Below are 287,395 nucleotides of genomic sequence, written 5' to 3' on the forward strand. Positions count from 1 at the left end.
CCTCGAATAAGAGCTCGGTGATCAGTAGCTGGTTTTGAGGGCCTCATCCACGTGGCCTCCCACCAACCTATAAGCAGGGTGTTATTATGCCCCATTTACGGATGTGGAGACTCAAGGATGGCTGTGGTTAGTGGTTAATCAGCAGAGGGGCTGTGCTTGACCATGGGCCTTCCGGCGCCAGGCCTTCTGGCGCTATCCTCACCCTGACACAACGGGCCCATGTGGTGTCATGATCACCGGTGGAGAGGAAATATTCTGGCAACCTCTTAGCAAACACACCGCTAATAACAATGACCTCTGACCTCTATAATGGCTTTACCTCTCCTAAGTGCTTTCCCACCCATGATATTTGGTGCCATCTGCTCCAAAGAGGATTCTTCTTTGTTCAGACTGAAAAAATCTCTTCTGCCAGGACTTTTTCTGCCTGAAAGACGAAAGTGTGGCAGAATGAATGTTCTGGACAGTGTCTTCTTCAGCCTGGGCGGGGGGTGTGGGGTTTTTCTTTGGGACTGAAAAAGCATTATTTTATCTGGGGGTTTGTACAGCACCCCTAGCACAGCCCAGCCCAGCCCACGGCAGTCTCCTTCTGCTTTATGTCATGGACCAGAGGAGCATTTCTTATTTTTCTCACCGCTTTAAAAGCTGCAGACTTATCTTGGGGTGCAGCAGAAGTCACACTGGGTAGATACAATTGCTTGTCGTTATGTCCCTTTGAACGTGTGTGTGTCTGCTGGCTGCTTCCTCAACTGCCTTGTCTAATGGGTGAAGCCCAGTGCTCAGGAATTGGTAAACCTGTACAGAAGTCTGACAGTCCACGTTCATGGCTCCCTCCCGGAACCCCAAATGTCGATCACCCACGTGTCCCCTCTCCATCCCTCAATTTGGCTCAGGGGTGCACCCACGAATATAGGTTATATTCAGTAGCCACGTTGCATTCTTCCTCTTTGAGCAAGGTTATTTTTTCAAACACCAAGCGCAAATAATTATCCAAGGAACACTTTGCAAAAACAGCATTGTATGAAAACTACAATTCAAAAGCTATTTTGGAGGCTTTTATAAAAAACAGGAAATTTAGCGGGGGTGGAAGGAAGCAGGTGCTGCCTTCTTTTCATGGTAAATGCCTGTGCCCCCAGGGGACGGGGCTGGAGTGGGAGGCTGCCTGACTGGTCCCCAAGAGAGTGGTATGAGAGCGCTTTCCAAAGACAGCCACCTTCGGCTCCCAACCCAGAGGCCTTAGACTCAAGCAGCTCTGCCCAGCGGGGTGAGAATGAAAGCTCTGCTTTGCTGCCTCTGAGATTTGTAGGGAGCTCAGTAAAGTAAGTCCTTGAGTTAGTATCTCAGGCCCTCCCCTTGCAGAATTTATCATTTGACAATCCGTGCGTGTGACCTTGGCAGGAGTTTCAATGACAAAACAACACTGGTGCAGGCTGAATGGGCCATATCTGGGGTGTGGAAGGTCCCCAGCTTGGTTTTGGAGGAAACATCTTGAAATCTAAAGCCATCTGCTGGGTGAAAACTCTCATTTGTTTTCTCGTTTTAGCCCCCTAAATCACTGGGCTCCTAGTGGAGGGGCCATAGGAAGAGTAACACTGGTGACAACCATACCTACTATTTTTCAGGACTTCTTCAGCCACAGGCTTCTCGTACATTGTCTCGTCCGCCTCACAGCAATCCGGTGAGGTGAGGGCTGTGACCATGCCCATTTTCCTGTTGAGGGAACTGAGTCTCATGGTGATTGTGTCCCACTGTGGGCAGTCAATCAGCTGGGGAGTGGTAGAGCCAGAGTTTAAACTCAACACGGATGGACTCCACATCCCACGCTTTGCCCCATTCGTGCACATCGCATTCCTGCCCCCCTTCCAGCCAGTGTCCCCTCTCAAGGGAAGCCACCATCCTGACTGCCAGGCAGAGATTAGTCATGTCTGTACACATGGAATCATACAGTGCCTGCTGTCTGGTGTCTGGTTTCTTTCACTCAACGTTAAGTTTGTGAGATTCACCCACGTCGTTGAGTTTGGTTGTTGATCTTTGGTTACAGCTCTTTGCTGTATACAATTCCATTGTGTGACTGTGCCTTGAATTTTTGATCCATTCTACCACTGATGGACACTGAATTGTTTCCGGTCCTTGGCTACTACAAAAAAAAAAGCACTATTATGGATACATAAACTTTTAAGGTTGTAGATAAAATAGTCTATGAGGACAATCATATCATCCGTGAACAATGAGAGTTTTAAGTGTTTTTTTCCCTTTCCAAAGCTTATACCTTTTTCCTTTTTTCTTCCTGATTTTAAAAGCCTTCACTGTTTCACTATTGAAAAGAATGTTTGCTGTAGGTTTTTGGTAGATTTCCCTTGTTGGATTAAGGAAATCCCTTTGTATTCTGAGCTAGTTAAAATTTTTAAATCATAAATAGGTATTTTGAATTTCATCAAATATGTTTTCTCCTTCTATTGAAATAACCATATTGTTTTGTCCTTTTAATATGCTAATGTAGTGAGTGACAATTACAGATTTTCTGAAGTTAAGCCTTATATTCCTGGAATAAAGCCAGTTTAGCCATGATGTGTTATCTTTTTTATAAAGCGCAGGATTCATTTTGCTAATATTTGTCTAGGATTATTGTCTTTATTTTCAAGAATGTCTTTTCTATGACTTTTCTTTATTATGGTTTTTGAGTTTTAGCATCAAAAGTATAATGGACTCATAGAATAAGTTGGAGAATATTCTTTCTTTTTTTCTCAAATAACTTGCATAAGATTAGAATGATATGTTCCCTGAAGGCTTGGTAGAACTTAGCTGTAAAATGATCTGTGCCTGGTGATTCTTTGTAGGAAAATTAAACAATTGATTTACTCGTTTTAATGTTTGTGAGCCATTGGACTTTCTATTTCTTTTTGAGTTGGTTATTTTTAAAGGAATGTGTTCATTTCTTCTAGGTTAACACATCATTAGGCATTCTTTAACATACTGTTTTTTATAGTATGCTCTTATGTTGTTAGTCTCTGCTGGATTCTCATTGTATCCCCTTATTTACTTTTAATATTATTTATACGTCTCTCTTTCCTTCTTGAACAATTCTGCTAGAAGCTTGCCTATTTTATTCATGTTTTCAAAGAAGCACCTTTGGTTTTCTTAATCACATCCATCGCATCTTTGTTTTCTATTTCATTAATTTCTACACCTATAGTTATCTTTCTTTGAATTTATCCTATTGGTTTTTTTCCCCTGATTTCCTAAGTTGGGTGCTTAGCTCATTAATTTTCAGGTTTTCTTCTCTTATATTTACAAGCATTTAAGTCTCTATATTTCCTTTACATTGTCTTTTCACTGCATACCATAAGCCTTGGTATATGATATTTTCATTGGTGTCTAGTTCTAAATATATTTAAATTTCTTTTGTGTGTTTTTTTTAATCCACAGAGTATTTAAAAGTGAGATTTTAAAATTCTAAGTGCATATTGTTGAGTTCTAATTTAATTGTATTGTGGTAGGAAAACTTGGTCCGTATGTTAATCGCTATTTGAAAATTTCGACCCTTCTCTATGGCTTATACCATGGTCAACTTTTTGTAAATATCCCATTGTTATATGGAAGCTGTGTGTGTCCCATAAACCAAACCTGCCAGTTGCATTTTTATATTATTACTAATTTTTCGTCCTAGCAATAAATAAAAAAGGTATTTTGAACATATCCCACTCTGACGACGAGTTTAATTTCTCTGTGGGTTCTCTCAGTTTTGCTCTTCATTTGTTTAAGACTTTTTAGAATTGTTTTATCTTCCAGATGAATCAAACATTTTATTATTATGAGAAGACTGTATCTATATAACGCTTTTCTCTATTAACGTCTACTTTTTCTGACAGCAGAAAGCCTTCTTTTGGTTAATATTTGCTTCGTAAATCTTTTACTTCCAACATTTCTCTGTCCTTATGTTTGAATGTGTCCCTTGTGAATAGCACAGAGCTGAATTTTTACAAAAATCTAGTGTGACAATCTCAGTCTATAGAGTGGTGACTTGAGTCCTTTTTCATTCTTTCGGATGACGGATATGTCTGTATTTCTTTCCACTATGTTGTTACTTTTTGCTTCCTATTTATCCCATTTTCCCTCTACCTACTTTCCTCTTTGACTATGAAATTTTGCATTTTTATTTGCTTTCTCATTGCATCTTTTTCTTCCATTGTTTGGAAATTATGTTGCACTCTATTTCCATTCTTTGTGGTTACCCTTGAAATTTTACCAGAAAAACTACTAACCTCTCTCATTAGTACCTTAACCCTCTTACCAAACCACACAGCCACTTGCTCTCTCAACTTTCATACTGTTGTCCTGCAGCATTTTAATTTTGTCCTTTTTAATTTTATTTTGATAAGTTACACATGGAAATTAGATGTTCATATTATTTTTTATAAAGTGTTATTTGCCTACTTATTTATTTTTTTCCATCTCAGATCTTTCCTCCAGGATCGTTTTCCTTCTTCCTGGAGTGCATCTTTTAAAAGTTCCTTTGGGTTATGTCTGTTGGTAGGAAACTCTGTTTCTATTTCTCTGAAATTTTTTTCTTTTCTTTTCTTTTTTTTTTGCTGAGGAAGATTTTCCCTGAGCTAACATCCTGCTAATCCTCCTCTTTTTTTTTTTTGCTTGGGGAAAATTTGCCCTGAACTAACATTTGCGCCAATCTTCCTCTATATTGCATGTGGGACACTGCCACAGCAGGACTGGTGAGTGGAGTAGGTCCACACCCAGGATCCAAACCTGTGAACCCAGACCACCAAAGTGGAGCATGTGGAACTTAACCACTTGGCTCTGGGGCCAGGCCTCTCTGAAAATGTTTTTATTTCATGTTTATGAGTGGAGATATTTTTGCCAGGTGGACAATTCTAGGATGACTGTGATTTTCTCTCAGCACTAGAAGATATTATTCTTGTGTCTCTTGGCTTTGGTTTTGCTGTTGAGAACATTGCTGTCAGTCTGCCTGTCATTCCTTTCAAGCTGATGCATTTTGTTTTTTAGTGCTTTTAGGATCTGTGGTTGTTTTGGTGTTTGGCATGTTATTTTCAATGTGCCTCAGTTTGGATGTACTTTGTCTTTGGTGACCATCACGCTTACTGTATCCTTGCAGTTGTGTCTTTCATCAGTTCTAGAATATTATCGTTAAATTTGGCCTTGCCCCCATTTTCTCTCTTCCTTTTTCCTGGACTCTGACTTGACACTGGAACTCCTCACTCCGTCTTCCTTCTCTCTCTCTTTTTGTTTACTGAGGAAGATTGGCTCTGAGCTAACATCTGCTAACATCTGTGCCCATCTTCCTGTACTTTATGTGTGCTGCTACAGCATGGCTTGATAAGTGGTGCATAGGTTTGAGCCTGGGATCTGAACCAGCGAACCCCAGGTTGCCAGCGTGGAGAGCGTGAACTTAACCGCTATGCTGCCAGGCCAACCCCTATCTTCCTTCTCTCTTAATCTTTCTTTTGCAGTTTACATCTTGCTTCTCTATGCTGCTTTCTGGGAAATTTCTACAGATCGATCTTCAAGTTCACTAATTCTCTCTTCAGTTGTGTTTAATATGCTATTTACCCCACCCTCTGAGTTTTTTTTTAACAGCAAAATCTATATTTTTCATTTCTAAAAGTTCTATATCTCTTTCAAATCTGCCTAGTCATGTTTGCTATTCCTTTCTGCTGGCTCATTTTTATGATTCTGTTTTTTTCTTTAAACATTTTATGTGTGGCTATTCTCTGTTCTGATTCTGAGAATTCTAATATTTCAAGTCTGTGTGGGTCCTAATCCATTTTATTTCTGCTGATTATCACCTACTATGATGTGTATCCTTGTATGATGATCTTTGTGAGCTCATATTTGGCTGACCTTGATCTAGGGAAAACCTGAGAGCTTGAATTGAGGATGTTTGCCTCCAGAGTGAATTCTGCCGGGAGCCAGGGATGCTACTGACCTGGACGAATGTCATTCCCTTCCAGGGTCTCTGGTTTAACCTGGGAATCTCAGAATCAGCTTCTTTCTCTTGACATACCATTGTTTGCAATTGTCCATGGAAGTTTCCCTTACTTCCATAATCCCAGCAATGCAAAGAAATTGCATTTTATGAAGGATATAGCTGTTCTGAAGCAGGAGGGCCCTCAATATCACTGGTCTCCCACACTATGGGAAGTAGAAGTTTGGGCCTGTTTTTGCATTAATAAAAGGGAGAGGGAGTATGAGAATTCAGAGAAAGGTGGAAACAGTTTATTGCCCTTAAAGCAACCCTAAATATGCTAGTTATTGTGTGTGGCATATTCTTTCCTGAATTTCATCTTGTCATTGTTCTCTGGCTACCTCGTGTGTGTGAAGCTTGTTTCCTGAGTCCCAAGAGCTACCCCAGTATCCTTTCTTCTATATAGAACACCCTTGTCCACAACCCCATTCTGTAAGGGCCCCAAAAGGCCCAACCTCGAGGCTGGAACAAGTACATTTCTATTTGCTATAATGTTATAATGGACTCAGGCCCAAGGGAAGGGTTTACAGCCCACGTTGACCCAATTCTAGTCTTTTCCTGGAATTTTCCATATTGGAGGCAGAGAAGTTTCTCTTTTGGGATTGCAAACAGGAAACACTTAAGCCGCAGGCTTTTGGTGGCCATCTTCTGTGGTACGTGGAGAGAATCGGTCTGTAGCCTTGGTTTACACATGGGCCTGTTTCAGAGCTGAGCCTAAAGAAGATATTTACAAAATTATTACACAGAAGGTGGGGGTAGGCACTGGCAGCAGGACTCCCTCGCTGTGCCATAATTGGGACCTAAACCTTCTGTCCCTTTGCCCCTGCAAGGCAGTGAAAGGGGCACGGCTTTGAGCAATTATCACCACCCACCCAGTACAAGTGGCAATTAGGCTAATGGAGAAAATAAGATTCAGAACCTCTTGGAGTGGTCCCTCCTCCCTTTTTGAGAGTTAGCTCCCCTGTACGTAACCTCAAAGTGTAAGCTTGCCAGTAAATCTGACCTCTTAGCTCCTCTGAGTCAGAACATCTGCAGCATCAAAGGGAAACAACAACTCCTTTTGAAGCACAGAAAAGCTAACTGGAAATGGAACTATTCTGGTTTCAAGTGCCATGAGAAAGTGAAATGGGGCTGGTTGGAACTGCATATAGAATTGGAAAATACCCAGATCCTTCCGATTTTTGAAAAAGGCAAAATCAATTGGCAAATTTTGGATGTCTCAAAACCTAATTTTTAAAAAGTCCATTATTGAAAGACTCATGATTATACAAGATATGCAAAAAGGAGAAGAAAACAGGTCCAGATCATTTCAGCGACATTCCAAACCCAGGAAGGATTAGTGCCTGAGAATACTCAACTGAGTCAGCATTTCCCCACCCCCACGTGGAATTGCTACAGGATCAGGTGGAGTGAGAACATTAATAAAAGCTGGTCCAGGGGCCGGCCTGGTGGCACAGCAGATAAGTTTTCACGTTCCACTTCAGTTGCCCAGGGTTCGCCGGTTCGGATCCCGGGTGTGGACATGGCACACTGCTTGGCAAGCCATGCTGTGGTAGGTGTCTCACGTATAAAGTAGAGGAAGATGGGCACGGATGTTAGCTCAGGGCCAGTCTTCCTCAGCAAAAAGAGGATGATTGGTGGCAGATGTTAGCTCAGGGTTAATCTTCCTCAAAAGAAAAAAAACAACACAAAAAAGTAAAAATAAAAAAAATAAAAGCAGGTCTAATGTGGAGTTAATTCAATTACACAGTCAGTGGAGGAACACTTTGATCTCCCACAGCCAAAGGTACTTCTTTAAAACTCCTGACGTCTATCAGTCCAAATGCAACCATTATTGTCAGTCTTTAAAATTCTACAATAAAAGACATACGTGTGCTAATATTTGACAAGAGTTAGGTTACTTTGCCATTTGTTCCTCCAAAATTCTGAGTGTACTTGCAAAGCAGATTTTTTAAAATGAAAATTTGTCCAGCATTAGACTCAAGAGAATATTACATAATAAAAGCTAATGTGGAGTTCTTGTTGTGTGTTAGGCACTGGTCTACATTCTGTCCATGTGTTAATTCATTTAATCCTCACAATGCTATGGATTACATACTCTATTTCCTCTCTATGGTTAAAGAAACTGGTGAATGTGTGCGTTAAGAACCTTGCCCAAGGTCACTCATTATTTAAGTGGTGAAGCTTGAATTTGGACAGGGGTGGTCTCACGTCAGAGCCCAGGTCCTAACCACTGTAGTCTATGTCCTCTTCATCACCAAAAGGCCAGGTAAGGTATGGAAACCACAAAGGGAGTTAGAAAGAGCTGGGTTCAAATTTCAGCTCCACCGCTTACCAGCAGCAGCATCTCAGAAGTCTTGCTCAACCTTGCTAAGCCTCAGTTCCTCATCTGTGAAACAACCATAATCCTTACGCCACAAAGGTTATAAAATTAAAGGAAATAATTGGATTTAAAAGGGTTTAGTGTGTGTCCAGTGCCTGGCACATAGCAAGAATTTGATAAGCTTTGGCCATTAGAGGATAGGATGTTTTGATCCCATAGATTTGATCTGATAGGTACTTAGATCTCACTGTTTCAGTCAGAACACCAAGGCTAACACATTTTCACTGAGCATTTCCAACACAAACTCCTTTAAGCCAATTCAATTCTGTAATCAGTTTTCTAAACAGTACAGTCACTGCTTCCAATTTTTGTCTATTTCTGTTTTTAATTTACAAAAATTCTTCGCGCTGAGATCAATTGCATTTATGAGTGTTTTGGACAATATCAGATGTGATCAATTACAGCCCCTGCTACTGTGGGAATCACTTCCACCAAGTGCAGTTTTCCCAGGCTGAACTGTACCGATCTACGTGCTGTAAAGGAAATTTTGTTCCGCCGTTCAATTTTGGTCAATAACCACTGTTACTACTTGCTGTTTTAGGCATTGTTAAGTTTCCTTTGTGTTAATATATTTCTACTAAATCTAGTTTTTCTAGGTTCGGTGTTTGAAGTTCTCATTGTCACCAACAAAAATGCTTCTATTTTCCAGCAATAAACAATATGAGTTTTATTTTGTTTTCAGAAACCTTTTGAGATAATTGCAGATTCACATGTAGTTTTAAGAAATAATACAGAGCGCCCTTTACTCGGCTTTTCCTGATGACATCTTTTAAGCTACAGTATAGTTTGACACCAAGGATGCTGACACAGTCATTTTGACACAGGATACTTGATACAGTCAAGCTATGGAGCATTTCCATCACCAGAAGGATCCCTCATGTTGTTGCCCTTTTATTGCCACTCCCACTTTCCTCCACCTCCACTCCATCTATAATCCTCGACAGGGACTAATCTGTTCTCCGTTTCTGCAATCCTGTCATCTCAATAATGTTATATAAATGGAATCACATGCTATGTAACCTTATGGGATTGGATTTTTCACTCAGTGTAATTCCCTGGAGATTTATCTAAGTTGTCGTGTGTATCAACCATTGATTCCTTTTCATTGCTGAGTAGTATTCCACAATATGGTACCACAGTTTAACCTTTCAGCTATTGAAGAACATCCAGGTGAACCCAGTTTTGGTCTATTATAAATACAGCTGTCATAAACACCTATGTATAGGGTTTTGTAGGAACATAAGTCTTAATTTCTCTGGGATAAATGCCCTGGTGGTCTAGCGGTTAAGATCCAGTGCTCTCACCACTTGGGAAGACGTGAGTTCATTTCCCAATCAGGGAACCGCACCACTGGTTGGTTGTCATATTGTGGCGGCTGTGTGTTGCTGTGATACTGAAAGCTAGGCCACTGGGATTTCAAATACCAGCAGGGTCACCCATGGTGGACAGGTTTCAGTGGAGCTTCCAGACTAAGACAAACTAGAAAGAAGGACCTGGCCGTCCCCTTCCAAAAAAAATTGGTCATGAAAATCCTATGAATAACAGCAGAGCATTGTCTGATACAGTGCTAGAAGGGGAGAGGATGGTACAGAAAGACCAGGCAGGATTCCACTCTGCTGTCCACAGGGTCACTAGGAGTCAGAATCCACTCCACAGCACTAACAACAAGTATGTGTTCCACGGGCTCTGAGAAAGAATGTGTGTTCTGCTGCTGTTGGGTGGAATATTCTATAAATGTTGATTAGATCCTGTTGGTTGATGGTGTTGTTGAGTTCTCCTGTATTTTTGCTGATTTTCTGTTTAGCAGTTCTATCAATTGTTGAGAGAAGAGTGTTGAAGTCCCCGACTACAACTGTGATTTATTTCTCTTTCCAGTTCTGTTGGGTTTTGCTCCAATAGTTTGTAGCTCTGTTGACACATACATGTTCAGAATTGCTATGTCTTCTTGGTAGATTGACCCTCTTATAAGTTTATAATGTGCCTCTCTGCTTGTGGTAGGTTTTTTTCCCCCTGAAATACACTATATGTCATATTAACATAGCCCTCTTTTACAAGTATTTTCTCTCAGTCTGTGGCTTGTTTTCTGATTCTCTTGATCAAGAATTTCTTCCTTTCTTCAGTTTTAGAAATTTGACTGTGATGTGTCTTATAGATTTCTATGGGTTTACCTTTTTTTGAGGTTCACTCAGCTTCTTGAATATGTAGGTTTAGCTCTTTTTACCAAATTTGGAAAGTTTTCAGCCATTACTTCCTTGAGTACTTTTTCAGCCCTGCCCTCTTTCTCCTCTTTTTCTGGGACTCCCATGCCATAAATGTTAGATCTTTTGTTGCAGTCCCACATGTCTATGAGGTTCTGCTATTTATTTTATTGTTATTATTATTATTTTTGGTGAGGAAGATTGACCCTGAACTAACATCTGTTGCCAATCTTCCTCTTTTTGCTTGAAAAAGATTGTCACTGAGCTAACATCTGTGCCAATCTTCCTCTGTTCTGTATGTGAGATGCCACCACAGCATGACCTGATGAGCAGTGTGTAGGTCCATGCCCGGGATCCGAACCCACAAACCCTTGGCTGCTGAAGTGGAGTGTGCAAACTTAGCCACTAGCCACAGGGCCGGCCCCTGCTGTTCTTTTTTTCAGTCAATTTTCTGTTTCTCAGATTGGTAATTTTTATTGTTCCATCTTACAGTGCATTGATTCCTTCCTCTGTTCCCTCCATTCTGCTGCTGAGCCCATCCACTGAGCTTTTTGTTTTTGTTGTTGTAATTTCCAGTTCTAAAATTCCCATTTGGTTCTTCTTTGTACCTTTTATTTCTCCGTTGGGACTCCGTACTTGCCAAGAATTAATTTTTGTTTGTTTGTTTCAAGTGTTTTATAATTGCTCGTTGAAGCATTTTTATCATGGCTGCATTAAAATCTTTTTTAGGTATTTCCAACATTTGTCATCCTCATGTTGGCATCTATTGTCTTTTTCATTCAGTTTGAGATATTCTTGGCTCTTGATATGAAGAGTGATTTTCAGTTGAAATCTGGACACTTTGAGTATTACAAGAGTGGATCTTATTTAAACCTTCTGTTTTCTCTGGCTTCCTTTCACACTGCTCCAGAAAGGGAAGGGGGTCGAGGCTTCATTTTTACCAGGTGGGGGTAGAAGTCTAGCTCCCCATTGCCTCCTGAGGTGTGTGTGTTGGGGGGCGGTCAGGGGGACGGCACTCCTCATTGCTGCTGGGTGGAGGTGGGAATCTTGCTCTGTTCTAAGCCTCCACTGATACCTCCCTGGCTGGGAGTGGTAGGAGTGCTTCATTACTGCTCCCCACATGACATCTACTGCCGCCAAGAGCAGAGGGGTGTGTGGCCTTGTTACTGCTGGATGGTGATAAAACTCCTAACTCTCCCCTAGGCTTCCTCTGGCACCACCCAGTGTGAGAGGGAGGGGCACCCTGTTACTGTGTGATGGTGGTAATTTAAAATCTAGGCTCCCCAGATGGTCTCAGTGGACATCGCCAGGGTGGGGAGCTCCTCATTACAGCCTGGGGAGGGTAGAAATCTAGGCTCCCCACACCATCTTTTCTAGCACGAGTAAGAGTGGGGGCCGCAAATTTTCCTGTGGTGTTTGGCTGGAGTAGAGTTTTTGTCTAAAAGTTTTCCATCTTGTTAGGCTGCCTTTTTCCTGGTCCTTTGGCTAGAGAGAGCAGACTTTTGTTGGGACTTATTTTTGTCTATGCTTCTTGGTGTTTCTGGGCTCCTGGCTTCTTCAGCTCCAGGTCTGGGATATATGAGGCAAAAAGGAGACCGAGGGAACCACTGCTGTGTCATCCCTCAGGTCTGGAGGTCTTTAGCTAGTCTGCCTTCTCTCCACATTTCAGAGTCTTCTCATGTTTGTTTCATATATAACACTCAGGGTGTATATATAATATATATACACACATACACACGTAGATAGATTTTTGTCTTATTTAAGGGAGGAATAGGGGAAAGTAGCTCTACTCCATCTTCTGTCAGCGGTATTTTGTGTTGATTATTTCCACCAGCAATATTCACAAAGAGCTGGATAACAGAATGAAAGTCTCTGTTTCTGGAGCAAAGAGCAAAGAACATTACCAGGGTAAGGCGATAGAGTACGGATGTGGAGTCAAATGGCTTTTATTTTGACTGTATATTGACTGCCCCGTTAAGCAGATATAAAGAAACCTAAGACAATGACCTTGGCCTCAAGCAGCATGCAGTACTTCTTGGAAGCCAAGACGTGGCTTGCAAAATGGATATGCCACACAAAGCAGCAACTGCTAAGTGCTGGGTGAAGCGTGCAGTTTGTCAGAGAAGGGTAATAAGATGGGGCAGCCAGCGAAGTCCCACATTTCACAGAAGAGGCAGAATGTGAACTAAGGGCAGAAAAATCAGACTTGGATATAACGGGAGGGAGGCAGCTGCTGAGAAGGCATCAAGATAGAATGGAATTGACAAAAATGGAAGGTCAGTGTTATAAATAATAAAAATTGCAATATTTAATTACAGGATGTGCATTAGGTTCTGGGCACCATGCCCAACACCTTCCATTGATTGTTTTATTTAATCATCCCTCACAATAGTATAAATAACGATTCTCTTTTACAGATGATGAAACTGAGGCCCAGGAAGGTAACTTCCCCAAAGTCACGTAACTATATAAAGAAGATGAGTTAGGCTTCATGTGAGGTATGTCTGAAATGTCTTAAGCACCCCGCTAGGATGACTGAATGCACATGGCATTTGGCTGGGGCAGAGGAAGAACTTGGGTAAAGAGAAAAGAATAGGATTGGAAATTGAGGTGAGATGTACAAGCTCTTCCATTTGTGAGCAAAGGCGTGAGGGCTGGAGTAGGTCCTTTTTGGGGAAAGCAGGCAGAGGGGGCCCAGGGCAAGAGAAGAAAATAGGGAAGAGAGCCCAGTGTCCTTGATGTACGATGAGAACGTGCCTCTCACATTGACCTCTGAACAAAGTCCCTTGCCAGGTTACCTTTTGTGACATTTAAAAAATACTATTAAGACAAAAATTTTCCAACGGGGCCCATTCTATTTTTCTCTTTTTTTAAAGACGAGTGTTACATTAGGGGCCTTTAAAGAAAACCTTTAGAATTTTTCGATAGAGCTTTTGAGACGTGAGGATCAGCTTCTGGCTCCTTATTTTAAAAATGTCAAGTTCCTGAATCATGTTTAGTCATTCATTCAGAGCCTGGCTAGGTTAATTCGACACAATGTCGGGAGACGGCGTGACATCACAGATCTCCTTCAAGAAAGAGTTTGAGAAACGGAGGGGAAGAGAAGGATTCCACCAGAATTTTGTTCAAAAGACTGGATAGGATTGACCAAAAGGAAAAAAAAAAAAAATCAAACTAAAAGATTCCGAGGAGCTCTTGGCTAGCATGGGTGTGGTGGGTGGAGCAGTGCTGTTGGAGGAATTATTAATACTTTCTGTCCACAGAGGGAAGGAAGGCTAAAGCAGCTCACCATCTGGGAGGAACTCTAGAGAGCCGTTTCCAAAAGCATTTCACGGAACACCAATTCCAGGAATGATCGGAGAAAAAACGATTCCATGGGTTGTAAAAAACACTAGGTTAAACAAATGAGTTTCTTTACGGCAGGACTTTTCAGAGCCTTTAAAATTTTCATGTGCATCATAATCTCCCAAGACGGGGTGTAGTATGCAGGGTTCCCAAATCTGCTTATTTACAGATTTCTTACCCCCGGCCCCAGACACTCTTTTCTTCCTCGGAGATTTCTTGTGACTGGTATTTCACACCTCATCCTTTCATAAGTTCTGAGTCAGGAAATGACTTCAGACCTGACACAGAACTGTATCCCCTACTGTCGATTTTGCTCTGGTTCCTCCCAGAGGTGACTGATGAGTGCTTCTCAGATGACTCGAGAACTAAATAAACATTTCTGTTAAATCAAAATTTACAAAGCAGATGACTTTCTTAAAATCCCCAAATTCCTATCCCCAACTAGCCAAGCGAGTCAAGGAAACTAGTTCGTGAGTGGAAATTGCAGCTATTTTATACACTTTTAAAAAATCAATGCTCAATTATAATCAGATTCTAAAATGAACCACGTGGCCCCATGTCTGTCTAGCCGCCCGGGTTGTCAGCTATTTGTCAGTCTCAGTAGCCCCCTCCCTGACGGCCGGCCCTTGGTGCCAGCCCACTGAAGCCGCTGTTGGCCAGCACTCTTTCCGTGTTCCTCCTGGTGACCCTGGAGATCTTCTGGAACTCCTCCAAGATCGCATCTTTCTCCCGGGAGATCTGCTCCATCCTCCGCTCCTTTTTCCGAATGGCTTCCTTGATGCCCTCGATGTGACACTTTTCCTCCTTCTCGGCTTTCAGCTTCAAGATGTGATGATTCTTCTCCCGCAGGACGCTGAGCTCCCGGATGTGCTGCACCTTGTCCCTCATGTTGCTGTGGACGTGACTCCTGGCCTGCTGGATCTTCTGGTCCCTCAGCTCCGCCAACAGCCGCTTGTGCACCTGCCTCTGCTCCTCGGACGCCTCCGCGCGCCACTTGACCTGCTGCAACTGCGCCCCCTCCTTCTGGGCCTTCTCCCTCAGCTCTCGGTGCCGCTCCTTCATCAGGCTCTGCTGGATCTCTTGGGATCGCTGGGAACTCTGTTCCAGGGACAGCTTCCTGAGGAGCTCCTCAGCCTTGGCCTGGCAGTCCATGAGGACCTTGCGGGCCTGGTAATTGACGAGGGAGCTCAGATTGGTCTCCTGGACCTTTTTCTGGCTCTCCACGGTGTACAGGCGCTTCTTCCTACAGGCCTGCTCCAGCCTCTTCTGCAGCTGCAGGCCGTTCTGCTCCCGCAGGTCTTGCAGCACCCGCTCCTGCTCCTGCAGGCGCTGCACCTGGCACTGCTTCCTGTGCTCGGCCACGGCGCGGGCCGTCTCCAGCTTCTCCCTGCGCGGGTTCTCCTGGTCGTCCAGGGGCGCCTTGCACCGGTTCTCCTGCTGGATCGCGTTCTTCGCGTGGCTGTCCTGCCGTCGGACACGCTGCTCCCGGCTCTGGCGAGTCTTGCGCCGCTCTTTCTCCGGCTGCCACTGCTCCCGGCCCTGCTGGAGCAGCAGCTTGCGCTCCCTCTCCAGGGTCATCTGGACCTTCTGGTCCGAGCGCTTCAGCTCCTCCCAGGCTAGGGCCGCCTGCTGCTGCAGCTCCCGCATCCTCTGGGCCTTCTTGAGCCGGACCAGCACCAAGGCCACAATCTTCTTGTCCCTAGAGGACGTGACTGCCTCTTCCAGCTTGTCCTTGAGGATCTGGGTGTGCTGGCCCTGCACCTCCCTGCTGGAGACGGAGGGCTGGGAGTACTGGCTGGCTACTGACTCCACTGGGCCACTACTGTCTCTCTTCCGGGTGTACATGCAAGCGGACTGCGTCCTGAACTCTTGGGAGGGCGCAGAAGACCTCTCTGTCGGAACCGAGGAAAAGGACCAGCGACCTAGACCTCCGCAGACCGGCACGGCCCACTGGTCTCCGCTCTGCACCTTTTCTACCCCGAAAGTTCCGCTCAGAGGAGTGTAAGATCCCTCGGGGTAAGGCGGGGGCGAATCTCCCTGGGCTCGAGGGTAGAGCTGGCAGGGCCGAGGCTGTTGGGGTTGCAGCCCGAACTGCTGCTGCCAGGCCGGGCTGTGCTGGCTGCCCCCCAGCGGCCGGGGCTTGGTCCTTAACTGCGCCCAGGCATCTTCCAGGAGACGGCTGCGGGAAGGGTGCTTCCTGGCGCCGTCCGGGGGCCTCCGGGCCACATCGGTCAGGCTGCGGCTTTCTCGCGGCGAGTCGGGGTAGCGGCGCCGGCGAGGCCGCGGGGTGGGCCAGCAGCGCGGGTGTCGCCAGGGCGCCGCGGCCTCGCTCCCCTCGCCCGGAGTCCCGGCCCAGGAGCCCAGGGCCGGCTCGGTCTGGGACCCGGGCCCGCCCAGCCGCGCCGAGGATGCGCTCTCTCTGCCGGGCGGCGGGGGCTCCCAGGGGTCCGGGTAGGGCCGCGGGGAGAAGCGGCCAAAGCCCTCCATGCTCCCTCCCCGCGTGCCCAGCGTCTGAGCCAGGGTCCCGGGGCCTCGCTGGGGCGCCGCGGAGACCCGCCCCGCCCTCCGATCCCGGGGCGTCCCGTTCGCCTGTGACGCTCTGGCCACTTCACAATGCTTGGCTCCACCCGGTCCCCGCAGCCCTCGGCCCTCGCCTACACCGCCTTCCTGGTGCCCCGCGCGGCGAGAGGGAGAGTGTGAGCCGGGGCAGGGGGCTGGGGGAGGGCGGCTTAGGAAATCAGCAGTGACTCCCAAAGCTGAGAGTGCGTAGTGGACCCCACCACTGTTTCAGGCAGCAACCTGGGCTTGCATTTGCACACCTTAAAGTGGCAGGATTTTGAAAGAACCCGGCAGAAGGCGTCACCCCCAGACGGAACGTGTGTGGCGGGGAGGGGGTGAGATGGGGAGTCCTCTGAGTCACCCTTGGCCGCGGGTCACCACCCCTCCCCCTGTGCACCTCTCCCGTTATGCAAATTAAGCGGCTGTGGAAGCACATTAATACCTGCGCCACCCTTTTGCCGTTTTAAATTAGCAAGCCCAAAGGATGTTCTGTTTACTTTTTTAAACTTTAGAACAGGAAAAAGACCAGCCTGTTTTTTCGCCAATATGGCAATGACTGCTTTTGTCAAAAAATGGGTGATGTGTGCACATTCTGAAATAGCATCAGTGGACAGTATGCTGAAATCACATTCATTGGGGTTTTTTTTCCTTTCTTTCCCCCCAATTTTGTGAAACTATTTTTCCTTGTTGAGGCCCCCAGGGCTAATGGGAAAAGTATTGGATTTGGTCGTGCAAACTTAAATTTGAATCTCCTCTGCCACTTTCCACCTGTGTGGTCCTGAGCAAGTTACTTAACTTTCCTGACCCTCAAGTTTAAGGGGGTCCTGACAATACCTGGGGGTGGTGACAATAACAGACTATAGGGCTGTCCTGAGAGTCAGATGAAATTACGTTTCAAGAGTTTAGCACCTTAATAAATATGATTTTGATGTCTTTCTAGCCTTGGTTAAAAATTGTAAGACAATGTATGAGTTTGGAAAGGTTTCTACAGATTCCTAGCTTAAGAAAAGAAGAATGGAATTAACGTGATCCTAAAACCATTTAGGTAAAGGAGGGAGTGCTAGGGAGGGGTGACCCCCCAGCTCTGTCACATCCATCCTGTACAGTGGATCTTGGCTAAGTCACTGGAGTGCGGTGAGGAAATAGTTCTGGATAACATTCTCCAGATATGGTCACGCCTTAGAGAAGAAAAATGAGTATTTACTCATGCCGGTTGTCTTTACCCACAATTTGGAGTTTCACAGCAACCCAGCTAGGCAGGGCCAGTAGAATGGATAATATTTCCTTAAGAGAAATCTGAGACTTGGCTGTGTTAACTGATTTCCCCAGAGGTCACTCCGTCAATGGTGGGAGTTTGGACTTCACGGTCGCTTCTCCTTCCACGATATCATCCTGCCTTTCAGGAAATGCACTTTGAATTGAGACGTGTGTAATGGACCAAATATTTGTGTCCCCCTCAAATTCTTATGTTGAAGGCCTAGACCCCAATATGATGGTATTGGAGGTGGGGTCTTTAGGAAGTAACTGAATTTTGGTGAGGTCATGAGGGGGGCCCCCATCATGGGCTTAGAAAAAGGGACCAGAACTTCCTCTTTCTGCCACGTGAGAACAAAGCCAGAAGGCAGCCATCTTGTAAGCCAGGAAGGGGGCCCTCACCAAGAACTGAACGTGTCAACACCTTGATCTGGCACTTCCCAGCCTCCAGAACTGTGGGAAACAAATGTCTGTTGTTTAAACCATCCAGTCTATGGTGTTTGGTTATTGCAGCCCGAGCTAAGATGACATCCCTTTAGGAAAATTATGATCAGATGTACATCCGAGGGTCACAGTGGCCATGTCCTTGAAGCCACTCATACCATTGTTAAAGAAATTATTTTGTGACGGTAATTTTTACTAGAAGGCAATTCTTTAAAAAAAAATCAAATTTGAAATGGAATCATTTAACTTTAAGTTAGGAAATATTTGGGTATAGATTGCATTGTACTGAGACCTGAGTGTTGTAGCTCTCTGTTGAAGCTTTGCAAAACATTTTATATAACCAATATGGCTCTGGCCGGAACCAGGCCACTTCCTGTCACAGAGAAGCAGTGTGGTGTGGGTGAAAGTACAGCCACCCGGGAGCCAGGAGATGTGCCACCAGCCAGCTCTGCCACCCGCTGAGTCACGTTGAGTGGTCATTTCACACTCTGGTGAGTCTCGATGTCCTCATCGCTGTAGTAGGTAATCTGTCAGATCTCTTTCAGCCTCAAATGTAACTGGAAAAAGGGCTTTAATCCAGTAAATACTACAGCCTTCCTTCTGTAAAGCAAAAATGAGTTAATCCACGAAAAATGCTCACAGCAGTGCCTGACGTGTGGTTGCTGCCTTATATGTTTTAGGCACTAGAATCGTCGTTGTCATTGTGCCGAGAGCACTGAAACCATAGCAGTGTAGGGCTGAATTAAAGACCTAGTTTGGTACAGAGCCAGAATTAGAACACGAGGCCTCAGATTGCAGATTCAGGGCTCTTTGGCTTCTGACTTCCTCCCAAGGTTCTCAGAATTCCTGGTGGAATAGAGGCTAGCTCACTCACCTCTGTTGACGATGGGATAAAGGACACAGTCTTCATTCCATGAGGCCACAAACATTTGTTGAAAATCTGGGCCAGGATTCGAAAGATAATTCGTGCCTTGCCCACAATATTGCTGGGAGAAAGACATCCAGATGAGCAACGTGATAAGTGGTTCAACAGTAACCTTAACAGGATTCCTGGAGGAGGGAGGAGTTAGTTCTCAAGGCAAGTTCATCTGGGTTGTTCAGAGAGGGAAGGTTTCATATCGGATGATGTTGGTGCGAAACCTCGGAAGGCAACTAGGATGTCAACTGACAAGGATGGGCAAGAGTTCACACCAAGCAGAGGCTGCGTGGCCACAGTGTGGAGCCCTGGAAACTCCTGGCACATTGGGGTCATGAGTGGTTTGTGTCATGGGGGCTTGGGAAGTGTGTACAGTGCAGCGACAGGTGATGACACAAGAAAGGTGGACCAGGCCCAGGAGCCACAGGGCCCTGAGTGCCAGGCCAAGGAGCATAGGCTCCCCACCAGGCAGTAGTGTCCCAGCTGCATCCTGAAGCTCCAGGATTCTTGTAGCTGTTGTGGGCCCCAAAGGGGGTGGGGCTGGAGGACCTTAGGGGGGCTCTAAGACCTCTGTCCTTGCTTTACCCAGAGCAGTCAGATTTTATCTCTTTTATGTCCTGGGGCTCCTGGTAACATCCCAATGGAAAAATTGGAGCTTCTTCTGCTTATAAAAAAGGGTTGAAATCCACTATGTAGACAGCAGTAAGGAGTCAATAAAAGTCTTGAAGCCAAAAAAGTGAACTGATTGGGTCTATATTTTAGAAGGCTCCCCCTGGCAGCAGAGTGGAAGATGAATCAGGCAATAAAGGACGGAAACTGGAGACGGCACCAGTCAGGAGCTCAGTTCAGTCATCCAGCCGGCAAGAAGGAAATGTAAACCTGGACAATGGCAAGGGCACAGGAAGGGATGGGTTCAAGGGACAGTTCAGAGATCGAGGGACCATGACCTGAAGGTGGATTCGATCTGGAGAAAGAGGGTTTCTAACCCGGGTGCCTGGGCAGATGGTGAGTGGCAGTGACGAGGTGTCAGTCTTTGGTGATCTGGAAAACAGTGATCTTGGAGATCAGGTGCAAGAAGCTGTAACAACAAGTGAACCCCACACTGAACAGCAAACAGAATGTCTGGAAGAAACTGACAAAACTGGGAAGAGGAACGTTTCCTCCGAGGACCTGGTGAGGAGGCTCTGGTCCTTGGAGCAAGGCAGCCGAGCAAGACAAGCCCTTCTCACCTGCACCTTTATATGTGATGCAGATATGGAGGATGCCAAGCTGGGAAGCCTCAGTCAGCTCTTCCACGGGGCAGGTGACAGAGATGTTTTGCAAATGCTAAGCGGCTAAGCATTCCCTTGATACTAAGAACAATCAGCCTCCTTTTCCTTTGGCAGAAAAATCCTCAGTGTAGTTCACTGGAGGCCTCAGAATCTGGGCCTTCTGCCAAGAGAAGACCTGGGCCTCTTTTCCTCATTTGTCGGAGACTTGGAAAACACAGCAAAGTGTGCTCTGCCCCACAATTTGAATGAATCTGTGGAACGGCAATGTGTTCTCGGCCCTTCCTCAGAATGACTCAGTTGTGGTGATTTCACATTCAATCTCTTAGCAAGGCTCCTAGTTCTTGGATGGATCAAAGCGGGGAAATAAGCAAGAGCTGCTCTGTGTGACACAGCAGACCATGGCCACACGTGGGTGTGTGCCCTTGAACGTGGGTGGTTCAAATTGACACGCACCATGAGTATAAAATACAGGGTTTCAAAAACTGACTATGAAAAAAATGTAAGCTATCTCAACACTTTTTTTATCTTGGTTACTTGTTGAGATGGTATTTTGAACACAACGGGCTAAACAAAATATATTATCAAAATTCACTTCATATGTTGTTTTAACGTGGCTACTAGTAAATTTAACATTGCATACACATGTAATGTGCATCACAGTATATTTCTATCAGACAGCTTGGCTCTGGACAATTAAGGTTCCCCCATACTCACGTTGTAAGCGAAAGCTTTCAACATCGAGGTCATTTTTAGTTTATATAAATTTATTGCTTTGAAATCGCCTTTTCTGAGAAGATAATATTTGGTCAGTTTTTTTTTTCTCAGTGGCCAGATGATAGGGTAAATTATTAATTTTCAAATTTCAGCTTTGCAGGACAATTTCACAGGAAGTCAGTTTTTTTATGCCCCACCTCCACTTCTTCCTTTCTACGCAGAAAAACAGATGCCCCGAAGTGACAGCATCTGAGAACACAGAACAGGGCCACTCTCGACATGTGCCTATGAGATACAGACTCATTAAAAATACCAGACCCACAAAACAGGAAAAAAAGCACTATGCAGATACCCAGGGCAGTAAATGGAAAACCCACGTTAATGCAGTGCCAAGAATGAAAATCGTAGCCTACAAACTTGTTTTTTGAGAAAAAGAAAATAGTGGGCTAAGAGCCTGGAAATGAGAAAGTTAAGTTCCCACAGAAGCAATCATTTACCCGCAATGCAAATATTCCACAGGTATGAGAGCTTGTATGTGTGAAATGATGGCTGACGCATATTGAGCGTGTGTTGGAGCATTGTTCTAAGTGCTTTATATGTCAACCTTATCACACAATGCAAAGTAGAGACTGTTCTTTTTTGAGGCACAGAGACAGAATCCCAAGGTCAGGAAGGTAGTCAGCGGTGGAGCCAGGATGAGAACCCGGGCCCCCATCCCTGACCTCTGCCTTGTATGGCCTTCTGAGCTGGCACTGCAAAATTATAGCCAGAGGAAATTGTGTGTCGACAGGGGAACAGGAGAGGGTTTTAAACATTTCTCTAATTTTGCTGCATTTGAGGATTTTGATGTTTTCCCCATTTCTAACCTTAACGCAATTAAAAGCAGGAGATGATAGTTAAGCAATTCTTATGAAGAAAGGGAGGCCTCAAATAAGTACTTTCTGAGCAGAAAGTGAGTTCATTTCTACAGGGAGATAACAGGATGCAGTTACCGGATCGCTCAGCAGTGACACAGGAACACAGAACCACACGATGTTATTTATTTTTGAAATTTTATCTCAAATACTTTGTAATGTTGAACACAGGAAGAGGTTTTCCCCTTGGAAACTTGGGGAAAGAGTTGCACTTAATAACTTATCCAATTTGGAGTTGCTCCTTCATCCTCAATGTAACATAGACATTACATTACATTTTTTTTTTTTTAAAGAACGTGCTTTGTTGAAACTTTAAAAAAAAAAATGCGTGGGTTTTCTAAAGTTGTGTTTTGCTGGAATTGAGCCTGGAGTTTTTAACTTCAAAGGGAATTTGTTTTCAGAAAGAGGGGAGAGAGCTCTGCCATAGCAGTCTGGTGATGGATGTTTTGCTGTGACTGCTGACTCTGCACGAATTGTAGTCTGTTGTGCATTGTGACTCCTTTGCCGATGTTATCAGCAGGGAAGGCACCCTCAGCCCACTGAAATTCCAGCCTCTGCGTCCAGCAGGCTTATCATACTGTGGAAGAATTTTGAGCAGGGGGCTCACAGTGTTCTTTTCACTCGGAGCCTCCCACACATAGGGCTGGCGTAGGATCTCGGCAGCCATGGGTGGCTCTGTCTGTGTCCGCAGCAACCACTTCTGTCCACAGGACCTTACAGAGGTGCCTTGGTCTACCTGCCTGGGTCTCTGCATGGCCCCAGTTCTGGGCAAAGTCATGAACTGCCCTCCTTTCTGCATGGCATGGTGCTCTTCTTCAAGCCTTCCCTCACCTCCTGACCGGATGAAATCCCCTACTGTGCACGCTCATGGCCCCGTTAGAGCATCAGCCCTTGGTGGCGCGTGTCCATTGCACAGCTACACTTGGGTGCTCTGCGAATATCTGACTAACAAATTCTTCTGCCAGTGAGTTCCGTGAGAGAAGGGACGTACCTGCTTTTGTCACTGTCACTCACTAAAGTATCCCTAGTGCCTGGCACGTGGAAGGCATTTGGCAAATATTTGTTGAAGGAATGAAATAAGTCGTTGGCTACACTACAAACTCAGTGTCTAACCGCAGCTGAGCCCCCACGATGGGCATCAGTCCTTCTCTGCACGTACGTGCGCCTCCTGCAGGGCTGGTTTCCAAACTCCCCGCCTCGACTCAAGGCCCTGACTTGGCCCACTCACTCTTTGTTCCTGTTCTCAGCCCCTACGTTTTAGACAAGATCAAGGTTATCAAAGTGAAGTCTCTCAACTGCCCCTTCCGCTGGACCTTCACCCGTTTTCTGCTTCCTTTCTGACTCAGAGCAGAATCTGTCCCTACCCTTTGCCAAAGCCAACTCCTGGTACTCTGATCCTGCCCCCATCGCCCAGGCCACTGCTCTATCCTGCATCCCCTGTCTCGACTCTCGTCTCTCTCTCTCCACCGACTCCTTCCTCTCGCCTTACAGCCACGCTCAGGTGGCTCCCATCTTCCAAATACATCGACCGTTGCTAGTTTAGCTCCAGAGCAGCGCTGTCCTATAGAACTTCCTGTGATGGGGGGAATGCTCTCTATCTGTGCTGTCCCAAAGGGAGGTCACTAGCCACAGGTGGCTTTTGAGCACTTGAAATATGGCTAGTGTGACTCAGGAAATGGATTTTAATTTTATTTTAATTAATTAAGTTTAAAATTAAAATAGACACCTGTGCTTAGTGGCCTCCATATTGGACAGCATAGCTCTAAAGTGTTAAGTTCCAAAGTCATATTCTTAGGTTTAAATAAATGGCACTTGCACCACCTCCTCACCATATGGCCTTGGGCAAGCCACTTAAGTTCTCCGAGTAGTAAACTTTTTCATCTAAAATTATGATAATGGTACTAAAGTATAGAGTTGTTATGAATGAGATAATTTATGACATTACATTTAGCCCAAAGTGCATACACTCAATAAGTATTTGTTGTTGTCATCGTCATCTTCATTGTCAGCTAATCCTATTCAGATTGCTTTTTCAAGCTTCAGGACAAGATGCTTTAATGACCAGGAAAATCAGTTTAGTGGATCTTGACTAGCATTTTTTTTTAAAGAAATAGGCTAGAGTAGAATAAGAAATATGAGTTCCTCTCTTGCAGTAGAAGTAGGTATTAATTCATGAAACATTTATTTCTATATATGAGGGCATTGTGTACCAGGCAGTGAAGAAAAATATATTTCTTACCATGAGTTGCATAAAAAAAATGTTGTGTTTCTCTAGAAGTGTTGCTGTAGAGTTGAGAAGGTCAAGACTGATATCCCAGAGGCCAGATCCAGCGGCTTTTCTCAGCCTCATCCTGATTTCTCTGTCCTATTTGGCACTGAGTTCTACCTTGTGTTTGACTTTCCTTTCTCGGTTTACCTTTCCTCTCTCAGCCAGTGTTTATCTGAGGGCTACTTGCATCAACATGCGTAACTCCAGGAGTGTGGGTGCATGTGATAGTCAGCCTCCAAGTTGCCCTCCCACCCATGATTTTGTCTCCTGTCGCCCTGTGAACGCTCCTCCCACAATGAATAGGATTCATCTGCGTAACCAATAGGATTTTGCAGGAATGGAAAATGTGACTTCTGAGGTTGGGTCATAAAAGATATTGTGGTCTCCACCTTGCTCTCCTGGATCACCCAGTCTAGGGGAAGCTGGCTGCCATGGGATGAGGACACCCATCTTGAAATTGGGTTCTCCAGCCTCACATACGTCTTCATATGTCTGAAGCCTGGCTGACAACTTGCCTGCAACTTCATGAGAGACTCTGAGCCAGAGCCACCCAGCTAAGCTGCTTGCAGATTCTTTCTGCTGACAGAAACCACGAGATCAAAAATGGTGCTGATTTAAGATGCTAAGTTTTGGGGTGATTTGTCATGCACCAAAGATAACGAAGGGGGTTTGCTCTTTAGATTGTATGTTCCTAGACCCTACCCCAAGCCTACTGAATCTGGTTCTGTGGGGAGAGGGTAGGAATCTGCATGAATTACCGTTTGAGAACCACTGCTCTTTATCTTTTTTCACTGACTACCCTCCCTGTTCTTCCCTCCCTCCGTTCCTTCTTTTCCCTACAGTACAGTTCCCCAAAGTTCTGTCTAAGCCTCTTCTCTTTTTATTGTCCACTCCCTGGGCAAGCGCATCTATTCAGTGAGTTGAACAGGCAGCCTTAGAGCAACTCATGGGCCCACTTCTCCCACTCCGAGCTTGCTACAAAGCTCCTGCACCCTAATTTCCAACCGCCTGCTGGATATCGCCATATGGATTTCCAGCAAGTCAAATTCAGCATTGAATTCTTAACCATCCTTACAAAACCTCCTTTTCATTTGTGTTTCTGAGTTTTGTTAGCAGTTTATATCGTAGTCTCCTAGAATCAAAATCTGGATATCATCTTTGCATCTTCTTTTTCCTCACGCTCGACACATCCTGATCCCCGAGATCTGACAATCCCCCTCTTCAGAGCGTCCTATGGCCACTGCCACGGCTCTGGTTCCCACTTCATTACCCCTTAGCTGGCCTGTTGGGACAACTGCCTCATTGTCTTCTCACTCTACTCTTTCCTACCACCTCTTCCATTCCAACCTTCACTCTTCCTAAAAGACTAGCATCTGGTACAACCAATCATGATATTTCCTTGCTCAAAATCCTTTGATGGCTCCCCACAGACTTTCGAATAAAGTTTAAACTCCTTGTTGTGGGATGTAAGGTCCCTAACAGTGTGGCCCTACCAGGACATTCTACCCATTATTTCTAACAGCCATCACCCAACCCACCTCTAAGCACACATACTCTCTAGGCAGGAGGGGTTATCCATAACTTCCCAAACATGCCTTGAATTTGTCTGTATCTTTTCTCATACAATGATGACCCCTAGAGAATTAAAATTCTCCCTTGAGAATAAAAAAATCGTAATACAGGGCTGGTTTGGTGGCGCAGTGGGCAAGTTCGCACGTCCCGCTTCAGCGGCCTGGGGTTCACCGGTTAGGATCCTGGGTGTGGCCCTACACACTGCTTGTCAAGCCATGCTGTGGCAGGCATCCCACATATAAAGTAGAGGAAGATGGGCACAGATGTAAGCTCAGGGCTAGTCTTCCTCAGCAAAAGAGGATTGGCGGCAGATGTTAGCTCAGGGCTGATCCTCCTCCTCCTCAAAAAAAAAAAAAAAAAATCGTAATCCAAAGCCCATTGCAAAATGCACTTGTGATGCAATCTGCAATGGCAGATGTGGTCCACTCTGCACCTTCTCCTCCCAGTCCCCAAACCAGGTGAGAAGGCAGGGTGAAGATGTGGATGCAAGCCCCCTTGGGTTTTGGATAACAGACATGAAAAAGGCATTTTCAGCTTCCTGTGGGTCTTCACTTGCTTTAGCTACACTGGTTGTACTTCTGTGAAAAGACACGCTCATTCATTCACTGAAGCAGCAAGCTTTGATCGTTCCTGTCCGAGACATCCTGGTGGATATCAAGATTAAGACCTAGTTCCTGTTCATTGTCAGCTTACATATACCTGGTAGATAGTAGCAATTGCCAGAAGAAAGATACTAAACTATCAGAGGACTTCAAAGGTAAAGGAAATCACTTCTAAGTGGGAAGAGTGGAGAGTGGGGATGAGTTGTTGCCTATCTCCCTCCTCTTGAATGTAAGCCCCAGGAGGACAGGCATCTTTCTTTTGTTCAACTCTATATTTCCAGTACCTAGAGTAGCTCCTGCAGAGTAGGCTCAATACATGTTTGTTAAATGAATGAGTGACTGAATAAAAACATTGTATTATAAAAGGTGTAGATTTAGGTTCGTAACAGCTTCTTGAAGGCCGAGATGATATCTATTTGCCTTTTTATGGATTTGTATCGTGTTCAGCAGCTCTTAGGCACTCAGTAAATGCTGGACGAATGTGGAATGAGTGATTCCATAGTGGGGTTTATTTTCTTCCTACCCCTTTCCCTAGTGTCATTAAATATTAGCCTTCCTGAAGAAAATACTCACGCCATGCTGAGAATGGTTTTAAAGATAAGAGTCTTTAAGAAACCAAGAAAGCAAAGGCAAGATGACAGAAGATGAGACAAAATGAAAAGGTCAGGAAAATAACATTTTTAATGTAATTAACGTCTGGAAATAATCCTAAAAGTGCTGGTTTATCTTGACCTGGTTGTCAACTGAAATGGAAACTATAGGTGGTGACATTGTTAAACCATCTCATTAGCAACACTTGTTTGATTTAATCTAAGAACCAAATATTGCAATATAGAGGTCAAAGCTTAAAGTTATTGAAAATGTATCCAATTCAGAATTAAATATAAAGGCCAGAGGCCCAGAGAATATTTCTGCGGCTGTCCTTTTTTTCTCCCCAGAGATCTAAATTTAACTAACTGAAATTTTATTCTAAGTATCAGATATTTATGCCAGGCTCTGAAGTGGCAGCTATCTTTGCATATTGAAATTACTCAAGGCTTGTTTTAGTGAGAAGCCCACAAAGTGAAGAATTAATTGCTGGGGAAAGAATCAAAAGCAAGAGAAGTTGATGGTCTTTACCCTGAAGGAGCTTACTATGTAAGCAGGTGAAACAGATATTAAGAAAGCAGGGAAAAAAAGCAAAGAAATATGTGAGGTCAGACTAATTTACAGCTTTCAGGAAGAGCCTGCGAGTTGCCCATTGAAATCTGAGCTTTCCTTCTCCTCTAGAAAGTTGTCCCTGGGACTACAATTCCCAGCTCTCTTTGCATCTGTGTGAGACCATGTGACCTTATTCTGGCCAATGGAATGTCGGTAGAAAAGATGTGGACCGCTTTTAGACCCGGCCATACACGCCACACCCTCCTTTCCCTACAGGGTGATGTAAAAATAAATTTGTGTGTGTGTGTGCTGTCTTGACCTGGTTTTGAGGTTTTGGCTTGAGGCTGGTAAGTTTCTCTTCTTGAGCAGTGGATGAAGTCCACAGCCCTAGTCACTTCCCTTATTGGGCATTCATACTCCCTATAAATTATACACACACCCTAATTGCCCCCAGAGCCAAGTACCAGATAATTGGGGACCACCACTATGCCCTAGAGCCCTGCAAAATTATTCAGATTTATTCAAATTATTCTAAGTTCACAGGGAGCCCATGAAACCTAACTAACCCCACCCCACTTGCCATACATAAGCCGCACCCCAGAGCTCCAGCTTGCTGTTACTCTGTACCTGGGTACAATCCCCTGTGTGGCCCTGCCTAGCAACCTTCTCTCATTCGGAGCTCAAAGTAACAGAGAATTCTGTGTTTCATCTGAGTGTCATTGTGTTGGGTCCCACCACCCGCAAATCTTATAAAACAGCTGAAATGGCAAAGATCAGAGACTCTTGGAAACTAAGCACTGAAGTTGACAAAGCTGCCTTCTGCCTGGGTTGCTGAATCTCTGCTCCCCCATCTCTGCCCCCCCCCCATCCTTGCCCTCCACTGTCCTATGAAAAAGAAAGAAACTTCTACCATGTTGGAGCCATTACTTGCTTTGGCTTATCTGTGATGGCAGTCTAGACTACTCTAATTATTATAAGAATACAACCAACCCACTGCTAAGGATATAGAACGGGATGAGGAAGCTTCCAGAGAGAGATAGGGGGAGCCACTATCCCAACAACCCCTATGAGGAGGGGAGCTCAGGGCTGGTCTTTTACAAGATGGCAAACTAGTTTAGCAGTTAACCTTTACCGGGCATCCCCCACCCCCACCCCCACCTTTCCAAGGGAATGCCTTCAGTCAAAGGACACCTTATGTAGCTAGATCTCCGTTATCTCTTTTTCGAAAATAACCATTGGGTGCACTGTGATCTAAAAGTAAATTCCACGTCATCAAACTCCAAGTTCATTCCCCCTTTTTCTCCTTCTGTTAATCTTCTTTCCCTCCTATCTTTTCTTGTGCATTTCAAATTAACTTTTTTCTCATTATTTATTTATTTATTTAAAAGATTGGCACCTGAACTAACAACTGTTGCCAATTTTCTTTTTTTTCTGCTTTTTCTCCCCAATTCCCCCAGTACATAGCTGTGTATTTTTAGTTGTGGGTTCTTCTAGTTGTGGCATGTGGGACGCTGCCTCAGCATGGCCTGATGAGTGGTGCCATGTCCGTGCCCAGGATCCGAACCAGTGAAACCCTGGGCCACGAAGCAGAGTGCGTGAACTTAACAACTCTGCCACAGGGCAGGCCCCAAATTAATTTTTAATTACCTAAGCAATACATAATAGTCTCCTCACCAAAAATATATAAATTAATTAAGTAATGAGAATAAAATAAAAATCCTAGAAATAAAACTAAGTATTCTTTGACTACCCCTCCCCAACCATTCCATCTGCTCTCGCCAACCCAGATGTAACCCCATTGACTTCTGTGCATCGTTTCAGATTTTTTTACTTTTGTATTCACATTAATCTATAGAAAATCTATGATACTGTTTTTCCATAAATCATATCTTACTGTACATTTTGTTCTACAGTTTGCTTCTTTCACTCAATAAGAATGTGTCATAGAACTCTCCATGTTCCTACATGAACATCCTAATGGCTACATAGTATTTCTTAGAGTGACTATACCACAATTTACACATTCCATTATTCAAGTTGTCTCCAATTTTCCACCATTACAAAAATACCTGCAGTGAACATCTGTGGACCCACTTGCCTGAGCAGGTACTAGATGCTGGGTATTCTTTTTTGTTTTAAAGATTTTATTTTTTTTCCTTTTTTTCCCCAAAGCCCCCTGGTACACAGTTGCACATTTCTAGTTGTGGGTCCCTCTAGTTGTGGCATGTGGGATGCCACCTCAGCATGGCTTGATGAGCGATGCCATATCCACACCCAGGATCCAAATTGGCGAAACCCTGGGCCACCCAAGCAGAGCACGTGAACTTAAGCACTCGGCCATGGGGCCAACCCCAATGCTGGGTACTCTTCAGGGGCTTTCCAGGTGTGATCTTGTGTAATCCTCTCAAGTATGAAGTAAGTATTGCCATCCTCTTCATTTAGTACATGAAGGGTTTGAGGCGGACTCATCAAGGGTAATAATGAGTGGTGCAATTGTAGGGTCCACTTACCCTCCTCTATAGCAGTAGCATGTTTTAAGGGCACCCACGCTTTGTTTGAATCAGGTACGGTAAGACATGCAGACATGGAAATGACTGTCAGGAAGGAACACGTTTTTATACTCACAGTTCCCTAGAAACAGGAGGCATGCCAAGTCATGCAGGGCCATGCAGGGAAGCACCAGGGCTGGTAGAGGGAGTGAGGGGTGGAGTTTTCATGGGAAAGAATGGATGAGGCAGGGCAAACAGGTTTAGGATTGGCTGGTTTGAATAATTTCAGTGGGCTCTGGGCATAGGGGCTGTCCCTAGTTGTCTGGTACCTGGGCCTGGGGTGATCAGGGCATGGGAATGGTGGCCCTGAGTGTGAGAGCCCATAAAGGAAGTGGTGGGGTGTGTGGGTTCTGGTTTACTAGCTGTAAGTATTGGCTAGCCCTGGGAAGCGTGGTCTCTCCAGGGTCAGCAAGGCCTCAGGTGTCAAGGCATCAGAACGCAGAAAATCAAAGACATAGTTAATACATAGCAACTTACCCTCCTACCAGCAGAACATGGGAATTCCCTTTTCCCTGCAGCATCACCAAACATTTGATGTTATCAGACTTATATTTCTAGGCCATCTGATGAATGAAAATGGTGTCTGTTGTTTTCCTTGGCGTGATCTGATTGTTAACGATGTGGAGTATCTTTCATGTATCTATCGGCCAATTGTGAATAGTCCGTTCCCCGCTCCCCTCTCCAGGTGATTCCTGTTCCTCCACAGTCTGCTCTTTTGGTCTTCGGACACCAGCCAAACTTCCCAGCATGCCTTTCCAGGCCCTCCTCAATATGGCCCAGGTGCTTCTCAGAAGTTTTGCTTCTTGGCATTTCCCAAATTGCTTTCTAAATTCTATCCTTGGTCTCTGTCCCCACTCCCTGCCTCGTGGTCTTTGCACAGGTTGTTCCCCTTGCCCGGGAAACTCACTGCACCTTCTCTCCCCTTTCTTTCCCTCACACACACACGCACACACACTGTTCTATTCATATAATACATGAGGTCACCTCCAGGATCCTTTTCCAAGACACCCCTTCCTATGTGCTTTCCAGTCTTAGCACTTAGCCTGTGACCCTGTAATTGCAGATTTATTTTTCAACTTTCTTTCTCCATAGATTATGAATTTGTTGAAGACAAAGATTGTGTCGTCTTTATTTTTGTATCCTCTGTACCTAGCACAATGACTGAAACATGTCAGGTACCCAAGAATATACTTTGAGGGGATGGAAGAATGGATGAGAGTGTGAGTGAGTGAGCACATTTATGCTTTTCCACACCCCAGCCCCTGAAGCGTGTCTCTTCCCTGAGTGTGTAATCCCTTCAGGGCAGAGGTGGTGGGTGGATCAGACGCTTTGAAAATTCGACATCTGCACTCAAACACAGCATCCAGTGCAAGGCTAGGCTAATGTTGTAGCATGTTCTGAGCTCATTAAATGGGTTGTGGTTGACTGTATGTTTTCCTGGATTTGCAGGATCGAGGAAACCCAGAGAGAAGATCAACTGGCTCCAGTCTCTGGTTTTCAATGTCAGAGAGAGATTGGTGGGGATGGTCTTTCCTTATAACACTAATTAATTCAGAAAAATAATTCTTGAGGGGCCAGCTGTGTGGTCAAGTGGTTAAGTTTGCGTGCTCTGCTTCAGTGGCCCAGAGTTTCGCTGGTTCAGATCCTGGGCACGGACCTAACACCACTCATCAAGCCATGCTGAGGTGGCATCCCATGTAGCAGAGCCAGAAGGACCAACAACTAGAATATACAGCTATGTACTGGGGGCTTTGGGGAGACGAAGAAGAATAAAAAAGAAGATTGGCAACAGATGTTAGCTCAGGTGCCAACCTTTAAAAAAGACAAATAATAATTCTTGATTGCTCTACCGTCTTCCGGGCTCTGTGCTCAGCCGTAGGTGGACCAAGTAGATAAACACTACTCTTGCCCCTAGAGAACCCATGATCTATTCAGAGGCAAGGGCAGACAGTCTGTGCTACATGCAAGCATGGAGGGATGGATGGAAAGGTGTGGGGTGTGGGAGGTGCTTCATGGTGGTCATGTGTAGGCATCCAGGGTTCAGTAGGGTTGTGAAGCAGTGTGCCATCGAAGCTGGCACTCTGGGGCCTCAGGGGCACAGGAGCTGGCAGATGCTCAGGAGGGAGGAAGAAAGGGGCACAGGGCAGAGGTGGGGTGTGGTTGATGTGGTGCTGGACGTCAGTCCTTTCAGTCACTTCCTGTTCACGTCCCATCGTGACTCTTCTGTGCTCACAAACCTCCCATGGCTTCTCTCCTCACTCTGAGTAAAAGCCAGATCACTGCCGAGAACTTGAAGGTCCACCTCAGCCAGGAGACCGCTCCGACTTCAGCCCCCCTGTTCTCCCCGTCATTCACTCACTCCAGCCTCACTGATGGCCTCCCTGTTTCCTGTATATGCCAGGCATGCTCCTGCCCCAGGGACTTTGCATCTGCTCTCCTCTCTGCCTGGAAATGCTTTTCCTTCAAAAAACTGCATGGCTCACTCCTTCACCTTGGTCAGGTTTTCACTTAAATATTACTTTCCCAGTGAGGGCTTCCCTGTCCACTTTATTAAAAACCACAACCTCTATCATTGCACAGGACGTATGATAGGACGTTAGTTTCCCCTCCTCCTTCAATCCATTCTCTTCTTCCTTCTGGTCTTTTGGTTGCCCAGTAAAAACGACATTTCCCAGCTTCCCTTGCAGCAAGGCATGACCATGTGGCTAACTAATGATATGTGAGAGAACTAATTTGTGTAACTCCTGCCTCACTTGCCTGAAAGGAAATTGTTTGCCTTGGGCTTCCTTTCTTTACCACTTTCCCTCAGGCTGGACCCCAGACATACCAGTGACCAACTTCAACCACACACATGATGACAGTATCTTAGGGGATGGCAGAGCAATGAGGTAGAAGGAATCTGGGTCCCTGAATGACTCTGTGGAGCAGAGATGCCCGAGCCATCTACGATGGTAAGACATTCACAAGAGAGAAATAAACTTCTACATAAATGTTCTGCATATTTGCATCACTTTGTTACAACAACTTAGCCTGTACTCTAACCTACACATCACCTCTACCCATACCCTGATTTATTATTCTGCCTAGCACTTAACGCTATCTAACACATGCGATGTTTTCCTTCTTTTGTTTATCATCTGTCTTCCTTAACTAGAATGTAAGTTCTTCAAGGGCAAGGATTTTTGTGTTTCTTTTGCTGTTGCATCCTCGACACCTAGTCCAGTGCCCAATTCGTAGTAGTTGCTCAATTAATGTATTTGGAATGGAATATTATTATTATTTTTTTATTGAAGTAACATTGGTTTGTAACATTACATAAATTTAAGGTGTACATTCTTATATTTCGATTTCTGTGTAGATTACATCATGTTCACCACACAAAGACTAAGTACCATCCATCACCACACGCACATACCTAATCACCCCTTCCATCCTCCTCCCTCCTCCCTTCCTCTCTGGTAGCCACCAATCCAATCTCTGTCTCCGTGTGATTGTTTGTTGTTGTTTATATCTTCTACTTATGAGTGAGATCATACAGTATTTTACTTTCTCCCTCTGACTTATTTCACTTAACATAATACTCTCAAGGTCCAGCCATTTAGTCACAAATGGTCGGATTTCATGGTTTCTTATGGCTGAGTAGTATTCCATTGTGCATATATACCGCATCTTCTTTCTCCCTTCATCCCTTAATGGCCACCTAGGTTGCTTACACATCTTGGCTATTGTGAATAATGCTGAAATGAACTTAGGGGTGCATGTATCTTTATGCATTTGTATTTCGTGTTCTTTGGATAAATACCCAGCAGTGGAATAGCTGGATGTTATGGTAGATCTATTCTTAATTTTTTGAGGAACCTCCATACTGTTTTCCATAGTGGCTGCACCAGTTTGCACTCCCACCACCAGTGTACGAGGGTTCCCTTCTCTCCACATCCTCTCCAACACTTGTTGTTTCCTGTCTTGTTAATTATAGCCATTCTGACGGGCATGAGGTGATATCTCATTGCAGATTTGATTTGCGTTTCTCTGATAGTTAATGATGTTGAACATCCTTTCATGTGCCTATTGGCCATCTGTATATCTTTGGAGAAATGTCTGTTCAGATCTTTTGCCCATTTTTTAATTGGGTTCTTAGAGTTTTTTTGTTGAGATGTATGAGTTCTTATATTTTGGATATTAACCCCTTATCTGATATATGGTTTGCAAATATCTTCTCCCAATTGTTAGGTTGTCTTTTAGTTTTGTTGATGGTTTCCTTTGCTGTGCAGAAGCTTTGTAGTTTGATGTAGTCCCATTTGCTTATTTTTTCTATTGTTTCCTTTGCCCGGTCAGACATGGTACTTGAAAATATACTAAGACTGATGTCAAAGAGTGTACTGCCTATGTTTTCTTCTAGAAGTTTCATGGTTTCAGGTCTTACATTCAAGTCTTTAATCCATTTTGTGTTAATTTTTGTGTATGGTGTAAGATAGTGGTCTACTTTCATTCCTTTGCATGTGGCTGTCCAGTTTCCCCAACACCATTTCTCCCTTGTATGTTCTTGGCTCCCTTATTGAAAATTAGCTGTCTGTAGATGTGTGGGTTTATTTCTGGGCCCTAGATTCTGTTCCATTGATCTGTATGTCTGTTTTTGTGCCAGTACCATTCTGTTTTGGTTACTATAGCTTTGTAGTATATTTTGAAATCAAGGAATGTGATACCTCCAGCTTTGAGCTTTTTTTCCTCAGGGTTCCTTTGGCTATTTGGAGTCTTTTGTTGTTCCATATAAATTTTAGGATTCTATTTTCTATTTCTGTGAAAAATGTTGTTGGAACTTTGATAAGGATTGCATTGAATCTGTAGATTGCTTTAGGAAGTATGGACATTTTAATTATGTTAATTCTTCCAATCCAAGAGCACAGAATATCTTTCCATTTCTTTGTGTCTACCTCAATTTCTTTCAACAATGTTTTATAGTTTTCAGTGTACAGATCTTTCACTTCTTTGGATGAGTTTATTCCTAGGTATTTTATTCTTTTTGTTGCAATTGTAAATGGGATTGTGTTCTTAATTTCTCTTTCTGTTACTTTGTTGTTAGTGTGTAGAGATGCAGCTGGTTTTTGTATGTTGATTTTGTATCCTGCAACTTTACCATACTCATTTATTATTTCCAAAAGCTTTTTTGGTGGATTCTTTAGGGTTTTCTATATAAAATCACATCATCTGCAAATAGTGACAGTTTCACTTCTTTTCCACTTTGGATCCCTTTTATTTCTTTTTCTTGCTTAATTGCTCTGGCTAGGACTTCCAATACTATGTTAAATGAGAGTGGTGACAGTGGGCATCCTTGTCTGTTTCCTGTTCTTAGAGGCACAGCTTTCAGTTTTTCTCCATTAAGAATGATATTAGCTGTGGGTTTGTCACATATGCCCTTTATCATGCTGAGGTACTTCCCTTCTATACTCATTTTATTCAGAGTTTTTATCATAAAACGATGCTGCATCTTGTCAAATGTTTTCTCTGCATCTATTGAGATGATCATGTGATTTTTATTCTTCATTTTGTTAATGTGGGGTATCACGTTGATTGATTTGCAGATGTTGAACCATTCCTGCACTCCTGGAATGAAGCCCACTTGATCATGATGTATGATCTTTTTAATGTATTATTGTATTTGACTTGCTAGTATTTTATTGAGGATTCTTGCATCAATGTTCATCAGTGATATTGGCCTGTAATTTTCTTTTTTTATGTTGTCCTTGTCTGGTTTTGGTATCAGGGTAATGTTGGCTTTGTAGAATGAGTTAGGAAGCTTCCCCTCCTCTTCAATTTTTTGGAAGAGATTGAGAAGGATAGGTATTAAGTCTTCTGTGAATGTTTGGTAGAATTCACCAGGGGAGCCATCCAATCCTGGACTTTTATTTTTTAGGAGGTTTTTGATTACTGTTTTGACTTCCTTACTGGTGATTGATCTATTCAAATTCTCTATTTCTTCTTGATTCAGTTTTGGAAGGTTGTATGAGTCTAAGAATGTATCAATTTCTTCCAGATTATCCAGTTGTTGGCATATAGCTTTTTGTAGTGTTCTCATATAATCTTTTGTATTTCTGAAGTGTCCATTGTAATTTATCCTCTTTCATTTCTTTTTTTTTTTTTAAAGATTTTATTTTTTTCCTTTTTCTCCCCAAAGCCCCCCGGTACATAGTTGTGTATTCTTCGTTGTGGGTTCCTCTAGCTGTGGCATGTGGGACGCTGCCCCAGCGTGGTCCGACGAGTAGTGCCACGTCCGCGCCCAGGACTCAAACCAACGAAACACTGGGCCGCCTGCAGCGGAGCGCGCGAACCTAACCACTCGGCCACGGGGCCAGCCCCTTTCATTTCTTTTTTTTCCCCAAAATCCCCCCAGTACCTAGTTGCATATTTTAGTTGTGGGTCCTTCTAGTTGTGGCATGTGGGATGCCACCTCAGCTTGGCCTGATGAGTGGTAGCATGTCCGTGCCCAGGATCCAAACTGGTGAAACCCTGGGTTGCTGAAGCGGAGCGCCTGAACTTAACCACTTGGCCATGGGGCCGGCCCCTACCCTTTTTCATTTCTGATGTTATTTATTTGAGCCTTCTCTCTTTTTTTCTTGGTGAGTCTAGCTAAAGGTTTGTCACTTTTGTTTATCTTTTCAAAGAATCAGCTCTTGGTTTCATTGAATTTTTCTATTTTTTAAGTCTCCATTTCATTTATTTCTGCTCTGATTTTTTATTATTTCCTTCCTTCTGCTGATTTAGTGCTTTATTTGCTCTTCTTTTTCTAGTTACTTTAGGTATACTGTTAGATTGTTTATTTGAAATTTTTCTTGTTTGTTGAGATAGGTCTGTATTGCTAAAAACTTCCATCTTAGAACTGCTTTTGCTGTATCCCATAGATTTTGGCATGTCATATTTTCATTTTCATTTGTCTCCAAGTATTTTGTGATTTCTCCTTTGATTTCTTCATTGACCCAATCATTGTTCAGTAGCATTTTGTTCAGTCTTGACAATTTTTTGGCTGTTCTGATTTTCTTTCTGTAGTTGATTTCTTGTTTCATACTGTTGAGGTCAGAAAAGATGCTTGGTTTTATTTGAATCTTTTTAAATTTATTGAGACTTGTTTTGTGGCCTAATATGTGATCAATCCTGGAGAATGTTCCACCATTTGAAAATAATGTGTATTCTGCAGTTTTTGGATGGAATGTTCTGTATATCTACTAAGTCCATCTGGTCTAATGTGTCATTTAAGGCAAATGTTTGTTTATTGATCTTCTGTTGGAATGATCTATCCCTTGGTGTAAGTGGAGTGTTAAAGTCCCCTACTATTATTGTGTTACTGTCTATTTCTCCTTTTATGTCTGTTAGTAATTGCTTTATATATTTATGTGCTCCTATGTTGGGTGCATAGATATTTACAAGTATTGTATACTCTTGTTGGATTGTTCCCTTTATTGTTATGTGGTGTCCTTCTTTGTCTCTTGTTACAGTTTTTGTTTTAAAGTCTGTTTTGTCTGATGTAAGTGTTGCTACCCCAGTTTTCTTTTCATCGCCATTTGCATGGAGTATTTTTTTCCACCCCTTTACTTTCAGTTTGTGAGTGTCTTTAGGTCTGAGGTGTGTATCCTGTATGCAGCATATATGTGGGTCTTGTTTTTTTTATCCAATCATCCACCCTATGCCTTTTGATTGGAGCAATTAGTCCATTGACATTTAAAGTAGCTATTGATGAGTATGTACTTATGGCCATTTTGTTACTTTTTTTTCCTGGATGTTTTAGTAGTTCTTCTCTGTTCCTTTCTTTTTCTCTTCCTCTCTTCCCTTGTGGTTTGATGGCTATCTTTAGTATTATGTTTGGGTTCCTCTCTCTTAATTTTTTGCATATTTATTATAGGGTTCTGATTTGTGATTACCTTGAGGTTCATATATAATGTATGTATATAGCAATCTATATTAAGTTGTTGGTCTCTTCAGTTTGACTTCTGTCTAAAAGCTCTTCTCTTTTACTCCCCTCCTGTCATATTTTATGTTTTTGATATTATATCTAACCCCTTTTTGTGTGTGTGTATATACATTACCTTCTTATCATGGAAACAGATAATTTTAGTACTTTTGTCTTTTGACCTTCATATTGTCTTCATAGTTGGTTGATCTGCTACCTTTACTGTATTTTTGCCTTTACCAGTGATTTTATTACATTTTTTTAAATAATTGTTTTATTCCTATTTGTGGTCTTCTCTTAAAGAAGTCCTTTTGCATTTATTATAAGAGTGGTTTCTTGGTGATAAACTCCTTTAATTTTTGCTTGTCTGGGAAACTCTTTATCTCTCCTTCCATTCTGAATGATAACATTGCTGGGTAGAGTATTCTTGGCTGTAGGTTTTTTCCTTTCAGGACTTTAAATATATCATGCCACTCTCTTCTAGCCTGTAAGGTTTCTGCTGAGAAGTCAGCTGATAGCCTTATGGGGTTTCCTTTGTATGTCACTTGTTGCCTTTCTCTTGTGGCTTTTAGGATTCACTCTTTATCTTTAATTCTTAACATTTTAAGTATATTGTATCTTCTTGTGGGCTTCTTTGGGTTTATCTTGGTTGGTGCTCTCTGTGCTTCCTGTAACTGGATGTCTGTTTCCTTCTGTAGGTTAGGAAAGTTTTCAGCTATTGTTTCTTCAAATAGATTCTCTCTCCTGTTGTCTCTCTCTTCTCCTTCTGAGACAGCTATAATATGGATGTTAGTCTGCTTGATGTTGTCCCAGAGGCCCCTTAGACTGTCCTCATTCTTTTTAATTCTTTTTCTTTTATCTGTTCAGCTTGGGTGATTTCCTGTAGTCTTTCATCCAGCTCACTGATTTGTTCTTCTGTATCATCTACTCTGCTATTGACAACTTTTAGTGAACTTTTCATTTCCAGTATTATATTCTTCATTTCTGATTGGTTCTTTTTTATATTTTCCAATTCTTTGTTGACACTTTCACTGAGTTCATCCATTCTTCCCCCAAGATCAGTGAGCATCCTTATGATTTTTTGCTTAAACTCTTTGCCAGGTAGATTGCTTATTCTGTCTCATTTAGTTCTTTGGGGTTTTGTCCTGGTCCATTACTTGGAATGTATTCCTTTGACTCCTCATTTACCTCTTTCTCTGTGCTTATATCTGTGTATTAGGTGGGTCAGCTATGTCTCCTGATCTTGGAGGGTTGACCTTATGTAAGAGATGCCTTACGAGGCCCAGCAGTGTGCTTCCTTCTTGTCACCAGTCCAAACGTTCCACAGTTGACACTTGTGTGGGCTGTGTCCTTCTGCTGTGGCAGAGTTGCTTTTGCTGCAGGTGCCCAGGGAGGCTAGACTGTCCCCCTGGCTGGCTACTTGTAATGCTCAGCTGCATGTGGCTGCTTTGGACCGTTCAGTCACTTTATCATGCATGGGGAGCCTCAGCACAGTTGGCTGCAAGGTTGAATAGCACACTCCTGTTGCAGTTTTCCTGTTAAGTGAGTAGGCCTCCAGTGTGATTGGTTGCTGGGCTCACAGGGCTTACAATTGCTGTAGGTCTCCACCCTACAAGGCTCCTGTCAGTGCTCTCAGGATTGCAGCTGATTGGAGCTTGCCCCAAGCTCAGGAGTATCCAGTTGTTTCGGGCTTTGGAAGGTGGGGCTGATCCCCTATGTGGCTGTTTGAGAAGCACAAGTCTTCTGAAGCTGACAAGCCCCACCACCTGCAGGTGGGCCACACACACTGTCAACACAGTCTTGCCCCATGTGTGAACCCTGAACCCCAGAAGCAGAGCCAGTCATCCCACTGCAGAGGCCCCACACACTCCACTAATGTCCCACGCACTCCACCCACTCCTTGCATGCTCCCTGCCCTAAAGAGGTGGACCCACTTGCCCAGCCTCAGAGGATCTAGGCACCCAGCCTATGCAGGCCCACAAGTTGCCCAAGGGCTTGTTGTTGGGTGAGGCTAGTCCCTATGCAGGCTGCCTGCCTTGCCTGAGCTGGATTAAATAGGTAGTCTGGTAGGGGGGCAGACCCTGGGCTAACAGGCAAGGGGAAGAACTCCTATGGAATCTGCCAGCATCTGTATCAGCATGCTTGTACGAGGTCAACAATAATGGTTGCCACCAACATCTCCATCCCTGGAGAAATCTCACCTCTCACTGAGATGCACCCAGGGCCTGTCAGATGAGTGTCTTCACCAAAGGACTTTGTGCCTTTCTTTCTAGTGATTTTAGTTTGCTTTCTGAAATGGGTGAATTTGTGTGTGGGCTGTTTAAGAGCCAGCTTTTTTCCCCTTATTTCACCTAGCTTTTCTAGGGGTATTCCCCATTGTTGTTAGTAGCCAGCAAAGCCAGATATTATGATACTTGTCTCAGTTGTGCTGAGTCCAAAGGATGATATAGCAGTAATGCTCCCCCGTTCAGGTCCCCTACTCCTCCAGGGAAGGCTGCGTACCTTAGGACTGCTCCTGGCTGGCCATGAAGTACCATGGTTTGCAAAGGTGGCTTTCTTTCTCTCCAGAAAGGAATCTCTGCCTCTTCCACCTCAGTCAGGACTGTTCCTTGTTGCGGGGGTTCTCTTTATCCAGTTTTCAGTTCTCTCTCATGGGTAATTGTTCCCAGAGTAGTTGTAAGTTTGTTGTGTCCATAGGAGGAGGTGAGTTCAGAGTCTGCCTACGTTACCATCTATATTTTGTCTCTCCTGGAATGGAATATTATTGCCTGCTGATAGTGAAATCAAGTCTATGCTGCAAAGAAAGAGCTTCAGTAAGTTTTGAAAAATAATCCTAAGGCAAGAGCGGGGGAGGGGGAGGATGGGGAATGGGGAAGGAAAAATGAGTGAAAAGAGTGAGGAACTTAAGACATGGCGGGTAGAGAGAAGGGGTAGAGCCTGAGGGGGGTGGAGACTTTAATCTCCCTAGGAAAGCCCCCTGAGCCCTCCTGTGTTTGGGGGGGAGACTCTGGGGCTGGGGTTTGGCTCCTCTCCCCATTGATATTAGTTTTGGGGTCAACTCCTCTACGAGAAAGGAAGAGAGATTAAATAAGTTTTCTTTCCACGTAGTAGGAAGTAAGTTATGCTCTCTCTTGCAATCCATCTATCCTCATTCTCTTCCTTTTGAGAAAAAGATATAGCATAATGTATTCAAGATAACCTGTTTTGTGGAATCCTTGAGGTGGAAGGTATCCATAGCAATAGCTGTGGAATGTTGGGAAAACTATTAGAGTAGAGTCAAACCGCTTTAGATTTGAGTCTGGGGCCTTCATTGGCTGGGTGGTCTTGAATAAACGGATGGACCTCCTCTGTCTTCATCACCCTTGCCTGTAAGAAGAGTATAACACTGGCTTTTTATTTTTGTTGTGAGACATTATGGTCTGAATTGTGTCCCCCCAAAATCATATTTTGAAGCCCTGACCCCCCAATACCTCAGAATGTGACTATATTTGGAGATTGTTGCTGTTGTTAGTGCCATGGATTGATTCTGACTCCTAGTGACCCTGTGCACAGCAGAGCAGAAGCCTGCCCAGTCTTTTTGCACCATCCTCTCACCTTCTGTTGCTCTATCAGACAACGCTCCACAGCTATTCACAGGGCTTTCATGGCCAATTTTTTCAGAAGTGGGTAGCCAGGTCCTTCTTCCTCGTCTGTCTTATTCTGGAAGCTCTGCTGAAACCTGTTCAACGTGGATGACCCTGCTGGTATTTGAAATACTGGTGGCACAGCTGTCAGCATTACAGCAACATGCAGCTGCTATGATATGACAACCGATGCGTGGGTGGTGTGGTTCCCTGACCAGAAATGAACCCAGGCTGTGGTAGTGAGAGGGCTGGATCTTAACCACTAGATCATCAGGGCTGGCTTTATTTGAAGATAGGGCCTTTAAAGAGACAATCAAGTTAAAATGGGGTTGTTAGTGTGGTCCTAAATCCAATATGACTGGTGACCTTATAAAAAGAGGAGATTATAACATGGAGAGAGAGCTACCAGACACTCGCACACACAGAAGAACGACCTTGTGAGGACACAGCAAGAAGGTGGCCACCTGCAAGCCAAGGAGAGAGGCCTCAGAAGAAACCAACTCTGCCGACACCTTGATCTCGTACTTGGTCTCTAGAGACGAGAAAACAGATCTCTGTCATTTAATCTAGCCAGTCTGCGGTATTCTGTTACGGTGGCCCTAGCGAACCAATATACAAGAGAATGTGGAAACTAACAAAATGGTATGCTTTACCTGCCTCCAAATGCTTGTTTCCTTAAGTTGCATTAATAGAAGCAAATTATTTAAAACACAGGATGTGCCAGTCCTGTCGTATGCTGGTCAGAACCCACGGAGTGAAAGTAGAGTGCCTTCGTGGAGACAAACTTTGATTGTTGGGGATGGATGGCCACTGAGAAACTGGGTCACATACAGAGAAAGGCTATAAGGCCAATGAGGGGTCTAGGAATTGCCACGCTGACGGACGTAGCTAAGTTTAACCCAGAGAAAGGAAGATTGAAGAGGACATGAAGCCATCTCCAGATAGATGAAGTGCTCTCTGAAGAAGAATTCAGTTTAGCTGTGCGGGTCCAGAGGGGACGGCCGGAACAAGCGGGAACCAGTTGCCTTCAGTTCAATATAAGGAAGGCTTTTTGAAGAGAGCCCAATATAACAGGCTTCCTCAAGAAGTATTCGATGAGGCTGGATGACCACTTCTTAGAAATGTCAGGAGGGGACTCAAGCATAGAATCGTGTTTGGACCAGATAAACTCAGACGTTCCTCTCAATTCCGATAATCGCCGTACAAATGGATTGTACTCCAGAGTAAGAACAGGTTTCAATGGTACTTAGATATATCTCTTATGATTGTAAAAACATGGACATGGCCAACAAACATGTTTGAGCTTTGTTGATTTGCTGGCTTATTGGAAAAGCTTTAGATATTCTGTGAGAAAAAAATGCAATAAATATTTAAACAGTAGAGTTTGGTCATAGCACCTTGGAAATGTGGAAGGCTGCCCAACTGAGATTTTGAGGCCCCAAAGTATAAGCTTTAGCAGGAACGAACTGGTGTTAGTCAAAATGTTAAACTTTTTCTGTGCAAAGCTGTCATCTCAATTTTACTGAGTATAAATAAATAAATATACGGAGCTGGATTTATCTAGTAAAAGCTAATCCAGCCTAAAGAATTTGTTAAAATTACTCCCAGTAAGAGTCGACACAGTAAAAGCTGTAATTTCCTGACTACCATCAGTATGGGAAATTTTGGGAAAGCCAAGGATGATTTGGTGGCGCTATCAGAAACATGGTTTTCATATCCACAAATTGCTACAGAATAACGGGGTGCCAGTGGTTCTGAAGTGCTGCCTACCGGTACCACCTCATTAGCTCACACCCCTTAACTACAGTGGCTGGAACGCTGGCCCTCGGAGTCAGGCAGGCTGAGGAAGGCCAGCCAATCTTGCGCAGGCACAGCGGACGGCCAGAGCCAGTGGGGAGCGAGAATCGCACCCGCTATGGGGCGAGCTCGGCACGAAAAATGGCACAGACAGCACCAATCAAGCGAACTCTCTCGACTGGGGGCTGGCAGAGCAGACCCCCTCGACTCCGTTGGGTTCCCATCCACGGCCCCAAAAGCCTCCCCGCTTCTCGGTACCCAACCTTGGGCAGAGGCACAGATCCCCCTACAGCTCCCCCCAGCAGGGCGCCCCCTGGGCGGAGGTTCGGAGGGACCAGCGCACCCCCAAGACAGGCTGAGTCCTCGCGCACAACGCCTGCTGCGCGCAAAAGGCAAAAACCAGGGGAGCGATGGAGAGGCAAGAGCGTCGTTCGGGCTCCAAGGGAACACGCACAGCCTTGGCTTGCAAGGGGTAACGCAGGAAAATAACAGCCTTTAGCAATTGCCCGCCCCTCGCCCCGCCCAAGTTAATCCTGTTGGCATTGAGGGCCCGGGGGTGGGGACCGCCGCGCTGCGCACTCTTGACCCGGGGCTTGGAGCTCCCCCCGCAGCAGCAGCCTAAAGCCGAGCGCCCTCCCGCGCCGCGCGCCGGGAACACCAGAGGCCGCGTGGAGGCTGCGCCGGGCCCCGGGCTCGCGCGCAGCCCAGGCGGGGACGGCCGTCCGGCGCCAGGGAAGGGCCGACCGGCCCCACGCGCCATGCGGGTGCCAGAGCGGCCGCCAGGCGCCTCGCGCCCCGACAGGTGCAGGCGCGCGGGCTTCCCATTGGTCGCGGCGGCGGCGGGCCCCTGCCCCTCCCCGCCCTCGCCGGGCCCCTTCCCCCGCCGCGGCGCCCGCTCTCTCGGCGGAGGCGCGTGCCCGCGTGCGCGCCCGGCCGCGCGCCTCCGCCCCGCCCCCGCCACCCCCGTGTCTCCGCGCCGCCGCCGCCGCCGCCGCGCTCCGAGCTCAGGTAGTGGGCGCGCGGGCGCCTCCTCGGGGGCGCGCGGCCGGGCTGCTGTCCTCCCCCCAGCCCGCGCCCGTCCGCTCCGGGAGCCTGGGGAGGGAGAGCGCGGGCGGGGGGAGCTGGAGCCGGGCGCCGCCGCCGCCGCCGAGGCTTCCGTCTCGCTCGCTCGCTCGCGCAGCGGCGGCAGCAGAGGTCGCGCACAGATGCGGGTTAGACTGGCGGGGGGAGGAGGCGGAGGAGGGAAGGAAGCTGCATGCATGAGACCCACAGGTAAGACCGAGAGCCCCGGAAGGGGCTTTCCACCCCGGGGAGGCGCGCGCAGGCGGAGGAGGGGAGTTGGTGCTCGGTTCTACTCCCCAAGGGAGGAATTTTTGGACAGCGCAGAGAAACCTCACTGGGGGCAATAGGACCCATCCCGATCCTGGGGAAAACCGGAGAAGTAGCTGGGGGCATCCGGTGCCACATCGTGAGATTCCTGAGAGTGGAATGAATGTATAGGCCCAGGGAAAAGTGTTTTTTCAGCCCGGAGACGCTGGAATGCTTTAGACTTTCCTGTCGTGGTCACAGCCGCTGAATCCCCGGGACCGGCGCAGAGCCAGTGTGCGCTAACCCCTGCCCTCCCTCCCCTCCTCCATCCCTCCCGCACGCGCAGCATCCCGCGGCGGCTGTTACTCAGTGTACCCCGCGCTGGGGGAAACGGGGGGATCTCGGCGTGGGAAAGGGGGCGGGGGCCGCCCGGGGGAGGGACAAGGATGGAGCCGGGGAAGCCGAGGCTCCCGGTCCCAGGGCGGAGGAGGGGGAGCGTGGCCCCCGGAACCCCAGCAGCCTGGGGTATTGTCGTGTTCGCTCCTGGTTGTAGACTCTTGCAAGCCGGATGCCCTCTGTGGATGAAAGATGTATCATGGAATGAACCCGAGCAATGGAGATGGATTTCTAGAGCAGCAGCAACAGCAGCAGCAGCCTCAGTCCCCCCAGAGACTCTTGGCCGTGATCCTGTGGTTTCAGCTGGCGCTGTGCTTCGGCCCTGCACAGCTCACGGGTGGTGAGTGACCCCGCTGTCGCCGGGAGGGGGCACGGACGGCAGGGAGGGGGAGCCTGGCTGGTCGGACAGCCCTGTCCCTCCCTGGTACACGCAGACTTCTGGGGTACCCAAGGACCTGAGGAGCCCCTGTGTCCCAGCCTAAGACCACTCGTCTTCAAAACCCCTGGAGTTCCCAGAAAATTCTTCTGTGGAGCTCACACAGATTCACACACCCACATTCTGTCTGGAGCTTCCCACCAGCTGCCCAGCCTGGCTTCTCTCAAGGAAAAAACAATAAGCTTGGTCCATTATTCTTACTTTGGCAGAGAGAGAGAGAGAGAGTGAGAGAGTGAGAGAAAAGTGGCGAATTCGTGGTTAAAATGTGTTTGTGGAACTTTGACCCTTGTCTATGCCCTTAGTAGCCAGAGGTCAGGTTTCAGCCTCTGGAATTAGGCCAGGGTTGCAAGGACCATCTTACTGAATAGGAATGGTCTGAAGGCCTGGCCAGACTGGCTGAAGGACAGGTCTATTTGTAAGTTAACTTTCTCTTTCCCTGGGAGGCGGTGTGTTCAGGCATGTCTGTGCATGTTGGGAGTAGGGAGGGGAGGTGGAGATTCTCCTTCAGATGTGTTTCTGGAGCACTGCTTGGCTTACCCAGCTCCGATTTACAGGGGGAGTAAAGTCAAGTGCTTTTCTGTGAAGTGGAAGTTAGCTGAGATAAGATGGAAAGCCCTTCTCTCCATAGGTGGCTAGTCTATAACATCTTCGGGTCTAGGGGCGGGGGCTAGCTTTCAGTTGTGGTAGAGGAAGACAGATGGAGCTCCTCGGAGCCTCAGAGTTCCTCTGCCTCCACTGCTCGTGGCTGTCCATCACTGCTGCCCCTTCCAGATTCTCTATGAGAGCTTGCCCGTGTGGACGAGTTAAAAGGACAGAATCGTGTTTCTGGAGCTGAAATACTGTTGGTATGTAAATAAATTATAATTGGTGGGAAAATAGGTATTGATTGATGTAAATAAACCATTTCAGCGTTTTAAAATATTGCTGTTTCAGAGAATGCAGAGATGAAGATGGAAAAAAAATGAGTGAAAAATTAGCAAAAGTGGGGGAGGGGAATAGCAAGTTGGTCTTTAACACAGAGTAATCAATAACTCGGGGCGTTCCACTTAGAGATCTGAAAGATGCTGAGAGTATAAAGGAGCTTCTGTGATGTGCATGTCGATCAGAATTAGAGAGAAAATGCTGATGTTTTGCTTTGGTTGGGGACCCAGTTTGGGTTTTGGTTTTTGACAAGGGGTAAATTTTTTGGTGCTCTTATTTTTATAGAAATATCTCTTGAGGCAGGTTTCCTCTTAGAGGACAAGGTCAAATGGGATGCCAGGCCAGCCCCTGGGTGGCCTGCCAGGGCTCTGGTCATAGCCTGACCATAGACATTAGCTCCAGTTCGCGGGTGGTTGAGAACAGGTGGGCAGGACAGCATGAGTGGGGCTGGCTCAGTCCTTCTCTCTTCTCTTCTCTTCACTCCAGTTCTAGGCTTCATTCCCTCAAACCAGGTCCGTGTGATTTTCCATCTTCTTTGTCCCGTAGGTGACAGATTAATCAGGGCACATCTACGTGTGTCTTGACTCTTGGTATTGGCAGTGTGAGGTCTGGGCACAGCCTGGATTTGAAGGCTGTGCTCTTGTTTCTGCTGTTGATGTTTACAGAGCATCCTCCTCAAGGATCTCAGAGCTCAGTGCACAGCACGGCCCCCTCAGTCTCACAGCAGTCACCCGTGTGGTGGTACCACATGTCTTTTATCCCTCTTTTCCGAGGGGAGAGGATGTCAAGCAAAAAGCTCCAGAGCCTTGAAGAAGAAGGTGGGAGTAAGCGTTGCTGGTCACTTCACAGCTTCAGAGCTCTTCCTGTTTAGCTCCTCATCTGCTGCAGAAGGCTAGCCATCGGCTTTGTTTCATCTTGAACTCCTGGGGGCTGCGAGTGTGATTTCTGGAAGAACATCTAGCCTTTCAGAATTCCCCTGTGAATCAACAGTTTGGGTGGAGAAGGGCGGTGGGGGCGTGTTCTTTGGAGTTCACTGTACAGAGATTTCTTTCTTAGTGAAGAAACCCACGTGGAGGCTCCAGGATCATAATAAAAGCAAATTTATGTTAATTCTAGACCAGGGCTTCTAAAACTTTAATGTGCATATGAATCACCTGGGATCTTTGGTGTGGGATGGGGCCTGAGAGTCTGCATTTCCAACAAGCTTCCAGGTGATGCAGTGGCTTCTGGTCCAAGGACCATACTTTGATTAGCAATGCTTTAGACTAAGGCATTCCGTAAAGGAAGTTGGTTTTGACTCCAGACTTTCTGCCATCACTCTCAATTACCCAATGCAAATGGCCTATGAGGGAGATAAGTCTCAGTATCTAATCTTTAGGTGATTCACAGAGCTGAAACTCAGCCCTCAGAGAGTGCCTTCTTTTTTTTCCTCCGCAAAAAAGGTGCGTATTTAATAGACGCTGTTCTGAAATGTGGATTTTCATTTTTGATTGCTTTCAGTGGAAAAGGAACACCACAATGGCAAGATATAATAGCCTCAGCTAGAGGAAAAAAGCGTGTGCCCAATACAAGTGTTATAGAAAAAGCCTGCACTAGAAAGGGAGAGATGATCAGATGAAGAAAAGGGGGAAAGAGAACTCTATCAAAAACGAAATGCTTTGTCCTAGAACGGCAGAGATTCAGTGCAGTTCTTTGAGCCCTGGGAGAGCTTTCATGGGCCTGAGTTGGCCGGAGGTGACTTTTGGATGGCTGTTTATACAGGTTGTCTTTTGTAAATTAGGGAGAAGGGCCCTCAACTGGGGGCCAGTAAGACCAAATACCCTGAGAGGACGAACACCAGCTTCATAGGGAGACGCAGGACCCTGCTGTTCCAGAATCGCGTGGAGCACGGCCTCGGCTGCTTCTCTTTCTCTCCATCCCTGTAAGAGTTAGCAGACACCTGCTGGGTATTTGAGGGCTGCTCAGAGTGGTCCACCCAGGCTTCGAGGAAGACAGCTAAGAGTTTGCTCTGTAAGTTGGTCCTTAAAGGTGAACTCATTAGCCTATCCCTATGTTCTCAGGAACACAGGCCGAGCTCTGCTACTTGATGGCTCTGGGGCCTTGGGCCTTGGAAGCCTCAGTTTCCTTAGCTGTAAAATGAGGATGCTGCCACCTACCTTAAGGGGTTGGTGTGAGGGATGGAAATCATGTGGTAGTCACTGGGTAAATGTGGATAGTAGTAGTGAGTTTGGGGCTAAGACAATGCAGTAATCTTCTGGGCCTTTGCTTTATTTATTCAATAAAGATTTGAGTGACTTTCCCCACCCTGTGCCAAACACTGTTGTGTGTGATATTCTTTTTTTTTTTTTCTTGAGGAAGATTACCCCTGAGCTAACATCTGCTGCCAATCCTCCTCTTTTTGCTGAGGAAGTCTGGCCCTGAGCTAACATCCATGCCCATCCTCCTCTACTTTATATGTGGGACGCCTACCACTGCATGGCTTGCCAAGTGATGCCATGTCCGCACCCGGGATCCGAACCGGCGAACCGCGGGTCGTTGAGGCGGAATGTGCAAACTTAACTGCTGTGCCACTGGGCTGGCCCCTATGATATTCTTTTTACATAGAAGAACCTTCTTGTACTCTCTATTCTTTTGCCTAATGAACAAATTTCTCTTCAAGACTCAACTTAAAATGCCATCACCTCTGTCATATTTCCCTGGTCACTAAGCTGTCCCCTCCCCTGGTTCCCCACTGTGCTGAGTCCAACTCTCTATCATAACATCGTTCTTATCCACTAGACCATAAGCCCATTGAAGGCAAGAACCTTGACTTTATTCATTTTCATGTCCCAGGCACTCCGCACAGCACGTAACACACAGTAGATGCTCAGCTGATGTTGGTTGACAGCAGGAAAAAAGATTCTCAGGTTGCTGCCAGACCATTTAGAAAGTAGTTACCAGGGGTGTGTCACAGAAGTGAAGAGTTTGCTGGCAGTTGAGGCTGCTTCCATTCGGAGGTGGTCTAGGAGGTTGAAGGAAACATCAGGAGAGGCTCTAGGGAAGACGTGGCACTTAGGACGGCATCTGAGGGAGGGGCGAGTGGAGCACCCCCGGGCGGTGAGACATCTTGTGCAAAGGTGTGGAGGTGGTTACATGATGGGACTGTTCAGGGAGCAGAGAACATTCTGGTTAATCTAAAGCATAGTGTGCCTGCAGGGATGCAGGAGAGGAAAGAGGACAAAGAGGTTGGAACCCTATCATAAGTGTCCTCGGAGGCCCCAGTGAGGATTCTGAGTGTCGCACAGCAGGCAGTGGGGACCCACTGCAGGGTTTAGAACATAATGTCATCTGAGCTGTGCCCTGTTTCTTCTCTCTGCTTCCAAGCCTCTGACCTGGGGCACTCCCAATCTGGTGCCCTCTCTGCACATTAAGAGTTATGGCACTCCTGTGGTTGAATTAAGCCCCTTGAGGTCTTGTTTGGGCCATGTGGCCGTAGCACTGGGCTGTGTGCCAGCAAGGCAGGAACAGATACCTTCTGACTGGCTCGCTGATTTGGAGATGCCGGTCTCTTGGAGTTTTATTGGGAAAGATTTCTTACTAGGTCGAGTGTAAGCTTTTCATGCAATGTTATGTCTAATAGCCATGATTTCCAGTGGCACTTAATCTGTAAACAAAAGTCCCAACTCCTCAAACTCTAAAGTACGTTTCTTCAACAAAAAGCCACCTTAATATAAGCAACATGGACGCTCTTTCGATTCATCCCCGAGGTGAAATCTGAAAGCTTTTGGAGACATGAGAAGGATTTCATCCAGCAAGTAGCAAATCTCTCCTCTCAGGGGTCTGAAGTGGTGAGTCAGAGAGAATCACTGGTTCCTCAATCCCTGAGAGTAACAAAGAGTGTAGGTGAAGATCTCACTCCAGTAAATACCGATTAGATACGTGAAGAACAGCACCCACATTATCCTGTTCCTAGTGTCAGAGGCATATTTCAGAAGCTTCCAAGAGGCCAAGGAGACTTGCCCTTAGTTAGAAAGCTCTGGTGCAGCAGGAGCGCCCCACATTCTTTATAGGGCTGACAGATCAAGTTCAGCCTCTGCCATTGCACAGCTGTGTGCGCTGGGCAAGTTGTGTAACTTTCCTTGGCTCACTTCCTTCCATATCACTGACATTCTTTGACTCTGTGATTATAGGAATTTGATGGGTTCTGGTGGGTAAAGCCGGCTCTCTTTTTTCCATCTATCCGTCCATCTTTTGCTTTGAGTGTCTGTTGTCTGCCCTGGGGATATGCAGATAAGAGGATGCAATCCTTGCTCCAGAGGAAACATACAAGTAAGGGTTGGTTTCTTCTCAAAAGTTTAAATGCAAAGGGCTTGCATAAAATCACAGTTGCGTCATGTAACGACAGGATGCGTTCTGAGAAATGCGTTGTTAGGTGATATCGTCATTGTGCGAACATCATAGAATGCACTTACACAAACCTGGGTGGTGTAGCCTACTCTACACCTGGGCTACGTGGTACTAATCTTGTGGGACCACCATCCTATACGTGGTCTGTCACTGGGAGAAATGTCGTTGTGTGGTGCACGACTGTATTTGTTTTGTACATAAATTTTTAATTCAGTTTAAAACGTAGTGTTATTTATTGATACCGAGGAGAAAGGTGATTTTTCCAGACTTCTCTTTATCCTTGTTTTATTTTGCAGGTTCATTTGGTGTTTGACAATTGAAATAATCACACATAGCAACAGTATGTCTAAATAGGTCATTGGGATCATTGCCTCTGAATTGAGGGAAAGAAAGGGGCAGAAAGATAAATTTTCTAATTTGTTTAAAACAGTGGCATTTCACCAAGACCAACCATACCACTTGGGACAGATACATCAGATGTATATGCTCATGTATCAGATACAACATTTTATCCGTTTATTGGTCCATTCTCACAAGAACAAGGAGTTCAACTATTGCTAAGCATGGAAGGTTGGAAAAAGATGGGAGCGAGTTTAAAACTGGCCAACAGCTGAGTGATCGATAAAGGTTTGCAAATCGTTAAGATTAGTAATCACAGACCTTTAGAGAGTGTTCACTCTGTGCCAACGCTGTTCTCCACTGACGTACATTAACTCATTTAATCCTCACAACAACTGTATGAGCCAGGTACTATTATTTTTCCTGATTTTGTAGAAGAGGAAACTGAGGGATAGAAAGATTAAGCAACTTGTTCAGTGTCAGCTGGCTAGAAAGTGAGGTACGGTGACCCAGATTATCTTTCTAATTATAAATTTTCTCTTAGGCATGGAAATCCCAATCTCTAAATGCCTTTTTTTTTTTTTTCGCTTTTTCTTATATTTCAACCCCAATATTTCTCTTTAAGCCACAGTTATCAAGGATTCTGGATCCTTAGCCCTCCCTGCCCTGATATAAGGGGATTCTTTTGTGTTGTGACCAAAAAGCAGAACACATACAAGCAATCAATAACAACAACACAGTGCTACCACTCAAGGCACAGGAGGCCAGAGAGCCTGAACCTGCAGCTCCTGATGGAGAAAGGGCAGGGCCAGAAACCCTTCAACCTTCCAGGCTGGGTTTTATCTCAATTCCCGGCTCTCTGTGGCCGTCAGAGGATGGTGGTCAGAATGGGACATGCTCTGACTCCTACCTGCTCTGAGGAGCAAAGAGGAATAAATGATTGGCTGCTCCCTGGGACCCTCTGCTAGTGACCGTCACCACCATCCCCATCCCCTTCCGTTTATTGTTCCCAGTGTGATGGGGAGTGGTCCTTGTCCTTGTCCTTTGGTCAAGCATCAATAATAACTTTAGCGAATGTGTTCTTAGAGTGTTATAGTTTCCAAGGTGTTTTTACATCTATCGCCATCTTTAGTTTTCTTAACAACCCAGTAAGCTAAGGAAGAGATTTTGATTTTTTCTCTCCTTTCTTTTTTAATTTGAAGAAATTCTCAAGGAGGTTGATCTCCGAAGGTCCCACAAATAGTCAGACAAAGCCACAGTAGGAGCCAGACCTGTTGATCAAGACTTTCCGCTTTGTCACTTTTAAACCCATCTTCTCAGTTGTATGATGTAGATGATAATCTAGTTAGTATGTAACAAAAGATAAAAGAAAAATGATATCAGGATCATGAGCATGAGTAAAACTTCCCTCAAAAAGGTGAACTTTGAAGTAAGAATAAGATTTGATAATTTATGAGATCTGAGAGTTACTCTGCGAAAGCATCTTCAATGGGATGAGCCTAAGATGCTAAGTTTTAGGGAAGAATTTGGCCCAATATTTCTTCTTCGTTAAGAAAAATCTTGCTGTCCTACTACTCTAAGACAGAAGAAATTATCCACTCAAGAAGAAACACAGATAGAAATAATTAAATGAGTTGCTCACAAACTGGAATTAAAAGTGCATTTTAAAATAGCTTCTTAATTGAGAGTATTGTAATTGCTTTATTAGTCTTAAACAAGGTAAACTGGGAACATCAGAGAAGTAAACAAAATAATTCAGGATATTGTTTGGGAATGACACTACACTTGGGAGCACCATGGTGGATGAGCCCCTGAGACTCCACTCTGGAATGAAGCCACGTGCAGGCCCCAGCAGGGCAGGGAGCTGTGGGCAGATATGTGTGTGAGCTTGTTGACTGCGTGCTCCGTCTCTGGGAATGGATTTTTATTCTGAGAAGTGAGAGGAGTTGCAGAACCCGGCAAACTTGATCAATGATCGTTTCATCATTATCCCAATAAACTGAGCTTTGCAAGAGAGAGAATGAGTAAGGTTTTTTGGGAGTGAAAGTTCACCCTGGTTATCTCATGTTTCTGTTTGAAATTGGTGACTTTATCTCTTGGAATTACTAGCGTGGGAGTAGATCTAAGCAAGGAGGGTCACTCATGTACCCTATTCCTTTTTCTCAGTGTCACAAATACAAAAAGACCTTATTTCTTCAGCCTGATTGCATTTATCAAAGATATATGTAATTGAATTGGGTGGCCCAGTAGGAGGGAAGTTCTTTTAAGAAATAAATAAAATCCATGCTTACATGGGTTCTTCAAAATCTCTGTGTGGACCACGTTGTTACTGATGTAGCTGGTTTCCAAATTCAGATTCTCACTATGTAGAGGAGTCCTTTGGACTTCCCTAAACACACTCAGAAGATTCTGATTCTCTCCAGGTGAGAAACAACAGGCTCTGCTTGTTTTGTAGAAATTTGATAGGTTTAGAGGGTTAATCGTGTGAGAGGCTCTCAATTGTTCTGTTAGACTGCTTCTGTTAACTAACTCTGTCTCAGTGTCAGAATCGCATCCAAGGATGCTTTTAACGGTTCTTTTTGGGGGACACATCTGCAAATTTAAGTGATAGCGTGACAGCATGTACTCGATGGCTGATTGGGTCCACCTCTGTGTTTAAATCCTACTTAAAATAGGCAAAGAATCTTTTAGAAACTTGCAGTTCCTCTACTGTGGAACAATCCAGTTCTGAATCTCTATGTGGCCTTTAAAGGGCTTGCCCAGATTTTTCCCTTTCGATTGTAAACGGGAGGCCAGATTTTTCCTCTCACCCTTCCATTTACACCCTTGTTTTGTAGATAGGAGTTGCTTATTTGCTTTAATTATGGCTTGGTGGTTAGGTTTTAATTTCTTGAGGCAAAGAGCTGGAGAGGTATAGGATTCTTTAGAGAATACACAGGGACAGTTTTCCTTGCTACTGTCACCAACTGGCTGAGTGGCGGTAACCTAATTGCTGTCTCAGTTTCATTATCTGTGAAATGGACCATCTGTCTCCCGTGGTTGTTGGGAGAATCAAGTGCAGTAATAGGGGGAACTCTCATAGCCAGTTGGATATCAACATTATCACCAACAAACTGGTAGTGAATGCTTGGTACACTCACTATGCTGGCGTTACCAAGAGTTTCCTTTGTCCTGAAGGGATATAGCATAACAAGTGCATAGTAATACCCAGTGTCACGGGCCGAGATAGACGTGTGGTAGAGAAATCACTAGGCAGTCCCTGACCCTTGGCCCCAATAGTCCCGTAGGACTCACTGTCATGGTATGGCATGGGAGGTCCTATAGTGGAGCCTCTGGGGAAGTGGGAGGAGCGGGGGAAGACGACCTTTGAGCTCAGTCTTGAACAATAAAATCATTTCCCAGGCGGAGAAGGTGTTGAGAGCTGCCTTTTTTCAGGAGAGAGGACAGCATAGGCAGAGCCTCAGAATGAGGAAGAACGCGTACCGAAGACAGGGAATAGCTCCGGGCAGCCTAGTAAAGGGCATGTAGATTGAGAAGAGACAGGAGAAGAGGCTGGACAGGCAGGTTGGACCCACATGCCCAGCGAACTACAATGCTTAGGAATTTGAATGTTACGTTGTAGTCGACTGGGAGCCTAAAAAAGAGTCTTTAGGGGGCACAGCATGTTGGATCTTTGTTTTAGGAAGAAATCTTTAGCAATGCGGAAGATGCAGGAGAGAAAGACCTTTGCCCATTATTTATTTGCATTTACCAGTGACTACGTGGAAGATACAGTTGGGGACAAAACAGAGCCTGTCCCCAGGGAACGTCTATTCTGGTGGCGGCCAGTTAGGGAACTCTTGCATTGGCCCCGGAGGGATATGATGAGGAGTAAATGCACATAAAGACGTGAAGAAGGAGTGTTAACTGGGGCCAGAGAGCCGGCTGGCTGTGGGGATGGAGGGGGAGGAAGAGGCGTTAGCGGCGTCTCCGCACTGGTCATTTGGAGGGAAGCTGATGAGTTCATTTCGGATGAGGAGGCTTCGCTGCCTGCAGGACATCCGTTTGGGCACCATCTGTCCATCGGGCAGTTGGGAGCTCAGCTAGGTGCTCAGGAGAGGGACTCGAGCTGCAGATCTGTGAATCTGCCACATAGAGAGGGTTCTGGAGCTGTGGGAGGGGCTGGGCTTCCCCAGGAAGAGAGCGTAGAATGAGCCAAGAGGAGGGTTTGGGGACGAAGCCCAGGAAACACCCACATTAACGCGTCGAGAGGAGAAGCCAGGAAGGAGGATGAGGAGTTATGCTGACAATCAGTATTGGTAATAATAATGATAGAACAACAACAGAACTTGATTCTCTCGCTCGCCCCTTCTGACTTGGGAGCAGGAGAGTCGCTCTTATGTTATTATTAGGATGATGTTTAAGTACTTTGAATTCTGGATTCTCATACGAACCAGACGGAAAGGAGAGCAGGGCCAGGAGGAAGGACGGCTGTGCTTGGGAGGGTGGCGAATCTGCGTAGATATGTTTGAGGCTCCACTGCAGAAGAGTCGGGATATTTTCCAGCCTTCATTGGGAGGACAAAGCTAACCAGAGAAGTAGAGTTCCACAGGGTCACTGGGTGACCATGGGCGGCTTTGGGTGTTTCTCCTCCTGGGGGTGCTGAGCAGAGGGGACCGTGTGCATCAGTGCAGTGATGCTGGCTGGGGGCTTCTTCTCTGCAGGCGCCCCTTCCTCCGTGCTCCTGGTCGCTGGGATTTGTCTGTGCTCAGTGCCCGATGCATATCCTTCCTACACAAATCCTTTGGCAGCAGGCCTAGCCTCCAGCCCTTCAAAGACTCAGGCTTCTCTGGCTGTCAGTTAATCCTCAAAGGTGCGATTGTCAGAGAGTGATCCCTGTGTTACCCCCGGCCCCTGTGAGCGGCTCTGTCACCTCGGAAGCGAGTCCCTTAACCTGCCCCTGCTTTGGTTTCTTCATCTGTAAATCAGGGGCAATGAGGCTCATTCCTCTCCACTTCACAGGGGGCAGGGTGTGCGGATGAGGAGGAGGCAGGGTCGGAAGATGGGGCATTTTATAAATACAAAACAGTTACGACCACCTGTTGGGAAGGAGACCTCTCTCCGCTGTGCCTAGGGCCATTTTTGCCTTGTGCTTCCCTAAGCGGGAAAGGAGGGCAAAGGATGCCCCGCACAGCATGTAAACACCTCCCCCACATGCAGGTCCTGACCCCCGTGAAAGCTCGTTTTGTGTGGACATGATGCCAGGCATCTGGAGGAGCTCTTCTTCTGCAAAATGGGACGTGCCAATCCGTGCTGGGTCCCTGATGCTGGCACGTTCAGTGAATAATCGTGTCTGGAGATGGAGAAGGTGTTGTTCCATTGAGAGGAGCTTCTCCATAGCTGTTGGCCCGAGCCCAGTTGGCCCCTTTTGTGTGCTCGCAGAAGCCTCGGGAAAAAGAAATTAAACATGTGAGGCAGGCAAGTGATTTGTTATAGGTGGTTCGGATGTCCGCGAGGGAGGCCGTGGTGCTATGTGTCCCTCTGTTGCCTTCCCCTTATCCTGCATGGCGTTTCTGTTGCTGGAAGCTCCTAGGGCTGGTGCGCCAGCATCCTTAGGCTCAGGTCGGACAGTGGGATGAATTGGGAGCTACGTTTGCATCCAGAGAATCACTAAATGCTTTGTCGGTGTTGATGCTCCCTGTCACCTCCAGCTGCACGCTGTCTGTAATCCTGGAGAATCTCTTTACAGCTTTGCAGGTGGGCTGCTGCTACTGGGTGTCTGTGGGCTGGAGATCTTGGGATTCCTAGTCCTTAGCGGGAATGCCTGGAAATCCTCAGTCTGCATTCCAGCCTCAGATCCCTTCAGGAGAGCAGCCTGTCAGCCGGCCAAGGGCGCCTCGCTGCATCCTGTTCTCGGCCCCTGACTGGCCTCAGGGACTGTGGAGTGCCAGGGGCTGATTTGGGGAGAGATTCCCTAAACCAACGGGCTGTGAATTAATGGAAGAGGGTCTTGCATGGTTTTCTGAGGGAGCAGGGCACTTATCCCCTTGACAGTGGCTTTGCTGAGAATCCGCCGATGAGGTTTTCATTTACATGGTAATGAGCGCACAGAGCTCCTGCCCTTTGTCATCTCCAGATGAAGGAAGACCCAGTTCTTTGGGGGCTCCCAACACACGGAGTGTCTAAAAATGGGAGCCAACCTGCCCTGGCTCTGTAGTGAGCACCTTTGCGCCTCGGGTGGGAAACTGCAGCCACGCTCGAGGGCGGGTTCCCGTTTCTCCGTTGCTGCTGTTGCTATTAAAATTGTTCTTTCTCGGTTCCTTCCATGCCGTGTGGTTACCAGGGGCTTTAATCAGAAACAGAGCCGGCGACTGGTCTCTCCCTCCACTTTGCGACGTGGTTGATGTGCTTCTCACCACCTGCATGTCTTCGTCTTCTAATTCTTGCCATTTTCTCTAGTACCTGCTGTGTTATGTTGTTGCTAAAGTGGGTCATGTTCTCTGTGACATAGCATAAGCGAAGTTCCGTGGAAATGCAAAAGATTGTACCAAGTCCATTTCTCCTTGGGCCTTCCACTTACATTTAAACTCTTTTTTCCGTATTCCTGGATTAAGATGCACATGAAGTCGCTCTTAGAGAGTTGAAGAGCAAGATGGTTGCCTATTCATTAAGAGTAAGAGGGGCTGGCCCAGTGGCATAGTGGTTAAGTTCGTGTGCTCCACTTTGGTGACCTGGAGTTTGCCGGTTCAGATCCCGGGTGTGGACATACTCATTGCTCATCAAGCTATATTATGGCAACGTCCCACATACGAAAAATAGAGGAAGATTGGCAACAGATGTTAGCTCAGGGCCAATCTTCCTCACCAGAAAAGAAAAAAGTTCTAGAAGAAAGATGATGCTGTAAGAGTGGTCCATTGACCTGGAAAAACAAGGGGGGAGCAAAATCCAGATTAGACCTGCTGAATCCATTTGTTTGCACTGCCCTGAGTCCTGCTCTTTCCTCCAGCTGGCCTTTATACAGCCACTCCCGGGCCTGGACTCCCCTCCATCCCCTTTCTGCCTTCACAGAGCCATCCCATCGCTTAAGTGACAGCTTACATCTCACTTCCACACCTTCTGTGACCTCTTGGACGGCCCTGGGCTCCCCCAGCACCAAGAAATCTCTCTGTTCTCAGAGCGCTCAGAGCACTAGAATCATGGACTGTTGACATGGGGAGGACCATGGAGATGGCCTGGTCCAGGGGGTTGACACAGAGCCCTTGGCTCTGCCACAGGGTCGGCTGGACAGAGCGGGGACTGACGGGACCTGGCTGAGCAAGCCGCCCTGGATCCCCCACCTGCTTCCACCTGAGTGTGCACCTGTTGTACCTGCCATGCCTCCTCCCATCCTTTCACCAACCTATGAAGACACTGCGCTGGTCCAGCCCATCATTGTAAGGCGGAGAAGGTCTCCATCAGCCATGTGGCACTTGAAGGTGGTCGCTGAGCACAAGGAGTCTGGAGGCAGACCCTCTGGCACTGAATCCCAGCTCTACTGCTTAGTTGCTTACATGTGGGGCAAACTACTTAATCTGTCTCTGCCTCAGTTTTCTCATCTGTGAAATGGGGCTAACACTACCCATGTCACAGAACTGTTGTGAGGACGAAGTAAGTTGATATAAGTTGTTTCAACTTAAAGTATCAGAAGAAGAAAATAAAAGGGAGCAAAGGAAAGGTTTTGACAAAGGAAATGGAGAGCACACAGAATATTGAGTTGTTGTGTTGACCGTTAGTTTTCTCATTATCTCCGTCATCATTTGTCGCATTTTTAGTTCTAAAGGTTCCTGAGAGCTGGGATCCACAGCTGATTCATTTTTTTACCTGACCATGCTCTGTGTGTTGTAGATACTCAGTAAACCTGTGTTGACTGACTAACAAATGTGCGAAGAACTGAGTAAACTCTGATGTCAGACCTCTGAGGTGGGTTACAAGTTCCTCGAGGTGGGGCACCAGGCTTTCCCTCGTTGATCTCTCAAAGCACAGCCAGATGGAGCTGGTCCTGGTCCCCTACCCATAGCTCGGTCAGCGGGTCGGTGGCCTCTGCAGCCAAGACCTGCTACCAAACCCATAAAGGATATTGTAGAATCGAGCATTTTATTATTTCTAAACGCCTTCTTCCCTCGTGCTTCTGACATCTGGGTCAGGTGGCCACAAGAGCTGCAGTACTTGGCAGGAAGGACATTGAGGGGCTTGACATCGGGCTTTGCCTTGAACCTGGCCCCTCCCTCGGTGAGTGACAGCCCTGGAGGGTCTGAGTTTTTCACTTACTCTGACCTGACGGGGTTCAAACGTGGCTTTGAGCTGCTAAGGCTGAGGGAGTGAGCGGGTCTTTCAGCCTCTTGTTATCATCCACTCTCACGTTTACTTTATTAAGCACCGACTGTGTGCAAGGACGGCGGTAGGTGCTAAGACTAGAAATAGGAATAAGGTGCAGCCCCAGCCCTTGAGGAGCTTGAGTGTATGTGTTGATACCGTTATCAATCCGCTCGGACCACCGTTAACAAGACACCGTAGAGTGTGTGGCTTAAACGACAGAGTTTATTTTCTCGGGGTTCTGGAGGCTGGAGGTCCACGGTCAAGGTGCCAGCAGGGTTGGTGTCTAGTGAGGCCTCTCTTCCTGGTGCGGACGGCCGCCCTCCAGCTGAGTCCTCAGGTGGCCTTTCCTCGGTGTGTGTGCCTGAAGGGAGAGAGAAGGAGACGGAATGCTCTGAGGTTTCTTCTTCTAAGGACACCAGTCCTCTTGGCTTAGGATCCCACCCTTATGACCTCACTTAACCCTAATTACCTCCAAACAGGCCCCATGTCCAAATACGGTCACATGCGGGCTTAGGGCTTCAGCGTACGAATTTTGGGGGACATAATTCAGTCCTTAGCAGATACCAGAGAAAGATAAAAGTTAATTCTGATGAAAAGATACTATGAGGATCCCAAGCTCTTATCCAGCCAGGGGAGATCAGGGAAGGCATCCAGGAGGAGGTGATACCAGAGCTGAGTTCTAAAGAAAGAGTGGCAGTTAGGTGAAGAAGGGGAGGAAGAAGCGCTATGAGCAAGGATGTAGCCACGTGAACCTGCCTGGGTGGGTGGTGGATTTTCAAGCCATTCGCTTACCTATTCGCGCATTTCACTAGGTCATTCACCAAGTCTTTCCTGAGGTTTGCTCTGCACAGGCTAACATGCAGACACAGGTGATCTGGAAGCTCAAATTTGCAGAGTTTCCCAAATTGCAGGACCATAATGTTCCCTCTAACCTAATCAACCTACTCCTAGACACTCCCATTATTTGATTACAGCTGCTGGCCACTAAAAAATCAATTGCAAGTGGCTCCCCAGGCCAGGCAGTGGCCCCACTCCTGGTTTAGGTCAGGTCAATATTGAATTATTATGTGCGGCTAGCCCGCAGAGAGGTGGCGGGTTAACAGCTACAGTCGTGGAAGACTATCTCCGATTGTGTTTTTAAGTCATTTCGCATCTATCTTTTATGGGGCCGTTTCTTCTCTCCCAGTCAAAACATTTCCTTCGTTTCTTTTTTTTTTCCTTCTTGTGATATTTCAAGTCGAAACAAATGGGAGCAGCTGAGTGATTTGTGGTTTGGTTGTGGTGCCTTTCGAAGGAGCCTGGGTTAGGAGACCTGCAGCCCTTCTTGTTACAGAAGGGGCCTCATCCAGACCCTAGACGGACGGGGAAGCAGGGGCCACGTCCGCCGAGGTCTCGCTCTCCTTGCTCATCCTTTCTGCTTCCCATGTCCTAGGAATTCACAGCCTTGTGCTCGTGGCCCAGCTCCCGGAGCTCTGTGAACTGTCCCCACCCCTGAACATGCGTGAAGACTTGCGTGTGCATTTCTCTGAAGAGCGTCTATAGCTTTCAACAGATTCTCAAATGGGTTCGTTCCCCACAAAGGGTTAAAAAATCATAGGCTGGGAGCAAACTGGTTAAAGTGAGTCTGTGGCTAAGCTGCTGATAGAGATCGTGCAGAGAGGGAAGCCGTCTTCAAGAGATTGGGAAATTATTCTTCCCCTTATGACTGGAGTCTTGTACTGAGACACCCATGGGCTGAGGTTCAAGGTGGACTGGAAAAGAGGGCCTAAAGAGGAGAAGCGGGCAGTGCTGGCTGACAAATGCATCTGGGCCGGCAGCCATCCGAGAGCTGCCCCTTTAAGTTAACCCTTCCTCCGCCCTGGCAATGGCAAACACCACAATTTAGAAAAACTCTGCGACTGAGTGGTTTCTCTATAAATATCAAAAGAACATATAGAAACAGAATAAAGACATTTACTGAGTCATAATATGCACAAGGCACTGGACCAGGCAGGACGAGAGAGAGTCAGAGATGAATGATGGGCAGGACCCCAAAGCCTGTGCTATTATAGAAAATTATGTGTGGGGAAATATTCATCTTTATTTTTTTTTCCCCTGCAAATGTGGGCAGAATGAGAAATATTCCAATAAACAGCCAAAAGCATGCCTTTGTCTCGGTTATCTCTGTAATTCGGCATGTTCTCGTGACATATTGAAACATTACAGACTTTATAACTGTGATTATGCTAGTTTCCAGTGTAATAAACGGATGGTTTGGTTGCACATGAAAAAAGTTTTTTTTTTTTTTTTTTTTGCTGTAATGATTATTAGAAAGCGTAATAGATGTCCCTATTGTTCAGATCCGTGGTCCACCCGGTTTGGGCTTTGGATTGGCCGTATTAGAGCTGGAGGACCTTAGCGATTGTCGTAAGTCCTGGTGTGGAAGTGAAGGCCCCGCTGGTTAGGGGCGCAGCTGGGACTGGAACCCTGATATCTTCTCTCTGGTGGGGCTTTTAAAACTGTAACATCATTCACTGCCCTTCTGGTAACTGGGGATTATAACAACAGGACCCACCTTTTGGGGGTGCTTTGGATTAAATGAGATAATACATGAGATAATGCATGGATTAAATGAGAGAATCCAGCACGTCCTGGCCCAGAAGGTGAGCTCAATGAATGGTAGCCATTATTGCATCTGTTCTGCCTGACTTCCTGTGGCTCTCCATAAATTCATTTAAACCCTTCTTGAATAGGTGCCCCCTCCCCTTGTCCAGCTAATGCATTTTATACGCATAGGAGCTGCTAAGTACTTCTTCTTAATTTCCCTCAAATGCCTTTATAGTTATAGGGGACACTCAGATAAGCCTTGTAGAATTTGAATATGCTGTTGTCCTTCAGACTTCATCTCCCTGGGAAGATCTCTCTGTTTGTCCCCCTGTCTCCTCATCTGTCTGTTTTCCTGTATCTCCCTCTGCTGGAGCCTTGGGTCCAGTCCCCCTGAGGCTTGGCCGAGGGGCCCTGGTAGTCAGCTGCCCAGGCACGTGGGCTGGCCCAAGGCCGGTGTGACAGGTTCCTTTCAGATGACGTCCGGAACATTGTTGACAGCTGCTTCTGTTTCCGGCAGCCCTCTGGGTGATGTTATCTCTCAAGCCCTCGGTAGGGTGATGGCAGGGAGCCCATTGTTTCATGAACACTGTGTAGTGTGAATTGTTTTCCCTGAGCCAGACTCGCTTACATCGAAACTCAGGAGTGGATGTAATGAGGAGGAGCCCTTCCCTTGTGCGGGGAACTTCACACTCATAAGCATAAGCTGGGAGGTTTACCACCCCTTACTGGAGTGAAATCATCAAAGCCACCCTGGAAGCAACAACTACAATGGAGCAATTCATGATTTATGTGAGAATATTAATTCAACACTTAACATAAAAAAAGTAGAGAAATGGTATTCACCTTGCTTAAGACCTTGTAACTAAGAACTGAAAGTTTGAAAACTTCTGTTACGAGTCTGTGTCAGCGAGAATATCCAGCTCCGTACAGCATGGGTCAAGTCTTCATATGTCTTAACAGCTTGTCTCAGACAAGAAGTCAGAGTCTTATAAAATAGTGTCTTAGATTAATTATTTCATGTGTGCATTCAAGGTAGAATTACTAAGTGCTTACTATGCGGAGAACAATATCCCAGGTTCTGTACAGTGACCCGTAAGATAGGACTTCTGCCCCTGGGGGTCGAGATGTATTTAGTAGGGAAATCATTCTATCACCTGTCATTGTGACAGAGGAAAGTGTGTGTCGAGTGCATAGTCAGAGCGTTGTGGGGTCCAGGAGCAGGGGAGAGGGCTTCTGGCTGGTTTGAAGAGGCAAGGATTTGTAACAGAGATGACATTGGAGTTAGGCCTTGAAGGGTGTGCACAGTTTCAGCAGGAGGAAATGGAGAGCGGAGGGTTTTGGAAGGAAGAGTTTGAACACCGGCATTGTCGTGGGCAAGCACAGCGTACGTTCAATGCCAGGTGAGGACTGACTTTGGCCTGAACTGAGAGTATGTTTTGGAGACATACAGGCAATAAGACTGGAAAAGTAGTAATAATATTAATAAGAATGGTGATAATGATGGCCAACCAGTGATGGTTTATCAATTACTTGCTTCATGCCGGGTACTTTTCAGGTGCTTTCTATGTATTAACTCATTTAACCCTATCAATTAGATACTGTGTTCATCTCCATTTTCAGATAAGCAAACCATAGCAGAGAGAGACTAAAGGACAGTCCATGGTCCTAGCATTAGGAAGTGGTGGGGTTAGGGTCCCAATCCAAGCCTTCTGGAGCCGCCTTGCCTCACGCTCCTAGGCTAGGGGTCGCTCAGCCGCAGGAGCTCAGATGTCAGACTAAGGACGAATTTGTCAGCCACCCTGTCTGCTTTTCCTCTTTACACCTTCTTTCCCAGTACACCTTGAAGCCCAGGCCAAAGGTGATTGAGCCCAAAACCTTAAGACAAAGGAAATCCTAAATAGGAAAAATAATTTCCTAATCTCTTGAAAACTGTTTCCTTCCTAAGAACTCATTGGGTGGCCATTGGCGAGCCATTGAGAGTTGCTGCAAGGAGCCGTGAGCGTGTTTGAGTCATCCTGTAGGGCCCTGGTTCTCACCTGGGGTGATTTTGCCCCTCATGCTTTAGGGCCCCGGTTCTCACCTGGGGTGATTTTGCCCCACAGTGGGCATTCATCAATGTCTGGAGACATTTTTTGTTGTCATGACTGTGGAGGGGTGGGTGGAGGGTGTGTGCAACTGGTGTCTAGAGGCTAGAGGCCAGGGATGCTGCTAAACATCTTACAATGCCCAGGACAGCTCCCTGTGTCAAAGCAGCATGCGGCCCAATTGTCCATGGGGCCGACGTTGAGAAACCCTGTGCTAGGGCAATTAGTCTGGCTGTGGTGGGGGCGGGGTAGGCTGGAGGGGGCACAGAGGCAGGTAACCAGGAAGAGGTGTTCCAGGTGAGGCAGCGAAGGGCACAGAGGAAGTACTGGCAGCAAGAATGGGAGGGGAGAGAAAGCCAGGGTAGACTTTTCAAAGGATGAATTCAAGAGAATAGAGGGGAGGACCATGGAAGAAATTGCAGCCAGAGGTTTCTAGTGTGGGTGTCAGAGAGAAGAGTGGAATCATTAACTGTAATGGAGATGTCAGGGAGAAAAGCTTATTTTAGAAAGATGATGAGTTTGGTCTTAAGATATTTAAATTTTGACATGCAGGTAGAATTGCCCAGCAGGCATCTGAGAATGAGGGTGAAAAGAGAGAGGTTGGGGTTATAAATGAGGATTTAGGAGTCATCTCGTGGGAAGCAGTAATTACAATCAGTGTTCAGTGGTCTAGAGAGAAGCCTGAGGGACAGGGGGCCTGTGAGTGACACTGTGAGGGATGGGGGCAAGGGCGAGTCCAGAGGCCTGCACGGAGTCCCAGCTCCATTTCTTAATAAGCCCATGATCTGGGACGTGTCCTTGAGCCTGTGTGCCTTAGTGTCCTCATAGGAGACCAAGGGAATGTGAGAGAGTAATGGGGAGCCAGGATAGTGCTGTGTTACCAAAATCAGGGACAAGAGGCTGTGGGGAGGGGGTGGGCAGCAGTGTGAAACTGCGGGGCTGGAGGAGACAGATGAGAACTACAAACAGCCCCTGTGTTTAGAGCTCATTAGTGACTTTGGGGACAGCATTTTCATGACGGGTTCTTGAGAAGCCCTTCAATGTAAGCTAGCCTCACCGGTAGTACCACAACCTCCAATTATTACTCTTTTTAAAGTGGGTCACAGAAGTTGTGTGTATATGGGCTTATCAGTGAATTACAGGTCTATCTTTTTCCCCGTTAAGCAAGAGAGAGAAATTATAGAAGAGGAGAGAGAGAAGATGCGTAGATGAGAAGTTATAAATGAGGAGAGAGAGACAACAGAGAGGAAGTTGGGATTATTTCTGCAGAATCGGTTCTTCTTCTCACCCCCAGACTTCTAGGCTTGAACGTAAGAAATAGTGCTAAATGTTCTAAACTCAGGAAAATTGCCCAGACAGACTGAAGGAAGCAATCTGCCTGCCTTCCACGAGTACACGTCAGATTCCTCCTGGACCACAAGACTGCGCTGCTTTGCTTGAGAGCTTAGTGGAAGGAGAGCTGGCCAGCCTCAGGTGGGACATGTCCATCTCGATTACACGAGGGCCGTGGGATCTGCGGCCCGTGGGGTGTGGCTGTGGAGTTTTTCTGGTGTTAAGGTTTGAGTCTTAACTCTGGGCTGACTGAATCCTACCCAGCTTGCAGTGATAAGGAACACAGACATTGTCTTTGGCAGCCCTTCAAGCGGAAGTTTTTCTCTGGGATGAACAGTTCTTGAGCAATTTCTTCAGTGTATGAAGTTTAGATTGGCTCTTCTCTTACTTACAAATAAGCAGGCCAATTTTATTCTCAAGAAAGGAAGCCCCGGGGAAGTGCAAAGTCAGCACAACCTTACTGCGCTCAGAACGCCAGGCAAGTGGTGTCCTTGAACTCTCGTGACATTTATTTTTTAGTGTTCTGAGACCCTCACCTGAGAAGTTGGGTCTCATTTCTACCCCTTCCCTGACCTCTGGCAGCAACTCCTTTACCTGCCTGGGTCCTGCTTATCTCGTACATACCATGCATGCTGAACGCTAAAATGCGCCCATCTCTTTGAAATATTGTACGAATGATCTTTGCTGGTCAATGTTAAAAGCTGCAGATGCCCCTTCCTCCGTTTTATGGCGTGGTCAGTCTGTCCACATATATTCATTGAGTAGACATAGTTCTCAAGACTAAGCAGGGCCAGATTTCCAAACAGTTGTAATTCACAGCTTTTTGGGAGTCTGGCTATTTAGTGGAAATCTATGTTGTTCTTAAAGTGCAGTTTATTCATATGTTTAGTTTTTATTTTCTGAAGATGGGGAACCTGCGGCTTGGAGGGGGCTAAGTAGGGTTCTAGAGGGTGCCTTGGAGCTGGGCTACGTTCTCTTTCTTTCTGTTGCTGAAAATAAAGCTGGAGGGGTAGAGAACGAGAGTCAGGGAGAAAATGTGGAGAGGGACACCGACTGTGGTTCCTGGAGCAATCACACAGGAACTCCATGGGATGGAGAGGAAAACCGTGGCTAATTTTAATCTTTTTGCTTATTAAAAAAGAGACATACATACACATATATATAGTATGTATATATACGTGTATGTATGTAGGTCTTCATTGTTAAAATGTTTTTAGAAAATTTGGATAAGCAAAATTAAGAAAATAAATGTCACACTAACCCTCTGTTAAAAATGTGATGTATGTCTTTTCTATGAGTGCACATTTTTTCCACCAAATGGTACTATATACATTATTTTGTAACCTGCTTTTGTTACTTACAGTATATCATGATATCTTTTTTACTCTTTTAAAAATTAATCTTTTATAACATCATTTTAACTCTCTGTATAGTATTCCATTTTATGCATATCCTGTAATTTATTTAACTGTTGTACTGCACGTGCAATGATCAGCAAAAATCAGAGGCAGTTTGTCCAGTCGGGAAGACAGTCTGATGATTACAAAAATCCATGTGTAATTATAAGCTGTAAAAAGTGCCATGAGGAAAACTACTTGGTGTTGAAAGTGCTTATGTGGGAGGAGAGGGGAAAGTCTGGCTCAGTCTGGGTTGAGGGAGCATTCAAAGAAGGCTTTCCTGGGGAAGTTAACTTTGAGCAGAGAGTTAAAGGATTATCTAGGTGCAGGTCAAGGGAGAGGGTATTCTGGTAGAAGGAAGAGTCTGTGCAAAGATCCTGTGTCAGGAGGCAGCATAGAATGTTCAAGAACCTGAAAGAAGGCCAGTGAGGCTGGAGTAAAGAGAACCTCGTTCATCTTTATTGGCCATTTATATTTATTGGTTTGAATTGTTGGTTCATGTTGTCAATTTTTTTACTGATGTTTTTATCTTTTTCCTATTCTTTTGTAAAAACTCTTTAAATATTCACCCTTTTACGTATATTAACAATTATTGTTCTTGCACTTTCCATTTGCTTTTAATTGCATTTATGATAATTCGGTCAAACTTTTTCCTTTATGCTTTCTGCCATTTGGTGTCATTCTCAGAAAGGTGTTTGCCAACCCAAAGGTTTTTAAATATATGCCTGTATTTTCTATATTTTCTTTGTTTTATTTAAGGTTTCAGTCAATCTGAAAATTCATTTGTGTGAATTGGGAGAAGTGAGGATATATTTTATTTTCATCTGAACGGTTAGCCATTGTACCAATGCTATTTACTGAATCGCCCATTCTTTTCTCAGTGTTTTGAAACACCACCTTCATGATATACTAATGCTGTTTAGATATTTGCTTCTGTTTCTGAACCTTCTGTTATATTCCATTGATTTGATGTCTCCTCCTTGGCCATTACCACACTGTTTTACTGCTTGCACCTTTGAAAACCTGATGGAGCAAATCCCCACTCATTACTCTCCTTTTTCAAAATGTTCTCAGCTAGTCCCATGAAATGATTCTTCCAGATACATTTTAGAATCATTTTGTTAATTTTGTAGATTAATTGAGGGACAAGGAACATCTATTCAATCCTAGTAGTCTCAGAAAAATGGCAAACTTCTCTGTTATTTTAAATCTCCTTTTAGGGTATTGGGTAGAACGTTTCTAAAGACGACATCAGCCTTGAGGATATTGCCATTTTATCTGGAAAAATATCACTGTCCTAGAGAATGTGACTGAAATGAAGACTAGGCCAATAGCAGGACACTGAGGACCCTCTGGTGGTTTTCTCTGTCCTGTGTGTCCCTGGCCCCCCGTCCTCCTGGCCATGGGTAGACTGTGCCGATGGTCCGCCCGGGTGGACCTCAGTCATGACTTTGAAGAAGCTATGAAGCAAGAGGTGTTTATTTGTCCAGACTCATTTGTGTAGGGCACCCTTCTCAATGCTCTGCACTACCTCATTTACTCTTGACCAGCGAGTTAGTGGTGGTTAGCTCTGTTTTACAGCAGACTCTGAGACCCTGAGAAGTGACAGAACTTGGCCAAGACGGAGAGGGGTAGTCATGGGCAGGCAGGAGGCAGGCGGTGTCTGTTGGCAGATGGTTGGCATGGGTCTGAACCTAGGCCTCTCTGCACACAAAGTCCCACTTCTTAACCCTAGACCAAGAAGTTTGCTCTCCTCCTTCAGGCAGAGAGCGGCCCCTCACTGGTCATTAACTGGGAGCGGGGAGTTGAGAGCGCCCACTTGGGTGTGGCTGCACACACAGCTGTTACCATGCTTGGGGATGCAGGGGAGCAATGTTGGTTGTCCCACTGTTTGTTTATTTAAAGCAAGACTGGACCTGCGAACACTCGGGTGTTGCCTCAGTGGATCTGGGCCTGCCCGCACCTCCGCATGGGGTGTTCTGTGTGGGGAACTGGATGGGAGGTGCCCATTATGTTTCCCACGTGGCCGTCACAGCTGGAGGGCGGCTCCGGGGTGGCTGAGCACTGGGACCCTCTCCGAGCTCTGCTGGATGCAGCCGCAGCTCTGCTATTTTTAAGCTGTCCGCTCTGCTCCGGTGGAGGCTGCCCGCGTCGGATGCTGAATCATGATCCAGCTTTCTAATTGCAGCAGCGCCTGTGGCCTGCCAAGTACCCAGACAGGCATCTGGCTCTGTGTCTTGGGTTCCCGTGATATAATGGGAGACAGGAAGAGTGACGAACAACCCCAGTGACAAGGGTGCCGGGCAGGCCCGGTGCCCCCGTGGTACTTGCATACCTTTGGGTTTTATAAATTTACAACTCAACAACACTTCCCCAAAGCACGCCAGATCATTACGTGGATCTGCTTCAAGATGAGGACTTTGCATATCAAACACGTGTATTGTAGCAATCAAAGTTGCTTTTATTCCCTCCTTGCGAACAGATAGCACCTACGTGCACACCAGATTAAAAGACTATGTGTAACACACAGGAGGTTAGATGTACGAGGTCAAGTATATCTTTTTCTGGAAGTCTGTTTTGGGTGGGTGCTGCTTGTATTTCTAAAACGGTGGAGAATTAAGAAATGTTCCTGCGGGCAGTTTGGCAGCCTGTCACGTGCTCTGTCCCCCTGTGGGCCTGTCTGTGCGCGTTCTTGCTCTCTCCTTCACCACCCTACTAGTTCTCGGCGCTGAGAGGGCCCACATTTCACCCCCTGTGGGGAAGAGGTCATGTTCTTACTGCTGATCTTTTGTCTGGGACCTCTTACACCCAGCTCCCCAGTGGTCAAAGCAGCTTGAGTATGATGGCCTTCGGACAGAAGCCCCCTTCGGATCAGCAAGGATTTAAAGGACTCAGTGTTGGCAGCCCCTTCCTCACCTTTGAAAGTGGGGTGTCTGCTCTCAAAGGCTTCTCTGCACCACGATGCTTTTCCTGCCTCTTCTCCAACACAAAGATGACTGCGGGTTTCAGACACAGCTGCAGCGTGGTGTGCGCGCCCAGCTCCGCCCCCCAAATGGAGGCCACACGGGGTCAAGCTGGTCTTTTGTGTCTGCTGAGATGCCCATCTCTTCCCACCAGCCCCTGGAAGGACTGACAAGTCTTTGGCTGTTCCAAGCTTCCAGAGCCTGAATTCTGGTCAGTTCCAGGAGGCGGGACCAATTGAGAACTGAGCTGTCTTGGGGAAAGGAGTGATGGACCCACATATGGCTCCCCTCGTCCTCAGACAAGTGGGCTGTTTAACTTCTTGGCATTGTTCATTCTGTCTCAGGGTCCTGGGCCTCGTAATAGAGCCCATGTCACAGGCCAGAACCTTCTTCCGGGATTTGGCTGTATGTGGTCATCTCCAGGGAATGTGATTTGAGCAAGATGACTGTGGGGCACTGTTACCTGCAGTTCCTCCTCGTACTGATGAGTAAAGGAAGACAACTCTAAGGAGATAAAGGATTTCGGTGTCATTGCTCTGTCAGAGGAAGGCCAGTGGATAAGAGCCCCATCCCCTTCAACTTAGCAAGTTAGTGTCAGCTTCTGGCGAGACTGTTGGAAACCATGCTGTCCTGTGTGAGGGCAACAGTGGTGGGCAAGCTTCAGGACCGGCCTGTTCTGGGTGAGAGATGGGACCAGGCTTCTGCTTCCTGCAGGCTCTTAGGTGTACAGTTCATAGGCTTGTTAAGTTAGTGGTGTCCCCAGTGCGGCAGAAATCACTGGGGAATTTCTACAAAGACAGATTCCTTGGCCTGACCTCTAGAGACTCTGAGAAGGTAGATCAGAGTGGAACTTGGGAATTTATATGTTTAACAAATGCCATGAGAATCTTTAGTGACTCCCTCAGTCTCACACCGGGTCTAAGAGGATTTGACGTCCCCTAGAGAAGGTGGTTGTAGTAGCACTGAGTCCTGAGACACAGTGGCCAGCGGGAGATGCCACTTTCTGGGGCGTGGCAGGCAGGATGGGAGCTGGTGAGGTGAGGAGTATGGAGTCCCTCTGTTCCGCCCCACTGCTGCCCCTCCTGGCTCCTTCTCAGCAGACAAATAGACCCAACATCTCCCCCTCAAAGAAAAACCCTTCCTTGATCCTGGCCCTGCCCTGAGGTTCTCCTCCCTCCACAGCCAAGCTCCTAGTGATAATAATCCATATTTAGTCTCTTTCCTCACTTCCAACTCACTCTTCAACCCACAGCAATATGGTTTCCACCCCCACCACTCCACTGAAATTATCCTGGTAAATGTCACCACCGGCAGACATGTAAACACCACATCCATGCACTCGATGGAGTCTTGTCTGTTCTTGTCTTTCCCAAGGTCTTTGCAGCACTTGACTACTTTTTCTTGCAATTCTCCCCTCCCATGACTGCTAGGACGTCACTCTACTCTTTCGCCAGAGTTCTGGCTCCGTCGTCTTCTCTTCTCACTCCACACATTCTGCCTGTGCAAGCTTGTCTCTCCTTGTGACTCGAATTTCCACCTACAACTGGATGTGGTTCTCCCACTCAGATTTTTTTTCCTGGACCTGATGAGGATATGCAGCTGCCTACTGGACATTTCTGGCCAGCCCTGGTGGTCTAGTGGTTAAGATTTGGTGTTCTCGCCACTGCGGCCCAGGTTTGTTTCCCGGTCAGGGAACCACACCACCCATATGGCAGTTGTCATACTGTGGCGGCTGCGTGTTGCTGTGATGCTGAAAGCTGTGCCACCGGGATTTCAAATACCAGCAGGGTCACCCATGGTGGAAAGGTGTCAGCAGAGCTTCCAAACTAAGTCAGATTAGGTAGAAGGACTTGGCCACCCACTTCAGAAAAAATTGGCCATGAAAACTCTGTGAATAGCAATGGAGCATATGTCTGATAGAGCCCCGGGAGGGGAGAGGATGGCGCAAAAAGACCGAGCAGGGTTCCGCTTCACTGTACAAAGTGTCGCTAGGAATTGAAATCCACTCGATGATGCTAACAAACTGGACATTTCTATTGAGTTGTCCTCCACATACCTAAACTTGTAAAGTGGGACTATATTCTTCTCTTAAAGTGCTCCTCTCTCCAAGTTCCCCATCTCAGTGAATGGCATTATTCTCTGCCTGGTCCTCCATACCAGAGGCCTGATACCCCGTGTCTCATTACTGTGTCTATCCTAGCACTTCTCCACCATAGGTACCTGAGTGTCACCTCCCCATGTCAGCTGCTCTCATTCTTGCTCTCTTCCTGTTGCTCCTGGACCACTGGAGAAGTTTCCTAGTGGTTCTATGCCTCCAACGTTGCCCCTTCCAGTTCATCCTCCCTCCTGCTCACAGACTTGTTCCAAAACCGTCTTTGAGTGTATCATTTTACTGCTCATGTCCTTTACTGGTTCCCTGTGCTGCGCGTGGAACTTCTGCCACGTCTCTCTCTTTTTTAGCTGTACTAAATGACTGAAGGGTCCTCGGATGCTCCATGCAGCCCTGATGGGTCTGATTACAAAGCAGAGGACCCAGACTTTCCTCCAAGAACAGTGGCTCCCAGCCTCACCCCCTGGATCCGTTTTATCATACTCAACCTACTGACTTGGTATTCTAAAAGAGATGGGCTCCCTTTATTAAGCAGTAATTAATTCATTTCTCTCATTTTTGATTAAAGATGTATGTATATGTAAATATCACTCTTTTCACCACACTATATTTCTAATCGAACGAAGAAACATGGATTTTTACACTGGCCTGTGCAGGTTTGTCCTGAATAAATGTACTATTTCCATCTGCCTTTTTAAAGAAATGAAAAATAGTTCAAGCGTTCCCTCGGAGTCCAGGGACCTTGGGTGGAACAGATCTAGTCCTGCTTGAGAAAGAGGCTCTGCCTGGAGAGCCGGTGGCCTCAGTCCGACAGGCTCTCAGAGGGGCTCCTGGGATCTTTCTTAAGGGATTTGGTGTGCTCTGGCCTCATTTTCTCATTCTAAGCCTCCTTTGTTTTGCCTCTGTTTATACTAAAAACAATCGCCCTGCCTCTTGAGCGCAGAAGCAGCCCTGAGTGATGACTCTGCACACTGATCATGTCCCAGGTAACTGCAGCTGACACGGGCGAGGAGGGGAAAGTGCGACCTGACTGTTTAGTACACAGCTCACGGACGCGAGCACGTGGCGCTGGCTTTCGGGCTGCAGTGTCCTAATTGTCATCTTCTGAGCAGATGGCTTGCTCGGTGGTGTTAAGGTTGCAGTAGAGCTTCTGCTGTTAGTGCCTAGTTGTAGCAGGAGCTCCCACTCCTCGCCCCCCAGCCCCGCCATATTCAGTAGTTCATTACTGAATCCTTATATTTGTCCCTCACGCCTCCAGCTAAATTTAGACACTTAGGGTTTCATCCACTCCACGCAGTCTGTGGAAGGCTCTGTGAAGTGTTCTTCATGCATTTGTACATTCTGCGAATATTTGAGCTTTGAGAGAACTGTGGGGACCAAGATAGAGCCAGCCTGCCCTCATGGAGCGTGCAGTCTAGATGGAAGACAGAAATGAAGCAAATTCATAATGATGACATGTGAAGAGTCCTTTTAAGCAGGTGCGCTGATGACTGTGTGGGGAATCCATTGGCGGGAGCAGGGCTGGAATGGGGGGACCAGTTGGAAGGCTGGTGGTGGTAACCTTTCCTCCCATCTCAATGACCCTGTCACCAGGCTCCAAGCTCTTCAGGGGGGTGTTCTTGGGGGGTGTTGCCACGCAAGGTTGGCGGGAGTCACAAACTATGGAGCACAATAGATCACACCTTCACCAAATGCTCTTGGTATACCTCCAGTGTGCCCGATACTGGGCTAGGGAGTTGGTGAGGTGACATTAGCATTAGGCCTGTCAGAAGAGGTGGAGCCCAAGCCCACCTGGAATGTGAGCTGTGTGAATTTTATCAAGTCCTCACAGCTATATATACCTATATATCCATATCTATATCTATGGAAGGATAATGAGATAATACAAGTGAAAGTACAAAGTAAAAGGTTATACAGGTATAAATATGGGAGTAGTGGCACCATTACCGTTATTGCTGTTTCCAGCCTTGCCCATCAGACAGTTCTCATCTGCGTGAGACAATGATAGCTGAACCTCAATGAGAATTAAGGCCAACACATTTTTATAGAACCACTTTGGCAATATCCTCTGTATTCAGACACCACTGTGTTTATTACTGATGATTCTAATCTATTGCTATGCTTTGTGTAGATTCCAACTCTTCCTTTCTTGAAGGTGGGTTTACTGTTAGGAGTTGAAAGTATCTTTCTCATAAAACCGTTCCTAATAGAACACTTTACTGAGTCAAACTAAAGCTCTCTGTTACAATGCCCAAGGTGCTGTTGCATAAATGATGCGGATTCGTACAAGTCCATAGGTCCATTGACCAAAATATTCACTTGTTAGGTAATAGACAGGCAAGAATTTCAGTAAGCATGGAGACTGTGACCTCTGGGAGAGGTTTGACATGAGAGAGGGCAGTCCCCTGCACTGCCCCTTCCAGGCCTGAGTCCTGCTCCTCTAAGGCAGCCACTTTTACTACTGTTCATGAGTACTTTCATATATATATATTTTTTTTCCCTGGGAAAGATTCACCCTGAGCTAACATCTGTTGCCAATCTTCCTCTCTCTTTTTCCTCCTCCCCAAAGCCCAGTACATAGCTGTATATTCTACTTGTAAGTCCTTCTAGTTCTTCTATGTGAGCTGCTGCCACGGCGTGGCTACTGACAGCCGAGTCATGTGGTTGTGTACCCGGGAACCGAATGTGGGCCACCAAAGTGGAGCGCACTGAACTTTAAACACTAGGCCATCAGAGCTGGCTTGGTACCTTCCTATTTCTAAATCATTTGCTTATACTGATATTTCTTGATTAATAAAGCTCAGATATTAAAATTCCTAGATATTACCTGTTGACTTCTTAACATGGACACTGATGATAGTTCCCTTCCCCAATTCCCATTCTTCCTCCTCTCAAGGTGGTTGTCTCCTAATTTTTTGTTTAAATCCATAGTCATTATTTACATTCCAATGACTTTGTAAGTACTGTTTACTACCAAGCCAAAAAATATACTGAGATAGCACTTCCTTGTTTTTTTTTAAACAACTTTTGTTTTTCTAGGAGTTAATAATCACCTTGGGTTTTTTTTGTTTTGTTTTGCAGTATTTTCTGTGTCCCTATAATTAATTCTTCCCCAGATCTCCAAAAGAACTCTAAATCTTTCTTAATATTCTTTTCTGTATGGCTAAATGCAACCAGTAATCTATCAATCCCGGTTTTTCCCCTGGAGACGTCCTTCCTGGGTCCCTCCGACCACCAGCCCTATTTGGACTGGTTGGTCTCCACGTGTGCTGCCCAGTTATCCTGTTATTTTTCTGGTCTTCTGTACTGGATTCCCTGTTTGCTGACTCTCTGTCTTCCTCTTTCTTGCATTACCCTCTGATTTTGATGGAGCAAATCCTTTAGTAGTTTCCTGAGTGAAGGGATTCAAGAGGTAAATATTTTGAGATTTGACTGTGTGTGAAAATGTCTTTTTTTCCCTACTCTCATACTTGACTGATAACTTGGAAAAGTGTAGAATTTTGAAGGAGTCACTGCATAGTCTTCTGGCTTCTAGAATTGCTGATGAGAAGTCTGATGTTGTTCTGATTCTGTCTTTTATATATGACCTGTCCTTCATCACCAGAGACTTAGGATCTTCTCTGTCTCGCTGGTTTCCTGAAATTTCCTGATAATGTACATGGCTTGGGAATCTGTTCGTTTGTCATGGTCTTGTCCATTTGGAGACTCATGCCGTGCATTTCTGGGAAATTTTCTTATATTGCTAGTTTGATTATTTTCTCCTCTTCATTTTCTCTCTTTTTTCTGAATTTCCTGTAAGTAGGATAATGGGAATCCTAGATTGATCCTTGAATGCTCTTATCATTTCTCTCCAATTTTCTGTCTCTTTGCCCTTTTTTTCCTCTTTTCTGAGAGATTTCCACAACTTTTCTTCCAGATTTTTCTGTTGAATTTTTCCAGCCACCATATTTTAATTACTAAAAACTCTTTCCTTTTCTCTGGTTTTTTTCTTTTTTAGTATTCTGTTCTTGTTTCATGGATATGTTATCCTCTTATATCTTTGAAGATATTAATTGTAGTATTTTTCTGTGTGCTTTGTTTCCAATTTCTTGATGCATTGCCTTTCAAATTGGAGACTTCCTTGACCATTCATAATTAAGACTGAGACATGAAAGGAAGCTCTGTGTGCACGAGTCGGGCTTGTTAATTCCTGGGCATCACTGAAAATTGATTGGGCTGGAATTCAGCAGTTTTACTGGGGGCGGGGGGTGGTCCCCGACTGTCCACATCTGTAGGTGTTTTCTCTGGGGCTGTTCATCTTCTCCAGAGGAGAATCCTCTGATTTATCTCCTGGGATGGGGATGAGGAGATTGACCTGGATGCCACCTTCCTTGGAGGGGGTGGAAGGGCAGTGGGGAGAGGTGTTTGGTCTAGATTTAAGCTTTCATTGAAACCAAGCTTTGTGTTCCGTGTCTTGTCGCTGATCTCTGCTGTGCGTGGTATTGCCAAATCTCCAAGTCTGGGGCTTCTGTAGAATGACCCTCTCCTTTCCTGCTGTAGTGGGGGATGGTGTCACCTGGAGGCCCCAGCCAGGAGGGAGGACCAGGTCTAATTGCTCCTTCATACATTTCAGCCAGTCCCTCTGTTTTCAGCCGCACACCCCACTCCACCTTCTGCAGAACCTGGTGCTTGCAATGCTCCAGGCTTCCTGGGGTGCCATGGCTCGGAAAGGGTCCCATGCCCCTCACTTTACTCTTCACAGCTCTGCTCACTCCTCTATCCACTTCCATTTTCTAACAAAGTAGAGACATATTTTGCATTGTTGCTTCTCCCATTTTCTGTGTTATTGGGGTGGTTATGCCTTTCCTTAATGTTTCATTCTTATTTTAGTGGAGTGTTGGGAAGGATAAAAATTATCCACATGTCAAATCTGCCAAGTTCAGCAGGAAGCCCTAATCTCATTTTAGTTTGTTTCAGGATAATTTTTTGTTGAGTGCCTAATGGTACCAGTCACGATTCTAAGTGGTTTATGTGTATGATCTCACTGAGTGTCACACTTGCCCTAGAAGGAGGCACTTATAGCCCCCGTATACAGCATGGAGACTTGGGCAGAGAAAGCTTTGGTCATTGCCCTCGTAGTGAGTGGCAGAGTCTGGACTGAAGCACCAGTGGGGTCTAAGCTTTGACCCTGCTCCACAGTGCTGCCTCTCAGGAAGGAGGGTGTGCCTGTGTGCATGTGCCAACTAGGACCATGCACAGGCGAGGTTACGGTCAGAACCTGGGATGGGTGGGCTTCTGTGAGGGGGACAAGGAAAAAGGCTGTGCCAAGCTCTAGAAGGAGAGACCTGCGGAAAGTGAGTTGACCAGGAGACGTAGAGCATCATGCATGTGGTGTGAGGCTGACTTCCCAGGACCGTGGCGGGGGCAAGGTGGACATGGTGCATGGATAGGTGGCGTGGTGTGGTGGGCGGCAGTTAAAGCAGTGTCCACTCAGAGTGCCAGGAGCCCATGGCCAGAGACAGTCATGGGAGTGGGAACATGGCGGAAGATGGCCATTGGGAAGCACTCCTAGAATGGTGCTCACCCTCCGCAATGCCCATTTGGCCAGGGGGAGCTATAAAGGACAGGGGCCGGAGAGTGAGGGATCCAGCTTCAGACCATCAAGCCACAGGAGGACGTTTTGATCCCTGGTTCTGTTTCCCTGTGGCTTGAAGAAGGAGAGGCTCCTCTGTGGAGGCACTCATCTTCCCATGACTACTTCCCGTCACCGAGAATTGAAGAATAACTCATTTCATTGCGGTCAGGCCATCTTTCATTGCCCACGATGTGTATTTTAAAGTCTTGAATCCAAATTACAGCCTTAAAAATAACTAACAACCTGTAGTTGAAAGGGCCAGATCCGAAGAAACTTTATATATCTCCATGCAATGAGCTAGGAAGGCTGGTGTTAGGTAATGCAAGTGCCTGAAAACTGTTATAGATACCAGCAGCAGTAAATATCCAATTTTTGCAAGAGAGCTCACCGAAGTAATTTAATCCCTTTGATGCTTGTTGGAATTCAGGTACCATGTCTGAATATAGATATGGCATTTGTACATATACTATAATATTTTCTGTAGATATGTGTGTATATGGTCACGTATAAAACAAGTTGCTTTGAGGTAGCCTAGCCATGCTTCCTAATAGCACCCTCCAAATATTTTATGAGCCACATCTTATGTATTTTATGGCCGCATATATCATCCCCGACATACTACCCTGACAGCTGCTTCAACTAGTAATTGGCGTTTGACCAAGAGGACTAGAACTCAGAAACTGGAGAATAGGGGGGCTTGTAACCAGTGCCTCCTGGGTGCCTCTGTCCCCATGACTCAACCCTCTCTGCAAAGGTTCAAGGAAGCCCTCTAGAACCCCCAAGTTGGGATTTCATGAAGCACAATGCAGGTGGGAGGTCAGCCTGGTGAGGGGGATGGGAAAGTGGTATCCCTTTAGGGTTTATGAAGGACTCACTTGCGGCCTCATCCATTGGCAGTTGCATTGTTTCTTACACTGTTGTTTTCAATACAATGTGGCTATTTTGTCATTGCCCTTCGGTGGGTCTCTGGGGTGATTTCTTGATGAAGACGAGGCGAGTGCACATCCTCCTTGGCATCTCTGGTCGGCACCGCCAGGCTCGGGGCGGGCCCTTGGGGCCCCCAGGGCTCCTCGGGCTCCTGTTTGCAGGAGCAGATGGCTTGGTTGGAGTCTTTCCCGCCTGGCTAAAAAAGGCACAGAAGGTCGTGTGAATTGAGGCCTTGCACAATGTGTGAGTTAGTCAGGCGAGTTGCTGTTGAAAAGTCTCAGGCCCCAAGAATCTCGTTTCTGCCTTGTGCAGAGAGTACCAAAGGCCTTGGAAATAAACCAAGGGGTTTTAAGTAGGCATTGCGGGGTGGCTGTAATTTCCAGGCCATGCTTGCATTTGCTTTTCGGAGGCCCTTTTAGTCGTGCTCAACCCCAACCATGTGGGGAGACAGGTTCAGCTGTGTTTTTGCAGGAAATGACAGAGCTTTGTTGGCACACAAGGTTTCACAGCTGGCTTGGAACAAGAAGAATAAAGCAAAAGGAAAAAGCTTGCAATTGGACCTCAGTGGCCCAGGGTGATAGTTACATGCTAAGGAGCGGGTCCCTCTGTGATGCTGGAATTCAAAGCACCCCCTGAACTCTAAAGTACGACCAAATCAAATCAAAGTCATTGTCATTATTACTCTTTTGATTATTGGCACTAGTCGCCACTCTGAGGAGTTATAATTGCCAGTGCCATCAGAGAAAACAGTACACATGTGATGTTGAAGTATAAGCATACATACGATTAGAAGGTGACCTTTGAGTGGATCCATTAAAGGGTTTGGGTGGGGCTGGCCTGCCCCGGCCCACAGCGTGTCAGTCAGATAGGTGGTGTACTGCCATCAGTGATTATGACAGTGGTGAGTGGTGGGGGAACAAAACTAGTATGTGGGTGCAGGCATTTTTATTGGAACAGAGATCCCAAAGCACCATTGGGGAGCACTCCTCATTCCATTCCTCAGTCTCTGCCATCCTTAGATCTTTTATTTCTGGCAGGTAAATACTTCTGTGACAAGGGTCCTAGCTAGCTCCATGAGGCTGTTCCACCACAGAACTCCCCTGTTTTTATGTGAAACCCACCAGCTATGGTGACTGGTACCTTGAGACTAAGTGCTGCCATCAATTGTGTCTACAATCTGTTTACTTGAATTTGTCTCCACTGTACTTGAACTCTGTGGCTCCTATTGCCTGGGGTGCTAACTGTACATTAGCTGCGTGAGGCTGGAGACATGCAGTTCTATTTCTATTAATGCCAGGAAAGAGAGAAAGTTAAAAGCAGTAACTAAGACGAATGGCGTTGTTATTGGCAGATACTCCTTTTGCTGTCAGCTAACCTATTTTATTTTTCTTAGTGTAGACTTTATTTTCTCCTTTGTTGTTTTCTGACTCTCCTGGTTTAAGACTTAAAATTTGATGAAAATTGGCAATGAGGGTCTCAGGAAAGAATAAAGATGTTTCAGGAGAACTTGGAAGGCATATTAAACAGGTGAGAGAAGAAAGGCCTGGGGAATTTTCCAAACAGCAAAGTTTTATTTCTTAAATATGAAGTGAGAACAGCGATATGTGGGTTGTGGTTCAGACAGAAATCTAGCCCTTCAAGTTTTGGACCTTTTATGGCTTTCCCTTGCTACATCATGCCAGTATGCTTTTAATTTAGTAGTGGCAGTAGAGAAGTTGCAAAACCTTCCCAACTGAGAACGTGCCTAGGAATCAAATGAGTGTGATAATGAGGATGAATGTGAGTTGCTTTTACGTAGAAATACGAAGAGAGTAAGTTATGGTAGCATGCATGAAGGAAGAGTCTCCCTTCTCTCCTCCTTCTTTCCATCCATCCATCTGTCCATCCATCCACCTACCTATCTATCTTGCCATCCACTCATCTGTCCATCCATGCATCCATCCATCCTCCATCGGTCCATTCACTAAATCAACTTTGACTGAGCTCCATCCACCCATGTGAAAGGCCAGCAGTAAGAACCTTAGGGGTGCAGAGCTAAATCGAGAGGGAGTACCTTCCAGTAGCTTAGAGTGAGAGATGAGCACGGGACACAAATGACTATGAAATAGAGAAAGCCAAAAAGGAATATGAGAGGAAGTGCTGGGGAAGGTTGCGGGAGGGAAGTTACAACCTTGGGAAAAAGGACTGAGAGGGGAACACATGGGAGAGCAGGGCAATTTCAGGCAAAATTGATGTCAAGTGTTTTGGAATCAGATTATAAATTATTAAGTCAGAACAGACAATCCACAGTCATTCTTGTGCGTTTATCAATCAAGAATAAGACACTTTGGGGAAATGAAGGCCATCGATGATCTCCAAATTTTGTCTGTATATATTTCAGCCTTCTCACTGATTATAAATAGAAAACTGGACTTAAAAAACCCTTTTTCTCACTCTTTTCTATACCTATTGATAAGGCTGCTGAATTGAAGTGAAAATCACCCCCAGATAGTACAGTGAGCTGGAGAGGAAGGGAAGATGTTAGTGGAGAGAGGCACAGTGAGTACTAGGAAGGATCATCCACTTTAGACAACAGAGAGTTGGTAGTCGGACTGAACACAGCGGCTGATTTTTGCTTTCTTGGCGCGATTGAGTGACAGGTGGATTTGGAAGCCTGGTTGATGGAGCATGGTGCTAAGGGTCTTCAAACTCCAGGCCAAGATAAAAGTTAGTTGGAGTAGTGGTGGGAGCAGATATCACTGTAGCCAGGACTCGCCTCCACCAGGGAGCCACATTTGACCCTGAATGGCAGAATTGCTGATGGATTCTGAGGACCCAGCTGGTCTTGGACCAGCCAAGGATCAGGGACCGCCCCTGAGGCCCGGCTGCTGACACGTGGGCCTGACGGCATGGGTTCAATCAAGCTTACACCCAACCAGACTTGCGGACGCTCCTGAAGTCAGCACGTGGGGAAATAGTGAGGGACTCGAGATGAGGTTGACGAATGGCAAAGGCAGAAGCATCCTTGGGCTCCCTTTCCCTGGACAGGGGCACTGACTCTCTGAATGGTGTGGGCAGCCAGGTGGGGAGAGCAAACACAGAGGTACATTTTGACCCGAGAGGAGTCCCTGATGTGTCTCACCGGAAGAATCAGGAACTTTTCAAGAACAGAATAGGTGCATTCTCTATTCAGAGCAATTCGGACAACTGAGTATCGGATTGGGGGAGTAGGACGGGGTCTGGTGTAGGTCTTAGTCTTGGCTCTGCCACCTACCCTGAGACCCTAAGCAAGTCACTTAACACCTCAGAGCCCTGGTTTCCTTATCCCTAAAATAGAGACTAAGGGCCCAGTAGGAAGGACTAAGCGAGACACTGTGCTCAAGAGCCCTTTATAAACCATGAAGAGTCAAACAAATGTAAGGTATTTTACTCACATTCGTACTTGGACATTTTGACACTGTGATTATCATTTCCAGTAGCAGGGTGAAAAATGTCAGCTTTCTTTAAAAAATGTTTTTAGACAACACTAATTACTTTACAAATGACAGATGACATTACTCCTGTAGTGTTCCGTCTCTGTCCAACCTTGAGTACAGAGGAAAAGATTGCCTTTGTGGACGAGGAGATTGGAGGCTGCTGTTGAGAACTCTGCTGTCTGGTGTACACTTCTCTGTGGACCAGCACCAAACAAGGAATTACCCCTCAAGAAGATGTATTTTCAGCAAGCTGGTGCTTTCCAAATGATTAGAAGGTTTGACCAAGGAGACTTTTATGTAAATACAATATCTTGTTGAATCATTGAGGCCGGTGACAGCTCCCTGTGATGGGGGTTATGTAGGTGGCCCCTGGCCCAAGGATGCCAGGTGAGGAGTAGGCTCTGCTCATCACATCTGAGTTCTGGCCTGGGACCCAGTCTGCCTTTTCCTAAATGCACAAAGGCTCCCTATGCAGCAGTAGCCCTGTGCCCCTCGTTGAGTTAGAGGGACCATGGGGTTGAGTTAGAGGGACCGTGGGGTTGAGTTAGAGGGACCGTGGAGTAAGCAGGATCTGGGAGGCGCCTTCCAGGGGGTCCTCAACCTCATGGCCACAAGCATGGTGGGGTCACTGTCAGATTTTAACCACATAATAGGAAAGTCATTTTCTCCTGTTCCCTATGGTGAATGGGTGAAATCATAGGATGGCTTAAATGAGGTTTAGAGGAAACTGTGCACATTGACGAAGTTTGGTATGAATTATGAATTGTCTTTGTTTAGAATTCTGTAGAACTGCCGTAACTTCCAAAAGTAATCTGCCCCTGTCACTCTCAATATATTTCTGTTAGAGTCATGTTTTTTCTGAGTTTTTTCTTACAGCTAAATTCAATCAAATGATGGTATTATTTGAGAATTCTTTCACTTTTTAATTTGCTTGGTTGTTTAAAAGAAATATAGACCTCAGCCCATGGGAGGGTTTTCTTGCCTTCTGGGGAAGACAGAAGAGAAAGCTACATAACAAGAGCTGGATTTAATTCTAGTCCTGGTCGGGGATGACCTAAGCAAGTCATTCAAATTTCCAAATGCCTTGGTTCCTTTCCCCTTTGGCAAAATGAAGGCAGAGAATTCATAGACCCATTTTAACTGGACTGTGGGAATGAGTGTCATAGAGACACAGAAAGAACCCCACACAGGAGTGCGGTGATTGATCTTGGCGTGAGGGGGAGTGTGAGTGTGTGTTTGTAAATAAAAACCTCACTGGTGAGAACAGCAAATGTGATTGCAGTAGTTCATGCTGGATGGTTCTGCCTGTAAGTGCCCAGCGCCTCTGCATTACTCATTCCGATGGAGACCAGGTTCACTCCTTGCTCTGCCAAGTGCGGATGTGGTGTCTGGCTGTAGGGAAGCCTAGATGTCCTCGTGGCAGTAGGGGGTGCGGGCAGGCCATGCTGGCTTTGAGCTTTTCTCTGCAGAGTCCTAGCCCTCTGGCTGCTGGGCATCCTGCTGGCATCCAGGGCCGGAGTCCACAGCTGGTGTAACTCCTGGGCTTGAGGTCCCTCAGCATGGCCACCTGCTGACTGGTCTGTACTCTGAGTCTCGGCCTCATTCTCCATCCTGTCCTGGCCTAGATGGTCCACCCTGCAGTTTAGCTATGAAGCCCCTTTTCTTCTCCCCACACAGCCTCATGGCACCCCTGCTGGCTCTCCAAGTTCAGTACCTCATGTCTTCCCCACTGGGTTCTTTCATGCCACATGGAAGCCGAGGGACCCCGGGGGTGCTCTTCTGGACCCCTGTCTGTCAGAACCCTATGTCTCACCACTGGATTTCCTTTCTGTGGTGGCCATCTCTTGGTGATGTCACGGTACCTGCAAAGTAGTCTTCTTTACCCAGAGTCTCAAAGGGATGCAGGAAATAAGTGCCCTCAGCTTTTATCTTCTTCCCTAGCCTCTCTCCTTCCTTATTCCTTCCTCCCTCCCTCCTTTCCTTTGCTCTCCCTCATGTTGAGGATCAGCCCCAAGGAGAGGAGGAGCAGGATCCTGGTGCTGCCCTTTATCCCTTCCTTTGCTCTTCCTCCAGCCCCCCAACCCGAAGGTGGAAGGGCTGTCCACTTCCTCGGCCTGTTGGGTGGCAGGTGGCAGCCTTTCTCTTCACTCCGTCTTTCCCTCGCTTGACCTTCCTTGGTGCTCCGCTCCTCTTCCCTGGGGAAAGGCTTAGCGGTAATTGTGTGAGGGCTGCAGACAACATGATTATCAGGGAATGAAAGATACATCAGTTTAATATTTTCAAAATATCATTCCTGTTGCACAAACATAAATAAAACATGGTCTGTGTCTATGAAAAGCTTACTCTAGTCAACGAGCTAGATTCATAACCTATAATTTCAAAATAATTTGATAAATACACAACTCCCATCACAGTCCTCCACTCCCTACCACACACACACACACACACACACACACATGCACACGCAAACACCCCAGGCCACCTACCCTTCTAATCACTTACATTAGGGCTTTTTCCACCTTTTATCTTTATCACAGTTATTTGGGTACAGATTTTAGCTTCTAGAAGGCAGGAGCCTCATCTGTTTTATAACACCTGGCACAATGTCCTAAATTCATTAATTTAAGAAAACAGTGTTTTAAGTCCTTCCTGTGTACCAAGCTCTGTACTTGAGGCTGAGGTTACAAAGATAAATAGAACAATGGACTCTTAGAAGCCCACAGTGTAGATCAAGGCTCTCAACAGAATTCAAGGGGTCTGTGAGCTTAGATTAGAAAAAAGTTACCTTTTTATTTTCGCTAATCTCTACCTGAAGTGTAGCATTTCCCTTACTCATGAAGGTAGGAAATTGGCCAGAATAATATTTGCAGAGCCTCTGACTTTGTCACCAGTAGAAATCACAGATATTTCCATTTCACTTACAGTTGTTGTCAATATCTGCAAATATCATTTCTGTTCATCACTCCTTCAAAATTAGGGTCATTATATCACAGCCAGCAGTAAATCTTGTTCTTGATGTGTTAGTAGAGAGGCACGTAAATTACCATATCACAGATCTGTTTTTTAAAAATATTTTGATAACTGTATGTCAGTATGATCGGTGTCCTCTCTAATCCTATGCATTTTCTTTTATGCATTTAAAAATGTTACACTGGGGGGAGGGGGTCCATGCCTGTACCAGGTTGCCAGAGGGACCCATGGTACAAAAGATTTAGACCACCTGGTCTTGTTGGATCAACAACATAACTAAGTAATAATAACCACGTGGTAAATGCTGGGCGAGTGGTGTGAAATGGTGTGAGGGAGATACAGAGGAAGAAACACATGTGCCATCCAGAGAAGTCAAAAACATCTTCCCAGGAGAGATGAGGGGTACCCAGTAATGACGATTGTGGTTGGTATGTATTGATTGCTTTCCAGGTGCACGTAGAATTCCAAGTACTTTATGTATAATATCTCCTTTAAACTTCAGAACAGCCTTGGGAGGTCACATTTTTTTTTATTCCCATTTTACAGTTGAGAAAACTGAGACCCAGAGCGGTTGATTGACCTGTCCCAAGTTGTACAGTTAGAAGTCGGCTGATTCGGGGTTGAAGGCAGGTTGTCAACTTCTGGTGTCTGTGCATTTCTCTGTGTATCTACTGCCTCCCGAAATGTTGAAGAAAGGCAGGAAAGGATGCTCAGGGCCGATGCTGAGCCGGGAGCAGGCACGGTGCTCCTGGGTTGGCCCAGGTATTCCAGCGTTTTCCTACTTTTAGCTACATTTTTTTGGGAGGACAAAAATCCCAGGTCAGCCAGCGTCTTCCTAAAGTTGCTCTGGCCTCGCCATCTATCTCAGGGTGCAGGCCCCATCTCTGCTTTTCACTGGCCGTGTGGCATCAGTATTTCTTTCAGAGGTTGGGCGAGTCTGGTGGACATGGGCCGTGGCCTGATGACGGGGAGGGGCTGTTGCTAAAAAGGCATCTGCAAACACTTGGACTCCGGGCTGGAAAGAGGAGGCATGAGAGCTGTCGCGGTGGGAATCGATAGCGTCATGCGCCATGAGGAAGGAGAGACCATTAGAATGAGGGGGGTACCTTTGCACTTGGAAGAAGTTAACTTAGGAACAACCGGAAGGAAAGCTACTTCATTTAGAAGCCCAGGCGTGGTTTAAATGGTTTGAAGAAGAGTTAGGGCCGACCTGAGAATGGCGCAGTTGTTGGTGGGGCTGGATCTATGACCTGGGCACAGGCTGGTGAAAATGAGACTGTCCCAGGACAGGTGTTCTGAGCCCAGGGGTATCGAGGGAGAAATGACACTTCCACACTGGCAAACACTGTCCCCTTTCTTGAGGACGGCGGGGACTCGCAGCGGGCTTGTGACAGCTTGGCCTGGGGAGCTGTAGCGCCCCGAGACTGTCAGGCTGACTGAGCCGCTGGCTCTCCCTGGGCGAGTTGCGGGGTGCTAAAGGCCAGATTCAACAGTTCCCCATTTCTCAGAGCTCGCCCTCTGTGCATGCTGCCTCATTGCTCTATTCCAGTCAAGAGAAGTGTTTATGGTAGCAAGCCAACCCATTGCCCCCAGAACTACAACACACAGGTCCCTGGGGGCCTCTGTGTGATGCCCCGGGAAGCAGAGGGACGTGGCCACCTGGGCCCCGCCTGTGCAGGAGGAAGTGGCAGCTCGGGCTCATGGGGGGCTCCCACTCTCCCGTTTTGCTCTGAGCGCTGACTTGCCCCAGCTCACTGGCACCATGTGCAAGGGTGGGTGGGGGTCCTCTCTTCTTTCTGCCTTCTTAAATCCTGGACCAGTTTCTTAAGGACCACTCCATTCCTCCCTCCCCTCCCCTGATGGCAGGACGTTAAAAATCGAGCAGGGCAGAGACCACGCAAGGCACTGCTGTCTTCTGGATGTGCAGAATTTATTGACGTGGTGGGGACAGAGAGAGAGAAGATGAAAGCAACTTTTCCCTATTTTACCTATGTTTTTTTGGGAGGACAAAAATCAAACTCCTAGAAGAAACCATTACAAAAAAAACCTCTCCTAGATGTGGAAGGACAAGAGGAAGCCTGTTGGCTCTCACCTACACTTCATCCACTCCTGACCTGCTCAGCCAGTGTTAACCTGGTTTTACTGATGAGAAAATAGAGTTGCACAGGGAAAAGTAGCTTGTCCAGCCAAGACCACCTCGCTGGTCAGTGGCAGAGCTAGATGTGAACTCGTATCTAATTGACTTCGAGCTCTTGCCTTTCCCACTGTCCACACCACCCGCCAACACTTCTGCGATAAGGAAGGGAGGTGCTCCTGAATATATTTACCCCTTTCTTTTCTTTGCTAGTTGGAAATGTCAGGATGGAGCTTTTCACTTTGTTGAAAAACGTAAAGAACTGTGGATTAAAATTCAGCAAGAAGAAACTTGCCCCTAGAAAAGAAGTCAATCCTGCGGAAAGCACAGCTTCGTGCCCTCCTGCCAGTGAAAACCGGCCGGTCTGGTGCTCCCGGTGGTTGCACACGTTGCTTTGTGGGTGAATGTTCAGTGTGCGTGTTGGGCGCACTTGTGTGAACCCTCAGAGGAGTAACAGGGTGTCTCATGGGGAGCTTATTAACCCAGCCCTGGGGAGAGGGGCAGGGCCTGCTGGGCTCATTAATCTCCCATTCAGGGGGACGGGGAAGTCAAGGCAGCTCCAGGGCAGCCACAGCCAGGCAAAGCTGGGGCAAATGGGCTACTTGACCTTGTGAGACACAGCGATTTGAGTTTAAAATAAATAAATAAGTAAATGTCCTTCTGGGAGTAAAGGAGGAATAGGAGCTATTGGCAAAGACCGCTTCCCCCAGTTTCTTGAGGACTTTCTGAAAGTCTAAATGAAATTTCAAGGCAAAATCTTCCCAGAACCACGTTGAGCTCTGAGAAATTCTAGACTCAGTGCTTTGCTTGAAGGCCTCCCCCCACCCGCCCACTCCCTAGAAGTTTCTTCTTGCGGACTGCCCCCAACAAGATCCGCGCTGCTGGCCCCTCACCGGCTCCCCAGCCTTCCTGCCTCACAGGCCCTCCCTTGCCTCCCTAGACATAACCAGGTTCTACAGTTCAAAGCCTCTCAAGGTGGGGTCGTGAGGGAGAGAGAACGGGCTGGACAGTCCTGGATTCAGGTCCTGGCCCTGTGACCTACTAACTTGATGACCTTGGGCAAGTTACTGAACCTCTTTGAGGCTCAGTTTCCTCAGTTTTAAAATGGGTGTATGGCCGTGTGCCGCAGCCCACCTTAGCTTTTGCCCTCCCCTGGGCATGTCGCTGACCTGGTGGGTGGGTCTTGGGCCCAAAGGACAGACTGACCCTCAGGAAACAAAGAGGCAGTTAGACGGTCTCGACCAGTGGCAGTTCTCAGGGGCGAGGAGAGAGTCCCAGGACTGCGTGGTGTCTGTCATAGCTTTTCCCTCATCCCCTTTCCTCCGGGGTTCAGTCTGGCCGGGAGCATAGAGGAGGATGTGGAAAGAGCTCTAAGACTCAAGGAGCTGTTTTCAATGAGAATTCTGTAAGCCATAGGATGCAAGACCTTATTGTTTTGGCATCCCCATCAGAATGATGTAAAACGGAGAGACATTCTCCCTCACTTCTTCCCGGAAGCCATTGGCCTTGTGGCTGGTTACTGGATGCTGGATAAATGCACGAATAGAGTCACTCGCCATCCCTACCCACTACCGTTTTTTGGTCCTCAAGATTTTGCAAGTCATTTTAGGTTCATCCAGTACACTTTGCTGCCACTTCTCTTGGAGTGCCTCTGTGTTACCTTGGTGCTCTTCCTTCCAGCCTGTGTATGCAGGTCTTAACATCTGAAGCCACTTTCCCCAGCCAGTTGGAAGAGCATCTCAACACTTTTGTGTCACCTTTTCTTCTAGAGACTCACTGTGGAATCAACTCTACTTTTTCTTTGACTTTTTGAAAACGTGTTATTGTAAGTATAGACTTTTAAGACAGACCGTCTAAATCTAGCACCCCCTTCCCTTGCAGTCTGGACGTCTAATCAGCAGTCTCTCCCCACCAAGGGTTAGTCACTTGAATTTTGTCTCCTGATTCTTGAAACTCGGGATAAGGTACTGAGGAGCAGCCACCCGAGTAATCAGCTTTATTCTCTAAGACAAATGTTTTTTTTTTGAATAGCAGCAGAAACCTTTTTTTTCAAATGATGTTTTACCTGTAACCCCAATATAGAAAACTTAAAATAAATGATGGTCCCAGAGCACCCCCGCCCCAGGGTCTCTTTTCCTGTCTAGGCTGAACCCAAAACAACCATGTTTTGGAAGAGAATGTTCTCAGCAGGTACAGAGCTTGTCAGCCACTCTGCTCAGAGAAGGAGATTTCTGGATTATCTTCCCACTTTCCAAATCTGTCTGTTCCCCTCCTTTCCCCCCCGGCCTGCAGGCCCAAGCAATATCATGCCCCCAGCACCCCACCCAGCGTCTCAAGACTTGAAACCAGTCTTGATCTGCTTAACTTTCGGCTCTGCGCCACCCACTCTGCTAGGATCACATTACTGCTCACTGCCTATTTATCCAGGACTTGGTGTGATATCTCATTCAATCCTCGTAACTCCATGTGGCAGGTATTATTTTCCCAATTTTTCCTGTCAGGAGACTAAATTCTGGGGAAATTAAAAGATTTAGTAACATAAAGTCACAAAGCTAAGTGCTGATAAAGCCAGAATTTAGCCCCAAGTTTTCTGCCTGAGATGCAGATTGAGGTTACTCATGGCTTCTCTCACTGTCTTCCTGCCACCTTGGGACCCCAGGACCTGCAGTGCGATTCTGACACCAACTACGGAGTCAGCACAGACCCTATAAGTTAAGGCCATGGTCCCCAACAAGACTGCTCCCACTTCAGACATCAGCCACAAGCTGTGGGGGTTCGCAGGCCACCCACACTTCTGACCGACTGGCTACAAATTCAGGCATTGCCACCATCCCCTCAGATCGACAATTCACTAGAATGATGCTGAGAACTCAGCAAAGTGCTTTACTTATGATTATGGTTTTATTATAAAGGATACAAATGAGGCCCAGTAGGAAAATAGACACATTGGGTGAGGTCTGGGAGGGTCCCGAACACAGTGCTCATGTCCTCGGGACACATCATCCTCCTGGTACATCAATCTGCATCACCAGCCGGGGAGGCTCACCTGAGCTTCGGTGTCCAGTTTTGTTGGGGTTTCATTACCCTAGGCGTGATTGATTGAATCATTGGCCATATGATTGATCTCGATCTCCAACACCTCTCTCCTCCCCCAGGGTCGGGCTGATATCACATAACGGAGGCCCCCACCCTCTAATCACAGGATTGGTCCTTCTGATGAGGCCAGGGTCCATTCTGAGTCATCTCATTAGCAGACACTATCTGGGGACCCCCACGGATGGTAAAGACACTTAAGTCACTCAGGAAATTCCAAGGATTTAGAGGGCACCTCCTAGGAACCAGGGACAAAGGCCAGCCAAATTCTTCGCTATAGAGCCATCTCCCCAACCCTACTGCCTCTGTGGTCTCCAGACTTCTATTGGCAGGTTACCACAAGTTGTCACTGGGTAACATCACCCTGCTTCTAAGTGGAAAATGACCTGTCTTTCATCCTCTCTTCCTTCAGCTGCCTCACTGGCTGATGGATCACACCGTGAGTAGAGACAGGGAAAAATGTAGGGATTTTCCATGAGTCTCTGAATGCGGGAGCCCAGCCTCTCAGCTCCACCTCAGTGATTCCAGTCAAATCTGCTGCCCTTGAGCCTCAGTTTACCAGTCCATGTCATTCTCAAACTGCATTCGAATAGCCTTTCAGAGTTTTCAAAGCACTTGGGGATCCTTGCCTCCTCGGGTGCCCCAGGGCTCTGAGAGATGGCCAGGGTGATTCCATATCCCTCTTTTTCAGATCAGGGCATGGGCCTCTGGAATCTTCTGCAATTTGCTGAAGGTGATGTTCACTGAGATGCTGGAGTTGGCTGGCAGCTACGATCTATACCCGCCCCTCCCTGCAGTGAGTGATTTGAAATGGATTGCTTTTTTCTCTGGTGCAGAGTCGAGTCCGGAGCTGCCTTAGTTCCTGGCCTATCCTATTGGCCACCTAATGAGACAAATTGTATGCTCCATAAAAAATTAAATAGCGGCTGCTTCATTTTCTTCCTATCCAACTTTGAAATTATGATGATCTCATTTGCATGGCAGCTCAAGGTATGACTGTCTCGGCCTGGAGGATCCAAGAGTAAATTCTGTTTAAATGTAACCAGAATCATATGTTTTTTTCAGATCGGCTGGTATAAAGTATCTTGAGTACCACCATTCATGAACCGAACCATTAGCCGTGCAAATGGAGCACATGATTTCTGCTCACCCCGTGGGCTGCTAATTAATAATGCCTTACAGGTGGAGCAGGCACTACCTGCGGCTTCTCGCTGGAGTAATAGTGAAGAGATGAGATGAGAAAATGAGTTGAGCTTTGGGAAAATTAGCGAGCAGCCGAATCCTAGAGCACCAAGTTTCTATGCTATTCCTTTAGCAATAATGGTTACAGACAGAAGACACAGAGCAAGCCCCGGTCTTACCTAAGTCTTCAGGGCAGATTTTTCTATTTTGGTTCGTTTTCTGGCCCATAAGGGTAGTACGGGCTGCATTTTGACACTAGAGAAAGGAAGACTTATTTGCTTCTATGTTGTAGAGGTTTGGAGATTTTATAAAATTTTGCGAGAAAAATAAGCAATAAAGCCTGAGCCTATTTCTGAGTAAACAGGTCTCTGCATTTTGTTTTCTTTGCATTCGTCTTATTTATTCCTACATTTGGCTCCTTGCAAACACCCTCTTCCTCCATCACTACTGTAATACTGTGACTGGCCATTTTAAGCCGTAAGTTAGGGTAGCAATCTACAGATAAAAAGGGCCAATCTTTTGATGCCCTTTAGAGACTATGATTTTTTTTTTGAAGCAAACTGCCCCTCAGCAGCCCAAGGCTGCCTGGAGAACGTCTTACATCATTTGTAGTGTTTCCCATTATCCTCCAGGTAGTGCTTAGGCTAAGATCAGAAAGTCGGATATTTGTTTTGGGAACTGCTGGTATTCCATCAAACGGTTTCTGATTCACCTCCTCTCTTCACAAACCGACTGGCTCCACTGACAGCGTATTTATAACACAGTGTTTCAGAAATTAAGTAATTTCAGATAGGATGTACCGGTTCATTATCAGTCCCGACCAGACGGCTGTGTTAGCCTCGGCATCCGTCTGTTCTGCTTCTCTCCTTGTCTCATGGTGCCTGCCCAGGGTGAGCGCCATTTATTTTCAGGACACAGGCGACCCTCTTGGGAGGAGAGCTAGAAAGCACAGCAGTGCCGTTCTAGACGTCAACAGCCCTTAGGTGTTCTCTGTGGACCTTCAGAGTCTTGGGCGCTCAGTTAACGCTGCCCCTCTGACAGGGAGATGATTTTGGGAAACCACTAAAGGGACGTGATGTTATTTGCAGGCGCCTCTGTGGAATTTAATACCTGCCAAAGCAGAGCTGGTCGGTCCCACGCTCCTCTAGCAGGACCTCACTGTCTTGTTCTGTTTTTAATCCTGGAGTCTGTGTGTCTGTAGAGGGCCGTCTCTCACCTGCCCCCAATTTAACACTCCCTTGCCATTAGCGCTCATTAAACAAACCACATTTGTCCCTTGATTATAAATGTGCATTGCACAGAATTTGGAAAAGGCAGAAATGTATAAAGAAGAATATAAAAATCACCCATCAACCTGCCATCCCAAATCACAGTTAATATTTAGGCATTTTTCTTTTCGTTTTTGTTTCTGTGCACATGGATCCTTTTTGTCTATTAAAAAAAAGGATCATGCTCTATACACTTTTTTGCATTTTGGTTTTTTAGTTAACTTTGTATGTGGGGAATTGTCTCGTAATCGTTAACACTTAATGATTAGAAAATCTTCAAAAACGTAATTTTATTGGTTTCAGTGCATTTGATCATATGAATAGATTAGCAAGTACTTTGAGTCGGGTGCGTAATGTACAGGTGCTTCTGAGGAAGCGATGTAGGACCAAGATGTTTGCAGATCGGGCTGCTGTGAAATTTTATCCAAGAGTGCCCAGTAGAAGAATAACGGGGCGCGCACGCTCTGGCTGCAGCCCAAGGCTGTAGCACTACTGCTGTGCTTGTACAAAATGGCAGCCTTGGGCTGCAGAGGCTGACTTCCACATGCAGAGCATCTTCCAGATTCTCTGCCCTCTCTGTGTGGTTAAAGACCCTGTCCCAGGGCCTGCCCAGCCTCAAGGAGGCAAGGCCTTGCAGAACCACGGGATAAAAGGTAAAAGATAAAATGTGCAGCCTTTTCAAGCCTGCGCTCAAGAACGTCCCTCTCCAGCTGGTCACCAATGGGCCACAAGTGAGGCCAACCTGTCAGTCCCAGGCTCACCCTGGTACTGGAGTTCTTGTGTAGGCCGGATGTTAGAACTCCACAATGAAAAGCTGGTGGCATTGATGTGATGCTTTGTAAGCAACATGGATCACTTGGGGAAACATGATGAAATAAGGTCAGAAAACTCTACTAGTCAAAGATGTGTCAGGGGTTTATCCAGAAAGACTAGTCTTTTGTCAGAACACGTCTTGTCCTTGGGAGTGACTTTCATCCAGCCTCGTGCGTTCTGGAGTCGCTGTTACAGGGTAGCCCCTCCCTGTTCACGCCAGACTTACATACCTGGCATGAGGCTTAGTGTGGAGACCAAGAGGCAAGAGGTGGCACGTTCCTGTGTTTCTCTAAATTAAATATAATCTGCTTTGAGCCCCTAACTGCCTGGCTCATGAGAACTTCAAGCGTGTGTGTGTGTGCTTGCACAAGTGTGTGCGTCTCATGGGGCACCTGGGCGTCTCCTTCTCCACGTCCACATTCGTCAGACCAGACAGGAAACCTGGGCTCCTGTCATGCCAGGCAGGGCAAGCACTGCGTCATGAGCCCTTGGCTCTGCCAGTTGGCCGTTGCCCCTTCGGCTGCTCGGGCCAGCTCTCCAGCCAGTGTCTTGGAAACTTCTCTTCCGGGAGGGCTCAGGCTGCCCCCTGCAGCTCCGCCCAACGCTGAGCATCACACCAGGCTGGGCTCCCTGGCCCTGGAGTAGCGCCTGCGAGCCCCTGTTCCCCTCTTATCCCTGGAGAAGCTCTCCAGAGCCTCTCTCCGCCCCGACACTGGTCCCCCCTGCTTCCCCCCAGACTAAGCTTTCTTCTGCTAGCACAGGTAACCGATAATGAATAGGTGGACAGCACAGTGCAAGGTGTAAGTGGAACACACGGCAGCCGTTCAGGAGGCTGATGTGCGTGGAACGGGGTGTAGTGATCTGCAGGCTGATCAGGAAGGCACGCATTCTATGCTACCTCTTTATTTTTAGTTTTACTTTGAAGCTCTGTGGACCTGTTGCAGGAAGGTTTTTAATGTCTTACCCTGCTATGGTTTGTTGGAAGAGGGAGAAAAATGCATCAGAAGAATAATGTTCCCCAAATTGTGCAGTCAGAAAAGACTCACGTACTCTAGACGAGTCTATTCGAATGAATTCATATAGTCGTCCTAATTTAGAGGAAATCCTTCATATTTAACCATCTGATCCCTGTACCTTTTCCTGGAGGTGAATTTTTGGAGTGGTCTGAGGTATAAGTGCCATCAGGTCAAGATGCCCATCCCAGCGGGCAGCAAAGTAGTGCAGCCTCTCTGAGGTCTGCTTTGCTGCCCTCGGCATAGGAAGGAACCTGGATTAGGACCCTAGACTCTGTGTTCTCGTCCCTCTCCCCTCACTCAGCACTGAGTGAGCTTGGGCCATCATTTCAACTTATTAAATTTTTTTTTTCTGGTGAGGAAGATTGGCCCTGAGCTAATGTCTATTTCTAATAGACATTAAAATAGTCTGCCTCTATTTTGTATGTGGGATGCTACCGCAGCATGGCCTGATAAGCAGTGTTGTAGATCTGCACCTGGGATCTGAACTCCCACACCCCAGGCCGCTGAAGCAGAGCACACAAACTTAACCACTAGGCCACCAGGCCAGCTCTCATTTCAACTTTGTAGTCTCAAATTTCTCAGCTGTAAAATGAGAGAGATGATTTAGGTGACTTCTAAGATTCCTTCCAGCAATAACATTCTGTAATTTCTGTATCGCTGAAAAGTTTCAGCTTATATATACTTGCATGTTATTTTGTCGTTTCCAAAATGCTTTTATAAAGATCCCATTTGCCTTAAATAACCTTGTAAGGGAGAGAGGTGATAAAACTTTGCACTTAAAATACATTAGTGTTTAAGTCAATGATCCTGCCACAGTCAGATCAATGCTGGCACACATCCCAACAATGGACCCATGAGCGGTGTTGTGGCTTTGACTGAAGACAGCTAGTTTCTAGGGGGACAGAACCGAAATGGTCGTCACAGGAACATCTGGGCAAGTTTTTTTATGGTGACTTTGTATAGTTGATGGAAGCAAGATTTTCCTCAAGCTAATCGTCTTAAAAGCAAAGAAACAAATCAAAACAGAGCCCTAATCTCTTTGTTACCTGACACAGCATGTCCTGAGGTTTACCTGTTAATAGGACTGAAGATAATCTTGGTGGTGAAAGATACTGTTCCAAGTCAGCCAGCGGTTTCCTTCCCGTCTTCTATTTCACATGGTGTCTTGCTCTTCCTCCCCATCCTCCAAATCTAAAAAAGTCCCAGTGGCACTTGAGAATGTAAGCAGAGATGAAAAACCTCACCAGTGATCTGGACTCTAGTTTGTGCACAAACCACTGAGGGGATGGAATATGCAGTATTTCTGAAAAGATTGCTTTAAAATTATTACTATTAACAGTTGGATTTTCATAAAGTGACTGTGAAGACGAATCCTATCAAACTGTTAATATGGATCTCACGGGGTTATTATGTGGATGAAATGAGATGGTGGATATAAAACACTTTGTAAACGATAAAGTTTTATACTTGTGGAAAACAGTTTTAGTGTTGCTCAAACGCTGTTGCTCCCAGAAAAGAAAGGAAATTTGATTTTTTAAAAGCAACATAGGCATAGGCATTTTGAGAATGCGTTCTAGGAATTTTTTTTTTATACCACCCATGAATTGTCTGCTGGGCTACTTCTGTCCAAGTGCCTGTGCGTTGGGAGGTTGTCACCAATTTTTATCAAAAAGAGACTGGAAGGATGGAATTTAGAAGTGGAAGAGATCTGAGAAATCATCCAATTGCATCATTTATTGATAAGATATTAAAACCCAGGGGGCTGGCCCCGTAGCCAAGTGGTTAAAGTTCTATGCACTCTGCTACCCAGGTTCTCTGATTCAGATCCCAGGTGCAGACATACTCCACTCATCAGCCATGCTATGGAGGCATCTTACATACAAAATAGAGGAAGATTGGCACAGATGTTAGCTCAGGGCAAATCTTCCTCACCAAAAAAAAAAAAAAACAAACCCAATTAAAACCCAGGAAGACCAAGTTACATGTCCAGGGTCACAGAGCTAGCTAGATAGGCAACCTCATTATACTCGATAAGGATTTGCTTTAGAGAAGAGCCACATTTCAACTTACCAATCAGTTTTTTAATTTATCCATGCCTTCTTCAAATGTTTTGTCAACTGATAATCTTGAAGTTTATATTGTCTGCCGAATTTCCGTGCCACCATCTTCCTGTTGATGCAAGAGATCCTCAGATTTTCTGATGGATGGCTTTCTGTGCTTGCTTTATTTCAGATCGATAAAGGTTTATTCTGTTTTTCCCTGTTAGAATGTCGCAATCTGGAATCATTGTGTTGTGTTGCTGGGCACGCTTTATAGAACAGCATCATGAGACTGGAGTGGAAATCACATTATGAGTTAGCGTCGTTATCAGTTTTATTAGAGCTGAAGCTGAGTGAAAGGATTTAGGAATAATTGGATAATCAAAACGAATTAAATCAAGAGGGGGAAAATATCTGTTCTGCCATCAAACGGGGAGAGCTGTGACTTCCACATCTGTGGTCTTTATCCGTTTTAATCATGTCTAAATTATGCTATTAAGGCTTATTTTTGCTATGTTTACTTGCTCAGACATAGCAGACTTTGTATTCATCTCTGGATATTTCTTGAAACAGTGAAACGTTTTTGCTATTTCTAGGGAAAAGTTACCCAACTTGATTCCCATCCAAACATTCAGAGTTGCTATTATGTTTAGAACTGCGGGGGCCGTGTGCAGCGTAGATTCTGGGGGATGGAATCCAGAATCCTGAGTCCTCAACCCACCTAGATAAATCCTGGATCCTCCAACTCAGTATTGTGACTTAAACACTAGGTTTCAGTGGTATCTCGTTAGTATAGGTTTGCTGCAGTAGATAGTTTCTCATGCTATTGGTATGGCAGCAATATTACTATCGTAACTAGCCTGGTCTTGCTTTCTGGTATTCCTTTGATGTATTCACAAGGAGTATTGCTTTTGCAGTGAGAAATCTGTTTTGCCTAATAAATGGTAACAGTAATCAGCTTCCCATTTTTCCCCCCAGATACCTCTTAAATATGTTAAGTGATAATACACTGAATTATGGAATGACATAGCACTAAATACACAAACAAAATGAATTTAGAAATGTTTGATTTCCCTTGTTGAATTTTTCCGATTGTCTCTTATTGGAAATTTTGGCTTAAACCTGTTCTTTTGCTCTGAGCTCTTTCTCCAGAAATCTTAGAATCCTTGGTGTTTTCTGTTTGGTTTTGGTTTGACTCATTGGTGCCAGGAATGTGCGCATCCCTGTTCCCGAATCGGGGTGCTAGAGCTGACTGCTCACCCTAAGAGAAGGCACTGGAAGGTTTCCACCAGGAGCTAACTGCCGTCTTTAGAACAAAGGGCACAGCTGTCAGTTCGCTGAAAGCTGCTGGCCCCCTCCGATTTCCCTTCCAAGCTCGGCTCTTAATTGAGAGAAATCAGTTCTCTGGAGGTTTGTATGTTACTGTTGACTGTTTCATGGCTTGACCGTTTGGCCAAGAGAAGGGCTCAGCAAGTGTTTGTTTTTGTTCCTATGTTCAACAGTCATTTTCGAAGATGCTTAATTCTAGGACAAGTTAGGAAAAAAGATAAACTAGAGTATTTTTGGAAATTAAGCTGGCTCTAGGAAATCAGGAGATTGCCTCCTTATGAAACTATATTTTTGTTCTTTAGGGAACTGGTTGAATATTAATGGCACAACAGCTTACATACGTTTATTGTGTACTTACCGTGTGCCAGTCATTGCCTTACATGTATTTGTGTCTCACTTAAATTTCACAACAGCTCTAGAAGTAGGCACTATTCTTTTTTTTTTTTTTAAAGATTTTATTTTTTCCTTTTTCTCCCCAAAGCCCCCCAGTACATAGTTGTGTATTCTTCGTTGTGGGTTCTTCTAGTTGTGGCATGTGGGACGCTGCCTCAGCGTGGTCTGACGAGCAGTGCCATGTCCGCGCCCAGGATTCGAACCAACGAAACACTGGGCCGCCTGCAGCGGAGCGCGCGAACTTAACCGCTCGGCCACGGGGCCAGCCCCGGCACTATTCTTATAATAACCATTTTTTATACACACGTGTCTCTTAATGACAGGGGCGTGTCCTGAGAAATGCATCAGTAGGTGAATTTGTCATTTTGTGAACATCATAGAGTGACTTACGCAAATGTAGATGGACATCCTACCACACACCTAGGCTATATGGTACTAATCATATGGGACCACTGTCATGGATGTGGTCCGTCGTTGACCGAAATGTCATTATGTGGCACATGATCGTATAAAGAAACCTAAGACTCAGAGAGGTTAAGTAACTCAGCCAAAGTTACACAGCTAGAACATGGCAGAGTCGGGATTCAGAACACAGTCTCACTCCAGAACCCGTGTCCTTTAGCACCAACTACATTATTTGAAGTAAATTTATGTTTCCAAATAGAACGACACGCGGTGTCATTTAAAGCAGTGTTTTTCAATCCTTTTTGACTGTGAATCACTGAAATATATTCTACATTGCAGACTAGCGTGTGTCCCTAATAAACTAATAAAACCACACAAAACAGTACTCCCCGACCATATAGGATGCACTCTGACTTTTCCTTTCTATTTCGTTTCTAAAACGTGCTGGTTGTGACCCTTAAAATTGATTTTATGACCTACTGTAAAGTCACAACTTGCAGATCGAAAACTGCTGAAAGTCCTGGATGTGAGCTCTCTCCTCAGGAGGTCCCAGTTCACCGAGTTTGTTGACTGAATGCCTGTCAGCCCCTTTTCCCCAGTGCCCAACACTGTTTGTTGACTGAGTAAATGTATAAACAGATTATAGTATTTCTTCCCCCATCTCTATTTTTAAAATGCCCCCTCCCCTACTTCCCTTTTCTTCTGAAAAACGAGGAGCTGAAATTTTGTCAAACATGGAGATTATTTAGACTGGAACGCAGAAGGTCAAGAAACCCTTCATATGATCTTGTTATGGAAATAGGGGTTATAAATGAATTTTTATAAAGCAAATTACATTTTCCCATTGATTTTAATTATAATTTTAACAGTGTGTTTGGATCTCCTGCTGTTTCTGCCACATTCTGACTCTGGGGGGTCTCTCATTCCTGTGAGGGTCTTCTGTGGCCCATACTGGCTTCCCTTCCAGGGGGAGGTTGGTTTGAGATGGCCTTACCTCCTCCTCCATCTTTAGGAGAGCAGAGATGTTCCAGGGCAGCCTTGGGGCCCTGTTTACTCAGTTCTTCTAGAATTTTCCTGTCAGACATTTGGCAGCCCTTAAGCTACCCGTCACTGGGGAGGGATCCTCTGAATATTTGAGCCTGACCTTGGCTCAGAATGACCCCCAGAATATGTAGAACTTCTCCAGAATCTCAGGCTCAGAAGGAACCCTCCAGTGCAGACATACACCTTGAAGTGATGTCAGGAGCCGCCGACGGGCTGGTGGGCAGAGCATGGACCAGCCCAGATGTGCGGTTGGTTACAAGGTAGCCGGAAACTTCTGGCATGCCAGGTAGTTCTGTGTTATCGGACCACCCATGGCCAGGAGCACTGTGTTTTGAAATATTGGTGTTAGAGAATTAGTTTATTTGAGACTAGTTTTTGCCTTATATGATTTCTTTAATGTTGCCTCTCTCCTCCTCTTCTTTTCATTGCTGATGCCTTGTTACAGATACAACACCAGCTCCAGTAGTTTCTGGAATAAGACAGGCTCTCAATACTTGTGTTCATTTCAGAAAATAAGGTGGTTCTAAGAGAAGGGGGTTTTTGAGGTGGTGGGGAAGTTGAAGGTGGCGTAAGGTGAAGTGTGTGTGTACAGTAAGGAGACGGTTAAAGGGGCCCCCCTCACCAGATCCTCAGCACCTACCCCTTTCTAGTTTGTGCTTATAACTCAGCAAGCCCAGGAGACTAAACTTTTGGAGTCTTTAAATAATAGGAAAGGGTTTTTGAAGGTTTTTCTCTAATGCGGCAGATGGGTTCCCTTCCCGGTGTAAAGGTTTATTGAAACATGGTGATATTTTACTAGTTAGGTGGTTTAAAAGAAACTGTTCCTGGTGATGACAAAAGGGTTGATTCGGCCCAGGGAAACCTGGAAGTAGAATGTTCAGATCTAAGGGAGGAGAGCCCTGAAGTGGTCAAGAGAGATGTCCTCGAGCTCACCACATCTTTCTCCCTTTATTCTCTCGGTACTCCAGTCTCTAGAACGAACTCTATTTCTTGAAGCCAATATCTAGGGTTAGGTTGTGATCCCCTCAAGAGCATCTTTCATCACTGGAAATGTTCTCCAGAACCGCGCTAAGGTCAATGGATGCTTGATGGCCGACCGCCTGGATTCTTGGATGTTTTAGGTGCCAAGAAAAGTTCCCAGCCCCATCATGCTGAGACTGTGCGTCAGGACGTGTCAGCTGCGGAGGAACTGTGAGGATTGTTTCCTATTGACTCGTTAATCATTTCACCATTGCTATTTGCTCAGCTCTGTTTTAACAGATATGGGGACTCAAAAACATTGACAAATGTTCTTTCCCTCAAAGGGAATATGTACCTGAAGAGGGAATTAGAGCATCATGGAGATGTGAGTCATTCACAGACATGAAACCTGACAGAGAAAGTCTAAGTGGAGACAACATCGTAAGTGGCGGGAGCACTGGACAGTGAGTCAGAAGGCCCTGGTTTTAGTCCCAGCTGCACAGTTCACCATCAGAGTGACTGGCCCAGCCGCTTAACCTCTCCAGGCCCCGGGGTCCTCTGGGAGACAATAGAGTCAGACCAGAGACCTCTAAGGTGATTGTCATGCCGACTGTGTGAGACTGAGCATGAGCGAGTTCTGTGAGGACGGCTGGGGGCTGCTCTTGATCCCACTTAAACTTTGCAAACATGTCTGTTTAAACTTTAGCAGGAACGCCCCTGTACTCACTAGCCCCAGGGTTCTCCCACTAAGTAAATGCATAAAAAATCAATTTCTGTGTCTATATCCTGTTTCTTCCCCTGAAGACTCATAGAGCAGTTTACAGAGAACTGGCAAACCCAGGCCTAGCTCTAAATTGATTTGGCTACATTCGATACACTCTTCCCTTTCTGGAATATGACTTTTCAGTTATAATAAGCCAAAAGATTGCTTTTCACACCTCTTTCATTTTTATGATTCTTTTCAAAGGCTTCTTATGCGGCTCACAGTAAAACTGCCTGGTAGGTTTCAGAGACTCAAAAGTATCTGAACCAGAAGCATCAAGAGCTCATAATGAGACCGAGGGTCTGAGGCCTTTGTGGTGGAGACGGGGGCCTTCTCCATCCCTGTTGCTGCTGCAGCTTTCGATCTGGAGAAAAGGAAAAGAGGAGATCCTGCCTTCCATTGAGACCCAGGGTCCAAATTACAGTTCTGCCCTTGACTTGTTCCTGAGCTCACAAACGCAGGGTGAGAAAGTCGGTGGCAGTAATGGAGATACCAGGACCCAAGAGGGTGACACAAGCCGAGAGAGCACAGAGGGACTGCAGGCCGGGACTCTACCCGGCGCTGTTCAGACCTCAGGGCCCAGGCACTGCCCCACCCAACAGGCTGCGTACCTCAACTCAGTGGTCCAGAGAGAAATAGCGTCCTCTGGAGTGTGGGGGCAGTCAGCATTCATGTCATTTGTCTTTTGGATTTTTTTCTTTGAGGAAGATTGGCCCTGAGCTAACATCTGTGCCCATCTTCCTCTATTTTATATGTGGTACACCTGCCACAGCATGGCTTGATGAGCGGTGTGTAGATCTGCTCCCGGGATCTTAATCGGTGAACCCTGGGCCGCCAAAGTGGAGTGTGCAAACTTAACAGCTGTGTCACTGGGCTGGCCCCTCGTTTGTATTTTTAAAGTGCCCGAGTACCTTTAGAAAAGCTTGGGTCTGGGTTCTCCAGAGAAAGCAGAACCAACAGGAGATGTATACGTAGCTCACTCATACACACACACACACACACACACACACACCTATAAGGAATTGGCTAGTGCACTTCTGAGGGCCAAGAAGTCCAAGATCTGCAGCTGACAGCCTGGAGACCCAGGAGAGCTGATGATGTAAGTTCCAGTCTGAGTCTGAGTCTGAGTCTGAGTCTGAGTCCAAAGGCAGGAGAAGATTGATGTGCCAGCTTGAAGACAGTCAGGCAGAGAGAAAGAATTCTCTCACTCAGCCTTTTGTTCTCTTCAGGCCTTCAACAGATTAGACAAGGCCCACCCACACTGGAGAAGGCAGTCGTCTGCTGGCTCAAATGTGAATCTCATCCAGAAGCACCCTCACAGACAAGCCCAGAATAACGTTTCACCAAATCTCTGGGCATCCCATGGCCCAGGCAAGGTGACACATCAAATGAACCATCACAAAGACTGTCTCTTGTAGACAAGTGCCACATTCTGAATTGAATTTAACTGCCCGCTAGGGGCTGCCACTTCCGAGGACTTATCAAAATGGAATGTTCCCTTTTCCTGCCACTTTCCCCCAAAGACACATACTGGAAACCATTCTGTGAACTCGTTTCTCTTCTCCAGGCTCTGGCTGCTTCGTTCCAAAGCATACGCAGAATTTGAAGCCTGGGAGGGAAATCGGTGGGGACTTCAGGAATACATGTTCCTAGGAGAAGATGATTTGAGCGGCCCGCACGCAAGCTATTTTCCGCTCCTCTTTCCTGACTCCTCAGTCCCCCTTAATGGGTCTGTTATCTGGTGGGGCTGATCTTCACCATTGTAGAAAGACACTGAGAAAACCACTCTACAGAAAAATGACTCAGGCTGGGAACTGATCCGCTGGGGGGTAATTTGAAAAGTGGACTCTGAAGCTCTCGCAAGCCCTAGAAAATTACTGTCTTGCTCAATGGGATTTAGTTGTCCAAAATGAAGAATATTCTCTGCTTGTACCATCCTGTTTTCTGATTGCTCTCTTTTCACCACTTGTGCCCGTCCTCTCAATCAATGGCTCAATCCCATGGCCAGCGGCAGGCTGATCACCAGCACTGTGCCAGGCCTGGACACAGGGCCAGAGGTTAGTTATGGGTTATGTGAAAGCAGAGAAAGTGGATGCGAATCCTTTTTCAAATGGGAAGGAATAAGTAAAGAAAGAGGACAGAATTGGATTCGTGAGGAAATTCGGTTGTTCTCACATTGTAATTTTCATGACGCTCTCATCATTTATTCATTAGAGCAGGAGTCATTTTTCTGATGGATTCAGGGCTGGATCTTCAGTGCTCGCTTGAATTATCTGTCCTTCTCTGACACAGAATAGCTTGGTGGCCCTGGGCAGGGAGGTGTGACAAGCTGAGGGGTGTATGCCTAGGACTCAGCAGTCTGCATGGCCCAATCGTCAGCAGGGGTGACTGGCCAAAATGGTGTGTAAGGGGAGACGTGTATGTCTCAGCCAAGTTGCTAGCACAGACCAACCTCTGGCCCTACTTTGGAGAGAGAGGAGGAGGGGTGAAGTGCTTGAAGATGTGGATAGAAGAAGGTTGTAAAAAATTAAGGAATGTAGTCCACTCAGGTTGGGAGAAGAAAGGAAGGTGAGAGGGTGTTAGGAGAGAATGTGTCTGTGCTGGGGGAGAGCATTTCACATCCCCCTTGTTTGTGGGACTATCAGAGCAATAGGTGTTGCTGTTTGGTGGGACGGGGTTGGGTTGATTGCCTGATGAGTCAAGCAGAGTAGTTGGCATGTGGCTTTGTCTATCCAACCATCCGTCCATCCATCCACCCACCTATCCTCTACCCATCCCTCCATCCATTCACCCACCTATCCTCTACCCATCCCTCCATCCACCCATCCTCTATCTATTCATCTACCCACATTCTATCTGTTCATGCATCCATCCATCCATTCATCTTCTATCCATCCCTCCGTCCATCTATCCACCCACCGTCCTCTATCCATCCTTTCATCTATCCATCCACCCATCCTTCATTAGCAGCGCTGTGGAATGCCCACACTCACTGCATACCATGCTAGGTGATGAGGAGATGAAGAAAAAGACCTGGTCTCCCCCTCCAGGAATTCACAGCCCAGTGGGAGAGACAGCTAAGTAGACCAGCAATGACAGTCAGGGTGAGGAGCGCTGTAAGAGAGGTGAGCCTGGGGTGCCTTGATGGAAGAGAGGCCTGCTATTCAGACTCTAAAGGGGGAGGGAAGGCTCCCAGAGGAGGCCTTATTTAACTGAGTCCTGAAAGATGAGCACGTGTAGGGAGCATCCTTCTCTTAGTGGACGTTCCAGCGTAACTGCCTTTCCTGCCTCAGTGGAAGGCGAGTCCCTCCTCCAGGGTTTGGGTCCCCTCCCTGCCCACATCCAGGTGGGGGGAACTTACCTCGTCTGCCTCCCCTGTGCTCCCGCTCACCTGCAGCCTTTCTTTCTCTCTGCTGCCTAGAGACGTATTCAGATCTCTTTCATCTTAACATTTTAATACAATGATAATAAAACCCCTTCCTTGGCCCTGACCCCGGGATAACTGCCACCCTATGTTCCGTTCACACTAAGCATCTTGAAAGAGAGACCATTCTGACTGTCACCCTTTCCCCTTCAGACATCGGCAGGCGGGCTCCTCCCCCAGGGGTAGTTGTTCCTGTCCCTGAAGCTGCCCGGGCAGTGGTCCCAGTGTCCTCCCTCTTTAGCGGGGGGATGCTTCTCAGACCTTTGCTTAGCTGACCTATGGGTGATGTCTGACGTGGCCCTCATCCTTCCTTCCTGATACCCTTCCCCTTGCCTCAGTGACACGTCAGGTCTTCCTTCTCCATGGCCCTGTGTTCTCAGTGTCCTTCGTGGGTGCCTCTGTCTTAGTTATGTGTCCTCAACGGCTCTTCCTCTCATTCCATATTTGTTCCCAGGAGAGCACGCCCACCCATGCCTTCAGCTGCCACCCGTGCAAGACACCCAGCTCAGGGACTGTGGAGCTTCAGGCTCAGTTCTCCAGCTGATCACCAGACACTCTGCCTGGGTGTCCCCGGAGATCTCAAACTCACGCACTCATTGTCCTCCCAGGGCCACTCTTCGTCTTGCCCTGTCAATCTAAGAGCACGGCACTGCCATCTTCTCTGTCGTCAGCGTCAGAACCTGGGAGTCATCCTAGATGCCACCTTTTAACTCGTTCTCCTCACCCCACACCCCCCGCAGTCGGTCACCAGGTTGTGTGGTTCTGTGTCCTTAATGTCTCTGTGGCCATCGCTATTCCATTGCCTCTGCCTTCTTTCTGACTCATCGTTTCTCACCCCAATTACTGCAGTAGCCCGGCAGTTCCACAGATCTCAAGGGCTGGCCCTCCTTTGGGGGCTGGAGGGCTGCCTAAGTGTCATTTGGAGAGCTTTCTGAAACTACAGGCCCCACCCAGAAAGATCCCAGATCAGTGGCTCCATCTTTTTTCACAGCTGCCCCCAGGATCCTCAGGTGCAGCTGGTGGCCTGGGAGGCACTTCTGATGATCTTCCTGCTCCTGCTTGGTCTATACCAGTCAGTCCCCCACATGGGTATGAGAGAGATCATTCAAAAATGCAAATCTGATCCCAATCATGAGTTTGTTCAAAGCTCTCCGTCTCCGCCACAAACCGCCTGCTCGCATGTCAAGTCTGAAGTCTTAGCTGACACATACAGCCTTTGGGATGTGCCTCCGTCTCTTGCCCTTTTCTCATCCCCCAGGGCTCCAGCTACAGCAGCACCCTGCCCTCAGCCTGGAAGAATCACCCCTTACCTGAAATATGCTTAGCTACCTCCCACCCCCATGCCTTCTGGCTTCTCTCTGCTACACCCTTCCAGCGGCCAGTGTCTGCTCATCCTAAGGATTCAGCTTGAGGCCTTCCAGAGGCTTCTCCATCCTCTGTTGCAGCCCTTAGCTTAGCCTTCTGAGGCCACCCAGACTGATACATGTGCCCAACCTCAAAGCTATGAGAGCAGAGACAGGTTCTAGTTGACTTACAGCGTGTGTGAGAGAATGACTTTCACCTACAGACAGCCAGAAATGTCCAGACCACTCAGGTTCTGTACGTTCATGCTGCTAGGCTTTCTAGGCTGTGATGGAATCATGAATTCCATTACTGCTCATTCTGCCACCTCAATGCCATAATGGATGTGCGTTGAAAGGACCCACCCTGAGACCGCCAGACTCTGAAAGAAATCATTGACATTCATCCCTTAGGAAGTGCTTGACAATCTACAGTACTTGCCTTCTAAATAAAACATGAAGCCATCACTTAATGACTTGCCAATACTTTACAGCCCTCCCCGCAGACAGCTGTTAATCACCCCTCTGCCGGGCTGGACACAGCCTGGCATGTGTCCATGCCATCAGGGTGCTCAGTACCAACAGTGAGAGAGGAGAGCTGAGAAGGCTGGATGGCGTCTCCTTCTTCAAAGCATCCTCTGTTTGATAAAATATCACACCTGCTCCCGCTCAAAGATGGAGTAGAATTGCGTGTAGATGCTGTCTTCCCTCCTGCCTTCCTCCTTGGCTTTTCGCTCACTCCATAATGCCTCATGGCCTCTGTAGACCGAGCACTTTATGACTTCGGGACATCCCGCCACCACAGTGCCTCCTGTGCTGTGTGGCTTTCAGCTCAGCAGCGCTGGCAGGACGTCCAGGGTCATGAGGCCAGTCGTGGTGAGCAGTGAGTGAGTCCTGCATGAGCACATGAAAGTTGGGGTGGCGGAATCACCTACCAGCTGAAGACCTTTTGCAAGATTTGATTTTGTAAGAAAACGGTGTAGAATGCCTTCATAGCGCTCAGGAGATTATGGTCCTCTGTGATGCTTATGTTCCTTCCCTTTGATGGTATGTTTGGAGCGTTATGCACATGGAGGACCCCTTCTTATCCTTGGCCTTCCCCAACCAGCTCGTGACATCCCTGTTTGTTTCAAGGATCTGCCTTCATCCCAGCCGTCTGGGCATCTCCCTCACCTGCATCCAGCCTGTTGACGAGGGGACCTGGAGCCGAGCTGCCTCACATGCGTGCGCCCTCCTCTCCGCCTCCAGCCCTGGCAGGCCCATCACCTCTCCCCCGCACCATTGCCTCAGTCTCCTGGCCGAGCTTCTGGGCTCTTCTTCCTTCAGTTAATCCCTCAAGCTGCCGTCCTGTCGAGCTCCCGGTGCCCTCTGCCCTGCTCCATGGCCCCACACTGGCCGCCTCGCTTAGCCTGGCTTTCTAGGGTCATCCCAATATGTCTCCAACTCCGTTTTCAGCTCTGTTTATTCAGTCAGCAAACATTTGTGGAGCACTTCCTACACAGAACTGGGATAGATTCTGCGGGATACCAAAGGGAAAAATGTCACAGGACCTGTCCTTGGAAGGGCTCATGGCCCTGGATGAGAGGTGGCCATTCTCCAAATAATTCAGTGTGGAGCTGTGTTCACGTTACATTGGTGGAACAAAGAGGGGATGGGTTGGGGAGAATAGGGTTAAGGAAGGCATCCCAGAGGAGGAGAAACTTGAAGTAGGCCTGGCAGACGGAGTGAGGGCAAGGGGAAGAGGAGATGTGGGTGTCCCACAGCCTCTCCTGCACACACCGTAGAAGTCTCATATCCACTTACTTGCTCCCCACACACGGCCCGCTCTCCTCCCCTCCCCGGCCATTGCTCATGCTATTCCCGTGTTAGAACACCATCCACACCTCCCTCCACAGAGTCAGTTCCGTCTGGTGAAATCTTACCCATCCTTCAAGGCCTGACTCAGATTCCATCTCCTCCTTCCCTGCCGACTCCTCCCCGCTCGGCTCCCTTCAACATTTTGTATTTCTGTTGCAGCATTTACTACTTTGTATAGAGTTGTTTACTTTTCCTCATCTCCCTACTCCTGGAACCTCCTTGAAGGGCTACATTAGCCATGGAATTGAAAACTCTAATAAGTCGTGTTCTAAGCAAAGAGCAAACCACAGAGGGAAATGTGCACTAGAATGTCTCTATTCTTGGCTTTCTGTAGGTGCCATTGGGTGGTCCCTGGCGAATGAAATAATACAGCATCTGCCATTATCTAGGAAGACCCTCGGCATTAGAATACATTCAGAGGCACCTTTTCTTCTCTCTGTCGATGTAGGGTTCGATGACCTTCAGGTGTGTGCTGATCCAGGCGTCCCCGAGAATGGCTTCCGGACACCCAGCGGAGGGGTTTTCTTTGAAAGCTCTGTCACCCGATTTCACTGCCAAGACGGATTCAAGCTGAAGGGCTCTACAAAGAGACTGTGTATGAAACATCTTAATGGAACCCTAGGCTGGATCCCGAGTGATAGACCCGTCTGTGTGCAAGAAGGTAAAGTGCTCACCACCCCCCACCGTCCTCCCAGGAAGCCACTCATGTGGTCAGCTTGCATGGCCATGACCACAAGAATGGGAGACTATGTGCTGGAGGGGGCAGTACCCGGGGCTGCTCGCTCTGCTTCAGGGCTCACCCTGCATCCTGACAGAAGAGCATGAGTGTGTCATGAGGGCTGGAGGAGGGGAGAGATTCATCTCAGCATTGGAAGTAATTGTCTTCCTTCTCCATCTCAATTACAGTCCAATTCATCACCATTTCTGTCAATGCAAGAGAGCAACTCAGATAACATTAAAGACTATTTGTTATTGGGTTGTCAAATCAGCCCTCGTTTCCATGTTACTCAATAAAAGGCGCAGTAAATATATTGAGTAAAAACTGCATATAATGATACAGAAGATGCATGTGCTACTGAGGATTAAATCAATTGCTACTTATCAGGTCTGTGTTAGACATGATTCATTTAAAGAAAGAAAGAACTGTGGCAAGCAATGACAGATTGACAAGGTAGACATTTATTTCTAGTAATTAGCCCTAAATCTGTTGGTTGAAACAACTTTATGTATTTTTTTGTTTTTACTCTATGGAGACACTTTTGGAGTTTCAAAGAATGCATTGAATTTAACTAATTGGAATGCCAAATTGTTATGTATGTTAGGTATCTCCAAGGATCAGCAAGGCTGATGTAGGAATAGGCATGAATCGAGAACTGATTCTAGCCCCAAATTTCCATGAGGCATGGAACTTACATTTCATTGCGTTCATTAGAAATGAATTTCAGTTTCTCTTAACATCATTATTGATTTTATTTTGGGATGGAGCTTTTCTAATAACGATATGTACACTAATATTCTGATTTAGTGTGTATCATCTTTATGCAACTTTTTAAATAATTTAATTCAGCAAGCTTTTATCAGGCATCTATTATGCTCCTCATCGGAATTATCAAGGATGAGTAAGATGATGTGTTACCTTTAAGATACTTGTTATCTTTGCTTTTATTTTCAAGGTATTTTTTTAAAAAGCCAAAATTAATATAAAGAATTAAGGTTTTTAAGAATAAATTCATTTTTTTCCTTTTACATGCAGCCATGCAAGCTGTGATTTCCGTAAGAGTCTATTACTTAAAAGATTATCTGGTTTGTCTATATAGACTTCGCTGCTAAAAACTATGGCCTAAGATACCCAGTGCTTGAAACCCAGACAAACTCAAAAACATCAGAGAACAAAGAAAACCAATAGACTTCCTGAATATTGCCCAGAGATGAAGGCCCTCCATTGTTTGAACATCCTAGGGAAAAAAAAAAAGGTTTATCCCTTTTAGATGAGCTGTTTTCCAACCCTGTACGTAATTACAAAATACATAGTAATTCCAGGAAAGGGAGGGAGAAATCACGTTGGAGTAGAAGATTCTGTTGTGCGGGTCTGTGTGCATAATTCTGGACACTCAGCCGCAAATTTGCGGGAGGGGCTGTGCACATGGGGACGGCATTGGAGATTCAGCTTTCACTGTGCAACCATAAAATAAGACCAGGTGTTTGCAAAGGAGGGTCCAGGACTCTGTAATCCAGTTAAGATGTTGTGTTCTAGTCGTCATTTTAGAAAGTCTGGAAGAACAGTATTGCCTTTCTAAGTACAATAGTGTCATTATTTTTAACGTTAATGGTAATTTTGTCGGTCTTTGAAAGATCTGTATAAAGAGACTGCTTTTGTTGCCCTGACGGTGGAGAAAATCATAGTTGTTAATGTCCTGGTAAGTCTTCTTTATTCTACGTGGTTTACAGGGGGCGAGGGGCACAGAGAAGTCTGTACCCTGGATGTCACAGAACAGTGAAGAAGCTAAACTTTTTTTCCCTCGATTTGTAAATGGCTTTACTCCCTGATCAGGATTTATGCTGGGCAAATAGTAAGGGCCGCTGAATTCATTTGTTTCCCTTGTCAGGTAATTCTTAGAGAGCTAATGGATTTTCGGGTGGTGGTAATAGTAATAACAGTAATAAATTATCACAGCTTTTATAGGTCATTAAAGTTGAAAAGTGCTTTCGGATTCACTGTCTCATTTCACATGGCAACCACCCTAAAAGATGAGTCTTATTGTCCTCGTTTCCTGATTGGGAAACTGAGGCTCAGAGAAGTTCACTCACTTTGCCAAAGTCACACAGCTGAGGGGTAAGCAGCAGATCTGTAACTAGTTCTAAGCGAGTCTTTTTTCCTTTACAAGGCTATGTCTAGCTTTCTTCTTTGTGCCGCAAAAGCCCCCCCCTCTGATCAGTTACTCAACGGCACATTGTTACAGCAAATGGAGTTGTCGACGTTCAGGGTTGAAGGGACTCATAGAAATCATATAATCCAAGCTCTCATTCTAATTTAGGGTTTTTTTGATCAATAGAGAAACTGAGTCTCAGAGAAGTTAAGAGCCTTCCCAGAGTTAAATGGTGATTTAGGGACAGATCTGTTTTAGCCCCATCTTGTCACTGTGACCTGGACTCCCTCCAGTCTTTTACGCTGTCAGCCAGTTCTGCCTGAGACGCAGATTTTTAAAAAATAGGTTCATATGCGTTAAAATGCTCTATAACAGTAATGTGCTCTACAGAAGCAAGGTGGTATTAGGCAGGTATTTCCTCAAGCATTCGCCCAGATTGCCTTTTATTCTCCACTTCACTCTGCCACATGCACCAGCTGTCTCCCTTCTCCCACGACCACTTTCTTCCAGTCTAAATTGCTTATTCCAAGTAAACTCAACACAGAAAAGTTTGGACTTATAGAATTGCTAATACAGGCGATGAGTGAATTTCATGGCATCTAAAGCCTTCAGCCTAAGAGATGTCCCTGCTTCTCTGAGCGGCTTCTGCAAGCCTGGAGCCTGCACGTCCCTAAGCAGGGGTGAGAGTGATTATGGTCTAGGGAGCAGGGGAGGTGACCGGTAGGGAGGAGAGGAGACCCTGGAATTGGCACAGGACTGCTGACATAGTAAGTACAGTGACCAAAGGCCAGGTGATAGCCACCATCTGGGCCTCTTCCTTTCCAATACCACTCCACTAGTCTAGTGGGGGACATTTTCCCTGGGTGAATAGGTCCCTTCCCCACATTTCCTAAGGAAAGCTAGAGGTAAATAAGATTGACTTTACCTACATCCACTTGACAAACTCTTGTTCAACACATGTCAACTCAGGGCACGGAAGGATGCTCTCCGGGCCCTGCAAGTCTTTGAAGGGGCTGAGTCACTGTCGTGGTGACTCAGGCTACGGTTTGGGTTTGCACGCCATCAAGAAGTAGTATATTTTAAAAATAAATGTCCTAAAGAGACGAAAATAAAATTAATTCCAATCTATTTATATTATGAACAAATATCATAGGGGAGGGGCAGAAAAGAATCAGTCTATACCTTGCCAAAACCTATTTGTTATCAATGTTAATGGAAATATTTCGTGACTTAACCATCCCTTGGTACAGCTGGGATACAGAAGCCATCTGAGCTCTTATGGCGTTGGTTATACTAGCTGGATACAAGGTTTCGTTTTTGTTTTTTACAAAGAGAGCTCAATAAATGATGGTGCATAGTTCCTGGGTAGGGTGAGAGCCTTACTTAGATTATGAGTCAACGTTCCACGGCACCGAAACCCCTCCTTACTTAGTAGTCTCATTCCTGGGGGGGATGTTTGGGACATTTCTTAAGGACAGACCCCTCTGGCAGGAGCTTAAGCTTCTGGGTGGATTCAGGGTGTCCCTTGAGAACCTCTGGGTGAGGATGACATGCTCCTGGGACAGAAACACTTCTTCCTTTCTTTGAGTTTCTTCTTCTGGAGTGTTCACTTGCGGAGGTAGGAGGAGACTAAATGAGAGCTGCTGTGGGCGTGCCTTTTTATGAAATGGGGTTTTAGCATTTGAAGACTTCTTCACAGAGCTCTGCTTTACTCCCCTTCTCCTTGAGCAGCTCCACGCATAGGGGTCTCCCTGGTCATTTGGTTGCAAGTAAATTTCCAATAAATCCATGTAAAGCAAATAAAAAAGAATTTCGGGGAAGCTGGAGTCCGGCAGGTCTTGCAGACGGCTCGTTTCAACGTGAGTCTTCCGCAGCAGCTTCAGTCCCAGCTTAAAGGCACGGTGGAGCTCTTCCGGACAAGCCAGGCATAACGCTACTGACGGCTTCCGCGTCTGCAGAGTGCCGCTCATTGGGAATGAACTGGCTGAGCAGAGGCTTGCTCAGGAAACCCTGCCGCTGTGATTGGCTAGTCAATTCCTTGTGAGCTGGAGAGGAGCAGAAGGACTGACTAGGAGATAAAAGGGTTGTTTCATGTAACCCCTGTAAGGAGAGCCCCCCCACCCCTTGGGATGGTTTTCCTCGCTGTGAGAATGTCACCCACCATCATGGCCCCTTGCTGACACCTGGTACCTAGGTCCTGCAGCGCCATGTGGATAGCGGGGGTCTTGCAAGGTGGAGCCTGTGAGCATGGGCTGAAGCAGACAGGGCCAGAACTGGTGACAATCCAAAGAACAACCTCATGCGACCCTTCAGTGCTTCTGTGGGAAAGGTGCCTCCCTCTGGGAGGATGTGGGTACAGGTGACGCGCTGTAGCCACGGTGCCTGTGACGACCAGCTCCACACTGGATGTCACCGTTTATACCCTGCGTGTCTGAGCAGGCAGCTCTCATCCATGAGTGGGAGCGAGGCCCAGTGCGCTGGCGGCTGTTTCCTGTGGCTGCTTCCTGCCCTGTCTTCTTTCACCACTTGGCCATTGGTCTGGTGGAGCCCATCTACCTCTGTCTTCATGTCATACCCCTCAGCCTTTAGACGGGTGCTCTGGTTGAGACTTGCATCCCTCAGGTGGGCCTTTGACTGTGAATACTCACACTCAGCTCCTTCAGAAGTTGCTGATTTTTTTTCTAGTCTTTTCTTTTACTGATTTTCCTGACTTTGGGGCTGCAAGCGCAGTTGGCTTCAGCCATTTATAGTCACTCACACGCAAGGAAAGCACATGAGCATTCTTTCCTTCCATACTTCTGATTGGCTTAGTATATATTTTATCATTGCTTTCCCCACAATTAACAGTATTGTCATGAGTGGGGAATGAGTTTTCTGTAGGGCATTGTGACTTGAGTTGGCTGTCCCAGGTCCTGCACTTTGGGGATGCTGACAAAGACAGGCAGGGGTTCAGAGAGGCAGCAGTTGACGGAGAAGGAGGAAGATTCCTAGAAAACCATCCAGAACCTGCCCCACCCCCATCACTAAAGGCACAGGCTCCCTTGGTGATGGCACTCTGCTCATCAGCGGCATGCAGACCTGTCCCCGGCCTCCACATTGCCTTTGTGTCCTCCTCTCAACAAGACTGCATTGTTTTAAGGAGGTGTCTATCCTATGCGTCAGGTACCATTGCTTTATCTTTTTTAATTACTACAGCAACCATATCCAGAAAGTTCTGTTACCTTCTCTGCAAATGAGAAAGTGGAGGGTCAAAGGGGCTCAATTTCCCCCGGTCTCATAGGTAGCCAGTGGCAGCACTAGGATTCGCATCCAGATCTGTGCTTTCCAGCGCATTCATCTCACCTGACCAAAGATGATTTTTCCCGGAGAAAGGGAGATGGAGCAGGTGACACAAATCATAATGGCCCCAGATCCGTGCCCCATGGGGGAGGCATCTTTCTTAAAGAGGTAGAAAGCTGTCCATGCAGGCTCGGGTTCCCACAGTGTGCCAAGGACAACTTGCATTAAGAACTTGTGAAATATACATCTTCAGACCTCCTGCATCAGTATGTTAGGAGTGAGGCCAAGGACTGTGTGTATTTTTTAAAACTCCCAGCTGATTCTTACACACAAAAAGATTTTAAGACTCGCTCATGCAACGATATGATGATAGTATTTTACAAGGGGGACGAGAACGTGATTTTCTCTAGTGTCAAACGGAGCTCCCGGGAGATCATTAATTTTTAGACTCAGAGAATGTCAGTGTTGTCATTTTACGAAAGAAGAAACTAAAGCCTATAGAATTGAAGTGACTTATACAGTCACATGACAAATACCCTGGGATTGCCACCAGCATCCTGACTCCTAGTTCAGTGCTCTTTCTACTGTACTGGTGGTATGCAACCCAGGCTGTGTGTCAGACTCACCTGGGGGACTTCTAGAAATATTAGTGCTCAGAACTTTCTCCAAGAGGATCTATTTTCATTGTTTTGGGCAGTGGGAGCTCAAGCATAGGTACTTCTGAAAGCTCCCAAGGTCGTTTCAATTACCTCTGCCACCTGCTCTTTTTGGCGCCATCTCCCTCATTGTCTGGTTGTGGCTGCAGGTTGCACAGAGCACAGGAGAGCTGCCCCTGTCACTGCCCCAACTTTCTATGTCTCCACGCTCAGCCCCTCTTTGCCCCAGTTCCTTGCAGGGTGCAAGAGGGAAAATATTAATTCAGGCAGCAAGCATTATTTTTAAATACTTACTAAAATATTTTGACTCCCATAGACCTGACCAGGATTGCTATAAAAGATGAATAATTTGATGTTAAGAAGGTTCTTTGAGCTTCCTGAGGAAAAGGTGCAATGTGAGCTTAAGTAGTATTATTATATTATAAATTTTTAATTTCAGATTCAACTTGACTCATGAGCTAAAGCTGGCAGTAAAGATGGCAGATCACTCCTTTCTTCTTCTTCTTCTTTTTTCTTTTTGGTGAGGAAGATTGGCCATGAGCTAGCATCCATTGCCAATCTTCCTCTTATTGCTTGAGGAAGATTGTCACTGAGCTAACATCTGTGGCAATCTTCCTCTGTTTTTGTATGTGGGACACCACAGCGTGGCTTGACGTGTGGTGTATATGTCCGCACCTGGGATCTGAACCTCCGAACCCTGGGCCGCCAAAGTGCAGCACGTGAACTTAACCATCTGCCACCAGGCTGGCCCCAGATAACTCCTTTGTTCATTGAAACTGGCGGGTGCAGGCATTTTTCAAAAGCAGGGTATTCATCATATTCCTTTTTTATAGTTACTCCTATATTAAGGTGAGTTGTCTCCTGGCTCCAGAGACTTCACGAAAACAGATGGATGCTTTAAAAAGGTTTTATTTAGAATCCTTTTCTTCTGATGTACATTTTCTATCATCTAAAGTTTCTTTCTTGTTGCCTTAGACATGGGTTATCAGAAACAGCAGCCTGTGCCCACAAGGGCAAATATTTGCGTGTCTTCCCCTAAGGTACTCTGTTCTCATTTTCCATCTTCTAAGATGGGCAGCAGCAGAGAGCTGCCTCTCCCTGTCTCCAGGACCACTGTCATGTCTTATTTATGCTGCTTATAACAGAAGTCAGGGCTTCCCTGCACTCCCTCCCTTGTGGCTTCAGTGTGAGTTTGGTTTTTGTTCCTAAAAAGATTTCTTTGACTTAAATGTGGTCATGACTTGAGCGGAAAAAAAAAAAAAATCCGGGGGAAATAAGGTCAGGTCCGACGGGGGCCGATGCAGCAAAGATAAGTGGCAGAAATGATCAGTTATCATCGTTGCAAGATGACAGCTGGACTGCTGCGGCCGAGGGTTCACAAGCCTGTGCCGCCGAGCCCCTGTACGTGCGGAGGGAAAACCCAGATCACAGAGCCTTTACCAGCCACCTCACGTCGTCTCCCATGTCACGTGAGCGCTGGGATTTCGCCCTTTCTGTACAGGGGCCGTGGAGGTAGTGAGTTGCTTTAACTCACAGGATTATTAGGCAGATGCAGAACGACGGCCTGAGCACGTGCACAGATCCTTGTCAGATCATGTATAAAGGTCACAAGATGATTTTTAGCAACCTTGAACACCAAGCTGATCATGGAGAGTCCCCAGAAAGCAGTTTTTCACAAGCTCGCAACTGAAACTACCCAGAATTAGGTTGGCTCCTTATGAAAAATGCAGGGCTGCCCCCACGGGTGTCCTTCCAAACCCATCGCAGCTGAAATTCATCTTCCCTCACGCCAGCCTTGAGCAGTTCGGGACTGACCGTGGCTCTCAGTCAGCATCTCGAGAGTCCTGTTACTAATGTATTCTCCTCGGAACCGCACGCTGGGCCTGCAGGAGCCAGAGGCCTCGGGTGCAGGGCTGCTGCCCAGCCGGCTCAGATTAGATTCTGTCCTTTATTACATTTGTCTGACACAGCTGCTAAGGGATGGGCCGGGGCTTGTTAAATCTGAGCCAGCCTCTGCTTTTGGACTGCTGTCTTCTGTCTATTCAGTCACCTTACGTATTCATCAAGCCGTCTTCTCAACAGTTTGACTTCATGCGAATTGCCCAAGGGGCATGTTAAAATGCACATTCCCAGGCCCACTCTTTGCGGTTATTATGCACGAGGAATGTGAAGTTAGCAGGCACCTTCAGGAGATGCTCATGCTGGTGGGCTGCCGAGGCCACCTTGACATACTTGCCATAGGCATTTCACCAGTAGAACATCAAGATGCAGGCTGGAACCTTTGTAAGTCATCAGCCCACGAGAATAGCATTTGAACTGCTTCCTTTTATTTTTCTTGTGAGCTCGGCTCTAGCAACCAAGTGCCTTCTATCACCTCCTTGTGAAAGTGAAGGCGACTTTTCAGAAGCTGGAAAGAGACCTCAAGGTTTCTTTAAAGATAGAATAGTTAAAACTCTGCATATCAAGAGAAAAGCAAGAAATCAGATAGGTTTATGTTCTGGGGCAAATCTCTCTGAACCAAACCCAGTTTTTTCTCCAACAACCTCTGTGTCAAGTTGCCTTCGGAAAATTGTTCAGGTTTTATGCTCAGAAATTTAAGTGCCTCCCCAATATCTTTAGTCATTCATGCCCCCAAATTCTGTTACACACTCTCTACTTGTCAGGCCCAGAAGCTCCCAGTTTAGTTGGGAGAGATCACTACATTTCTGGGGAATTTCCTTATTCTGCTTTCTGGATTAATTTTGTTGTTGTTGTTATTATTGTCTTAACGTTTTTAAAATTTGTAAAATATATACATAGAAAAGTACACAAAACCAAATGGTCCAATGAATTATCACAGAGCAAACACCCATGTCACCATGATCCAGATGAAGATAGAGAGCATCACTGGCACCCCAGAAGCCCCATCCCAGTCATAGCCTCCCCCTCACTCGCAGAGGTGACCTCTTTTCCAAGTCATGGTGAGCATTTCCCATGGTCATAATCACTTAGCCCAGCGCTATGCCTTCTTAAACGTGGTGCTATTTTAGCTTTAATTTACTTTTGCCTTTTTTTTTGTAGTTTATATACATGGAATTATAAAGTAAATATTATTTACATCGGACTTCTTTTACTTTATGTTTGCAAAATTCACGCATATTATTGCATGAGGCTGTAGATCACTCATTGGCATCTCTGCATAATGTGCTATTATATGAATAGACCATAATTTGAAGTCTGATGTTAATGGAAATTTAGATTTTTTCCAGTTGGGTCTGTTACAAATAGTGCTGCTCTGAACATTCTAGAACATACCTCTTGATGAATATATATATATGTTTTTTCATATATATATATATATTTTTCGTATATATATATTTTCATATATATATATATATACACACATTTCTGTTGGATATATACCTAAGAATAGCAGTCCTGGGTCATAGAATATTCCTGTGTCCGACATTAATAGGCACTGGCCAGTTTTTCAAAGTGATTGCACCAGTTTACACTCCAGCCAACAGAGTAACAGAGTCTCAGTTGCTCCTTGCCAACACTTGGTATTGTCAATATTTTAGCTATCTGGTGGGTGTGTAGTGGTAGCTTGTGGTTTTAATGTACGTTTCCCTGGTGAGTAATAAGGTTGCGTACCTTTTTGCGTGTGTATTGGCCACCTCGTTATTCTCTCTTATGAAGTGCCTGTTTCATTCACTTGCTGTTTATCTATTGAGTTGTCTGTTTCTTATTGATTCTTAGGAGTTCTTTATGGATACTGGATACAAGCCCTTTGTTGGCTATATGTGTGGCAAATGTCTTCTCACTTTCTGTGGCTTACATTTTTACTCTCTGATTAATGTCTTTTGATGAACAGAAGATCTTAATTTTAATGTAGTCAAATTTATCAATCTTTTTCTTTATGTTTGCTGCTGTTTTTGAGGTCTTATTTAAAAAATATTTCCCTACTCCTATTTCATGAAGACATTCCTTATATTGTCTTCTCAGAACTTCATTATTTTGACTTTCACATTTAGATCTTTAATTCATCTAGACTCGATTTGTGTATATGATATAATTCAGCACCATTTATTTGAGACACTGTTGTTTTCCACTGCTCTACAGTGCCACCTTTGTCATAAGACAGACGTCCTGTTTCAGGACTCTCTGGTCTGTTCCATCGGTCTGTTTGTCTATCTTTGCATCAATTCTGTACTGTTTTAATTCCTGTAGCTTTATAAGAAGTCTTGACTTCTGATAGAGCAAGTTTTCCTGCCTTGCCCTACTTGTTCAAGACTGTCTTGGCTCTTCTTAGCCTTTCCATGTAAAGGAAAGAATCAACCTATCAACTATCAAAACAAGTTTGAATTTTTTAATATGATTATTTTGAGTTTATAGATAAAGTTTGGGGAAAATAATGCCTTTATAATATCGAGTTTTCCAACCTACGAACATGGAATATTCCCCCATTTATTTAGGTCTTTTATAATTTTTCTCATTATTTTGTGATTTTCTGTGTAGAAGTCTTACATAACTTTTGTTAGATTTATGCTTAGGAATTCAAACTTCTTTGATGCTCTTGACGATAAATTTTTAAAATTTTGGTTTTATTTAATTGATGGTATGTAGAAGTTCATACATGCTAAACTCATTTATTAGTTTTACTATTTGTGTAAATTCTTTTGGGTTTTACCACATAAACAACCGTGTCATGTGTGACTAATGCAACTTTTATTTCTTTCTTTCTTATCTTAATATCTTGTTTCCTGCTTCTACATTCTTGCTTTGGTTAGGAACTCCAGAACAATGCTGAATACTAGTGGAAAGAGTAAGCATCTTTGTCTTGTTCTCAGTCTTGAATGGAATGCCTTCAATATTTTTGTATAGGTTTTTAAAAAATCTTTTTTATTATATTAAAGGTGTTTACTTCAATTCCCAGCTTAAAAGTTTTAAAAAATATCGTGAATGGATGTTGAATTTTATGAAACACTTTTTCCAAGCTATTGAGATAATAATACTTTTCTTTTTTATGTTAATGTGGTGAGTTACACTGCGTTATTGTCAAATGTTAAACCAACTTAGCATTCTCGAAATAAATCCAATTTACTTGTGACGTGTTTTCTTTTTAATTTATTGTTGGATTTTGTTTGTTAATATCTTATTTATAAATTTTGCATTTATGTTGATGAGATAGATTGGCCTAAATTTTTCTTTTTTTGTAAAATTCTCAATCAGGTTTTACAGTCAAGGTTGTGCTCTGCTCATAAAATGAGTGGTTGTAATCTTCCAGAATAGAACTCTGAAAGAGTTTGTCTAAGATTGATGTTATTTCTTCTTTAAATGTTTGGTAGACTTCCTGGGAAAGCCACCTAGACCTGGAGTTTTCTTTGTAGAATGGTTTTTAGTTTTGAATTCAATTTAATGTTTTGTAGGATTATAACCACTTTCTGTTTCTTCCTGTGTCCATTTTGGTAAATTGTACAGTTTTTGTTTGTTCTGGGAATTTGACTCCATCTAAAATTTCTAATTTCTTTGTATTAAGTTTTTTGTAACATCTTTTTTTTTTTAAATGTAGGATCTGTAACGGTGTCCCTTTTTTATTCTTACATGGTTATGTGTGTGGTCCCTCTTTGTTTCTTGATCAGTTTCACAAGTGATTTATCAATTTTGTTGATTTCAAAGAACCGACTTTTGGGTTTGTGGATTCTGTCTTGTCTGTGTTTCTTTTCTATTTCATTAATGTTTGTTCTTTTCTTTCTTATTTACTTCCTTGTACTTTCTTTGGGTTTAATTTACTGTGCCTTTTCTAACTTTCTAGAAGAATTCTTAATTTGGGTATAATAACTCTAAATTTATGTGTACCTGATAGTATACCTCAAAATATGTAAAGCAAAAATTAATAGAACTTTAAAGACAAATCCATAATCACAATAAGATGTTTAAACTCTCCTCTATTAGTAATTTGTAGAACAATCAGGAAAAAACAGTGAGGATGTAGAAAATTGAACGTTTGTTAGCAGACTTGACTTAACCAATTGCAAGGTATACATTCTTGATTTTCAGTTATTTCTCTTTTTATAATATGTGCATTTATGATTAGAGAGAAATTTAGAGCCATAGTTTTAGCTGTACAGCATTCATTTTAATACGTAGTATTTTTATTGTTATTTAGTTTAAAATCTTTTCTCTTTTTATTGTTATTTCTTTTTGGACCCATGGGTTATTCAGAAAGGTTTTACCAGTTTCCAAACATAAGAGAATTTTCTACTTACTTATTTCTATGTTAGTTTTATTGTGGCCAGAAAACAGGCTCTATAATTTCAGTCTTTTGAAATTTGTTGAGACTTTCTTTATGGCCCAAGTATGGTCAGTTTTTGTAAATGTTCTGTATGTGCCTAAAAGAAATGTGTAGCAGTCTTAGTCCTTCAGAGTGGATAGCTAAGAACCCACAAACAATTACTATCCAAGTGTTCAATATAAAAATAAATACTTGAAATAACAAAACACAAAGATATTAATTGCCTTTGCCACTGCAAATAAATGAAATACACCAATCCACGGGTCAAAGATAAACACTAACTATAGAAATCGTGCTTACTTATAATGACTTTAGTCTGTGCAACTGTCTTTTACGTGGCTTTTCTCAGTGGTTTTAAGCAGGGCAAAGTGATAATTCCACATTAACATTCAGCTGAGAGCCGCAAGGTCTTAAGTATCCTGTTCTGAGGCTTCTTCAGGTTTCGTAGGAGTCAGTGTCCTTTAGAGAAGAAAAACAGCCTGCACCAGCACTGCTCCCGAAGCAAAGCCAGCCCCCGTGGTGGTCCTTATTTTTCTGTGAAGCATCTGCTCTCTCCAGTTGTCTCCTTTCTGAACATCATCAACCCTTGCCTCCACTTTTCTCTGCCTTGTGTTGATTGTATCTGTCGACATCCTTTGCCTCCGTTGATTCCGTTCAGTGTCTTCAGCCTGACGCTGAGTAAACTGATGGCCAGGACGGTGTTCTCTGAGCATGTGGCACGAACGGTAGTTCTGCAGAACAGTAGAGGTGTGGAACACTGCCAATCTAGAATAGTAATTCTGAGGATTGTTAGTCTACGTTAAGTGAAAAAAGCATCCCATCGTGCAAAGTTCAGGGATACCCAAGACCACCCTCACCTCTGACACCAGCTGCAAGTTCAGAAGCCCCTAAAGCCAGGTTCAGTAATTCACTAAAAGAACACCCAGAACTCAGAAAAAACGTCATCCTCACGATTATGGTCTATTACAGTGAAAGGATAGAGCCACGGGAAGGGGCACGTGGGGTCCAGGAGTGACCAGGCGTGGGCTTTCAGCTGCCCTCTCCCAATGGAGCTGTACGGACAGCGCCTGCTCCTCCCGGCAACGATGCGTGACAATGCACATGGAGTATTGACAACCAGGGAACTAGGTTCAACTGGACAACTGGACAGCTAGACTGGGTGTCCGGAGTTTTTACTGGGGCTTGGTCACGTACAAATGGTTGACTACTTGTGTGGCCGACCTTAGTTTCCAGTCCTTCCGAAAGTGGAGCTGACACTGCATGGCCCAGGGCCCCCCAGCCTAAGTCACATGGTTGACATAGACTGTCTGGTGTGGCTCAAAGTCTCCAGATCAACAAAGATAAAAGTTCTTCTCAGGTCGGACATTTCAAGAGCATAGAGGTTACTGTCCAGGACCTGCGGGCAAAGGTCAAACCTCTCTTTGGGCGAGGTTAATCCTCTACTGCAACTAGGGCAAACCCTTTTGGATATAAATCAGATCGTGTCGTGGCCCATGCCTAAAAAGCTCCAGTAGCTAGCTCCCCATCACATTAAAGTAAACCCCAGATTCCCCACCCTAATCTACAAGGTCCTGCATGGTCTGGCCTTTCTATCTCCCTCTCGCTCACTGCATTCGAGACACATGGATCTTCTTTTGTGTTCTTAAGGACACTCAGCTCTTTCCTGGCTTTTGCACCAGTTGTTCCCTTTGCCTGAAATGCTCTTCTCCCAGACCCACACACAACTGAATTCTTCTTCTCATTAGGTCTCAGCTTAATAAATGTCATTTCCTCAGAGGCGCCTTCCTGTCTACCCAAATTAAGGGAGTGCCGGAGTCAGTCCCTATCATGTGACCTTGTTATGTGTTCATCAGAGCAGGGATCGTTGCCTGTTATTTTCTAGCTCATTTATCTGTTAATTTGTCTGTTAGCACAGTGTTCCTGCAAGTGCCGTAAGAGTAGGATTCTTGGCTTTTTCTCTACCCCCAGCTCTGGAACATATTGGACCTAGAGTAAGGGCTCAGTAATTCTCTGAATAAATGAATGAGTGAACAGACGGATGAATAAATAATAAGCTTTGTAAATGCTGGCCTCAACAAAATCCAGTAGAATTCTTCACAGCAAGACTGTCAAAGGCTTAATATGTAATATGAATTGTGAATCTCCAAGTGTGTATCTGGTATTCACGTTCCTGGGAACCTTTTTTGGGGAGCATTGATGTTGAAACCTGGCGTTTTTAAGGAATCAGATTCATTTTCACATGTAACTAACTGTTTACAGAAAAGCAAATCTGGGGCCAGCCCCACGGCTGAGTGGTTAAGTTCGTACTCTCTGCTTTCGCAGCCTGGACTTCACCAGTTCGGATCCTGGCGCTGACCTAGCACCGCTCATCAAGCCACGCTGAGGCGGCGTCCCACATGGCAGAACCAGAAGGACCTACAACTAGAATATACAATGATGTACTGTGGGTTTTGGGGAGAAGAAGAAGAGGAAAAAAAAGAATATTGGCAACAGGCGTTCGCTCAGGGCCAATCTGCTACAAAAAAAAAAGAAAAAAGAAAAACTAATCTGAGACACGGCACATATTTTTAAAAATTTCTTTAACTCTTCCTGCTCCATCTCCATCCTTTAGGAGTCTGCTCTCCGCTAACTGATCAATTAATTTGTAGTTAGGTATAAATGTGTAATACTGCCTTAGGGCCTTTTACTTCCCTTTTATTTATTTCTTATATTAAATCTCCATGATTATTAGAATGAGGATATAAAGATAATGACAGTGGTGGGCTGGTGAAAGATGATTTCTGGCATAAAAGCCAAAAGTGCCCATTTATGCCCTGTATACGTAGGTTTTGATTGTTGACGTCATTCCACGTGACAGAATCACATGTTCATAGACCTTTTTTCCTCATCTTTGGTAACAAGATTTTTTTTTTTTTAAAGATTTTATTTTTTTCCTTTTTCTCCCCAAAGTCCCCCAGTACATAGTTGTGTATTTCTCATTGTGGGTTCTTCTAGTTGTGGCATGTGGGACGCTGCCTCAGCGTGGTTTGATGAGCAGTGCCATGTCGGCGCCCAGGATTCGAACCAACGAAACACTGGGCCGCCTGCAGCGGAGCGCGTGAACTTAACCACTCGGCCTCGGGGCCAGACCCTTGGTAACAAGATTTTTAAGGTGGCTTTTAAAAATTCTTTCTGTCGACCAGATGCATTTGTGCTATGGAACATCGTGTGATTTCTGTTTGAAACCTTGGAATTGATGAAGATCACACAGTTTTTTCAGATCCTAATGATCCTGGTTTATTTCTTTGTATAGAAATAAGGTCTATAGTTATTTACTGCTTCAGACAGCTGCTTGGGGCACATGCTTATTCCAGACGCCCCTTTCTTCCTACTCGACCCTCCTTCAGTTGGGGGATGGGGTGCCAGACATGGCAGATAAAAAAACTGGAAAGGAGTTGGATGATTTTTGTCCTGTCATTTAGTTTTGCGTTTGTTAGAGCTGGTCTATTTCAGTTTGGTCCTTACGCCTAGGACACAGCCCCTCATGGCCTCTGTACCTTGATGCCGTTGAACTCCGACTTCTGACTCCCAGGTGACGTGTGACTCCTCTCACATAGTAAATTGGTCCTGTGTCACCCTATCGTGGCTCTTCTTTGAGCAGAGTACATAAATACTGGCATCTGGGAGGCTGTGAATTCCCTTTGAACCTTTTGTCATATGCTCCCCAGTAGTCCCCAACTCCTGCTTATGGAAACTTGGAGTTCTAATGAGAAGTTCCAAGCTTTCTGTATTATAGACCTCTATGTAGAGAAACCGCCTTCGGAAACAAGGCTTGGGTGCTTCTTCTCCTCGTCAGCCAGTGTCCACCTGCCCACAACGTCCAAATGGACATTTCTTTCCATTGACTTAACCCCCTGTAGCTGGCCACGTCCTGAGTGTACTGGTTAATTCTTGGACGGATTTTGAGTCAATCATGAAAACAGTTGTTTAGTCATATAAATTACTGCCACGGGATCCATTTATGGCCAAGATTTTACAGACGGATGCCTTGATAAATGTGCTTTTATTTGCTGTGAATAATTTCTGCATCGTGATATTGAAAAAAAATGTAATTCACCTTTTCCATTAAGAAGGCAGCAGTGGTGTGCAAAGAATTGTCAGTTATCTTGTGACTCCAGTCAGGATTGTTCTGGGATTGATTTGGGGGGAATTCAGCTATTCCAGTAGAAAAACTATGGGTTAAACATGAACAGTTAGGAACCCCCTTTCCACAGCCTGCGACGCAGAAACGAGAGGTAAAATTGAAACCAGAACACGGTTTTCCAGCCAAGGCGCTGTCTGTTGAAATCCACAGGCAAAGGGAAGGACTGGTGATGGGTTTCCTCAGGGGAAGACTTAGCGGCTGGAGCGGCCTCGGGGGCGGGGCGGGGCGCCGTGTGCTCACAGTGTTCTTGGGCAGGGGCCCACATGGCTCCCCTCAGCGTTTCTGCTTTGCCTGGTGTGTACCAAGGTCTGGGGCGCGGAGGGAATGTCAGAGGAAGTGGGAGACACAGTCCCTGCTCTCAAGCTAACGGTGGTAATGAGCAGACCTGAGCTTGCAAGCATTTGACTTTGGATGACCCGTAGGAGACAGTGAATGGCCACCACCCCTTTACTTCCAGCCACCAGAGCAGATCCCTTCTGCCCAAAGCTACCCCGTCACTGACATTCGGCCTGAGGTTTGCAGGTTCGGATCCCGGGTGTGGGCCTACACACCACTTGTGAAAGCCGTGCTGTAGCAGCATCCCACATAAAATAGAGGAAGATTGGCACAGATGTTAGCTCAGGGCCAATCTTCCTCACCAAAAAAAAAAATAATAACAATGAAAAAATAAAAGTGGAAATAAATAGTTCATGCTAGAAGCTTATATGCATGTAAAATCAGAGACATTAAACAGAGATGTGCCCATAAGAGATGGAGAGAGACACATGGTGACCGATGTGACTTAAACCAGATGGGATTAGCTGGATGGTGGGAGGGGGCTGAGGGAGCAGGACCCCAAGTTGGCAGCACAGAGTGGAGTGGCCTGGGGGGTAAACTGGAAGTAGTTGGGGTTAGAAGTGGACCCTTGTAATTGATTCTCTGTATCTTTTAATCATTTTGTTGGGTGGGCTCCTTGGCTCTCCCCTGCACTCTCCTGACTCCCAGCCTCACCTCTTGTCTTCCCGTCCACGCGCATTCTGCTCGTCCTCCATCTTAAGGAGCTGCTTGCTCTGAGCCTTTGCGACATTGGCCATAGGATGTGCTGCTCTCTTTATTATCTTTTTAAAAACAGATAAGGTGGATGGGAGATGCTAATAGCAAATGCAGCCACAGCTCAGCCCCTGCTGCTCTGCAAAGCAGAGTTTCTTATCAGGCCCAGGTCCTCGCCCCACAGGCAGAGGTGGCGTGACTGGGCGGGACCAGCCAGACAGGTGACATTGTGCCACGTGCCGTCCACAACCCAGCAAAGTGTGGAGCAGATCCGTAGTTCAGGTGAATCCCCAACTCTTGTCTTCACTTATTTTCACAGTCGTCCGTAAGCTCAGCTGTACGGTGTGAAGTGTCGCAGGCAGGAAACAAAGTTCCTCCCGTGGCGGGATCCCCACAGACTCAGTCCCTCTTCCTGAGCCACGTCTTCCTATTTCTCTGTGAAGCAGGTTCTGCTGTTTGTCCTTGGGACCCGAGCCTGGTGATAAATAAGGAGCCATTTATCAGATTGCTGTGGAGGTCGAGACAGGGTCTGAAAATAAGAGCTTGGTTGTGAAGCTGTGAACCACAACCGTTTGAAATTCCCAAAATAACATATCCTTTTTACACAATTGCAGACTGCCGTGTCCCTCAGATTGAAGACGCCGAGATCCATAACAAGACGTATAGACACGGAGATAAGTTAATCATCACTTGTCATGAAGGATTCAAGATCCGTTACCCCGACCTATACAACATGGTTTCCTCGTGTCGCGACGACGGAACGTGGGACAACCTGCCCATCTGTCAAGGTACGGGATAGGAACTTGGTTCCTGGCTGTTCTTCTCTCAGACTTTGTCATAGAGCCTGTGCGTGTTTCTCTCACAGAATGATGGCAAGAACGACGGAGCCGCCCTCCCCCACTTGGGTCAGCTGTGTCTTCACTGTGATCGCCAAAGCTTTGTAGTCTTCCCAGCTCCATACACCCAGTTTTGAGGTTTAGATGGGAGATACCTAATTCTTTAGAATGTCGGATATCTGCTTTACTCTGAGAAACTAAAAGTGGTTTAAGAATCAGGAGACTTGTAACCGGGCTGTGAACACAATGATGAGCTGTTGTATATTTAATGGAAATAACCGAGCATTTATACTTATTTCAGTAGTGGTGAGAATATATTTAAAGCCAATCTTACAGAGGCTATTTTCTCTTAATAATGTTATCCCTTTTTATAATGCATGAGGAGCAGAAAAATAATCAAATTCAGATTTCATCCAAACCACACGGTGAATATTTATCCTCGTGCAGTTTTTAAATTTGCCTGGGCCGACAGAGAGGGCCCTCTTTGTGAAAATAAGCCCTCGAGTTCACATTAATTCTGATTTTTATTTTTTGACATGTGACTTGGACCAAAGGACCAAGCAGCCGATGCATAATTCATAATTCAAGGGAGAGGGAGAGCAATCTTATTTGCACCAAAAGCACCGTCATGTTCAAGTTGAGGCGAATGTTAACTTTGTGCTGGGAAATCACAACTGGCAGACTCTGATATTGCTTTGCTTGCCCCATAGTTGGAAATAAATCATTTCCTTATGCGAGAGCTTCAGAGCCACAGCCCCTTGAAGAAACAAAGGCTTCAGGCTTAGGAGGACAGAGGCTGCCCAGACCCTCACACTGGGGCATTTCTCCCCAGAAACTTCCTGTGTAGTTTAGCATGTTATATATTACATTTTTAAAGGAGACACGTGATTTATTCATGCTTTCAGAGACTGTCCACAAAATCAGCAGCTGGCTCTTAGGTTGGGCTATTTATTCAAATGAACTTTATTAACCTTTGATTTGTTCCTGTCCTGTGGCACTATCAGAGTAATGGGGAAGAAAATTGCCTCAGACTCTGGCCACTTCTTGCTTTCATATTTTCCACTTATCTTTTTGTTTTCCTACCCTTTTTATTTCCTTTTATGTCATTTAAATACAGAAGTCTTCTTTAGGAGTTCTTTTTGCCCCAATGATTTTTTTTTTTTTGGTGAAGAAGATTGGCCCCCAGCTAACATCTGTGCCAGTCTTCCTCTATTTTGTATGTGGGATGCCTCCACGGCATGGCTTGATGAGTGGTGTGTTGGTGCATGCCTGGGACCCAAACCCGTGAACCCAGGCTGTTGAAGTAGAGCGCACTGAACTTAACCACTACACCACCAGACCGTCTGTCTCCAGTGACTTTTTTAAAAGTACCCTATGGTGGTATACATCTTGGGGTATCATTGCCGAGAGTTCAGATACAGGCTTCCCCTTCACTCTGTCTGGCCACACTTGCCCCTCCCCTCCATCATCCCTTAGTCAAATCTCAGTCAAAACGTAGCTTTTGTAGTTCGGCAACTGAAAAAAAGAGAGCTGGCCGGCCGCTCTCGAGAGGCATGTGTCTTCAAACAGCAATACAACCCACAGCCCACCTTCCATCCTCAGATCCCACTGTCCCCGCAGAGGAGGTGCCCCTAGGCTGTGCTCTGCTCTCCGCTCCATGCCCTGTCCCCACTGCAGAGGCAGGAGGGAGTCCTGGCTGCTCCAGCTTCCTCCGGGCACCGCTCAGGCATGAAGAATCGGTTGTCTTAGACAGCCTGACACCTCCTGAGCCCCCAGGGGGAATGTAATTGGCCCTTGGAATGACACTTCCTCCTGTGACTTTTATTTGCACTTATAGATCCAGGGGCTACAGCCTGAGGAGCTTCTCTCTATTATCTGGAAGTGCAAATAGAAATCGAGGTGAACACGGAGCTGAAGCCAATTTCTTACTGCTAGGCTCAGGGACAGGCTGTCTCCAGACAAGAGGAAACATGTCTTTCCTGCCCCGATTCGCTGCGAGTGTACCCACTGCTGTCTCCTTTGGGGTGGGATGGGCAGGCTGTTTCAAGGCCGTTTTTTTCCGTGGGAATTTTGTGTTTCGGCGAGCAGTGTCCTGATGCCTTCTGCTCGCTGTGGGTCAGAGTTCGTTTTTATTTGGGGAAGCCAGTTGATCCACGAGGATCGTTTCAAATGACACAGCTTCCTAGGAAGAGGAGTGGGCATGGTCACTTGTGCCAGTTCACATGAACTATGCTTACGGGTTCTAATACGCTCCCTTGTTCATATTAACTTGCTTATCTTCTTTTCTCAGTTAGCGATTCTGTTTATTCCCGATTCCCAACCTCTCCCCATACTTTTCACTTTTGCCGTGAACGTTGCCAGTTTTCAGCTCAGGAAAAAAATCATTAAGGGAGCCAGCCTGGTGGCATAGTGGTTAAGTTTGCACACTCTGCTTCGGTGGCCCAGGGTTCATGGGTTCGGATCCCAGGTGCAGACCTACATACCGCTCATCAAGCCATGCTGTACGGCACCCCACATACGAAGTAGAGGAAGACTGGCAGAGATGTTAGCTCAGGGCCAATCTTCCTCACCAAAAAAATAAAAATACATCATTAAAAAATGTCATTTGAGGCCATGGGGACTGCCTGAAAGGAAGGCTGAGTGCCATGCATTTTGGGTATGGTCCATCCTGAGTGTTGACCGATTCCAGGCAGTGATCTGCTGGGTCTGCAGAGCTCTGTGGCCTCAGGACACAGCTGTGCAGGGTCAGTGCTTGCATGACCCCAGAGTGAGCACCTCCCTAAATTCTGCATCCCAGGGGCCTCCCTCACCTCACCCTGGTCTCGCTCTGATACACAGACACCATATACCGGGGTGCTGACCAGAGCAATTTGCTGAACACAGAGCCCTTTGATACTTATAATATCTAACAGAGTCAGCTTGGGAGAGTTCAGTCCTCGGCTGCAGAGCATGTGACATAATTGGTACTTGGTGAGTGGAAGGGAAAGTAGGTATTTCTGTTCTCCTTTATTTACTTCACACGCAATTAGTCCTCCCCGGGAAAACGCAGCTCTGCAGGGCCGTTATTCCCTCCAGTGAAACTGCTGAAGCCAATAAGAAATTCCCCGATCACAGTGGATGCCACACAGAATGGGACTCTGTGCTGTTGGGAGTGTTCCACTGGGCTGCACAGGCTTCGCGACAAAAAGGCAGCCACTGTTTTACGGAAGTAGGTGCGTGGGATCCGGTTCCCGATTCCCCTCGGATGGCACGCAGGATTCTGTGCAGATTGCCCGGGCTCGCTGCAGCAGAGGTCCTCGAAGCTTGGTCCCCAGCCCTGCAGCAGCAGCTGCACCTGGAAACCTTAGTAAAGCAAATCCTTGGGCTCCTCGGACACTCTGGGGCGGGGCCCAGCAGTCTGTTCCAACAAGCCCTCTCTCTGAGTCCTTCTCAAGTTTGCAAACCACTGTGCTATGGGGTTCCTTACCTATTTCACATAAAACACAACGAGATTTGCAAAATTTTAGATGCACTGTATCAGGCAGACGTCTGTTCCATCTGCTACAGTGGGACCAGGTTTGCCTCATGACCGTCTCAGGCCACCCACCAGCCCCGTAGGAGGAGTTGGGCTGTCTCTTTCCTCTATGGCACCTCAGCGGTTCTCACTGACGGCACATTAGATGATTTGGGGAACTTTAAAAAAGATAAGGACGCCCAGGCTGTATGCCGGCCCTGGGCGTGGGGCCAGGCATTGGTGTTTGAAGTCCCTTAGGTGATTCTAACGTGCACTTGGGGCTGGAACCACCAGCAGTGACCCCTGCCCCAGCACTTCCCTACTGGTCTGACGCTCTTGGTGCCATTCGCAGCTATAAAGGCGAGTATCCCCATTGCAAGGAGAATAGGTCAGTAGATGAGGGAGTCTGAGCGTTTAAGCCCACAGTGCCCATTCCCCAGAGGCCAGGCCACGTTCACAGTGGGCGAGGCCGCAAGAGCGACAGTGCTTCATCCTTTAGGTGGCCGGAGAGGACCTAGTGAAACCTTCCCTTTTTCTTTCACACGTCACAGGCTGCCTGAGACCACTCGCCTCCTCTAATGGCTACGTGAACATCTCCGAGTTCCAGACCTCCTTCCCGGTGGGCACTGTCATCGCCTATCACTGCTTTCCTGGATTTAAACTTGAAGGGTCGGAGTTTCTCGAGTGCTTACACAACCTCATCTGGTCGTCCAGCCCACCCCGGTGCCTTGCTCTGGAAGGTAACACATCTTCTGCTTTTGGAAGTTGAGTTTTAGATAATTAAAGTGGGTATTTCAATAGGGTGTGAAGAGCGGAGGATTACGGTCAGCAGTAACTTTTGTTCCCTGAGCACACCGCGTGCCTCCATCCTAAGCAGAGGACGCAAACCTGGTCCTCTGCCATGAAGCCATCCTTACAACCAGATATTAAATTTGCTCCCGCCATCCTCAGGCTGAAAGAGGCAGAAAGTGGATAAAAGAGAAGAGTTCCAAGCGTCAAAGGTTAAACTGTGAAAGATTGCAGAGTTAAATGAAATGTCTTCAAAAATTAATTTTCTCTGCACCACATGAAAACAGATTACATTGTGGCATCATTAATGTCACCCCTCGCTTTATTGTGTCACTGTTTATTCCTATTTCCACGCATCTTATGGCTTGGCTGTAAATGCGTTGCTGCAAGCACGCACTCGGAAGCCTGAACCCAGGAGCGCGTTCCTCCCTGTTTCTGTTAAATACGGTCTATGCGACTATTTTAGACTGGTTTACTGAAGACCACTCATCGGTAGTATGAAGTAGTGAGGGGGACAGGGCATCATCGCCAGGATCAGGGCAGTGTCCGTGCGGGTAGAGGCCACAGAACCTTCTGCTGGGCAAGTTGGACATGCTGGCTTAGCCCTCGCTTTGACTCGGTTCTTGAAATTATATCAAAGAGAACAAACCCCGGTTTGTTTCTTGGCGTCTGAACATGGTGGGCAGGAGGGGTCAGTATGGCGAAAGAAAAAAGAATGGCAGGAAACCTCAAATCCAGAGTCCCCGCAGAGCCTATTTGCAGCTTTTCTTGAGAAACAAAATAAGACACGACAGCATGTGGAAGCACGAGTTCCCGCCAGTGCGCACCTCAGTGGGGGAAGAGGTCAGAGTAGGAAGCGTGCTGTGGAGGGGGTGGGGGCCTGGTGCACAGAGCAACGAGAATGCCCGGCCTGGGCCCTCAGTTTTGCATTCTCCTAGGCTAGTAAGTGGCACCCCTACTTGCCTCCACTTCCTACCCATCCCAAATCCCCTAGGGGATGAGAGCCTGGACCAGAGATGTCAGACAGAAAACAGGAAGCCCAGTTAAATCTAAATTTCAGATAAGCAAATAATATTTTAATATGAACGTGTCCTAAATATTGCATGGGACTGACTTATGGTAAAAAGTTATTCTTTATTTATCTGAATTTCCAGTATAACCGAATGTCCTGTATTATTTGCTAAATCTGACGACCCTAGCCTAGAGGGATCAGGGCATCCCCTTCGTGTCCACCGGGAACGGTTTTTCTGCTGTCTGGACACTGTGGCGGGCTGACGTGAGCAAGGGCCACTGATGGAAGGAGGCTATTCTTGTTCTTGGAGGTTTCTCCCTGCTCAGAGAACCAGAAATAGAGGCTCGGTTAAAGGTATCATTGTTATGATTGTTTCTATTTGAAATACCTATTTTAAAATCTTTCCGGATTTCATTTAAATGCCTTTCAGGCAGTCGTGTTCTTTTTTTTGTATTCTTCTCCTCAAAGCCCCCCAGTACATAGTTGTAAATTCTAGTTGTGAGTGTCTCTGGTTGTGCTATGTGGGCCGAAGCCTCAGCCTGGCCTGATGAGCGGTGCCATATCCACGCCCAGGATCCGAACTGGTGAAACCTTGGGCCGCCGAAGCAGAGCGTGTTAACTTAACCACTTGGCCGTGGGGCCAGCCCCAAGTCATGGTCTGATAAGCTTCATTTGGGGACTTTGAAAGCATTTTTTTTTAAGATTGGCCCTGAGCTAACATGTGTTACAAATCATCCTCTGTTTTTGTTTTTCTCCCCAAAGCTCCACTACATAGTTGTATATCCTGGTTCTAAGTCCTTCTAGTTCGTCTATGTGGGATGCTGCAACAGCATGGCTTGATGAGTGGTGCATAGGTCCATGGCCAAGATCCAAACCAGTGAATCCCAGCCCACTGAAGCGGAGCAACCAAACTTAACCACTTGGTTATGGGGCCGGCCACTTGAAAGCATTTTTTATGAAGCCTAGAGAATATGATATGAGTAGACGTAAACATAATCTAACTTCAAGGGTCAACAATCTAAGGTTATGAACAGGAAGCTGTGACTGGCTTCTGATTGCAAATGAGTCTATGGGGCTTTTTTTAAGTTTATTTTTTAAATTTATTTTGAGGAAGACTGGCCCTGAGCTAACATCCGTGCCCATCTTCCTCTACTTTATATGTGGGACGCCTGCCACAGCATGGCTTGATGAGCCGTGCTAGGTCCACAACCAGGATTCGAACTTGCGAACACCGGGCCACCGAAGTGGAGCGTGCAAACTTAACTGCTACACCACCAGGCCAGCCCTGAGTCTCTGGTTTGACACATGTCTATTTTCCTCTGCCCGGCTGAGCTGAGGGATGATGCTGAAAACCCAGGGTGACAGCTGCCTGTGCCAGGAAGGCCACTTAACACCTTTTTCCCCTCAGGTTTTGTTTTTTTAAAAACTAATCTTTACATCTTTATTTTCAATTCATGTCCCTTTAAATTATCTGATGGGATTCCTTTGCGAGACCTTTAAATGCTCCCCTGGCTAATGGCACCCAAACCACGACTCTAAACTGAGAGGCACAGAGTAGACTAAAGGGATTTTTGTCTCAAGACTTGATAGAAACTGGGTTAAATGAAGCAGTGGGTTAAAATAGCAGGCAAGGATTCACAAAAAAGTTCTCCAGAGGTACCTAGTAGGTGTTGGTATTTCTTTAACTCTTGAATTGCATATCATCTTTTTAAAAGGTGGTACCTTATTTATGCAATAGTGTCATAGGGCATCCGACATAGATGAACTGTCCCGAGGGAATGTACCCCATTAATATATCACCTGCTCTCTCCCCTCCTCACTTTCCTGTCTTCCTTAGCGCACAATTTGATTTTTCGTGACGGCGCAGTGAGAATTATTGCACTGTGCTGTGGAACGGTGATGCTCTCAGGGGCTTTAAATATGTTAGGGCGCCTTGCCCCTAAAGTGACTGGGTCTGGACAGCTGTGCGGTGGAAGGCTTTTTCTGTGAGCTTTTCATCCCCTCCCCTCTCACTACCAATCCATCAGTCTGTCAGCTGTCAGTGCACCTGTCACTGCAGCTTCCCCACCTGCGACTCTTTTTCTAACGTGCTGGGAGCCGGGACATGGAATCAGAGATCATGGAGGAGGCAGTGTGGTGTATTGATTGAGTGCGAACTGATCTCCCACTGGCTGGGTTCACACCCTGGGTCTCCTGCTTAATCATTTGACCTGGGGCAAGTCATCTAACCTCCATTGCGCCCTCCGTTGCCTCGTCCATAAAGTGGGGGAGATGGTCATGCTTCTCTTGTGGGACTGTGAGAATCCGGTGTGACAACACAGGTGACACGTTTAGCGAAGTGCCTGGCACCAGGTCCGTGGTCAGTGAGGTCTTCATCATTATTATTGCTCTTAGAATTGTGTACAAAGTCACCATAAGTAAGTGAGAATCTGGACATGACTGTGTGAATAACGCCCCCAGGTTTTTCTGCATAAACATTGTGGTGCTATTTTGGTCATTCAGATGCTATTTTGGTTACTTGCACGCTTTTAGCTGTGTTTGTAAAAGTTGAATCCTAGGTGAAGGAGGGAATGCTGAACAATAGTAATAATTGCCATTAATTTTGAGGGCTGACTCCGTGTCAGGCTCTCAACCAAATGTTTGACACAGTATCTCATTTAGTCCTCCAATCGCCCTTGTGAGGCAGGTCCTAGTTCTAACCCATTTTACTGACGAGCAAACCCAGGCTTCTAAAGAGTCAGTAATTTGTGCCCGAAGTCACACAGCCAGTAAGTGGGGGAGCTTGGACTCGAACATGGGGCTTTGTCACTTCAAAGCTCATGCTCTTAATCACCAAGGTGCATTGTCGAATTAACTTGTTCTGATTACTTTACAATCCAACAGGGAAACAATTTGATATTTTTATAGTCATTTGTTAGAGTCAAAAATTTTTTAAGAATTATTGCATAGGAAGGAATTTGTCTTTCTGGTCTAGTTATCCTCCCTGTAGAAATCCCAGCTGCAGGGGACCGTGAGCCCCAAGGGAGGCCCTGCTGCCTGCTGGGTGGCAATGAGCTCTCACGGCTACCCCCTAAATGCCCATTAGTCTCCTATATTTCAGGGGAGGCTCGCTTCAGCCAGTGGGCTGGTCAGGGCTTGTGTCCCCTTTCACAGACCAGGAGACTGACACCCTGAAGGATGACATGACTTGTCCAGACCTCTCACTCTTGGTCCATGGCTCTTTCCACCATGTGGTGTCTCCTTTCCCTAGTGGAATGGAGAGCACCTTGTAATGGCAGGCTTCACTGGTACCAACATTGAGTGACAGCTGTCATTCTCACATGTCAACAGCCCCATCATTGATGCCCAGCTTCAGGAAGGAGTTTATAATTTGGAAGGAAAAGCTCTGGCAGCTTCCTCAGAGGTGTGTGTATTGTGTTTCCAGGCCTGCGCCCTTGCTCCCGTCTTATTGATAGTGGACGATCCTGGAACATGTGCATTTCCTGTCGCTGTATTGGATTTGGTAGAGCACCTGAAATCACAAAGTCTAGAACCAGAATGTTGCTACATCATTTTAAAGTAGATGATTATAGATATTTAGAATTTTGGGACCTGGAAGGATCTCCATATGTGTTGGCCTGTCTCACTGTGGGTCTGTGTGCTTTTCCTCAACTCTGTGTTTTCCATTCTTGGGCCATCTTCATCTCTGAGGCTCTCATCTCTCTCTGTCTCTTTCATACACAGACAGACACACACAGACATTGAAACCAAGAAATGTTAAAAAAAGAAAACTTGACAATGCTGGACAATTTCTCATTTATAAGTGCTAAGAACTTGGTTTTCGTTGTCAATAGTGTTTATCGAACACCTGCTAAGTACAGAACAACACCAAATTGGGCACTGGGGAATTACAAAGAAAGAAAAGGACATAATTCCTTCCTTTGAAGAGTTTGCAGTCTCATGGGGAGAACAAGATGGCAAATCCCATTATTTAGAGACTAGCATCGTTATAGGCAACATCAGCGTATACGCACAGCTACCTTTACCAAGGGGTACATGAATGCTTATGCATTTGGAAAGGGTAGAAGGAAATTTCTAGTAGGAGATATCACAGTTGTAAAGTGAAAATTTCTACCCCAGGATTTATGGGGCTTTTGTTTCTTTTCCCTGGAGACCAAACAGAAGCATGTTTTCTGTCTCCACTTGAGCTTTGAGAAGAGACAAAGTCTGGACGTCTCCCTCATTCAGAACAGCTGTGCATTTTGAAGCTCCGTGGAGCTCCGCAGCCTAGGCAGCGTGCCTTAGTGTGTGTGAGGGGCACCAGCCCAGTGATGTGAAGGGTGGGAACATGGAGGGATATTGAGGGGGCTAAAAATAAGTACAGTCATGTGTCGCTTAATAAGAGGGACACGTTCTGAGAAATGCATCGTTAGGCGATTTCCTGGTTGTGTGAACATCACAGAGTGCACTTCCACAAACCTAGATGGTACAGCCTGCGACACACCTAGGCTAATCTTATGGGACCACCGTCATATATGCCGTCTATTGTTGACCAAAACATCATGTCAGTCTACAAAAACAGAAACCATTTACGAGGCAAAGTGTTTATTGGCGATCAAAGAATTATAATTCAGGGAGCACAGATTCAGATAGAAACCAAAATAGTGTCCCGATTCGGAGAGGGGCTGAGAGTTTTTATGGGAAAGAGGGAGGACGAGGTGAGTTGTATTAAGGAAGAGTTCGTTGGTGCTGGATGAGGTGAGGTTAGGTTTGTGCTTCATAGATGGGCTTGAGATGCGGTCATCAGGCCAAAGGCTAGACTTGTACTTCATTGATGGGGCAGTGATTTGGTCATCAGCAAAGTCTGGTTCCATCAGTCCTTACAGACAGGATATTCTTGTCCTTACTGACTTTTTGGAATGTTGGTGGTTTGCTCCAGTTTGGAAAATCAAGAAAACAAGACATGCAAGGCAATTCCTCTGAAATGGCTGCCCCGGCTCTATTTTAATATGGCTCCACTCATGTCATCTTTCACAGTTGTTCTGCGGCCATGACTGTAAATGAACCAACCATGCCACAAATGGTTACAGGGAGGGCTGCCTACACACGGGGCCGTCTAGGAAGTGGTACTAACTGCCCAGAATCCCTAGATGCTGTATAGTTGGGGCTGCAAATGCTGGCTAGGGGCGGCTCAGGAAAAGGCTCTTTCTTTACATAGGAAAGAACCATCCAAAAGCCTTGAGGTTCCAGAACATTCTCCTCACATTCAGGTTTTCAAATGGCCTGGAAGTAGCCCAGATGCTGGGTATCTGGTGACAGGAATTCCTGGGGGCAGGTTAACAGCCGCAGAGATCACATGACTGCATCTTTGAGGCGGGGAGCAAGGCTGGGAGAAGAGACTGTTGGAGCCAAAAATTGAAATCTGGAGTCCTTGGTTGTGACCCAGCCACTTAAAGATTCCTGTTTGCCCAAGTGTTAAATTAGAGGACTAGATTCTTTAACCAGAAGTCCTTTCAGTAGTCTCTAGGGAAAACGATGGCAAATGGGATCAGGTCTAGAAAGCACCAATTAAACACTTAGTGAGATTAGAGCTTGGAAAGAGAGAAACCAAAATCAGTGGTATATGCTATTTTAAATAGATGCCTGTGAAATTCATTCGTTCGTCCAGTAGACATTTCTTATGTCCACATGCTGAGTATTTTGCAAGGTGCAGAGAATACAGAGGCAAACAGATGACATGAGGTCTCTGCCGCCTTGGCTCACGCATCCTGTACGCGGGTCCTGAAGTCTACACATGTGGAGCTTGGTTCCAAATATTCCATTTGGAAGTTATCCGGGGCCTCTGGTGGTAGAGATGATTGTTACCTCCTCTGAGGCCACCGAGAAGGGGTTCTAATGGGGGTCTCTGTGGTTTTGAAAGCACTGGTGAGGGTAGGGTCAGTGAGTCCCTTGTGGCTGTGTTGGGTTGGCTCTGCCCTGCGATGCCCGGACCCCCTCGGAAGGCAGCGGGATGCAGGCATTCTGTGAAGGCAGTGAGCATGGCCCCGGGGGCCCAGGGGAGTCTGCTGTGCTTGTGTGTTTGCTTTGCCCAAATAGGGGAATAAATCACTCTGGGAACGGCAGGTACCTAAGGTTTCGCTTGTAATGACTTAGGCAGTGGCCTCCCCAGTGCTGACCTTTTCAACAGGCTTTCAGCCTTGTGGCTGGCATTTCTCCCAGGAACCAGCAACCCTGACCCCGTTAGAAGCTGAACAGCTGGAACATTTTGGTTTTAATCCCACCAATCCCAAAACCCAGAATGCCCAAAGCGATTCCCGCCCCCCTTCCCACTCATTTCAGACTCACACGGATGAAGATGGAAGTTTCATCAGACATTTCAGATTCAATTACAGCGAACGCAGCCGGGTGATTTCCTCAGAACCGACTCGTGCCCGGGGGTCCTTTTAGATCTGTGTCCTTTTCTAAGAAAAGGAGGAAATATAAGAAATTGAAAAAGCCTGTTTGGCCAAATGTGAAATAACTTGAAAGGTTCCAATTTGGGATCCAAACTCAAAGCCAGTTTGGAGGTGGAGGGTTCCCAGCTCCCAGGCCGCCTCTGCAGTCCGCTTTGTTCCCCAGTCAAAACAGGTTCAGGTTCACGAGGTGCCTGGTGGAAGAGGCGCCCGACATGGCTCCTCCCTCCAGGAGCCCTGCCCTGGCGCAGAAGCTCCTCCAGACTTCAAAGTGAATCCCACGTAGCAAGAGGAAAGGCAGCAGAGAAATCCGGGCCTCTTCCGATAAGACCTGCCCTGCCTTCTTCGGTGAGCAGTGGGAGCCCCTCAGAGGGAGCTCCCGGGGACCACTTCCAGCTGTCATCACAGCACCCCCGCGCCAAGGTTGCTCCCCTTTTACAAAAGCGAAATTCACAGTGCACAAAGGAGCCTAGGCCTGTTCCGAAGCAGATTGCTGTAAATTATTGTGTGTGATACGGTCAAGTCACCATGTCATTCCCCCAACCGGAGTCTGGACCCTCTCCCGGTGGAACTGGTGCCCCTCTGCCTGTCACCCCTGACCAGACAAGCAAAGGAGAGTTGGGTCTCTCGAGCCTTCTTGCCTGGAGATCCTCAATACGAAGATGTTGACCTGGGTCCCTTAATTAACTGGAAAGTCTTTTGCGTGGAATTTTAAGTGGATCAAGGGAATGACAGGATGAAGTCACAGCGAGATTTAATGGCACTGATTTGGGATCACTGATGGTGGGATTCAGAGCTTAGAAAGCGTTAGGCACCACCAGCTGACCTTCCTCCCTGCTACCCCAGTGCACCCCGGCACCTCGTTTGCAGAGGTGAATTGGCAATGCCAGAGCTGAGTGGGTTTGTCCAAGGCCTCGCGGCCCGGGAGTGCCCGTGGGGGCTCCCTGACCCGTACCCAGCTCTGGCACCATCAGGCAGCCTTGCCGTTGAGGGTGCCCGTGTCAGTCAGTCTCCTCTCCCTTCCTCCCCTACATTCGTGAACAGGGAGAAGCAACATTCAGAACTTCATCCTCCGAGGAGCATCTCCAAGACAGAAAGTGCCTGTTCCTCCCTGCCTTCCTGGCCCTTGGTATATATATTCAACGGAGAGTAGCTGTTATAACTAACACTTTCTCTGACTCATTCAACAGTTTCTGGATGCCTACTCTATGGCAGGCACTGTGGATGTACCTTTAATACATGCTCTCTCGTCCTCACAACCGTGATGACAAGTAAGCGTGGTGCCAACTGGCAGATGAGGAAACTGAGGATCAGAGAGCTCCCCTCTTTCACCCTGCTCCCAAGTGGTCCAGCCCATATGCCTCCTGAGCCCACCACTGCTCCTCCGGGCACTTCTAGCACCCAGAGTACCTGTTGGAAATTAGGGTCTGGATTCTAATCCCAGCTCTGCTGCCTGCTGGCAGGGGAGTTCGCGTCCTCCGATGGAGAGGGAAGGAGCTTGGAGAATTGCTCATTGAGGCTCCTTCCTGGTAGCTACATTCTTTGACTCTGCTCTTAACCAGAACACACTGTTCCGGGAGAGGCTGCTCTGTCCTTGCTGGCTCTGGGGGGTGAAGCTCGGGGGTTGGGATGCTAGGAGAGTTCCTGCTCTTGACGACTGCTGACAGAATTTCCCTGAGACTCTCTCCAGACAGTCAGCCCATGAGCCTTCCATCACAAGGGGGCAGCGGCAGGGAAACGAAATAGATGTTTGTTGAGTGTCGTCTTGATACCAGGCACTTCATTTGTTATCTTAGCCTCGAAACAACTCCAGCTGTTATTCCCTCTGCATGGAACTGGGCCTCGGGGTGTAAGTTGCAGAGCTGAGATTCGGAAGCAGCCCTGACTCGACCCCCCGGCTGTGCTTCTCCTCTGCCCTGCTGTGGCTTCCACGAGAGAGGCCACATCCCTGCCTTCTGAATCATCTGCTCAGCTGCCCATGGGCGCTTCTTTATCTGCTAGTGTTCCCTGGAATGTGAACTTTCATCATGTAAGAGCTTGGGGAGGAGGGAAAAGGATACGCTATGGTTTGGCCCAGGCTGCACTGTGTAGCATGGTGGACAATGGAATTTTCCCTTCTTCCTTCCCCCACTGCCCTCTTCCCAGGTAGGGCTCTGATGCCAACCACAGATGTATTCAGCATAGGAGGTCATTGCTATTAGGAATTCAGGTTCTGTTCACCTCAACTGGAGTGATAATAGCTGTAAGCAATGGGTCACCCACACCCCCAGGCCTCCCGCCATTCAGAATAGGCCAGCTGGCGAGGGCCGTGGTCTCCATTAGCCTCTCTTGGGCTCTCAAGCTCCCCACAGAGTCACCTGCCAGCAGCTGGATCCAATGTGAAATTAAATCAGCAGAAAATGAAGAAAAGAGCAATGAATGCCTTTTTTCTCTCTTCTTCACCCAGTGTAGCGGTGGGGCCTCTATTCATGGGAAGATGGAGGGAGGGCATCTCCTTTATCAGCTTGCCCCAGCCTGTACCCTTCTCTTCTCAGCCTAATGTGAGAGGTTTATACAAGGCTAGGTAATACTTGGTCAAGTGGTTTTGGACCCCTGTCCTCAAGGTCCTAAGGCCCGAGTTGTTCCCTGGGAAGCAGAGAGGCCCCAGATGGCTGTGTTCTGGCTGTTTTCAGTATTTACACATTGTTTTCCCACTTAAGATTTGTTTGAAGAAAGAGCTTGCCAGTAAGTATGAAAGTCATTCACCTGGTTCTGCCTCCTTAGGAACTTGAGACCAGAGAATTGAAACGATTTGCGTGCTAGGTCACACCCGCATCACCCCATCTCCTCGGACTCTGCCTTCGCACGTGTGAGTGGATGGTGAATTTAGAACCCTAATGAGGAAGCCGGCTCACATCAGTCAAAGTCTTATGGGATTTAGAGATCTTATTCTGAAAGAACGAAAGAATCTTCAGTTCTCTGTGAAGACAAGTGTGTGTTCCCTGGGCCTGGGAAAGAGGAATTGCCAGCCCCTCCCCCTGTCCTGTGTTGGTGACCCTCTGTCTGAAACAACAGGGAGGTCGCCTTGTGAACCAAAAGTGTGTTCTACCATCTTGGCACATACTTTAGCGTGTAGCATCCTCTTTTGCCGTGTTGTTTCCTGGCCATGAAAATTGCTGCATCCGGCACTGTTTGTATTACAGCTACCTTCACCGTGACCCTAGCAAGGTTTTTTATTAGAGGGAAATGCAAAACAGCAAGCAATCCTGTTAATTTATTGTTCACAAGCAACAGTAAATTATTCTCATACCATCTCCATGTACTTTCATACATTACAGCAGAGTGATTACAAGAAAATAGCTGCCCGTATGTTATAGCCGCATTTCTCTGGAATCACCGTGCTGAATTTTCTCTCTCTCTCTCTTTTTTTTTTTTTTACAATAAGTAATTGCCACTGTAGCTTCTTCCTCTTCTCGGTCACAGATCTCTCTTGTACTCAAGAGTAGATTGTGCCGTGACATCAAGAAGCTTCATTATTTTTTTTCTATGTCGAGTCCAGAAACACTGATCTTTCTGTCCTAAGAAAACCAAGAGACCTTGTTCCTATTTCTCAGGCTTCCTGGTAGTACTTTCCAGACCCTTTTTCTCTTGAATTTTATGACTTCTGGCCTGGTAGATAGCCCTGGCTCTTTCTCATCCTCTCTCTCCAGGACTGCTGTTCACTAACCTTAGCTCCTTGGCAGGACCCCATCTCAGCATCTTCCATTCCTTTTAGCCTCATTGGAAACATGTGACCTTCAACCTCCAGCTCCCCTGGACTCCTAGAATTACCTTTTTTTTCCACCTCATTCAAATGAAGAGATTTACATTGAAGTCAAAGGAAGTAGAGAGGTGATTCTTTTCCCCACCAAAGGCAAATGGGCTGGTGGAACTCTGGAATAGTTTCTCCCACCTAATCAAAGAATGAAGAGAACACCATTGGGAGACTTGAATAACCCCCTCCCCCACCACACACTCACATTCAGAGATGGAGTCCCACCAGGCTTGAGCCCAGCTTCTGCCAAGCCCTCCATCCCTCTGTTCTCACTGGGGCAGGCAGCCTGTCCTGGAGGTCTGCATCAGCCCCAGAGCATGCAGTGGATTTGAACCTCGGACCATCACTCATGTCTTTATGGAAATGTCTCTTGGGTGCAGGATGCAAGGTGCAAGGATGGGGTTGAATCATTAGTCAATGAATGAGTCTAAAGATTGCAGACCCCTGACCCCCTCCTCCCACTGTGGATGTGTTGAAGCCCTTTGCCAGATTGGTCCGTAGGAATGCTTCGAGTTTTCTGCAGTGACAGCCACTCATCCACAACAAGAATCCTACATGCAGGCTTCTCCCAGGCTCGCCATTCTGAATGTCTGAATTCCACATCCTCCATGGCAGCCGAGATCTTTTACCTCTTTGCTGAAGGCCAGGGTGGGTTTTACTAGGGGCAGGAGAATGGCAAACCAGTCCCTTGCTTTCACTGGGTTCATGGTTCTCACCAAAATAGATTCCCACTTTGCCTTGTAGTCTCCTCATATTTTTGAAAAACTCACAGACATGCAAGCTGAGGTCTTTATTTTGTGATGTTCAAATATCAGGTCACTGAAAGGAACACAGAGCTAAGCATCAGCAGAGCTGTGACCAGTGCTTGCAGCCACAAGCTTGTGCCAAGAGGGTGACTTCATCATGCTCAGAAAATAGATGACCAGCACAAATGGGAAAATCTCAGTGTTTGTCCTTAAACTCTAGGATATCTTCTCCATCCCTGTTCCAGGCAGAATTTATTTCCTTCTTTCCTCTCTGGGAAGTTAGATGACTTGTATTTCATGGTCATAAAACCTCTTGCAATCAGGTACAACACAAGGGTAATAAATCCCTTCAGTCACTCTGTGGGCCTTTTTCAGGCTGGGAGTCTCTAGGAAGTATTCAGCAGGGTTGTTTGGGGTCATTCCTCCCCAGCTCCCAACCCATCCCCACTTGTCTTCATAAATGATTGCCAGAATTCCGTTTTTTTCCCCCAAAGACATTTGGGGTGATAGGCAGGTAAAATATTCACACCTTTCCGTGTCCATCTTGGTGTCTTGTGTCACTCATTCTTTTCATAGAACCTGTAACTGTAAATGCCTGTGTTCATAATAATTTCCTCTTTTTTGTCCAGGAGAAGGGTTTTTTTCTTGTTTTTGCAAAAAGATGTGCCCGACTGTAAATTTTGCCCAGATTTCTCTAAAGTTGAAGTGCTTAGCAGAGATGGCGCTTCTTTTCCTCTAGTAACTGTGGCTCCTGCAGAAAAGTCTAGGACTTTGCTCACATTCTGGCTAGTTTGCTCTTTGATGAATGAGAACCTAATGCATTTTTTTAATACCATCTCTCCCATTCTTAGCAAGGGATTTAATAGGTTCAGGCATTAGGAAGGTGGAAAACTAGCTGGAAGTTAAAAAAAGAAGCCAATTATACTGGAATTCAGATTTTAAAACTCGTCCTTAGCTCAAGCCATCTCAAGCGAAAACTGTCTACATCAATCCGTATTTTCATACCGTAAAATCCAAGGGAAATATTTTTGAATGGGGGAGAAAAGAAAATTTGAAGGATGCTGGGAAGCCAAGAATTCTACAGACAGCCATGGCTAAAATAGCGTGTGAGAGGAACCTAGCTCTGCCATACCACGTGACATCTTCAAAGGTACTGTGGCCCTTTGTTACTGTGGGTGACTCTCTACTGTCCCCAAAGCACAAGGTTCCCCAGCCTGGTTTCTGCCAGCACTGTCCAAATTGAAGAATGACTAATATCTCCTCAAGGAGCTCTTAGGGTTTGAGGCCTGGGATTCAGGGGTCCTCTGTTACTTTGATCCCCACTCCCCTCCATCTATTGCAGCATATCTCACAAATTAACCACTTTAATGTACACGATTGTTTTTTACTTCACTTTGAGGAAATCTTGGTGTCTAGTTATTTCAAGCAGACATTCTGACATTAGCCAGGAAACCCTCCTGCTCCAGCTGGCTGCTTCCCCGTGGACCTGGCCTGAGAGCTCAGCCTCCCACTGCCAGGCCAAGGATGGACTCATGCTATATTAGTTTCCTAGAGCTGCTGTAAAAAGTACCAAAAACAGAGTGACTTAAAACAATGGGAATTTGTGTTCTCACAGTTCTGGAGTCTAGAAGTCTGGATTCAAGTTGTTGGCAGCCCCATCTTCCTTTGGAGACTGAGTAGTCTCTTTTCTTGCCTCTTCCTAGCTTCTAGGGGTGACCTCAGCACTCCTTGGCTTGTAGCTACACCATTCTGATCTCTGCCTCTGTTGTCACATGGTGTTCTTTGTCTCCCTGTGTGTCTGTGTCTTCACGTGCCTGCCTTCCCTCTGTGTATCTCTTCTCCTCTTATAAGGACACCATTGGATTGATGTTGGACCAAAGTCGTGTTGGATTAAGGGCCCACCTTACTGTAATATGACCTCATCTTAACCTGATTACATCTGCAGTACACCTGATTTCCAAATAAGGTCACATTTAAAGGTGCCAGGGGTTAGGACTTCAACATGTCTTCTTGGGGACGTATTCAACCCACACCACATGCTCTCCCTGCCTTGGCTTGAGAAGAAGAAGATGCCCCTTCTGTCTTCTCTCTGCCTCTTGCTTCCAGGTTTAAAGGACTGTTTTCAAAGCTTCCCAAACCCCAGTTGGCCACAGCCCTTTTGTGAGCTAACCTCTCCTTTGGCCCAGGACACAGTACCTTGCTTATGTCCACTGAGCCAATGAGAACACTCCTCTGAGTCCATCAGCATTCCTCCATCTGGCCTTTCTTCTATCTCTGGAGGCCCCAAGGCTTTTCCAAACTCTGAGCCCACTGTGCAGACCCACATCTTAGCAGATGAAGTCGTCGCTTGCGCCTCTGGCCCTTGAGTGGCCTACACTTGCTTTCCCCTGTTCTCACTTCAAACCCCATGGCAAGACTCAGTGAAGGAGCCCAGCTTCAGAGTAAGCTTCACTTAAGGTGACATCCCAGCTCTGCTATTTATTTGCTAGCTGACCTTGGGCAAGTAACATCACCTTTCTGAGCCTCGATTCCCTTATCTGCATGGATGAGGCAATAACAATCCTTCAACAAGCTCTGCAAAATTGTTGTTAGGATCCAGTGAGCTAGTGCATGTTCACTGCCCTCGCTGTAGGCGCTTGTTAAAAGTTGTATTGTAATTACTGCATGCGTTTTTATCTCATTGGCTCACAATATAGCCAATAATAATAATAACTGTCTCTGTTAACGAGCACCTTCTTCTGTGCCAGGCACTGTGCTTGCTGATTTTCAGATATTATTTCTAATTTTTACGAAAGCCCTGACATGTAGGTATTCATGTTTGACAGATGATGGAAACTAAAACTGGCTCAGAAAGAGGTTAAGTAAAATGCCCAAGGTCACACAGCTACAAAATGTGTGAGCCAGGATTTGAGCCCAAGAAAGTGCACTTTGCGCTGTGTGAAGCTGACCGTGGGGTCTTCCATTAATCCGGTAATATGTTACATCTTCTCCGACTTTCTCACACTCTCGCTCTCACACTTGCTGCTGTTCTGTTCTCCCAGCTGATTTTTCCCTTTCTAACTCTCTCTTCACTGTCCATGACTTCTAAGCCAGCAGTTCTCAAATTTGCTCAGAAGTCAGAAAAGCATGGTACTTTTCACAGAATAGCATACTTTTTTTTTGTACTGAACACTAAGAAATACTGCATAAATCTTAGAAGCCCTTTTGCTATTTCTTTCCTATGTGTAATATAGAACCATACCCATAAGTGTGCATGCCCACACGCACGCGCACACTCAATACAGCTAGGAACAAAGTGTGCCCAGTTCCTTCCCACTATTATGAACTATGTACTCAACAATTTATTTCATCTGCTAGGATTTTCCAATAGACAAGAGACAAGAGAAGGCACCAAAATTTAAGAAAAAAATTATGGGAGAAAAATTTGAAGTTCGTACAACTCAATATATTAATTTACATTTATCAGTGTGGCACTTTGGGGGCACTTGGTCCTGCTTGTGCAGGGAGAGCTTAAAAATTGCCGGGATCACTGGCAGTTTAACTCCAGCGAGGCTGATGGTGGAAGGGCTGCTGGTCGCAGAGAGGCAGAAAGGACCTGCTCCAGGTACACCCTTACCTGTGGGCTTTCTGTGTAAACGCGTGGGACACACACTCCTTTTTAACCTTGTGCCCCTGATTTCTCTCCCTGTTAAAAACTTAAGCTGCCCCAAGAACCCTCAGGCATTCCAGCTGCAGGGGAATCCTCTTTTGTAAAATGTTCACAGACACCAGGACCCTGACACCACAGATGTCTCGTGATTCATTTTCACCTTGTGGCGACTAAGGCTGTTCTCGACTGAGCCGTTGGTGCTCCAGCCACTGCAAAGAAAGAGGAGCAGCCTAATCAGATCCCAGAAACACGTGTCAGCTTTTGATTCTAGCACAGCCTTTCCTTGCCGCAAAAGGCCGTGGGGGTAAATCACGGCTTCACCTGTGCTCCCTGCACCCCCCCCCCCCACTCCTCCCTGGCTTCATCGTGTCTCTCGAACCAGGCTCGCTTCAGATTTCTTATGTGAAGCCATATTTTTCTTTTTTGGCGCTGAAGTTGCACAGTTGTCATCAGATGCCTTCTGTATATCTTCAGGGACACCCTCATGTGGTGACTCCGAGGTGGAAGGCAGATTAGAGTCCCTCCCTTGGGGCTGCTGGGTAATATCGATCTTAAATTTGATCTGTCAGCACATCTCTGAGCCAGTAAACACCGGGCTCCAGCCAGCCAGGAATAAACAAAGCCCCAGACTCGTCATCGTTTGCTTCCTTGGGTGGACACGTTTATTGACCTTCCGTGTTGTTACAGCAGAATAAGTGGAAAATGTAATACGCTGTATAATGTTTATTGATTTTCCCTGAGCTAAGAGCAAAGTTTCGGACGTAGTCTTGGAAACGGCTATAACTTTGAACTGGAGGGTTCCATTCAGCTTCCTGGAATCGTTACCCAAACTTAGACTGGACTGGTGACAGCTGGCACAATGGCAGTTTTGATTATTAGGAGCCAGCAAAACTCCTGAAGGCAGAGGTTTGGGTGGTTCTGTCCATGTAGAGAGCAGCGGCTGTGCTCCTGGTTCCTATGAGGACGGCTCAGACAACATGCTGGGCTCTGTTGGGATGATGCCCTCGTACTCCATACTCAGAATCCTGGTTTCTCCAGGCTCCTGCAGGCCAGCTGAGGTCCAGATTCTGGCATTAAGAGAGAGCTTTCCCTCCCCATCACCACTGAGCTCAGCTGAAAGCTTTTCTCATGGTCTGGGGCAGCATTTCCCAAACTGTCCTGTGCATATGAATCACCTGGGAATCTTGCTAAAATGAAGCTGCTGGTTCAGTAGGTCTGGGGTGTGCTTTGAGACTATGCATTTCTAACAAGCTCCCAGCTGATCCCAAAACCGATGATCCATGGGGTCAAAACAAGGGTCTGGTAGAAGGTGAAGACCCAGACCAGATACCATGGCCGTTTAATTCTCACACTGACTCCACTGAATTTTGTAAGCCATGCATCCCAGCAGGTGGAGGGAGAATGGAGAGGGTTTCCTTTTTTCCAGCTCTTTATTGCAACGGCCTGAGGCAGTGCTCGCAACTCTGACTCCCCAGCTGGGGGGCCTTGAAGACCTGCCCAGCCCACCCAGACCAATTAGGCAAAGCTCCCCAGGTGATGCTAATGTGCAGGCAAGGTTGAGGGACCACTGACTTAAGTCATTAAGTCACTCTTCAACTGCAGCATTGATATGGCAGGGAGGGGGGTGCTGGTCATCATAGCAGCAAACAGCAGGAGAGGGAGTGCTTCGCTGTTCCTCATGGTTAATGGTAGAACACTGCTCTAAGAAGGTTCCTAAAAATGTATCACGGCTCAGACAAAATAGGAGTTTATTTTCACACAGCGATATTAGTGAATGTGGGTCAGCCAGGGTCTCTTCTCCACCCAGTCGTTCAGGGGCCAGCGGAGGCTCTGCTGTCTTCAAGATGCAGCTTCTAAGGTCCCCTTGGGGGGTCATCTCCATTCTAGTGAGGCAGAAGTTTGGAAGAGTTTCATGGATCAGGCCTAGAAGTAGTATTTATCACTTCTGTTGACATTCCATTGACTAGAACTTAGAGGGACAATGCAGACAGCTCGGTGCCAGGAAGAAGATGGGAACAGGATGGTGGTGAGCAGCCCGCAGCCTCCACCACCAGCCCCGTGGGGTAGCCCTACTTGAGGAACATCCTGGGGGCTGCGTAAACCTTTGAAAGAGTCAGAATGAAAATATCCGATCAGAGCACCTAGGCTCATGGCTCAGGAGGAGTAAAAAAAAAATTAGATGCTATAGGTTATTATGTTCTAGATTCTTCTGTCCCCCTAAGATAATTTGTGTGAATAGTCACAAGACACATAGACTATTTTTAAACCTCATTTTCCCCTTTTGCACATAGTGAACTATGTAATTGGATTAAGGACTGTGAAAAGTGATATACAATTTTCAACTCTAAGCTGCCCCCTCTCCCACGGCCACTGCCAAGCAATGGCCTCACCTCAAGTTCATTCAGAAAGTGGGAGCCTTCAGACGGCAACTTGCCCATCTCTCCACCGCCCTGGCTTCAGGTCCACTCGTACCTGTGTCCTGCTCTTCTTCCCTTCGGCTCACTCCTGCTCCCATCAAAGGCCAGTCTGTCCACTGGTGTGCATATGATCACATCTCCTTTCACCTTCTTGATGACTTCCCTCCTTCTGTTCCTCCTCCCACCCTGCATCACCAGTCTTGTCCTCCATGTTGGACAGCTCCCGTATACAGTCGTGCGCCACAAAAGGACCTTTCAGTCAAGGATGGACTGCGTATATGATGGTGGTCCCATGAGATTACTACCATAGCGCCTAGGTGTGCAGGAGGCTATACCATCTAGGTTTGTGTAAGTGCACTCTATGATGTTCGCACAAGGACGATATCGTCTGACGACACATTTAGCAGAACATATCCCCGTCGTTAAGCGATGCGTGATGGTATAACTTGTAAACAAGGTCTAGAGCTCCTGCAGGGTGGGCAAGATCCCCCCGGCCCTCCAGTGGCCCCATTCACTGGTTCCCTTCAGCAGACTTCTCTAATGAGTCCTCTACAGTTCCCACCCCGTTCACTCAACTCACTCCCAAATGCCTTCCACCCACCACACTACGGAAATTACTTTCGTCAAGGTCACCGGTGACTTCCATGTGGCCGAATCCAAGGGCCACTCTTCTGTTCCCATCTTTCTCAGCCTTCTAGGTACCACTCCCTCCTCCTCAAAGCAGTTTCCTCTTGCAGCCTCAGTGATGCATCCCGGTCTCTGTTGCCCCTAACTGATTTCCGGCGTTTGGATGGGGACCCCTCCTCTTTTTTTCTCTACCCTCTCTCCTTAGGTGGATTCATCCAGTCTGGTGGTTTTAAGTATTATCTCCATGCTCATGACTCCTGAGTTCTAACTCACCCAAGTTAGAACTTTCTCCAGCTGCCTGATTGACCCTTGGATGACTCTCACTGGCAGCTCCAACATAACCAATGCAAACCCAAACTCTTAGTGCCACTCCCTTTGCACAAACAAACAAAACAAAACCTTATGTGGTGAATGGCACCTCCATATACCCAGGTGCTAATGTCAGAAATCTTGGGGTCAGCCTTGATTCTTCTCTTGGACCCCAAATTCTATTCGTCAACAAATCCTATTGTAGAAACAGAATTAGAAAATTCTAAAATATGTCCTATCACTCTATTTCTCATGATGTTGGCTGCCACTCTTCTGGTCCAAGCCACCTTTCTCTCTCACCTGGTCATGGCAGCAGCCTCCTAACAGCCTCACCACTTCCATCCTGCTCCCCAATAGTCTGTTCTCCAGAGTACAGCTAGAGCTGTCTTTTAAAAATATGTCTATGCCTGCTCTTCACAGTGTCCCTTACACTTATGATAAATCCCAACTTCTTGCCATGGGGCCCATGGAGCTACCAGCACACTGTCCCAGCTACCTGTCCACCATCTCCCCTCTCTTTGGCCGCCATCCCAGCCTCTCTTCATGCCTCAAACTTGCCTTCACACGTGTCGTGCCTCTGCCTGGGATGTTCTTCCCAACTCTTCCCTTGACCGGCTCCTTCCTAGTCTTTATGCACCATGTATTGATTTATGAGAAATATCAGTGCTTCTCATTTATCTTTAGTGAAAGAACCAGTGGTTTTGTTTTTGTTTTCCGATATATTACAGACTAATAACTGTATAATGTTCAATAAAGATGGGTTATAGAAAAAATAAAACAAAAAGACAAAGACACAATACAAGTCCCACTTTTAGTTATTAGATTCAACAGTAGTAAAACTGCATTTCGATAAATAGGAATCAAAAACACTCTTTGATGTTGTGACAAAGCCACATTGCTACAAAAATTTCTGAACGGCTACTCTTGATTTCTCAATTTATTTTGTATGGATTCGTAGCAAACCGTTGGCGCACCAGTGCTGGTCTACGGACCCGCTGTGAATGGTTCTGCTCTAGGTTTCAGTTTAAATGCCACCTCCCTAGGGGCCTTCCTTGAACAGCTCTTCTAAATTTGATTCTTACACATGCACACCCGACAGTGTTACATTTCTTCTCTGCCTCCTGGTGGTCTCCATTCGTGGCAAAGAGAACTTGTGATCAGATGTAACATGAACAGTTCCTGATCTTGAAATCAGTCAATTGCTTAGCCAGTGGGTAATTTCTCCCAGCTCTCTCTGATTACTCATAGTCCCTGTTGAAGGTGCTTCCGGTGCCTGGCTATGCCTATGATTTGGGGGAGCGGAGAGTGAGAGCACCTCCTTTCCACCCTCTGTCAGGAAACAACCCCGAACCTCCAGCGAGGCTTGAGCAGTTTCTACCTCCAGTTCCAGCCGTAGAATCCGATCTGTAGCATCAGGGTGGGGCTGGAGACTCAGGGGAAGACTGTGTTATTCCAAGTTCTTCAGAGAAACAGAACCAGTAGAACCATCTATAGATGGACAGATAGGTGTTATAAAAGAGGGTATTTGTTATTGGAATTGGCTCATGTGACTATGAGGCCAAGAAGTCCCACAAGATACTATCTGCAAGCTGGAGACCTAGGAAAGCCAGTGGGGTAATTCAGTCCGAGTCTGAAGGCCTGAGAACCAGGAGGGCCAGGGCTCAAGGCAGGAGAAGATGGACATCCCAGCTCAAGCAGAGAGCAAATTCACCCTTCCTCTGCCTTTTTATTCTGTTTAGGTCCTCAACGGGTTGAACGATGTCCACATGCATTGGTGAGGGCCATCTTTACTCAGTCTACTGATTCAAATGCTAATCTCTTCCAGAAACATCCTCACAGACCCGCCCAAAAAGACTGTCTTACCAGCTATCTGGGCATCCCTTAGCCCAGTCCAGCTGACACATAAAATTAACCATCACAGGAACCCTGCATTATCCACATGAGGGGCCAAGACCTCAAGGACATCCCCACAAGGACCTGTCCTCTCGTGATGGAGTCTCTTCCACCCAGGACCTCTCTCTCCCTGTTCCTTTTTTCTTCTTGTCCTTTGCTCCCTACCTGTACTGGCACCTTTCACCTCCTCATACTTGTCCTATTCAAGGCCCACCTCTTACCTTTCCTGGCCTCCTCTTGTGTCTGGGGAGTCCTCAGTTTCTCCACGTGCACATGACACCTGTTCTCTGGCCCATCTCCATTGCAGGAGAAGCACGGTGGCCTGGCCTTGCATTTGTAAGCCCTTCCACCCCTGGTTACCTCCACCCCTGCCAATTCCAGGATACATTTTGGGTCTTATAGTGCATAAAATACAAGAACATCAGGCTCCTTTTGGTCCCAGGTGGCTTCCCTGCCTCCCTGGGAGGCGGGGTGCCTGGTTGCCCTATCCCACCTCTTGTGTGTGTAAGAGTGAGATACTGATATTTTGTTCAGCAGATACAGGAGAAGGCTTGTTCAGCCATCTAAATACTCATTTTTTGCTTATTTATCATCTGTCTTTAGTAAGCCCCCTGAGGATAGAGACAATGTAGGATCTAGCTTCAGTGATTGTCCAAAACATATTTGTTAAATAAACCATTTAAGAAATGAGTGAAGGAGTAAGATCAGTATACCGGACAAGAGGCTCTTCTTTCAGAGGGTCTAAACACAGCCATCCCAGTCTAATCGGTTCCCTTCTCCATGCCAAAGCAGGTGCCGTAGGGCTGATAACTCAAAACAGGAAGAGATGGCCAAAGGATCATTTTTTTCCACTTAGGAATGCATCAGGCTTTCTTTCCAGCTTCATTTCACTTCAGCAATAGGATTAGTTGAGCTTCCCTGAGCTCAGACGGTGGCCTGGGGGCCTGGTGGACGGAAGGACAAGCAGGAAGCCGTGTGAGATGTATTTGCCTGTAAGCAAGTGAAAATGCTCCAACCACACCCTGGTGGTGGGGACAGCATGGGCTTCTGCTTCCAACACCCCCCAAACACAAGGTGGCACTTGCTGCCTGCCCCTGGGGCCCTCCAAGCCATCCGTCTCCCATGTCATGAACAGAACTCACTGGGAGAGGCCAGGAGTCACCTGCAGAAATGATCACAGGCTGGAGAGACGGAAGTGGTGACTTGGGTGGGAGAAAGCATCTCTGTGTCCCTGTTAGGACAGAAGGAGGCAAGTTGACTGAGTCTTGGGGAAGCTCCATCTGTGGAGAGGATGGTGTGGTCCACCTCCCAGAAGAAGCCAGCCAGGATTGCAGAGGGTGAGGTGGGAGGCCCATTAGGCGTGTGAGCATCACAGGCCTCCTGAAAGCGAGGCAGCAGCCATGTCCAGAGAAGGTCCTTTGGTGTCCCCGTGGAGGAATGACCACAGAGCCAGTGTGCTCCAGTAATGAGCCATCAGCTGGGCTGCCCCTCACAGGGGACATCTGGCCAGGGGGACACTCTCTCATCTCTCACACCCAACTGGACCACGTTCTTGCTGGGGGACAGGGAGGAAATCCTCCTTGGGGCACATCCCTCATGAGCAGGACTCCGCAGGGTGGACACCTTGCCCAGGCCGGAGGTGGACCAAGAGGAATTCGGGGATCCCAGGCACTGGGCAAACCCTTTCCCCTGCCCTCACTCCCCAGAGCAGCTTCACCTGTGGGTGGGGATGGGGCGCGTGGGTCCCCCCCCCCGGAAAACAAAGCAGGCAGTAGTAGTACCTGGTATCAGCCGCCTTAGCAAGCCCCCTGACTCAGTACCCTTGGCTCAGGCAATCCTCACAACAGCTCTAGCTGGTGGGTATTATTGTCCCCATTTGACAGATGAGGAGGCTGAGGGACAAGGGGAGCTAACTAGCCAGTGAGGGCAGAGCTGGGCTCAAACCCTGCCCCATGTGCCTCTGCAGTCTCCGCTGGGCGTCCTGCCAGCTGGGTGGGCGGGGCCGGGCCTGGGGCCAGAGCTGAAGGTGAGGCGCACGGAGAGGTTCCAAGGAGTGATTCTAGGGGCATTAGGAACATCTGGGAGCGTTTGGGGTTGTTCCGATGACTGGGAGGTGCTGCCAGTATTTCCTGGGCAGGCTGGAGATGTTAAACCCCATGGTGCACTGGACAGTCCACACAGGGAACCGCTGCCTGCCCAGATCGCCACTGCAGCCCTGGCGAGAGGCGCTGCGGCCTCACACCTCACCCTCGCTTCTCCTGGGTTCCTTGAGATGCTGCGTAATATTAAGAAAGGAGTCTCATTGCCCCCACCTCTGTGGGCTGCCCTTGGAAAAGGGAGGTGGTGGGGCGGTCTTCCCTCAGGAAGACTAAAGAACAAGTTTCCGGGGCTCGGGAAGGTACCCCTGTATTTTATCCGCGATGGCAGTCGCTTCGCAATCGGAGTTGTGTGAGCAGCGGTCCAGCACGGAACAGCTGGGCCAGCCCTTGTCCCTAAGTCTGAGGTCGGCCGAGGCCCGCCCAGGAGGCTGCTGTCCACAGCCATCACTGGTCCGGGTCTGTGAAACGTCAATAGCACCTGGAAAAGCCTTTATGGGTTTTTCCAATCGAGAGGAATAGAATTTTCTTATGTTTCCATTTTTACACTATTTTCCAGAGGAAGACCTGAGCATCTTTTCCCTGCTCTTTATTTTCCGCACCTCAGATTGGTGGCTCCTGTGTTTTATTTTTACATTGTGTTGAATCCCCTCCTCACCCGACACTTAACCTTTTCCTGAACTGGCGCCACCACATCTCTGTTAAGTGTCGTCCGCGTGCAATGAAGGATGTGCGAATTTAACATGTCGTTTGTATCAGATTCCCCATGGCACTGGGATCTGCACACCCCTGGGTGCATCCTGGGAAGAAGCCAACTGTGAACGTGCCAGGAGCGTTGACCTCTTTATTTCAGTGTCCGTCTCACGGGTGGGGCTGGCAAAGCCCCATCTCCCTTCCCTAGGACATCCATAAATGCACGCAAATCTTTGTGTTGTGCTCATGTGGTGAAGAAGTTTTCATAAAGCTATTATCGCGTCTCGACTTTTCCTTCTCCCATTAAAGAATGGGACCAGAAGCTGCTTGAAAATTGCAGCTCGTTGCCCCTGGGGGAGGGGTTGCGGGGGTGGGGTGGGGGGGTCCTCTGGTTTATTGTGCAGACTTTGAAGTTTTCATTCACTCACATAACAAACGTTTGTCAAGAGTAGTGCTGGCTGCCATAGGAGTTATACAAATTTAAAAGACACAGCCCCTACTTTCAAAGAGTTTATGGCTTTGTGCAAGTACAAGGCGTAGAAAACGTCCAGACTGCCCAGGAATGCCAAGGTCACGCCCAGGTCGTGCAGGAGAGCTTGCTGTGAAGTTGGTGTTCATGCTGGAATGAAATGTGAATCGGTGGAAAGAGCCACAAGCGGGGTGAGGAAGGATGCTCAGCAGGAGAGGGAGGGGCTGCCCGAGAGGAGAGGAGGCTGGACAGGAGGGAAGGCTTATTTGGGGAAACCACAGTCACCTGGCATTTCCAGCCCCAGCTCAGGCCAGCCCAGGGCGGACTGAGGTTCCCCCGCCTCTGCCCTCCCCCTAGTCTAGCCCATGAGACACTACAGATGGAGAAAACTATACTCTGCGGCTGTTTGGTTGGGTAGGAGTTTTCCTGCTAATCGAGAAGGAACCATACCCCTCCGTCACGAAGCGAGGAGCAGAGGTGGACAGGGATTAGGATCCGTTTCTGGCTGAGTCTCTGCAGAGCATCACATGGATTCTGCCCATAACCATCCAGTGTCCAGACTCCATGCCTCACAAAACCCACAACTGTTGCTAATAATTTCTAAGTTGTGAGAAATGTTAAAAAAAAATAGAGTTGCAGAAGAATCTATTCGTGCCACCCACGGGTTGTCACGGGTATTATTTTGCTGAGAACTAGCAACTGCTGGGAGCTGAGTCACCCGCTGACCCTAAGACAGTTCTAAGCAATTAGCTCTGACCAACCGGAAGTTCGAGGAACCCATAGGTTACTTCCAATGCTAGCCTCATGGCCGATGTTAAGTGGCTGTCTGCTACGGGCAAGAGGCGTCTGTATGTTGGAGCATGTCATCCTGTCTGTGTAGACCTGTCTGCTTCTCAGGGAAGGCACAGAAAGGAGAGAGAGAGCGGAACTCAGTTTAACCCACAGTGAGAGGCTGTGGTGAGAGCTGGAAGTCCTCTGAGCCTTGGGCACTCCTTATTTTTTTTTTTAATAAACAATCATTTCTTTCTTTCTTTCTTTTTTTTTTGCAGAGGAAGATTTGCCCTACACTAACATCTGTGCCAATCTTCCTTCGTTTTTTCTTCCCCTCCAGAAGCCCCAGTAGATAGTTGTGTATAGTAGTAAGTTCTTCTGGTCCTTCTATGTGAGCCACCACCACAGCATGGCTACTGACAGTTGAGTGCTTGATTCCACACCGGGGAACTGAACCTGGGTCACCGAAGCAGAGCACATGGGACTTTAACTGCTAAGCCATCAGGGATGGCTCTCCTATTGTTATTTTTAAGTAAGCTTCCCTGGTTTATAATTAACAACACTTGTGGCTTCCTTCCAAGTTAAGGCCACTCCTACCCCTGCCCCGACCGGGACGCACAGGGGTTTCCTTGCAGCCAAGCTAATGGTTGGCCAGGTACAATCACTAGATACCCTGAAAGGTGTGAAGACAAATGTTTCCACTTAGGGGGAAAAGGCATCTCCTTTAGCAGCCGATTATGACAGTCTCCGAATTAAAGGTCTACGATGAGCGGTTTTTATCTGGCCTCCGAGAAAACGTATGGAGGAGAGGCATCCAGATCCTCTTTTGGGATGTGTGGGGCAGGCCTGGCGCAGCCCAGGTATTGTAATGGCAGGAGGTGCTGGTGGAGCCCCCACACGGGAACTCCTTCAAGTGTGGGCACCAGTGACCCTAACTACTGTTATTTATTAAGTGCCTGCTGTGTTCCGGACGGTTGTGGTACGTACTTTACATCCACCTTCTAATCCTCAAAATGACCCTAGGAATTGTTTCTCTCCTTACACGGATGGGGACGCCACAACCCCAAGAAGTTAAACAAGCTGTGAACACCCCATGGCTCATCAGTTTAGAGCTGGGATTGGCACATACGTTTGGGGACCCGCAGCCCGGGCCTGTGTGCACACGCAGTGCCACCTCCCTCTCCCCTGTTAAGTGATTGGTCCGCACGGTCCAGTCATTCTTCAGCACATCCTGGACCATTTGCCTCGGGGTTGATGCCATGATTTGAACAGTCCTTTATCCTCCAGGCCAAGTGAGGGAAGTTGCTGCTGATAGCAAACTTGCATTTATTTACAGGGCCTCTTCCGACCTCGCATGATGTTTTCTGGGCCTTGCAAACGTTCTGGTGATTTTCTAATCCTACAGGGACCCTGGGGACTTGTTGGGAGGGCCTGCTAGAAGGAGAGCCCCCTGCTCTCTATGACCTTGGCCACGGAAAGGGCCTCCTCTCCCAGGGAAGGTCCGGCCTCCTGTGAGCTCTGGGGCAGCACCCACGGGAGGTACAGAGGAGAGGGACACCCCCCCACATACACACACTCATCCCCAAGCCACATGAGCTGGCAGCCCTGGAGGCCACTGGGGTGGCAGATGTCACTGTTCGGCTGGCCATACAGCAGACAATTGTCCCCACTCTGCATCCACCTTCACTCTTCTCCTGAGAGCCTGGTGGCTCCCTTTCCTGGGCAGGCGGGTGCTGGAGCACCAGACACTCTCCCTTCCCTCTGTTCTTCCGAGAGAAAGGAGCCTCTGGGGAGGTAGGAAGCAACATCACCTCCCTGGTGAGGCCAGGACCAGCTGAATGTTGCCAGTGCCTTTTTCTCTCTCTCTCCTCCTCGCCAGCCTTCCTCCCTTCCCTCTCTTCTCCTGCCACCTTGCTCACCTACTGGAAATGCTCACAGAACACCCCGGAAGTAGCAGATTTGACCAGAGCCCCAGTTGGTGGAACTGGAAATGCATCAGGTGCTAGGACACCATGGCCCTGGGCGGCTCTGTGGAGGGCGTCTGCCAGGATGGGAGATGCCCTGGGGTGGCAGTAAGTGCCTCGGCCTTAAAAGAGCTCCAGTCCTGACTCTGCCAGTGTTCCCTGCCAGGGGACCCGAACGCAGTCACCTGACAGCCACCCTTCCTGGAGCACACACTGGGCCTGTGGGCCTCAGACCCCTTCCTGGAACTTCCCCTGTGCTGCCCACTGCAGGCCACATTCCCCACGTCCCCTGGCTGGCTGACTCTCCGCTGGCTTCGTCCAGAGGGAGCCTGAAGGTGGACAGGTGGAGAAACTGGGGCATTTCGCCCTGAGCCTCTCTGCTCTGGGGCGTCTCCAGCAGTGTCTGAGTTTCCTTGGGCTCCAGCCTCCACAACAGTCAGCTGTGTGGTTCCAGCTTCTGCTGGGATCCCAGCAACTGGGACTCCTCCATCCTGCTTGTCCAAGGGTGATAGGGGCTTCCTGCCACTGCTAATCAGGGGGCCTCATTGCCCCCATCAGCTGTTCCATCACCCCTGTAAGCAATCACATTTAGGTCCCTCTCTTTAGCTACTCAGGTCCCGGCTGTCCCTGGCTGCCCACTTAGCTGATGGCAGCTCTGAACTGAGCCCCTGCCAGCTTCCTTCGGCCCAACCCCCAGCCACTCCAGTTTGACACATGAGGACACTGAAGCTCAGAGGTGAGAAGCCTCTTGGTCAGGGTCACTCAGCTGGTGAGGAGTTGAGCCAGAACTCACACCCAGGCCTGCCTCGGGCAAGCCTGAGCTCCCACCTTCTCCTCTAGAGAAGAGAACTTGAATTCTCTGAGCTTCTGTTTCCCCATCTCTGAAAAGAGCTGACAGGATCTTCACTGCCGTGTCATTTGTAGGATTAGAGAGAGTGTCTGTGAAGAGCCTCCGTTGGGTGGTCCTGCTGAGTGGGGGGACCCATGTGGCTATCTGGCCTAAGTGGGCACACATTGCTGCCAGCCAGAACTCCTGACACGCTTTCTGTGGCCTTCCAGTGGTCGTTGTGAGTGAGCTGTGAGGGTGCCTGTGTTTCTCCATGGGCTGGGGTTTTGGGTACCCCTGGGGAGGAGCTCAAAAGTTAACTCTTTGTTTTGGTTGGAGTTCTTTGTGGTTCCCACAGATGTGGGGTTGAGCTGGCCTCGGTAGAGTTTGTGCTTTGATTGTTTCTTGAAGAATGCTTCAGTGGCAGTGGCAGTCCTGAGTCTTCCAGGAAATAGAGCTCTTTGTGGCATGAGATGGACAAGCCCCAATTTCCAGGGCTGTCTTTCTGGACACAGAGATGGAACTGCTCTTACCTTATGACCCAGGGTGCAGGCTCAAGAAAGGAATCTGAAAACAACCTTTTTCTTCCCCTAAAATCATCGAATATTAGGGTCAGAAAAACCATAAAATATCCTTGAGGGTGGAGTAAGCTTCCAGGGCCTGCCCCATGGTGTAATGGTTGGGTTCAGCGCACTCTGCTTTGGCAGCCCAGGTTCATGGCTTCAAATCCCTGGCGTGGACTTACACCACTGGTCAGCCATGCTGTGGCAGTGACTCACATACAAGGTAGAGGAAGATTGGCACAGATGTTGGCTTGGGGCTGATCTTCCTCACCAAAAAAAAGGAAAAGAAAAGAATAAGCTTCCATTTTACAGAGAAGAAAATCAAGGATTAAATTGGTTAAGTGACCTGCATGAGGTCACAGAGCGTTGGTGGCAGAACCAAGCGTAGGACCCAGGGCTCCTCCTTGCACCCGCTGCCCACTCCCCACTGATCTGGGCCCCCGGGAGCGGGAGGCTATGGCCTGGGCCTGCACACAGAGCCAGCAGAAGTTCTGCATCTCTGTCATCGGCCAAACCCCATCAGGGATCAGGGTAGGGACACCCAAGGATTTGGCCAGTCCCGGATTACTACAGACTTGGGATAGCTGTTCCTTTCAGTAAAGATTTTGTCCATAAATATCTTAATTTTATTTACTAGGTTGCCTGGCACATAATAGCATGCATTATTAATAGAGTAGCTGAATACTGTCTGTTAAATAGGCATGCTCTTTGCAGCGTAAAAGGAGCCTCTCTTTTATGATGTCCTTTACAATGCCACGTGGTAGCAGCACGTGCTCAGAGTATTACAGCCGGCTTCCGTTTGACCTCTCACAGAAACATAGAAGGCCGTCTCAGGGACAACTCACGAGGCTGGCGATTAACGTGGACGCACGCCTCTAAGTACTGTGTTCTCCCAGCCCGATTTCTGTGCCGGGAGCTTCGCGCAGGGTAAGCATATGATTCTGAAACTCTTATTCTCCCCACTGCCCAAGTGTGCCCGCTGCCTCCGATGGTGAGCCACGGCGATTTCATCTGCCACCCGCGGCCTTGCGATCGCTACAACCATGGAACCGTGGTAGAGTTCTACTGCGACCCCGGCTACAGCCTCACCAGTGACTACAAGTACATCACCTGCCAGTACGGGGAGTGGTTTCCTTCCTATCAGGTCTACTGCATCAAGTCAGGTGAGCGCGTCGAGCACCTTGCCCTCCCCGCACGGGCCAGGCTCGGAGGGCACACAGTGGCCGCTGGCTGTGTCCTGGGCTCCATCCCTCCTCCCCCACACACGGTGTTAGGATCTCATCTTTGTGGATGCACGTGGCTGATGATTCCAGGCCCTGTTCAGAGGGTCAGGAGCATTAACCTGTCTGTTCCCAGGTTAAAGTGCAGACCCTCCGAACAGGGTCCCCATCCCCCTAGCACCCATGGATTGAGCTCCAGCCTCTGCACACTGTCTTCTTCCAACCCCATCCCCTTCCACTGACAAGGACACAGGCCCATGGGTGTGACCCAAGCATTGCCTGACTCTACCTTTCTCTTCTACTTAAGGTAGTAGAATACAAACTATATTATTATGGGTGAGACCTGATCTCATTTATAAAAATCTAGGCCACTTGCAAGCTTCAGGGCTTTGTAGTTAGTAACCAATTACTAGCATACCAGCCTCGCTACTGGTCTCAGAGCACCAGGGTAGTGACCACGTGACGGAGACCTGGGCACCAGCGCATACCCGCCCACCGTCTCCTGCCCTCCCTGGTCCTGCCTACCCGCCCCGTGTGCCTGTGGCCAAGCAGTGGGGATGGCTGCACACTTTTCCCTGCACACTGCATGTGGGGGAAGCGTGTGTGGACACGGTGCATCTGGAGGTCCAAAAATGGTCACGTTAGCTAGCACTGGAGGAGGGCAGAGAGGGTCTAAGGGGGCGGCTTCTGAGCAGGATGAGGGCAGGGGAGGAGGTGGCAGCAACAGGGACGAAGTCTAAGAGATAGGTGGCTTGTGTCAAAAGGACAGGAATCTATTCTGGAAGGGTCTGCCCGTGCCGCCCCTTACTTGGCAGACACCCTTCTGTCTCTTCTTCATCCCAACCGATGGTCTATTCCAGAACACTCACACAGGGCTTTAGCCCACTTCCCACTCCCCCTGCTCTTGGTCCATTTCAGAACAAGACTTCTCCAGGGGAGAGGAAACCCCTCTCCGCCTGAGCTGCAGGTACATTATTTAGCCCCATGTCAGGCTCACCCCAGTCTGGCGTGTGAACATGTGGGTCTGTCTTCAGTCTGCCGGAGCCCATGCTGGAGACAGGTTTTTAGTGTTCTGGGATCTTGGTGGGATGTAACACAGGCCGACTTGGTCAGCGCCCGGGGCACGCAGTGAGCGGCTCATTGGCCAGATGAATCCAGCAAACGGGGACACATGGGAACCTCAGCGCCCATCTCAATCTGGGAGCCTCATGCACTGCTTTGTTCTCTCTTGTGGCAGAGCAAACGTGGCCTGGCACCCACGAGACCCTCCTGACCACGTGGAAGATCGTGGCGTTCACGGCCACCAGTGTGCTGCTGGTGCTGCTGCTCGTCATCCTGGCCAGAATGTTCCAGACCAAGTTCAAGGCCCACTTTCCCCCAAGGTCAGTGCTGCAGCCTTGGTGGCCCACAGCCACCCGGGTCAGGCTAAATGCAGCCGCTGTGCACAGCAGAGAGAGAAGGTGGTGAGCCAGACCCCTGAGGACTGCAAAGTTGAGGTTCTAAGGGCGCACGGGAGAGAGAGCTCAAAACACTTTGCTGGGCTGTTTCAGGGTCTGGGAGGCCAAAGCGCCAAGCTGGAGACAGACCTCATTTCCTTCTTTCTGCCCTCCCTCCGTGAGCCTGTCTCCCTCCTTCCCTGGATAGACCATTCTCGGGGCACGCATTGCGGGAATGCGGGGAGGGGAGCAGAGTCCAGGCTGCACGCTGTGCACTGCGCCCCCAGGGGCGTCGTTCTCCCCGCCGTCTATGCGTGAAGCCCTGAAGTCACATACCTTGGAGCTTCCAGTCCTCAGGGAGGATAAGAAATACACTGAGCTAATTAGGGAGAAAGCAAGGGTGTGTGACCCAGTGTGCGATGGGAAGCCTCAGGAAGAAGAGGATTCTGGATGGGGGAGTCAGGACAGGGCTAGGGAGAAGCCGCCTCACAGGTGGATCTGAGCGTGTGGGTGGGACCTGCCGAGCGCGCTTCTCCATCTTCCTCGGCTGCACGAGTAAGCTTGGCTTGGCATCTTCATCCTCCTCATCGTCATCACCAAGGAAGAGATTGTCCAATACCTCTCTGAGCACACAGAGCAGCCTGTGGCCCTTCCCCTCCCAGCGCCGGCTGCTTGTCCGGAACAAGCTACACCAGCGCCCTTTGGAACAAAGGAGAGCCACTCGGCACTGCTGTTGGTAGATCATTGTTTCTGGAGGGAGAAGTTGTTTAGAAAAGCAAAGGGATGAGTTTGTGACCATTGGGAAAAGGAGGGCAGGGCACCAGTCATCACAGGATGCTAGCCAGGGCTCACTGACACGGCCGCCTTTCACAGAGGAAGAATCATAAGCACCCGTTGGATTCCTGTGCCCATTTCAGAATCTTCTCCTTTTGGGACCTCATGCTTCAGAAAGGGTGTTTATTCTTGCCCACAGGGACAGTCTCGTTCCAGGGCCATGGGTAGAACCCCCTGGAAAAGAGAATGTTGCTAAGTGGAAAAGGGGGCTCCTGGAGTTAACCACTCCTTCTTCTCTCTCTTCCCTCCTGGACAATCCAGTTGTGTCTCTCCCACCTCCCAGCCAGGCAGGGAGTGAGGAAGCTGGCAGTTTCTGGAGATAGAATCTACCTACCTTCCCCTTGACCTCCTGCCCTCCAGGATGGCCTCACCTCACTTAGCCATGCTCCCCTGCCTGGCTGCAGGGGCCCCACAACCTGACATGCACCCCACTCTCCCAGCCACGAAAGGGTGCTGCATGCGGGAGGCGCCTGCATCCTCACCAGGCCCAGAGTGTGTCAATGCCATCCTGGCACCGTAGCCAAGCCCTTGCTGAGGTTGCCGGAACCTTCTCTCCTCTCAAAGCTGCCATCTGCTGTCTTGGTCCTCACCATCATTATTTATTCATCAAGGACCGTGTTCTAGCATTGTGCAATTACGGTATCTAAAGAAGGCCTGAGGATGACAACAAGAAGGCTAAGCCACAGGTTGTGATTTGCGGCACACTGGAGTGCTTTAAAATGGCCCAGAGAGCTATTTTTCTACATGTGCTTGGAAGGAAACTTTCCAGTATTAAGATGTTTTCAAAATATTCCCCAAAACTCTTTCACTTGATTTTTTTTTTAATCCCTCGAGTATTTTTATCTTAAATGATTCTCTAGTTGTTTTGGAAAAATCGGTGTCATCTATTCAAATACATAAGATTCTCAAGGGCAAGCCCGGAATGGATTTTTTTTCTCCATTTCCCACAAGAGTAGGCGCTGGGGAGATGCTCGGTGGCTCTGTCTGGGGGAGCTGAGGGTCATGGCTGGGACATGGGGGAGCTACTGGACCGTGGGACCCACGGCCTGGGCCACTGTTGAGTGAGAAATGGAGAACAGAGGGGCAGCTGGCTGCCCTGGCGTAGACAACTTTGGGGGAAAGGCAGTGAGGAGGCAGGAGGTCCTCCGTGAAGAAGGAGGCAGCATGAGACCATCGGGGGGGAGGCCAGGAAGGAAGGGGACTCAGCTTGTCAGGGGTACACTGACAAGCAGCTGTTTGGGGGAGCGGAGCCTTACTCAAGCTCTTACCTTCCTGCCTCCTGCCTTCAGGGACCGTGGGCCCTGCCATCTCCCTCCCTCCATGGGTAGCCTTAAGAATGGTGGAATAAGAACCCATTGCCATAATCTCTAAGCAGGGCGCTCCCAAAAGTGAGTGGACTTGACACTGTCCCTTGAGTGATAGAGACAGTGCAGCCCAATCCTTCCCGCCCCCCACTCAAATGACAGGTCCAGATGTTCCATTTCCTTGGGCTTTAGAGGCCCTGCCACCAGCGCTCAGGGGTTCAGGTCCTGCCCACCCAGCTGGGTTGTCTCTCTTCCTGATTTACCTTCTGGCTGCATGACTCTGCACCAGTTCCCCGCAGAGGAAAAAAGAAACCAAATTCCACTGGCCACTTATTAGTGGCTACTCCAGGTTTGTCTAGGGGGCCACGAGCAGCAAGAGGCCATAGAGGCCGTCGGATGGAGCTCACCTTGCGCTTTGGCATCAGACGCTGCCTGGGCTCAGATCCACAGCGCTGAACGTGCAGGGTGACGAGATGCAAAGGGACAAGGCCAGGAGCTGCGTGCGTGCCCACGTGAGGAGATGTCTGCAGAGAGAACAGACCATGTATGTGCCACCCCCAGAGCCCTTGCTCCAGGCAACACAGGCACAGCTTCGGTTCAACTGATGCTGGGTCGAGAGGTGGAGGGGAGGCCACGTAACTTGAACCAGGTAGTGAGATGGTGCTCAGAGCTTTCTTTTTTTTTTTTCCTGTTGCTTTCCTCTCTTAACTAAAAATTAGCGATTTTTATACTATAGCAGAAAACAAAACAGAAGCATAAAAGGCACAGGGTCTAACCTTTCTTTGTAGGCACTTAGGGTCCGCAGTTCTCTATACTTTTAACAATTCTATTCCGTTTTCAAGAATCTTCCTGAGGGACGCTGCAGAGGCACATAGAATGTTCTGTTGGAAGGGACCATATGGTCCCCCTGCCCATGAGTTCATGGCCATAAGGCCAAGCCCAGGGGTCAAATGCGGGAGGAAGGGAGCATGAGGAAGTTGTGGAGCACAGAGGCAGCAGGGAAGAGCAGGAGGGGAGAGGCAGGGGGCCCGGGGCAGTGAGGAGAGGAAAACTTCTGCTCTCCAAGTGTGGCCGTGGTGAACGGCACTGTTGCCAAGCCAGAGGCTGCTGCTTCTGCACCACATCCTCGCAGGGCCCAGAGGCCCGCTGCACGGAGGAGCCGTGGTGGCCTCAGCCTGGGGTGGTGTCACTCTGACCTGTTGGCACTGCTTTCCTTTGCACAGGGGGCCTCCTAGGAGTTCCAGCAGCGACCCTGACTTTGTGGTGGTGGACGGGGTGCCCGTCATGCTCCCGTCCTACGACGAGGCTGTGAGTGGCGGCTTGAGTGCCTTAGGCCCTGGGTACCTGGCCTCCGTGGGCCAGGGCTGCCCCTTACCTGAGGACGACCAGAGCCCCCCAGCATACCCTGGCTCAGGGGACACGGACATGGGCCCAGGGGAGTCAGAAACCTGTGACAGTGTCTCGGGCTCCTCTGAGCTGCTTCAGAGTCTGTATTCGCCTCCCATGTGCCAAGGGGGCACCCGCCCTGCTTCCGACAACCCAGACACAGTTGCCAGCACAGCAGAGGAGGTGGCATCCACCAGCCCGGGCATCGACATTGCAGATGGTGAGTGATCTCCCCAGGGCCTGAGCCACCCTTGCATACACCTCCACACTCAGCATCCAGTGCCTTCAAGCCGGCCTCTTGCTGTGTATGTCCCCCTGCGCCCCTGCACACAGCCAAATCAATGCTTCCCTCTCACTCAGCTTAAATTGCTTCTTGCTCTCTCTGCATGTGAAAGCCGTGGGCAAGGCCAATTATGGGAAGGAATGATCATCATCTCACAAGTGGTGAGCCCATTAATGGGAATTTCAGGAGGCACAAAAGGGCACCGAGCCGTCCAGACTGGAAAGGCTGCGGCAGGCAGTCCTTGGCTTTCATAGCATCTGTGCGATCCAGGCTATTTTCCTTCTTTATCTCATAATGGGCTGGGCTTCTCAAAGTGATGCTTAGGAACAGGATAACACACGCCAGCTAAAAGAAAGACCCGGATGCGTGTGCTAGAGCCCAGCCCCACAGAAATTTGAGGGACATACAGGTTATTTTTTGCCAAGCGTGAAGTAAAAGATGTATGTGTGTCTGTCACAAGAAAAGGCAGATTGCAGCTCATGGTAAAGTAGGAAAAATGCATCACACTAATTAGGGCTCTATTTCCTGGGGGAGGGGGCACCAGCACCGCTTTAAAACCAGAGCACCGATTCCAGCTTGTGTCGTCTGTAAATGGCAGTAATGATGCAGAAACAGGGGGCTCCTGGTTCCCGGTGGAGTTCCTCTCCTGCAGTACCGTGCTGTCTCTCTGTGCGTGCATTGGTAACCTTTTGGCTTGTATGACCCTTAAGGCACATGGTTAAAATCTATTTTGTTTTTTATGAGCTGGGTATAAGACATTCCAGCAAATAGATGTACGGCAGAGTTGGTTTATTTGATTATTAACTGATACGTGGAACTTAACATCTCCTTCTTCTCACTGACTTCAGGAACTGTAGGTATTTTGAGAAAGCACGTAATTCCAGATCATTTTCGGTGTCCTAAGGAAATACCCATCTCATCTCCTTTCTTACAGAGATCCCTCTAATGGAAGAAGATCCGTAACCAGGCAAAGTCCCAATGACTCTACTGCCCCTCTGGGGATGAGACCCTTTCACCTTGGAGTGAGGCCACAGAAGGACAGGACTTAGGGGGATGGGGGAAGTTTTCTAAGTATCTCCATGGGGACGGTGACTCACATCGTACATCTCGGACTCGACAGCGAGGCTGACGAACTGCGGTGGCAGTGCTTCTAAATGAGACTGGAGGACTCCCCAAGACCAGTGGGGAACAAAGGGATGCAGGAGGACCCCTGTGCCGTCCTGGGTGAAGGTGTTCAGTGTGTCTCGTGCTGTGGAACGTAGGACAATTCTACGCACATGCCATCAAATCCCACGTCCCGTTGGCTTAGGTTCTGACTACCACCTGCCTCCTCTGAAAGCATGTCACATTATGTAAATTTGCTTCTAAAATCTGCCTCCCACTGTCTCTGGACTTCAAATTCGGATGGATCAGCCTCCATGGGAAGTCCACGTGGAGCTGCTGGAAGAGTGGCAGAGCGCCCCCTGCAGGCTCCCAGAGGGAGGGTTCTCATGCGGCCTTTGGACAACCTTCCTTGATCTGGACAGCTCTACTCAAAGCAAAACTAAAGCAGATGTGGCGGTTCCAGTGAGAAAGGAAAGACTCAGGCAGACTCTGCTTTCTGGAAACTTCTAAAAGTAGAGTTCGTGCGCTCCGTGCTGTCCTTTGGTGAAATGTTGTCCGTATTTGTAGTCATGTTCTAGCCCATGGATCCGTGGCGTTGGATAAATCTTGTGACTTGACACATGGTCAGAATGTGTTCAGATACATCTTATGGTGGAGAAGGTAACCAAGGTAATGTTTCGTTTGGGCGTCTTAAAAAGATTCCACTTAACGATTTATCTTCGAGTCATGAGCCCCTCTCCAGTCAACTCTTATGATTGTTGCTTCCACTCCCAAACTCAGCCATATTTTATTTTCCAAAACAAAAATTGTTTCTGTAAACACATTCCTCCTCCAAATAAAGTATGAGGTTGGATTTCTTTTTTCCTTTTCTTTTGTCCTGCACAGTCCACAGGCTGGCCTCCCAGGCCCAAGGCAGCTCTCCCCTTCCGCTCTGGGGGCCTGGGGCTGCCCCTCCTGCCTGCCAGTCTTGCATTCCTTCTGTGCTATCTCCTGGTACCCAGTGGGTGGTGTTCCTCAGAAAATGATGGATAAAAAAATTTCCCGAGTCCCCAAATGTCTCTTCAAATACATGTTGATCTGTGGCGTTGATTCCCTCCCTCCTCTGGGTTTTAGACAAATGGAAACAAAACTCTGATCCATAAAATTGCTCTGCTGACAGAGCAGCGAGAGCTGGAGGCTTATCAAATCTTGTTTTTTCTTGACATAGACTGATTAAAAATTTAAAAGAAAATGACAGTTTGAAGCGTGACTTTAATAGTGGAGTGGAGTTGGAGGACAGAGGAGGGGCAGTGACAGGGGTCATGGGTGATGGAGATAAAGTGTAGAATAGAACTTGAACCTCAAGGAAGTAACTTGCCCAGCCTGGCACCCCAGGCAGTGGCGCCAGCAGCAGCAACAACGTGCTGAGCATGTGGGTAACAGTGTTTAGTAATTATAACTTTGTTTAGTGATGGCCTTACCTGTCCCTGGCACAACTTTGTACTGCAAGCCCCATAAAAGGAGCTAGATTGGTGCTTAAATGCCACCTGGCCCACCCAGGGACAGATGGCATGGGCAGCTAGATGGGCATGCGGGGATCCAGGGTCCACCGTGGACAGCCTCCCCCAGGCAGCCTTCCCAGGATCTCTGTCAGGCCAGGTCTCGGCTCTTCTCCATACCCACACCCATCCTCCTTCCCATGCCCGCTCCATGGAGGGTGTGCATCAGAGACCATCAGGCAAGTAGGTGGGAAGAGGTGTGCAGGGATGTCTCTGGGGCCTGGCCTTGCCTCCTTCCAGAAAATGTTCTGGAAATGAGGGAGCAGCAGCATGCCACCCCGTCACCTGTGAACCAGTACAGGGATGCGTTTCCTGTCCCCTGCGCCTGGGAGACAGGTAACACAGGTGCCATATACGTCCAGATATGGTGTCAACCTTGTTCTAAGAACAGCGGCAAGTGAGAAGGAAATGCCTGCTTAAGGGCAGCATCAGACAATGTCTCACCGAGTCACCTGGACTCTCCCCTCAATCCTTTTAGTTTGTGGCCACATCAGAGTCTCACCCACAAATACTATTTCCTGGGATTCTTTTTCATTATAGTGAGTTTATGTGGCAAGAAGGAATCACCAGGGTATCCCAAGCATGTCGTGATTCAGACTCTTTTGGTTCAAAAGTCCCGGGAGGTCCTCTGGATGTGAACGAGATCAATCTTTCTCACGCCACCACAGGAATTAGTAGGCATGAGAGTGCACCAGGCGTAGTGTGACTTGGGGCCCTAGAGGTGTGGTGTGCGAGAGACCCATCCTGAACGGCGGTGCTCCCTGCTCTGGGAGAAGGAGGCGCCTTCAGGACCATGGTCAGGGGCGTGCAGTTGAGCCCCGGAGGGTGTTCCATGGAGCCAGCCCAGGTGTTTACAGAAGGGCCTGCAGAGCAGCAGTTTTCTGGCTGACTGGCTCCCGTCATAAGCACTGCAGAAGTCACAGGGCGTCTTCACACTTCACTTGTGTGCAGCTTTTTTTAATTGCAAGGTTGTGATTTGCTGATGTGGGATCTTTAATCTTTCCCACCTAATTAGCCCCATCCCAGCAGCTGGCACCCAGACAAGACTGCCTTCTCCTCCTGCAGAAGTGTTTTGCCCCTGGCTGCACAGCAGGAGTCAAATGCAAAGGCCCACGGGCCACAGCCTGTTGGGTCCAGGGGCTTCTCCCGTTCCTTTGCTCCCTCCAAGGTCCCCCACCTCCACCCTAATCCCCTCCCCTGGTATGGCCCGGGTCCCAGTGTATTCCCCCCAGAGGCATGGCAATATTGTGGGAGAACATGGGCTTTTGCAACCAGCCATTGCCTGGCTTTAAAACCCGCCTCTGCCGCTAGCTGGCTGTGCACTTAGACGAGTTATTGCCCTCCCTGGACCTCAGTTCCTCATGCAGAAGGTCGAGATGCTTGACCTCTGCCCTCCTCGCTGGGCTGGGATGTGGATGACAGCTCATGTAAGTCAGGCACCCGGCGCACAGTAGGCATTTGATAAATTGCAGCTGTTCTCCCTTGTTGCGGAGTGTGATGGAGGGTTTCACGTGGGTCACTAACTCAGGCACACGTCCCTGGACGCCTTCGACTTGCCTTGTTCCCTGCTGCCCTGGAACATGTCTGCAGGCGAAGTTTGTTTGGGGCTGCCCCAGGCAGTTAGACTGAAACATGCTGTGCCTATTCCCCGGACCCTTCTCCCAGGAGGCCCTCCCAGGCTTCTGTATGCGAAGCTTTCTGGGCAGAGGGAAGTTTTCAATCCTTGGTCCTTTGGGCATTTCTGGAATGCTCCAGAAAGTTCTGCTCAGGGAGGGCAGGACAACCTCACAAATTTCCCCAAGGACTCAGGTCATCTCCACAGACAGCCCTGTAGATTAACACTCAGCTGCTTCCCTCATTTTATTGTCTATTTTGGATTTAAAGCATAAAATTAATGCCTATCCATTTCCAAGGTGATAAAGGGAAAGCTCGGGTTAGGGAGGTGTGGTCCAGCAGGCAGAACAGAGCCCCTGAGAGCAGCAGCCGCTTGTCAGGAAGGGTGGATGCTGGGCACAACGGCATTGAAATTATACAATTTAACTCAGAGTGTGTGGCATCGGCACAGCCGCGTTTAACTGCCGTGGCAGGCGGTGTACCGTCTCCACCCTGGCCTGGAAATCAGTCCCTGGGGACCCACAGTGCACAGTTTTAAGTGCCCGGAGGAGTGCCCAGCTACCTGAGTGGGAGCGTGAATGTGCTACACCCAGAGCCTCATCCAGGCATCCAGAGCCCGCGGGAGCCCTGGGCCTCCAAGGCCCTGGGATAAAGAAACCGGAACACCAGCAGATGCATAAAGAATTTGGGGCGAGGTTGGATGAGATGGAGCCTGAGGGAATAAGGGGACTAATATTTTCTGCTTGGAACCTATAAGAAATATTTATAGACCCCATTTCAGTCAATAAATATTTATTAAGCACCTGCTAAGTGCCAGGCCCTGTCTGTGCTCTCTAGTCCGGTGAGAAACAAGGACCGGTAAACAGGCAGCGACATACAGGAGCTGTGAAGCTCAGGATGCCTGACCCGGACCTGGGCTTTCAGGAGGCAATGGCAGCCGAGCTGGGAGCTGGCAGATGTGGGTGTGCAGGGGGAGAGGACCACGTGCCATCCTGGAGGTACAGGAGACCTGGGTGAGTTGAGAAATGGAGAGTTGTCCTGTGTTTTGGGAGCCCAGAGCTTGCGGTCCTTTGGAGAGGATGAGAGGGTGGGCAGACAAGGAGAGAGACGGGCCCGGAGAGATAACTCAGGACCAGACCGGGGTTCCCTCCTCGGGCCACCTGAGGACTTAGGAAAGAACATTCCACAGCTTCCCTCAAGACCACATTCTTGGGTGTGACAAACTCCTTCCTCGTGTTGTCCCTTCCCGTTTGGTCTTAATGGAGATTTTGTCACCCATGCCCTGTGCGCTTTGCTAACTCTCGGGCTCCATGGTTCCAGGACTCTCATCTTTCCTTCATGTTTTACAACTCCTTCAATCCTTTGATGCTAGATTCCTTCACATCCCCTCATCGACATTTATGGGAAGCCCATGAGTTATCACTAAGCTGCATGCTGAGGGCACCTAAATAGATGAAATACGCACACAGGAAACCATAAACCAGGCGGACGGGCAGCGACAGCACCACATACCTGGTGCCTGGCAAGCACATGGAGGAGGCCCCCAGCCCGGCCTGGGAGGCGGGGGATGTTTCCCAGAGATGGGGGTGCAGAGCCCCTTGGCACAGTGAGGCCATCTTTGTGCCCACATTAGCCACTCTTTCCTCGCCATCGAGGAGAATCTCAGTGCTAAATGGGACTCTCAAACTCGGCCGTCTGCTAGCTGTGATGTCTTTCTCTGCTTCAGTTTCCCCAACTGTAAAACATGGGAAATCATAAGACCTACTCCATAGGGTTGTTCGGTTGAATCTACGTAAATTGACTAGAACCACGTGGTATGGGGTACACAGTCAAAAGGTGTGACCTGTTACCGTTATTAACTCAGCCGGTTCTGTGATGCTGGCTCCCCTCCCCGACATCCCAGGCACAAAATTAAATCGACCTCCTGGGGTGTGTTTGCTCTTCTCCACAAGCATGGCACCGTGACGTGTTCCACTCTGATTATTGCACCATCTCCACTTGGCCACTGAGATTCCCTCTAAGCTTTTAGTGCCTAAACAAGCCCCTGAGGCACAGGTGTCAGCCCACTGGAAAGAGCCTGTCCTAGTATGATCCAGTTCACTTTTCCGAATCTGCCTTCACGGATGTCATGGGAAATGGGAGCAGCTGCTCTACAGAAAACTGTCTTCAGGTCCCCCCCCCCCACCACCACCATCCTCCCCAAACCATCCAGGGGCAAAGCCACAAAGAAGAACGAAGCTAGTCCAGACTTGTTCTTTGTTAACTTATGAACTTACAGTGATTTTTGTCAAGCACCACTTTCATGTCTAAGGCCAACAAGCCGTCTGTTTAATAATTGAACCAGATGCTTGTCTCACATCAACACCGAACTCCCGAGTCCAGAGGTCACAGACCTACCTTCTTCATTTTGGTCCAACGCTGTCTCAGCTGAGCATCTCCATCCTCACGGGAGCTCCGGCCCCCGCAGTTCTTCGGGGGCCCCTAACGTTGGCTTAGCGATATCAGCTCTGGGTTTTCTAGGGACCTGGAGTGGGCACTTGGGCAGAGCTGTCAACTGGTTCAACTCTTGGGCATTGACATACCACAGACCTTATTTTAAATCTCAGCGCTGTCAATTATAGAAGCAAAGCAAGGCAAGAAGATTGACATTTAAGCCTCATATCCTGCACCTGGAAAGTGAAGGTACTAAGCACCTATTTCATAGTTTGTCATAAGGATTAAATGTGATGACGATATTGACAGCTTAGAACACTGCCTGGGACAGAGCGAACACTCAAAAAACGGTAGCTGCTCTCAATACCCTGTTCTTTCTCCTTCTGTGCTCCGAAGGAATCAAGAAACGCCCCCTTCCTATTAGTCTCCTGTCAGCCCTGCACCATGCCTCCAGGGCAGCAGTGTGCCCCTGCCGCTCTCATCCTTCTTGCCTTAAAAGAACTAAGAATACTCTGAGGTTCGGTTTGGCACGTCCTACAGCTCCTGCCCATCTCGGGGTCAGCTCCCTGGCCTCCGTCTTCCAGGTCAGGCTGCATCCCTCAGGCATCTGTGAGCCCCTGCTCCTTCCCCACCTGAGGGCTCACCAAGGCTGGGTCCCGGGAGTCCCTGTCATAATACGCTGTGAGGGCTGCCAGCATCCAGAGGGGACATCCTTGTGGAGTCTTGGGCTGTGAGACCGGCTCTCCCCGACTCTGAACTTACTGAAATATGGTGTCATAACAAAAACAGGGTTAAACAGAGAGCCTCATGGACTGAGCGCTTGGGCATCAAGGCATGACTGCAGCCAGCCCCAGAGGACCCTCTGACATTGCATGGGCCGTCTAGCACGGTGGTTCTCAGCTGGGGCGACTTTGCTCCCCCAGGGGACATTTGGCAATGGCTGGGGTTGTCACAACTGGGGGATGGAGCACCCCTGGCATCCAGTGGGTAGAGGCCAGGGATGCTGCTAACACCGCACAGTGCACACAACACAGCCCCCACGGCCAGGAATCTCCCAGCCCAAATGCCAGTAGTGCCAGGGTTGAGAAACCTGATTTAGGAGAGAAGTTCCGTGAGGCTGTGGGACTTCCTCTGTGCCCTACAGCTGCCAGATGACCAGGGTTTGACTCGGTCACCCGTGCTCTGAATCAGGGCATCCAGACCCTTTGGTGTCTGGGACCCTTTGACAGTCTGGCGAGGTCTATGGAGCCTTTCTTAGAATAATATTTCTAAATGCATAACGTAAGTAAAACCAATGGATTATATGGAAGCACAGTTATTAAAACACTTTTAAAAACTAATATATAACACAGTTATATATTTTTTTCTTGATTAACATTAAATAACAAAGTCTGGCAGTAGGTCTAATAACTACCATAAATGCAAGGCGGCGACAGTTTGCGTGAACAATATTTTGAGATCTCTGTAAACACTGGAAGGTGATCTGAAAATATCTGGAGTTTCTTTTGGTGACCAAGTCACAGGCACAGCTGATGCTATGGTTCGTTGTCCGCATGACAGTGAAAGAAATGCTAACCTCAGTTACAGGCTCATAAGAAGGAGATGCAAGTGTTTCTCATTCAAGTCCCTGGATCCCACGAGTTCTAGCCACCAACCCAGGTTCCAAAGCCTTCCTCTAAAGCCTGTGTTGCTCAGGCTGAAGTTTGCATGCAAACTGGCTCAATTTCTCCTCCCCAACAGGCATGAGTTCTGGATTCAGAGAAGATACTAGAGAGTCTCATGAGCTGTCATTAGTCTCAGAGTAGCCCTTGTCATTTAGTCTGTAGTCAAGTGAAAAAGCAAAGGCTTTGGAAAAAGAAAACCTCCCAGCTCTACCATTCACTAGCTATGTGACTGTGTATTAGTTCCTTAACCTCTCCGAACCTCAATTTCTTCATCCATAACATGGAGAGAGTACCACCTGCTTTGCAGATGTCTTGTAAGGATTAAATGAGACAGGAAATGTAAGAAGCCTAATGCGATGTTTAGTGCATAAACAGTTGTTCAAAAATGGGTGGTTGTTGTTGTTAAGAGAGGTCAAGAGTTGAATAATATTTTCAGCAAGATTCTAGAGAGTTGAAATCATAATGCCGTGTGGTCTCTGATCTGTGTCCAACACATCTTTCATTTGTTGCACCTGCTCAAGAGACTTTTCACAAATTCTGCATCGTTTCTACCTTGTTCCCTTTCCTGTTATCCGTATATAAGTGTTTTCCAGGTCATTCTACCCCCAAAGCCGCAAGTTTACATGCAAGTGTGTATCTTCCATACCTGCCACTTTCTACTTCCCCCTAGACAGGTCCTCTGACTGAGGCTCAGTCACCCACACATGGTGGCTCATCCTGAATCTTGGAGATAACCCCAAGGTGGTATGTACTGCCCTGTGTTTGGAGCAATTTTTAAAAAAGATTTCTGAGACTAGCTCCACTTTTCCAAACTCTGAACAGCGCTCCTGGCCTCAGTGTTTGAATGTGCCTCCTGCTCAAATTTCCCCACGCTCCCCACACTCCTAGCGTGGACCTGCCTAGGTTTTCTCAAACCGAATTGGAAAAGTTACATTTAATGAGACCCAATCTGAGCCCATGTCTGCTGAGGGTCGGGCTCATTCTAGCCTTTCATTGAACGTAACGTTGCTGAGAAAGATGGACCTCAGATCTATCTGTCTCCCGGGGGGCGGGGGGGGGGGGGCAGCCCGTGGTGGGTCTCCTGTGGGTCCCTGTGGGGGATCTTGAACCCTAGTTCCTCTCCCTTTTCTCTGAGAAGTCTCTATATGGCAGCATTGCCCTAAGTTCAGGATGTTAATAGATGTCAGGTGGGAGAAGAATTCTGAGGTCAAATTTGGGAAAAGTTCTGTGAAGCAAATCATTGGGCTTTCTTACTGAAGGACACCTGGGTTTTTAATACGGTCATAGTAACATAGGGTTTCCCATGGGACCCTCTTATCACACAGCATCCCCAGGACCCCTCTGGGCAACACTTACCTGGGATGAGAGGGGGACCAACCGCGAGGCCCCCAGAGACCACACCTCACGGCCCCACAGTCATACAGGCCTCTCCTAGTCCCGACATCTTCTCCTCTGCAGTGGCTAGGAGGCCACTGTGGCCCCAGCTGAGGTGGGGTGCACTGCTGGGGTCACATGCCACTCCCCAGCGGGATCCCAGGACAGCAGTCCTCTCTACCCCCGATGGCTGGGCACCCACCTCTTTCTGGAGGACCTCACCAAGGCCCCGCACACTCTGACCCCAGGGAGAAGGATCAGAACAGACACTGCTCAGCTTCCCGCTCAGAGGTCGCTGTGATCCAGGCCTCGTGGCCACTCTGCCCCCCACCCAGGATGGGATCAGCCGAGACCAGAGAGGTGGGCCAGGATGTAACTGAGCTGAAGCAGCTGCTCTGAGGACGCCTGTGGGCCATGCAGAGCAAAGACAGAGGCTGGGGCCCTCGGTGGGCCTGCCCCGAACGGGAGGACGGTTCAGACGCGGCATTGCAGATACCAAGCAGAGAAGTTGGAAGAAACACATTTTCAAACGATCGACAATGTGAATGAAACAAATTGGGATCAACCACGCTTACAGGAAAGACAGAATTCTCTTTTTATTCTCTCTATAGAAAAGAGCATTACAAAATTACTGTCCCACAAAAAGGAGATCAAAGAATATACAGCCAAGACATGCAGGAGAAAAGCACTATAGGTGAGTGGCAACAGATGATCAATAATAATAACATAAAATATTTTGTTATTTTTTTCTCAAATTTTCTGATGTCTGTATTGTCGGCTTTTTGAAATGGATACTTTGGTGTGATTTCTTATTCTAAATAAATGCTCATTTTTGTATTAACGTTGCATTTGTGGTTCTGCATTCTTTTCCTTAAGGATGGCCCCCAAGGTTCTGGGCCCCCCCGAAGAGGTGGCGAGTGGTCAGGGTGGCATCTTGGATCCCTTCCAGCTCTATCATTTTATCAATCTCCATAAAACCCAGGTGTTAGGAAGACAGGCCTCTGATAATAAGGTGAGAATGAGGACTAGTGTTTGTAGGGCTGTCAAGTTTTCCCAGCACTTTCGTGTCCATTATCTCATTCAATTCTCCCAATAGCTCTGGGGTATTGAGGTGGATCATTCCACAGGCCTAAATAATACATTCTAAAAAAAACCCCTAATGAGACCAATGTGCTTTGAAACTAAGCATTTCCCCCTGGCCTGAACTGCCCCGCCAACCTTGGCTGTGCGCACCTGCACCCCTACTCAGCCGGGACCCCTCCGCCCCCAGGGATGGCGCCTCGAGCTCAGCTCAGGGAACTGTTGCTGCCATTTCCCTGGTTTGCCTGTTCACCAGACAAACAGCACCATCTGGTGAAGCCAGGAGACCTGGCTTCTGGGCTCTGTCACTGCATGAGTGACCCCGAGCAGACCTGGTTCCCTCTCTGGGCTGCAGTTCCCTGCCTGTCGAAGGAGCGAGTTGCGTAAGACGGGGTAACCTGTAGCCCCTGGTTTTAGAATTTCTGTCTTGGTCCACGCCAGTGTTCTCAGGGCAAGAGTTTCCTCCTCTGCCCTCTGGAGGCCCTGGTGTGCCAGCTCTCCAGGAACAGTGGCCCCCTCCTCCTGCCAGGCCGGCATTGTGCCCAGGGACCTCTTGCTGGTGAAAGGCACAAACCCAAAGCCAGGCTGGGTGCTGCTCGTCCTGGTTTCTAAAGGGGCAGGGGCTAGGCCACAGTGACCACTGAGGGGTGGGGCGGGCAGCTCCCTCCAGGGAACACAGGCCTCCTGGGGCCTGCCACCTTCCTCCATACGTGCCAGCCTGGTCACGCTCTCTCCTCGCTCTCCATCCGAGCAGAGGGCTGGTGAGAGGCCACAGGATGGTTCCCAGGGGAGGAGTTCCAGGGTCATGTGTAATCCACAGAGTCACCCCTGAGGAGCCCAGAGCTGGTGCGATGGGACAGAGCCCCTGAGCCAGGAACCCCAGCTTCTGAGTATCTTGGAGCCTTCCTTCTACTCCTTCAGTCACTCCTTCCCTCAAGCAGTCATTCAACGAACACATGGTCCCAGGCACCATGCTGTCAAGTGGCTCCATTCTCTGCACACCCACTGGCCAGGGCCCGACCCCCCGCCCATCTGGCCCTCTTCCCTCCCAGATCACCCATTTTGCTCCACTCCCTCTCCTTCCATTAGCTCCAACTCCTGAAGGTTCCCTCCCTGTCCTTGCCTCTGCACAGGGTCTGAGAGCCCCCACCCCTCTCAGGAAAGGAGGGGCCACCTGGGGCCCAGGAACTGCTCATTCAGACAAAGGAGGGAGCAGTGGCTGGGTGCAGTCCCCACCCTGGAGAAGGGGCTAGCTCTTCCTGAGGAGCAGCATCAGAGGGATCCACAGAGGACCGGGATCCGGAAAAGCAGGCCAGGTTTGCTGCGGGGCTGGGGCGGAGGGAGAAAGGGAGTCGGGGAGAGGGGGAAGCCAGGAGGAGGAGGAGGAGAGATGGGAGGGGAGATGAGTGAATATGGGGAAGAGAGGGTGGACCGGCAGGAGAAAAGAGCCCCCATGCCCCGCCCCCCACCCCGGGCCATCCTGCAGTACGGCCTCCCGAGGGGACAGAGGTGGTCCCCTTGCCCCACTGCGCCTGCGCCGCACTTCTGCTCTGCATTCCGGTCAATCCCCGCTCCCCAGGCTGATCAGCAAGGCAGCAGCAACTCTTCATGGTTCATGTGGCTGCCGGCTGGAAGGCTGTCTCGCTGCCTTTGACCCCCATCAGCACCTCGGGCTGTCTCTCTGAATGCCGACGGGGCTGGGGCGCTGAGGGAAGAAACACGGCCCTCTGTGTCAGACTCTTCAGAGGTCGGAGAGTCCGGCCCCCTAAGTGTCTCTGCTGAGCCAGCCCCAAAGGTCAGGGTAGTTCTGGGGCTTCAGAACCGACCTGGGGAGGCAGCCTGGGCTGCCAAGGTGAGCGCTGGATGGGGAGTCAGGAAAATGACTCCCACCCTGGTTCACCTCTCTGGGCTTCGGTTTCCCCACTTGCACAGGAGGAGGTGAACATAGATGATTCCTGGGGTCCCCTCTGGCTCTGATGCCTTCTGCTTCTACTTCATTCCTGCGTCTGCAGAGGACCAAGTCCAGCCCTCGGGGTACAAGGAGAATAATATAGCACAAGGGACAAAAAGTATAGTTTCTAAATACCTGGGAGTGAGCTGTTAGGTCTGGGAGTTGAGGGTGATGACGGAGAAATGTGAGTGACCGTCTTACAGAAAGTGTCACATGTCAGCTGAGCAGCCTCTCCCTGCCGGGCCTGGCTTAGCTGGGTGGCCGGGTCACTAGGCATGGTGAGGCCAGCTCGAGTGCCCATCACACTGGGTCCTTCTGGGGCCCAAGAGAGAATCGAGGGGTGACCTGGGGCGGGGGTCCCACGAAGACATCAGCAGGAAGGGCAGGAGGTGGTGTAAATCAGCCTGCTCATTGGTAAAATGGTTAAAGCAAACACGTGCAATATTTTTTTTTTGAGGAAGATGAGCCCTGAGCTAACATCTGCTGCCAATCCTCCTCTTTCTTCCTGAGGAAGACTGGTCTTGAGCTAACATCTGTGCCCATCTTCCTCTACTTTATATGTAGGATGCCTACCGCAGCATGGCTTTGCCAAGCTGTGCCATGTCCGCACCCGGGATCCCAACCGGCGAACCCCGGGCTGCAGAAGAGGAATGTGCACTCTCTCACCGAATCCACTGCTCCCATGATGTAATGGATGATCTTTGTCTTCAGCAAGGACACACTGTCGCACTTGAATTCAAGCTTGTCTGTCTTCAAACCCACGTCTGCCAGAAGTCAGTGGGCTAAAAGTGGCAAAAATCCCCGTAAATCAGCAATCCCTGGCCTGTGCTTCATTCCTCAAGAGGCTCGGGCTCAGATGAGTTCCCCGCGACACCCAGAGCAAGGTGCACGGTGCCGGCCTGGCACCAGGGACGTGGGAGATGGTGTAAAGGGCCATGTTAGCTCTGACAAGCTCCCAGCAGCCGGGTATTTGTTTGACAACATTTATTGAGTGCCTGCCTTGTGCCAGGCATTGTGAGAGACTCTGGGGACATAGGGGTGGCGTTAGTGGCATGGCCAGCGCATAGAGGGCTCCAAGTCTAGAGGAGATGACAAGTATCAGGAAAATGCAATCAGACAATGAGTGCTGTGATGGGGAACAAAAAATCTGCTTAGGGAGTCTCGAGATGGACCCCCTAAGCTAATGCAGGGCCTTCTGGTCACATTGAGGACAGTGGGCTTCATCCCTAGGCAGTGGGGAGCCATGGAAAGGTTTTAACAATCGGCTCTGTGGTCCGGGGAGACCCCTCCCGCTGCAGGGTGGAATGAACAAGACTGGAGAAGGGAGACCAGAGAGGAGGCTATGCCAGGAGGTAACATGGCCCGGAACAGGCTGGAGGCGGAGGGACTGGATGGGAAGATACTCCAGAGGCAGCCTTGACAGGCTGTTCAGACTGATGCACAGAGTTGCTGGGGGGAGGAGGCGGGAGGGGCCAGGAGTGTTTCCTGGTGTCTGGCTTCCGCAAGTGGGTGGTGGGTGTCAGTCACGGTGATGGGGGGACGCAGGTCTGGGTGGAAGATGGTGAGGTGGCTCCGCCATGTTGAGTTGGAGGAACCTGCAAGACCCAGGAGTGGAGATGTGGACTCAGCAATGGGTCAGAGATGCTCGAGCAACACGGGGTTGGCGGTGGAGAGCTGGAGTCAGCAGCATGGGACTTTCAGCCAGGCTTCCCCTTCCGGCAAGATGACCCTGAGAATGTGCGAGGAGTGAGAAGCGGCAGCCGGGGCTGACCCCGAGGAAAGGCATCCAACCAGTGGGCTCGGAGCGGGGTGCACGGGGGACCACAGCCCAGCGCAGAAGACCACAGAGGAAGGACTGAAGACTTTCACAGCACCTGGCGGGTAAGGTCATTTCTCTGAATTTTCTGAAATTACAATGGAAATTTTTGCCTGCAGGCAGCGCCCTCAGAAAGAGCTTCCCTTCCTGGTGTCATGTCACGACTGGCCTCACAGCCCCGCCATTTGGGTGGGAATCTGGAGATCTGGTCTTGGTCCCTCTTTGACCACTTACTCGCTGAGGGGTCTGTACATAGCAACTCACCCTCTTGGCCTTCAGTTAGATTCAGCCCAGAGCAATCACCTCCTGCCTGGTGTCCCTTCCTCTCTTTATTCCCAGCGTCCTGTCAGAATAATCCTTCCGAAGGGCAAACCAAACCCTTCTGAGGCTCCCCATCTCCTGGGATAAAGGCCGTACTCTGGGAACTCCCGGGTCCCCCATGGCCAGCCATGCCTGTCTCTCTAGATGCCCTCCAGCCCCTCAATGGCACTAGGCCCCTCGGCTCCTGCCCCAGCCAGGAATGTCCTCGGCATCACCCCATCTCCTTGAGGAGGCAGCTAGAGCCTCAGGCCCTGGAAACCTTCCCGGACCAGCACCACCTGCCCATTGGCTGACCACTTCCTCTTTAGGGCGCCCCACACCCCTTATGGGTTCCCACCTGTGTCTTCAGGTCAGCACCAGCCCTGCTGCAGGAGGGGGACGTGGGTCCATCCTCCCGGCTGTAGGAGCTCACGCCCCAGGGCGGAGCACAGAGCTGGTGCAAGGGCTTCCCCCAAACGCTCCCGGATCCAAATGAAATGCCAAAGCGGGGCACACCAGCGGCCAGGCAGCAGTGAGGGCTTTTACGAGGCCCGTGGACAACCTTCTTTGGATATTTAGGCTTTTTTTTTTTAATCTCCTATTTATGGAAAGTGCAAATAGTTTTTTCATTATGCAATAAGAATACATTCTCCTTTCTAAATCAGTATATTTAATTTTAGGTGAATCAATTGAAAAAACATCAGCAAATAACAGCACGTTTGAAGAGGGCGAGCATGGTGAATGAGTGATGTTTGGGGACCATCGGAGTAGAGAGGTGAACTCTGGGGTCCCCCCTGGCCCCACCACTAGACTTTCCACAGCTGTGTCTGCGATTCCCATGAAAGGACCATTTGCTACTCACAGAAGGGAGCCCCTTGGCCCTTAGTGCACTGCAGCAAAGCCCACCTTCCCAGACAGGGAGGGAAGTGGGCTTGGGGAGTGGTCCTGGTGCAGGGGAGCTCCTCTAGTGTCCCCATCAGCCCTCAGTCTTAGCCCAGAGCCCAAAAGGATGCCGGTTCCTGGGGACGCTGCCCCAGGCAGCCTTGCTCAAAGACTCAGATACGGACTCCTGCAGATGCCCTCGAATGCCACCTGTTCCACACGGCAGATGCTGAGGTCTCAGTCTGGCTCCGGGCTCAGAGGCTCCCGGTTGATGAAGCAATTCAACAGCCTCTGCCTTCCTACACCGCCTGGGCAAGGGAGCCAGCCAGTGTTGGGAGCCAGCAAGGCTGGACGGGTGCCCACGGTAACACTGAGAGACCCTGAGGCCCGGCCAGTGGAGCACCAGCCAGCTGTGGCTGCCTCCACTAATTGGGTGGAACCTCCGCACCGGGCGCAGAAACGGCTTAGGGCTCCCTGCCTCAGACCCTCCAGGGCTTCGCACGACCTCCGGGATGCGGCACAGTCTCCTTCACACAACAGCAGGGCCCTCCACAGCCAGAGCCCCTGTCTCCCTCACACTCAGCCCAAACTCCACTTCTCCTGGGTCCTCAAACACGCCTGCCCTCTGGACCCCGGGGCATTGGGCATGCTGTCCCTCCGCCCCCTCCCCCTTTGCCTGGCTAACTTTGTTCAATCTTCGAATCTCAGTTTAGGCAACGCTAAACATCTTTCCTGTCTTCTGTGCCCAGAGCCCCCCTCCCCTCAGAGGCCTCACCGAGTTTTGTGTCACCTCCTCTCCCATGTCCAATCCTCCTCTGGCCTAGATGATTCTGGAAGGCAGAGTGAGGTCTGTCTCCGTGGTACCTCTTCCCCTGGCCCCCAGCACTGTGTCTACCACCTGATAGACAGTGTATGCTCTTTGAGTAAATGAATGAATGAGGGAATGAATGAGTGAGGAATCATGTGTTTGTGGGAATTCATTACAAATAGCAAGACACTTGTGTAAATCGGCATAGAGAGTGTTAGGGGACTGACTCAGGTTTCATATAACCGAGTCAAACGTTTCCAAGATCAGTCTGTGCTCTCCAGAAGGCGGTGTCTCCCCTGTCCACCTGAGCAGGGAGCGTGCACCCAGTGACCCAGGACCCCAGAGCCTGCGTGGCTTAGACCCAAGTAGCTGAGTCTCTCTGCTCCTCCCCTGACAGACAAGGGTGTCAGGCCTGGGAGCGGGCCACACGGGGGTGTAAGAGAGGGGGCCAAACCCGCTGCCCATCCTGGGAAGGCCAGCAGGAAGAGGGCCTACATCTTCCTGCTCAGGCGGGTCCCTCCTCACATGCTTTCTCACAAATGAGGACCCACAGGCAGAGAAGTGGCTCTAAGATGTGCTCTCTGGCCCCAGAACATTTCCCTCACGCTGCCCAACCTTCGGCAACAGAGAATCATTTGGGTTAAACACCAGGTGTCAGGAGCAGGCGGGAGCAATTAGCACAAACTTTCTTTTTTAAAAATTTTTCAGAAGTACCTTTTAATCTTTAATTGTGGTAAAATGTACCTAGGAAATTTACCGCGTTAGCCATTTTTGGGAGCACAGTTCAGTGGCATTAAGTATATTCGCATTGTCGTGCAACCATCACCACCATCCATCTCCAGAACTCATTTCATTTTGCAAAACTGACTCTCCCCATTTAACACTAACTCCCCATTCCTCCCTCCCCCAGCCCCTGGCAGCCACCGTTCTCCTGTCTATCTCTGTGAACCTGACTATTCCAGGTGCTTGAATAAGTGGAATCATCAGTATCAATCTTTTTGTGAGTGGTTTATTTCACATAACATAATGTCCTCCAGGGTCGTCCATGCTGTAGCCTGTGTCAGAATTTCCTGCCTTTTTAAGGCTGAGTAATATTTCATCGTATGGATAGACCACATTTTCTTTACCCGTTTATCTGTCGATGGACACTTGGCTGCTTCCACATTTTGGCTCTGGTGAGTAATGCTGCTATGAACGTGGGTGTGTAATATCTCTTCCAGATCTCACATTCGGTCCTTTGGGGTCTATGTCCAGAAGTAGAGTTGCCGGATTATATGATAATTCCAGTTTTGAAGTTTTGAGGAATTGCCATACTGCTTTCCACAGCGGCTACACCACTTTCAGCACAGACTATTTTAACCAGACTCTTCCTGATGCCTGAATGCCACACGCCAGCCTCAGAGTGTCCCTTGTCATGAAAAAGGCATAAGGGAAGATGGCATGGAGGCTCCTCGAGCCTCATTCTCAGCACGCACCTGTCACGCCATGTTGTCTGCCCCACATCAGTAGTGTCCCTGCTCCTCCAGCCGCCCAGCAACCTGGGCTCCCAGATGCCAGCTCGAAGGTGCTGCTGGCACTGGCTCTGCATTCATCTTCCCTGCTAGCCTGTGAGCAGCAGGAGCTTTCTTAGCCTAACGTCTCCCTGAAAAGCTGAGCCTGAAACAAGAGCTTGTTTGCAGGTAGTTAGTCTGCGGAAGAGATGACAAGAAGCAGGAGTGGGGGCTTGGGAAGAACGAAGCAGAGAAAGAAGGAAAGGGTTTTGTCCTTGAGATGTCAGTACTGGGGCTCTTGGCGTTCCGTCCCACTGGGGCCCTCTGAGATGCTTAGGAGGACGGACCTCGGAATTTCCCCCAGGTGATGGAGTGGCTCCCATCCCTCACTGGTCTAGAGTCACCCCATGGGTTATTAACATCCTCATTCATTCGGGTTGCCCATCGTGAGTGCCAGGCATGTTCCTGCGGGAGATGGTGGGAAAGCAAGGCAAGAAGCTGACAGGTACACCTGTGTGAAGCTGATGGCCTCACCAGTGGCTGGAGGGAAAGGTGGGTCCAGAGGATGTGAGGTGGGTGCAGACAAGAGGGGTCTGAGGCATGCTACTCATCCTTTAGCACAGGGTTCTGGCCTAGAGCTAATGCTGAATTGGTGTTTGTCAAATTAGTAACAACAAACACTGGTACGGCACTTACCACATGCCTGGCAGGGTCACAGAGCTCCACTACATTTGCTCATTTAATCCTCACAACAACCCTGTGGAGGCATCCTGTTATCACCCCATTTTAGAGATGAGAAAGTAGAAGCAGAGGCACGTTCAGTCGTGTGCCCAAGGTCACCCAGCTGGTAAATGGCAAAGCAGGGCTCAAAGCCACTCTCCAGACTGACTGACTCTGATGCAAATGAGTCCAATGAATGCCGAGAACACACAGCATGGAATACTTTATTTCCCAAGCCACCCCAGGCCAGGGAAAGCCACAGATGATATCACAGTGTAGCAAAAATTTTTTGGGCTCTGGCATCAGAAAGATCTGGCTGAGTTCAGCTCTTGCTTCTGCCTCTCACTAGCTGTGTGACTTTCAGCAAGTCACTTAAATAGCCTGAGCACCACTTTCCTCATCTGTAAAAAGCAGGTGCAAATACACTGCTCTCCGTAGAAGCCAATGCCAGAAGCAAGCCAAGTGCCTTCATTCCCTCAACATGGCTGAATCTTGAAACCATCCTCGGTGGAAGGAGCCTTAAAGGAAAGAATGCACTCTGTCTAAATGATTCCATTTATGGGAAGTTCTAGAACAGGCAAAACTAACCTATGATGGAAGAATCAGAACAGTTGTTATGTTTGGGGTCAGGGTGGGGACAGGGATTGCTGAGAAAGTGCAAGAGGGAACTTTCTGGAGTGACGGTAATGGTCTGTATCTTGATAGGGGTTTAGATTACACAGCTGTTCTCTTTTTTTCAAAACTCAATAAATTTGACTTGAGCATTTAATTTTAAGTACATTTTACCTCAAAAGAAAAATCTGTAAAAATAAAAAAATATATTGAACTCTGGTCAGTGATTGCATGGTGGATTTAAAGGAAAGTGTGCTGGTGTTCGCAGTTTACTCTGAAATGCATCCAAAAATAAGGCGGATTAATGGACGGTTGGAAGGATGAATAGATGGATAGATTATGTGACAAAGCAAATTTAGTAAAACGTCAGTGGTGGAATCTACGCGGTGGGCATAGGGGCATGGTGTTCACCATAACATTCTTTCAGTTTTGCTGTTTGTCTAAAAATTTTTGTAATAAAGACTTAGAAAAAAACATAGTACTTTTCCAACAGGGATGCCAAGTGGATTAACTGAGGTGAAGAAGTAAAGTGTAGAACAAGATGCCTGGTTTCCATTATCATTTTCTCTCTTACGGGTAGAATAGCGTCCTCCCCCTCCCCCTCCCAAATTCCTAGGTTGGAGTCTTAACCCCCAGCACTTCAGAATGTGATTTTTGTTTGGAGATAGGTCTTTACAGAGGTACCCAAGTTAGAATGAGGTCATCAGGGTGGGCCCTAATCCGTATCACTGGTGTCTTTATAAGAAGGGGAAATTTAGACACAGATGCACACAGAGAACACCGCAAGAAGACGAAGGCAGAGATCAGGGTGATGCCACAAGCCAAGGGATGCCAAAGATGGCCAGCAAACCACCAGAAGCTGGGGAAAGGAATAGATTCTCCCTCGCAGCCCCCAGAAGGAACCAACCCTGCCGACGCCTTGATCTTGGACTTCCAGCCTCTGGAACTGAAACAATAAACTTCCGTTGTTCAAGCCTCTCAGACTGTGGTAGTTTGTTACAGCAGCTTTGTTACTTTGTTAAAGAAAACGAATACATCCCTCGACACTCCATAGTCTCTAGGCTCAGACAATAAGCCCTGATGAGGGGGCTTGGCACCCTCCCGCCACCCCCACAAGCCCATCCCATTGTCTGAGCTCTGAGGTGGCTGCTGCTTCTGGCCTCCTCACAGCAGTCCTGCTCCATGATGCGCCCAGAATGGGTCCTTGCAGCTGAGGAAGAGGTTTCCCTTTATAGTCCGCAGATCTGCAGGCCAACCTCAGGAGACAGAGTTACAATTGGGAGTTACTACGATATTTTTGACAGCCTCCTCTCCTAACAGGTCCCTCTCTGGGGGAAGGACCAAAGGACACGTGTATGACACCATGCTGAGTCACCCCCAGCACTATCCCCCAACCTATGCCAAACACCACCCCAGGCCCACCGACTTGTCCTTCAAACTCCCCATCCTGCGTGAGGTCCCTGCCTTCCGGGGGCCTCTCCATCACCCACCTGGCCTCTCAGTTTGGAGTGACTTTGTCTCCCCTTTTGTTCAAGCCTGATCAAGTGATCTTATCCCTCAAGGGCCCCTTCAGTTCTCCCGAGAAGTCTATAATAACGTCAAGAATTCAGTCACTGGAGTGACGGGAACTAGGACACCACCAGGCCCTCTGGCTGAGGGGAAATGCAGAGGGAGGAAGCCAGCGGGGCCAGAACCCTCAGCCCACTCAGTAAGGAGGACACAGGTCTTCCCCTCAACAGACTGTGAGTTCTTTGCAGGCGGGCACCAGGGTCTGTTTATTCCCCCACCCGGCCCTGAACCCCAGGGCTGAGCGCAGAGCATCCCATGGGGGCTGCTCAACCAATACAAGTTGAACAAATGGTTGATCACCGGGAAAGTGACAATAACAGAATTATCAGGGCAGAAGCTTACAACAGGGGCTCAGCCTTGGTGTCCAGCTACCAGAATTGTGACACCAGTTATCTGCTACTGTTTAACAAGTCACTCCAAAGCTCAGTTGCTTAAAACATTAACAGTATTTTTATTATCACCTCTCACAGTTATGAGAGTTGGTTGGGCTCAGCTGGGTGGTTCTTGCACAGTCATGGTGGCTGGGGAGGAATTGTGTGGAAGGCTTCCGCACTCAACAGCTGGTTGTCAGCCCAGACCTCAGTGGGGGCTGTCGGCCAGATCTAAATGTGGCCTCTCCTGATGGCTGGGCTTCCTCGCAGCATGGCGGCTGCATTCCAAGAGCGAGTGTCCCAAGAGAACCAGGCAGAAGCTCTATTGCCTTTTAAGAATGAGCCTCACATAATGTCACTTTTTCTGTAGACACAGACCCTCCCAGATTCAATAGCAGGGAACTAGACCTCACCTCTCAGTGGAAAGAAAGCCGACAATGCCTTGTAGGAAGAGCTTGCGGGATGGGAAGTCCTGTGATAGCCGTCTTAGGAAGCATATCTGAGACCTGATGCTCAGCCCCAGAGCCCTGGGCTGCAGCCTCCAGTGAGGGCATGGTTCTCAGAGCCCAGGCAAGGCAGGCTGCAGGCAGGAGGGACCAAGACGCCTGGCCACAGGAGAAAAGGCTGTGGAGCCCAGGAGTGTGCAAGGGGCTCCATGGAGCTGGCTGCGTGGAGAAGAGTGACAGCAGAGCTGAGAGGGCAGCACTGGATGACATGGCCAGCTGGCCACTGGGAGGCCTGGTGCCCCCTCAGTAAAGGCTCCAGGAAAGCTAAAATCCTGAAAGGCAGCGTCATAGACACTTTCAAGCCCTACAAACCCCAGTCCCCCACCCAGACGGGTGCTTCTCGGAAACATCACCTTGGACCACATGGGGCATGTCCCCTGAGTGTCAAGAAACTGTGGGCCTGGGCTTTACACACCCCACCTCATTAGCTTCTCCAGATGGCAGGACAGCCATCGCCTGAGTCCCTTCTAGGCCTTGCCTTTCTGAAAAGTAGAAGGCGCTCTTTCCTTCAGACAGGCTTGGCCCCACACTAGGGCACACAGCTCGGCACGCAGAGCACGAGCTGGGGGTCAGCTCCTACCTGAGCCTTTGATTACCTTGTGCAGTGCACAAACTTCTCAACCATACAGAGCCTTCAGGGCAGAGCCAAGAAGGAGGCTACGAAAGAGACCCTTGCAGCAGCTCTCCACTTACAGAAATCATTCATTGACATGCTGTAGTAGTTGGGGTCTCCAGAGAGACAGAAGCAATATGATATGTACAGGGAGAGAGAGAGTTGGAGATCTAGTTTAAGAAATTGGCTCATGCAATTAGGAACACTGGTAAATCCAAAATTTGCAGAGCCAATGTCCCAGGTCCGGTCTGAAGGCCAGCTGGCTGCTACAGACCCAGGAAGAGCCAGGGTCTCAGCTTGAAGGCAGTCAAGCAGAAGTTCACTCTTATTCAAGGGATGGTCAGCCTTCTTGTTCTAATCAGACCTCCAACTGATCAGGTGAGGCCCACCCACCTTGGGGAGGGCAATCGGCTTTACTCAGTCTACTGATTCAAGTGTTAATCTCACTCAAAAACCCCCTGACAGACACACCTGGAATAATGCTTGACCAAACATCTGGGTATTCTGTGGCCCAGTCAAGTTGACACATAAAATTAACCATCACATATGCCCTGAGCCATTCACTTATGGCCCCTGTCTTCCTAACTGGGTATCCAGCCACTATGGAGGTCCCCTGTGTCCATCTCTGAGTTGAGGCACAAGATGGCTTGTCCTGAAGGACGGCAGACACTGCCGTTCCACGGACTTTCCACCCTCTGCTGCCTCCCCACAGTGGCTGAACTGAGGAAGGCTGCAGGTGGCTGATCAACGAGATACAGAAATTTCTCACCCTGGATGGACTGGCCTCAGCTCTCAGGCAGGTTACCGCTCCTTCCTCCTGCAAAGTGTGAAAGGGCCAACAGGTGCTCTCATGAGGGAGCAGAGCTTTGATAAGAAGCACGATTTCTGGCGTTGGAAACCAGCAAGGGTGCAGCCTGCCATCTGGGGCCTGACTTGTTCAAAAGCATTCTGCAGGGTTGAAATGACGCCTGATGAGTCTGAGCTCTTCCAGTAGTTTATCAAGCAGTGAGCTCTGAGACGCCTGCTCGCCTGCTGGAGAGCCATGTGGCTCCTCCACCGTGGGGCTGAGAGAGGGAGGGAGGAAGCCCAGAGATGGGAGAGGAGCTGGCCCAGGCTGGAACGCCCTCCTTGCCCCTGCTTCTCCTGAACAGCATCCTCAACCATTGGGTAGTGAAGGTGGCAGGCAGCTTGTACATTTCCCGCCTGCCTATTATTGCAAATGTTCTGTGCCACTGTCTCTCTGGGAAGCAGGCCTCTGTGCTCCTCCAGCCCCTGCAAGATCAGGCCACATTCACCCTTAGAGCCTGACATTGCTGTCTCGGGCGACAGCGGGGCTCAGGGAGGCACCTTTGGGGCTTCCCAGGTAGAGTCTAAATTTAGAGTGGCTTTCAAACTTGAATACGCACCGCCATCACCTGGCGGGCTGTTCAAACACAGAATGCTGGGCCCCCGCCCCAGAGTTTGTGATTCTGGAGGCCTGTCTGGTTTTCTAACAAGTTCCCAGCTGTGGCTGGTACTGGGGGCTGGGGCTCTAAATGGTCAATGTTTCCCTAGGACTTGGAGGTGATTTCCGCACTTCCTCTCCCCTCTGTGTCGCAGACTGAGTGGCTTAAACAACAGACACTGTTTTTCTCCCAGTTCTGGAGGCTGGAAGTCTGAGATCAGGGTGGCAGCACGGCACGTTCTGGAGGGAGCCTTTCTTGCTGGGTCCTCACATGGCAGAGAGAGAGCAAGGGCTCCTGGGTCTCTTCTTATAAGGACACTGTAAGGGCCCCATCATGAGGGCTCATCCTCATGACCTCACCTAACCCTAGTTACCTCCCAAAGGCCCACCTCCAACACCACCACATTGGGGATTAGGGCTGCAACATATGGATTTTGGGGGCACACAAACACTCAGCCCACAATACCCTCCAATACCTTGCCTCTTTGCCTTCCTAGACCCCATAACTCAAAGTGCATCCGTGTCTGCCAGGGGACTGGACACAGCCAGGATGCTACAAACCACTGAGTACTGGTGGGGACTGGGAGGCAGGCGATGACAGAGCACAGAAACACAGGTTTTTCTCTTCCCCTTTTGGGTTAACTTGATCTCATGGGGTAAAGGCTTGGTCCACTCAGAGCTCAAACGCTCTCTTGATGCATTTCTTGCTTCTCTTAGAGCAACTGCCCAGACATGCTCAGGACTGAGGGGTTTCAAAACTGGAAGAGTCCTGGGCAAAGTGGGACAAGTTGGTCACCCTAAAACCTTAGATGGGGACCCTCCCTCATTTGTCTAATCTGTAGTCTTTGACAATTAAAAAGATGGGGCTCTTTTCATATGTTTACTGGACTCTGGGATTGCCTTTTCTGCAAATCGGCAGTTCATATTCCCTCACCGTTCTCTTACTATGTTTTTTATTTATCTTTTAAAAGTATAATTAATTTATAGACACTCTTTCAGTACAAGAGATATTGACCCTTCATCTCTATCTATCTATCTATCTATCTATCTACCTACCTACCTATCTATCTATCATCTATCTATCTCTCTATCCATCCAATGGAAATACATTTCCTAATCAATTGTTCACTCCTCGATTTTGCTTATGAATTTTTCTTGTTGTATGAAGCGTTCAATTTTTATGTAATTAGTATACCTCTACCCTTTCTTTGATGACTTCTGAGATTCCTGCTTTCTTTAAAAAGTGCTCCCTCACCCAAGCTCTTACAAATATGCCCCTAAATCCTATTCTAATACGTTAATGTTTTATTTTGACCCAAATACTTAATTCGTCTAGAATTTGTTTTTGTATGTGGTTAAGGTAGGGTCTCCTTTTGTTTTTCTTAAAGTTGGATAATCAGTTACATTGTTACAATTTATTGAATAAACCACCCCTCCCCTCTGACTGGAAATGCCACCATCATATTCTAGTTTCCTCTATCTACCTATGTCTATTTCTGAGCTCTTTAATCTGTCTCCTTGCTATTCTGGTTAATTCTTGTGCCAATATCATGCTGTTTAGATACGGAAGCCTGAGTCTGAGTTTTATTGTTTACTAAAGCTGATCTGCTCTCACTTGTAATTTTCTTCATATTATTCTCTGAACATTTGAAATGTCAAATTATCCTATCCATATAAAATTTAAAATTACTTTATCCAGTTCTTGGAAGTAAGATTTGAATTAGAACTGCATTGAATTTATGTACTAATGTCTTAAATTTATGTATTAGTTTCGTAAGGACTGGAATGTTTATGATATTAAGTCTTGCCACACACATCTCCATTCTTTGAGATATTGTTGTATGCCGTTCAATACAATTTCATCATTTTATTTGTATAGGTAGCATGCCTTTTCTCGTTAAATGCATCCTTAGGAATGTTACAGCTTTTGTTGCTGTTGTGTATAGGCTATTTTTTCCATTTCCCTTCCCAAATGTTTATTGCTATTATAGATCAAATCTCTACATATTTATCTAGCTAGTTTGCTAAATTCTCTTACTGATTTTAATATTATTTTATTAAAATCTATTGGGTTCTCTAGGTATACTCTCAATCATTTGTAAATAAAGATGTTTTCTCTTGTTTTCCAATATGCATTCCACTCCATTCATTTTCCTTTCTTACTGTATTAGTTAAAACCTCCACAGCCGTGATGGTCAATAGTGGCGACAGCAGGCGCTCCATCTTGTTCTTGAATTAGTAGATATGACTTCAGCATTTTTCCACTTAATAAAATGTTTGATCTTGGTTTTTAGTAAATAGTCTTTATCATGTGTAAATAGTTTCTATCCACACTCAACAACTTCTTAGGGGAAAAACATAATACATACCTGTCAGATACAAGACAGAACTACCAAATATCTATGAAACTGACCACATAAGTTGTGAGGCATAAATCATATTTCTAATTTCTCTGCAATAGTGTGAAACATAAATTCTTGCTGCTTAGAAAATATGAAACAGCAGAGAACTAGGATCAGTTTGGAAACACCCAATTCCGGCATCTCAGAGAGAACTCTGCAACCAGGTCGTGGGGGTCCACGTTCCCCAAGCATTTTAGACACACCACACATTTGCCGACCACAGGATGCAGTAGCCCGAAGACAACCCTCATAGTGGCTTCCAATCCATGTGAGTGGCAGGTGGAAGGTGAAGGGGAGGGGGCTGTGGGCAGGAAGTGGACTGGAGCAAAGGGGTCGTATGGCAGAGGCCGGTGTCCCAGATAGGGGTGGTGGGTTAGAAAGGAGAGGACAGACAAGGCCAGAACATAACATGACAGAGATGGGACAAAACCGGGTATCACTTCCCATCCGATGCTGTTACGTTATAAATAAATTCTCTTACTCCCTGAGAGGACTGTGGAAATAAGTCGGAATCCCACAACAAGCAGGAAACTTGCAAATCCTTCAGTCCATCGCAGCCGCCAGGAGGCGTGCATTTGAGTCATCCCAGGCAGAGAGAGACGAGTGTCCCCTTGTCCTATGCCTCATCCTCCTCCTGAGGCCCAAGTGCGGTGTCTCAGTGTCCATCACCTAATCTGCTACATGAGGAGAGGGGATCACAGCCCTGTCTGCAGGGGACACAGGTCCAGCATTCAAAGGTGACTCCTGGATGCACACAATCCAACATGTGGCCTGAGAGTTCCTCAACTACCCGTTTGTGCCCCCAACTCCCCAGCCAGGACAGGCCCTGCCCTTCCATCACCTCGCTTGGCTACTGCTGACCCTTAGTCGCCCAGTTGGAGATGAAAGCCCTGACTCTCCACTGGGCCTTTTCTGATACCACTTTGGCAGCAGTGTCGGGGCATCTCACGAGGGTGGGAGTCTACGCCCCGGCTAGGCCTTGGCCAGTGTGGGTGGGGAGTGGATCACTGATTTTTCTGGAGGGTTGGAGGAGAATGGTCATTGTCTAAACGTTTTCTGTCTTGCCAGGGTGCCTCTTTCTTCATCCTTCGGCTAGAGGGAGCAGGCTTTTGTTGGGGCTGCCTTTTTTTTTTTTTGGTCTGCTCCTGTTGCTGGCTTCTTCAGCTCCAAGAATGGGATATATGAGCCAAAAAAACCTCCTAGGAGTCTCACTATAGTGTCCTTCCTCACGTCCCACAGTCCCTAGCTGGTCTACCTTCTTCTCTCCACCTTTCAGAATCTTCTTATGTTTGTTTTATATAAATTGTCCAGAGTTTCTAGTTGTCCTTAATCCAATCCTTAGTTGATTGGATTCAGCAGAACCATTAGGCAACTATCTAAAGCCCATCCTACATCATGCACCCTTGCATCCTGAACAGGTGCACACGGGCCAGGCGGGGCCTGCTGAAAGCTCCTGGATGCACACAATAAGGAGCAGGAAGCCACCTGCTCCTTAGGCCCCACAGACACCTTATGGCCCTTCTAGGCAACCTCAGCTCATATTATCCTGCAACTGTGTCTTCCTAGTGATCAATTTCTGTGACTAATTTTTCCTCCTGTCTCCCAGCGTGTGGTACTTTACGCCTTCCACATTTCATTCTTTGAAGCTCTGATTGATTTCTTACACTTCCTTCTCATCCATGTGGATTCTCTGCTTGTGACAAGATCTTGATTGCAAGAGTCTTGATTACAAAAGTCTCTGGTACAAACTTAGTATCTTCCAATCTACGTGACTGCCCGCACCTTTCTCTGGACTTCCTTCAACCTATTCAGTCCTGCTCAAGGTGATGACCGAAGGCGTGGTTATTCCAGAGACCTGTGGAATGCTTAAAGGTGCTTACAGACTCAACAGCTAACGTTGTTGTGCCTGCCATGTTTCTGGAGGGGAAACCAAGTAGCTAATGATCTTTGTTTTTCTAACAGTCTCAGGAAACAAATTCATGCAGGGCGTATATCCGCGTAAAAGAAGTAGTGGCTACATTGCCCTAGCTAAAGGGTAAAGCCACATTGGTACGCACTGCGCTAAAGTGGAAGCTGACTTTAAGTCATAATTTGCATTTGCTCCTCGCGGAGTTATTTATCTGGGGATGTTAGAGTTCTCTGTATGCGGGAACTCTCATTTGGCATTATATGAATGGACTCTGGCTGGATCTCTGTAGCTCAGGCTGATTTCTAGGAGCAGGCAGCATGTTCTCTGGTGACACTTCCTATAATTCTATAATAACTGGCTCCTGGGACGAAAGAAAAGCTGAACTCAACATCAAGCTTCTTTCTGTACGAGAAACCCAGAAGAGATGGCTAAAAGCTCAACCCTGGGGCCTTGGAGGAAATTCATACCTCCAGAAGGGACTGTGGAGGACAATCCCACTCAAGGATTATCTTCAAGTTAGCAAATCTCTTCTCTCAGTCAGAGCAGGAAAAAATATAAGGGAAATATTTAAGCAAGTGAAGGAAGGCAGTGAGCAAGAAGACAAACTGACTCTGGCTAAAAACCATCCAAAGAGGCTGGACTCAGTCTGAATCAAATTGATAGGAAGGTTCCAGGGCCAGGTCTGTCCTTCCCCATGTGGCTGCAGTGACCACTGGACAAGAGCCACTGGTTTAGTTTATGAGTTTAACTCATATGATGCCATTTGTCAAGGTCACTTTGAGAGCTCTTGGAGAAACGTACTCAGGCTGCAGGCTTCTCTTTACTTCATTCCAGTGTGGTCACACAGCTTAGCTACCAAGGATTTGAGGAAGAAAAGTATGTGTGTATGGGTGAGAATGTGTACATTAGGTAAGAGATGTCCTTGGGCCAAACGCTCCCAGAGTACGCTGATCTGTATACAGACTTGCTCCCGTTCAGAGACCTTCTTACATATCTGTCTCTCTTTGCCTTATGGTCAGTCTTATATCACCAACCAGACTGTAAGTTCCTTGAAGTCGGGACAGCATCTCAGACTTCAACATTCTCTAGTACCTGTCTCAGTGCCGGGCTCAATAAATACTATATAAACTTGAAAGGACCCGAGAATTACTTGTAGTATGTATTAGTCTGCCCAAGCTGCTGCAACACAATGCCGTCAACTGAGTGACTTACACAACAGACACTTAATTCTCACGGTTCTGGGTGCTGGGAAGTACAAGATCAGGGTGCTGGCCAATTCAATTCCTGGTGGGAGCCCTCTTCCTGGCTTTCAGATGGCTGCCTTGTCACTGTGACCTCATATGGTGGAGAGAGAGCAAACTCTCTCTTCCTCTTTCTATAAAGCCGCTCCTCCCATCGTGAAGACCCCACCCTCGTGACCTCATCTACTCTTAATTATCTCTCAAAGGTCCCATCTGCAAATAACCTCACATTGGGGTTAGGGCATCAACATGGAATTGGAGGGGACACAGTGCAGTCCATGGGACAGCAGTTTCTATGGCCAACCTCAGACCGGGGAGGCTGCTGGTGGTGGGAGGAGCCAGAGGGAGACGGACCATGAAGTTCTAAGTGAGATGCTTCAGCGGAGAAGGGGACTTCGAAGGAGGTGGGAGTCTAAGAAACAGGCACACAGCAGAGCTGGTGAAGGAAACGCTTAACCTCATTGAGAGCCAGGGCACCTATTCCTCAGATGGCGTCCTGTGCCCCAGACATCCCAGGAGTTATCCTCTGCCTCAGGGGCACAACTCTTTCATACACACACACACACACACACACACACTCAGACGCACGCACACTCCAGGGCTTCTTGACTCCACTCAAGGACCCCTGTTTACCTGTATTATTATCAACCTGCCTCTCCACCTTACCGCTCTCCTGTGCCTTCTTTCTCACTCATGCTTTAGCTTCTCCCGAGAACTGCCTGATCTTCATTTAATTTCACAGCCTGTCATGGTGCTGTGGTTTCAAGGCAGAGGGAGGACAGAGCTATTTATAAAGCCTTTTCTATCTCTCCAGCTGCTTGCCTTGCTCTCTGGTCACCGCCGCTGGCTTGCAGGCTCCCAGTGACCCTGCCATGCATGCCCAACAGGGTGGATGGAGATTCTTTCCTGGTCCACTGGGCTGTCAGAGCCCCCAAGACTATAATTTTACACTCTTCTCTGGATTAAAAACAAAGTCTTTATGGAAAATCCACTTACCTTAGTGAGAAGCCACAGCACAGGCTGGTTCTCATGGTCATGCCAGTTAGGGCTCTGAGGAATTGCCATTACTAGACGAACAACAAGGGTTGGTCTTTCTGCCATTTTGTTTGTGGAGCCATTTTTACACGTGGCCATTTTGAAAACAATGACACTCTTTCTCTGGGAACTTGTTTGTGTTGTATAGTCTGGCTTGGCAGATGCTCTGCTCTATTCCTCTAAGTTTCTCTTCTGTTCTTGGGCTTGCTTGAGAGCCGTCAGGATGTCTTCATGTGTTGAGCATCTGTCTTCTCTCTTCCACTTCCCTTTTTCTTGTTCCTCAAGTCTTGGAAACACAGTGGTTGACAGCATTGGAGGTTTTGCGGTCAAGCTGAGTTCAAGTCCCAGTTCTGCTTACTTATCAGCTGTGTGACATTTGGCAAATTATTTCACCCCTCCCACCTCATGTGGAAAGCAGGCATAAGGACAGTACCTGCCAAAGGCATCGAGGCAGTGAATATATAAAGCTTAGCCAGGGCCCTGAGTGTTAGCAATTACCCTTATTATCATTCTGGAACGCGAGATTCCAATAGCAGAGTGAGACGTGGATACGTGAAAGATCTCTAGAACACTGGGGGACACCTAGGACCTAGAGTGTGCACCACAGAGATGTCCACAGCTGAAACTGATCTCTAAATGCCCAGGGCCTGGCCTTTGGAGTCTGAGGGCTGCATGCTGGGGACAGAGTGATTGGAGAGCAGGGCTGAGGAGCAGACAATTCGGGTGTTGAAACCTGTCTCACCCTTGTGATCATGGCCAACTTCTCCCCTCTCTGAAGCTCTGTTTGCCTTTCTTTTTTTCATTTGTTATTTTACTTATTGAGGTCACATTGGTTTACAACATTGTGCAAATTTCAGGTGTACATCATTATAGTTTGACTTCTGTATAGACAGCATCGTGTTTATCACCAAAAGTCTAGCTTCCATCCATCACCATACACATGTGTGCCCTTATCCCTTTTGCCCTCCCTTTACCCCCTTTCCCCTCTGGTAATCACCAATCTACTTCTTGTATCTATGTGTTTGTTGTTTTATCTTCCACATTTGAATGAAGTCTTATGGTATTTTGGGCATCTGTTTCCTCACCCATAAGATGAGAGAATAATTTCCGGCCAGGACTATTTTGGTAAGTTTTACAGACCACGTGTCTAAAATGTGTAGCACCTGCCTGGCTCTGAGTGGGCGCTCAGACTTTTTAAATTATCTGTGTCCTGACACCCACGTGCTCACTTTGTGATAAGCGTCCCCTGCAGTGGTAGCCAGACCTCTGTGGGAAGGGGCGGGAGCAGAGGGGCAAAAGCAGAGACACAATCTCTCCCTCAATAGCATACAGCGGCTCCAAGACACTTTCAAATTTGGCATCTCACCCCTGAAGGCCACTCTGAGGCAGGGCGGAGGGGGTCAGCCCCTCTCAGGAGTGGGCAAGGGTGCCAGAGGCAATGAGATGTGCCCATAAGCTCAGAGGCAGGGCCAGTCCCCACGGGCGCTCTCCCACCCCAAGCCCAGGCTCAGTGCCACGTCCACACTGCAGCCCCTCCCTGGGCCTCCTCAGAAATGGCAATGCCCCCTGTCCACCCAGAGGTGACTGCCTCACAGGGGGTGGGAGGGGACAGTATTAGCCAGGGAATAAATTTACTACTTAATGACCAGGAAATTTTTTAAAAAGAGAGATTAGAAAATTTCAGAGTGCATTGCACACAAGAAGAGAAGATACTATTTCACGAAACTTTTGTTTCATTTGTGTGTTTGTGTGTACTGAGTATTGATGTAAAATGTGTTTTTTGGTTGGGTCACTGTCAAGAAAAGTTTGAAAAACCCTTTATTAGATATTGAAATTTATACTGATTGCTGACTGCTGTGTTCAGAGCAAATAGACTTCTTCCAAGCACTCCAATTACTCTACACTGGGGGGTCGGCAGATTTTCTCCCCATTTCTTCAATCTGATGCAACCATATGAAGAAAATTCTTCCAAATCTGCTTCCATGACATGGCAACCTCCCTCCAGCTCTGAAAACTCTAAGGCCTCCTCACGCCTTACAGGGTGAATCCAAACTCCCACTGGCTTCTAACCCACCACCTTTCCAGCCACATCTTCTGCAACTTCTCAGTGTCTCTGCTCCTGCCAGGCTTGTCTTCCCAGGGTAACTTCCATCTGCCTAGGAGGAAAGTGCCTTCTCCACCTCCACATATCTCCATCCTCCAGGCCCTGCCCATTTTTCACTCCCCTCTGAAGATCTCCTCACTCGAAGGCCATGTTTATTCTGTCTTCCTGTGAAAGCACAGCATTTCTTATGCAACGAGCCCGCAGGGGTCCCTGGTCACCTGTTGCCCAAGGCCACTTGCTGAATTGCTGCTTTAAAAACCACACTCCATCAGCATGATGCTTTTGAGAGTCATCTCTGTGTGACATGCCTCAGCAGCTTGCTCCTTTTTTTAACCACTGAGCACCACTCCGTGGTTCATATCACGCTATCCATTTGCAATGAGTTTGCCAAACAGCAGTCTGAAGGAGCAATCCCCACAAGGCTGCCCTCACTTCAGACACCAGCCACAAGTTTGGGGGTCCCCAGGACCACCCACACTTCAGATGAGCTGGCTACAAATTTAGGAGTCTCCACAGCCACCCTGAGATTCAATAATTTGCCAGAACAACTCATAGAACTCAGGAAAGTGCTATACTTAGAATCACAATTTTATTATAACAAAGGGATACAAATTAGAACCAGCCAAAGGTGCCAGCACATACGGCAGAATCTGGGAGGGCTTCAAACATGAAGTTCCCATGTCCTCAGGGATGTGTTACCCTCCTGGCATCAATGTGTGACAAAATGCACAGAATATTGCTAAACCAGGAAGCTTACCTGCACTTTGGTGTCCAGAGTTTTTACTGAGGCTTGATCACATAGTGCCCATATGGCTGACCTTCAGTCTCCAGCTGCTCCCAGAGGTTGGAGCTGACGTGGTGTGTCCCAACCCACCTCATAGATCACATTGTTAGACTGTTGGGTGACCGAGCCCCCAGGCAAACAAAGACAGTTCTAGGAGGCAGGACATCCCAGGGGCCTACAGATCCCCTCCCAGTAGCCGAAAGCAAAGGCCAGACATGTCTCTGGTTAATTCTTTACTACACACCATGCACCTGCTGATAGACATTGAGAGAGCTGCCAGTTTGGGGCTGTTAGGAATTAAGCTGATGGTACAGGCAACAACATAGGTGAATCTCAAAAACATTAGGCCAAGTGAAAGAAGCACATCCTTATGATTCCATTCATATCAAACCATTGAAAAGGCAAATCTAATCTATGGTGATGGTAGGACAGGCTACAGCTACATGATTTGTGGGGCCTGGTGCATTTTATTGTATGCAAATTACACCTCAATGAAGTTGGTTTTTAAAAACCCTACTCCCACTGACTGAGCCCTGCCTCTATGCCAGCCATTTTGCTAAACATTTTACAATATTAGTGCTTTTATGCTCAGATAGCACTGCAAGGTGGGCATTATAAACCCTATTTTCCAGATGAAGACATTGCAGCTTAGAGAGAAAAGTAGCTTGCCCACAGTATCACCTGGTAAGTGACAGGTCTGAATTTGAACCCAGGCCTATTAGGCCCCAAATGCCCTGAACCAGTGTCTGCCAGCACCCTGTTCTCTACTCAGCTCCTCCCTGGGTTGTGTTTGGCTTTTCTGTTGTGTTTTTCTGGATCTTTCTACCCTCTACAAGTCCCTAAGTTCAGAGATGGCATCAACACGGAAAAAAGGTGTCCACTGTGGGGTCCATTTGTGCTCTCCTTTTCAGACTTTTTCATATGCATATATCTTCAGACACAAGTACGTAAAGTTTTTCTTTTGTTATTTTTTATAGAATGGGGATCTTACTGTACAAACTGTAGCATGATTTTTTTTTTTCATTTAACAATGTTTTATGAGTTAAAATTTCCTGAACTCTTAGATGGTGTTATCTGAGTTACTCATTGGTTGATCTTTCAGGGCAAAGAAGGAGAGAAAGTTTTAAAGTTTTCTGAAGTGTCTGCTGTAGATGATAACCCTGCTGTCAGTCCTGCACAAGGCTCTCTTATTGAGATTTAGGATGGTTGTAACTTCTCCAAACTGACACGAAAGGAGAAATCCTTTATCGAGTACATTCAGCTCTGTTTTTAGAGTGGTTGTATTTTCTTAAGGACAACTCTAAAGGGTAAAATATGAAATGTTTGACACTAATTTTATATATATTATATGCTAATTTATATCTACATCTCTATATATTTATATCTATGTCTATCTATCTATCTATCTATCTATCTATCTATCTATCTATCTATCTATATCATGAACTTAAATATTCTCCAAGAACCTCTTTAAAGGCTGCCTGTATCCCAGGATGTAGGCATGCTATAATTTATTTAGCCAATTTCCCTTTATTGCATAGCTCACCTCCCCCTAGTCTTTGAGAATTATAAATCATGCAGCAATGGACCCAACCACACATAAATGTTGTATTTTAACTTTAAGTACTAACTAAAATGAGTGTGAAATTTGTCAGAAAAGACGAAGAATTTAGAAGTTCATGGTGGGGGGCAGTTTGCGGGAGGTGGTCTCAGGTTAGATGGTGTCTGGGCTCCTTAAGAACAGAAACATCCCGGGCTCACCCACAGATGTGGCAGCACTTCTGCACTAAATCGAAGTCCACGTTGGTTCTTCGCAGCTTATAGTCCCATATGGTTTGTTGGTCTCTCAGGCAGCTCTCTGGGTCTCACCCTGATATTTTTGGTCTGAGAAAGAGGCAAAATCTGCTGCCAAGAGGAATCACAGAGGTGCATCAAATCCTACAGTTCTGTTTTCATTTTCCTGCAGGCAACCTGTTGCAATGTTGTCTGCGTGACAATAAATAGAACATACGGACGAATTTTAAATTCTCTCTGGGATCAGACATCGGTGAGGCGGGATCTGAGTTTAACCCAGTGCGAGAGTAAACTGCACAAAAGGATCCTGGCCACAATCAGAAGACAGAGCTCCCCGTGGGCCGGTGGGTGACAGGGCTGCCCACTGAGGGGAGCACACAGCTGCGAGGCCACCCATGTGGGTAGCAGATGCTGTGAGCACTCAGCTTGGATTCCCTTGCATCCCTCTTACCCAACTTCTCTTCGTATCCTCATGTGATGGAGAGAGAGAGAGAGAGAAAGAGAAAGAGAGAGAGAGGAGAGAGAGAGGGGAGAGAGACACAGCAGGGGTTGGGGGAGAGAGGGAGGGAGGGAGAAAGAGAGAGAGAGAGAGAGAGAGAGAGAGAGAGAGAGAGGGAGAGAGGAGCAAGCTTTCTGGTGTCTTTTCTTATAAGGACACTAATCCCATCATGAGGGACCCACCTTCATGACCTCATCTCAACCTAATTACCTCCCAAAGGCCCCCCCCCCCCCAATACCAGCACATCTGGGGCTAGGGCCTCGACATATGAATTTGGGGGGTGTAATGAGTCTATAGGGGTGCCCTCACTTGGCATTTTCTCCTTTCTGGTCATGCTTCTCTCACCCCTTACGCCTTTCACCAGGGAGTACTTTCTTAATAAATCGCGTACACACAAGTCCCTGTCTAGAGTCTGCTTCTGGAGAACCCGAGCCAAGGTACCGTGCTTGTGAAAAGTGAACTAGAAAAGGTGTTGAAAGAGCTTTACACAGCTTAAGCCAGCAGCCATGGGAGGACCGAGTGCGGTCAGGGCAGAGAAACGGCTTGGAACAGCGTGTGCTGGGGAGGAAGGCCACCACGATTGCGTAAGGAGTTCTAAGATGTATCAACATTTGCTCCCAAGTAGGGAATAAATTGAAATCCCCACCTCCTCTTCCGCCTCCCATCCCGCCTGTCTCTCTGGGTTGTGCTTCTCAAATGGATTGTTCACACACACCCCTCCGCAGGGATGTGTGAGCGCATGTCGGGAGTGCAAGAAACAACAGGATCAATATGAGACTTCTTCATGGAGTATGGACTTCACTTAAAAGTTTCTGGGGTAAACAGTAATGTACTCTAACCAATAAGTAACTTAAAACACTGGCTTAAAAAAAAAAAACCCAGATAGACAATTGAATTTAAAATTCAAATGGATTTTTAAAATTTAATCTCCAGTTGTTACTGACCCCTTTGAGACCATACTCCAGATTTTCAAGGGTAAAAGTTCTTTCTTCTTTCCCATCAGAGGGATTTCAGTACTTTTGGGCTATCCAGTATCAATACTCCTTTTCTTTTTTTACTAACAGAACTGCAATTTTGTTGGTGGACCTAACTTAAAAAACACCCTACATTTTCCAGCTTCCCTAGGAGAGAGGGTGGCTGAGTGTGAGTTCTGGCCAACGAGACGTAAGTAGAAATTACTGGGTGGGATATCACAGAGCATGCCCACTTATCTAAGGGCAGATCAGTTCAGCTGGCGAGCCTCCTTTTGGCCTTGAACTTTCTCCTTATTCCAGCCTGGAAGCGACCACAGGGCAACCATGGGGAAAATGCCAAGAACTGGCTGAGACCTCTGTCCTGTTATCCTTGAGTCCTTGAACCACGCCCTTAAGTGCCTGTCTCTGAACTTTTTGTAACAAGAGAAAAATAAAACTCCTAATTCATTTAAACCACTGTTTTTCAAGTTTCCATTATACCTGATGGCAGTTCTTCATTGATACAATATCCAACGCTGGGAGAAATTTTCAACATTTCTCAGTTGTCTGTGAACTTTTACTTTCTGTCTTTCACCTTTTACAAAAATGTCACTGCCACGTCTTGAGTCTTCGAGTCTCATCTTATCGTGCTCTATTTGAGGATGCTGAAGGATGGAGAAAAAGCTGAAGGGATCAGATGCCTGGGCAGGAGAAGGAATCCACCCAGATGCATCTAAGAATGAAGACCCAGGGCCCCCTGTCCACGAGCAAGGGAAAGCCCGTGTGACTCTCCTTATCCCATCTTCCCACCTCCTCCAGCTGCCCTTATGAAGTCCACTAGAAAGCGGGGAGCCTTGGGGTAACATAGACGTAGTTCTGTTCGTCTCTGTATCCTTTACTAGCCACGTATCTCCTAGTTTCTCATCCCTAATCGTACCAACTTTACCATATTACTGGGCTGATGACACGTAATAATGCATATTCGGTGCCTGCACAGCCCCTGCCTTCCCACATAGCACCACCAACACCACACGCACATAGACGGCATTGTCCTGTACAATTTTCAACTTTTATTTAAATGCTATCATTTCTATATCTCCTTTGGCAACTTGTGTTCACGCAACATTTTCTTTATGCATATTGATAAGCGTAGCTGTGTAGTACTCCGTTGCATGAGTATATCATGATTTATTTCTTCATTTTGCCTACTGATGGACATCTAGGATGGTCTCTATTTTTCATTCTTACCAACAGTGCTGAATGGACACTCATATTCACGTAGGTGAGGGTATCTACCTAAAGAGGAACTGGGGGCCTTAGAGAATTAACACCTGCAACTTTAATAGTGCTCAATTTCTCTCCAAAGTAGTAGATCGATTTATTCTCTCATCAGCAGCATATAGACATCCTCTTGCTCCACTTTCTTGACAACACTTGGTATTCTTACTTTTTTTCCTTTTTGTCAACTAATGGGTAGGCTTTGGGGGACCCTAACCAATAAGACTACTGCTCCTTTCCCAAGCTCTGAGCCAAATGGGAAATAAGACAAAGGGCTCGGCAGATGGAGAAGCAAACACCACCTTTACCGGCAATAAAGTTGGGTTACAATGAGAGCCAGAGAACTTGCTAGGCCCCAGAACAGCCCACTCGTGGAAAGATTGAATCTGCAGCATAATCACACTTACCTGGGCTGCTGGATCGTGCTGGTTTAGGTGGCGAGGGAGAGCAAAAGAGACCAAACTCCTTGCATTCAGGATCTTTTTTAGATAAGTTCCACCCAGCAGAAAAACATGGGCCAAAGACCCCCCCAACTAGGTAACTCATTCCATCTCCATGGGGAGGGGGAAGGGTAAGACAAGAGGCTGTGAATATTTAGGGCAATCTTCCTTTTTAAAGTCAACATCAGGATTGGGGAAGAAACGTGTTTCTCTCAGCCAGTATGAAATGGCATCTTTGTTTCTGGTTGCATTTCTCTGATTGCTGGTGAGGTTGAGCAAATTGTCATGAGTTTACCAGCCACTGAAGCTTCCTCTTCCGTGAACTGCCTATTCCTCTTCTTGACCCATTTTTCTGTTGTGTTGTTTGTCTTTCTCTTACGGATTTATATGCAATATTTATCTATTCTTAACACCAAATTTCTGTCAGCAATACATATTGCTAATATATTATCTCTGTCTTTGAGTTGTGTTTTCACTTATTTGAGATGAAATAGAAGTATGTGAAAACTGAAGTTTTTTGTCTTAATGTAGTCAAATACTTTTTCAATCCTTCCCTTTAAGGTTCATGGTGTTTGCGTCTTAAGAAATTCTTTACTTCCTTTTACTGGCTATGGTAGCAAGAGTTTCAGGGTGTGTATGTGCTCAGTTGCTTCTGTCACATCCCAAGGATGGGAAGCAAAAGTCTGTAGTTCTGAGGGCCAACCCTGGAAAGAGGAAAGGCATGGAGGAAGAAAGAGAGAGAGTTGGAGGACTGTCGGCACCAGCCCCTACACTGAGCTAGTCCTCAACAGCACGATTTCTAGAGTTCCGCTGGACTCAGGCCCCATAGCCCCAGGAGGATGCTGAGTCACGATCCCTGGCCCCTGGGATAAGAGAGCTCCTCAGGCCACAGCAACCAACAGGCCAGGGAAGACCTCTGTCCTTGGGCATGAGGAATCTCTTAAGACAGAGAGGCCGAGATTCCCCTGGAGCATGATAAGGACCGCGCACAGAAAGTCAGCACACTCTGAAGGCAACTCTGAATCTTTGTCCAGGATGGTCCTTTCCTTTTAAGGACAGAGTTTTTCCCATCCACATTGGGAATTGTCTTCCCGCGGCCTGCCTCTGAGAGGTTTGGGGAGGTGGCAGCTGAGACTCGACAAGCTCTGTGTCCATCCAGGTAAGAAGGGGTACAAGGGGACCTGAGTGGGCTTGTGAATTCCAAGTGAGCTGAGATGGCTGCAAGGATGAGCCATCTCCCGGAATAGGATGTGGTAAGGAACATTGTGCTGAATTTTCATCTGGAGGGCTATTTTCTCCACATCATCACTTCTGCTCACGCATTCCCCGAGATGCCTCTAACGAAATCATCTTCCCTCTCTCATCTGCAGCTTCTAAGTCTTGAAGTCACCTGGCACCAGCACCTCCTGGGCTGTGTCACCACCTCCCCCTTTTCACCCAGGATGAGCTCAATCAGCGCCAAGCTGACCTGAACCTCCAGGCTACAGGAGGTTTCCCTCGATGGTCTTCTTCACCCGGCATGGACCGGCCCTCCATCCAAGGACGGTTCTCCAGTGCCTTATCCTCTCTTCTAAATAGGTGTTTTCTTCCCAGCCCTTCCCCCCACCAAACTCCTTATTACTTCTTTGTTTTTTAAAATCTACAATTTTTCCCCCTGGGAAAGATTCACCCTGAGCTAACATCTATTGTCAATCTTCCTCTATTTTTTAGTATGTGAGCCACCAGCACAGCATTGCTGCTAACAGAGTCGTGTGGGTCCATACCTGGGAACTGAACCCAGGCTGCTGAAGCAGATCACGCTGAACTTAACCACTAGGCCACTGGGGCTGGTCCCTTCCTCTCTTTTTTTTTTTCCCACCCCAAAGCCCAGTACATAGTTGTATGTTGTAGTTGTAGCTCCTCCTAGTTCTTCTGTGTGAGCCGCTGCCACAGCATGACTACTGACAGATGAGTGGTGTGGTTCTGGGCCCGGGAACCAAACCTGGGCCACCAAAGCAGAGTGTGCCAAACTTTAACCACTAAGCCATCAGGGCTGGCTCCCACCAAACTCTTGATAATTTACATCACAACCCAAATGGTTTTTGCTACAGTTAGCAGATCATTGATGTCATCTTCCCAGGGATGCAACAATCTTGCTTCTCATCAGCTCCCACCTCCCACCTAGCCCCAGCCCCTCTTCCCCAGAGTCCTTGTTCCCCTTCGGTGAACCCAATTTAGCTGAGACACATCAGGGGGTGCCAATGGTCTGTGAATTATGGTGAGTTTCCTAAAGGTTATGGGAGTTGAACGGGAATTTCCCTAACATAATCGAAAGGAATTATGAACACATTTTAATATAATAAAAGCAGATTTGTGTAATGTGTAATGTGTCTGTTTCTTGCCCCAGGGAAGGCCTGGCTGGCTGGAGCTCTGCCTTCCCTCCCTGACCCTTTTTCTCCCATCTTCATCCTGTAGTTTGTCATGGTAACCAGTAGGTGGCTGCAATTATACATACCCGCACATGTGTGTGCACACACACACACACACACACTCTCTCTCTCTCTCTCTCCAAGCTATTCATTTTCATTTACAAAGTTGCCAAAAATAAATGAATGAGTGATTGGATGGATGGCTGGGTGCATGAGTGAATGACCAAATGAATGAATGAGTGAATGAATGAATGAGGACAAAGGAGAGGACTGCTGACAGAAAGACACCCAGTGGCAGTGACTATTAAAGACTGAATTTTTTTTATACCCCAACTGTTCAGCACATCAAGGCAACAGGCCATGGGAGCCAGAAAAACATGCCATTTCAATCCAGCAGTACAGAGTCTCTGAAATAACAAACGAAAAGGAAAGAAGGAAAAGAATAGGGGAGATCATAAAGGGGAAAAAGAGGAGACAGGACAAAGAAAGAGGGAGAGAGAAGAGCAGCTGCTACAGCTCATTCCAGGACAGACTACGCAGCAATAGGTGTTAACGGAGACTTCGATTCAAATATTTCTGAGTGCCCAGGACATTCCCGGCACTGAGCAAGACACACTTCCACACACATTCCCTCATTTAACACTGTCCTCAAAAGGAAAGGACCATCCTGGACAAAGATTCAGAGTTGCCTTCAGAGTGTGCTGACCTCCTGCGGGCGGTCCTTGCTGCACTCCAGGGGAATCTTGGCCTCTCTGTCTTAAGAGATTCCTCACGCCCAAGGACAGAGGTCTTCCCTGGCCTGTTGGTTGCTGTGGCCTGAGGAGCTCTCTTATCCCAGGGGCCAGGGGTCGTGACTCAGCATCCTCCTGGGGCTATGGGGCCTGAGTCCAGCGGAACTCTAGAAATCGTGCTGTTGAGGACTAGCTCAGTGTAGGGGCTGGTGCCGACAGTCCTCCGGCTCTCTCTCTTTCTTCCTCCATGCCCTTCCTCTTTCCAGGGTTGGCCCTCAGAACTACAGACTTTTGCTTCCTATCCTTGGGATGTGGCTGAAGCAACTTAGCACGTACATACCCTGAAACTCTTGCTACCATAGCCAGTAAAAGGAAACAGAGGATTTCTTAAGACACGAACACCACGAACCTTAAAGGGAAGAATCGATAAAGTATTTGACTACATTAAGACAAAAAACTTTAGTTTTCATGTATTTCTAACCTTGGGAGGAAGGCATTATTCTTTGACTTTACAGATAATTAAATCAAAGCTGTAAGAAACTGAGACTAGCCTGATGGCACCGCTGTGTGCCTGAGGAGGGTGTTTCTGGGTGAATGAACTGGCGTACGGAGAACACCATGTAGGTGGTGGCTGTAGGGAACACAGCAAATGAGTCATAGAAAGAGCATCATTAGAGCTCAGGAACCCCATCCTGTCTTAAGTTCATTTGCTGTCTCCCCTCCCAGGCCACTTGTACAGAAGTTAGAGGCACAAACACTCAATACCAAACACCAAACTCTCCCACCTGCTCTGGAGATGGTAGGGAGGGCTCGGAGAGAAGATCCTAGTCCCTGCCCTTAGGAGCTTCAGGCTAGTCCAGGAGATAAAGCTGACAGCCATGAAGCAAAAAGACAAAGTGGACATAGAATAGAATGGGGGCTGACAGGGCTGGCTCAGACATTACGTGCTATAGGAATTCAGAAGGCGGAGGGAGATGTGAGGGACTGAACGCTCAAGAAAACATTCGCGGAGGAGGTGAGAGATACCATAAGGAGGAGCTTGGTGGAGGAAAGGGTTCCAGGTGAAAGGGACCAACTAGATGAAGGTAAGAATGAGCCTGATGTCTGGAATAGAATAAAGACGCTCTCCAGACTGGAATGGAAAGGGCCTAGGCATAGTGGAAATGAAACGGGTAAGAAATAGGGCTGGACTCCAGAGGGACTTGAGAGTCAGGGGGCTTCCACGGTGACCTGGATGTCAGCTACCAACATAACTTTCCCAACAGCCCATTAGAATATTGATGAAGATGGGGGATGGGCACTCACTGAAAATTAAGTCTAATAGTCAATCAATCCCCAGTTACTAACTACAAAGCTTATAAAACTGGATTGAGAAGCCCAATCAGAAGCAGATATGAGGACATCTGTCTCAACATAGACAGAGGGACCCTCATTCCTTTGGTCACTGCCTGACCTCTACTCCAAAACACAAAATTTTATTGAAAACTGGCAGTTCAGAGCACAGAGCAGCTACTTTTAGAAGTAGGCAAAGAACTGTGTTCCTTCTCCCTCAGTCCCTCACCCCCTTGCCCCTCAGGAGCGCCTCTCTCTTTATATATCTGTTTCTAGACTTCTACTTCCAAATGCAACGGGTCAGGCAGTGAGAGGTGAGGGGAGAGAGGGATACAAGTCAAGAAGAGGCAGAGGCAGTGAACTCTGAAGACTACTTTCAGCTGTCAGAGAACTGAGCAGTGGGGGCTGGAGAAGAGGCATTTCAGTCCAGTGGAGTGGAGGAGATGAGAGCCTGCGAGACACAGGATTTGGGCTGGGAGACCTTCCCCTTGACTTGGTGCCCAGAGATGAATCCAGAAAGGGAGTTTGACAGGTAGATAAGTGAACAAAGAGAGAGATGCCGCGGTGAGCCACACACCCCTCTGTGGACATATACTAGGTCTGGATGGATCCCTACTGCTTTGAGGAGGAGTAAACCAAAAGCCAAGACAGCACCTATGAAAACACAGTGTGGAATATTGGAAAGCATCCATCATCCTAAAGACCTAGCGAATGTCCAGAGCTCTGGAACTGGTTTATTGCAGAAACCAAAAGGAAAATTGAGAAATAGTACTTGGCATTCTCCAAAGCATACGGAAAGATATGGCCTTCATAAAGCAGAGCCAAGAGAAAATGATCTGAAATGAAAAGACGGCAGATAATATTATATGAAGAGGAAGATAAGGACATATTACAGGAAAATTAAACATGCAATAGAAAAAATAAAATTCACGTTGGTGCCAAATATCACTCCACAGATCACTTTCTAATCTCAAAGAGGAAATATATCTGTACAATAGAGAGCCCCTACTGTTCCTACCTTAACAACATAATCAAACTTAGCATCATGAATAACGGAACAAGTGGCAATATGAAGAGTATTGTATCACCATGAAGTATTCTTGCCAAAAATGTTTAAGCAGAATCAACCACACCTTTAAACCTAGCTTTCACATTATAGCAAATACAGGGATGGAGGAAGACCCAAATACACCCAGAGGAAACAATCAGACAAATCCAGAATGTGGGAGAGTGTACACATCAATCTCACGAAAAAGTGTGGTGAGGGGAGGAGGGAACTGCTCTAGGTTAATAGACCAAAGAGGCAAAATAATATAAAGCAATGTATTAACCTTGATTATGCACTGATTTGGAAAAAAGGCATTTTGGGGACAATTGAGGAAGTTTGAGTATGGTCCAGATATTAGATATTAGGGAATTGTTGTTAAATTTTTTAGCTGTTATACAGTATTGAGATTATAGAGAAGAGTCTCCGTACTTTTAAGAGATAGATGCTGAAGTATGTAAAAGGGGACATGTGATAATATTTACAATTTATTTGCAGATGGGTCAGCATTGGAAATATGCATATATTAGAAGTAAATAAAATATTAACAATTATTGAACTTATGTGATGATCATTACATTATTCTTTCAACTTTTTCATGTGGTCATTTTTCATAATAAAAAGTTGGGGGGAAATCACATTGTGTGAGTAAAGAGCAGAACTAACTGTGATCCCCCAAATCAGTAACATGAAGACAAGCTTGAGAAGCACTCCCAGAAAGCGGAAGAAAAGAACAAAGACATGAAAGCTATGAGAAAGAAGGTGACAGGTATGTAGACAGAGATAGAGAGAGCCTGAGGGAGTGGGAGTGAGAAAACAAGACGGAACAAATCCTATTTTCCAAGCAGCAGACATAAAAAAGAATGGTGATCTAACATAGGAATAATAAATGTTCCTAAAGAAGACGTTAGAACAAATAGAAGAAATAATCAAAAACATAATTAAAGAACATGCTATAGAACGGAAAAACAGCCTGAGTAGGAATTATAAAAGCACAGTCTGGATTCCAGGCAAAATCAATGACTTGACCCATTTCTAGAAACCTTTTGGAAATAGTTTTTAATTATAAGGAAATGCAAGAAAGTACTATAACCATCCACAAAAGGGAAATTTTTTATTTGCATCACAAGCAAAGGAATGGACTTTATGTTACAGACTTCTCAGCAATGTTATTTTTTTTTAAGTTATATCCAGACCATTTTGAGTGAAGAAAGTTAAGGATACAAGAATTTCATTCCCAGTCAAATTGTTTGTGATATGTAGAAGCAGCATAAAAATATTCTTATATAGGGGCATGGAAGACATAACTTTTATGGAAAAAAAAAGCCATTTGGCCAAGGGATAAATTTGGAACACAAAACTGAAATCGCGTATGAAAGTATTTGTGGGTCCTTTCTTGCTGGATTTGGATCTCAAATCTTAGTAATCCAGCCCAATTATGTGTTTACCAAGCTGCAAAGCTTGGCCATGCAGAGTCCCATCATCTCTTTCTCTTCTGCTTCTGCATCTTTTCCAGCACCTGGAGGTGTGGTTTTGAGCCATATGCATCACTCCATAATTGTGATGGTATTTTCTTGCCATGCTTAATGGATATCAAAAAAAATAATTGCTGCTATTCTGTTCCAGTAGTTATGAACAATAGTAAATGATTAACATGGTAGAAGGCTTTGCTAGGAAAATTACTAGACTAAGGATCTTTTTTTGCCTTCCATTGAAAAAAAAGTTAAATATGGCCACATAATAATAAGGCCCTTTAATAGCAATTTTTCTATATTTTCAGTGGTATAAAATTTTTTGTTTTGTTTTTGATTTTTAAAAAGAAACACAATACCAAGAAGCAAATATTATGTCATTAGCCTCTATTCATATCATCTTCGAGCTAAGATATGTGAAGGTTCCTCTGTTAATTATTATTTAAGAAGAATATGTGTAGTGTGATCTTGACTATTCTTATACATACAAATGCATATATAAAAAGAGAGTTTGGAGGACTGTGAATGAGAAACGAAGACAAAAATGAATCTTATTTCCCAAGCAGCAGAAATCCTCTCCAGGGAAATATCTGCTTATGTTAGAAGCTTACCTTGATGAGCCCTAGGGTGGATGGTGATGTGTTCATGCACAAACACACATATCACAGGCAGGCACATTACAATTAGTAGAGGGAAATTTTTCGGCCATGCGGCTTTTGTTGTGTGGAGTGGGGGATACAAAATGAGGAGTTAATTGAATTGTTCCAAAACATAGAAAGAATTGGGGGAAGCTAAACACAAGAAGAAGAACACCTAACACTCGTTATGTGCCAGACATCATTCTAAGCATGTTTTTTTAGGGAATAACAACTTTATGAGGAAGGTACTATCATTATCCCCATTTTACAGATGAGGAAACTGAGGCAGAGTGAGGTTAAGTAGCTCATCCAAGGTCCTACAGCTAGTAAGGAGCAGAACTTGGGGATCAAACCAATTAATTCTGGCAACAGGACCTACGTTCATAGTTTTGACTATATGCCTGTGTTCACAGTTTTGACTATATACCTGTGTTCACAGTTTTGACTGACTATATACCTGTGTTCACAGTTTTGACTATACACCTGTGTTCACAGTTTTGACTATACACCTATGCTCACAGTTTTGACTACCTTGCCGGCTACACTGCACTGCCCGGAAGGAGACCTAGTGGAGAGAGAGGCATCTAATAGGAATTTGGATACGTTTCTGATGGATAGGATGGGATGTGGATTCTCTTTCCTATCTTCCAACAAAGTGTTTTATAAAATAGTCAGTTCTCCTTAATGTGTGGTAAAGTTGAATTTATTTTGTGGGATACAATGAAATGCCAACTGGGGTGTGTGTGTGTGTGGTGTGTGTGTGCACGTGTGTGTGTGCACGTGTGTGTGTACAAAAAGGATATAAGAATACAGAAGAATCTTATTCTCCTTTACATTTTCATTTTCTATAATTCTCTACAGTAAATGCATACACTTTTATAATCAGGAAAAAAGATTCTTTCTTAAAAATAAATTTATACAATTTCGTATTTGCCATATGATGATTGCATTTAAAATATTCATAGCAAATAGCTTGAAAAGAAACTCATCTAAATGTTAGCAATGATTATAACTAGATGGAAGAATTGTGAGCAATCTCTTTTCCTTCCTTCCTTTACTGAATTTTCCAATCGTTCTATAATAACTAGATGTCAATTTTGAAATGAAAAAAAAATTGTTTTAAATGTAATCAAGAATAATAATTTTAGATGCAACAAGCAATGGGATGTTATCAAAGAGAAGGGACATGAAGATAGCGGGTTTTAGGAAAGTTGGTCTTACTGTATCTGGAATTGATTGGAGCAAGGCAAGAGGCCACTGATTGAGATACGGAGGGTCCTGCCCATGTAGCCTTGTAAGCTCTCCAGCCACAATGAGATCTTCTCAGCTTATTAATGTATCCAACAAATACTTGAATGCCAGCCATGGGCCAACCATGCGCCAGGCACAACAAATGAGGAGTTTACAATAAGTGGGGTGCTCACGCACTAAAAAAAAGTAAACCAATGAACACACAGCTAATATCAGATAGTGATAAGGGATAGGAAGGGGAAAAATAAGGTGCCGACCAAAACACATAGGAGACGTGGTGAAGAAGGAGTTCTGCTTTAGATAAAGTGGGCAGGAAAGACTCGAGAGGCATTAAGCTTGAACTGAAGCCTGAAGGGTGAGAAGGAGCTGGCCCTAGGGAAGGTATTTCAGGCGGTGGGTACTGCACAGAGAAAGGCTGGGCAGAAGAACATAGATGACATCAGTAAGAGGGACAGAGGGACAGGAGTTAAGCTTGGAGAAAGCAGGGACAGTCACATCGGGCCTTGGAGACTATGCAAAGGAGTTTTCTTTGTATTCCAAGCACAAGTAGAAGCCATTGGAAGGTTTTAAGCAGTGGATTGTTACCGCACAAAATTCGGGTTCTCTTACCCAATGCACATAAAAAAGCCAATTATTATGGCATCAGCTTTTGGTAAAAGAAATCAGCTTTATTGCTAGATCCGTCTGCAAGGAGACAGGGGCATATGCTCTCAGATCTGTCTCCCTAATCCAGGGTTTGGGGTACAATGTATGGGATGAGGGGGCAGGGTGGTCTGAAGTGTGGAGACAGGTGACTGGAGGTAAGGAGAAGTGAGGTAATTGATGATCTGGGCAAGCGTAGTCAAGCTTCATGGCTCATTGTAGGATGGCTGTTCACAAAATGGTGGTGTTACCATGATCTGAGGGTGGAGTTTTTAGCTCCTTAAAGTCAAAAAGGTCACTTGTCAAGCATTTGCACAGGCTCACTTGATGGGTTGGTGGTCTCAACTGGCCTGAACTGGACGAGGGGTCTCAGTTCCTGAAAAACCACTGTTAATTAATCTATTGATAAGATGGGGTCAGTTGAACTGGCCCTGCATGGGCCATGGTTACAGAATGACCAATGTGGATTATGTTTCAAAAGGTCCCTCTGACCGTTCATAGAGAATGACTCAAAGGAGGACAAGAGAGATACTGCAGAACGCAGTGAAGAGGTCTGGCAGTTGCTGGTGAAAGACGACGGACTTGGCTATGGTGGAGTCTGGAAAGATGACTCAGCTTGTGGTCTTTCAAAAAGCAGCCCAGTTATTGCCTTCCATCCAAGGCTTTTCCTGATCCCTTCTCAGCTGGGCTTTGTGACTCCACACATCCCCTACAGATGTCTTTTGCTGCAAGTGTAGCACTTTATTGACTTGCTTGTGTGCATGTTCATCTCATTCTCGTAAATGGTCAGGCTCCTTCACTCCTAACTGGTGCCCAGCACAGCAGGTGGCGCTAAGCAACAGCAACATCTCAAGTATTGAATGCCTATAACCTGCCAGACTTCTGCTGAGTGCTTTACAAGCCATATATTATTTTAATCCTGACAACAGCGTAAGGTAGGTATTCTTTTTTCCATTTTACAGATAAGCAACTAAGGTTTAAAGAGATTGGAAAGCTCACCCAAGGTCACAGAGCTTGGAAATAAGGAGAGCTGGGCCTTGAATGCAGGGTTAGCAGGCTCTTGAGCCCATGTCACTGTTGAATAGAGATTCAATAAATAGATGTTAAATGAATGAATGAAGAGATGAGGGCCTGGACTAGGACAGTGTTAATGAGACTAGACACAAAGAACTGGCTACAAGAGAAATCTCAAAGAGAAAATCTGGATAAACCTTTGTGCAGGAAGCAGTCATCCATGGTGGCCTCAACATGGCCTGACTGGATGATGGGAAGCACACAAGGACCACCAGGTCATGGAAGTGGGCGGGGAGCAGATGATACTCCTGGGTCTGACATGAGATGCTATGAAGAAAAGATCAAGAGTGACTCTGCTGTGTCACAGAAACAAAGGGAGAGGACAGCTTGAAGGAAATGGCTATCAACTGGATCAAACTGATTAAAAACTAGTCAAGTGGATTAAAAACAAAATCTTTTTACCACAGAGTGTTTTTTGAGGAACTCAAATTGCAGTACTACCTAAGAATATTTGGCAACTTGATAATTGAGAAGAGAATCAACTCGTAGTGAAGTGAGGTCATGGAGCCCATTTCCATCCCCACTCATCCCCCACCCCAGATCCCTGACAGCCACAAGGGAGGGAGATGGGACGCAACCATGAAGCTTCTGGTCATGGTGTGCAGATTCCCCCCAGACCCAGAAAACCAAATGCTCCTGAGTCTGATGGCAGCAAGTCAGTAAAAAAAGTCAGAGAAAGTCACCCAATAGGAGAGGCTCCCTCCAACTTACAGAGGGAACACGACAGCGCTCCAATTATACAGTTTTACATACTTTTCTTTGCCCTGCGGGGAGCCATGTTTTAGCCTTATGACTGCTCCTGAAGGGTTGGTAGAAATATGTGATGTAGGGTGTCATCAGGCCCTCCTCAAGATTTTCAGGGACAGAAATGCAGCAACAAGTTTACAAACATTAAAGATGGAGAAAAAAATAATTCACGTTCATGGCATAAACAGAAAAAGAAGGGAAAAGGGGAATATCTCACTTTCTTATTATTGGAGTTGCCAGGCAGCAGAATGAAACATTGCTAGAAGCGCCTGCACCCCCTACCAACACACGCCTCCCTCTGGACCACACCCCTTTGCCGCCTGGGTGTGGCGACATGAAGACACGAACGACCCAGGGATGCCATCTTAGCAGCCCTGCAGCTATGCTGGAAACTGTGCTTTCACATATGCAAGTGTGGACCACAGGAGGGTGAATCTACTCACCCCAACTGCTGGGCATTCCTTAACTAACATGGTGAAAGGCGTTTCACCTTGACTGGGGCTTGGGTGGAGGAGGATGTAGGGAGAGCAGAAACAGGAGGGTCCAGGAAGAAGCAACCAGACTCAACCTAGAATCAAAGGGCGGAGGTAGATTGCCTGTGGTCTAAAGAATACCTCTGGTCACACAGGAGAGGTGCACCTGCACAAGTTACCTGGAAATAAAAAGCTGTGCTTTGGCAAAGAGAGAAAGGAAGTGAAGAAAGGGGAAAAGAGAAGGAGAGAAAGAAGGAAGCAATTAAGATCCAATGAGAGTCACTTCCAACAGGACAGAAAGCCGGAATCCAGCGCTAAACTAGATGGATAATGTCGACTCACCTTAGCAGAGCATGACCAAGTGCTATTTACTTTCTCAACCTAGAGCATTGGCCAAAGGACTCTTCTGAAGTTCAGTTATAAAACTGGGATTACACAGGCTTTATCACATCCCTGAGCCATCCATCTGTTTCATGCCTTCAAATAACTGACAGTCCAGAAGAACTGTAACCTTGCTGAGAGGCTACTAGAAACATTTTACTCTTCAGATCTCTGAGACCATCAGTAGACAGGGCTGCTCCAGCTGCCCTCTCCCTGGGCTCCTTGTCAGCGACGTGTGGCCAACTGGGCCTAGAGAGGGGACAAGTGCAGTCACCTGTAAAAGTCTTCCAGAGCTTACAAATTACCTGACATGGCTGGCAATGTCTTCATAAGAATTCCAGAGGCCCAAAGCCACCACAGAGAAAGTCAGCTCCCTACTGTTCCCAAAGCAAGGCTCCCGATGGGAATAATAAAGTGACATGGGTCTTCACCATTCACTGGTTCACTCCTTCAGCCAGCATTTATTGGACACTCACCATGTGTCCTACACAGAGCCAAGGACCAGGGACATAAAGATGAAGATAAAGAAACCCTACAAAGACAGTTTCTTGGAGCTCAAAGCCTGGCACGGGCAATGAAGAGGATCAAATCGGATCCAAATTGAGCAGTGCAGCACCAATGGTAGGAAGGACATGTTATGCCAGCACAGGATGAAGTAATGATCTATTCGAGTCAAATTTGTCAAATAGCAAAATGAGGGAGGATTTACTGAGTCCATGCAGAGGGACCACAGCACATGGAAATTATGTCATAATCCTATTTTAAAGGCTTTCACAGGCTTCTCTCAATCACCAACTTGACGCTTAGGTGTTCAATGACCTGCTGTGTTTGTTTCCTATTGTTGCATAACAAACCACTACTAACTTACTGGCTTAAAACAGCACTTGTTTATTGGCTCACAGGGTCCATGGGTCCGTAGTCCAGCAATGCAGCTGGGCTCTCTGCTCAGGGTCTCACAAGGCTGGACTCAGGGTGTCAGCTGGGCTGCACTCCTTTCTGGAACTTGGGGTTCTTGGCAGGATTCAGTTCCTTGTGATTGTAAGATGAAAGTTTCTGCTTTCTTGCTGACTGATGGCCAGGGACCACCCTCAGCTCCTGGAGGCCACCCTCCGGTCTTAGCCATGTGGCCCTCTCCAGAAGGCAGTTCACAACTTGGCTGCTTGATGAAATCTTACTTAACATAACAAGGGAGGGACTATCTCATCATAGTCATGGGTCTCACCCACACTCAATGGCTAGCAATGGCTTCACAAGAATTCCAGAGGCCCAAAGCCACCACAGAGAAAGTCAGCTCCCTACTGTTCCCAAAGCAAGGCTCCCGATGGGAATAATAAAGAGGAGCAGTATACCAGGGCGTGGGAATCTGGATTGGGCGCCATCTCAGAATTCTGCCTACACATCTGCAATTTGTCACATGCAATGGGAACACTTTCTGATATTTGATTTCTAGAACAGTTGGCCACTCCTACGTTCTTGAAATTCATACAACAAACTTCTTAGCCCCTCTCTTTCTTGATTTTCTTCCTATCTTTCTTTCCACTTTCTTTGTTTCTTCTTTTCTCTCTTTTATACTTTTTAAATGTGAAATATATATGCATAAAAGTGCATTAAACATAGCTGCACATTATAATCAACAATCATAAAGCAAACCTTTATTGGACCAGCACCCAGGTCAAGAAACAGAACATTGCCCAACCCTAGAAGACCACTGGGACTTCTTCCCAGTGGTACGTCCTCCCTTTGGCCAACCTGACTTCTACAATGCTCATTTTCTTCATCTTTTAAAATAGTTTATCACCTGTTTATATATGTCTAAACAATAGAGTCATGAGTTGCTTAACGACAGGGATACATTCTGAGAAATGCATCGTTAGGCGATTTCATCATTGTGTGAACATCATAGAGTGTTTTTACACAAACCCAGATGGTATAGCCTACCACACACCTAAGCTATATGGTACTAATCTTATGGGACCACCATTGTATATGTGGTCGGTCATTGACTGAAACGTTATGTGATACATGACTATTTTGGCTTTACCCGTTTTTGAATTTTACATAAATTGAATAACATTTATCTATTCTCTTGGGTCTCTGATTGTTTTCTCAACATACGTTTTTATTTTTTATCCATGTTGTTGGATATAGTTACAGTTTGTTCCTTTCTAATATGAAGTCTAATGCTCCATTGTATGACCATTACTGATCTGTGCTTTATTTATCCATTCTATCATCTTTTCTGACTGATTTGTAGTACTTCTTTATATAATCAGGATACTTGTCCTTGGTAGTTATATGTGTTGCAAACATCTTCTCCAGTTTTGTTTCTTTTCATCTTTTAATGATATTTTTTGATGAAAGAGGTCTCATTTTAATGTAGTTAAACCTATCAATCTTTTATGAACTTTTATTCTCTTTCTTGGGCCTTGATCTTGCCTATATTCTAGGCACTGTTTTTCATCTGTGTCTTCGACTGTCACCTCCGTATTGATGCCTCCCAACTCTGTCTCCGTTTAAAAGTTTCTCCCATGCTCCGGACGTATGACTTCAACTTCCCGCTGGATGGTTCCACCTCCATAGCCCACAGACAGCCCAACACCAATTTACCCCCACCTGAACTCAACCTATCCCCCCAAGTGCACCTTCCACCACACTACCACCCAAACCTGCATTTCCTAACTCTGCAACTGACACAACCATCCACCAGTCACAAAGCCAATATCCTGTGAAATTACCCTGACATCTTTTGTTTGCAGGGACCACGTTTTTCTGAGTCTACAACCCAAACCTTGCCCCAGTCTGTCTTCTCCTCGACGTCTCCAGGGCCAGAATGTAAGTTCTATGAGACCAGGAGCCTCGTCCTGCTTCTTTATTACCATGATATCAGTATAGGATAATGGTTAAGAGCATGGATTCTGGAGCCCAACTTCCTGAGTTCAAATCCTGGCTCTGTCATTCACTAGCTGTGCAAGCACCTGTAAGTTACATAACCTCTTCTCCTTCAGTTTCCCCATTTGTAAAATGAGAGTAATAATGCTACCTGATTCACAGAGTTGTGGTGAGGATTAAAGCAGTTAATGCATGTTAATGCTTAGAACAGAGCAGGGCAAACAGTGAGCACTCAATAAACCTTGGCCGTTAACGTTATATTCTGTCAACAGCATGGTGCTTGGCTCATAAAAGCGTCAAAGAATATTTATTGACTGAAATGAATGAATGCCACTGCTTTAACTTACACTCTTGTTATCTTTGCCGGGACAACAGAGGTAACCTCCCCTCGGGGCTTATTTTCTACAGACCACCCATCTCTTACCCCCCTTACCTTCATTCTATACACTGCTATTAGGGTTATACTTCCAATACACAAATACGAAGGAGTGATGTCACTCCACTGCTGAACACCATCCAATGGATCCCCGGTCCCCACATGCAGCCAGAGCAAAATCCAAACTCCTAAGCACAGCATACGTGCATGGACTCTTGTGATCCACCCGACCCCCTCACACAACCCGCACTCCATTTACACCAAACCAGCGGCAGGTCCCCAAATGAGCCACCTTCCTCCTCCCCCGACCCAGTTCCTCTGCAGGCTGTTCCTCGGGCCCAGAATGCCCTCCCTCTCCCCTGTCCAGCTGACAAAATTGTCATTGTCTTTCTACTTGCAGCAACGACGTCATCAAATCCTGGATGCCGGGGCTTCCAGGCAGGGTAGGTAGGTATGTAATTGTAGCACTTGACAAATTCTACTAGAACCATTTGTTTACACGTCCACCCTCCCCACTGGGCTGTGAGCTCCTTGACAGTGAAAGCCAAATTTTATCCATACTTGTATTCCCTGCAAGAAGCACAGTGTCTACAGCAGAAGCGTAATATACGGTTGTTGAGCGCAGGGTTAGTTTCAAGAAGCACTAATAAACCTTGGTGTTTGTATTTCCCTGAATCTTGTTTTGGTTGTTAACCTTTTTTTTAAAAAATGGAAATAGTCACTAATGCATGTGTTTACAAGTTTATGGAGTTGTAATTTTGTCCTTTAAAACAAAGACTGCTAATATCATTCATTCGCTTACTCATTCCTTCACCAACAAATATTTATTGGGAGACACCTGTCACGTGCTGGATTTGAACTGGGACAGATCAGACGTGGTTCCTCCACTCATGAGGCCTACAATCTATTAAATATTAAGGGGAGACTGACCCTGAGCCAATAAACACATCAATATAAAATTACGAATTGAGGTGAGAGTTGTAAGGAAAAAGAACAGGAGACAAATTAACAGGAGTGGCCTGACTCAGATAGAAGGGTTAGGGAAGTTCTCTTTGCAGAAGTGACATTTGAGGGTAGATTAAAGGATAGATAAGAATGAGCCATGCAAAGTCATAGGGAAGGGGCATTCCAGGCAGAAGGGGTAGCACACGTGAAGTCCCTAAGCAAGCAAAGGGCAGCTGTGGGGCTGGAGCCTGAGAGGTGAGGGCTGGGGAGACAAGCTTGGAGAAGCTGCCAGGGCCCTGGTCTGGAGTCTGGATTTTATTCTCAGCACATAGAGAAGTCACTGAAGGTTTGAACAGGGGAGTGAGACAAATCTCCAAGAGGGCTCTGCCTGTGAGCACCTGTAGCGTCCTGAGGGGTGTGGCTACTCTGGATGCTAATAGACAAAAAGCAAGTGACAGCCCCTCGGCCCTAAACAGCAAACATGGAGCACCAGCCCCTCCACTGCCACACTGGAGACAGATCATGGAAGCTCACTCAAGGACCACATGGGGGAAGATCCTAAGCTGTCCTGGCCGTTCAGGTAGAGGTTGTCATCTCCCCCAATGACCTCATCTGTCCATAGATAGGGCCAGGTAGACAGGACCTAAGGGTCCTTCCAGGTCTGACACGAGGCCCTGGAGCCAGGTCACTGGAACCAGCATCCAAAGCCAGAAGTGACCCTGGGGAGAGGGCTCTGGGAGTCCCTGGGAGGCTGCAACACTGCCTGGAACGTTCCTCCCTCTCCTACCCATGCCCAGCGCTCCTGCTCCTACGACTGGCAAGGCCCACGCTGGTCCTGCGGTGTCCACCTGTGAAGCAGGGCAGAGCAGGGCAGAGGGGGCCACGTATGGAGCTCTCCCCACACGCTCTCGCTTCCGTGACAGAAAGGGAACCCTGGTCCTGCCCCAGCAGGGCATCATTTAGGGTCAGGCTCTGACTGCTGTGGCGCCCAGCTCTCCCTGGCCTCTCACTCCGCACAGCGCTGGGTTGAGTACCCCTCCATTTCCACAGACCCCACAATGGGTTTGGGGTTGAGCAGGAAGGCGACCTCATCCCTCCTCATGCAGTCCCTCGAGACTGAGGCAATTTGTCGCTCACACTTCAAGCTGCCGGCCAAGGAGGAGAGCCGAGAAGTCTCTACAAGGAGATCCTCCGCAGGAACTAAGCGCCCGGCTTTGTTGTATAGCATCTTCCCACCTAACCCCATCATATTGCCATGCTCCACCAGCCAGTAAGCGAGAGCGTCAGCTGCCCTGTGATCACCCCGGGCTCCCAGCGGCAGGTTAGTGGAGATGCGCGTTCATCCACCTGCACAGTCTGTGCCAGCACCCCACCCTCCCTCCACCCCGAGTCTTACTCAAGACAGCGCCATATCTGTCCTTGAACTGGGTTTCACCCCGGAGAGCCACTCCCCCTCTTTCTGATAGTCACCTCTCTTTAACCCTTTGGTTGTGGGGGCCCCTGGGGAGCCGGTTTCTTTTCACACGTCCCTTTTCCTGCAAACTCCAGCAGAGGATGGGGAGATGGGGGGCGGGGGACGGGGCGCGGGAGGGGAGCAGAAGGACCACCGCGCGCCCCAGGAGCCCCAGAGTTGGAACGCGAGGTCGCCCCACTCACCCAGGAGCGCGAAGAGGTTACCTGTCCGAGGGGCGGGGCCTGCCCGAGGGGGCGGGGCCGGCGGGGTCTTCCGGAGCCCGGCTCCCGGGGCGCCGCGCGTGCGGCCGGGAGGAGCGAGCGGAGGCGCGCGGCGCGGGGAGACCTCCCCGGAGGTGAGCGCCCCGCAGAGGACCCGGGCCGGCGAGGGCCGGCGCCCCCCCGCAGGGGACAGGGCTGGGCCCGGAGTCGCCGGCGGCGCAGGGACCGGGCTGCCTGCGGCCGTCGGGCGCTTCTTCCCCTCCTGGGGCGTCCGGGGCTGCTTCCAGCTCCCCTCCCTGCGCCCGGCGTCCCATCCCGGACCGCGCTCTCCGCCCCTCGGGGACCCCAGGGGTGGGGGGAGCAGGGCATGTGGATACCTTGTGCCCAGCAGGCGGGACACGAGGCAACCTCGGCTGTGAGGAAGACCCTTGCATCCGCACCTTGGAACGGGGATGTTGCCAGACTTGCTCATTTTCACTTTCGACCCCACCTTGGAAAGGGGCAGGTGGCTTCACTGTCTTCCTAGGAAACAGGAGACGGCCACCTCTAGCGGGGCCATGGAAATCCCAGAAATTACTGAGCGTCTCACGGAAAGGCCTTGAACCCTGAGCCCCATAGCGCCAGGTGGAGCGCCTGGCAGAGGCTGCGCGGTAAATATTGTTGGCCTTTGTGTTTAAAAGAAAATCTGCCTGTGAAGATAAGAGCACATTTGCAAAGCTCCTGGAAAACCACGGTGAGAAGGGGTGAGGCTGGCTTTGGTTGATTGTCTTGGGGGTGAGGGGTGCTCCCCAGGAAGGCTGCTGAGGCCACATTGGGTAGCAATCCGTGGCGGGAACTGTCCTTGCAGTGGGTTAGCTCTGTGGAGTCACCTCGTGTTTGGAACACACCTATCCAGCATGGGACCTACAAACACGTGGCTTCACTCCAGTGCCCTTCAGATAGATCCTGTTGCTAAGCAATGTCCCAGTCCAGGGGATGCCCCCGTTTGGACGTCAGGTACCTCCGTGGTGCTGTCCTCTTGCTCAGTGCCTGGAGACAGGCATCTGGGATTACCTGCTGATGCTGTGCAGCTGCCCTGGGGAGCAGCCCGGCCCCTGCCAGACATGTGCCCTTTGATCATTTTTCCCTGCGTTTCACAAATCTGCCCAAGATCTCCTGGGCTCCCTGACTGGCTTCACCCTTGTTCTTGTGGGCAGAAGACAGTGGCCAGGAACCTCCCGTGTGCCAGGCAGGGGCAGTCAGAAGGGAAGCCCTGGGGCAGAGCCCTCGGAGAAGGTCCACGGTGCTGATGCTAATCCCTTTGTTCTGGGATTGTGGGGAGGTGCTGGGGGACCCCAGAGGAGGGACCCAGGCCAAAGCTTATTACCAAGCATATTTTAATAATCACTATGGCCGCACCCATGCATATGAGCCTGACTGATCCGTCTACCCTGAGTGATGGCATGGGATCATCCCCTTGGGTGTTATAGCTCTGAGCAAAGCAAGAAGCTTTTAGATTCTGTTGTCTGAATGCACAGCCGACCCTGCCAGGCTTTTGGTTTTGTTTCCAAGGAGGGAAAACTTCTGAGGAAGTTGTGCCCAGCATCTCAGCGCCTTCTTTGTTGATTTCCTTGCACCGGGAAGTTTGGCTTCGCCGAGAGTTGACATCAAAATAGGCCTGTCCGTGTGTCTCTGCGTGTTCACAGACTCAGACAGGAAATCACGGGAACATAGGGTTATGGAATCCAGATGTGTTTGTGTCACTCTTATTGTGGAAAAGAAGCAGAAGGCAGACCTCAATCTTCAGTCAGATCTCAAGCATCCTCGATTCCTGGCGCCGGTTTTACAGCCACCAACGTGTGGGCCACCACCTCTGGTGTGCTCAGCTCTATGGGACCAGCTCACGTTTGAGGTATTGTTCCTGCCCTTCAGAACCTTCCAGATTTAGGGGCGGAGACAAACCCAGCACCTGTGAAATAATTAGAGAGCAATTAAGTGTGAAATGGTGTGCTACCATCTGCTAGTTCAAAGAAGACAGCCAGTGTGGGCTGGAAAAGGCAGAGAGGGCTTCAGGGAGCTACTCAGTCTTCAGCTGCATTTAGAAACAACAGTCAGGGACCAGGCCAGGCAGAGGGAAGGAAGCCCAAGGATAATATGGAGCTCAGAATAAGCAAAGGCACGCGCAGCCCACCAGACGCGGTCCAAATTCCCAGCATCCCTTTCCACTCTGGCCACTGCCACTCTCCTTGTGTCCCCTGCCACACTGACCTTCCAGAAGGTTCTGACCAGGCCTTTTTTGTATGCCTCTCTCCTTACACTTTCTCACCTGTGCCCAGGATGCTGTCAGGGCATCCTCTGCATTTTTAAAAAGCATCTCAGATGGCACCTTCTCCAATGAAAACTTCCCTGGCTGGCCCCTCCCGCAGTCTTCAGGCAGAGTAGGGGAATTCCTCTTTGTCCCCCATTACTCCCTGCCAGTTGAAGCTCTCGTCACCTTGTATTGCCCATTTAAGTTGAGGGGTCTTTGCCCCACTCACGGAGGCAGGGCTGTGTCTCACTCATCTTGTGATCCGCTGAGCCAACGTTGGTGTCTAACACATAGCAGGCGTTTGGTATATGTTTCTTGATTGAAATCCAGCCATATCTAGGGCACAGTGAAGAACTTCACCTACTTGGAGCAGAAGGTGTGGGTTGTGTTATTATTGGGAATTTAAGATTGGATAAATTTGGTGGAGCCAAATCCGGGAGACGTTTGAGTTTAATGCAGCAGCAATACCCAAACCCTCTGCAGCCCCACTGCCCTCAGAATGGAATACAAGGTCTTTCTTGGGCCCCAAGTATCCTCTCCAGCCTCAGCTCTCACCTTGAACTCACTCTTCAACCTTGTGAGCCACTCTGACTGAAGGGGACTCCCAGGCCTGGGCTCCTGCCTCTCCCTTGACCCTGATGTTCAGCAGCCTCTGCCAGGACTGCCCACTGCCATCCCTAGCTTACTCCTCCTGGTCCTTAGGACTCAGTGTCTTTGTCCTCTGGGAGAAGAAGTTCCCTGGGGCTGGCTTTTCGCATCCTCCTCTGTGCTCCACTGCATCGCGGGCACATCATCTGACAGCATCAAGCCCTGTGGTGGCTGCCTCCCTGCTCATGGCTGTTAGCTCCCTGAAGGCAGTGGTTGGGCTCATCCTTGATGAACATCATTCCCCATCCTTGGCTAACATCGTTCCTGGGAGATGGTGCCCAATAAACATGTATTGGATGGAAGGCGGGACCAGGGTGATGAAAATGTAAGAGGAAGGACAACTCTAGAGACATATGGAAAGGGAAATAAATGGGATTTGGTGATTAGTTATACAAAGAAAGTAAAGGAGAAGGTTGGCTTATGACCTGCGAGGCAGGTGGAGGTGGTGCCACACGAGAGTTGGGTCCCTGGGCCAGGGAGAGGTCCACTTACATGCTTCTGAGTGCCATGTTTCTGTTTTCTGGAGGATTTTCAAAATTCCAAATATTATGAAGTCACCATGGGGCATATTGCATCTGAAGTTATATTAGGACATTCGAGGGGGGGGTATCTGCTGAAATACATGCTTTGAGTACAGGTGATGTCAGGGCTAGAAAGAGAGAGAGAGAGAGATCTTGGAGTATAGTGGGGCAGGTCCAACTTGCGAAAGCAGATGTGACCCCTGAGAGAAGAAGTGTCAGCCAAGAACAAGGTCTTGGGGAGAACCTACAAGCCAGGGGCATGGGAGAAGGAAGGAACTGGAACTAGTAGAAAACAGAATGTCCGAAAGCAAATCAGGGAAGCCCAGGGCGGAGATGTTTCAGGATGAAATAGGCGACCACAGCTGTGTGTGCTAACGAAGAGAGTGGGAAATTCCCACAGGGATGGATGAGAAGGAGGCGAATTCAAGAAGGGAGCCCCCGTAGGAAAGCCAGATCTCAGGGAGTCAGAGAGAGCCAAGTTCATGGGCAATGGGAACATTGGGTGGAGTCTTCAGACTTCCTGTCTGAGGAATTTGGCTGTTAAAGAAAGGATAGATTCTTGCTCAGCATGACCTGAGGAGTGGTTGTGTCAAGTAATTTTCTCTGTTTGTTTTATGATAAGAAAAATCTGACCAGGGTTGAAAGTAGGAGGCAAGGGGCCCATTTACGCTGAAGAATATGGATAAAGGCCCCTCTTCACGTTGATTATATTTCTTTTAAACCTCCCTCCCTTCCTTCCCCTCCCCCACAAATGTCCCAGAGAACTTTCATTTGGCTCATCTCCAAAGTCATGCCATGGCTACATCCCACAATGGGATGTTGCAATGCGGAAGTAATTGGTTCTCGCCTCCCTGGCCCGTGGTAAACTTGTCTCAGATGCCCCAAAGTCACCTTTCCTTCCTAAGGGTGCTGGCCAGACATTTTCTCCCTTACTGTGCCCCAATTAATAACACCAGTAATAATAGCAAACACCTAAACAGCATTTACTCTGAGCCAGACACTGTTCTGAGTACCTATGAGGGGGGTATTGTTATTATTCTCATTTTTCAGTGACAAAAGTGAGGCCCAGGGAGCTCACCTGATATCACAGTGATGAGTGGTGAGCCAGGATTCAGACTGGACACGTGGGGCTTCAGGGTCCAGGCGCTTAAACGACTCCAGTAATTCAAGAGAAGCACATTCATACTTGCCCATAGATTGAAGGAGACGTTCCTGACCCTATTACAAGATTCATAGTCCTGGCTCTGCTGACGGCATGACTTGTCCATGGGCACCAAACCAGTTATCTCTCTGGACCCAGCTTCGTCGTGCATTAGACTAGCTTTAATAGTCAATAAATAATTTAATAGTCAACAAATCGACCACGTGCAAGCCATCACAAGGGACCCAAAAATATGAGCTACATGTCCGATCTCATTTAATCTTCATCACTACTCCATTTTGTTGACTGGGAAACTGAGCCGGCATTTGAACCTCAGCCACCCATAATAAAGGCAAGATCTAAATCCGCTTTCAGCCTTGAATTTCTCTGATCTGAGATTCCCCCTTGTCTTTGTCAGAGACTCCTCTGGTTCTAGATAATTCCAAGGCTAACTTTATTTTCTTTCCCAACATGCAAAACTAAAGGATAGCAAGTATGAATCTCTAACACGCTCAGGCGTGCAAGAAATACTGCCTCTCCTTTCATTTCCTAGATATCAACTTAATATTTGTTTGAAGGCTTCATCTCACCAGACTGGTGGGAACAGAAACTACCCCAGGGTTGTGTCACAATTTCCGGATCTTATGCGTTGCCCAGACCTGGGGGCAGGGATCCCAGAGATCCCGCTCACCAGGCTGGTCCACACAGGTTACCACTGAGCATGTCCCCACTCCCTGGCCAGTCTCTGCTGCTTCTTGACCACACAGCCAGCTCTCTGGAGTCTTGCTACCGTCCTGTCCTTCTGGGGCCCACAGACCTATTTTAAAACCCTTCCTGTTTATTCTAAGCCTCTCTGCTTCTCCCCGCCAACCCCCCCTCCTCTCTTTTCCTCCCAGAAAAGCCTCTGTGTCTTCAACCTAAGGGCCTTTTTGAGAAATCAAAGCCAGAAGAACTTGCAAGCTATTTCTGGGTACACTCCTGCCACATACCTGGCCTGGGGCAGTGATGTTGGGAGACTGCCTGAGGGCTGGAGGTGGGCAGGGAGAGGCGGAAATACAAGGAGTGAAAAAAGTTTTGTAATCTCAAAATATTATCCAGCCACAGAAGCAATCCCCTCTGAGAGTAAATTCTTAGGGAGGAAAAAGTTGGTATTTAAGGCCAGGATGTGTGTGTGTCCATTTTATTTATTCATTTTATGGGTACATTCATAACATTGTTTTCCACCAAGACTCATTAATTGGCCAAAAGGGAGAGTGAACGTTCCACTCCAGGGAAGATCGTGCCCTGGTCTGTGATTGCTGTCATGAGCTCAGCAAGTTTCATTAGATCATTTTAGAGTTTACAGCATACGAAAATGCTCCCACTTCACCCTCGCCATGGTACGCGTGCAGAAACAGCACAAGGGAAGTTAAACTCAACAAGGATGCCCAAGGGGTGATCGGAGGACAATGGGAACCCAGGTTCCCCCTCACCCAGCCCAGTGTTTTTGCCGTGATCTCATGCATCTTGGAAGTTACCACCAACAGCAGGTTGGAGCCAAATGTCTTGATGACTCCATCCCCACTCAGACTGGAGCACAGCCACCCTGGGCAGCCCTGCCCAGGGCAGCTTCCACACTCCATGAACCTCCCTGGGGGTCCAAGATGCTGGACACATAGCAGGAACATGTGTTTCCAGCAGAGGTCTGGTTCCCAGCCCCGCCTAGCCCGGCTCACAGCCCCTGGGGCACTGCCAACAAAATCATCTTTCCTCCTCTGCCCCTGGCAGGCCTGGAGACACAGGACCCCCTCCTTCTGGCCTGACTCTCTCCGTCCCCATCCCTCACCTTCCCCGGGGTCCGGAGGTGGGGGTGGGGGCGTGTTCTCCATGCTTTTGCTAACCCAGCACAGACTCCACATCCTCTCAGGACAGTTCTCAAGTGTTTCATCATATCTCTTCACATTTCCATTCTCTGTGTCTAACGGATCATAGTTTAATAAGGTTTCTTTTCCCGTGCCTCCCCCAACTGCTTCCAATTCACATCACAATCCAAATGATTATTGCTGCTCTTAGCAGATTGTCTGTGTCGTGATTTTCAGGGGATGCAATATCAGACTTCTCAGTGCTCTCCTGCTCTGGCTCCTGACCTTGGAGTTGCCCATCAACATGCCAGGTTTAGCTGAGTTGCCTTCAGGGACCCTGTCAGAGCCTCTGATGTTAATTTTCTAGTTGAGAATATTGGTGCTGCCTGAACGGGAAGACAGGTAGACATGTTCAGTTCCTTGGCGCGCTATCTTTTCCCAGAGATTTTAAATGTGTCATGCTAGTTGTTAGTTTTTAATAATCCCTCGGATGGAATTTTTTCTTTCAATCAAATGCTTTAAAATTGCGTGCTCAGTAGTTCATAATGTGGGGATGAAGAGCAGCCATTCTGCACCTAAACCATTTGGGTTTTCCACATACTGTCTTCAGAGCATCAACGCCTCTGGATGCTGCTGGTTTTGTTGTTTCATGGTTTGGGGGACCGACCCCTGAAGATGTTAAAGAAAACAGGAAGTTTTTACATAATCTCTGACGAGTGCAGGAAAGAGAAAGACCAAACCACCCCAGTGTATTGAGAAATTGTTTCCTTCTGTTCCCCTTCAGTGGTTTCTAAAAGGAATCCATTTCCAGTGAGGCATGGTTGGATAAATGATGTCCGTCTGCTTAAGTAAGCAAGAAATATGAAAGGATTACGCATTAATAACTGGATTTGCTGGTTCAGGCACTGGGGTGTCCTCAGAAGCCACCAATGATGCTTCCCTGGGGGAAGTAGAAACTGTTATTGTTGCTGTTGTACAGATGATTAAACTGATGCTCAGAGTGGTTAAGCACTTGCTCAAGGTCACACAGCTATTGAATTGTGGAGCGAGGATTTGAATCCAGCTACAGACTTAGCTGCCATTCGGATCTTTCAAAAAAAGTCAAAATTGTGTACACTGCAAAACAGATACAGAGCTTCAAAGGGTGCTTGGGGATGGGGGTGGATAATTCCTTCTAAAGTGCATGCTCCAGAAGAAACGACAGCACAGTTCTGGTTTGAAATCCAGTGGTGAGCTCCTCTGCCTCTGCTTTAGGAAGGGCCGGCCTGCCAGGAGCACCTGAGTGCTCTCTCACGTAAGCAGGCAATAGGAACTTATCCGCGCAGCTCAGTTCCCAGCAGCTCCCGGCCTCCACCGCCCCCAGCTCAGCCTCTCCCTGGGGCGCAGTTCCGCGGCTCCTCCCCTCCTCCGCCCTTTGTGCGCCCCCTGCTGGTCTCCAGGAGAAGCGCCTGTCTTGGGACCAGAGAAATTGCACCCAAGTCCTCCTATTTCCCTTATCTCCGAGTAAAACGCTGTGATCTGTCCAGCTCCCCCGCCTCGAAGCCTCAACTGATCCTCTTTGAGCAACCAGCTGATGCTTCCTCCTTCAGGGCTGAGAAGAATTGGGAGTGAATGTATATTCATAGCCCCCATCTCAAAGTGATCATGTGACCACTTGGTGAATCTTCATTCCCAGGAGAACCAGGCAGCCTGAGGAGTGAGCAGTGAGGTGATTAACAGGTCTCTTGAGTCCTTACCGCTCAGATTGTGGTCAGCGAACCAGCAGCATCAGTATCACCTAGAGGCTTGTCAGAAAGGCATTGTCTCTGGTCCTACCGCGGACTTGCTGAGTCAGAAGCTGCATTTCAGCAAGATCTCCAGGTAGTTTGCATGCAGTCACCCTTTGAGGCTCTGTGTCTGTTTGCAGTGTACACAATTTTGACTTTTTTGAAAGACCCGAATGACAACTAAGTTTGTAGCTGGATTCAAATCCTAGCTCCACAATTCAATAGCTGTGTGACCTTAGGCAAGTGCCTAACCTCTCTGAGCATGTTTAATCATCTGTAAAATGAAGAAAAGCACTATACATCAATTTTTTAACTTTCAGGGCCCTTCTCATCCTGAATCTGAGACTCAGGAATTCCCCAGTGTCTCCTAACGCAGCCATAATTTTCCTAGCTGTACTGCTCAGAAATGTCCAACTCTGATGGCCGACCTAGCTATGTTCTTCCCTAGAAACCTTCAAGCTCTCTGCTCACCGTGGAGTGGACAGTGGATTGTCCTCATCCTTGTGTGTGAGTCCTCAGTAACCAAGTGACCACAGAAATGTCATGGGAGGGACTTTTAGGTCCAGGGAAGACGTTCCTAACCACCACAGTGACTTAAGAAAAATGCATTGGACTATGAAAGTGTAGCGTTTCCCTCCCTGGAGTTCAAAGGAAGACAGTTGCCCGTCCCACCGACTGGCTTAGACTCCTCCTTCTGACCCAGAGGCTGGGCCTGAGGTTTTTCAAGGTCCCTTCAGCTCTGATGCACTATCCGCCTTGACTTACAAAACGGTCTTGATCTTCTCTAATTAAAATCCCACTTAATCAGAGACACACCTAGAGTTTTAAATTCTTCTACAAAGAAAATTTCTGCATGGCTAGAAAAACACCTGTACTGTTTTTTTTATTTCTCCCTCTTAACTAGCTTTCCTATTCTTCCTTAGGAAAACAAAAGCTCTGTCTCCTGATTCACCAAAAAAATGCTGACCAGCATCCTCATGGTGATGAGGTTCCTATAGCCTGAGGAACTGAAGCCTTTGAACAACCAGGGGACCCCATGTGCCCCTAGATGAGAACAGATTAGAAGCCACTTGTGTTAGGCCTGGGAGGTAAGTACTCCTGATAGAAATAAACCTTCTTCCAAATATTCATGGGGACAAAATATTACTGGGGTGCTTAAGTTGTGCTGCGTTCTGCGGGGGATACCACATGAGTAAAACTGGGTCTCTGCCCTCAAGAGATTGACAGTCCAGGGGGAAGGCATAATGTCATAAAAATGCCATCATGGAGACATCAACAAACTATCAAGGGAGATAAAGTGTGCCTGTAGAAATATGAGGACTGTTTCATGGAAGAGCTGGCCTCTGAGGTGGCCTTGAAGGCTGAGTTGGAGTTGGATAAGCGGATGAGAAGCATTTGAAGCCCAGGGACCAGCCTAAGCAGAGAAATCTGGTGGAAGCCAAGCACTGAAAGGGCAAGTCATCCCTGGAGCACAGGGCAAGACTGTGGACACGGCCGGGAAGGGAGCTTGGCTTCAGTTTTCCCCTCTGTCACGTGAGAGGGTTCAAGCACTACGGGCCCTCGCTGATCAACCACTCCAGGATGAGGGTGCAGCCCGCGGGGCAGGACCCTGAAGTCGTATGCTCCGAAGAATTTGCCCTTCGTGGCCATCAAGAGCCAGCAAAGACCTCTGCTCAGAGCTGTGCTCAGCAAGCTCCCTCAGGCGGCTGAGTGAGAGATGTGTGCGTCAGGATAAGACTTCTGATGGGGGACTAGCCAGGCAGTGGTCCAGGCGGGAGACAGCAGGCTGTGAGGCTGAGCAGAGACAGCACAATTGGAAGAGGGGGTGGGAAAGGGGACCGGCCTGGTGGCTCAGTGGTTAAGCGTGCACATTCCGCTTTGGCAGCCCAGGGTTCACCGGTTCGGATCCTGGGTGCAAACATGGCACTGCTTGGCAAGCCATGCTGTGGTAGGTGTCCCACGTATAAAGCAAAGGAAGATGGGCACGGATGTTAGCTCGGGGCCAGTCTTCCTCAGCGAAAAGAGGAGGATTGGCAGCAGTTAGCTCAGGGCTAATCTTCCTCAAAAAAGAAAATAAAAAATTTAAAAAACGTAAAAGATCGCTTGCTATTTAAAAAAAAAAAAAGAAGGGAGGGGAATTGATGCTGGCAGTGTCCTGAGGTGAATGTCACATACTGTCTACTGTTGCACTGATGTCACACTGTGGGCGATTCGGAAGCTGGTGAGACCTCCCTCACACAGCTAGATTTGAAGAATACACACCCTGAAGATGGAAATAGGGGTCCATAGCCAAAGATGAATATGAGGCGACGTTGGACCAATTAGAAGGGGCTCCGAAAGGCTACAGCCCCAAATGCTCTGAACTTAGGGGAAATGCTACAGATGCCCAAAAGGATATTTCAAGGTCTGTCCAGAGGAGCAAGGAGAAGGAAGGGACAGGCTCACTCTCAGAAGCTGATGGTATAACCCTAAGAGATAACCCCTCTCTGGTAGGAGGGAAGAGAGCAAGAGAGACAGGACTGCTCTGAAAGGCCCCAGGCTCCCGCGTGGACCAGTCCATCCAAGGGACTCAGCTCAGACAAGCCTTGGCACCCTGGCAGCCATTCCTGCAGAACAGGAAGAGGGAGGGAGCACCCAGATGCAGGAGGCGGCAGATTCACTCCGTCAGTGGATATTTGCTGACATACTGCATCCCAGGTGCTGGCGATGTGGCAGTGAGCCAAAGAGAACAAAACAGTACCTGCCCCCAGGAATGAAACTCTGACTTACGCGAAGGGACTCAGGTGGGCTTTTAAGCTACAAACGATGAACTTGACAGCGATTATGGACAAATTTCTAGAAGAGATTTAGAGATGGTCTGCAGCTCTGAGAAACGGCAGTGGCAACCCCTGCGTGTCGGCATAGGTTCAGGAACAGCAAGCCACATCAGACTCAGCTCGTTTCCATCCTGACGGGGTCACCAGCTTCCAGCAGCTCTGGGTATTGGGTGAGGCATTTGACAGAGTTCCTCGTGTGATTCCTGCCACCCCTGCTACGCTGCTGGTAGCATGCAGACTCCACCTCAAGGGGTAATTTCTCCTGAGGCCTGATTCAGTAGACATGCTTCGTGTCATGGAATCATACGCACTTGGAGATGCGGATGGACCCTGATGAGACCACTGAGCATCAGGAAGTAAATTAACCATCCTGAGGTCGTGCCAGTACGCGGGGACCTAATGTGCTGAGTTTCTGATTCCTCTTCGGAGAACAATCCCCACTTGTCAGACTCACCCTGCAGCATTAATCTGTGATGCTCAGGAAGATGCTAAAGCCTGTCTGTGCTCCTGTGATAGGGCTGAGGAGAAATGTGGGCGAGGAGCACACTGTACTTTTTGCTCGCGTGAACAGACTGTCTGCTCCTGGCCATGGAGTGCCTTTTGCACTCAGTTTGCACAAGTGAGCCACCCGCTCTGACTGCGCCAGCCTGAGTGTGAGCTTCCCTCACCCTGGCCACACCCTCTTGACCCCAGAGCCCACCTCCCAGTGGCACTGCCAGGCACTACCCCCAGGATTACTGGTGAGCCCTCCTTGTGGGCATTGCTATATGGACACAGTGAGTCACCCAGTGGCTGCAGCATGCGCCAGGTCAAGGGTGAGGCCTTCCTTATCTTCTAGAAATAGGAAGCAAAGTGAGTTGCGTCTGAGAGGGCTGAGGCAATATGGGGTGGGTGAGGGAAACCGGTGAAGGGTTGGAATTACTCCTGAGGGGGGAGGCGAGAGGGGGCTATGGAAGTTGTGTTGAGAGCACAGCGGGATTGGACACTGCACCTTTGTGTGGCACCAACGCACACTATTGTGTGGGTTTTTCTGACAGAGCTCGGCCACCAGGCGTTGACATGGAAGGCAGGCAGCTGGTATAGACAGATGGCATAGAAGAGCAAGGAGGCATGAGAGTCGAAGAGGGTTTGAAGAGAAGTTCCGTGGGGTCTAGAATGATGGAGAGGTGTAAGGAAGCGGATCCATGTAACGGGCAGGGAAGACTCAAGGGGTATTATGAGGCCCTCAGACGGTCGGTGCAGTGGAAGGAAGGGCGTGAGAGGCCCAGAAGTGGGAAGCTGTGATGAGAGAGTGGGCATTTCAAAGAGGGGCCCGTGTCCTTCCTGTGGAAGTCGAAGAGGGCAAGGGGCTGAGAGGCTAACTTCCACTGGGAGCCAGGCCAACGCTGTTTGTGATGTGGGGAAGTATCCACAAGGTCAGCAGATGCTGACTGAGGGGGAGGCTACAGCAGCACCCCTGGGCTGAACCACTTGGGGAACCACCAGAGGCCCGGGGCTTAGAGGGCAGCAGACAGAGCTGTGTGGGTGGGCTTAAGTAAGTTACTTCACTTCTCTGGGCCTCCGTTTCCTCATCTGTGTAAGGGGACAACAATTGTCCCTACAAAAGCCTGGGGGGACGAGGGAAGGGAGGAAGCTCAGGGCTGTGTGGGGTGAGTGTACCGGTGCAGGCAGCTCACTGTATGCTGGTGGTGGTGTTAGTGCCATGGAGCGGATTCTGACTCCTAGCCCCGCTGTGCACAGCAGAGCAGGGCCCTGCCTGGTCTTCTTGTGCCATCCTCTCACCTTCCGGCGCTCTGTCAGACAGTTCTCCACAGCCGTTCATAGGGTTTTCATGGAAAATTTTTTCGAAGTGGGTGGCCAGGTCCTTCTTCCTAGTCTGTCTTAGTCTGGAAGCTCTGCTGAAACCTGTCCACCAGGGGTGACCCTGCTGGTATTTGAAATCCTGGTGGCACAGCTTTCAGCATCCCAACCATGTGCAGCCACCACGGTATGACAACTGACAGACGGCTGGTGTGGTTCCCTGATGGGAAACAAACCCGGGCCAAGGCAGTGAGAGAGCCGGATCTTAACCACTGCTCCACCAGGGCTGGCAGATCGTGTTGTAGTTAGTAGAATATATTTCCTTCCTCCCTCCAGACTTGAGGCCAGTGGTTCTCAGAGGGAAGTGTGTCACACAGAGGGCTTGATGGGACAGCCTGCTGGATCCCCACCCAGGAGCTTCTGGTTCGCTAGGGCCAGGCGGGGGCCCGAGAATTTGCAGTGATCATTAGCCCCAGGTAATGCTGCTGCTGAGGTCTGGGGACCTCCCTTTGGGCATCACTGCTCTACTGTCTCAGGAGACCGTGAGCCCCTGGTGGGCAGGGACTCCTCAACATCCAGCACAGCGATCTGCACATAGTGGGACCTCAGCTGGGGAAGAGATTCTCTAGGACAGGCACAAACTCTAATGACAGTAGCTGGTCACCTCGAGAAGAGGTGGTGCTGAATGAAAAAGAGGTCCCTCCGGAAGAGCCTCAAAGTCATGGTGGTTTATGAAGGAAGCTAGAACCATATTTGGGGAGCACATTCTGAGGTTCCTGGCAGGATAGTCACCCACATGTCTGTCTTATTGCAACCATTGGCAGAGGCAGAATGCTGGGCTGGCAGGACTGTGGCCCTCGCAAGGTTTTGGACGTCATGGTGCTGGTTTGCTGGCTTGCTCCAACGGCATGCTGGATTCTGCATCTAGAGAATGCATCTGCCCCGGGAACGGTTCACCTTGTCCACTGGCCTTGAGCCTTTATCCAAGGCTGAACTTGCATTTCATACTCACGTTTGGACTCAGTCCAGGATTTGTTAATGCTAGGTGAACTTTGGAGAAACCCTCCCAAGCACCCATTTGGAAATGAATGAACTATTTTACTTAGACAGCGAGTGCTCCATGCCCAGTGCTCCAGCCGCCACCCGCCAGGAGATGCATTCCCTTTCTAGCCTTGCGGCCCAGCTCAGAATCCCAGGTCCTGCCAAGGAGCCCATTACTAGTATTATTTGTTAAGGATCAAGCATTACATTAGCACAGGAGCCACCCGGAACCCAGCCAGATGGATTTGCAGGCTAATTGTGGTGTCCGGGGAGCAGAGGCGCCCAGAAGAGCAGGCCGCCTGTTTCCAGTGGAGACAACATGGCCCGTAGCTCGCCCAGGCTCTGCTGTCCAGGCAATTAAGCCAAGAGAGGGAAGCTGCTCCATTAATGGCTGGGATTCAAGCTAAATGAATTCAACTCAGATGAAAGGGATCCTGACCCTTCTCTCTCCAGTCTTATTGTCTTAATTAACAGCACTTGGCAGGGGCATCGAGGCCCACACTGATTGTTGTTGCTCTTGCCCCCTCAGAGCCCTAGACACCACTTAGCCCAGACTTAGTAATCAAAACTCAATGCTCAACAGCCTCAGGATTTTCTCACCATCCCTTCTTCCTCTAAGACGTTGAGAGGGTGCCTGAGTTGGAGGGCGTCCTTTGGACCAGCGTTTCTCAAAGCATGGCCTGAGAGGCACGTGCCTCTAAGTACCCAGGATAAGGCTATAAAATGCCCTTTCCGGGCTCCCCCAGGCCTGCAGAGCCTGAATTTCTAGAAGTCAGCCTCAGGTATCGGTAGTATTGGTTTTTTCTCTTTAATTTTGTCTTTTTAATGGTGGTAAAATATACATAATATAAAAGTCACCATTTTAACTATTTTTAAGTGTACAGTTTAGTGGCATTAAATTAAGGACATTCACCTTGTGGTTGTAACCGTCACCCATCCATCTCCACAACTTTTCATCTTCCCACACAGAAACTCTGTACCCATTAAACAATGACTCCTGTTCCCCACTGCCCCCAGCCCTGGCAACCACCATCCTACTCTCTGTCTCTATGAATCTGACCACTCTAGAGACCTAGTGTAAGTGGAGTCATACACTATTTGCCTTTCTATGACTGGCTTATGGCACTTAGCATCGTGCCTTCAAGGTTCATCCACGATGTAGCACATGACAGGATTTCCTTCCTTTTTAAGGCTGAATAATATTCCATTGTACGTATACACCACATTTTGTTTATTTATCCATCTGTCCATGGGCATTTGGATTGTTTCCACCTGTTGGCCATTGTGAACAGTGCTGCTGTGAACGTGGGTGTGTAAATATCTGTTTGAGTCCCTGCTTTCAATTCTTTCGGGTGTAGACCCACAACTAGAATTGCTGGGTCGTGTGGTTGTTCTACGTTTAGTTTCTTGAGTGTTTTAAAGCACCCTGAGTGGTTCTAAGGTGTGGGCAGGCTTGAAACCACAGGACCAGGTGATCAGACTGTCTGCATCTGGAGACATTTGACAACTGCAGATGCCCACGCCACACCCAGACCAACTAAAGCATCTCTCAGACAGGACCCAGGCACCTGTCTTTTAAAAAATCCCCTGGCGATTCTAAGATGCGGCCAAGTTCGAGAACCATTGGTTTACCCCAATGATTCTCAAAGTCGAATGTGTATAAAATTCACAGACTTGAGTACAGATTCCTGAGGCCCACCCGTGAGAGAGTCTCATTGAATTGGCTACAGGGAGCCTGGGCTGCTTTGCTCTGCAGGCTTCTCGGGCGACTCCAATGTGTAGCCGGGGCTGAGAACTTCTCATCTTGTTCAGCCCTTCATTGACACCTGAGCATGCTGAGGCTGCTGGAGGTGACACGACCCAGCCCAGTCTCTGAGCCTTGGGACCTGAGTCTGCACCGGTCCCCAGGGCTGACTCCTAAGCCAGTCCCACGGTTCTCCGAACTCTACCACGCAGGTGCGGAGGGAAGACTCATATATAGAACCTGCATCTTGTCTCCTGTTAATTTGAACTGTCAGCCTTGAATCAGAGTACAGTCAGTTCCGCTCTAACACTAATTTTGAAATAACAAATTTGTGCCAACACGACTGACACCTTAAGAAACAAAGTTGATGTATTGGGGATGATTATTGAACAATATTAACATAGTAGTGAATGTGAATTTCACATTTGTTTATATGCCATTTGTTTAAATGAAGAAAGCTGTACCTAGGTGAACTGACCTACAGATGAATAAACAAGATACACCTCAGAAATCCTCCAGCGACCTCCGTCCTCCACGTGTGTTTTGACGAGTGTTACGACTTTCTGCCTGGTGCCAGATAACCCCTCTCTGCACCACTTCCGCAAGCAGCCGTCAGGTCTTATTCAAGGCAAAGAGATATTTATTGCAGTGTTTGTGTATTTCTTAACCAGGCACCATGTTTAAACTGGGCTACCATTTTTATTAGTTTTTTTAGGTGCCACTGATGACATTTGTGAGTGTTGTGTGCTGGCCCCTCTATTCCAGAAGCCTGTGGTTTCATTGTGGGATTTTGCACAGCACGGTCATTTTTAGGAGGGAGAGCGTACGTCGCCTGATGGCAGAACTAATAGTATAAGTAACTGCACGTGTTGCTTCTCGTCATCTTTTTAATAATGATTTAGGAGCGCGCTGCCCCTGTCCCTCTTGTTTCTCCCTCTACCGGGCTTCTAGAACTCGACTTCTGACCCCACTAGATGGCGCACTCCTCTGAGGGGGTCAGACCCTCGTCTCTGCCACCTGGACCTTGGAAGAAGCAAGTGGCCCGGGCTGCACAGGCCTCTTCTGGGCCTCACCCCCTACACACACACCCCTCCCGCTCCCTCCGGCTTCAACCCATTTAGGGTTTGGGGTTTTAGGTGACTTGCTCTTCTCTCTTGGATTCTCCTGTGTCCATACCTGTTCTCTCTCGCTACCTGCACGCTCCACTCTCGGACTCCCATCTTTCTGAGGCTGGCTTGGGTCTGCGCCGCACCGTTCTCATCTTTAGATTCGGTTTACCCTGTATCAGGCTCATTCATATTTAACTTCAACCTATTTTGGCTTCTGGCTCCCATTCCAGGACTCTCCTGCTTGTGTGGTCCCTGTCCCCATCTTCTGCCTTCATGAGCTCCAGGCTCCCATCAGCTCACCTGGCTCTGCTCACCTGTCCTGGCACTTGACCCATAGAGATAAAGATGTAGTTATTTCCTGCTTTTCTGCATTTCATAAGAAAATAACTCTGCATGGTATCTTTGTAATACAGCATAAACCCGAATAATTTTCTTTAAAATCTATTTGTTCTACTCGTCTTATCCATTTTACTATTTAATTTTGGCTTCCCTATTATGGACTTGAAAATTCAATATACTGGAACGTGTATTTTCTGGGGCTCTCTTTCATTCGTTGTTACCAGAAATTCAAGGTCAAGCCACCTAGTTCAGTGTATGCATTTGGGGGCCGGCGCTGTGTCGTCTGTAGAAAGACAGAATTGAAGCTAGAAAGTTTAACTCTGTTATTCTGAGCTGGTGTTCTCACTCCCCTGTCTCTCAGGGATTTTTCTGTCTGGTGACATCAGATGAGAAATCCCTCTGGTGTTTCGCTAAAACAGCAACTGCAAATGTGTGAGCAACTTGGAGGCCAAGTTCGTTCTTTCCCACAAGGACTGTAGTTCAATATCAGAACACATTATCTCACTGTCACTTAAAATCCTCGTTTGTGAAATCAAAATTTTGACTCATTTTTTCTTCCAGAACAGAGATCAGAAAACTGTTGTATTTGGACTGCAAAGCCTAAAAGATTTACCATCCGGTCCTTTACAGAAAAAGTTTTCCAGGCCCTGTTCTAGAATATACAACTTGATGGTTCTTATGCATAAACAAAGAGGTTGAAGTGGGCAGGCTCCAGGAGGTTGATGTCCTCTCTGAAATTTGGTGCGAAGTTTGGTTTGTGATGCAAATGTGAGTTTTTAGAGGGCAAAGCATCAGAGCTATCATCAGATTCTCGAGGGGTCTATGACCTCAAAACCTTGAACCACTTACTGTGGTCTGCTGCGGGCAGTGCAGACAGAGAGCAACAGCTCCCTGTAGCATCCTCACGTGTGAGCCATGAGCCTGACATTCTGATGTCCTCGTAGGGTACTTTAGAGTCCACTTCACACTAAAAGATGAGACACAGAAAACACAGTAAGAAGGTGATCTTTCCATGACCATCGATTTTGCCCATCTTCAGTTTTCTTCTTGTCTCCTCCAAAGCACATCTCTGGAATCTTCCCCCTGAGAACCACCGAATAAGGGCTCCCGCCTCTTACCGTGTGCCTTTATCTGTGCCGCCCAGCTTCTAGAATCACAGTCCAACGTTTGCACACCAGGAAACTCAGAGCCTGATTTAGGGCCCACGGCAGGAAGTGCCTCCTTACTCGTTCCTGGTAACATCCAGGTCTCTCTTTGAAGGTGCCCATCTGCCCTTTTTAAGTGAGTTTCATTGGTCATGGTTATATTTGATATTATAGGATGCTTTGGGGAAATACGTAGAATGGAAATTATAAAAGTATAATTGAAGATGGCAGGGACAGTGGTGTGACAGAGCCTGTCCCTGAGAGGACCTGTCTCAAACCTCAAGACAGGAGGGACCGGTGTGTGCCTTTGGGGATTTCTTCTGAGCTGTGATGCCCACCTCTGCCCCGACTGGTTTCTATTTTCTTTCTGAGAATTCTTCAGTTTATCTGTGGAGATCACTTTGAACTTTCACCCCATTTTCCAAAATGCCAGCCTCCCTACCAGTGTGTGTCATCTCTACATATGGGCCATTGGCGCCGAGGACCACCTGACTCCAAAAGAAATTCCCTGAGAAAAAAAGGTGCAACTTTGCTTTTATTACTCAATCTGGTCATCCACGAAAGAAACAACCACAAAATGTGTAGGTGGAAATAATAATCAGGACTCAAAGGATGTCTGGGTTTAGTCATTGGGGTGCCTGTGGTGAATGTGGGAAGAAAGAACTGGAAGCTTTACATCTGTGGGCTGCAGTGTGGTCAGGCCCAGTGCCCCTTTTTATAACAAATGTTTAAATAACCCTTTTACTATTTTGAAATGAAATTCATAGATATAATACAATCTACCTGCTCACATAATTTTAAAGAAATCAATATAATGCCCTAACTGGAATATAGAAAAGAAATAAAAGGGAAAGTAATTTATAATGAATTAATATGTGTTTCAGTATGTGCATGCTTGGGTTCAACTACACTAGAAAATGGAATTTTCGTCAGACTCTTGCACCTGTTTATAAAGAGTAAGTTTGGATTTAAGAGAAGTATTAAAATATTCAACTGACACTTCTTAAACTGTTTTTTTTATTACATTTGACGTTTAGAAATGAGGGCCAAATAAATCTACTCACACGTAAATGCAGTCACCATGAAGGTGACATAGACAACACGGTGTGTTATGTGGTTCTTGATTCCCCAAGGAGGCCTTGGACATTTTGAAGAATTTTCTGAAATGGTGAATAGCTCTTCATAAAGTTCCAAATTAAACAAGGTACAATCTTACCTAGATTTACAAGGTGGTTGTGTTCCTGGAAAATTCGGTATATGTTAAAGCCATGCAAACAATATTTTATGGCATGTAAAAGAGAATTAGGTTCTGAGGTGATTTTGAGCAGGGTTTTCATCTTCAGTAAAGTCTGGCAGGACATCCTAAAGCTGTGTGGATGCTGGACGGTTCTGCATGGGATGGGGCTGTCTTGCACATCAGGGTCCCTGCTTACTGGGGGGACACCCACCCCGTCACAGTGACAACCACAAAACTTCCCTACACACTTACAAAATGCTCACGAAGAGGCAGCTGTCCCCATCAAGAGCCACGGTTTTACCTGGAAAGTTTTATGGATAAAAATGCAATTTTGGGGGGCCGGCCCAGTGGGACAGTGGTTAAGTTTGCACGCTCTGCTTTAGCGGCCTGGGGTTCATGGGTTCGGATCCCAGGGGCAGACCTGCACAGTGCTCATCAACCCATGCTGTGGTGTCGTCCTGAATGCAAAGTAGAGGAGGATTGGCACAGATGTTAACTCAGTGACAATCTTCCTCAGCTAAAAGAGAAAGATTGGGGGCTGGCTCTCTGGCCGACTGGTTAAGTTCGTGCGCTCTGCTGCAGGCGGCCCAGTGTTTCGTTGGTTCGAGTCCTGGGCATGGACATGGCACTACTCATCAGACCACGCTGAGGCAGCGTCCCACATGCCACAACTAGAGGGCCCCACAACGAAGAATATACAACTATGTACCGGGGGGCTTCGGGGAGAAAAAGGAAAAAAATAAAATCTTTAAAAAAAGAGAGAGAGAAAGATTGGCAAGAGATGTCAGCTCAGGGCCAATCTTTCTCACCAAAAAAAAGCAGTTTTCTTCCTTAAAAGGGGCAAATTTCCTTAAACAGACCTAATGCCTTTATGTTTCATTGATGGTAATATCATTCATTCAAAATACTCTTTTGGTGGGGGAGGGGGACACCAAGCGTCCTTCTAACTGCTTGCTGCACTTACGGAGAATATAGCCTCAGAGGGAATGATAGCCAGCCCTGGTGGTCCAGTGGTTAAGATGCAGCGCTCTCACTGCCATGGTCCTGGTTCCTTTCCTGGTCAGGGAATCACACCAGCCGTCTGTCGGTCGCCATACTATGGCGGCTGCGTGTTGCTGTGATGCTGAAAGCTATGCCACTGGGATTTCAAACACCAGCAGAGTCACCCAAGGTGGACAGGCTTCAGCGGAGCTTCCAGACTAAGACAGATGAGGAAAGAAGAAGGACCTGGCCACTCACTTGCGAAAAAATTGGCCATGAAAACCCTGTGAATAGCAGCAGAGCACTGTCTGATAGAGTGCTGGCAGGGGAGAGGATGGCGCAAAAGACCGGGCAGGGTTCCGCTATGCTGTGCACAGGAATGCTAGGAGTCGGAATCGACTTGATGGCACTAACAAGAAGGGGAGATAGACAGTAAATAAGTGAACAGTTAGACGAGATAATTAACACTTATGATCATTGCTTTGAAAGAAATAAACAAGGTGGTTTTTGAGAGAGTAATGGGGCAGAGGAGCTATTTCAAATAGTGAGTGTGGGAGAAGGCTCTCTGAGGAAACGTTGGTGTGAGATCCAACCATATAAGGAGCAGAGAGAAAGGGTTCATGTAGAGGAAGCAGCATGTGCCAAAGTCCTGAGGTTGGAAAGAGTTTGGAGTGGCAGACAGGAGCCCCATATGGTAGAATTCCCAATCCGGGGCCTTGGTGCTGGCTGTTTCCTCTACCTCGAAGGTTGGGGCTCTCCATATCCTTTCTTTACTTCCTTCAGGTCTCTGCTCAAATATCATATTAGAGAGGCCTTTCCTGCCCACTCTGTAAATATCAGCCACCCCAGCTCTGGCACTCCGGGTCTCTGTTTTCCTGCTTTACATTTCTCCCAATGGTACCTCTTTCTCTTTTGTTGTCTGCCACCTCTTCCCTGCACTGGAACATAAGCTTCACAAGTGCAGACTTGGCCTATTTTGTTCACTGCTGTATCTCCTGCTCCTCAAACAGTGTCCAACCCATGGTAGATGCTCAGCAAATATTTGTTGAATAATTTGTTGAGGAGGAATGGTTCAAGATGATGCTAAAGAGATTGGCGAGAGCCAGATCGTGTAAGTCCTTGCAGGATTTTATTCCGAGAGCCATGGGCAGGCAGGAAGGGTTCCGTGCAGAGAGGAGCTGAAGTACGTCTTTAAAAGAACACCCCGGCAGATGGGCGGAGAATGGAGAGCTAGACCAGAAATGAGAGAGACCAGTGAGGAGTTGCCAGTCTAGCCCGGACGAGAGATGGTGGCAGCTTGGAATGCAGCGGGCTTGAGAGGTGGGACCAACAGGACTTGCTGATGGAGAGGAGGTGGAAGTGATGTTTAAGGGAACAAGGGTGACTCTGCTGTTGTTACCCTGAGCCTCTGGGAGGAAATGGTGGGGAAATTAAGAGCTAGGGTAAACATTCTCACTGAGTTTTTCCTAATGGTTATTAAATGCCTGGTTTGGATACTTGGGATCAACTCAGGGATCCATGTCTATTTCCGATTTGCTATAATTTGTATGTCACGGCCTCAAAGTGTTTATGGAAACCCCCCCTCAAGTCAGCCCCAACACAAAGCAAAACCTCTTGAGAGCCTGCAGTCAGTCCAGGGCTGGCGCCCTCCCTTAGTGCGTGACGGCTCCCTGCTCCATCTGCCCCGATATTGAAACTTGCCAGGGATGGTGTTTCATGGGATTAAAGCCCTTTATAAACCAGTGCTTCCTCCAATTTCTTTTCTTTTCCACTCATTCTCCTGCCCTCTGAGCCACGTAACTCTTTCCTTACCTTCTTCCAACAGAGGCCTCCTGAGGTCACATTTCCAGCAAGCTGAACAGGTCGCAGGCACCAAAGATGGAGCTGCTGTGCAAATGGTTTGACACTAAGCTCTCTGAGGGTGGGTCCTCCTGGGTTTTCTCTGTACCCCTCACAGCACCCAACACAGTCATTGGGACGTAAGGCAGACACACTTATTGAGCACCTTTTTGTTGCTGCACATGTGAAGCAAATGCTCGCCTCAGACAGACAGTGAACTCCCCTATTGGATGTAAGCAAGTGGGCTGTTCCTGTTTGTTGTCATGCACTCACACAGTCATCCAAGTGCCAGGCATGCAGTAGGTGCTCAATACACTGACTGTTAAATTGTGTTAAACTCAATAGACTTGTGATAAACTGACCAAATCTGACTCTATGTGGAAAACGATGTAGAGGACCCAATCTTTGTATGATGAGATGTACTGGGTATGGAGTAAGGATGGAGGAATGGAGACGGACGAGGGAAACTCAGTGGATTTCTTTTCCACTAACAGCTGAGCCTTCTGAGGGCGAGGAGTAGGATCGCTGGCTGATGTGAAGCAAAAATGTGTCTCTTCCTGTTGTTTTCTCCAACTTCCCTCAGCAAATCTTGAATGGATGAATGCATGAACTAGTGAATGCACAAACAGTTATGATAAGGATTAAGTTACATATTTCTAAACTACCTAGGATAGTGCCTGGTATGTAGAAAATGCAGTGTAAGTGTTTGATAGAAAGAGGGTGAGACCAGCTCTGTCTATGCCAGGCAATAGAGCAACAGCCACATCCGTGGAGCCAGAAGAAGGAAGGGGCTAAGGCAGCAGGTGCAGCATGGAGGAATCCCTTCAGTTCTCAAGACCTGTGTGCAATGCCTTGAGCTTAGATGCCTGTGTTTTCATTTTTGCTTCTTCTCCATAGGATCATGGGCGATCACCTCGACCTTCTCTTAGGAATGGTGCTCGTGGCCAGTCCTGTGCTTGGAATTTCTTCCTGCTTCTCTGATGGCCGGATGGCCTTGTATCGTTTCTGCAACCTCACCCAGGTCCCCCAGGTCCCCAACACTACTGAGAGACTCCTGCTAAGCTTCAACTATATCAAGACCATCACAACCGCATCGTTCCCCTTCCTGGAGCAGCTGCAGCTGCTGGAGCTCGGGACTCAGTTTACCCCCTTCACGATTGACAAAGAAGCCTTCAGAAACCTGCCCAATCTTAGAATCTTGGACCTGGGCCACAGTCGGATAGACTTCTTGCATCCAGACGCTTTTCAGGGGCTGCCCCATCTGTTTGAACTGAGACTCTTTTCCTGTGGTCTCTCTGATGCTGTATTGAAAGATGGTTATTTCAGAAACTTAGAGTCTTTAACTCGCTTGGACCTATCCATAAATCAGATTAGTGGTCTCTCCCTTCATCCTTCATTCTTAGAATTGAATTCCCTGAAGTCCATTGATTTTTCCTCCAACAAAATACCCATTGTATGTGAGGGTGAGCTCGAGCCCCTCCGGGGAAAAACACTGTCCTTTTTAAGCCTTGCTAATAATAACCTGTACAGCAGGGTCTCCGTGGACTGGAAGAAGTGTAAGAACCCCTTCAGAAACATGGTCCTGGAAACCCTAGATGTTTCTGGCAATGGCTGGACCGCGAACATCATAGGAAACTTTAGCAATGCCATCAATGGAAGCCAGATTTTCTCTCTGGTTATTACCTACCACATTATGGGTTCTGGGTTTGGCTTCCATAACGTCAAAGATCCTGACTGGAGCACATTCTCTGGCCTGGCCAGAAGCTCGGTGATACACCTGGACCTTTCACAAGGGTATATCTTCTCCTTGAACTTCCGAGTCTTTGAGAGCCTCAAGGAGCTGAAGGTTCTGAACCTTGCCCACAACAAGATAAACAAGATTGCAAATGAAGCATTTTATGGACTCGACAACCTCCAGCTTCTCAATATGTCATGTAACCTTCTGGGGGAACTTTATGATTCTAACTTTGATGGACTACCTAAGGTGGCCTATATCGATCTGCAAAAGAATCACATTGGGATCATTCAGGACAAAACATTCAGATTCCTGAAAAAATTACACACCTTGGATCTTCGGGATAATGCTCTTAAAAGAATTGATTTTATTCCGAGCATTCCTAATATCTTCTTGGGCGGCAATAAACTGGTGACTTTGCCAAACATCAAACTTACCGCCAACTTCATCCACTTATCAGAGAACAGGCTAGAAGATCTGGGTGATCTCTACTTCCTCCTCCAGGTACCTCAACTCCAGATTCTCATTTTAAATCAAAATCGCTTTTCTTCCTGTAAATCAGCTCATGCTTCTTCAAAGAATCTCAGCTTAGAACAGCTTTTCCTTGGAGAAAATATGTTGCAACTTGCCTGGGAAGCTGGGGTCTGCTGGGATATTTTTAAGGAGCTTTTCCATCTACAAGTCCTGTATTTGAATAATAACTACCTGAATTTCCTTCCACCAGGAGTGTTTAGCGATCTGACTGCATTAAGGAGCCTCAGCCTCAGTTTCAACAGGCTGATGGCTCTTTCTCCTGGTGACTTACCTGCTAATTTAGAGATCCTTTATATATCCAGAAACCAGCTCCTATCTCCTGATCCTGGTTTATTCACGTCACTTGGAGCTGTGGACATAACTCATAACAAGTTCATCTGTGAGTGTGAACTTGGCGCCTTCATCAGTTGGCTCAATCAAACCAATGTCACTATACTTGGGTCTCAAGCAGACATATACTGCATGTACCCCAACTCGCTCTTTGGGGCTCCCCTCTACTCTGTTTCCATGGAGGGTTGTGATGAAGAAGAAATCTTAAAGTCCCTTAAGTTTTCCCTTTTCATTTTATTCACTGTCACGTTGACTCTGTTCCTCATGGCCGTCCTCATTGTCACAAAGTTCCGGGGATTTTGTTTCACTTGTTACATGACAGCCCAGAGACTGGTGTTCAAGGACCGTCATACCAGGGGAAGAGAATCGGATATGTACAAATACGATGCCTATTTATGCTTCAGTAGCAAAGACTTTGAATGGGTGCAAAATGCTTTGCTTAAACACCTGGATGCTCAGTACAGCAACCAAAACAGATTTAAGCTGTGTTTTGAAGAAAGAGACTTTGTGCCAGGGGAAAATCACATCGCCAACATCCAGGATGCCGTGTGGAACAGCAGAAAGATTGTCTGTCTTGTGAGCAGACACTTCCTTAGAGACGGGTGGTGCCTCGAAGCCTTCAGTTATGCCCAGAGCAGGTGCTTGTCTGACCTCAACAGTGCCCTCATCGTGGTGGTGGTCGGGTCGCTGTCCCAGTACCAGCTGATGAAGCATCAGTCCATCAGAGGATTCGTACAGACCCAGCAGTACTTGAAGTGGCCTGAGGATCTCCAGGATGTCGGCTGGTTTCTCAAAAAACTCTCCCAACACATACTAAAGAAAGAAAAGAGAACGAAGAAAGACAATAACACTCCGTTGCAAACTCTAGCAACCATCCCCTAGTCAGAGGAGCAGTTTCAACTTATCTCAAGCCAAGAAAACTCTTCACTTTGTACTTGCACTAAGTTATCATTTTGAGGTCCTTTTTGGAGGTTTTTCTTCCTACTCTGAAAACTACATAAATCTCTTGATTTTCATAGCAACTCGATGCTTTGTCTCACTGACCTCCAAGTGGACAGTAATAGATCTAGAAAATTGCAGCTGCCCCTGGAGGTTCCCACTCTCCATTGATTTCCTTTCAGACCCGATAATACTGTCCCCTCCTGTTGCATCGACTATGGAACATATCCTAGTCATGGGAAGGGCACCTTGAGACAAGTTTCAGATGGCTGACACCCTTTCTCCAGCATCAGTTCCAGAAGGGGCTGGCCAATGATTCTGAGAGCTCTGTGCTTTGCAGAAGAACACTAAGTAGAAAACAAACAGAAAAGAGTGGTGTTTCCTTCTTCCGCCATGGGAACAGTGCCATTGCTGGGTTCAAGTCACGCTCAGCCTCAGGGTGAGAGGTGGCCCCAAAGAAGCCAGGATGAGCATAACTAGATCTCTTGTGCTCATGCTGCTCTTCCCGTGCTTGCCTTCTGGGTCTAACCCTAATGGGTCATGAACATTCTTTTTTGCACGCAACCTTTGTTTCAGCCTGGCCTTTGTTTCAGCCTGGCCTTCAAGAACTTCCATAATTTAGCACCAACCTATTCCAGCTTTGTTCTCCCCCCCACCCCCATCTCGTTTATCACCCACTCAGGCTGTTGCAGAAAGAACTTGAACTTTGGACACAGATCCTGGTTTGAGTGCTGATTCTGCTGCTCATTTGCTATGTAACCTCGAGCATGTTGCACACCGTTGTGGGGCCTCAGTGTTCTCGTCTGTAGACATGATAATATCTACCTCATACAGTTGCCATGAAAATGAAATTGGCCAAGGATGTCAGGCTTCTTAGTTGTGTAATGGCCATGAGAGGGTGCACACACGGAAGGGCCTTCTGGAGGCAGTTGAAAATTCTGTAAGTTGTATTTTTTTTATCTTAAAATAAATCTATATGTATTTTGCATTGTTTCTCTTTTTTTCATACTTATGTTAATATAGAAATATTTTGCTGCAAAGGTATTAAGAATAATTAAACCAAGGAAGGTGTGCCAAAATTACCCCATGGCTTCCCATACAACCTCCTCCGAATCCACCCTAGCCCCAGGTCAGTTGCTCAACACTCCAAAAGGTGTCTCCCTTCCCCTCACTGCGCCCCACCCAATCCTCACTCCTCCAGAACACTCACTCACACACACACACTCACTCACACACACACACACATGCACACACTTCTGTTGCATCCCAGCCTCTTCATGTCCCCTCTGATCCACAAGACCAAGCTCGCCCTGCACCCATTGTTCTTTATTCTTTGAACAATGCCTGCGCTCATTAGCATTGTTCTTATGGGCAGCATATCCCAGTCTACCCCTTCCTTCTGGAATGTTCTCCCATCTCTGAACATCCATCTGACATGATCTTCAAAATCCAGCCCACCAAATCCATTCCTGGGATGCCTCCAACCCAAAGTCCTCTTCCCTTTTGTGCAAACTCTTTGCACTCTATCTGTTCTTTTAAAACAAGCACTTACTACTTCCTGCCCCCTTTAGAGTTGTGAGCCTGTCTGGCCACTCACCCCTCTGGACTATAAGCCCCTGAGGAAAGACCCTTTCCTCTGTGTTCCACCCTCACTGGCCATTTCAGATCACGTATGGTTTTGGGACCACACGAGAGTTTCCCATACTTCTTGTCCATGCTTCTTCCTCCCCCTGGAATTTCTTCTCCCCATGCCCACCCCTATCTGCCTGGTGAATTTCCTAGCATGACTCCCATTCTTCGTGACACCACAGATTTCTGTCACTGATATATAACTGTGTTTTGCCAGTGCATTTATGGGTGTGTAGTGGACTACGTAGACTGAGAGCCCTGATGGCAGGGACCTTGTTCATCTTTGTAACCTAAGCCCAGTAAGGTGTTTGGCCCATAGTATGTGCTTAATAAATGCATGGTGAACAGATGAGGTGCATTGCAAAGCCCAGACTCCCTAGTGTCAATGCCTCCTCCTATTAGATGCTCCTGGGAGGGGTAGGGCAGGGCCTAGGGAGAGCGGGATATCCACACAGGTGCTGAATGGTGAGCTGAAGGGGCAGGAGACCACAGGACCTAAGAAACCATTGAACTTTGTGTCAAATGATGGGGCATAGTATGGGGCTCCCAGGTAGAGGGACAGTCACAACCTAGACTAGCAGCCAGAAGTCAGGCTAGAATAGAGGGTTAGAGGGATGGAGGAATGGGGGGAGGGAGGATGCAGGGATGGAGGGATGGAGGAATGGGGGATGGGGGATGGAGGGATGGGGGATGGGGAGATGAGGGGATGGGGAAATGGGAGGATGGAGGGATGGGGGATAGAGGGATGGAGGAATGGGGGGATGGGGGATGCAGGGATGGAGGGATGGAGGAATGGGGGAGTGGGGGGATGCAGGGATGGAGGGATGGAGGAATGGGGAATGGGGGATGGAGGGATGGGGGATGGGGAGATGAGGGGATGGGGAAATGGGAGGGTGGAGGGATGGGGGGATGGAGGGATGCAGGGATGGAGGGATGGAGGAATGGGGGATGGAGGATGGAGGGATGGGGGATGGGGGGATGGGGGATGCAGGGATGGAGGGATGGGGGATGGGGAAATGGGGGGATTGAGGGATTGGGGATGAGGAGATGGGAGGATGGAAGAGGCGGGGATGGGGGTTGAGGGATGGGGGATGGGGAAATGGGGGATGGAGGGATGGGGGATGGGGAGATGGGAGGATGGAAGAGGCGGGGATGGGGGTGGAGGGATGGGGGATGGGGGAATGGGGAAGAAAAACACGTGAAGAAGGTTGTCTTGAACCTTGTACTAAGAAATACAGTAAAACAAAACAAGAACAACAAAATTTTGCTGCCAGTAACAGTTATAACCACAATTCAAGAAGACTGTAGAAAGGCCACTTTGTCTCAGGGTGGTCTTTCCTGTCCCACATGCTCGCCAGCCATGGTTCTCCCCAAGCCCCTGGAGCACAGGCCCCGCAGCCGTGACACTGATGAAGTCTCCCCAGCAGAACCTCCTGTAAGAACAGGACTCCTGAGGACAAGAGTTCTCCAGTCCTGGCTGGGGGCTCAGGGAGGTGGCGCTGCACCAGGTATCCCCCATGCTTTGGGGGACCGTCACTACGACCAAACCAAACCTGGAACATGTAAAAGGACAAGTGTACGTGTATTTATAGGAACAATTATTTGGAACACAGATAACTTGACATGTGAAAGGAATCTATCTTTTCTAATCCCCTTATTTAAAAACCCAAACAGCAGGTAATTTTCCTAATGAAAAAACACCTTTTGACATTTTCTGTACAAAGTTTATGGAGGACCCATTCGCTTCATATATCCCAGCCACTGTAGAATTCAGTGTGCCACTCGTTATTCCAAAACTGTTTTCCAGCAAAGACCCAAAATTTTCTTAAATCCTTTTCATTTGTCTTCTCCTCTATCACCAGGCCCAGCAATTGCAATTCTTTTTGAGACCATTTTTCCAAGTCTCAATTCACAAGAGTTGCTGCGTAGGTGGCAAGAGAAAAGACTAGCAGCGCCATGTTGAGATGTGGGTCCTGAGTGGTCAGCTGAGATGCTCCTTGCTAAGCCACTGCTCCTGCAGTCCACTTCGCAGCAATTCAAAGTCAGGCCTCAGTCAATGGATAAATTTCATACAGCGTGGTCCTTCAGGGTCACTCCTAAATAGGGGGAACTGCTACCATTCAAGAATGGCGAGAGCTTGCTGTATTTGAAATTGAGACTGTTCTGGAAAATCTAGAATATTATTTGGAGCTGCTGAAGACTTCAAAGAGTTTCCCACTCATCACTCCAAATACAGCTGACTTTGAAAATTTCTTGTCAACTTCATGAATCTGCAGTGAATGATATTTTAGATAGTCTTGAAATAATATAAAGTAACTATAGCTGAAAGTTTGAAATTATGAAATAACTGTTTCAGGAGGATAGGAGAATATGGATGAGAAGTGTCAGGCAGTTAAATGTTCATCTACCACAGTAATAAATCAATATAAAGTGTCTAGAATTTTAAATCAAGAAATAGCATTCTGAGTGTATGTTTAGAAATATGGAAATTCCAGAAGAAAGAACGAGGCAATTAATGGCGATCGCCTGAGGGAATTCTGCCCAGTTCTTCCATTGGGATCATCTAGAAAAGCTGGAGAAACTATTTTTTTTTAATCTATTTAAAGGAGTTGGAGAGCCCACAAGGCGGTAAATAGGGCCAAGATCCAAGAGAAGAAGGAACTCAAGAGCATTTAAATTAAGACCTTCTATTTGTCAAGAAAGACCATCAGTGAGTAAAAAGGCAAACCATGATATGGAAGAATTTTAATACATACATCCAAAAAGAACTCATGGCCAAAATATGAAAGAACTCCTGGAAATCAATGAAAAAAAGACAACGCAAAAGAAAAATCGACAAGAGATTTAAGAATTTCACAAAAGGATCTCCAATGGTCCACAAACAAATTAGAAGACATTCAACCTCCTTTAGTCATCAGGGAAATGCAAATTAAAACCACATTGTGATACCACTACGCACCCACCAGAAGAGCTAAAATTAAGACGACTGACAGTTCCAAGTATTGACAAGGACGTGGAGCAATTGAAACTCTCATGCGTTATTGGTGAGAATATAAATTGGTATACTTTGAAAGCAGTGTGTCATTATCTACTAAAGTTGAATCCACATGTGCACAATGATGCTGCACTTCTGCTTATAGGTATATACACATCAGAAATCCATGCACATGTGCACCAGAAGACAAAAATGTTTATGGCAGCATTATTTCTAATAGCCAACATTGGAAACAACCCACATGTCCGTCAACCATAAAACGAATAAATGCACTGGGGTGCTTGAAACCTACATAGAAACGGCAATTCACCAATTATAGCTACATGCAACAACGTGAGTGAATCTCACAAAAATGTTAAAGAAGCAAGGCGTAACTGTTATACACTGAGTGGTTCCATTTTTAGAAATTTCAAAAAGGCAAAACTCAGGAATGATGATAATGAGGATAATGGTTACCTTTGGGGAGAAAGGTGGGGCGTGTTGGAAGGGGGCTTCTGAAACACTGGTTATGTTCCATTTCTTGACCTGGGGAGTGATGACATGGGTGTGCCCACTTTGTGACAATACATTTTATCTGTACCAATTAATTTGTTCACTTTTCTGTATAGTGTTATTCTTTAATTTAAAAAAATGTTTAAGAAGCAGGCAGATTTTTTTTATCGAGTTCATAATAGTTTACATCATTGTGAAATTTCAGTTGCACATTATTTCTTGTCTGTCACCACGTAAGTTCTCCCCTTCACCCCCTGTGCCCACCCCGCCACCTCCCTTCCCCTGGTAACCACTGAACTGTTTTCTTTGTCCATGTGTTTGTTTATATTCCACATATGAGTGAAATCGTATGGTGTTGGTCTTTCTCGGTCTGGCTTATTTCACTCAGCATAATTCCTTCCAGGTCCATCCATGTTGTTGCAAATGGGATGATTTCGTCTTTTCTTATGGCTGAGTAGTGTTCCGTTGTATATAAATCTACCACATCTTCTTTATCCAATCATCCGTTGATGGGCACTTGGATTGTTTCCATGTCTTGGCTATTATGAACAGTGCTGCAATGAACATAGGGGTGCATATGTTACTTTGGATTGTTGATTTCAAGTTGTTTGGGTCGATACCCAGTAGTGGGATAGCTGGGTCATATGGTAGTTCTATTTTTAGTTTTTTGAGGAATCTCCATACTGTTTTCCATAGTGGCTGCACCAGTTTGCATTCCCACTAGCAGTGTATAAGGGTTCCCTTCTCTCCACACCCTCTCCAACATTTGTTATTTTTAGTCTTGGTGATTATAGGCGTTTTAACAGGCGTGAGGTGGTATCTTAGAGTAGCTTCGATTTGCATTTCAAGAAGCAGGCAGTTTTTTTGGTTACAGGAATAGAAGACATTTGTAGACCAATTCATGTAACACTAATGGGACATCCTTCCCCAAATACCTTACATTTGTTAGGAATGGCCTCTGGTCTAAATGTGTTTCCTTGTTCAGCCCCAACCCAAGGAAACACACAAGTGATTGTGCTCGGGGCCTGGGGAGATGGCAGGGTCTGCAGTGGGACAGTGGACTGCAAGCTTTCATTCTGAGTCTTTGGTATTATTTAATGTTTAACTCTGTGCATGCATTTTATTAATAATACTTTAATGTAGATGACATAGATATTCAGTATATACATACACAAAATGGAGATGATAAGTTGGCCGTGGCAGAAGACAGAGAAAATAGAATGAGCCAGAATTTTAAATTAAACCACCACCAAAGAAAAACAGTGTTATTTCAACAGGTGACTATGCATGTGAATGATATGTATAAAGTTTTGGTTGATTTCATTTTTCTTAAGATTAAAGACATGTTTAATCTGTTTTACTTAGCAATTAAAGATTTTATTTCTCCATGGCCACAGTAAATTCCATTTACATGGACTTTTTAAGAAGTTAAACATTTTCATTTTACAGACAATTCCAGGGGACGAACTTGCTAGGCTCCTGTGGTCCTCTCAGGCACCACGGCCCAGGTGAGTATGACAAGGCGTCTTTATTCCTCAAACCTGGGGACCTGATCCAACAGGCTGGAAATTGTGTTTCTTTTCCCAGCGCAGGCGCTTCACCTCTGAGGGCCCCTGTTTTCCTTTCTCCTCCCCAGGAAGGTCACCTCACTGAGACGTGATAAAAATCAATGACATCGTGTCTCACCGGGGCCCCAGGCCCTTCAGGAAGCAGGTGCTCTGGCAGAGGGAGGCTGGGACATTTTTCTGCTGCACTGACCCAGGTTTGCCACTCAGGCAACCCTCAGGGCTTAACACTGGAGGCTGCTTTCATGGTTTTTCCAGTGACCTTGGCGGTGAATCGGCTGCCAGCTCTTTCCCCAGCTGCAGCTGTGTTATGGGGCCAGCATCTTCCAGACCCACAGGTCGTACCAAGCCTGGAGGGATTTGTAAAAATAAGTCACCAGTGTTTCTGTGGGCTGGTCCATGTGAAAACAAGAGAACCATTTTGGAGAGGGAGCCTGGAGTCACCACTGGTGCTTCTAAGGAGGACCTTAGGGCTTAGGCCTCCAACAATGGAGGCAAAGTTGGGGTGGGAGTCACGTGCTGATGAAGGCGCTGCCTCTAGCCTTGTTCAGGCTGCAGCCCCCAAATGAGCTTGGGGCAGGAGTTCCCCAGCTAGAAAACACTCTGGGCTCGGAATTGAAAGACTTCAGTTGTAGTCCTAGGTATCTGTGTGCTGTTTAACTGCTTGGAGCTTCAGGTTTTGGGTTTTTGTTGCTGTTGTTGACGTCCCTCCAGGATTAAAAGGCATGTAGAAACAAGTAGCATAGTTCAAATGCACATTAACACCTGCTGGGTGCATAGAGGCGGAGCTGTGTTGTGTCCGTTGATCATCTAGGTTTCCCAGGGTTCCTTGGGTCTGCCTTCTGTTCCTCTGGTCTGGACACGCCACTCCTTGTCCGTGGGGTGAAACAGACCTCTTTGGAGGTCTAGGCAATGCCTCTGGAAATCTGAGAAGGAAATCCCTGAACTAGGTTTGTTTGTTTGTTTGAACATACAAAATGGATCCCAAGTGTATACTTCAAAGCATTTTAAAGTTGTCTACACCCACATAATCACTACCACAATCAAGATAAAGAGTGTTTCCATCACTCTGGAAAGCTCCCTCTTGCTCTTTTCCCACCAATACCCGCCCCGCCCCAACTCAGATTTCCATCAACAAGGATTAATTTTGCATATTCTAGACCTTCATGGAAATAGAATCATTCAACCAATCTTTTGCCTCTGGCTTCTTTTACTTTTCATTTTTTGAGATTCTTCAAGATGTTGTGTCTATCAGTGGTTTCTTCCTTTTCATTGCATCGTGTGGAATTACTACAATTTATTTATCCACTCTCCTGTTGAGGTTTGTTGTTTCCAGTTACGAGCTACTACACATAAAGCTCGCCATGGACATCCTTTTACAAATGTTTTTGTGGACGTGTTTCATTTCTCTTGGGTAAATATCTAGGAGTAAAATCTCCAGGTTGTAGGGTAAGCCCATGTTTTACTTTGAAAGAAACTGCCAAGCAGTTTTCCAAAAATGGTTGTAACATTTTACACTTCTGCCAACTAGGTATGAGGTTCCAGTTGCTTCCCGTCCTTGCCAGCACTTGGTGTGGTCAGCATTTTGCACGCTAGCCTTTCCAGTGGCTGTGCAGTTCTATGTCGTAGTGATTTTCATTTGCATTTTCCTAATAACGGAAACAGTTATGCATCGCTTAACGATGAGGACATATTGTGAGAAATGTGTGGTTGGGCAATTTTGTCCTTATGTGAACATCATAGAATGTACTTACACAAACCTAGATGGTATAGCCTATTACACACCCAGGCAGTATGGTACTAATCTTACGGGACCACCATCATGTATGCGGTCCACCATTGACCGAAATGTCATTATATAGTGCGTAACTCTATATTGAATTCCTTTCACATGCTTGTTACCCATTTACATATGTTCTTTTATGAACTGTCTGTTCAAGTCTTGTGTCCATCTTAAATGGGTTATCTTTTTGTCATTGATTTGCAGGCCTGTTTATTCTAGATAGAAGTCTTCATCAGACATATATATTACCAATATTTTCTCACAGGTTTCAGCTTCCTCTTCATTTTAATAACAGTGTCTTTAACAGGCAAAAACTCTTCATTCTGATGAAGTCCAACTTATCATTTTATTTTATGGTGTTCTGCCTAAGAAATGTTTCCTATACCAAAGTCATAAGAATATTCCTCTGTTTTCTTCTAGAGGCTTTCTAGTTTTAGCTCTAATATTTAAATCAATGATCCCCACGCTGCTTTGGGGGCTAAATGGCCAACCTTAGGAGCTGTTCTATCATAAAACTGCATCTAGCAGAAGGGAACGCTAGGCACCAAGGGGTTTCCTCTTTGCCTCCTGAACCCTCTTCCTTCTGAAGAAGAGGGAAGAGTTAGAAGCTGTAGCCTCAGGCTAAAAGTAAAGGGTGAAAACTGCTGGAAGCATCTTTGGTAAGCAAATGGACTGTCTCTGCCAAGAAAGAGGAGAAGAAGCAACACTTGTTGGCGCCTTCCATTGCCAGGCGCCATGGTAGGGAGTTTACCTAAATCGTCTCATCTAAGCCACAACAAATGAGGCTATGAGTGGGCACATCCCCACTCATTGATCCCCAGTCATTGCACGGTCTTCCACTCCTTTACAGAGAACAAGACTCAGGTGCAGAGTCAGGAAGGTTAAGCAACTTGCCAGCTGGTGAGTGATTCAAATCTGGGTTTTTCTGACTCTTTCCTCTTCCTTACTCCGCCACTGAAGTGGCCCTGTCTCTGCCTGCTGTGGCTGACTCAGAGGCTGCTGTCTTTGCTGGGATCTGCCTTGTTCTTTCCTCACTGCTGGATCACTATCGCCCAGCCCCAGCAAACCACCAGTGGACCCCTGCTCCCGGAGCAGGCCGTAAGACTCTTCTCGTTGCAGGTTTGCTCTTCTCTCTTGTTTCTGTGAGGATTCAATGAGAAAACAGAAGCCACTCTATGTATTCCAGGTATTCACCATTTTAGTTTAGAGAATTAGGAGCATAGTAAACTATCGGAAGACCCAGGAGAGTGAATGAAGGTCAGGGAGCCGACACCAAAGGGCTCAGCCTGCAACACGCAAGCAACGGACCCCGAGGGTCACATGAGTGTCTAGAGCCTCCAGGAAGCTCCCACCAGCTCCCTGTGCAGCAGCAAAGGGATGGTTCTCAAGAGCACTGCAGAAGACATCCTGAATCTCAAGTCCCCACAAGTGTGGCTGCAACTGCCTTTGAAGAATAATGGCCTTTCCTCTTCCTTCCTCCCTACCTTCAGGAGTGCCTCTCATTTGCAGAGTCCAACCAGGAACCAGACAGGGAAGGAAACATTCCTGGCTTTGCTTCGCTCTGCAGAAGAGACCTCAGGGGTGGGGTCAGGTGGTGATGCCAGGCTGACCTCAGACAGCCCAGCACTCTCTCGAAGATGCTGTAGCCCATGAGGGGAGTTTGCATCCTCTGAGGAGCATTTTTAGGTCCTCTTCCCACCCTGCTCCCCCGTGAAACTGGGCATGGTGTGCCTGTGTCCCCACAGCGGAGGTGCAGAGGGAGGGTGATTCTGGGTCTGCCCAAACCTCAGAGACATTACCCAGGGTGTCTGGGACAACCATGAATAAGAGCCAAGGTCTTAGCCAAGAAGACAATTGAGGACAGCCATCTGAAGGGAGAAGCAAAGGCAGAAGTGAGGCAAGTAAACGCTTGTAGCCAGTGGAGTTGGGACCAGGTCAGGAAAAGCTGGACACTTCAGGAACAAGACTCTAAGGAGAGAATGCCCAGTGCTTCTGAGAAGATGGCAGCCCAAGGCCTCACTCTGGGCTGGACTGCCCCCCGCCCCCCCGCCCCATCTACATCCTCTGCAGGCTGCCTGTGCCCTGTGGTGCAGCGTCTGCAGCCTGAGGGGAACAATGTGTCCTGAGCTCACATGTGTCATAGAAGCCTGCGCTCCCCTCACAGCCAGGGAAGGCCAGGAGCTGGTTTCTGAATGTGAGGGGCCTTTCATACCACAACGGCCGATTACTCAAAGGAAACTCTCACAGAGAAGAAAACGATTTGTGAGTTACGCAGTGTTGTGGATTAAATTGTGTCCCTCCTTAACTTCAGATTTTGAAGTCCTAACCCCCAGTACCTCAGAATATGACCTTATTTGGAAATAGGGTCACTGCACATGGAATTAGGAAATCAGGCGGTACTAGAGTAGGGTGGGCCCTAATCCATATGACTGGTGTCCTCATAAAGGGGGAAATTTGGACACAGGCGTGCACACAGGGAGAGCACCGTGTGAGGATGAAGACAGAGATCGGAGTGATGCTTCCACAAGCCGAGGAACACCAGTGATGCCAGCAAACCACCAGAAGCTGGGGAGAGGCCTGCAACAGATCCCCCCTCACAGCCTTGGGAAGGCACCAACCCTGCTGACGCTTCGATCTGGGACTTCTGGTCTCCAGACCTGAGAGATAATAAACAACTGCTGTTTAAGCCGCTGTTGTTTGTGGTCCTCTGTTACAGCCGCGCTAGGAAACGAATACGGGGAGGACCAATTCTTACGGGGTGGGATGGAGGATGAGATGTTCCTAACTGGTCTGACAGTAGAGAACAAGGGAGCTTGGTCATGGACTGGAAAAGACCTGGAACCTTCCCTTGGTTTCCCAGCATTCTGTCGCATCCTCTGTCGCTTGAGCATCAGTCTTACTTGAATATGGAAGCCCTTGCCCCAGGTGCTATAGGTGGCCAGGGAGGAGCCTGGAAGCTGATGGGGTTCCTGAGCCTGTGGAACTGGGCTGTGAGCAGGCAGAGCCCTGTTATACCACATACACCCGTCGCAGGTTAGTACCCAAGTCTGACATCAGGACATAGGGTGGCCACAGGGACTAGCCTCCCCCCTGAGAACTCCCTTGCCCTCTTCTGGCCTGTAACTTTGGGGAAGGTAGAGGGAGAAGACATAACTCCTATCCACGTCTCTGCCGTCCTTCATCCAGCCCTTTCTCAGAACTGACGACACGTTGCAATGTGCTTGGGCTGGTTGAATTTCTGCAGCAGAGTGAGGTGGTCAAGCCCATCACTGCTGGAGTCAGACTGATGTGGTTTTGCATCCCAATTGTGCTACGGACTAGATTTGTGACTTTGGGCAAGTCAGTTAACTCTTCCAAGTTTATGTTTCCTCGTTTGTATTGTGGGGTTTTATGAGTATGATCTGAGATAATCCATGGACTTGGCATCTAGAACAAGTGCAATGAGCACCAGCAGTTGTCATAAGTTCTCTTGCTCCATCCCACCTCCTGAGATGCGCATCGAGATTCGCTGGTCGGTGGTGTCTGCTGCTGGGGGGAGCCGTTTCCTCTTCCTGAGAATGGTGGCTGAGCTACTCCCCTTGGGGCTGTCCAGGCGCCAGCGCTTAGCCCACAGAGGACAGCAACAAAGCCAGGAGGCCAAGTGTGCTCACTCCTCTGGTCTGTAATTTAAAATGTGTTTGTCTTTGCATTAAGGAAGCTGATGCTATTTTTTTCACTTTATTTTCTGCCTAGATGATGATTGACCTCTGTGTGTATTATGTATTTCAGTAAAAACAATGGCATTTCAATGGCGTGATCAGCCATGGCGCTTAACTCTCACATCGCAGACTCCAGCGAAGCCTCTTGGTGGGTCTCTGCTTAAGATTGGATTTATCTGCTTATTTACACACTTATACCCTGTGGTGCCTTCCAGGATGGTAGGGCTGATGAAGGAAAATACATGCCCACGAGATGGCAGTGGCATCCAGCCAGCTTTATTTGGATGACACTTGGACAGGTTGCACGGGAGGGAATGTCCCTCGCAGCAGGAGACCTTCCACAGACAGTGGCTGGGGGTACCACCCAGAAGGGGTAGAGGGCAAGGGCATCCAGGGGAGGGGGTGCTCAGGGGGGCTTCCATGTCTAGGGGATGTCAGTCAGCAGCACGGTGGGAGTCTAGAGTGAGGGAAGTCTGAGGGGCAGCTCAGTTTGGGGTCTTCTCCATCTCTGGGGTCTGTCTTCTCTCTGGCTAGCAAATGTTGGGCACAGTTTCACGGGTATGGGTTATACAAAGCAGGCAGGCTCTAAATAGGTGAAAAAAATACTTATTTGGGCTATATTTAAAGCAATTGGATATGTAAAAATTTGACTTTGGTGCTGGCAGGCTTGCAGCTGAGGGTCCTAGCCTGCTGTGAAGAAGTAAACCAAATAGGGGCCAATTTTACATTTATACAACATTGTTGTTGTTAGTGCCGTGGGGTGGATTCCAACTCCTAGTGCCCCCGTGCACAGCAGAGCGGAACCCTGCCCAGTCTTTTTGCACCATCCTCTCCCCTTCCAGCGCTGTATCAGACAATGCTCCACTGCCGTTCATAGGGTTTTCATGGCCAATTTTTTCAGAAGTGGGTGGCCTGGTCCTTCCCTCTAGTCATGAAGCTCTGCTGAATCCTCTCCACCATGGGTGACGCCGCTGGAATTTGAAATCCTGGTGGCCATAGCTTTCAGCATCACAGCAACATGTGGCTGCCACAGTGTGACAACCAACAGATGGGTGGCACGGTTCCCTGACTGGGAAACAAACACGGGCCACAGCAGTGAGAGCACTGAATCTTAACCATAGACCACCAGGACTGGCTTTTACAACACACCCCCAAAGGAAATAGTAGATGGAATGCAGGAGCTATTTGTCTGGCCTCCTTATATTGTTCTGCATTCTCTACTGCCATGATGGCTAATATAGATGAGCCTTAGCAGCTACCCAGTAAAGTCCACACACTACTGCCCAAACTAGCCCAAATCCTTGGTTGTCATGGAAATAAAGTTCCCGTGCAGTAGAAGGAATGGCGGCAATAGCATATGAGCATTCTCAGAACCCTAGGAACAGGACTGCCATTGGTGTCATCATCAGGGTCACCATCTCCACAAGCAATTCTTAGGCTCCTGAGAAAAACAAGACAGACCTGAAGTTTCAGGGCTTCCAAAGTGCATGAGCCACAATCTCAGCTCACAAAGGAATTGCTTAGTTGGCAAATTTTTCATTATCTCAATGAAATTATCATTTTTTTCAACGCACTTGGGCCAATGGACCATCTTGTTCGATGAATTTACAACTTGGTTATAAAAATAAAAGTGAGATAATGCCATCATATCTGAGATGTTGTTAAATGCAAGATGCTCCTGTATTTGATGTACTACTAGTAAATTTTAAAAACCTGCCATCTAAATAATGACAATTGTATAATGCATCCTGATTGTTCAATGTTAAGTGTGAAAAAATGTGTTTTAGAATTGATGAGATGCAGCAGTAAAAACTCCTTCCTTGTAGATGAGCCCACATGCGCCCTCCCCGCATGGTGACAGAGAGGGTCTCTGAGGTCCCTCTCTGCTGCCACATCCTCTGGTTTGGGTCCAATTCCTCCCTGTGGGAGGCTCAGAGTGCTTTCCATGGACCCAGATCCCCCCACTGGAAGAGGGAGTCCCTTGGTGAGCACTTACAGAGGTTCACTGGATCGCTCAGACATCAGGGGACGTCAGTACTTGACATTCTTAAACATGCCTCACACCTGCAGATATTGTAGTTTACCCAAGACTGGACTGGAGTGTTTCTCGGTTGCCAGGACTGCAGGCGGCAGCAGCAGATTTAGGATTATGGGCGAAGGCTGGGAGAGTTGACCTCCACCTAGAGGGGCCACCATTTGCCCCTGTAGAGGAGGAAAAATAATTTTCCTCTATCCTTCTAAGTTCTTAGCTGAGACCCCTGTAATAAAAAAGAGATTAACAAGAGAAAAACAAACTGAAGTTTATTAACCTGTAGGCCTCATCTATACGTGGGAGGTACCCAGGCAAACGTGAGTAACTCCCAGAGGTGGCTTAGAATTCAGGCTTAAATATCATCTTAATAGGGAAAGGGGAGGGGAGATGCAGGCCTCTCAGGGGAGAGTAAGTGATTCTTAGGAAAGATGAATGGACCTTAGAAGACTAGACAGGAGGTACAAGAGTTTGTGACAAGTTGATCTGGGTGCGGTGTTGACTTCTAGGCTCCTCTCCTGTGGTGAGAGTCAATCTTCTCTGGTTGATGAAACTCCTGGGGAGGGGACTGATGACAACTCTGTTCCTTTTGGAGGATCTGTCTGTAGGCAGGTAAGGGGACTTCAGTAAAACATCTCCCTGCATTTGCTGTTTCTCAAGTGCCTACAGCACAAAATAGTCAATATGCCAAAGCAGTGTATTTTGAGGGGGGCATATTCTGCCACCCTTCACCCCTTTGACCAAGTCAGGAAAGTAGGGCACATTTTGGCCTTCCTCTCCTGCTTCAGATCTTCGCTTGCAATCCGTCACCAGCTCCACCAGTGCCGCCTCCTGAATATCTCCAACTCTACTTCCCACCATCCCCATGTCTGGTTCACCCACCTGGATCACTGCAACAGCCATGCACCTGGTGGCTCTCAGCCCTGGGCCTACAGCACAATGAAAACTATCCACACCCAGGCCCCACTCCAAGTAGATTACACCAGGATCCCCTGGAGGTAGGAGCTGGGCGTGGTTTCTAAGTTCCCCCAGGTGGTTCTCATGTGAACCCAAATTAAGGAATTCAGGATTATTGTTCTTATCCAGTCATTCTCAACCTTGGCTGGGCAGTGGAATCACCTGGGAGCTTTCGACACTCCCATTGCCTAAGTCACACCATAGACCAGTGGCACCAGATCCCTAAGGCAGGGCCCAGGCCTGGGTGCTTTGTAAGTTACCTGGGGATTCCAGTGTGCATCGCTGCTCCCAATGCTCCTCCAGCTTCTTATTCCTGCTCCACACAGCAGCCAGAGGACCTTTCCAACCACAAATCCAATCACATCGCCTTCTACTTTAAAATCTTTAAATGGGAGCTTATTGTTTTTAAGATAAAATTCAGAATCCATACCTCAGCTTCTAAGGCTGTTCCTGAGATGTGTCCAAGGTATCACCAGCCTGCAGCAGGGGGACCTGAGGGGCATCCTGGAGGGGGATTCCTGCACCTGAGCAGCCCTGGTGATGCAGGAAGCAGGCAACTGAGGCGGGAAGGACACTGGAGGCAAAGGAAACCAACCAGCGACATGCCGAGATATGGAGCCCAGGGAGGGCATGCACCTCAGGGTAATCCTTGCGCCACTATATTAAGATTGTTCTGGAGGGTTGCTCCTCCCCACACATCTGCAAATGCCTTGAAAGCAGGAGTCCTGCTCTTGGTCTGTTCCCTCTCTCTGTTCTCAGTGCTCAGCACAGGACTTGTCTGGCACACACCAGAAGCGAGTGCTAAGGAAGGAAGGAGGGACAGGAGAGAGGCTGGACTTGGGACCTCAGCAGGGCTGGAGCACAGATGTCTAACGTGCGTCTGTGTCTGCCCCGGGAGTGGGAGAGCGGAGGTTAGAGAAACCGTCAGGACCAATTCCGAGCCAAGAGTTTAGACTTTGTCCTAAAGACAAAGAGATGTCATGGAAGGGTTTTAAGCTAGAAGGGACGTGGCCATATCAGTATTTTGAAGAAACAATCCTGCTGCAGTAAGAGGATGGGTTGGAAAGATACTACTTGAGGGCAGAGGATTTTAGTCAATAGATTTTTTTTAATTTTCAAATTTTTATTTTTTTTAGGAACTCAGGCAGAAAAGGATGAGGGCAGAGGAAATGAGGCCCCAGCATGTGGGACCCCAGGACTCTGACCTGGGCTGGGGTTGTGCGAGCACAGGGGGTTGGCGGCTGCACTGGGGTTGTGAAGTGGAGCACAAGGGGCAGCCAAGAGATGCAGGGCCCATGGCAGGCTGGGAGCCTGAAGCCATCCACATGAAGGGCCCAAGAACAACCACTTGGGCCTCAGTTTTCCCATCTGTAAAGTTGGCATAATGTTAGTACTGAGCTCACAGGGTTTGCAAGGATTCAGTGAGATGACACCTATAAGGCGCTTATCTCAGCAGCTGGTACACAGTAGGCATCCCTTACATGTTAGCCATTATTAATTCAAGGCAAAGGGGCTCCAGCTGGGGTCAGCAAGAAGCAGGCAGGTTGGGTGGGTGGATTGGAGGTGGAGCTGGGCAAAGCCGTGATGTTCTCATGGGTAGTACAGGCCCCCTTGCCTGAAGGCCCAAAGGAGCCATTAAGGGGATCCTGCTGTTCTGCCGAGAAGGGAGAGATTTGAAGTCGACCGAAGGAGAGGAAGGAGTCAGGGATGACCCCAAGGATTCTGGAGTCATTCACTGGTCACAGTGTGGAGAGTAGGCTGTGGATAAGATGACCACTTAGAATCAAAGGCTCGGATACAGGAGGGACCCAGGGGATTTCCGGAACTTAGCAAAGAGGCCCAAGCTGGAGATACAGCTTTGGGTGTTATCAGTACCAAGGAAGGCAAAGAGTGGAAGAGCGTGGAGAGTGAGCAACCCCGAGGGTCAAAGACAGAGCCCTGGAAAATACTGATATTTAAGGGGTAAGTAGAAGAAGAGATGCTGGGAGAGGGAACTTAGCAGGGGTGACCAGAGAGGTGGGGGTGGACAAGGAGAGAGCAACAGCACAGAGGCCAGGAGGCTGTTCCAAAAATAGAGACACATTAGACAATCGTGCGGTGGATGGGTGGATGGATGGATGGATGGGTAGGTGGATGGATGGGTAGGTGGGTGGGTAGATGACTGGATGGGTAGATGACTGGCTGGATGGATGGATGAGTGGGTGGATGGATGGATGGATGGATGGATGGATGAGTGGGTGGATGGACGGGTAGATGGTCATTGTCAAATGCTACATGGAATCCCACAAGAGAGGGCCTGCCTTTGGCTATGTGGAAGTCACTGATGAACTCAGAGCAGTGTCAGGAAACCATATGGCGGTTGTTTGGTTAACGACAAGTGGCTGAGGAAGTGGAGACAGCAAGTGTAGACTGCTCTAGCAGCAACTTGGCTGTGTGTGAAGGGCAGCAAAGACGTAGGTGTTTAGGAGGAAGATGCAGTTAGGAGAAGGTTTTTGTTCATTTTCAAGATGGAAGAAAGACCCTTGAAGGTGTTGATGTGCCCATGGAAAGAAGACCGAGTAGGGAGGGGAGAGCTGAGGACCCAGGAGAATAAGGAGGTCCCTGATCTGGGGAGGGTAAGGAAATAGACATGGATAGGGGAGCAAATGATTGTGGGGCGAGAGGAGGAGAGGAAGGACCAGGTCGACACATAGATGTCTACGCAAATATCCTTGGCCATGCGTATAGACAAGGCCATAAGGATGCTTTGGAACTCTGACGAAACAGAAGCCAGATGTGAACAGGATAAAACTCACAGTCTACACAGAGCCGGCTGCTTCCCTGCGTCAGCACAAAGCATCTAAGCTATTTTGCCTTTAGGCCTCCAAACCATCCTGTCCTGGCACACAGCAAATTGACTCGTGGCTGAACTGATTCCTTGTCTGATGTGTTTTTTAGGAAACTTTCTTCATCAGTATTTTCAAAGAATATAATGTGCGCGCGTGTGTATAAATTCATCTTGTTTAAAGTTTCAGTTAGGAAAATTAAGCCATGCTGATTCGTAATGGAAAAAAAATGTTCACTTCTCATAATAATCTAGATGTGGAGGGGAACGGGCAGTGGGTCTGTTACATGTTTTATGTGTCAAGCAGCGGCATAATTGACATGACAGCGAACACTGAGGAATTCTTTCTCCCAGCAGCTCCCTCCTCATTAATTGCACTGAACTTTCACGGAAAAAATTTTCCTTGAAGTGTTCCACAGTCTGAGTCAGTCTTGGAGTGAATCTTTTGGAGGAAAAAGTGAGCTAAAATTGCTTCAACTGTTTTTGAGTGATGGGATGTTGGAAAACACACACACGCGCACGCATGTACACTTTCTTCTTTAAAAGAGAGGGGAAAAAAAAACCACCGACCTATTTTTATGCTCACGCAACTCCCTAACAGTGGAGCTGTAAACTCCAGACTTGGCAAGGCTGGGACTGACATCTTTGAAGGGCAAACCCAGCCGGCTCAAAGGGAAAAAGGCCACAGACATCACAAAAGTTTAAAATCCTGCACTGAGCCTACAGAGGAAATGTTTCCTACCCAGAATTTCAGCAAACCTCAGTACAGAAGGTACATTAAAAGACTGCGGGGAGGTTGCCAACTGCCATTTCTTTTCGTTAAAAACAAGCCTGAAATTTTCTTTTTAGGAGCAGAAAGCAAAGCAACATTGATTGCCCAGCGACTCAATGGGAAAGTGACAAACCCTGAGCCTGACTTCAAAGACCTAAGCTCCTGCAGACACTTTAGCTGACTCCCGAGACAATTGCAAGAGTTTTTCTGGACCCATATGGCTATTTTAAACCTGCATTTGAAGGCACAAACAGAAAAATCCCAGGCACTGGGAGGCTGAATATTGAGACCATGAAAGGAGTAACGAAGCCAGCAGAGTTGATTCCCCAAAGTGCACCCCAAAATTCAAACACAGCGGATCTCCCGTAAGAAATGGCTCGGCTATGTCCTTGCGATGACAATAAGCTAACAGGAAAAAGTCAGACTTGACCTGGGATGCACCGGTCCCACCCCAACCATGGGGCTGGAGGTGCCCTCCCCTTATGCCTAGGCTTTGGAGTGGGCTACACCCTGAGGAGAGGAAGTGCCAGCAAGTAAGTAGGGCACGAGATTTGGAATCAGAGGACCCATGTCCAGAATCCAGCTCTGATAATGACTTGGACTCTCCAAGTCTCCATGTCTTCTTTGCATGGCTGTTGTGAGGCCTGGCACAGAGTATATGTTCAATAAGCAGGATCTGCATGGAAGGTCATGGAAGCAGAGGCCCGAGAGCCATGCAATCTGCCTCTCCATTTACTTCTTGCACTTCAGACAGCCCCAGCTTCTTGGAGCTTCAGCGTTCTCATCTGTAAAATGGAAATGACAATGATGATGACAGCTGCTCTATCTAAAGTGTGCTCATTTGCTGCCATACCTTCCCTGATGGTTCCTGGGGAGCTCCCGCTAGCAGTGTTAGAGATCAATGAATAAATACACGAAAGAATTAGTCAGCTGTAAAGTACTATAAATATGTTTGTTTATTTTTATTATCATGACACGTTACATGAAAACATAATATGTCAAACACATTGCCCGAGTATTTATGCGTTCACAATGACATGAGTGTGCCGCGAGCCGGTTCTCTCTTCCATCAGGCCCACAGTGGGGCTCCCAGCCTCCTGGTTTGAATATGGGCACCCCAGCATCATGGGGCCCTCTGAGGCCAGCACTCCCAGCAGTGTCAGCTCCCCAGGGCGGCAAGGAATGGCAGTCATTGTTATTGGTTGTTGGCCCACTAGCAAGGGGCTCTCAAGATTTGATTTCCTGGAACGACCTCAAAGAGGGCCCCCCCCGCCAAGCTCCCCCACTGCCCTCCCTCTCTTTGTCATCTCCTCTGCCTCTAGTTTCCCTCCGACATCCCTCAGCTAATGATGTGGCCCTGCTCCAGCTCTGGAGTTTGACCTTCCTGAAGTCCAGACAGGCCATATGTCCTCCCGGGCCGGCCTGATGCAGAGCCTGTGTCAGCAGCTCTGGGAGACGTGAACCCGTTGTTCTCCAAGCCGTTACCATCCATCTCGAACACGTTGTCCCTGAAACCATTATCGTCCCTTTCAGACAGAATTTATTAAGTGGGAGTGATTCTCAGAGACTCTCAGGCAAATTCCATTTCTTTGGCGCCAAAAGCAAACAGCCCCATGGAGCCTTCTGCTTTAGATCTCCTAGGATGCCAAATGCCTCATCCTTCTTCTCCTGAGGACGGGCAGGCGTGAGATCAAAGAGAGCAGCAGCCACGGCGTCTTGTGAAACACAGGGCTCTTCTAGTAACTTCCAAACCCTGCAGGGTGTGGCCAACGTTTTTGAGAAGGGGGAAATCTGAAGAGGACCTTGGGGCAAACTACTACAAAACAGAGGACGTACAACGTGTGGGTCACACTTCCCACTTACATTCTCGGCACCAGCAAGCATTTGGGGAGCCCTGGGTACGTATGCACCCAACACTGCACTAACGCTGGTATAGAGGAACTCGGGGTGCATCTGGACTTCCAGTGGTCTACAGTTTACAAAAGCATGCTTTGAGCGCCTGCTGTGTGCAGTATGGTGTATTAAGCACCATGCGGTGGGGCTGATGGAAAAACAGAACTGACTGGTGTTTGAGCCCAGGTTGCTGACCCTTTTGAACATGTACGCAAGGACCCTCTGGAGAGGTAAGACCCACAGCTAGAGAGAGGTGGTGGAAATGATGTGGACGGTCTATTGTTGTAATGCAGTGGTTTTCGCTAGAATAGAGCAAGATCGGGTGTGAGGGAAGAGAAACAGGGGCTGGTCCTTGAAGGATGGGTAGGGTCTAGATTTGTTGTTGCTCCCCCAGGCCCCTTAGCAATGCTTGCTATTGCCCTTAAGCCAATCTGGTGTCCTTACATTGCTTCCCCAACACGAATCTAGCTCCAGTCTCGGGATCAATAAGATAATCCTTGCTAAAGTTTTCCCAAGGAAGTGGAAGCGTTTTCCTCACGCCCAAACAGCAAAACCTTCCCCTAAACTGCTTCTCCCCTTTGGATTTCTTTAGAGAGAGGCTCTGGTTTTTGTCACGTGTCCGTTCCTACAGCAGTTGCCTCACTCACCCTCCACATCCCCCCAGGTCTCCTCCTTGCTGTTTTCCAAGTTTCCAAGCCGTCTTCCATTTCAGCATTTCCTTTCAGAATTCCATTCCCTTCAGCTTTCAGATTCCATTGAGCAGAAGGAAAAGCCCAGTGTCTGCCAGACCAGAACTATATATTGTTCTGGGCCGAGGTGTGCCCCGCCCCCCCCCCGGGAAGTTCATATGTGAAGTCCTAATGTCCAGTTCCTCAGAATGTGACCTAACTTGGAGATGGGGTCTTTAGAAAGGCAATCAAGTTAGAGGTCATTAGGGTGGGCCCTAATCAAATATGACAGGGGTCCTTATGAAGAAGAAAACTTTGGAGACAGACACACACACAGAAGAATGCCGTGTGTGGAGGCGTAGGGAGAGGACGGCCATCTGTAAGCTGAGGAGAGAGGCCTGGACCAGACTCTCGCTCCCAGTCCTGGGAAAGAAGCAGCCCTGACGACACCTCCGTCTTGGACTCCTAGCTTCCAGAAGTGTGAGACAATACATCTGTGTTGTCTACACCACACAGCCTGGGGTCCTTTGTTACCGCCGTCCTCCAGGAGCCCCTGGCTGTGTGCGGGAGGCTTTGGCTCAGCCTGCTGCCGTGGAGAGGAGAAAGAGGGCCCAGCTCAGAGGCCGGGAGACAGAACCTACAGGGAGGCCAGCGGCCTGGCTCTCAGGAGCGTTGGTGATATCTGGGGCTGGAGAAGAGCACGGCTGAGCTGCGGAATTCAGATGTGGCATTTGTTGCAATATTCGTCCCCTCTTTGTTCCGCAGAGATCGCAGGCAGCCACTTCCAGGTTCTACAAGGCCTCGTCTCTCTGGGACCCAGGTTCCAGTCTGAATATCTTCGCAGCAGGTGCGCAGCCTTGGTGCCACCTGCCATCACTCTCTCCACCTCATGCCCGCCGCTCCCTTCCATGACATTCGGCTCCGTGTTTGTGTTGGCATTAGTCTCTGGTTGGCCTCTCTCCTTTCAGAGGGTAGGTTCCTCCTGTTCCGTCTGTCACCTGGTGTCCCCCTGCACAGTAGGGTGACCAAATGCTGTAGGACGGGAGTGGGAACAGCGCTGGGCTAGAAGCCAGGAGACAGCTTTCTGAGCCTCAGTTTCCTCACATATAAAATGAGGCGGATGGACTCAACAACCTCCCCAGTTTGAATATTCTGCGGATCTTTAAATAGTTGTTACCTCCAAATAGAATAGGTATTCTGACAAAAGGTGGGGCAGGGAGGGTGGGAAAGCGCATCTTCTAGTCTCTCTGGGACCCTCCAGCAAGGCAATCCAAGGTTTTCAGGGCGAGTTTTTCCCTGTCCACTGATGGAAGCATGAAACAGATCCCCAGCATCTCCCAAGGGACTGGGGCTCTCCTCTGGGGTCAGTGACGGAGAGAGGCCCCCCCCAGACCGCCCACCATGGAGGGTCTCCTGGCTCATCGTCCCGTGGCCGTTCTCCTCGTCACCCCCAGGTGGCGCTGCAGGACCACAGCCCTGCACCAGCTCAGCCCAGAACCCTTTCTTGGGCAGGAGAAACCAAGAGGCTAAGCTTAAATCCAAGGCCTTCTGGAGCCTTCTACATCAATCGACCCAAAGGCATCTAGCATGTCCCTGCCACCTGACGTCAGAAGTGACACAGTACTGAGAGCCTGGCTGCTGGAATTCCCGCTGAGCCAGCACCCAGCTGGTCCAAGCCTGCCATCCCGCCCGGTGTCCTGGTGCCCAGAGGGACAGTCTCCCCTTTGCCTCTGCCACCTCCAGAACCTGTACCAGCACCGCGTCCACAGACACTTTGGCCTCAGGGAAGAAAACCTCGGGAAGTCTCAAACTCACAAACATACACACACACACACACAACAGTCAGATGGAGCCTTCTGGCTGGGAAAATGGCTCCCCTCCCCCACCTACATTCCTTCTGTAATTCCTCCATACTCAGGAGGACACCCCCCACACACACACACATCCCCACACACTCACACACCACACTCACACACACTACACATATCACATTCACACACACCATATACCACACACCCCCAACACACTCCTACACACCCACGCACATCACACTCACACACTACACATGTCACATACGCACCACACACACATATGCACCACACACATAGGCCGTATATACACACATACCACACTCACACACAACACACACACACAAACACATGCAGAGACACGTACCACATACATCACACAGCATCATTGAAGTGTGATCCCAGATTGGCCCCTGTGTGAGTCCATGCTGACTTGCAAACAACTCAGTGATCCTCCCTCCACATGAAAACGCTGGGTCCCAGGAAGAGCCGGCCAGCCCCCCGTTGTAGCCTGGCCTGCATTCCAGCGCCTGGAGAGCTCGCAGCAGGCAGCGCACCCGCAGACAGAGGACTCAGGAATATTCTAGGAAGTCTGATAAATGCACATTTCTTCAAACGTTGGCTGTTTTTATCAAGAGTTCTAAGCTACTGAAGGTAAAGAACCATTTATGAGATAACGGGAAGGAAAGGATTAAAGCTGATTGGCCGCACGTCACATCCTTTACATATTAAATGACCTCTTTGCCCTGACGCCCCAGAAAGTCAGTGGGACCAGTGCCATGTGAGGGTCAGGGTCAGGCTCACCTGGCCTGCAGGCTGCTGGAGAGGTGGGCCACCCCCCAGGAATGGCTCCTTGCAGAACTGGGAGCCTTGAGCCCAGTCCTTGTGGCTGGGATGATGGTCAATGCAAACGCGAGATGCAACAGGTGCCAGGGAGCTCCATGCTGTGTATCCTTTCCCCCCCGTCTCAGCCGAACGGCCAAGCAAAGAGGGCGTGAGTTCAGTGTTCTGCACAAGGTCATTCCTTGATGCACGAAGTCCATGCAGGCCTAGTAAACAGAAGTCCTCAAAGGCACTTGGACCCAACTGACAAGCTGGTCATTAACTTGGTGCCTAGCAGATAGGATTCAACCTGCCAGCCCGTGTTTCTCAATAGTGATGAGGGATTGTCCCCCACAACGAGGATTGCCAGGACTTAGAAAATGATGACTGTCACCGAATAGGGTGTGGACAGTTAGAATGAAGAATGATCAAAGATGCAAGGAATCGGCGAGTTTAGTGTCCAGCCTCGCCTTTGGAAGAGGGCCTTGTTCTGATTCCTCCCCAGGGATGATCCAGCTTCTGCTTGAACCCCTCCGGGGACGGGAGGCTCCCTTCTGTAATCAGCCTACTCCATTACTGAGGTGCTCATTCTTATTCTCGTATTGATGTAAAACTTGCTTTCTGGAACTTTTGCCCATTGGTCCAAAATGCACCTCTGGAGCTCCACAGACGGGCTCCTCTCTTCCCACGAGGCAGGATGACCCAGATCTCGGTCACCAACCACAGTCTGCAAGGGGGGCTGTGTGAGGGAGCAAGAGTGGACCAGCAGCTGCTGGCATCAAGGCAACCTGCCACCTTCATTCCTGGGAAATCACCAGGGGCACGAGGCCTGGGCTGGGAGGCAGCGTTTTAAGTCTCACAGATTCCGTGGATTGAAAGGATCCAGAAGCTTGTAGCCTCAGAGGAGAGGTCCACAGCTCCTGGGGCTGACCCCTCCCATGGGAAGGGCAGATGCATTGAACTCCCTGAGACGGGACCTGGCAGCCTCATGCGGTGTGTAGATAGTCGCAATGATGGCCTCCGACAGCTGTTCCGCTCCCTGTCCACACCTGCCACACATGCCAAGACTTTCTCTCACCCTGCTGACTCTGGACTGGCTTTGTGGCCTGCCTTGACCAACAGAAGGCAGGAGAAGGTTCTAGACCTAGCCTTTAAAAGGCCTGAAAGTTTCTCTTTGGGGGACACCAGCCACCATGCTGTAAAGCGGCTCTGACTAGTCTCTGAATGGTGAGACCCCTGTGGGATGGAAGCTTCAAGTCCCCTCTGTCTGGTCCCTCTGCAGTCGCTGTCCGTGTCCCACTCTGCCCCGGGCGGTGCCACCCCAGCCCTACAGCCCTCTCCTCCTGCGCAGCCCTCGGCCCTCCTCTGCTCGCTGCCCATTAGCCCTTCTGCCAGCCGCATGCCCAAGCACATGACCTCTGAGCCTCCCTCCTTCCCTTCCGGCCTCCGCTTCTCCGGTCCTGCGTGGCCCAGGCCCTGATGGATGACCCAGTGCTGGCGGCCAGAGCAGGGAGATGGCCGAGCAAGGTCACCGATTGGCTTTGATGGATGGAGCCCCCAGGTTTCCTGAGGGCCTCATAAATGTTGATCCTGTTCCCTCTCCATCCCTCACAGCTTCCCTGCAGGATTAGCTTTTGCGGGGCCTTTCCGAGAGAGAAATGAGCATGCGAGGGCGGGCGGGAGAGTCTGATGGACTCGTTGCTCTGCAGGTCCCATCGCCTCCGCGGAACCAGCCGTTACAGACATTACCTCATCTCTCTGAGATGAGTCTCCAGATCTCCAAGATGGGAGGGGGAAAGTGACTCTTTCCCTCCCAGCCTGCCCTTCTCCCCCTTCCCATCCCTGTGTGGATCTGGGAAGGCAGGAAGCCCGGGAAGTCACACTGGTGCTCCAGAGAGAAAGTAGACCTTGCCCGACCCCCTCCCATAGCCCCAGAGGAAGGGTCCCCCGAAGCCTGAGCCAGGCCTTGCCTCTCAGGGATGCGAGGGGGTCCTCTGGGCTGGGGCTGGCTGTCCAGCACCACCTCAGGCCCCAAGATTTGTTGGTCCCACTTGTCTTCCTCCCTGCGCCTGGCCTTTGTGTCTGGCTGAGCTGTGTGTCTATGTGGTCCCCTCCACCCCGTGCCTACAGCCTTCTTAGGACAAGGACCCTTATATCCATTTTGGTCTCTCACAGACCCTTCTGTGCGGGGTGTCTTTTATGTAATAGTTGCCCAGAAAGTGAGAAGTGAAATGAAATGAAATGAATTAGAGTGTGAGGTGTGGAAGTAATGGGGACTGAGGACTTGACCTCCCCTGGAACCCAGAAGGCGGACACCAGGCCAGAGGCCTCGTCCACACCCAGCCCCACTGTCCATAAATGCAACCGGCAGATGCTGCATGAGGCCCAAGTGCCGCAGAAGGCCACGAGGGTGCCAGGACACTGGTTCCCAGGTACCCTGGGCTGTGCCGTGTGCTCGGGGTCGGGGCTGGCCACCATTGCTCCCTGTGGATGCAGAATGGCCCCACACAGTGGGATGCGAGGAGAAGTTTCTGGAACAGAGCCCATCTCTTGGGTTGCAGTGGCGTCCACTCACTTGGTCTACTGTGGTTCTCTTCCCTTTCACAGGGGCTATTACTGGTATTTCCCACTCATCTTCAAGACTAAAAAAGAATCTCTGAAAACCACCAGAAGGGGAGGAGGGCTGGAAAGGAACCCCACCAGCCCTCTGCTCCTGAGAGTCACTCATCTGCACGCAGGAAGGCTGCTCTTTCCTGTTTAGACATTGTGTCTGGCCAGAGGAAATCAAGACCGAAGTAACAATAATAATTACATAAACCCATGATATGTTAACATCACCAGTATCAAAAATGACTCTGTTTAGGGAGGGCCTGCCAAGCCCGACGGGGCACAGCTTGGCTGTGGGCTGCTGTGGTCAGATGAGGAGCTGTGGCATTTAGAAGACTTGACCAGGGAGGGGATCCCTTAGGGACGCCCGTGGATGCCCAAGGGAGCCATCGGATTGAGGAGAACGGGCCTTTGGATGGAAGGGGACAGCAGTGTGGAATGGCAGAAGGAGTGCGAGCTTTGCTCTCAGCCCCGGTCCAGCTCCGGCCGGCTGTCGGACCTCGGACCAGCTCCTCAGCTTCTCTCCATTGCAGCTTCCTCAACACTAAGATGGAGCTAATACACAGCTCCTTGTACGTGTGACACTATTGCCCACACCCTTGAATGTTTATGAGGCACCTTGAAGAAATGCCTACACCAAAAATGCGAGCTTTATTCAATCCCGAGAAGAGAATGGTTGGATCAGAAAGGGACTTCGTTTCCAGTGAGGGAAGAGATTTCATATGGGTGCAATTTGTCCCAGGCCTGCTTCCCTTCTCCTTGTGAGCTGATTGGCATCACCCAGAGAAACCCTCCTCCCCTTAGTCGGTACCAGGAGGGTGGCCTCTGCCCGGGGCAGTGACCGTCCTCATGCAGCCCCATGTGTGTCCATGGAGCTCAACCCCAGAAACGTTTGTTGAGAAGGGACCCCACACTAGGCTGTGTGCTAGGTTACGTATCTGTACATACAAAGCAACCAGGAAAAGAGAATGAGTGGTTCCCTGGAGTCCAACACTGGCCTCCCGGCTGGGATGAACAATCTCTCAGCCCTTCCATGGCTACTGAGAGTGGCCTTCAGCTGAGTTGATGTTAATAGAACACCAGAGGGAATTCTAGTTAAATGCCAGAAAGCATGTCCTGAGGGTAAGGATTGCACCTGGAGATTTTGTCTGATTGCTTTGTTTCCATTCCTTTAGGATGTTTCAACCCACCATGTTTATGGGATGAACTAACAAAGAAGGAAACTGAGGCACAGTGGGAGGCAGAGTGCACCCCAAGCTCGCACAAGTGATTTGCAAAATCTAAGAGCGAACGTGGAGGGCGGGTCAATGCCCCATGAATTCAAGTGAATGTTGCCTCCAGTCCCATCACAGAGAGCAAATTGATTCTGCAGGTCTCTCTTGTTTTTTTAATCAAATGCTTGTTTTTAGTTGACTGTGTCTGGTTTCTTCCTGAGAGACCATGAAGACACCAAAAATAGTGTTCCCTGAACCTAACAAATTGTGAGCAAAAAATATACGCGTGGCAAGGCTCATTGTTGAGCTGTAAATGTTTGACACACCCCGGATGAACTGAGAGCCTTTTCACCAGGATGGGTGAATAAATCAGCTGCCGCCCTTCACCCAGGGGCACTAACCCAGGCTCGGCTTCTCACGTGCTGGCAGCTGGTGGACCCGAAGCTGCACAGCCCCACCTACATCCACGCTATGCTGTCCCTGAGGACGGACAGGCCACCCGGGCCCTGCACAGCCCACGTCCGCATTGTCACGTGCTGTCTTCCCAAGACCACAAGAAGCAAACTGTCTCTTTCTAAAGAAAGAAGTGACCACTGAGATGGGGGGGTGGGGGCACTTGCCGCCCCTGGGGCTGAGGTCACTACTCCAGGTGCTGTCCTTCTACCCACCCCCACACACTCCCTCCAGACCCTGCACAGCGACAGCTCGGTCCACACTCCAGGGGCCCCTCCGAAGCCAGGAAGTTTGCTCTCTGTCCGCTTCTATTTTGGGAGCTTGGAGGCAGCCCTGGAATTTTACAAGCTTGGGAGGAATCGGCACTTTTCTTTGCCCCTGCCTCCCCTCCCCACAATGCCCCGTCCTTGGCTTCCCCAGGCGGACTGCAGGGAGGCCAGCTCCTGAGCTGGTGGCGGGGGAGAGCTGGGAGGAGCGGAGGCCGAAGCCTCAGGAGGAAGAAACCAGCATCTCTCCCCTTCGCAGAGGCCCCTGTGCAGGGAGAGGCTAAAAAGCTTGTGATTTTTGTAGCAAAAGTGTCGGGTCTGTGATCTCTCGACTAGAATACCTGAGAAGATTCCCTTAGCTGATGTTAGGGCAAAATAGACAGATCTCCATAGAGAGAAGGCTCCTAGCTGTAAAAATAAATGGCACCAGGACTATACTTCTTACGGGGCTCCCTGACTGCCGCGTGGTTTCTGTTGGCGCCAGGATTTTTGTCTTATTCACTGTTCTGTGGCCGGTGCATGGATCACAGTGCCTGGCCCATCGTGGGTCCTCAATAAATGTTGAAGGAAGGAAGGAATGGGCATAGCATACTCCTGTGATCCCGTCTGGCAGCTGTGTGTCCACAGACACAGGGGACAGAGGACAAGAATGGGGATGGCTCTGTGCAAACTGTCCCCTCTACCCAGACTTGGGGGATAAAAGTCTAGCTTCTGCTGACAGAAAACCCAAGTGCACCATCTTCACGTTCTCGCTTCAGTTCTTTAAATCCTCTCAAGGGAGGAGGAACTGTTGCAGCAGGAAGGGCTTAGGGTAGACAGTAAGCAGAACTCGTGATTACGCCTATGACATAGCAGCCGTGTGGGGGACACACATTTACCACTGTCAGGTCCCTACGACATCCTCAGGGGATTCCAGTGGCAGGACCCTCGTGCTGGGAGAACAGCCGTTAGCCAAACTTAGAAAATTCAAGCCTTTCAAACAATCCCAGATTCAGACTGACTTATTCTCTGCTTGGCAAGAATCAGAGTTTTAGAGCTTAGAGCAAGGCTTCTCAACGTCAGCACCGGCCCTTGGGGCCACACTGTTCTTTTGTGGGGTTGGCCTGTGTGCTGTAGGATGTTCAGCTGCTTCCCTGGCCTCTACCCACTAGATGCCAGCAGCACCTGCCTCCCAGTGTGACAACCAAAACTGTCTCCAGACATTGATAAATGTCCCCTGGGGGATGAAATTGCCCTTGGTTAAAACTCCTGAACTAGAGGGAATTTAAAGAAGGATTTTTATTTTACAGCTGGGTAAAGGGGGGGCTGGAAGCGGTTGAGTAAGTTGCCACAATAAGAGACCTAGTAAGAGCATCTATCCTTAATGTCATGGTACCTAGGACGTAGTAGAAGCTAGAAAAATGTCTGTTGGCTGAATAAATGCAACAGTGCGCTTAGCGGTCCTGCGGAGTTTGTCCTGGGGAAATGGATGAGGAAGCCTCTGAAACTTTGCAAAGGGCTGAGGCCAGAAGGGCGAGACAGAGGACTTTCCTGCAAGCAAGAAGACACTGCCCCCAGAGGACTGTCCCTTGCTTGGGGTAACAGGGGTGGTAGGAGAGTGAATCGAACAGCTCTGAGCCCATGCATCCCCAGGCTCAGGGTCTCAAAGGTTTCGCTTCACTTGGGCCAAGCCTGGGTAGCCCCACCTCTAGAATAATTCTTAGAAAGTGTCTTTTCCTCAGCCACCCTCCTGGGATCGTCCCTTCCCTTTTATCTTACCCTATGCCAGGTGTTTCTAGGAGTGGCAAAGATTTGTTTCCCTCCCATCATATAGAGTCATTGCTCGGGAGCTCACGGGAGTGCCCAGCTCCTCTGGTGCCTTGATAGGGCCATGTGCGTGCTCTCAGCATGGCAGGTGTGCAGCGGAAACAGGTGGGTAAAAAGAAGATGTGTCTTCCCCATGTCTCTCTCTCCACCCACTGGCGGAATGCAGAGGACACCAAGGACTTAGAAGAAGGCAGAGCCACAAGTTGGAAGGAGCCTGGGTTCCTGAATGACCACGTGGAAGGCTGCCTGACTAGGAACCTCCTCACTGGACTGTGATATGAACAAGAAATAAGCAATTGTGTGTTAAGGCACTGAGAACTCAGGGTGTGTCTGTTCCAGAGGCTAACAGTACCTTAACTAGTACAGTTGGCCACAAGGAAAACACAAGAGGGGACTTCAGCTCTCAGATGGTCTTGTCTGAGGGCCAGTGGCCATCGAGGCACCACCAGCAGAGGGTGACTGTGAAGCCTGACACAGAGCTTCAGCAGCTCCATCAGCTGGCATAGCTCCTGCTCCTGAGGCGAGCGCCACGTCAACTCCTGAGCTTGTGATGCTGAGGAAGAAGGCTTGTGAATGAGCCTCTTAGTGGCATGTCCTTGTTTTCAGGAAATAAAGTCCCAACCCTGACAATTGCATCCTCAATTTTCCCTCCTCCATTCCAGAGATCCCCAAAAGCCTGTCTCCTGGCCAATTTCTTCCTTGTAAAAGATCTTTCCGTGGAGATGGATAGCCTCTATGTTACTAAAGGGAAACAGAACAACCCAGGCTACGGGGCTTGCCTCTCTTTATTTCACCAGCATTTGTCCCAAGAACAATGAACAGGTGCCCAACCTACACTGATGTGACCAGAGGACTCAAAAAAGTCATCCTCCCAGAGCAAAGAATAAATCAGCCCCCGGGGTGCAGCCTGCTTCTACCTTTAGAGCCAAATGAAGAAAATCTGGATTCCTTTTAGAAGAACCCTTTGCCTCTGCTTTCAAGACTTCAGAAGTATAGAGGCTCAACCATAGAGCACCCAGTGACTTGATAAAGAAAATATTTTAATGATGAGGAAAGACACATCTATCTTTGAAATGGTCATTTGACAAGAAGCTTCAGTCTCAAACTGTGTGTGACAAAGCCTGAGTTCCGGTGAATGAAGTCTGCGCAGCCCCGGGTTGGCCAAGCGAGAAGTCCCGGTTTCTAGTCTTTTGGTGTCAGTGGTTTTTGGAGATTGTTCCTCAGCATGGGGAGACTGTGGGGTCCTCGAGAGTGGACACTTTGTCCCTGCACCACCCGCACCGCCTGGCTCCCACTGAGTGTCTGCTGGTTCAATGCTTGTCACTCAATGCTGAGCCGACCCCCTCCTCCCTCAGCCACACCACTGCATTTCAAACCAGTGACCACTGGTATTGCACATGGGTTTGCGATAACCAGTCTTCTGTACCTTAACTGCCAACTCCTCATAATTTTGCTTGTCTTCTTGGGGCTCCTGATAGGGCCACGTAATGGCCTGGCCAACCCATACATCTGGTCCAAACTGTCTGTCCAGACTGATTTTTCATGACCTCTCCCCACCAGCCACCTGACAAGTTCCCATGCTGAGAATGCCACCCTTCCTCTTTGCCTACACGGCCTCTGCCCGTCTTCTCAACACAGCCTTTCCTGCTCACTGCCGGACCGCCATGATCATTTCCTTCTTCGCTGTCGGGATGTGAATCACCCGGGGGACTTATTCATTGATTTAACAAATATTTATTGAGCACCGACTATGTGCTAAGCACTAGAGATGAAGAATAAATAAATCAAATGGCCCCACCTGCTTGGGGCCCTGCCAAGCATTATTCATAATAAAAGCTTTTTCCTTCTTTCAGCTCTGGCCTGGTGCCATTTAACCTTCAAGCGCACATCCCCTGGCTCCTTTTCCAAGCTTAATACTATTTTCTAATCGTCACCTAGCTTGCCAAGTGGCCTAGCCGCAGGGAGAGAACTCAGCAGACCCCTCAGTAATTAAGAATCTCATTCTGTTCTACATGTCGGCCTCTGTGAGTTTGGTTAATGTGAGTTTGCCTCAAGAGACACAGCCACTCTTGGTGTACTGACAGCAAAGTTTCTGGGAATATGAGGCTGAGAGCCAGACGGTGGGGTTGTCAAATTCCTGGCGAGGAGGGCCCCGTGGGCCTTTCCTGAGTTCATCGCTTCTTGTCACTTTGTACCTCCAGAAACTGATCCCAGGAGTCTCACAGCTGTAAGAAAATACAGAGCCTGCACAGACCACGGTGGGGCCTCCTCATTATCATGCGCAGCGCGTTTGCGCTCTGATGGATTGGACCTGCCTGGGTACCGTCTGGCCTCTACCCTGCAGGGACTTGATATGTGTTTGTTTATGAGCAGAGCGCTGATAAATCCCTGATTTGGAGCTTTTACAAAACCCAGAAGGTTAATTAAAAGAAGAACATACTTTCAATGACTTGAAGACGGTGAGCACCAGACAATTAAGTTAATCACTCTCATTGTTTTTGTGCTCAATAAAAGTGCTTTTAATTCAATTACTTCTAATTCTCTGCCTTCTCCTTCAGTAGAGAGTTTTACAATAATTAACTTGCTCTAAAAAAATAAAATTTCAGCCAAAGCCTAAGCCAGAAAAGGGTAAATCTGCGGGGGATGGACAGAGTTTCCATGTCAGCCGCGCTTGGAGATGTGCTGAAATCCCGAGATGCTGATACACCGAGAAAAGTGTCAGAATTTTCCATTTGTTCCTGCAAGTCTGTTCATTAACTGACTGATGCTGATTTTAGCCAGTGCTTGGACCTTAGCCAGACTCTCTAGGTATAAATGAGTTTTTAAAATCATCATTTATGGGAATTCTGTTTCTTATAGGAAATCTTCAGTGCGTCTTCTAACATTTAGTATTGTACCCTTTTCCATCGTCTTGGAACTCCATCTCCCCCACTGACTCTTACCTTGGTCCAGGTCAAACTTATGCCCACACCACAGATTCTTCTCTGGCAAGAGGTGAATGATGCTGGAAGAGGTGGGCAGGGCTGGAGCTTGGTGTCGTTCAGCTGCTTGTGGGTATTGCTGATTTTCTTAATGGTATGTTTCGTAGTGCCTGGACTGAACAACCTATGTCTGCGTGACCAGGGCGGGACGGAAGGACTCTTCCATCCACGACCTGTCCCCAATCTCATATGCCTTCAAAGAGATGGCATGGAAACCCAGAAGATGTGTCCCATCCAACGTGAGTACAGCACTGGGCTCCAGGATTGGGCCATTCCTGTCTGGATTCCCATCCCAGACAAGCAGGGTCTGCAGCTTCTGTCTAAACCAAGGTTCAGGTGGGGCAGAGCATGACTCATGGAGCTGAGGGGTTAGGGTTACGGTGGAGGATCCGAGAAGTTCGAGTTTGAGTCTTGAGAGTTCTAGTCAAGGGGTGAAGACCAGACCCAGAATGGAGGTCTAAACCCTGCAGGTCAGCTCAGGTGATGAGCTGGTGGCAGTGTCAGGAGAGCGACTGGGAGTCAGTGCACGGCCAAAAGCTCTGTGGGGTACTTCACAGGAAGACGAGCAGGATGGACACTGAACCTGCTCCCACTGTCTTATTGCCCAGGTCAGAAGTAGCCCGGGCCTGGGCCTAGGATGACATAAGCGAGAGCTTTATTCTACATCCACCTGCCCAGATGTGGGCCTCTTTACACACTGCCCTGCTCCCTGGAAAGCCAGAATGAATCTGTTGCCCTTCTCTTCATACTCAAATTGTCGATGCGTCCATGTCTTCTCCAACTGGACTATGAGCCTCTGAACAGCAGAGAACATATTTTATTCATCTCCATATCAACCTCTCAATAAACATTTGTCATGCAATCGTAATTACGTTAATAATAAGAAAAAGATGAACAACTTCCTGGGTGCCAGGCTCTTTGCTAGGTGTTTACGTGAGTGAGCACACTGACTTCTCAGAACAATCGTGGTCCATAGGAATCAACATCTCCATTTCAAAGATGAGAAAACTGAGGGTCAAAGAGGTCAAGCAAAGTGCCTGAGTCCTCCACCTGCTAAGTGGCAGAGTCTGGCTTTGAACTGTCACCCAGAGAAGTCCCTACAACATTTTCCATGTCTAAGGCTTTGGTTTTCAGCTGTGCTTGCTTATAGGAACCAAGACAGAACATTGCTAGATGTCAAACCACAGAACCGGTCCAAACCAGAAAGGTCCAGGATGGTGATGGGGTGCCGTGTGCAAAAGGAAATGTGTGCAAAAGGTGCTGTGTGCAAGAAGGGAAGATCTTCGAGTGCCCCAAATGCCCCACCCGAGCAATGACGTGGAGACGCCTCCCCCTCCACATCGTGTAGTAACCCTGCCCACCTGCCCTTCGGGGGAAGGCATTCGAGAGCACAGCGCTGCCTCCTCCATTCACTGATCAATGATAACATTCCTGCTCTGCTGTTCCGAACCCGGTCTTGTTCTATTGGCATGGGTGGCTCTGGGCAACAAGATCCACTTGCTGGTCACCCGTCCCTTGGGGTTCAGTAACAAAACCAAGTTAAACCAAGCTTAAATGCACACTAAAATCAGGGCGTACTCCACAAGGAAATCTTACATCCAACTCTGGGCAAAAGGATGAAGAACCAGCCTGTCTGGGTGGTTGAGGGGACATTAAAGGGACTGTGACTTTTGAGGGGAGAGTCCAAGAACATAGGCATACAGACATTGCCCTCCTCCAAGAAATATCCAGATACAACATTGACAAAGAGATGACAGGCCTCCTCCTGTCTCCAGACCCCCAGAACCACCTGGACTGGTCACTCATGATCCTTTTGGAAGCCACAAAATCGCCCTTTACCTTTACAGAGGAACACCATGGCCCTGGGAAGGCAGGAGAAGTGGCGATACCCCAGGTCGCTCACCGTAGGTGGCCCCAGCCTCCTGAAAGGGGAGCCAGCCATCTCTGGTGAGCAGCTGTGGAGCTCAAAAAAGGAGACGCTTTAGTTCTTGGGAACCCCTTGTGAAAATAGGAAGAGAATGGCCCACATGCAAGGTGAGCCTCCAGCTTGTTTTAATTCTACATGGAGATGGAGCTGGGCATCTGGCACGTGAGCCAGGCCCAGGACAGAGGCCCTTACAGCTCATGACAGCACTCCAGGGCTTTCCAGGGCCTTTCCAGTATTTCCCACACACCGCATGATACACCCTATGAGTTCAGATCATGCATATGTATTTCGTATCCCCGTGTTACAGATGAGGAAAATCAGAGACCTCCCAACATCACACAACTCATATCTGGACCCAAGTCTCAGTCCACTGGGCACCCCAGCACACTTCTTCTGGGACAAAGCAAGGAAGGGTGTGGACTCAGTGTTGGAATTAGAAAGGTCCTCTGAGGTCGTCTAATCCACCCCCAGCCATGCAAGAATCTCCGGGCGCTGGGCCGACAGGCATCACCAAGCTGCCCTCACTTAACTGTTCTAGGCCTGCCCAATCATTGTCCAACAAGACAACCCGCGCCACTTTGGGTGGCACTCATCTCCCAATGCTTGTCGTCATTCATTCACTTGGAGGGGGGTCCCCTTGAGTCTCAGCTGACTGGGTCTGTCAGAGCTCAGGCCAGACTGCAAAGCTCTGGGAGAACGAGAGGACAGGCCATCAAGGACGCTGCCAAACGGGCCACGTTGACTCCTACGATAGCCTCTTGCTGAGGGCAGACTCACCGGTTTGCTTCCAAATCAAGAATCCCGCTGCATGGCCCCTTGGTGGTGACGGGCAGTGAGGGGCCTGCTCCTGCTGCGGATGGAGGAAATATCTGCAACATGAACTTGGGGAGGGGACACAATTCAGCCCATAAAACTGATATTGCCTGTGAAACACCAGTTGCTCATTCAGTCGATAGTTTATTCGCTCTAGGAACATTTGTGGAGTGTAGTCTCTGTGGCTGGCGCTGTATTCAGTGCTGGGGAGACAAAGATGAGTGAAACCCAGGCTTGTGCCTCAAGAAACTTGTAATAAGGAGACAAGTGTGCGACTGTCACACTACAGCACAGAGCTGCCTCCCTGAGCCCAGTGACCAGCTGTCAGCCGATCTTCTGTTCCAAGACACCCACCACCCTGGAGTTTCCTGGGTTCGGCTCTGCTTCCCCACTGGGACGTCCACCACTTTATCTTTCTCTCTAATGCAAATTCCTTAGCTGAACCGGGACCAAAAATGGCCAATGCCCCTGGGAATCATCCATGACTCATCGTTCACTCATTTAGCACTTAGCTATTAAGCACCTAGCATACGCCCTGTCCCAGACACTCCAGTAGAGTCGTGAACAAGCAGACAAGTCCCTGCCCTCCAGGAGTTCATATCCTAAAATAGAGGGACATATAATAATCAACAAAACAAATCAGTGGAATTGCTAGGATGAAAATGAACTCAGACGAGGGGATACAGAGTGATGAAAGGGGCTATTTTAAATAAGGTGCTTGCCAATCTGACGAGGGGACTGTTGAGCAGAGAGACCTGAGGACCTAGGAGAGTGAGTCCTGCTGGTAAGCGTCTGGGGAAGGGCATTGAATCAGCAGATAAAACAGCAAGTGCTCGAGGTGGGATCGTGCCTGGAATATTTGGGGAACAGCAAAGAGGCCAGTGCAGCTATGGCTATGTGGGGAGATGAGGTCTGGCACGGAAGAGGGAGGCACTCTCCTGCAGGGCCTGGCAGGCTGTGGTGAGGAATTTTGCTCTGCTCACTCTGTGTGCCATGGGAGCCCATCGTAGAATTCTGAATACAGTCGCTCACGCTGGCTGCGTGGAGGGGAAATGACAGGAAAAGTTGGAGTGCTACACAGGAAGCCTAAGGAGAGAAGATGGGGCCAGCGCTGGGGTCCTAGCAGTAGGGGTGGTGAAGAGCGATTATCAGATCAAAGAGACTTGGAAGGTAGTGTGAATGATGAGTGACTCAGTCTTGCTCTCAATTTAGTCTAGAAACGGACGAAGACGTCAAAACAGGGTCAGCCTCTCAGTTCAGCTTCTAGTGCAGGTCGCCAACCATCGTCATGAATGGGACCAAGGGTGATGCTTTGGAAAGACATCAATGATGTGGTGTCTGATCTTTATTAAATTTCATAAGCAAACCATTAAGTCACAGCAGAAACAAAAATATATGCATTATTATAGTGCAAATGAATTTACTCCGAGTTCAGCCAAGGACCAGCTAGAAGCCCTCTTGCAAATCTAACTGCCAAAATTACCGCCAAGGACCTAGGCCAATGGTTGATGTCCCCATCCTACAAATGGGGTCAGAGGGGCAGAGTAGTGTCTGCATTCTTCCTAGTGCTGCTGGAGAGAAAGCTCTATTTTGGGAGTCTCTGAAATGATGATTGTCACAAAAGATAAGATCATTTCAACTCTAAAGTTTTGATCACAAAACTGAACTTGTAGGCTTGAAACCAAGGATGATCCCAGCCCAGTCCTAGCCCTATGTGGTCTCAGGACAGCCTGGCCCAGGGGACTGGGCAGTGGGTCACCAGGCAGGATACGTAGATTCTGGCTCTACTTCTGCTTTGATTGAATGCTGAGACCCAGTTTCCCCGTTTCTGCAGTAATAATAATATCTTCCCTTTCCTTCCTTGCTGGGAGATGAAGGCCCCAGCCATGTCCAAACCCCTAATGTAATGTCTGGCAGGAACTAACAATGCTAATTCAATTGCTGTCTTAGTATAGGAAAGACGGGATTGTGTGGGGTCAAGTTCAGCTGCTTTACCCTGCACAAGAGAAGTGCTTCATTGTCAAAGCACCTTCTGACCATTGTTATTGAGAAAAAGACAAGGATGCCCACTGTCACCACTTCTATTTAACATTGTGCTATAAGGCAAGAGAAAGAAATGAAAGTGTAGAGATTGAACAGAGAAAAAGTAAAACTGTCTCTATTAGCAGATGACATGATCGTATACATATAAAGTCTAAAAGAGTCCACGAACTATTAGAATTAACAAGTGAATTTAACAAGGTCACTGGATAGAAGGTAAATATACAAAAATTAATTGTATTTCTATATACAAGCAACAAAGAATTGGAGAAGGACATTTTAAAAAATGTCATTTACAATAACATAAAAAGACATCAGATATCTGGAAGTAAGACTAACACAAGATGTGCAAGACCTCTATACTAAAAATCTGCAAAACATTGCTGAAAGAAATTAAAGAACATCCAAGTAGAGAGATATATACCATGTTCATGAATTGAAAGACTCAATATTTTTAAGATGTTCATTCTCCCTAAATAGATTTATATAGCCAACGCAATCACAATGAAAATTCTAGCAGGTATTTTTTGAGAACATTGAGAAGCTGACTTTAAAATTTATATGGAAGCTCGAAGGACCTAGATTAATCAAGAATGTTTTGAAGAAAAACTCATTTGGAAAGCAAATTTCAAAGTACAGTAATTAATTTCAAAGCTACAGTAATTAAGAGAAATGGTATTGGTGAAGGGATAGACATATAGACCAATGGAACAAGATGCAGAGTCCGAAATATATATAGTCACTTGGTTTATGACTGCAATTCAGTGGGGAAAAGGAGAGTCTTTTCAATAAATAGTGCTAGAACGATTAGATCTCTGCAAGGAAATACATGAACCTTGACCTCCACGTCACACTATATACAAAAATTGATTCAAGATTAATCATAGACCTAACGTCAAAAAAAAGAATAAAGCTTCTGGAAGA

At 47.7% G+C, this 287,395-nt stretch overlaps 3 protein-coding genes and 2 long non-coding RNA genes across 13 annotated transcripts; 3 read left to right on the plus strand and 2 right to left on the minus strand.

Annotated features, from left to right (window-relative positions):
- Positions 1-14,388: 14,388 nt before the first annotated feature.
- CCDC185 (coiled-coil domain containing 185) lies at positions 14,389-16,475 on the minus strand. Its single transcript, XM_070602060.1, has one exon. It carries the CDS (start codon positions 16,406-16,408, stop codon positions 14,519-14,521), a length of 1,890 nt encoding a protein of 629 aa, XP_070458161.1. The 5' UTR covers positions 16,409-16,475; the 3' UTR covers positions 14,389-14,518.
- Positions 16,476-44,054: 27,579 nt separating this feature from the next.
- On the plus strand, positions 44,055-168,187 carry SUSD4 (sushi domain containing 4). 7 transcript variants are annotated; one of them, XM_070602064.1, is made up of 9 exons: positions 44,055-44,286; positions 45,346-45,528; positions 108,551-108,763; positions 127,005-127,178; positions 131,271-131,459; positions 160,739-160,930; positions 162,225-162,369; positions 165,785-166,167; positions 167,165-168,187. In XM_070602064.1, the coding sequence occupies exons 2-9, from the start codon at positions 45,381-45,383 to the stop codon at positions 167,191-167,193; spliced, it is 1,473 nt and encodes a 490-aa protein (XP_070458165.1). In that variant the 5' UTR covers positions 44,055-44,286; positions 45,346-45,380; the 3' UTR covers positions 167,194-168,187. The 7 variants fall into 7 exon arrangements, with proteins under 7 accessions (XP_070458165.1, XP_070458168.1, XP_070458163.1 ...); XM_070602062.1 differs by lacking the exon at positions 44,055-44,286 and adding an exon at positions 44,334-44,492; XM_070602061.1 differs by lacking the exon at positions 44,055-44,286 and adding an exon at positions 44,435-44,756.
- Positions 168,188-176,528: 8,341 nt separating this feature from the next.
- Positions 176,529-196,985, minus strand: LOC103559684 (uncharacterized). Its single transcript, XR_011535234.1, has 2 exons — positions 196,668-196,985; positions 176,529-180,892 (listed from the first exon to the last, which is right to left on the minus strand). It is a non-coding gene; the product is annotated as an uncharacterized lncRNA (long non-coding RNA).
- LOC139080613 (uncharacterized) lies at positions 180,759-186,597 on the plus strand. The gene is made up of 2 exons (XR_011535235.1): positions 180,759-180,869; positions 181,785-186,597. It is a non-coding gene; the product is annotated as an uncharacterized lncRNA (long non-coding RNA).
- A 25,695-nt stretch (positions 196,986-222,680) lies between the features above and the next one.
- Positions 222,681-249,415, plus strand: TLR5 (toll like receptor 5). 3 transcript variants are annotated; one of them, XM_008533393.2, is made up of 4 exons: positions 222,811-223,369; positions 224,188-224,527; positions 231,764-231,928; positions 245,789-249,415. In XM_008533393.2, the coding sequence occupies exon 4, from the start codon at positions 245,793-245,795 to the stop codon at positions 248,370-248,372; it is 2,580 nt and encodes an 859-aa protein (XP_008531615.1). In that variant the 5' UTR covers positions 222,811-223,369; positions 224,188-224,527; positions 231,764-231,928; positions 245,789-245,792; the 3' UTR covers positions 248,373-249,415. The 3 variants fall into 3 exon arrangements, with proteins under 3 accessions (XP_008531618.1, XP_008531615.1, XP_008531619.1); XM_008533396.2 differs by lacking the exons at positions 222,811-223,369; positions 224,188-224,527 and adding an exon at positions 222,681-222,770; XM_008533397.2 differs by lacking the exon at positions 224,188-224,527.
- The last annotated feature ends 37,980 nt before the right edge of the window (positions 249,416-287,395 follow it).

The sequence above is a fragment of the Equus przewalskii genome, chromosome 31, assembly GCF_037783145.1.
Source record: "Equus przewalskii isolate Varuska chromosome 31, EquPr2, whole genome shotgun sequence".
NCBI classification, from domain to species: Eukaryota; Metazoa; Chordata; class Mammalia; order Perissodactyla; family Equidae; genus Equus; species Equus przewalskii.

What these genes read in the sequence shown, in the direction of transcription:
- TLR5 (XM_008533396.2), top strand. Translation starts at nt 245,793, where the DNA reads ATGGGCGATCACCTCGACCTTCTCTTAGGAATGGTGCTCGTGGCCAGT.
- CCDC185 (XM_070602060.1), bottom strand. Translation starts at nt 16,408, where the DNA reads ATGGAGGGCTTTGGCCGCTTCTCCCCGCGGCCCTACCCGGACCCCTGG.
- SUSD4 (XM_070602064.1), top strand. Translation starts at nt 45,381, where the DNA reads ATGTATCATGGAATGAACCCGAGCAATGGAGATGGATTTCTAGAGCAG. An exon ending in CCCTGCACAGCTCACGGGTG is followed by an intron (nt 45,529 to 108,550) that starts GTGAGTGACCCC and finishes CTGTCGATGTAG; the next exon opens with GGTTCGATGACCTTCAGGTG. An exon ending in AAGGCCCACTTTCCCCCAAG is followed by an intron (nt 162,370 to 165,784) that starts GTCAGTGCTGCA and finishes TCCTTTGCACAG; the next exon opens with GGGGCCTCCTAGGAGTTCCA.